The following is a 236185-nucleotide window of genomic DNA, read 5'->3' on the forward strand; positions in this document are numbered from 1 at the left end:
AGCATAGTTTTGGGGTGAGAAGCTCAGCTTTCAGTTTAAACCCAGAATGCACATTTGCAGCCCTGACAGTTGCAGAGAGAAGCTGCAAAATGACTTCCAAGCATGCTCCCGTGGCTCAAAAATTGCAAAATACCCCATGCTTTGGTTAAGAAGACAATCAAAAAGAAATATTATGTTTGTTAAGGCTAAGTTGTGGTCTTTGAGTACTTGGCACTGGTAATCTCAAGGAAAGATGCCAGCGTACGAAGCCTTTTTGTTATGGAGAAGCTACCCATAATTTTGAGATCCAGGACTGCAGGTATTTAGGTGTCCTGGAATAGGTGACTCCTAGGAAGTGCTGAGAAGGGCACAGCTGCTGTGGTGAGCTCAGTGGGCCACCTCTCATGCCCAGGACCTTTTAGAGGAGCAGGTAGGAGGCATCAGACTAGGTTGGCTCCTTGCCCTGCCTATCACTGCCCACAGGCGACCTTAATGCCAGCACTCTTGATCTAAATACATGCAAGTAAGATTTTTTTATAACCCTTTCCTTTTTTTATGAACAGTTGCATGAAAGAGGAGCATTTTCTGATCAGACCTTCTGCTGAAGACCACTGCTCATCTGAGCTTTTTGCTTCTAGTAGGTGATATCAAGACATATCTTAGGGGCTTTGGCTTCAGCTCTCTCAGGCTTGGTACTGCTCCAGTAGAGGCAAAGACTTTGTGGCTCAGCAACCACGGTTTTTAATCCGCTTCTTTGTGCTTCCCTGGGCTGTGTGCAGACATAATCACAGTGGTCAGTCCTTGCTTTCAACTTCCCCCTTGCTGCCTTGTGATGTTTACATAGCGTGTAGTGTTCTGCAAGCTTCAGATAAACAGAAATAAAAATCAGTGTTGGTTTGCTTTATAAGAGTAACCCCCTGGAGTCAACAGCCATTCACTGGTTGTAACCTTTTACTCTTGCACTAAGAAGTGACTTTACAGAAGAAATAAATAGAGTATCGACTTAGGGTTCCCATGTGTCACACTGTTTTCACATGAAAGCATTAACAAACTAAACGCAGCACGGGAATGAAGCAATAAAGCATCTGGACTTTCTTGGCCAGGCATGGAGTACAGCATGCCTGATTTTTCCAGGAAGCAAGTGGATTTGCAGAGAAAGTGCCAAGGAGTCACAGCAGCATCCCTGTTATTACAAGGAGGGGATTTTCAGCACACACTGTGCTGAAATGATGATGGGTGGCTACTACTCTTTAGGATCTTTTAGTACTTTCTGCAGGCAAGGGGAGTCCACTTCCTAGAAGATGCTGAAAAAGGGGAGGCAGCCCAGAGATAGCCCGAGACCGATAATCTCCAAGGTGTTTTTCTTCAGTCCAGAGCTGGTAGCTGCAAGGAAAGGACACAACACTGGTATCTGCAACAGAAGGAATTAATTCAGAGTTTAAGTCCATATTTCTTTGGCTGCAGTTATCTCTTTTCCAAGTTTTAGCTGGGAAAGAGGCAGTCTTCTCCTTGTAAAATAGAAGGAAGATCTAAGTAATACCAGATCTATCTTTATATATCTAGCGGCTTGATTCTTAAATTTAAAATATGATTAAAACATCAGGAAATAAAGCAACTTGCTGCTTTGAGGGTCTTCCCATTTAAAAGACAAGTCCTGTCTCTTAATCAGGGCTAATACTGCAATTACACAGCCTTGTGCTGAGTTGCTCATCCCAACACTTGGCTGATGGGCAGAAGCATTTTTTGGAGAGTATGAGAGGTTGCTTTCCTAAAGGTTGAGGTACAAGCCATGACAACCCTTCAAAGTGACAAAAAGGCCCCTTTATACGTTGGCAGGGGATCAGGTATTTGGGATTGATGGAAAAAATAATTAATCCCTGCCATAGTAAAATTGGGATACAGGGCTTCAGGACTCTGAATAACTCAGCAAGCTCAGTGTGCTCATAATTCAGAAGAAGCCCAAGCAGGCCACCTGCATGGCTGGAACATCGATTTTGGTTTTTTTATTGGCAAGAGCTGGTGCGCATTAAGAGCCTCTGAGCTCTGCAGAAGCAGTTAGGTACTCTACCCAGCTGCCTCAAATCGGTCCTAAAGGGAGAAAAAAGTTACCTGTCATCCTTCCTTGGCTCATGGTAAGATATGTGAGCTGCCACATTACAATTACAGGCCAGTTCAGGAGAAAATTTTGTCCCTCTGAACCAAAATACATCACCTGGCCCAGGACAGGACCTTTCTTCCATTTTTTGGCAGCCGAGATGCACAGTCGCCTGGGTTTAACAAGACCCCGTGCCTGAGGAGAGCTGCAGGAACGCCGTGTCTCTGCGTTCTTCGTGTGCACCCGCTGCGGGGTGATGCAATCTGCCTCCCTGCTCGTTAAATGAGGTCAGATTACCTTGCGTTTCACTGGAGTCAGGAGTGTGCTCTGGGACAGTTACTGTGGCTCAGTTCACAGGCAGGAAATTGTTAAATTTCGGTAATTAATTGCAAAGTCGAGACTGTCAGCTGAGTCTGTCCCAGCCTGTTCTTTAGGTTGCAGGTCCTCGGGTGCAGGAGTTGCTTTTTTTCAGAGCTATATTCTCTAATGTGATTTCCCACCCATATTGCATCAAAAAAAGGTGAGTCCTCCTAAGTTTGCATTTAATTTTAAGGTTCTCCTGCTCTAACTCGCCAGGGGTTTGCCCAGGCTAGGTGGGACGCAGTAGCTGTATCAATCTGAGAGTGCAAAGTAGTCTCCTCTGCTGCTGCCAGAACAGCTCATTTGGCATCTGCAGCTGCTGTTGGCAACTTTCCCACTGATATTAGTGGAGCAGGTTTTGTTCTTAAATTTGCAGTCTGTGTCCCTAAGGAATACTCTGGCTTGAAACCTTGTGGTGGTTCAAGTGAGGGTTTTTGCTGACAGCTGCAGTGGACCAGTAGTCCTCTTCCTCCAGCCTGGTTGTCTGGAGGAAGAGCTGGTGGCCAAGAAAAAACATTTCCCAGCAGATATCATGCTAGTTATTGGAGGGTGTTGAGCACTGTGCAGAGTATGCTGACTTTTAAAGTGTGACCACTGTAAGTACACCAGCTGGAGCACAAGGAAGGAAAACGCTTCTAGATCCAAGTTTAGTGATCAGCTATTCCATTGAGCATAAAACTTGTATAAGAGCTCATAGCATTCATCCTTCTGTTGAACATCCAACAAGTACTGCAGAAAAATTAATTCCAGATAATACAATTGAGGTTAACTTAATGGAGAAAAAGCTTGGAAAGCTTTTTTGGAAGGGGATGTGTTCTGTATATTTATATATCTATATCCATTATGGGAAGGACGTTAGCTCTGGTGTGGGAGGGTAATGACACATGGGGCCTAACGGAGGTCTCATCATGTGTCTGTGGAAAATACATATCATGTAAGGCAGTGTGTGTAGCGTAGGAGAATAAGGAAACCTTGAACAGGTGACAGCTGATTAAACAGCTGAATTTTTAGATCTCTGAGCTATTTGTAATGCAGAGACGCATCATAAGACAGCTACCTACCTTAAACTGCCTGAACCCAGTCTTTTCCTCCTGTTCCCAGGCACTGCAGCTTACCTGGTACAAAGCTTTTATTGTTTAGCCTGTGCAGAAACAGCCTTTGTCATCGTATTGGAGTCTAACTCCTCCAGCTAAATTAGATCACTGTAGCAGTGTAGACAATATACAACTCTGCAAACCAGAATGTGAATTTATTACTTTTCCCATAAAACTAGTTTTACAATGTTTTTGGAACAAGCCTTCCTGCTGTCTTTTGAGTAAAGTGTTTAAGTTGAAGGAAGAAAGAGAAGGTAAATTCAACTTAAAATCTTCAGACCCAAGATCAGCCCCAAAGCGTTCGTGTCACTGCAGTCAGAAGCCACCTTATCTTCTGTTGTGGTTTCACTGTAGCTGAGAGCTTACAAGAATGGCTGATACCATGAGAACAGTTAATCCCTTTTTCACCCTTTCCTGGTGCTGGGATTTGTGCAAGATTACATTCAAATGTATTTCTCAAGAAAAGTCAACTGGGGATACGACTCAACTGCCATATCTTGATGGATCTTCAAAGCCATTCCCTATCCCAGTACCCAACCTTATCTGGATATAAACAGATGCTCAGTGCATCTCTGGGCCATCTTCCCTGCATGGTCAGACTGTACAATCACCAGCTGTTTCAGCAGCAGAAGTTGGTGTAAAAACAAAGTGGCTGAAAGATTCGTAGGCTGTACAGAAGGGACAAAATGCAAAGCACAGATGGATGCTATTCCCATAGAGGAGGGGAGTGCAGGGCGTCAGACGTGCTCCCTGTTGATCCTGCTTCACTGGGGTGCATGGGATCTGGATGGGTCTTCCCGAGGGGGACCTTGGGTAAAGACTTGAGGATTTAGATGATGTCAGCTATGCCATGAATTCATGCGCCATTGCACACTGTCAGAAAAACCACAGTTCCCTCTAGAAAGAGGAACCCATTTTCTCTCCCGCTGGGGGCTGAAGTACAGAGAGCAGAGCATTACAGCACTGATCGGACTAAGCTGACATAATAGGCTTGAAATAAGTAAGTCTGAGGCAGACAGTAATTGCAGTAAGATGGACTTGGTGGTGAAAACACAGATCGCCACAGGTACGCCCCAGCTGCGAAGGAGGGCATTGTCTCTTCCTTTGCTCCTCACCACATAGGACTCCATTTTAAAATTTACAATTATAGCTTGATTGGCACCACAGACCAGAACCAACAGATGAAACGAAATCTGATAGCCCCTCCCTGCTATTTAAAATAATATTCCAAAAATATCCACCTGTTCCCCGGGCAGGGATAGCACAAAGGGCAGAAGAGGACATCGCCTCCCAATTTCTGACTCCATCTTTTTCCCCAGCTGTAGCCTGGTCATGTCCTGCCTGTCCATACAATGTGCCTAAATATTTCTATCATTAACAAAAGAAAGAAAAAAAGGAAAAGAGGCATCCTCTATCAGCAGGTGAAATAGCTGTCTGCAATGTTTCTAGCAGGAAAAGGTTAAATTCAACTGTATGATGTTTTTCACAAAGTGTCTGCTTTCCAGGGAAGCTCGGTTTAGAAACATTAAGAATTCACTGCTGTGGTAATATTACCTCAGTGTGCCCCAGGAGGCAGGATTTTTGTTTCTCTGCTTTTCCATCCTTTTCTACGGGCTGTCCGTTTCAGCCACAGAAAGTGTTCTGTGGTGCACCAGCATCAATGACTCTCATAACATACCATTTTCCTTCTCCAGGAGGACAGACTTCAGTGCTTCCTGGGGATTTTGGTCTTTACCAGTGAAATGGCCCATACAATTGGCAGCATAAAGTGCATTAACTACAGGTTCCATAATGTTTAACAGGGATACAAAAAAAGTCAGCAATGGAGTTATGCCTCTTCACATGTAAACCTAATTTTCTCACTAGCTACATGCATGGTTTTAATTTACTTTATCCTGTACAGGCTATCAGCAGCAGTCTGGTAGCAAGCTGTTGGTTTTTTCCCCTAGAAAAAGCAACACAGAGATGATGTACAGGGTCAGGGCTGGGACAAACTAACCTGAGGTAAAGGACTGTCAAAACAACATAAAAATGAGCCTGCCATAAAAGCTTTAAGTGGTGCAACGTGATTCCTGCCATTAAACTGACACAGTATCTGTCAGGCCATTGATCCGGTTTGCTGGACTAACAGAGGAGGATAGAAACTCAAGGTGGCAGATAACAGAGTTTTGGTCCAGAATTTAGTTCTTGGTCAAAATTCCAAGACTAAAGTACAGCTCTGAAGGCAGGAGCTCATCCAGTAACTGGTTGATTCCCTGGGAAGCAGTAAAAGACATCACTTTTACCAGTGAACCAGATGGATGTCTCTTCTCAGAAAACACCGTTGGGAACTTCAGAGGCATCGTGTTTTGTACGACGTTCATCTCTCTGGCATGTTGGATGAAAATACGCTATCCATAATAATAAGGTAATTGGCTGTAATTTAGCATATTAAGCAATCTGGCCTTAAAAGCCATCAGACAGTACATGGGAGGATTTAGCCCTAGTACAGGCAATCACGGCATGTGTTTCAGTGGTGCAGGTAGTACTAGAACTGTCCCCTCTCTAACAAAATACAACATTATCCCAAGCACACAATTGGCATGGATCCACCCAGACCAGTATTTGGAGTGCGGAAGAATCCTGATGGTCTTCCATCACCTGTTCCAGCCAACTTTCTTCTTCCCCTCCCAGATAAAATGCCCTGCAGATCTAATGGTAGAATTTGGCTCTCAAAGCTAGAAAGCTCCAACTGTAGCCAAAGTAATATCCTAAAATAGAAAGAAAAATGAGAAACCAGAAATATTGTTTTCCTCTTTCAAAAGTTTCAGCAGGAAGCTAGCAGTGAGAGACCGCTAAAATGGCGCTCTCCCAATTACCTCTCCCGACCTGGTCATTGCCTGAAACGCTCAAAAGATCCTCATCCCAAGGTCCAAAGGGACCTTGATTTCATGCCTGTGTCTCCGGTATCACTGGAAACCACCTTAAGGTAACTGAGCTCAGGATTTGGTCTTTCTGTATGAATCAGTTTTAGGGAAGCTGACAGCTACAAATCCCTGTGTTTTTGTTCTGATGAAAACAGCCTGAAGATCTAAATTTAACAGTTGATTTCACAATGCTCATTTTTGACTGTAAGTAAAATCACCCTTGAAAAATAGCTCATAATAGGAAGAGATATATTCTCCGGATGCTGGAAAAGCAAACCAAAAAAGCAAACAGGACAAATTTATCCTCATTCACAATTTAGATCACTTCTGATGGAAGCTTTCTATTCTCTGCTTGGGATCTTTGGATGAATACTGTGAATAAAAATAAGGTTAGTTACAGAAAAGATTCATAATGCTTGACCCCATTTCAGAGGAAGATACAGCACATATCTTCAGTGTTCGGGTCAAGGGAAAAGACGCCTGCAGATCGAATCTGCGATGTGAATGGTTTTTTCACATGAGGAAACCAGACAGAATATTTTTCCAAGACAAAAAAGACTGTTCTTCATGCACACAGTTATTCTGATTAATTCCTCCTTGCAGACAAGTTATCACTATCACTTACCCCACAGTCACATTACTACACTTTAACAATGTAAAGAGACTATAGAGTGGATGTAAATATAATTTATAGTTGAAGAATGACATAAATCACCTGCACATTATGAGGCGATTTATTGTCAAAGAGAGTGGGGCCTCTACAGTGAAAATCTGCTCCCAAGAGTGACAAATGGCATCTTCTACTCAGCGCTTTGTATTTGAAACAAGGTCTGCTTTCAAATAAGCCAGGATGGATACCAGAGAATGACCTGCATCCTGCTCCTCCTCGTGCCTTGTCAGCAGTTCACCGGGTTCCAGCCATGCAAATTCATGGAAGAGAGGAAGATATACATGTGTCCTTGGAAACATGATTTTTATTTGGGAACATCCTGAACCTCGGATGCCACCGGCATTTATCAGTCCAGCACTTAGGAAAAAAGTCATTGCACTTATAAACTGAATGCAGCTGAGACCAGCTACTGCAAGAAATTACACAGAGGCTTTTATAATATAGTGTACCATGTCACAGCCCCCCAGAATAGGAGACGTTCATCCACCATGGCTCAGGGCCTGCCTTCGGCCATGTCCTACTGATCCAAGGGGTGACAGAGGTGTCCCCTCTGCCTGTGCAGGTGCACATCTGCATGGTCACCTCTGAGGAACCAGTTGGGAAATGGGTGCCAAGGGCACAGGTATGGCCCAGGCTGCCCTCCTGGGCCAAGTCCTGGGCATCCCCTGTCCTGGGTTCTTTGGGGTGTCTCCCAGGCTGGTAGGATGCTCGAGCATGCAGGGAGACCTGAGGCATCCTCATCTCACACTTCCTTGGAGGTGGTTGCCCCCAAAGCCATCTGCCCACTCCGGTGGGGGGTGAGACCAGCGGTCCACCACCTCTGTGAGCACCTTCTCTCCTGAAAAACTCCTCCTGCATCCCCCAGGAGAGCTGCTGGCAGGAAGGCTGGCACTGCAACACCCGGCGTTGACGCGGCAGGCAGCTGGGTGCAGCCGAACGAGCCACACTCATGGCAGAAGAATGTGAGGTGCCTCCCTGGGCTGTGAGGTAGCCTACGGGCAGGCTCAGCGCTGTGTTGGCTGCACGGCCGTCGGTGCATTGCTCTGTCTGCCGCGTGACAGATGAGCAGGCGGTGTGGCGTGCTGCTGTTCCTCGTCTATCGGTGGGGCCCATCCGGAGAAGCGGTGGGCTGGTGTCAAGCATGATGTGTACTCAGATGTCTAGCTGGATGGTCCATGAGGGTCTACCTGGGCTATCAGCTCTGCTCCCTCGCTGCAGCTGGCTCCTTGGGAGAGGCAGGGCTCGATAAGCTTCACTAGGAGGAGATGAAGTGGGGCTGATGCTTGCCCCGTGGTCAAGTCTATGTAGCAGTCCCACCAGCAGTCCCACCCCCTGTTGCTGTGCTCCATCCTGCCCCATTACATCCCACTTCTGCTTCAGGTAAGGCTCTGGTCATAAACAGCAATAAAAATAAGTCTTTTTATATTGCTCCTTGACCTCAACCATGCCAGTCCTTTGGGCATTTGGTTCAGACTGCAGCTTCTCCGGTCTGCCTCGTGGCTGCCTTGGCTTGAGTGCCAACCTCCTCATCCTGCCTGGGCTCAAACCTGGCCCTACTCTTTGGGCTTGACTCTGCCTTGCCCTATTCATGCTTACCTAAGAGGAGAAGGTCTTTCTCTGTTGGGTCTTCGCTCTTTCCTTGGGGGACAAATTCTTCCCACTCTGATGGACTTGGAGAACCCACAGGTTCACGTCTGAGCTCCAGCCACCGGCAGCCCCAGGCTGCCATGGACTGCCTCATTAGGGCCTGGGAGTCTGGAGACACTTGACAGGGGAGCTGTTGTTTTGGGTATTTCTCAGCCCACGCTGCCTACTCCTTGTGCTAAAGCTACAGTTTCATTCCCTGAACTGTCTGAGGTGAGGCTGTTAATAAAAATTTGGAAACATAATACCTCATGAGAGACCCCTCATGGTACAAGAACTGGTTTTGTTTACAAAGGCCAGCTCATCAGCTGGAGTTAATAAGTTTCAGCATCAGTTTAGCATCAGTGAGGCTTTGTTGATTTGCACACGCAGAGGATTTGGCCTCAGTGCCCGGTCCATATTATTTTACAGCAGATAATGAATGCAGCATGTCATGCTTGCTTTTCCTACCCTTCTCTGAAGATGCAGTGTTACTGACCTGAAAACATTTTCCCACTACTAAACTTTCAGTCAGGACATAAGTCCTTTTTAAGATGCTGAACACCACATGATGCCTTCTCCTTGTGTGGGAACAGCTCTGCTGTACCAAGAGGAGGTGTGATCTTGACTTATGGGGTAGAGATTCCTTGTGGCACTGACTCATACACTGTACGTTTGTGCTCGTTTTCACATCTTCCTCCTGATCCTGTTTTAGGCTGCTTTTCCATTACTCCTCCACCCTGGGGGAGGAATCCTCAGCCAACACAGCTCTAACCCGGAAACCACAGAGGATGAAAAGACCTTTCATAGCAGTAATGATGCCATGTTCCTCTCCTCTGCAGCTGCATTTTGAAAACAAAAGATCAGGAGGCAAAGTCGCCACCCACAAGCAGAACTTGCAGCTCTGCAGCCATCGGGGACTGGTGCAAATGGGCCTAATGCAGATGCCAGAGAACGTACTTCCTATTGACACCAGAGAACAACAAGAACCGAAACTATAACCTAATCTAGGGTGACAACAATGTCTATTTTTGCATATTTAGCAAGGATAGGCTCAGGCCATGAGCTGAGAATTAGCTTTGCCTACACCCTAAAATCTTCACGTTTGTAATCAGCTGTTTGGGTCAGTCTGTTGTAAAGACTATGGAATGTCTGCAAAATAAGGTGGTGGATGCACTTCCACTTCTTTGCACCTCAGTAGGTACCCACGCCTATGCATATATTCCAGCTCCAGTGTCCATGAAAGATTCCCCATAAAACAGATAGGAAGACACGTGGAAGCACATCCAGTAGTTTGGTGAGTCTGTTGTTTAACACAAAGTGTAGAAGAACGGGTTGAAGGCCATGCACTCATGACCTCTTTTTACTACAGCGTATTGCTACACCACGTTTAGCTGTGCGCTTCTGGGCTGAAGTGCTCCTTGGATCTTGCTTTTCCAGCATGGATAGCACTTTTGAACTGGCAAAGGGTAGGTGATTGACATCAGACAGAAGGCCTGATTTCATCAAGGCTTTGGCATGCCACTTGCTGGAAAATCTATTCCGATAAGTGCCATCCAGTGTCATTAAATGTGGCACTGAAAGGTAAACTAAGTCCCTGCCAAGGAACTGCCACTCTGGACTTGTTTGCTCTCTGCTCGTACAGGCAGGCCTGATGTTAGTCATCAATGGGAAAAGGTCAGTGGGACTAGGAAGGGTCTGGCTGCATCTGGCTTTAATTTCTGAAAGCCCCAGCCACATAGCAGCTGTGTAATCCCATAAGCTTAGTATGCAAAAATCCAGCTCTTCCTTCTCTCGGACAGGCTCAAGAGCATGAACTGGAGGTAAACTATGACTGAAAGCTGGATGGTATTTCACATGCACTTTATGTGCCGGTGCCCACATGAGGGGGAGGATGGTGGAGAACCAAGCTCAGTGTCCATGTGAGACACTGAAATGTCTATGGGAAGTCTTTCTGATCTTCCCCGGAGACTATGTCTCAAACCTTGTGCTAATCGTTTTCTCCTTGACCTGCTGCAATTTCACTCCCATAGCTGCCAGGGGCTTGATAATCTTCTCCAGATCGCAGTGCTCTGCTTGGTTTTCTGTCACCGCCTCTGTGTGACCTGTCCTCTGCCGGGCAGAAACCTGCAGGGTCACACAAGGTGCCCGTGCTGAGCTGGAAACACGGGAATTGGTTACTTCTTCTGAGTCGAGTGGGCCCCTAAAATAAGGACCTCATTTCAAATAGCATTTGGCATGGCAGAATGTGTTTGTCTTCTCCAACGTGCGAGGTAGGGAGGAGCTATTTTCTCCCCGGCATGGAAAGGAAACAGGAGAACTGAGACACCAACGCCCACGTCTCTGAAGGTATTTAAGCACTCGCTAGGATCTGCACATCGTGGCCAAGGGGTTTGTTGATAGTCACAGGCGGTCTGGGACAGCAGGTGCCTAAACCCCGTGTTTCCAAAGTCCTAAGGTACAGGCCTTATCGCTGGGTCGGGTTTCTCAAAATCTCCTTGCAGGACCAATCCTAGGAAAGGGCTGATGCTGCGGGTGCCAGTTCCTCTGTTTACTTCCACGGTGCCTCGTCCCTGCAGACGCTTTTCCACCCGGTGCCATGCGGGCGCCTCAGCAGAGGTTGCTCTCAGCGCCCAGCTCAGCTCGTCGCTCACGGGTGCCACAGAAGAACCACCTGTTGCTCTAAATCTGGCGGCGTTTCCTCGTCTCCCCTGCATCCCCATTTCAACTTCTGTAACTACATCTGTGTGACCTCTTCTCTCCTGCTATGTAGAAACTTGGGCAGTCACATGGGGACAAGCGGGGTCACTTGTACTCCCCTGACCCTGTAAATGTAGAAGGGTCAGTTTATTTCCAGAAAGTATGGTTTACATATGGTTTTCCTTTCATTATTTTAGATGTCAGCTAGAAGGGCTCTGCTTGCTCCCTTCAGCAACAGCAAGTAAATACCTGACCTGTTTAGAAAAACTTAACATTAGAGACCTGGAGAAATCTTGGGATGCAAGTTGCATGCTGAACTGTGTGTGACCCTCCGAAGAGAAACATTAGCTTAAAATATTAGTAAATGTTTTTTAGTGAAGATAAAAGAATATTAGAGAAAATATACAAGGCTTGAGGTCAAAGGTCCCTGTGCAGTCCATTTCCCATTGAAATCAAATGGCAAAAATGAAGAGGTCAGCACAAGTTTGCTTGAATTCAGATTGAGGAAAACAAGGAAAACTCCTTGGTCACTCCAAGCAGTGCTATTATCGAGGCGATCTCGTCATAACAGACCGAGGCCAGGATTTTCAAAAGCAGTTAATTGGTTTGCTTGCCTCACTTGACGCACGCTGAGCGGAGCCGGTTTTGGGAAGGTGTGAGAGACAGTGGAGCACCAAGGAGCCTCACGCTAGTCCTGCGAGACTTAACCAGTGCCCCAAGGCTGCTTTGAAGCATTTGACCCATCTACTGTCAGACCAAACTCCAGAGGATAAACTAGGGAATTTTGACTTGGACAAGCGCAGATCAAGCATATGCTGTTGAGTCTCCTGGGCTGCCAGCTTGGGCATCTCCACTCTGTCCCCCTTTGTGCCGAGACAGGCACACAGAGGCCAAAGAATGAAGATGCCTCATGTTAGCTTTAAAATTTCAGGATGACTTGAGCTTACCAAGACAGGTGGTGAGCACAGGGACCTAAGGAGTCGTGCTTGGAAGACAAGGTTGAAGGACTCCTGCAGTTCACAAATGCTACTTGGGAACCAGATAGTCAAGTACTGCCAGTTCTTAGGATCAGCTTAAAGTTAATAGAGTGATGGCGGGTGCCCAAACATCCTTGCAATCCTGCATTTGCAGGCAGTTTTCATCACAGAACAGACAAAATAAAATGGTTTTTAAAAACAACACACCCTGCAGGTCTCTGTCCTTGCCACTGGGTATATGAAATTTAAAGTACAAAAAAAAAAAAAAAACCCTAACAAAAAAAGGGAATGGAATCATATAACGTAATTGGAGAACCTTGAAAGTAGCAAGAATGTGTGAGACACTGATGCATTTTTATCCTTCTAAAATAAAACAGATGCTGAGGGGAGGTTAAGAAGGCGTCTCAGAAAGGCTGGTGCAAAAGCATTGAAAGAACTGAAAAACTTGCTTTTTCCAAGAGAACAAGCAAAGACCTGGTCCTACAGACCTTGGATGTAGAAATGCATGTTATGGGAACGCCATGTTTGGCATGATCTGAAATTGCTGACTTGGGAATGAAATGAGTGCATGGAGTGCTCTATACATCATTACTCTGAATTTGAAAAAAAATTTTCAGATGACCTCAAAGGGATGATTTTCGTATCTTTGAGCTTACTTGGGAGATTACCTCCAAGCAGAAAAGCCCTTGCTTAAGTAAAAGCATTACTAGTCCATGGGCATGATGCACCTGCAAACCCTGCAACTGTTTGCGTCCTTTCAGTGAGGCCTGTTCTCCCAGTGGGTCTATAACTTCATATTCAATCCATCCTTGATTTCTGTGGAAAGCAGTGTACAAAACCACATTGTAGGAAAAGGAGGTGGGAGGTAACTTCAGCCCTATATTTTATAAAAGGCTTTTCTTAACACTGGTAGTCTTTAAAGGAGAATTTAGGTTTCATTTTTTTTTTGAGGGGGTGGGGTGGGTAGCCTCAGTCAAAATCAGACCCATGTTCATTTTATAAGTTTTTGTACTTATCCAGCTGATTACTAGTTCATTTAAGATCATCATTATTTTCATTTAAGACCGGTGTTTCCATAGGTGTGGTGACTTCCTAAATAGCAAGTAGCTGCAGTGGAATTGTACAACAGCAGTTTTTGGCAATTCACAAAAGACAGCTTTTTTCAGGCTTTAGTGGATTCATTCGCAATGCCTTTGTGGGGTTGGTATCATCCTTATTTTAATGATGTGGCAATGGAGACATAAAAGAAATAACTTTTTACCCACAATCACTCAGTAAGTCCCATCTTTCTCACTTGACTGATGATGCCATACAACTCTGGTGCTGATACACATTGGCAAACTAACTGTTATGTCCACCATTAGTGATAACAAAGAGTAAAGTATGAAGTAAGTCAAGAAATGATGAACAGAAAGTCCCCTGTAAAGAAGGGGCTTGTTTCCGCACAGGTGCACATCTGATTTGCCCCTCCCAGTTTTCCCCATCAAATGCACTCACACAGGTGCCAAGGGAATCCCACCTGTGTGCCAGGCAGGGAGCTCAAGCTCTGGCTCCACAGGGATGCTTTGTACTGTCCTGAAAGCGTAACTTAATCCTGCGAGTGGATAAAAAGCAAAGCAATGAGGATAATGCACTCTTAAGTTTCTCGCTCCTTTGACTCCATCCCTGTCTTGGACAAACTTCCTCTCGTCTCCAAGGAGTTAACTGAGTACAGATCTCAGTATTCACCTCCCTAGAGTTTATTTTGAATTTATTAAAAAAAAATCCAATCCCTTCATCTATGAAAATTACCCTCATTTGTCTATAAATAGGCTTAACCTCTTAAACTGTGTCAGATGCTGCTGATTCACCAATCTGATCTAGATCTTCAGATGTTCTCTGCTCCTACAGCTCCAGGGCAAATGACTCATGCTGTTTGCAAGTGCCATATCCCACTGAGCCTGGCAGTACCACTATTCTGCTAGCAGTGTGTCTGCAGATTTCTACTAAAACCTGGGCAGGGATTTTCTCCTGATCAAGCTGAGCTCACCAACATCCTGCGGCCACAAAGTGGTATGTTGTATTTACATGAAAATCCATGTATTTGTATTATTCCAGCCACAAATCAGCAGAAAATAATATATTCTAGAATCAAACAAATATGATAAAGGCAAAACCCTGCTGATCCATGTAATCATTTCCCTTCCCTGGTGACAGTCCTAGGGAGGCTGGTCTGCATTAACTATCACCTTATCTTTGAAATCGCTTTGGAAATGTGAAGGAGAAATGACAAAGTATTTTCAGTCAATCTAAATGGTTTTTATAGTTTGTTCCTGGAAATCAGAGAGCCCTGAGCTGTCTGAATGTTTTCTCCTTACTCTATAAAGCATTTGTTTTTAAAAGCAGAAGGGATTCTTTCCCAGTTGTGTGCCTATTCCTAGGGTTGTCCCAAACCTTCTGCTACGTTTCCTGGGGAAGGGAAAAAATCTAGATGTTGAAAACTAGGGAAAAAACTCTTCTCCTAGGTATGTTTTAGGGTAATGATGCCCTTCTGGCTATGGGGCACCTGGGGACAGAAGAGGTTGGTGTTAGACAGCTAATGCCCATCTGTCACATGTTGCCCGAGTTTCCAGGAAGCCCTGGGCCTTGTCACTTGTTTGATTGCATTTGCGTGCTGATCTGTGGGATGGGCTGTGGACCAGGGAGCCACAGGGAAGAGCTGACTTTTTTTTGAGTTCTACTTCTGTTATCCAGGTTATGGCATAAGGTGTTGCTCTTGCCTAACAAATGATCTGGATGCTTTGAAGCTTCAGCTGATGATGCTCTGAGCCCCGTGCCCTCTGCTTTGAATCCCTCATGAGTTTTTTGGAGCTTCTTTCACTGAGTGTTGCTGTTTTTCTCTTGACAAAATTTCCAGAGGCCCTTGTGCCTGCAGAAAAAACAGATTCTATTTACTGATATCTGTTCCAAGTTATAATGAGCAGAAAGACAACTCTTGTAGGCTCTAAACAGGATCCCTCAGCTGGAAGCCTTCAGGGCTTCAGACAGGACCTCCCAAGCCTAAAGACTGCCTTCTTTTAAAAAGGTCTGAATTATCCATTAAATATCACAGTGTCTTGAAGAATGTCCATAGGACCTCTCTGCTTTCCTCCTTGGTCAAGCCTTGAGCTGGTGCCCAGTTAAGCTGCTGGAGTCTTCTCCTTAAGATGCCATGGCTATGTAGGCATTGCTTGCACATGCATGGGTTAGTTCACACCATGGGTTGGGGGAATTTGGAATCCTATTAATGGCTAATTCAGGTGCAAGCTCTCCCAGGGCTGAAACGTGGCCTGAAGCATACGGAGGCACCATCGACACAGCCTAGGTGATGAGGAGCCTTTCCTTGCTTTTGCACAGGATGAACTCCAGGTCAACACCTTGGGGAAGAATTGCCCTCTGCTATTGGCTTCCTATCTGTGAACTTCAGTGCATGGCAGGGGAGTCTCCTCCGCTGGCTCCTGCCTTTGTGTGTCTCAAAGGCATGCCGTCCTGCCAGGCAGCAGTGGGCAATAGCCGTGCACGCCCTGACCCCCTGGGCTGGCTTCCCACGTCAGGCTTGCTAACGGTCCTCGTGCCAGAGGCAAAGTTTTCTTGACACGGGCCATATTCTGCAGTGCTCAGGTTGTCTCTAAGAGTAACAGCCCTACCAGGGGAACAGATAAACAGAAAAATGTTTGAGTCTCTGGTACTCTTTAATGTCATTTTCGGGGAAATACATGTGTCATAACAACATAAAGCAGGCATAGTTCCCTTGCTTTCAATCTGCCTGGTGCCAGGGTCCATGTCATTTCAGCATCAAAACAGATCCAGCAAGTTTGTGGTAACTTTGCTCTCCCAAGAGCTGCCTCTTTTGCCCCCTTGGTTTGTACTTGTCTCTTGTCTTCCAGCAGTCTTCCTCACCCCTGTCAGGGGATGTCACATACTGTTATGGTTAACATCTAATTTTCACTAGAAGCCCTTGTGAATTGGGCCCTTATCTCCACATACCATGCACATCAAAACGGTTTAATCAACCCTATTAGTTCCAGGGCTTGCTGCTGATCTGGATAAAACACTGCACTTTCCCAGCACCGAAGCTTTGCAGCCAAGTTTCACATTGCAGCACCCTCCATGCAGTTTGCTCTCTGCTTCTCAGGGCTGGACACATGCTCCTGCAGTCCCCCAGCTCTCACAGAGAGGTGTCGGGGCTCTGTTCTAAGGCTCAGATTGGTTTTGGCTGATTTGCCAGACCGGGAGCAAATTTGTACTCGAAATTTGAAAATTCGGACTTGAGAGTCCTTGGTGTCACTTCCTGGTGCTCTGGGCAGTCATTGCCACCTCCAAACGTGGGTGCAGGGCACCTGCAGAGCACATCTGCCCAGTTGTTTGGCCTGAGAAAGTGTCCAAGAGCAAGGAGAATCCGCAGTGACGTGCCAAGACCAGGGCAAAACTCAAGGGATGTCATTACGGCTGTGACACTGGGGGACCTGAGGAAGGAGACATGCCTTTGCCCTTGTCCTAGCACACTTGCTTTAGGGAGGGATGGTGGGACATGGCTTATTCATCAGAAGACACAGCCTGATTGAGAAACAAACTTCAGAGGACTAGATATGGGAGGATTAGATATAGGAGGATGGTGTATAAACATCTTCATGACCAGATGAAGAAGTGGAGCAGATACTGCCACCTTTTCCCACCTCCAGTGCTATTTTACCCCATGGCTCACCCCCAGCTTAAAGCCAAATGTCTCCAACAGCTGTGGGGATGCCTAGCATTAAAAGCAGCCACGAGGCATCCACCTCACAGCCCGGGGCTGCTCGAGACGTGCTGGTCCTTGCTTTTCTCAGAAAGGGTTCTTGCAACATGAAAGAAGTGCAGGCAAACAAAGAGCCCCAGGGAGAGAAGTGACAAGCGGCAGCTGGAGCCGGCGGGTGACTTCCCGAGTGACAGAGCAGTTGGGCTCCTCGCTACTCTGCTACTATTTTGGAAACTTCAATAAACAGAAGAGGCCAGATCAATATCTCAGTTCTCCAGCACAAAACCTGAGGAGCCCTGTTGACTTCGGTGGCAACGGCAGCCTGAGACACCAGTTTCTCCATGTGTGCTGTGCTTCGTTTTGACCCCAGGCAAACTCATCAGAAACGGCCGCTGAAAACATTATTAGCAGTCCACGAATTAGCAGGTCTCAGCTCCTTTGCTGGTGCAAGCTTGCATCAAGGAATTCATGCTCATTTGTGCCATGGGGAATATGGCTGTTTCACTTCTGTGTGGGAGCTTTCAAGCAGCTGGAAAGAAACTATGGATGTTTATATTTTTAAAAAGGGATTGTTTTTGCCGCTGTCAATTATTAATGGCTCTCAGGTCAGGCTAAGGAACAATGCCAGGGATAAATTACCCTGTACGCTATTCATATATGCTCTCCCCAATTGTTTCCTTCTCAGCTAGAGGATTCACCTCGCAGTGAACTCCTTGGCGTTTGGAAAAAAAGGACTGACGAAGCAATGAACTTGGAGTGCCCATTTATTTATGCATCGATATCTTTCCTACTTTGTCAGGTGTGTTTAATCAAAAAGAAGCAGGAAGTGCATTATAATTATAAACATATTACTGTGCAAGAAAAAGGCTGCCCTTGGAAAAAATTGTATTGTTTGATAAACAGTTACAGTGAAAAAACACGGGCTTAACCTATGAAGCTCTTTGCTAAGATCAAAGCAAAGCTGCCTGCCACCACAGGCTGCCTGTGCAGCAGGGTTCAGCTCTGAGTTTGCAGCAAGGGAAGTGGAAGAAAGTTAAAAAGAAAATGCAACCTCCTCCCTTCCTTTTTTTTTTTTTTTTTTCCCCTGAAACTTTTCCCCTAGTATAAAAAATGACTCAAACATTAAATATTTGCTGTTAAAATTAATAGAATTAGTGATGAACCCAGCTGAGAACACAATAATTAGGGCCCGCTCCAAAGCCCCTTGCTGAAGCCCATGGAGAGTCTTATTGTTTTCAACGGGATCTGGCTCGAGGTCCTGGTGAGCCAAAGCAAAGACGGAGTTACGGCATAACCCTGGGAGATCCTGGATCTCCCGCAGTCTTTCCATGTGACCTTGCCCAAACTTGCAAGCATTCATTAATCCCAAGCGCAGCCGAACCCAAGTCAGTAATCTGCTGCTGCTGTGAAAAGCAAAAGTCCTTCTGGGCGGTGAGACCGGGAGTGCTGTAGGTAAGACACAGAAGGGGTTTATTGCCCTTCTTAGTACTGTGGAGCTGAGCCACGGCCCTGCACTTAAGTAAAAAAAAAATGGAAATTGTCCAGAGGAGAGCAGCAAAAATGATCAGAGGTCTAGAAAACATGACTTATGAGGAAAGATTGAAAGGGCTGGGTTTGTTTAGTCTACAGAATTTGAAACATCCTAATAAACTTTAAAGATATAAAAAAAATATGGTATCAAAAAGGGTAATTGATTGCCCTTTATCTCTGTGGGGATGGCAGAAGTTACAGCAGAGAAGATTTATGCTAGACAGTATTAAAAGCTGTGAGGTTAATAACACACTCAAGTACGTTACTTAGGGAGGTAGCAGAGCGTCTCTCATGGGAGATTTTCAATGTGTTGGACAAGTACCTGCCATGAAGGACTGGGTAACTCACTGTTCCATGGAGCAGGCTGCTTTCAGCCGTGTGGTCCTATGGTTTCCACAATCTAGTGACTGTCTCGGGACACCCAGGAATGGGACCTTGGAGGTGATGAGCCTTCAGAGCGCTCCCTGATTTGAAAAAAAGCGGCAGGTGCTCAGCCCTTCTAAAAGTTGACCCCCAAGTCAATGACCCTTTCTTAAAAGTCTCTTTTCCTTGGCTTCCATGGTTATTAAATAAAGATCAACAAATTCCCACCTCTTCATGAGGCTGTCATTGTATTTGTGAAGTACCTTGCTGCTCTCCCATGGGGGATTCCCATCTAATGCTTGAATATCAAGATTATGAGACCTCTGGAAAAACATGTGATGACTCAGAAAGTGTTCCTGGTAGTGGTGGCCTTGCAGATCCTGCTCAGGAAAGTCTCCTCCTGACACTGGAGAAAGGGGTACCTTGGTCAACCTTTGCTAGAAGTGCTTTCACCGATAGCACCACTGGGCACGACAGTTGCAAAGCACTTGGGATGGTACTAGGTATTGCTGTAGGTGGGCCAGGCGGCGGCCAGCACCTGATTAGAAAGGCAGCATCCCTTCTCCCCAGAGCATCTGCCCTGGGGCTGCATATCCCCTGCCCTGAAGCTGCATGTGCTGCTGCCTCCCTATGACCGAGTGACTCTGCTGGCTCTTGTCTGCCTCGGTAAGGCTCAACACTGCTTTCTGATTTCAACCCTTTTTGCAAAGAGCCCCAAGAGCTTTGATCAGAGTTTGCATCAAAGCCAATTGACCACAAGACGGAAGTCTATCAGAAACCAGGCTTTGTATTGACTGCCCAGCAAACCCAAATTCCTTAATTTATGGGCATGAAGTAAGGAGTTTGTGGAAGGAAGGACCATAGGGTTGCAGCCAGAGCAGAGCTGGCCATAGCCCTTGGCATCTCCAAGGGCTTGGGGGGAGATGTGAGGGCTCGCCAAGGACCAGTGGAAGGATGCTGTGCTCAATGCTGCTGCGACTGTGCCTCTTCTTTGCGCTCCCCATTTCCTGCCTAGCTACAGCTGTGCAAGGTACTATTTGGTCCCTGCATGAATGCTGAGAAAATCACTAGTTATATGATATGGGAATTAGAAAAATCTGTTTGCTTCCAAGCATAAACCAATGACTGTGGCAATGGTTTGCAAACATGGGGTTATGGCCCCAAGTCAGCTTTTTTTCCTCGGCTCTGGGTACAGTCACGAGCCTGGCAGGAATCCGTGTCAGCTAAAATGCATGGCAGCAATTGGCGTCTCCCGGAGTTTTGGAGCTGAGTGGGGTCACAACAGGAAGGAGTTTGGGAAGGCGGCACTGCGGGTTTAGGAATAAACATCTCCCCGGGGCAGACTTTCCATAATTGGCCATGACAAGGCTTCTTTCTCCTGAGAGCTGGAGCTGGCCTGTGAGGAAGCAGAATGAATCACTGCTCTGGTCCAATTTGGCAAGTGCTGTGATTTAGCCCTGCTTTGCACGGAGAGGAGATGATGATATAGACTGAAAGACAGAGGAGAAACATAGCCAAAGGCTTCTGAGCTGGGAGATGAGTTTGGGTTCCCACTCATTTTTTGCAGGTTTACTCAGATCCTTAGAAGGAAACCCTGGCAAAAACTGCTGGTACAAACCCAAATCCCTTTATCAACAATGCAGAGGGAACAATGGGGACTCCTGGACACAAAGCTCATACAAACAATAACAACCATTTTATTTTGCATTGTTAAAACAGCAGTTGATACACAATTCTTCTTTCCAGCCCCCCACCTCGTTAACTATTTCTGTCGCTCTTCCACTCCCAGATACAGGCTTATGGGAGGGGATCTTAGCAGTTGGAGATGGTGTCCTGCAACATGATGGTGACCATATGGCTGTGCAGCCTTCTGTGAAGAGGAGGGTTGAGCGTGGTTTCCTCATGCCACCCCGTACCCTCAGAAATATCCCACTTTCTTTCAAATATGAGGAAAGAGGGGTGTTGTTTCTGCCATCCTTTGTATAGATGATGGTCATCAGTGCTATCTTTAAAGATTGCTATCTCAGCAATCTTACCAAGCCTGGTGACCTGACAGCAGTTCACAGCCTGTTCAGTATCTGATGATTAATCCCCTCCCTTTAAAAATATGCACTTAGTGGCAGAACCCCACAAAAATATTGGTGGAGCCAGAGCTGCTTTGCCAAGTGGCAGACTTAGACTTGCTCTTCTTGGAAAGCTGGTTTCCTGTCACTGGCTTTCTCTCATCGTTGTTTTCCAGTGGTTTGGAGAGAGGAGAAAGGGAAAAAAAATTTTTTTCCTCACAAATACCTTTTCTCTTTTACATCCCCTTTCCTCCATGTGTTGCCTCTGCTATTCCAGATTTCAGGAATTCCATCAGCCAAAGGCCTTCCTAACTAACCCCACTGCTATCCCTGATGCAAAAGGAGAAGCAAGCTCCCTGCAAAACAAGATCCCTCAAAAAAGAAGGTGCAGACAATCTTCATTTCCATCCCACATTCTCCTGCTCCTTTGGAGAGCAGGCAGATGGAACAATAATCTTCCCTGCACTGTAAAAGAGTGGCAGCTCAGAAAAGTCAAATCTGCATCTTGTCGCAATGTGAGAATTCAGATCAAAGCATCAGCCTTTTCCTAATTTCTAATTTGATGTTAGCAACATTAAAATTTTATTTCTTGTGAGATGACTGCCATAGCTAACGCAGGCAGCTGCTGCTGGGCTGGCTGCAAGACTAGAACTTGGGGATTCCTATTCTAAATGCTCCCACTGCTCGAAATGGAAAGCTTGGTCAGCACCGAGCAGCAAAGGGCCATGGCATGCAACTGAGTTAGCATGCTAACAAATGCAGGTTACCCAGATCTTACTTTCCCTGGAGATACCAGCATTCCTGTTCACCGTTCATTTTAAAGTCCGTACCGGGCCAAATCCTGCACCAGGTTCTTACCAAGTATCTTTTTCCTGTTTTCTGCTGAGACTCTGGGTAAGGCCTCTGGGCTGGGCTTAGCAGCACCACATGCAATACTGGTCAGCTGAATACGGCACGAGCACAAAGCTCATGACCTTTCTGGCAGAGCATTTGGGGAATGTGTAACGCCGCTGGTGCCTTCAAGGTCAAGAGTTTGTGGGACCGCATGAGGATTCCCCATGTGCTCTCTGCAGAGCAAGGTGGGTCCTTTCTGGGAAGGAAAGCACAAAATGTCCTGGGAAGTACCGAAGGTCATTTAGAGAAGGTTAGAACAAGGGACACACTGGAGTGTAAGGCACCCATGGTCAAAGAGTTTGTGTGGCAGTTTTCCCCTTGGTGTCCATGTGTCAGTCTCTGGATCATAGCAGTCCAGGGAATCCAAGTCCTCAATGACATTGTCCACGGTGAGACATCGTCCTCCTGTGACATACAGCTTGTTCTTGATGACAGTGGCCCCGTGATGCATTCGTCTGTCCCTCATGTCTGCACATTTAACAAACTTGTTGCCTTTTGTATCATAAGCAATTATTCTCCGGGTGTACCCTAAATGCAAAGCCAAAGGTGGAAGAGACAGATGGGAATTAGAGCTTATGGACAGCAGAAGGAATAACACATTTCCTGCTAGTCTTCAATAAAACCTTTTATACTGGTACATAATTTGGCAGAATTAAGATATCTAAGCTGGGAAGTGATGACGGGTCACAAGAATGCCTGCCTGTCTATCTTCCCTTCCTGTTTGTCCTCACCCTGTCTCATAGCACCTTGGCAGCCAAGGCTCAACGAGCACCATAAAACCCATCAGATCAGGCAAGCAACCTGTCAAACACAGTTGGAGCTTGTGGTTTTCTGCATGTGCCTTCAAACATCCCAAAGTATTTCTTTTCACCCAACAGACTCCCGGAGTTTCACTCGGAAATACAGAAACCAATGCCACACGGGAAGGGAGCAACAATGCCTTGTTGGGTTGAAGTCATAGCTGTCTACTGAATGGAGCTGGGTACTCAACAGCACAGTGCCACCGGTGCTCGCTCCAGTCCCAAAGCCCTCGGCGCTGCATCTGTGCTGGTCACCATGCCAGTGACCCAATGGACAGCTCTTCCACTGAGGGGTCATGTAACCTTACATCTGCTGAGAGGTAAGGGCTGGTACCAGGGCCATTGCCCTGGAGCAGTGGAGGTTTGGAAGCTTGGTACCCAGCAGTACCTTGCCCATGTATCTCCGTAGATAGTCAAGAGTGCCCATGGCAAACAACCTGCTTTGGGCCACGTTTTGCAGGCCTTGAAGCCACTTTCCCCTAACAAAAAGCAAAGCCTGTCTTGCTTAGGCCAACCCACTCCCCTTTGCTATGATGCGTCCAGTCATGCAAAAAGGATCTGAAATGTGATGAAAGCTATTTTTAAGAGAAAATATTATTTTTGTAGGTTTTAACTGTTTTTACTGTTGTTGATAAACTAAAAGTGTTTGGCCAATATTTTGGCATGGAAGCTGGTAAATAAAACCTGACCATGATGAATCTCTCTACTTTCGAGCAAAATGAAAGATGTTTAAAGCTAATATGAATTTCTGTGGCTTTTGTTAGATAAGTAAAAAATAAATTGAGAACTTAAGCTCATCAGCAGCAGACTTGGGTTGATACAGGCCCTTCAGATTAATGCATTTGAAGATAAGAGAGTTGAAAATACTGTATTTTGGGCACTGTGGTCTGAAGTCAGGGTAATCTGCCACACAGGAGCCTGATAGTCTTGGACCTTTTGACTCAGCTTTCCCCTATTCTCACTGCAAAGGGTAGCAGTGGCCTCCAACTGAGAGATGACACCACGTTTGAGTCCTGTGTGATTTGGGTTCAGTCCCCTGCTCTGCTAAAGCTTCCTTATGTCTCATTTTCCCTTAAATAATCTAACACGTGCTTCCTCATGCCAGCCTGTGATCAGGTGAGCTGCATTAAGGACTGTAGAGTACCCAACTACCAATGACACGTAACCCATCAAAGTGCCATGGGCAGAGGTTGAAAAAGACACTGAGAAGTTTCCCCTCTCCGAGTGTTTCATGCCCCTCTCAGGACATTTCACAGTTACCCCCAGGAGGCAGCTACAGGACCAATCGACCCCTCATAGCCCTGTAGCTCACCCATCCCTACAAGCTGTCCATGGCCTTGTGGTAACTGCGTTCTCCACCCTTCCAAGAAGAGCAGTCAGGGAGTGCCAGACTGTGAGTCAGCAGGGGAGGAGCAGGACCCCCATGCCTTTGGCTTCCTCCCTTCTTCTCCAGAGCACTAAATTGCATTGGCTTTTCCCCAGTTTCCCCCCACCCAGGTCCTGCTACTTGGAGTAAGAAGGTGCCTCATGGAGAACTCGTCCCAACTTCCATGGCCATGAGACCCCATGAGAGATGTGTATGGAGGGTGGACACACTCCTCCTCTCCTTCCCAAGCTCCATGTGCTTTTTGAGGGAGCATCCCAAGCAGGAAGGCTGCGAAATCCTGTAGGTGCTGGGCAGGGGGAGACAGGCAGGGAGGGTGAAACAGAGCCCTTACCACCAACGATGATAATCTGGTCTCCAATCACGACAGCTGGTGCACAGACATTCTTCACCACTCTGGTCTCCATACGAAACCACGTATTCCTGGACACATGGTAAACCTGACAAATAAATAAGATCCACACACAACTGTTTATGTTGCTTTTTAACTGGCAATTGTAATTACAGAGGAACTTATGGTCTTTATTTTGTCCTAATGAATACAATCCCCTGGCTTGAACTGCTGGAAATCTGGGAATTTACCCACTTTTTTTCCTAATATGTCCCCTTGGACAGCGTTCTACTTCTCCAGGCTTGTCTGCTCAGGAGATGCTAGCACACGCGCTAAGGCAGAGTGTATCATCTGCCATATGCAAGCTTCTTGGCTGTAAATCTTTGCACGGCCATTAAATCACTGTAACTCTTGGACAATGCTCTCCCAAAGTGCAAGCCGTTTCATTTCATTTTCCAGTTATTCTGTGTATTCCTGCCTTAGCCTTCACAATTTCCTGGGCAAACAAACCTCAACTTCACCTAGCTCTGCTGGCAGCCACCGTGTTTGCCTAGCTGCTATATTTGTGCTGGTGGCTGGTATGCACTCAGATTGGCAAATGGACTTGTTAATGGGACTTAGAGTGGTATCCAAGTCATCAATTTATGGGAGAAAAAGCTGTTGCCAGATGATAATCATTCAGCCATCTGTATCTGTGCGACACAAACTTTTATGTCACGTCACCCACTTCTTAATATAGCAAATATCTCCAGGACATCTCCCCACTAACTGATAAATACATTTCCTTCCCCCTGATAATCAAGTAGCATTATCACCGTAAAGAAGTATTGCTCATATGCTGGCTGCTATCTTAGCCTTTAATGATCCTTCTTAGTTAAAACACCTGAACCAGTGAAAAACACTCATAGGGAAAGTAACACTATGATGTTGCTAAAGCATCAAATCAGATAAGAAAGGATTTCATGTATTTTTTCCTTCTAATAGAGTGTAATTGCTGAAAGCAGGCAGGAAGCCAGCAACATGTGGCAGGAGCCACATTTTTAACACAACTGTTTATACGAAATAACTGTCAGTTTAAGTCCTGGCCCCTTGATGAGTGAGAATCTAATCACTCTAATTATCGTGAATCTTTGCTTTTGCTGCGAGTGAGCAGGTGCGTGGCTGAGACCCAGCTTGGCCGCCAAGTGGAAAGCGCTGATTTCGGTGAGATTGGCTACGAGCATGAAGCCAGGCAGGGGGGTCAGCTGCTGCCTGCCATAGCATCACCTGCAGCAGCCCTGGCCCCAGTGCCCACCAGTGGCAGAGCTGACTGACACCTAAAGAAGTACCTCGGGGCTTGTGCCTGAAAAACACTCCAAGGGGAAAATGAAAGAGTTGCAATGCTCCTTGCAGACAAGACTTCCCTGAAGCCGTGTGTCAACTCATCTTGCCTCTCGCTGCAACTCACAATAAAGTTTTTTTTGGGGGGGGGTGGTTGATTTCCTCAGGAGGGTGGTGAACTGCTGAATACCTTAGATGAAACTGCCTATAACAAGCAGGACTGACCATTACCTGTATCAACCGGACAGGGTTTTGCATAATGTCTTCTCCCCCAAAGAGGTAGACCCTCTGATCTTTGGCAGCAACAGCAGGGTGAAGGACGGCAACAGGCATGTTTGCCATGCTCTCGCAGGTGTTGTAGACGCTATCATATCTTTCCACAGAATTCAGGATTTCCTGGTTTTCACCAATTCCTCCGAATGATAAAATGTAATTTTTGTATGCCAAGCTTCTGTGGGAGTAACGTGGAACTAACATGTGCTCAACCAACCTCCACTGATTGAGTTTGAGGGAGTAAATGTAAATATTATCACTGACCGGGCTTTTCTTATTGCTAACAGGCATCCCTCCCAGCACATAAATGTTACTGTGTAAGCTCACTGCAGAGGCTTTGTACAGGCGCACGGGAAGCTTGGCCAGGCTTAGCCATTGGTTTGTCTTGTCATCATAGAGCAAGACGTCTCTCGTCGTCTGCTGGCTGTCCTTCCTGCCACCAATGACTATGAGAAACTCTTGGTTGGAGTACCTCCGAGGAACATGCTGCATGGGCTTGATGTCAGGCGTGTTGGTGCTGTACAAGGAAAACATATGTCTCCGGGCTGACTCAAGTATGCTCCTGCAAGTGGGTGACGACTGAACGAGGGAGTCATTGGCAATGAAGTGGAAGAGGAAAGTTGGGTGGACGTACTGAAGCCGGACCTTCTTAAACAACTCTTGGATGTAGCCTTGTCTTGCCTGGAGGTCGTGCCGGATCCAGACCATCAGTGCCTCAAAGACCTGCTCCTCCTCCCCACAGAGCTCATCGTCCCCAAGGTAATCGATGAGCTCCAAGGGACAAAGGTCCTTCAGGTCGTCAGAAGAGGCCACCTCAGGAAAGCATTTCAAAGCCATAGCCTTGGCTTTCTTATTCAGGCTTTGGCAGTTCAAGACTTTCGCCAGTCTAATCATGCTCAGACAGTTGTCAGGAGTCAACTTGTCTTGGAGGTAGGCAGAGCAGGCCTCAAACAGCTTAGCGTACTGCAGCATGGAGGCCGTCTCCAACAGGCACAGGACATTCTCAGCGGATATAAGAATCTCCCCTGTGTAAACGTAAAGGATAATCTGATCCAAAATCTCGGCGTCGATGCCCTTCAGGAAGACTTTAGCCTGGTGACTCTCTCTGAAGTTGTTACAGAACATCGCCTTGAAGTATGGACTGCTGGAAGCCAGCACATTTCGGTGGCAGGGGATTTCGAAGCCCCTGGAGCAGAGGGTAACATCAGTCAGCATCCCGCTCTGCCGCAGAGCATTCAGCTGCCTCAGCAGTTCGGAGGAGAAGTCCTGGTCTTTGAAGAGAAACTCCTCAGCGGATCCCTCCTCCATAGCAAAATAGGAGAGAGATGAATTCTGGACTTGGCAGAAAAACCCAAATTCTTAGCAGCTTTTATTGAAATATCCAGCTCCAAGGGAACAAATCAGGACTTTGATGTGGCTCTAAATATCCGTTCACTGTTAACGCATAAAAATGGAACATGGGTTAAGCACAGTGGGAAAATAATGAAGAAGCTAAAAGGTCGCTAAGACCCTTTAAAATTTTCATAAAGTTATCAGATAGGTTGCAGCTCTGAGGTCAGCACTGCCTGTGTCCCTGGCAAGAAGCAAAAGCACTGAAGTTATCTCACTGATTTGGGATGAAAGCTGGACCGCTGAAGCAATTGGTTCGTTCATTTTAATCACTTTGAATAAATGCGCTTAGACATTTATTCACTATTTTAAAGTATTAGCAGTTTAGTAGCTTGCGCCTCTTTCCCCTAGAGTTAGTCACTCCCAAAGAATGTAAATCTGGCGGAGCTGAACTCTGCAGCAGGGCAAACGAAACCCTAGAGACTGGGAATCTGCATTAAAACGGTTATTTATTAACTCTGCTTAGCTGTGTTTTTTTTATGTTAATCAGACACACAATGACTAAATTAAGTGCCAGGCAGAACAATATGATGAGTATCTATTGGCATGGCTAACTGCTCAACCTGCAGTGAAACGGTAGGGTAGAAACGTTTACCTTCTGTTGTCCTTCACTGCATGCACTTACTCTCTGTCGTTTATTCTCTGCTGAGATTTTCCACAGCTAGAGCCTGGATAAAAACCTATAAACCCACAGGACGTTTCTTTCAGTAGGTAAGTGATTCATAGAGGGTGATTTCTGGATGTGTTTATTCTGAAGTCACTTTTGCCGCTTTCGGGAGCTGTGCGCAGGAGCGGCGAGGCGGTGGGGCATTGTATACATTCCAGCGCTAAGAATAGGAGCACACGGGCTTCTCACTGTTATCACATGTGACGACGACGCTGCCTTTTGCAATGACCTGGCCGGTACTGAGCATGCCCGAGTGGTGTTTTTCTGGCAAATGCTTACATATAATAAATAGACACGGGGAGGAAAGTTCACTTATAAAAGTCCTGGCCGCCTGTTTGGAAACAGCGGCAGGACCCTGTCCTAAAAGTGCCTGGGAACTCTAGAAGCCTGTAAACAGTCTGCAACGCCTCGCGCTAGGTAATGCACCGTCACCCTAGTTTCATGGAGAAAGAGGGAGAGAGAAGGGCTTCCAGGGACCCCGGTGGGACGGACCGTGTCACCACCTTATGGAGAGATCTGGGGAGTGTCAGCCCGTTGCAATCCAGTGGGAGATGCTGATGCACCACGACGCCTGTGCCCAGGGCTGCCCCAAGGTGGGCAGGGAGAGCCCAGCTACCTCTGCCAAGCGGAGAGTGAAGTTCGCTCTTGGAGCAGCTTATCTTTATGACGCTGCTTGGTATTTCACATAGAAAATATCAGGTTGTGGCCTTTTGTGTAAGCATCTCGGCTCTCTGAAACCCTTAGCAAAGAACTTCTCAAGCAGGTGGCTCGAGGAAGCTTGGTCTTATGGGTAGGAGGACTGGAGCAGGTTGCTGAAGTGAGTGCAGGAAGCTGGAAACCAGGGTCCCAGGGTGGCACTTAGCTCCCCAGGGCGGACACCTCGATGGGGTCCCTAACTGCAGATGCCTGCACACGAACAAGGTGTCTGAGCTCCTTTTGCAGCCAGTGAGGTCTAGTCAATACAACCAAGTCTGATGAGTGATTCAGGTCACCGGTAGGTACCACCTATATTTGGGCAGGTGAACAGTCCTCCAGGCACTGCTAGGTCTCCACAGGTTCTCAGCTGCCTCAATCACATGTAGGTGTCCCTATTGAACACTCCCATGTAGCTATCTGTGATGATGAGCCTAAATCCATCCCCAGGGCTGGGATCAGTCAAGTGCCTCGTGCCAGTAGAAGATCCTCCACAACCCCAGCTGGGGTCTCCAGCAGGTCCAGTGTGATGTGTCCCAGCTCTGTGCTAATTTCCTGGGTTTCTTAAGAAAAATGGCATTGGCTGCCCATGCCTGGGTAACTGGATTGGGCCCCCTCATCTGTGCTGAAGTTCCTCCCTTTTCTCTGGGATGGGACTGAATCCAAAATGCCATTTCTAAGCATCACTACCACAGGGAAACACAAAGGTTAAAGCAAAACTCCTTCTCATTTTCAAAGCCAAGGCTCACGGGTGAGTCATGTCTGCGTCTAGTCACAGCGAGGCAGATGAGCGAAAATCGTTGGGAGCCACAGAGCACTTATGTCAACTCCCGTGCCGTGCTGGTGTTTGCAGTCCTCCATATGTTCCTGCCCCCGCATCCGCAGCCCAGCAGACTGCAGGGATGGGGGCAGCCTGTTCCTCTAAAAACAGCAGCTTTGCATCATGGGTCGTGCCGTACGTGGCCTTTCCCAGAGACTTTTCAATGCAGCATAACAACGTAGTGAAACGCCTGAAGGCTAGTCAAAACCCTGAAGGCCCAGACCCGTGTTAAAGACAGGGTGGAGCTTTTTGGGGGCTGTGGCACCTTCCCTTCCTGTACAATCTGTGCGTGTGTGGGCACACGTGTGTGTGAACGGCCAGGCGAGGTGAGGGAGGGGAAGGGCAGGAGCTACTGTACTTGACTCCTGCAGATAAGTCACTTTGAGAGTAAACATGGCAATGTGCAGCCTTTTCCCTCTCCTTGAGTAAAGAGACGAGCTGGAGGATGATGTTGGGGTACTGGGAAAAATGCGCCTTCCCCTCCCTACTCCCCGCCGCTGCTGCCTCACCAGCTGGCCATGATCTTGCTATAAATATTTAGAGTGGCATTAAAAACTCAAAGGAGAATTTCTCTCTCCTCGTCCAGAGAACATTAGCTACCCAAACAAAACGCCTCTCGCTTTCTGCCTTGCTCTGTATGTATATGTTCTCATTGCGGTCCGTTTTGATGATTGATTTAGCTTTATATCTCTGTTCTGGCTCTAAGTCTTTGCCGCCTGTTTAGTTCTGCCTCTTCCTGGCAGTGGCTGTGGATTATTTTTTTAACCCTTAAAGAAACAAATGATGCTATCTGACTTCACTAATGACACTGTTTCATGGGGTTGGGGAAGGGTAGGTGGGATGTTCTTCTGCTTTAGATACTGATAAATGTGGCATTTATTTAGAAGATCCCAGGCTCGAGGGCTTTGCACAGTTATGCAAACTTCTGCTAACCCAGAGTACAGCGTGTGCTGTTTAAATAGCTTATTGCTCTCGGGGGGGTTGCTGCTCCCTGCAGAGTCCCCACACAGGTCCCTGCCAATTTGGGGCCAAGGATCCCGAGCAATGAAACTTCTGCTGCCTGCTTTACAACTCTCTCTTCTTTCTTTCCCAGGGATTATGGTTTCAGACACATCTCCAACCATCTGGGCACATCAGCACTGCTTCGTTAGGATTTCCTTTATAAATAAACTAGAAATCATTTTTCATGGCATATCCTAGAACAGTATGTGCTATACAGCCCCTACTACTGCAGCATGACCCCCGGTAAGAATGAAGAGCTGTTTCTTCCGTGGGACAGTGTAACTTGTCTGAGAAAGTCTGTTTCTGAATGAGTCCTTGAGGCAGGTTTCCTAGGTTGGCATGTTATTGACCAAACCAGGCCTGAACAATTTTTTTCAGGAGGACAGGATACTGCATTTACCATGGGAGTGGGATGTTGCACGGATAATGGGCTGGTCTGAACACCATGTGCAAGTGGGAAAGTGGGCTTGTTCGCAGGTTACGTATGTGACCGAGCAGCACTGTGGGATGTGATGCTGCAGGTCCCCCATAGCCTTGATGGAGGCTGGAGCCATTGGGGGCTGTTAAAAACAGTGACCCTCTGCAACTGCTGCTGTACGAACTCCATCAATGGCCAGCTGCTAGAAAATGGAAATGTCTACCAAAGAACGACCACTTTGCTGCAATGCTGTGTACTCATCCTGCTCTCTCTCCTTAAGCGTTTGGGATTGCTCAGTTTTGGAATTATGATGGTTGAACCTTTGATCTGACCCAGAGGAACTCTTCTTACGTTTTAATGTAATGGGAGGATGAAATGTCTATTATCATGCACTAAGCAACAGAGCGGAAAAAAGCTGTAATCTAATCGGCCAGCAGACAGGTGCACAGAGAAGATTGGTGATGTCAGACAACTTCTAAAACTCATACACTGATCCTATTACAATTCAGGTGAAAATGAACAAATATGGAAAAGTAAAAAGGACTGCTCAAGCCAGAGACTTCACTGAGCTTATTCAGTGTTACGTGCGCTGCCTCGATGACTACCAGCACCCCCAGTTATCAAGACAGAGATCATCCCTTTCCTCAAATTTGCAGTCTAAATATGCAGGGGGACAAGAAAAAAATATCCCTTATTATGGTCTTTATAAAACTGGGAGAGGGAACAAACCCCAGGATTAACATTCCTCATTGTAAAAAGATACAATTACAGGGATCATAATTAATCAGATGCCATGAGTTGGAGAGGATGGGAGGATGCCCCAAGCAGAGTGGTGCCTGGCTGGAGTGACAGCCTTCAGCCCAGGCTGGGAGAGCAGCCAGCACTGCCTGGGATGCTGTGTGCCCTGGCAGTGTGGAGCTTCGTCGGTGGGCCCTGACTAGGGTGAGATGTGGACCTGACACCACTTTGCTTATTATAAGCTGGAAGGGAGAGACATACGCGAGCAGAAAGGAAGATTAATGCATCAGGGAATTATTAGATTTATGTATCGCATATTTACACATGCATGTAAATGTATATAATGAATACGTGCATTAAAAGAGCAAAGATGTCTATATAACAAATTACTGTCGAGAGAGCACAGATAGGGACATTTCTACTCAACATGTATGTCTGTATCTCACCCAGCTGGTAACACCACCAGGACTCCTAACTCCACATGTGATGTCTGGGCCAGACTTGTAAAGGAAATGCTTCCCCACTCCCAGCACCCGGTTTTGGGCTCATTCTAATACTCCCCACTGAAGCAGCCTCCCCAAATCCCGTCCATGCTCAGCCGGAGCCCAGTGTGGATTTACTGTTTGCTTCACTGGATTGGGAAAACAGCCCTTTGACCCAATCCTCTAGCTCCCTGGTTGACATCTGAAGTTCACTGAAGGCAATGAAACTCCCCAAGCTAGCAAGTAGCGGAGAAGACATTGGAAAGTGAACAGAATACAGTGTGAATATGGGGAACTGGTGGACGTAAGTGACAATAAGGTGAAGTCCTTTGTGTTACTTCAGGCAACAGAAATACAGTGACTATTTCACACAGCACTGCCGGCTGTCGTCTCCTGCTTACAAACTACCTAATTCTCCCAGACTCATGGGAAGATTGGGTTGGGGAGCCCCTGGGAGCTCACGTAGTGCAACCTCCTGCTCACAGCAGGGCTAACCTCAGAGTTAGATCAGGTTGCTCAGGGACTTGTCCAGTTGAATTTTTGAAATCTTGAAAGATGGAGATTTCACGACCTCTCTGGACAACCTGCTCCAGTCCTGAACCGCTCTCCTGGGGAAGATTTTTTTCTGTATGTCTGATAGGAGTTTCCTATTTTTGCAAATTGAGAATGTTGCCTCTTGCCCTCAGAGAAGTCAGCTAACTTCCTTCTGCTGCTACTAGTTGCCAACTATCTGGTCTTCTTCTTATTCTTTAAGTCCAGATACCCTTATGACCCATTCCTCTATAACTGTTGCATTACTCATTTTCTATTTAGCTGCTCAGCAAACATGATTTCCCTGACTGTCCTATCACCACAGTTGTCATTCACATTGGTATGATACTTAATTCTGAACTAAGGTTTAGTTTAAGAGTTGACTGAGTCTGGGTTTGGTTCTGATTTTGTAGGCAAGGTTACAGACTACATCTGTAGACACTGGTCTTGAAACCTGAACTTGAATTTTGAACTCCTGACCTAAACTTTTGTTATAGAGGTATAGGGACAAGTTTTAGTCTTACAGCATTGGAGACACAGAGCAACTTCACAAGTGTCACTGCCATCGCAGTATGTATTGTGTACAGATAGAGAGATATAGCATTTAATTCAATAATGACTTTGGCCCAGTATGTGTGGGTGTGAAGATGTGTGGGCTCCTGGCTTGGTTTCAGGCCAATCTCTAATTAAAGAGTGAAAGATTAAGATGAAAGCAGTTGTACTCTTCCTTCTTTAGTCAGAATGACCTACTACCGTTAATTAAAACAGTCTTCAGGCAAAAATAAATTTGGCTGCCAAAGTTATGTGCTTCACATTAAATAAGGACATAGCTGGGTTTAAAGTGTGCTGAGGCTTTGAGAGATTTCACAGAAACCACTCATATGGCTTTGGGCACTCTTGTTGGAATATATTAAAACAAATCCTTTGCCTAAACCAGCTCCTTCATGTGCATTTCAGACACCCGCTGGCTTTTTCTTCAAACTACATCATTTGAGAATGGGTACCTGCCAGCTTGTCTTGGACTGAACATACAGTGTGACCTCTGGAGGATAAAATATCACCAGGAACACTGGACACCTAAGTAGATTATTCATCTATCCTTTCTATAGTCTCTGGTTACAAGAGCCCCATGGCAACAGCAACAAAAAGATATGCAGATCCTACACTGCTCTGCTCTTTCTGGGTCTGAACATTAAAATGCCTTTGATAAAGGCAAATCTGGAATCAGATGGTTCATTTCAGGTTCAGGATCTGCCCCTGGTATTTTTACGTTGCTAGAAATGTTGCCAAAGGAGGATCGGGCCTCTAAAATGCCGGAACATCCTGGTACACCTATGTGACACACAGATCATCGTTCTTAAAAGCCTTCCCTCTTTCCCATCTCCCATTTATTTTGCCCCATCTTTACAGACTGTAACTAGACAGCCAGGTACTACTGCTGTGACATAGACACAAGCAGGGAGAAACAGGTCCAGTGCTTCAGAAATAGTATTTTCAAAGGGAATTAGATGCCATCAGCCGTCACACCTCAGAGGATCTAGGTCTAAAAGACCCTTCCCCTCGCAGAGCAGTACACGCAGAAGGGGGAAGGAACCAGACACAGAGAAACACTTACAAGCCCATCTCCTTGACCCAGACTCTTCTCTCTCCTTGTCGGGCCCTGTGATGTTATTTTTCATCTACATCTTCTCTCATATGATTATAGGATTTTATGGTAATTCAGGGAGGAGAGGACCTCCAGTGGTCTCTAGTTCAGCCTTCTGCTCAAAGCAGGGTGAGCCATGAGATCAGACCAGGTTGCTCAGGGTTTTAGTCAGATGTTGGAAACCTCCAAGGATGGAGACCATGCAGCTCTCCCAAGGCCCGTGTCTGCCCCTGTGGGAACAGCATTTCCCTGCCTGACAGATCCACCTCAGGAAGACCCATCCCTTCCCCAGCTATGCCTCCTGCACCATATCCCAGGAGGTGGTGCCGATGGGGACTGCAAATCCTCATCTCCTTCATGGGATAACTTAGGAGGTGACTATGCTGAGAGGGCAACTCACAGGCAGGGAAATCATTCTGACCTTCCCTGTTGATAGCAGGATTTTAATCAGGGCCTGACTTAAATCATTAATTCACAGCCCTCAGGTTGTTTAAAGAGCTGTGATAAAGGGCTGAGAAGAAATTACTCTCCATTTTCTCTTGGCAGGACTGTAACGGCATGACATGGCACTCGTCAGATTGGGGAAAGAACAGGGATAATCTTCAGAATGAGAGAAAGACAGAAAATCTACCCAGAAGAAACAATGACAGAAGATTCGTCTACATATGCAAACACAAAGAGGTCAATTTAGATTTAGTTTTTTTAACATGTCTTTATTGCTTAAGGACATTTGGCGAGATAGCCATAACATAAACCTCACGTCCAGCATTACTTGGCAACACATTTCCCAGCTGGAAAGAAAATAAATTGGATTTTTTTCTTTGTGCTAATGCCACATTTTTTGGATGCTATTTTGGAAACTAATCAAGAGGTGGCTGCTCAGCATGCCTCTTCATTCTTGATGGCTTTTTAGTGCAAAAGAGCCAGCAGCAACTTTCTGAAGTCCCCAGAGGTATCAGATCGGACAGCTTCAGCTAACGACTTCTTGTACATTTGCTGGAACTTCTCCTTTATTGCTGGCAGGTCACTCTGAGGAGACACCAAAAGGCTCTTTAGAAGAGCGGGACATGCTTTCAGTAATATGCCCTGCTCTTACCAGGACCCCTGGGGGCTGATCCAAGGTCCACTGCACCCAGTGGGAGGAGGAGAGGAGGAAGCAGGAGGTCTAAAAATCTTGGAGGACTTTCAGCTTAACATTTGGATTTGAGGTAAGCCCATGTCAGACGGTGTGGTGACGGGATGCTAGCTGCGAGGAGGGGTACGGGCCTGTGTGGAGAGCCGTGCCGGGGCAGCCGGGGGCATCTCTGCCCTGCACTTAGCGGTGCTGTGCGGGCACAGCCTTGGTGCCAGACAAACTTGCACAGGTCGCTGCGAGCTCCTGAGGCCACTCCATGGTGGCAAGCAGGGAAAGAGGCATTTCCAGGAGCATGGCTAAAAGAGGGTTTTGTTCCACTCACAGAAGTAATATTCTGGTTACTACAAGGGGAGAATTAAATGCCTTGTCTTGAGGTTTCCTGTGAAAAGGCATCCACTGCCTGGGTCTGATCTTTAGCACTGTGGGTTTTAAATGTTATCATGATTGGACCGTGTCTTAACAGAGAGACTACCCTGAAGCCTAATTTCTCACACTGCCGATCATTGAGAAATATGCTCTCCTCGTCCCTGTGAACGACTCCTCCTCTATGTCAAGACTGAAACAGCCCTGGGGTTACAACCTACACAGCTTACAAGGAAAGAAGACTTAAAGACTGTGTTTAAGATCTCAAATGTCTTGTGCAGTTTTGTGCTTTTTAAAATGACAATTATCTCCTTTGGCTCTTCATTTTTCTGCCCTCCTCCCCATCTGTTTTTCCCAGCTGGAATCAGAGAGAATTGGCAACATGTGTTTATAAGCAATTCTCAATTTGGGAACTGCTGCTTTATCATTACTTAACCATGAATTTACTTCTACACATCCTATTAGGGCCAGACCTCCCCATGGGTTAGTTTTAACCAGGTACAGTTGACTCCACTTGAAACTGCCTGCATGCTTTCTGGTTTAGTTCTTTTGAAAACAGAAATAGATGCGATATCAAAATTAGAGTTGCCTGGGTACAAAAGCAGAGTGTGACCACTGATGTCGTTGGGCTGAAATGGGTTGACTGAGCACATGATCTGCCAGGACTCACTCCATACCCTCTGCATTTGTATTTCTCCCAGAGCTGATGTGAGGTATTACAGGTTGCAGGGTACCCTACCTCAGCCCTGGTCACAAGGATGCGAATCAAGGTCTCTTCATCAGTCCCGGCTCCTTTCATCGACTGGTACAGAAGTGTAGCAAAGTAACCTGGGCAGTCTTTGGCACAGCTGACTAGAGAAAACAGTAAGAGGCTTCATTACACTTGTATATTTACACTTTGCGATACATCTTCAAGGAGAAGGAAATAAATATGGAAGAGATAAAGGAAACTCTCTAGGGTTTATGCTCAGGCATATGAGCTGGTAGGGCTTTCATTCTGTGACTGGTCCCCTATCAGTATGCAAGGAGAAGTCTTGGAGTCTGAACGGGGACATACATTTCTCTGTGGGGAAAGCGTGTTACACAGTGAGATGATGAGCACTGAGTACTCTGCCATTCCACAGTGAAAATGAAATGAATGAGAACAAGCATTTGCCCCTCTTGAGTTCCTCTTGCCCTTCATTCTTGGCATAGCTGCTCACTCTGCAGCTCACAGGAGCAAGACTTGGGAGACCCCAGATCCAGACGGATAACAACAATACCAGAGCCAGGGCCCAAGCTTAAATACCAGTCACAGTCATCCCCAGTGCCAGAGTGCTGTCGAGGACCCTGTACATTTTTGTGGTGGCTGGGTAGCACAGTTCCGATGATGCCCAGGCATCAGCTGGAAGTTATCAACAGCCACGGCCTTGGGCAGCTTGGAGGTGGCTGCCCTGTGTTAGAGGGCAAATAATTTAGCTGTGTGGAGGGGAGCTGTGTCTAGCAAGTTTTATTTCTAAAACTAAGGGGTCCAAATCGCTAGTGAAAACTGTCTCTTCTTTTCCTGGCAGATATGTTGGCTCAGTTTAGGGCTATCTCAATGGCTGTTGCCACAAAACCCCAACAACCAATGTCAGATGATGGCAAGAACTAGAAAAGAAAGCTCTTATCACATTTTTTACCAAGAGTGAGATAAGCCTTCTCCAGATCTCCAGATGTTTCACTTTTAATAGATTCTTCTATGTCCTTCCCACACACCTATGAGGACAACAAAAAGGAGCCATAAGAGCTGCTGTCTGTACACATCATCCCACTGCCATAAAACCAGCATCAGATTTAGGATCCATTGGCAAAAGGACAATGTGGATCTTTTAGAGCCTTTACAAGGGAGTAATTCAAGGGCAAATGAAGTTCTTCTCTGGCCTAAGTGCTCACAGATCCACTTGCACCAAAAGAAGAAGGTCTGTGCAGCCAGGTAAGGCACAATGGTTAAGAGATGGATAACCTACATCAAGCAGTCGCACGTATCTGAAGGCTTCTGGGACAAAGAAGCTGCAGCTTCTTCTTGAGTGACCCCCTAGCCAGGAGAAACTGTTCGAGCTTCCTCTAACCCCTCTATCAAAGGCTCTGGATGGCTCCCACACAAATAAGATAATTTTTGGAGCTTTACCAGCTCTATGAAGTTTTGTTACTTATTGTCTTTGGCTTCCCAGGGAAAGTTTACAAGCACTGCAGTTGTTCCCTAGTTTTTGTATTATTCTGTAGAAAGGGGAAAACCAGACTGCCACTTCAAAACAGAGTTTATCCTGACTTTTGTGAACTTCATGAACGTCAAAGGATTTTACTTTGCTCTGTTTTGTCTACCAGGATAGCCCTGCATGGTTCAAGACTAGTGGACTTTTAGGTCAGAGCTGGGAGACCGTGCATACAAGGCAGAAAGGGGTACCTTCTGAGGATTTAGGCTTAAGTTCGGCAAACCCCCAACCTGGTTTAGGTCTTGCCCTATTTATCTTTCAACTGCAGAGGAGGACTGATGTTTGCATGGCTCTAATCTTGGCTCACTTCTACTTCAAGTACAGCCAGGCAGGATGCGGTGGATGGGTTTGGGCAACCTGATCTGCTTGGCTTTAGGAATCAAAAAGCCAAGGTAGCTTGGCTATCAGAGCATTTAACTGAACCCCCAGGGTTTGGGCCACTCCAAGGGAGAGAGTATCAGTTAGTGACTGGGTTTGTGTTCCTGCCAGCAACAACCCAAAACTTGGATTAAGCTGCAAACATTTTTTCCAGCTACGGGTTCCTTATTATGCTGACACTGAAGTATGGCCTTGACTGGAGATTTTTTCATCTTCAGTGCCTAGGGTTACAGTTTTCTGATGAACTCAGCGTCATCCTAGGGAAGTTCAGGACTGTGCGCCAGAGGCTAGAGGGGGGACCCTCTCCTGAGAATACGTGTCACTGCTGAGCTTCTCCCTTGCTGCCAGGAGAAGGACCTTGGATCTCCCATTGCTTTGTCTTTCTCAGGTCATCTCCAGGCAAGAGGCCTCAGTGGAGGTCAGGTCCAGGCCCAGGCATGAGTAAAATGTCCCTGGTGGGTGATACGGGGAGAAGTACCAGACAGCCGGGATCATCCTGCTGCCTACTTTGCCTTATGTTTTGGAGACAGACGAGAGCACATCAAAGTACCTGCACAGGCTGTCTGCCCAGCGTGGGCAGAGAGGCAGAGACTGGAGATGTGCCTCTGCCCAGCCAATATGAGCGTGTGAAGCAGGGCGATCAGGAGGAGAGACCTTGCCAGGCTCTGCTTTGGAGGAGAGGAAAAGACCAGAAAAGAAAAACCCTGCTTCAGGGCAGGAGTTTGTGAACCTGTCCCTTTGTTGGTCCTCCTGAAGGAGTGGGGACACCCACTGTCATGCAGCTGTGGGAAGGAAATGACATTGTGACATTTATTTGGCTGGATGTTCTGTAGGTTATGAAGGGGAATAGGTTCTTCACTGGCAGAAGATACAGCTTTTATCCCCTATTTCCTTAGGATCAGGATCTAGTTGCATAAAAATGTTTTCCAAGATTCTTAAAGCATTCAAGAAGTTTTAAAATGGCACAGGATCGCCTGCTCTACATGTATTTGTAGGGTCTGCAAACCACACGTCAGGCCCTATGCAACCCATATCACAGGAGAGAATAACTCACCTTTTTGTAGGCTTGAAAAGTAGCTCTCAGCTGACTATAGCTTCTCTTTGCTAAGACCACATTGAAAGCCAGCTCCTCTGTTCCCCAGCGGCCTTCTCCTGCCTTAAAGATTACATGTTAGGTTTTTTTAAAGCACTTGTTTATTCACAGTAGAGACAAAAAGTCAGCCAGAGCCCTTGATTCACCGAGCTCCAGCCCGTCCCCCCCTTGCTCATCTCCTTACACTGCCATCGCCTCTGTGCTTGGTGCATTTAGTCACCCCCGAGGCAGCCCTTTCTGCGCAACACAGGGCAAACGGGGATTTTTCCACAGCTGCACTTACTTTATACAGATCTGTGGCATCTTGCTCAGCGAGCTCTGCATTGACCTGTTGGGTCTCATCTCTGGTTGCCTACAGAAAAGGACATGACCGTAAAAAAAAAAATCAGACCAAGTGCTGGTTACATTTCGTAGTGGAAGGGAAAATTGTCAGCTTGTGGCCCTCACAAATATTTTGGTTATAGTTTTGCTGCCATCTGCTGACAAATGCCTAGTAATAGGGCACAGAGGGGCTTAGTGGTACAGCTTTGAACGGTCTGTTCACGTTTACCACAGCCCCTGGTTTTGCTGACTTTAGAGATGCAGCCCGTACGGTAGGGTTTTATCTCCCAGGTTGATGAGCTATGTGCTGGGGCCCTAATGAGATTGCAACTCTGATACCTCTGGAGCAGGAAGGGACTGTCGGGGTGGGCAGCGGCACGGCGTTAGACCATACCCTGCGGATGCTCCCCTGCGGCAGGGTGGCCTGCTGGTCCCCTCGTCCCCAGACTCCTTCCCATCCCATGGGTGTCCCCCTCCCTCCCTCCCTCCCTCAGCCAGCACGCGTACGGAGCAGAAAACAACATCAGAGGGAAAAACCTGACCTGAGTTTGGAGTCAGCTCTGCTTTGCGGAGGGCTGGACTAGAGTAGCTCCAGAGGTCCCTTCCCACCTGTCTCGTTCTTTGGTTCTGCTTTCTGCCATTTTTGGCAGCTATTTTTCCACCGGTGTAAAGGGGTAGCGTGTGTGGCTGGATGTTGGGGTGGGAATGGGGCCGAGATGTGCAGACAGAGCTGGGGCAGGGTGGCCCCAACACAGCCTTTGACATCCACCCCCCGAGAGCTGAGCTGCTGGGCACGTGCAGCACCCTGGGCTCAAACCATGAAGTTTCTTAGGAAAGCAGCTGGTGGATCTGTCATCCAGCTACTGCAGAAAGGTTCCCAGTACCTGCCGTGAGGTGCTGATGGTTTTCATGGTGCTGGATATGCCCTGATAACTGCAAAATATTTTCCTGACTAACCTATATACTCTGAGCATTCACTAACGCTGTAATTCCTGGTAGAAATTATGAAGGACTCATCTATGAAAAAAAAATCTATGAATAATATGTATTTGTGACTCCTGAAAATATACCCCAAGAAGTTGAAGACAGCTGTATCATTGCTTTCCAGAATGGGAATCTAACTGTGATGTATTTAGTGATATGATTGTTAGGTTAAAGCTTCTATTTATTGAATCTTTTCATTTCTTAGGACTCTCTGCATTTCTAGGTGTGATCCCACTCTTCTTATACTGTGTCTTCATGAAGATACTGATTTTTTTCTTTATTTCATGTAGGTGGTTTAAAATAAAGTGTGTTCTAATGGAAAATATGCTTTTTTGGTGAGTGGAAAGCTAACATAACAGCAATTTCTTTCTTACTTTTTCTGTACTTATCTGAACGGTAAAATCCTCAGCTGAGATGGAAGTCAGATGTCGCTGGTTTTGGGCAGAATTCAGCATAATGCAGCTATGGCCTTGAATGGGTATTCTAGCCATACGATGGTGCAAATAATAACAAAACAATGCTGTTGTCTTAAAAGTATCAGAATTTATAAAATTACGTCTGATTTTATAAATTAAAATTTTATGTATTAAAAAGCTATAGATATAGAAGGCTCTTATACTGAAGAATGCCTTTTTCTTACTGTAGTTACCTCATCATTATATTACATATAATAATTACATTATTATAAATACCAGCTAATACTTATTATGATTACTTAGTGTAGACAGGGTAGAGAGAAGGAAATATCTCTGTCAGGTAGCTGCATAAGAGGGAAGCCCCCAGCCTTACCTCTAGCACAGTGACTAATATCTTCTGTAGAGAGCCACTTGTGTCACTTTTAACATCAGACTCCAGATCCCTATCAAAGACTGTGGAGAAAAAAAATCTGTGAGGGTTCCCCCAGTGATAAAGGCTTTAAATGAAGGTGTTTGTTTGAAAGACAATACTACTTACACCGTTTGTATGCCTTCTTTATGTTTACAATTTCCTAGGCAAATAAATAAATGAAAAAGGAAAAAATATTTAGAAATAAATAAATAAGTAAAAATAAATAAATTTAATTAAAAAATAAATAAGCAAACAAAACCCCAGCAAGTCAGTACCGTGCCCACGTTGCATGAGGCATAGCAAGCATGGGGTGGGAGAAGCTGAATTCCCATTCCCCGCTCATGCCGGGACTGACTGCAGCACAGAGACACGGCTCAAACCCAGCCCGGTTCAGGACAGCATTTCAAGGGATGCCTGACTCGTGCAGGCGTCCCTTGGTTTCACTTGCATTTCAGTGTAAGCTAAAGGGCTTTTTGAAGAGGTTTGCGTTCCCGTACCTGGCGGGAGCCACCTCTGAATGGTCAGAGCAGTGCCAAAGCTCTCTTTCACAGGCACCCGGGGATTTCTCCATCATCAGTGTTGCCACTGTGCCATCCATGGGAGATACGAGTAGGACCAAGGAAAGAATTTGAATTATATTGCTCTGAACTCCTGCAAGACTTCCAGCCCTGGTATGGCAACCTTACCGCTGCTACCAGTGGCAACAGGCATTTCAGCTGTGGAAGCTGGTCTGATCCCTTCTCCTCCTCCTGGGGGGATGCTTTTGGCAAGCTCTTTGCCCTGCTACCTAAGGAAAGTCACGCATGGTGTCCCAACCTTATTGTTTCGTGTGCAGAGAATCTCGATCAGCAGTGTCTCATCCGTCCCAGCGCCCTTCATCGCCTTCTGAAGCTCTCGGGCCTCGTACTCGCAGGGCAGGTCCAGCAGAGCCAGCACAGCCTTTTCGAAATTCCCACTCAGGTCTCCCTTCAGGTCTTCTTCTAAATCCTGCAGGGACAGTCGGAAGGGTTAGCACAAAAGCTGAGGCGGGATTAGAGGGTTTCTTAATTTGTTTTGGGAAATGTCATGATTTCAAAGCTTCCTCTGTACCAAAAAGGGACAAAAACATAAAAAAGCCTTTAAATATGTGGACCTTTTTTTTTTTTTCAAAATAAATTCCCTAAAAATTTTTGTTTCAGATTGAGTGAAATGATTGTCCCATCTTCAAATACCAGCTGATATCTGTCCAGTTTTGACTCTAACTTGTTTAAATAACTGCAAACTAGTGTTTTTAAAAGCTTAACAGGAGACTTTGCTCTGAAACATAATGCAGAAACTTCCTGCTTCGAAAAAAGCAGGGATCCCTTCAAAAGAAGTGATCCAACTTAGGAAACTTCTCTTCCAGTTAAAACTGACTTACTGGAAAAAGCAACAAATTTCTACAAAGTGCTTTGATGCCAAGCAATCAGCATTTTTTCCACCAAAAAACCCCCAAACAAACCAACCTTCTGTGATACCATCTACTTAATTCAAAATTTAGTAAGACCCTGGAGAAGAACTAGCTAGTACATGTACACTGAGAAGGATGCCTCCTGATGATTTATTTGAAGTCCTATCCGCAGTTAACATTTCCTGTAGTATGGGAAGTACTTTACAAGTTGAGAACAACAAACGAGAAGCCCAGCTCTAAATCTATTGTTCTTAAATACCCTCTTACACAATCGCAAGCGAACACTCAATCAATTCGAGCCAAAGCCTGACATTGGTGTTGGAGCAGTTTCAAGGAGCCTGACATTGGTGTTGGAGCAGTTTCAAGGTGTGCACCATGAACCTTGCTTCCTGGAGCAGCAGGAGAGCAAAATGCTCCAACTTGTGGCTCCTTCCCGAATGATTCAAGCTGCCCAGGCAAGGAAGAAGGGTTGCTACATGCTGATGTAACCGGGATGTCTCAAGGTATTTGCCTATTTCTAATGCCTGTTTTTATTAATCCTCATTACAGAACTAACTCAATAGTGTTTATGTAATCAAAAAATCTTTATCATGCTTGCTGTAAGTTTTACATATAGAAGGCTTTCAGGTCCAGTGCTGCCTGTCTTATTAACATTGATTAATGACTAATGAGCAAGCAGACCTTAAGAAAATACCAATTTAATAATAAGCTCTGCAGGATTCAGCTCTTTACCTAAATAATATATTGGAAGCTTTATTTTTCTTACATGCAAAATCGTTAAGGAAGTCTATGCTTCCTCCTCCAGAAATCAAGTGCTCAATGAGACTTCTTAGTTTTACAACGTGCATTCTACTTCATCACTGGAAGAAATCAATACTACATCTATTAAACTCAACAAAAATACGATGAGGTAAGATCAAATAGTTCCTCTGAACTTGCATCTGGTCTGAAAGGGATTCTGACTTAAAATTCCCTTTTACATTAATTTATTTTTCTGAATGTGCTGAAGATGAACACAAGCTGAAATATTTTTTAATTTCAGTTATGAGTTATTTTCTGTCTTTCCCAACTTTGATAAAAATGTTCTCATCTGGTTAAGCCTGATTTCAAGAAGACTCTGAGGCCTAAGATTAGAAATATAATTGGTATTTTGGGAGATAAAATAAATTGCTGAACCAGAAACTAACTGGTGTCCTCCTTAAATCCACTGCACCCTTGATATTTTCAAAAGCAGAGGCCTGTAGGCTGTATTTCTAGCAGGCATGCGGTTTGAAACAGAGAGGACATTTATTTCAAAAATACCTTGCTATACAGAGCCTTGTACTTCTGTTTTATTTGTTGTCTCTGCTCTGCTGTTCGACTTGACAAGACTTCAATAATTTTCTTTTCATCAGTTCCTGAAATAGAAGTTGTGCATAGGAATTATTTAATCAGGAATCTAATGCAGAGGAAAGAAAAAATGATCTCTAAAGAGAAAAAAATTGCTATCCATAAATCCCCACTGGTGCCAACTTTAGAATTTGTAGCATCTAAGATTCTTCTGAGGATATATTTAACTGTAGTCAGCTACAATGTTCAGACCATAAAATAAAATAAAAGTTCTCCATCTCACGCCGCTCATATTTTATCAGGGAAATTGAGTCTTCTGTTTGAGAAGGTCAGACACTGCCCCTAAAATGAGGGTTATGCCAGCGCCCGTGGGCTGACGTACACATTTTCGGTGGCAATGTTTGTTTGTGTAGTCCCGAGGGATCAGCCACCAGATCCAGTTCATTAAGCATGTGAACGCTTGTGCCAGCACAAGAGACTGAACGGCGTGGGGCGAGAGGCTGGCGTAGGTGAGCATGTGTTTAAATCAGCCTCAGTAACCCACAGCCTGTACAGAACGGGTTGTGCTTTGCGCTAAATGGAGTCAGGAAGAGGAGCAGGAACCAGCCTCCGTGGTCTGCTGATGCTGTTTTGCTTGGCAAAAGTAAGTGAGAGTGAAGTGGGAGCGTGCGGTGCCCCAGTGATGGGCACCACAGCAGCTGCATCTCCCGGGAGCCCGTGGGGGAACTGAACACAGCACCCCTCCAGCAGAAACCCTCGGGCAGCTTTGAGCTGTAGCTTATGCAATGGGTGGAAGCAGCTTACTAAAGGCAATGACCTTGTTCTTGTACTTTTCTTGCCCTCAGCCATATAAACAGATGCTTGCACTAAACAAAGTTGCTGTAAGGCATTCGTTATGTTTGTGGCTAAAGGGTCAGGACCGCAGTGACGTTACTTGGATGCCCAAAAGACACAATAGGGCAGCTATTGCATTAACTTGCATGTCCTGGTGCACCTCCATCTAAGGGCCAGCAGCTTGCCTCAGGCATTATTTCTTCAAGACAAGTATTGAAATGGAGAATGTGTATCAGGAGAGACCTATGGCTCTGCGTGTGATGGGCACTGCCAAAATGCCCATAGCATATAACGGGTTTAGATGGCTGATCATAGGCATCAAGCCATATGCTAGGTCTGCTGATGCATGCATGTCACGCTGGTGGACGCTGCCCCATGCTCTCCTTGTGCTCTTCCATCTGCTGCATCCACCTACTGGGCTTTGTGCCACGCCTCATCTCAGGCTCTCGGGAGCAGGGATCAACGAGGCTTTCCGAGGAGCTACCAGTACAAAGGATAAAATTACAAATGGTACTGGCATTCGGCAGCAGCTGATGCATTTTCATCCCTGCATATCACCATCAGGTACACACAGGACAAGCTTAGGGCATCTTGTCCAGTTCTTCCTGCTTAGAACTGAGGCAGAAGGCATGGTCCAGTTTTAGAAGCAAAAGCACTCCTATCTGACAATGTGGGGTTAAACTCTCCGTAGCAGAGCCTATGAGGAACTATCTTGAGAGGGCTCAGCTGATAGGATGGGAACAGTTCCTAAAATGCAGCACTTAACTAGCTGATTCTGAACGTCAGTGCTACACCAGGAAGAAATGCTTAAATTCATGTTTACTGTGCAAATGCCTGGAGTGAATTAATAACTTACTGCTCTCATGTGCTGCCTGGCTGTTCTTCCTCTGCTGGACACTGTCACCTCAATGGACCTGAAGATCCCATGACCACTGTGCATTCCTCATTCACATCAGTGCACAGCCAGCCAGCTTACTTCAAACTACCTTAGAACATGGTGGGAGCCAGTATTTTTGTTTAAAAATCACTCATGCAGATTGAGAGCACCATATATTCCTTTCAGCTGATGGAGCCGCAGTGGGCTTTGATGGACATATGGAGGTGGTGATGTTTGTTACTGGTCCTTGAAGGTCTGGGAAAGGACATATAACCATGACCCTAATCCAATGTGACTAGCTGGACCCCTTGACTGTCGTATCAGTCTTGACAGCTTGATGTTCCTATCACAGGGAGCAAATACCACGTTTATCCCAATTCCCTGGAGCCAAGCAATTAACAAACTAGATCTTACCAGTCTTTGAGGAACAAGCTGGCTTCCCTTCCCATTTATCTTAATCACATAAAACTTCATAGGTATGCATGTTCTTTGAGTCAGTAAGCGACAGGAAGCATAAAGATTACCTGAAACTGGTTGGAACAGTTGTTTTGCCCTAGGTTTATGTATATGCTCTTTATAATATTGAATATTATAATTATTAATTATAATAATTAATTTCCCTTTGTATAAAACCCAAGAGCTTTCTTACCTGCTCCTTTGCAGGCACTATGTATTTTCTTGGCATCTCGGTCTGGATCAAAACCATGATGATGGCGTTTATTGGTTGACTAGGAAAACAGAGGCACAACAGATACACGGGAGACAATTTTGCATTAGTCTCTCTGAATGACAGCAGTTTGGGCCAGTTTCTTGCTTGGTATTTGTTTACACCACCTAAACCGTGAAGTTCATGCCAGCCTTTGCTGAAACACCCTATCTATCACTAGGGCTCCTAGAATGGATCCACAAATAGCTGTCACCACATGACACACAGTGCTGATCATATATAACTTTGTTCTGCCAGTTCAGGCTTATTAAAATAATTTAAAGGTAGTAACTTCATACTAGGCATCTTCATGCCAGATCAAATCACTTTACAGTAGGCCAATAAAAACGCCCTATTAGATGTGTACAGAACCAAGCCCTGTCTCTGCAGTATGTTTGTAAGTACTAGGAGCTTACAATCTGAATCAGCTGAATAAAAACTGGTCCTGCAAAACTTTCTTGCATCTATGCATTCATGCAATCAAGATAATTGGAGATATATAACGTGATAAAGCTGGTAAGCTGGTGTTTTTTTTATTTTGGCAAAATAGTACATGTGGTTACCTTGAGCTAAATCTATCGGTAATAATAACTCAAAGTCCACAGCCGCTGCAGTTTACATCCAGACATACCACTGTAAACAGGAAACCATGCCTGTTCCTACTAATCTGACAACCTGTGAATCACAGGGGCTGAAATGCTGGTACACCCTCTATTCTGCTGTTTCTCAGAAAAAGGTAGAAGTTATCTGAGACCAGGAGGTCGGAAAGGTTTTCAACCCCTGTAATATCATGAATCAGATCTTTTAAATGCCTAAACTCTAAAATATACTGGAAAATAGGTCCTAGGCTCCTAAATCAAATAGAACTATATGCACACCACGGACTTGGGAGGTCTAAGCGGGCACTGCAAGTGCTTTGGCATTTCCATTCAAATAGCAACATGTGGATCAGGCTACTTGCTTTGCAGGGCTGCCAGGCATTGGCACCACCACTGTTGATTAAGAGTTATGATACCCCAGGGCATGGCACTCTGCTCTCCACTAAATTAAAGTTTATGACACCCCAGCGCATGATAGTCTGCTTTTAGGCCCTTCTGAAAATGCCACCAGCCTACTGAAGAGCAGAAGAGGCTAAAGGGCTGATTAACCTCCTTGTCTTTGGGGACAGCACAGGGCAGAGATGATTCCTGAAAGACATTAGGCACAACATCATTCTGCTTGTGCGATAAAGAGAATTTAGCCATATGGCTGCGGGCCGTGCTCTGCCACATACCCATCTGGCCAGAGAACAACCTGGTTTATTTACAACTATAGATACAGCCTGGAAATCTGTTTGTTGGTATTCTTCAAAAGTTTTGTGCTGTGATCTACTAGATCTGGTGGAAAAGCTACAGCTCTGGATAAAGGACACCTCTGTGAAAAGACAAAGGGTCTTTTTTCAAGGAGAAAACCCAAGTCCAGTCTCTACACTGCTTTACCAATGTGAGAGGCTAAAGACAATTTAGGTACCTGGCTTTCCTAATGCGGTTAGCAGGTAGGATATGACTTACTGCTAATGGTAGCTGCTGTAGCGCAGCCATCTCACTGAAATTGAAAGTTATTTTTACAGCAATAGCAATTAGTAAGGTACAATAACAATGCAATAATTTCTCTTGGTCTTTACAGTGTAAGGTAACGCTTTCATTGCCACATCATTATCACAAATGTTGCTTGTAAAACATGTATCCTACTGTAAGATCTGACCTGCACACATGCTTTTCTAAACCTTTCAAACAAGGTGGAAATAGATGCATATAAGTAACACTTTCTAGTGAAAGATTTTCTTTAACGGTCTTCAAATTTATCAGGAATTTTGTCAAAAAGGAAAGGGAAAAGCACAAAGTTAGAAAACAGATGCACTGATCACTGTCTTTATCCAAAATGATTTGCATTCACATTTTGCTATTATGATAGGGTGTACGTGCTTCTCCTTTGATGGAATCATGTACAAAAGATATCTTTTTCCACACATGCTTGGAAATTAAGCAACTCTAATTTCTTTCTTCTTTTCTGATTACTATAACCTCATTTTCATTCTTGTGACAATAAAATTCAGCTTTGTTCTCTGTAATACCAAAACAAACAGTGACAGCTAGCCAGACTTGGTGGGTGACGAATTTGGAGGAACAGGATAATGGGATCCCACAATACAACAAAAGTTTATTCTGGATATACAGCCCCAGGATGCAAATGCTGCATGCACAATGGGCCTCTTTGCAGGAGAGTCGTACAGGCACAGTGTTGACACAAGGAGTGTGGTCCAGGTGCTTCTCAGTGTGTGGCGAATTCAATGAGCATCGTGGCGTAGCATTCAGGAGGATGCTCTGCTGCCTGTTCAATTGAGCGTACCCCGCAGACAGCAGTGTGTGGTGCCAGTATGGTTTTCCCCTCTCCATAATACCAAGTTTAACATGCAAATTGTTTTTAAACACGTCGGTCCATACTTTAACGTATGATTGGTAGTATTGTCAGAGTTACTGCTGTGTCAGGTAATGCGCTCCTAATTACTTCTTGCATCTGTATCATGCACCTTGGAGCAATCCCAAAGGACACTGTAAGCTGGAGAGACAGTATCCCTGCCTTTCCCCTGCGCCATGTGGAAAACTGCTTGTAGGAACAGGGTACAATATCTGAATGCAGTAATGCTGGTGACACTAAGCTATCATTATTTCATCTCTATAGTGTTAGTATGCTTCTCAGATGATGTTCATGCCACTCATACAGTTGATCCTGCTGTCTGTGTTAGGCAGCCAGTACTGAAGTTATCCTAGAGTTGTTTGCAAAGCATTTCTTTGTGAGGGTAAGGACCAGGGAAGCAGCTGAAAAGTGAGCAAAAAAAGGGATGATTGTGGAGCACAAAATAGAGAGAAAAGTGCTAACATATCAAATGCACAGATTTGACTATTTTGTAGTATGCAAGTGCTATTCTAACTTATAGTCCCCCCAATTCACTCCAACAACATGAGTTGAGAACTGTTGCTCCACATTCACTTCCTCCTGACCTGGGACAGAAGATGCACTACTGAGAAGTGAGAGGGAAAAGGCTTCATCTGGCGCTTGCTCCCACTTTTCAGTCACTCAGCTTGGGCAGAAACACCTACACAAGCACCCAAAGGCAAGGAGCTGGTTTGTACTTTGCTTTGCCTTACCCACTAGCAGTGCTGGGCTGTGGGTATCGCCCTTATCATGATAATGCTGCCATCTCTGCAGCTCCCACTGCCCCATCACAGATGCACCTGGGCCTGGTAATGTCATTACAGGACTTTGGGAGAGTGATTTGCTCTCTTATGCCTCGATGGCTGGTCAGTTATGCTCAGGTTTTAGCTAACTCCTTGGTGCAACTTATCATTGTAGCTGTTGTATTTGTGCATAGCACAGTTGCAACAGGTAGGAAAATGGCAGCACCAGCATCTGAAACAACGTTGTGGATTTACGAGGATTCATAAAGACATAAAAAAGAAATGTTATTTCTTTTCAAAGGGAAAACCATGCAGAAGGGAAGGAAGACCTGTTTCTTAATGATGTTCAGGACATATTTGTTTAAAAGCACCAGAGGAATCTATTGAGTCAGCTCTGCTAAAGCTTCCGCCTTCAAATAAATCACTATAAAACATTAAATGATACATCTGGAGGATATAATTCTTATAGTACTGTGTGTAATACTAGCATCAGCTTTAAAGATAAGAAATCTGATACTCTGGGTAAGTGACTGTCAAGGCCAACTCATGAGTCTTCTGGAAAGCCCTGGTTAAAATTCACTACCTGCTGGGTCCCAGCCTTGATCTTGCCCACTGACGCAGCCTTTCCTATGCAGGAGAGGGAGAGATGTCCACAACTGTACTGCTTCCTACTCTGCAGATTTTGACAGGTAGATTTTTCTGCAAGGGATAGGTGGCAAAAGAAACTGATATTTAATACCATTTGTAACTTGCAGGCATTTTCCTTTTACAAGTATGGGCGGAATCACTCTAATATAGCTCTTGTTTTAGAGTTAAGATCTTAGATTAGATTTGAGTAGTTAATGACTTACAAGTGTTATGGCAATTTTGGTGATAGTGTGACGTGGAGTCTGAAATAGCAGATGGACATATTGCACACAAATTTTGCAGCTGGACATAGTATGTAAGGGAACTTGCTTTCATAAATTGGTCCAGATCCAGCTACTCAGTTCCTTCATTTTCTTCTATACTTCTCTCCAATACTTCTACATTAATTGTGTAATTAATGTAAGTGTAATAATTAATTGTATAAATAAATGTAAGTGTAACCAGAGTTCTGGTGGTAAGAAATCCTCTTTTCACTTCCAGCCTAGCGGTATTCATGGCCTGTGTCCACTTGTTTTTTCTGCCAACAGTGTTCCTTAGCTTGAACAGGTTTTGCTTCACTCAAGCATATTTTAGACAACAATGATTTTCCCTTGCAGCTTTGGCTAGAATTGCCACAGCTTTATTTCTATTAAAATGGATAGATTGTAACTGATCTAAAACTTACAGTTCTACCTTGTTGTAAAGCACACCAAGTAGTTTTTCCTACTGTAAATTACATTTTACTTAAAGGAGATGTAAGATGAGTTTATAGTTGAAGATGCATTTGGGGACTGTTCTATGATATTTCAGCACGTGGAGCCCTTATGGTATGCAAATAAACAGTTTAACAAAAACATCAGCAAAACCAAGAAAGACATGGGGCGGAGGGGGTGGAGGGAGCGGAATAAGAGCTCTGGTGGAGTCAAAGCATCAGTAGTTAGAATTGGTGGGATGTTGCAATGCATTGCAGACATTTCTGAAGACAAAATCTAATCTCTTCCTTAGGCTAAAGACAATTAAGGTTGCAGTAGATACAAAGTGCTTATCTGTCAGTAGACAAGAACAGAAGAAACACTATCATGAGCATGCCAAGGTAGCTTCCCGTATTGCAAAAGAGAGACAACGTAGCCTACCTGAAAACAGCTGATAATAGAGCTGAGCAATCACAGCAATTTTTCCATTCCATCATCTCAAGCAGATGCCACAACCATGCGCAGGAACAGAGCTTTATGGAGGAGTACCGTCAAGGAACAGAAAGGGTAGCTCCTTGGGATGTTGCTGACAGTGCTCACCTGCTGCAGCTCTAACACAGATCGATGCTGATAACTAACACGGATAAATGCAGACGCAGACCCTTACAAACAAATCACTAGGAAGAGCCAGCAGGAATGTGGCTGCTGACCAGAGCAGTCGAGATGCGGGTCTAATAGCTATGGGCAGAGCTCTAAAAAGGGCTGGATTGATCCAGGGATATTGAGTGTCTAATCCAGTCTTCATTTCTGCCAAGTCCATTTTATGTGCTTTATTTAATGGATGTCTAATTACAAGCTTCTCTTCTTCTCTTTGGTTGCTGTTTTCATTTTTCTTTAGCTTAACAGAAGTAAAAATTAAACCTCAAAATGGCAGCACATAGAAAGGGCAGACAAACCCAGCCATGCTCTTTACCGCACTGACTCCTGCATTTGAGTGAGGTCTGGAATAAAATTTAGGGCAGTATTCAGTTGTCTAAATGTGGGTATGTGATGCTGTTAGAGATGCCCCATGGTAAGCTGCCCGCTGCCTGTCAGAAATGAGTGGTCTACTGTGGGACTTGCATCTGTCAGCCCAGTGCAGATGTCTGACATACCTGAGGGCATCACCAACAGTTACTGGAGGTGATCAACAGAATCATGCCACAGCTATTTTACCAGTTTTCTTATTCTTCACATATATTTAATTATGTTCACAAAAATGCATTGGAGGAAAACAAGGTTTTGAAAAGAATGACGTAAACCAGTTCCATATGCAGCAATCTGAGGTTTCCTTTCTACCAAGCATGTGAGAACCAGAAACCCCTCTGCCTCGTTTCCCACAGATTTACATCTCCTGTTTGGCTGATTTTGGTGCCTCTAACACCTACTGCAGCTGAAGCAGTTCCTGTGATGGGCACAGGCATACTGGCCCATCATTGTGTTGACTCTGTTGTCTTATAAAGGTTGAGCTCATGCCTCAGTTTCCCCCCCCTGGGGATTTCTAACACAGTCTCTCTCTTCTCAAGACATTTAAGAAATGTAACAGGCACCTAATAATTTTGAGACTAACACCCTGCTGGTAAATTAATCTAAAAATTTTCCAGTGGGTTCAAATATTCTTAGTTAGGGTAACAGATATATACATATTGCAGTGTCATGCATCCTGTTTCTTTAGGATGCCAAAGCCCAAACAATCCGTAATGTCCCAAAGGTGAGCACGGGAATGCCAGAAAACCAAACGGACAAGCCAAAACAATTGAAACCCCATCACAGATCAGAAACTGTGGAACCTTTTGAGATTTCTCAGTTGTCACCACGCACAGTCACCGAGTCACCAGTCCAAAGACCTTTGGGGAGCCTCGTCTCCAACTAACGAACCAGTTCTCCTCCAGCTCAGCACTGCTAGAGCTGTCAGGACTGGTTTGGGCAGAGCTGATCTTGCTGTAGGCAATGGATAAGTGAGCTGACATCTCAAGGTGCCTTCCAATTCTATGATTTTCTGTATTCCTCTTCTGTGTGGAGAGGAAAATTTATATTCTCTATCTGCCAAGAAATGTCCCAAACCATCTAGTCACCTTGTTAGCATAATAAACAACAGGACTGGGGTGTTCATCTCATTAGTTAAATTGTATCTAATATACTATGATCATGGAAGACAGCTTTTGGCAAATCAGCACCTAATGATTAATTTTTTATCATCACACGTATACTCAAGATTAATTATTTATCCTGGCAGAAACCTTTAATGAGCTACAATGCAACTAGAATCCAAGGTTAACTAGACTAACAGTACTTGATAGGAAAAAAAAAAAAAGGCACATTGTCTTAGATCTTGTGGTTTTAGTCTTCTAGTTCATCACACATTGTCAGGATAACACACTGTTAGCAGAACAGACTCTGAACTCCCACCCAATGGGACAGTCTTAGTGACAAACAGCCCAAATCTCATCACTCATTGCCAAGCATTTCCGTGTGTTAAGAATAAAACACAAGAACAAACAAGGGAGTAGGCTGCTGTATTTTGATTCTGATCTACTTCCAAAGACAGACTGAAAACACGATTCTACGTTTGTACTTCATCAATAGCGTGATTTATAAGAACAGACTTTTCCAGTCCCAAGTCTTTTTTTCAATACTTAAAGCTACCTTAGGACCCTTTGAACTGCATCAATTTTTGGGTCATAGCAGAAGGTATGAGCATAACAGGAATAGTCACAGCCTTCTACCCCTATATAAAGTATATTATTCCTTTATAATATTGTCACCTTATTTTAAACCTATGCATTCCTAGTAGAAAATATATCTGCCTGCTTGTGTCAGTTAAAAATGCAGTTGAGACTGGACTGAACATCAAAAGGGAGGAGGAAAATCCACTTCAGTGGTAGGATCCAACCTGCATGACAGGAAACATACCTCCCTTGCCCATGGCAAAGAGCCTGCAGACACGTATCACACATCTCAGAGCTGTGGGTGGGAGAGCTCTCGGAGCTGGCAGGCAGAGAATCACCCCTCCACCAGGAGCCTCCGGCTTTGCCATGGGATGGACGAGGGCCCTGGGGCAAGCTGGCAATGGAGTCCAGTGACCTGTGGCTGCCTTCTGCGGCAGCGAGGCCCTGGGACACCGGTACAGCCCTGTTCCTGGCCGTGTCAGCCAGCCTGGCACTGGGCTGCAAATATACCTGGGGGTTAAAAGGATGACTTTCTCACAAAGCTCCAGACCATCAATCAGAAAGGGCAGAAAAGCAGATAAAGCCCATTTCATTTCAGTGTATAGGTACTTCCATGAGAAAAGCTTCCAAATATTACAGCTCTTTAATATAGTGGAGTAGCAAAAGAAACAAAGAGCAATTACTGGTAGGCAAGGTTGGGTCTCATATAACTGGGAAAGGCTGTTCAGGGGCGAGGATGTCTGGTCATTAGCAGATGGTGGGTTCACCATCTCCTATCACCCTGGCATCAAAGAAAGGTGTTCTTCTGCAAGCTCTTCTTCAGCAAAATTCAAATAATTTGGCTCAATTATTCAGGTAGAAATTTATGTGAAATGTAAAGGCTTTTAGCACACAGGTCATAGTAGATTGGCACTAACATTTAAAAACAAACAGAAGCAAACAGCTGCGGCATGTTGGCAGTGGGGCAGTATCAGCTAGCACCAAGGTTTGTGCTATGGTAATAAAAAGGTGGGGTTGGTAAACACCTTTTTGACACAGGTCAATTGGCAAGCGCTCCCTTAAGGACTATGCGTGTCCTTTTGACCGCAAGGTTTCTTCCTCTGCTGTTTTTTAAAATGTACCTGTCATTTTTGTTTGAGCAATTTTCTCAGTCAACCACAATATGTAACTGGAAAATTGCCATCTGCCTCCTTGACTGCTCAGAGAATGGTATCAGCATCTCCGAATGCCACCCACCATCTGCCAGGCAGGCTGTCACTCTCCCAAATCCTTACGGCTGTTTTAGAACTAACAGCTGTACAAAAGCAACATGCACTGTTGGGCTAGCTTGTTGCTGACAGTTTGTGGCTATCAGGAACAAAACAATTTCTATATGAAGTCTCTATTGGATAATACAATATATGTAAGTCACGTAGATTAGACTTCATTACTCAACAGCGTTTGCAATGACTCAGGGACTCCAAACTGAGAGGTGCAAATAACCTTATTTTCTACATGTCAGACTAAAACTACAGTGACAACAAGATCCTAATAGAATTAGTTGCATTTACTTTTTCCTATTACAAAGAAGTGGCAACAGTGAAGGTAATTTCTCTGACAGTTATTTAAACTGCAAAATTAAACCCATCTCTCTCCTACAATGTCCCTCATGTTTCTAAGTAGCTGTTAATATATCATCTCATAATACCTTATGGCTAATTTTTTATCCACTCCACTTATGTACGCTCATCACCATGATTAAGAGAAAAATTAAGTCCGCAATTAAGAGAAAAAAACAAATTTGGCGGGGGGATCTCTTATGGCTGAATTTTACACTGTCCAGTTTTAATGTGTCCAGACCTTCTTGTGGCTGGTGGAACTCCCTAACTCAGATTACTTTTAAAATCAGAGCTAGCTACCAGGATACCATGCAGTGGGAACGCCAAAGCTGCAAAACTGCAGCTTTTATTTCTAGAGGGCTCAATCCAGATGTTTAAATACAGACACCTTTGAGATGTGCCAGAGCCCCCTGCACCTGCATGGGGCTGGCAGAGGTGACACAGGGCTGACAGGGACCTGACTCCCCCCAGTGTGGCAGCTGAAGCCAAGGCAGGAAAGGATGTTAGAAATCTCTAGAGGCGTCATGCCTGTGGTTAGTCATGAGTCATGCTTCACATCACTTCCTTTTAATACTTATCTTGCAAATAAAAGCCACAGAAAAACAGCAAACAAATGGCTTTATTCACCTAGGACAAATCTAGAATTCCAAGTCTGGAATAATTCTGTTACACTGGGGTGGACTTGTCTACTTTTATTTTATTGACCATAATGCCCAGTTGGAAAGCACTTTGTATGCTGGGCCATTAGGGATGATAACTAAAATGATTGGAAACTGGCATATTCTGCCTCTTTTTCAGTGGAGATACCAAATCTCTGACTTGCATACTGTAGCTTAAGTGTTCTTATGTCTTACTAAAAATTTTACACTCATTACCTCAACTAAGACTTGTCATGAGTTTTGGTAAGTTAACATTGATGGCACTGTAGTAAATTCTTTTGTATGTCAGCATGAAAGCTAACATGACTTAAGTATTCCTACGCAGGGCTGAAAAACATGGACACAATATTTGGGAACATGATGTTGACTCTTCATGTATGCTAAAGCTGAATTATTTAAAAGAAGAACTGGAAGAATGTTGCACCTCATCAGGGAAGCCCCAAGATTACATGCTTCTCCCCTTGGTCCCTTTGCTGTTTTTAAAACATTCCTCTGCAAGATGCATTATCTAAACACCATCTATATATTTATAGACACATAGAAGTGCGGTTACTATACAGACATGGCATGTTTATTGTCCAACAAACCAACTGTGTCTACTGAAATTGGAGGTTTCTGTGTCTAACTCCTTTCTACCTCGCAGGGTGGAGAAAGTCTCAAGATACTCCCAGGTCAGCTGAGTCACCCAGAGCAGCAGTAATCAGTCTATTGCTTCAGTCAGTAGTTGTAATTAGCAATAAAGGCAGAGTAATTTTTCTGGATAGTAACAACAGAACTTGGTACAATATACTGAAACTGTTGTATACAAAGAAGAATGTTAGAATCCAGATATTTTGGATTTTTTAATGTTTTTGTAAAACGTAATTGTTTGACCTGTTTACATTGTGTAAAACATAAATGTAATGACCCTTTGATACTTCAGACAGGTTCTTTTTTTGCCGCAAGTGCATCATAAATTTTTCATGGGTAGATGCTTGTTAACACCTAACACAGCTGCACTCACAGGATAGCCTCAGACCTAAAAGGAAAAGCAAATGTCCTGGATAAAAGGGGACCATGGAAATGAAAAGAATCTGCCACAGCTCTTCCCCAGTGCTGAGTGGCTCAACAAGAAGGTATTTCTGTCTTCTGCTGACTGTGGGCTTATGGCCAGGGACTGAACAAGAATCGACTGTGACTGAATATTGGTCTGCCAGGGGAAGCAACAAATAGCAATTGTTGAGCTTTGTGATGAGATAATAAAATTGTGCTGTGGTAATACTTGTACTAAGGAAACCTTTCTACAATGATAGAAATGTCCATAGGCAACACAGAGGCCCTTGTGATGTTTGTGAGCTTATCCCCAAGAGGACTCTTCAGGCAGATATATTCTCCAGGTTATACTTACCTTTTTACCTTCAACTTCTCAAACCATTTAGCCACAACAACCTGCCACCTCCTTCTGACATTATAGAGTCCTCCCTGGCAGAAGGTTTGGGCTGCTTTACAATGAGAAGATGAAACTCAAGGGCATCCCAGAGAATCTCAAAGAGTGGTTTAAATTAAAAACAAAGAACTCACCCACCCCCCAAATTAATTCAAACGTCACAGAGAACAACAGAATAATGCATAGTCATCTTGGATTCTTGAAAGACAGAAGGTTAAAACACAATTACACAATTTCACGAAAGTCAAAATCCATCAAACTTATCAAACCATCATATCATCAAAACCATTGCTGCTATTCCCAAAATGTCCCCCAAGCACCTTGCTTACAGCACAGCAGCTACCCAGATTTTCAGGTGGATTGAGTCTACTTGTGGCAATTTTGAAGACAGCAGAAATACAGATAAGCTTGATGCATGACTGCAAACAGAGAAAATAATTAGAGACTTTAAATCTCTAAGCACATGCAGTCAAAAACTTTGATTGTAGAAGAGGGGACTGGATTGAGTTCAGAGTGCAAAAAGTGCATGGAAATATGCAGATTTGGAGCTGTAATGTTCATTAGGTGCAGCTCTTAATTGAGAGCTCAGTTTCTAAGAGAAAAGTACACTTTAGAGCTGGTTGGCAATTTTTTATTGAAAGCATTTTGTTCAGTAAAATTTGGTATTTTGTTCAAATTAACATGTTCAGGAAGATATCTCCACTTTAAAATGAGACATTTTGATATAGCTGAAAAGTTCCATTTTAACATCCACATAATGGAATCTTTTCTTTGAACAATGCTTAGCTTTCAGTGAAAACTTCATTTAATAATGATATTTTAAAAATAAGTTTTAAAATGTAGATCCATTTAACCAAATAAAATACTTCATTTGACATAGACGATTAATTTTATATTTTTCCCAGCAGAATTTGGGCTATTCAAAAAAATTTCACTTCTGAAATTTCAAAGCAGGCAAAATTTTGGAAAGATGCAGTTTTCAAGAATGAAACAACCCAGTTTTACCCATCTTTCTAGTGCCAGTATTGACCGTGAAAGAGGAGTTGCCTCTGTGCACTGCAGTGCCTCCCAAAGCCACCATAAACCATGGAAACAGGTGCTGCAACACTATGGTGTCCCTTTCATCCTTCATAAAAAAAGTGCTTACTGGCTCATCTGCTGACAAACTGGTAGTCCCTATGGTTGGTTTCCGTATATCCTCTGTGAGTCTGTAAGACTGGCTCTGGAGGTTTAAAACACACAATACATAAGACACTCATGAACCTATGGTTGCAAAACACAAGATTAGGAGAAACAAAGTGCAGCTGACAAGCTTTGTTAATCATAGAATCATAGCCCCAAGGAGGACTTGGGGCTGTTGGTTGATGAGAAGCTCAACATGACCCTGCAATGTGTGTTTGCAGCCCAGAAAGCCAACCATATCCTGAGCTGCATGAAAAGAAGCATGGCCAGCAGGTCGAGGGAAGTGATTCTCCCCCTCCACTCTCATGAGACCCCACCTGGAGTACTGCATTCAGCTCTGGGGCCCCCAGCATAAGAACGACATGGACCTGCTCAAGTGGGTCCAGAGGAGGGCCACAAAGATGATCAGGGGGCTGGAGCACCTCTCCTATGAGGACAGGCTGAGAGAGCTGGGGTTGTTCAGCCTGGAGAAGAGAAGGCTCCGGAGACACCTTCTAGCAGCTTTCCAGTACCTAAAGGGGGCCTACAAGAAAGCTGGGGAGGGACTCTTTATCAGGGAGTGTAGAGATAGGATGAGGGGTAATGGTTTCAAACTGAAAGAAGGTAGATTTATATTAGGTATTAGGAAGAAATTTTTACTGTGAGGGTGGTGACACACTGGAACAGGTTACCCAGAGAAGCTGTGGATGCCCCATCCCTGGCAGTGTTCAAGGCCAGGTTGGATGGGGCTTTGAGCAACCTGGTCTAGTGGAAGGTGTCCCTGCCCATGGCAGGGGAGTTGGAACTAGGTGATCTTTAAGGTCCCTTCCAACCCAAACCATTCTATGATTCTACAATTCTAAAAGTCATACGGTAATTTGATGTAGTAAACCCTGACACCTGGATTTTAATCAGGCCCTTCTGCGAGCACCACACTTTGAGATTACTCCTGTCCCTACTATTCAGTGATAAAACAGCCAAATTTTGAAAGTGATGGCCTTTGGGACAGGAAGTTTTTCATACATCTTTAGGGAATTATTTTAGCATTCGCAATGTTCCAACAGAAATTCACTAAACTAAAATTATTTTTCCCATGACATCCTACACATAATTTCTTTTTCTCAAAATTAGTGCTGCCCCTTTTAACTAAGCCACAATGAGCATTAAAACATTTAGAACCTGTGTGTTACAGTAATAGTTTCATTAATCATGTACTGCAAATAAACAATGTTACCAGCTACATACAAGTTTCCCACCCACACTTAAAGTAGATTTTGAGGTTAAATCTTCATTTGCAGCTGTATTAATGTAATTTAAAGTGAAAATTGACAAAAATAAAAACAGGAAATTGTTGCATTCTTGACAATCCAAATTAAATTACTTACATGTGAACTGCCCATTTTTGCTTAGCCTGAGTGTGGAAGATGCGACTCTTCTGCTCTTAAATAAAACAAGCATACAGGTGGAATAGTCAACTTTTACTAGAGCAGCTAAATCCTACCCAACCCTGGGTTAATCAATAACTTCTGACATTATTTAAATTCTAGTCATTTCAAGGTGGGGTGTATTCATCATTACATGGTGGCTTTATTATCCCTGTTATCTAATATCGCATCCTGTTGGGTCATGGAGCTGGCTGGTTTCTCCAGGGAAAGTAAAGATTTCACAATATAAACCTTGAGATTATACATACTCATTTATCTAATTGTTATTACAATGATTTAAAACATATAGCTATGGTAGTGCCCAACACGAGCTTTACAAACATTTTAGAAAGAAGGATGCCTCCTCTGAAGAGTTTATACCAGATCTTACGGGATTTAATAGTATTTATTATGTCACTGAGGACCCTCAGCTCCTACAAAGTATTTCAAACAGAATCTCACTGCTTTTATTGGGTTTATGTGACAAGGTTTTGGTAGGGGGAGGTTACAGGGGTGGCCTCTGTGACAAGAGACCAAAGGTTGCCCCCATGCTGGACAGAGCCAGTCCCAGCTGACTCCAAAATGGACCCAACTGCTGGGCAAAGCTGAGCCCCATCAGCAATATTGGTGATGCCTCTGTGATAACATATTTAAGAAAGGGTAAAAAATACTGCACAGCAGTTGTGAGAGAGGAATGAGAACAATGTGAGAGAAACAACCCTGCAGACCCCCAGGTCAGTGAGAAAGGAGGGGGAGGAGATGCTCCAGGTGCTGGAGCAGAGATTCCTCTGCAGCCCGTGGGGAAGACCATGGTGAGGCAGGCTGTACCCCTGCAGCCCAGGGAGGTCCACGGTGGAGCAGATCTCCACCTGCAGCCCATGGAGGTCCACGGTGGAGCAGATACCCACCTGCAGCCCGGGGAGGACCCCACACCTGAGGAGGGGGATGTGCCCTGAGGGAAGCTGCAGCCTGTGAAGAGCCCACGCTGGAACAGGCACCTGGCAGGAACAATGGCCCATGGAGAGGAGCCCACGCTGGAGCAGGTTTTCTGGCAGGACCTGTGACCCTGTGGGTGACCCATACTGGAGCAGGGGAAGAACATGAGGAGGAAGGAGCAGGAGAGACTATTATGGACTGACTGCAACCACCATTCCCCGTCCCCCTGTGCCGCTTACGGGGAGGAGGTAGAAAAGTTGGGTGCGAAGGAGTGAAGTTGAGCCTGGGAAGAAGAGGGGGGAGGAAGGTGTTTTTAGTTTTGTCTTTGTTTCTCACTACGTGACTCTATTTTTAATTGGCAATAAAGTAAACTAATTTCCCTAAGTCAAGCCTCTTTTGCCCATGACAGTAACCGGTGAACAATCTCCCTATCAGTATCTCAACGTACGAGCTTTTTCATCTGATTTTCTCCCCCTGTCCTTTTGAGAAGGGGGAGTGAGAAAGCAGCTTGGTGGGCATCTGGCAGCCAGTCAAAGTCCTGCTCTAGACCTCAGGTAGGACACCCAGAGAAAAATAAGAGAAGAAAGCAAGTACACTTGAATTTATAGCAGTTCAGGGGAAAAAAATTTAAAAAATCCATGTGGTTACCTAAACAGTAAGCAAAAGAAAATCACTGTGTTACTGAAAGTGAAGTAATAATTCCAGGTTTTAAATGGTTCAATAGACAGTACTTGCCTGCAAAGACCTCTCTACCATTCAAACACACTTCAAAATAAATGATCAGCTTTGATTATGGTGTTCAAACACATGCAATGTAAAAATCAAATGTGAGTATGAAGAATTTTATCCAGACTTCAATGCTTTGGGGTAACATACTGTCTCAAAGGCATCTTCAAAGCCTTTACTGAACTGGGAACTACCCTCTTGTTTCATAATATTTTTGGGAATAAAGCTGTCCCAACTGACATTAAAGAAAATACTAAAGTTGGAGAGAAAGCAACCGCAGGGTTTCTCTGGAATCTGTGAGGTCAGAGGCCACTCATAAGCTCAAATACAGACTGGTAATCCTACTGCTTTTACTGGTTGTGAACGAAATACAGCAGCCCAGAAGGCACAACTCATTAGGGATTTAAAATAAACAGCTGATTAAGCCATACTATACCGTGCTATGCATGCAAATGGTCTATCTAAACATGCAAATAGGATATCAGTAGGAAAACTATGTGCTACTCCCACCGATCAATTTGGTTGACTTAGTTTGTCCACTGGGAGTTTAGAAGTTTGTATAATTAACAAAAATTAAGGATTGTATGGTACTTTTCAGCTTTGTAAATAACAGGACTGACTCCCTGCAGAAGACCTGAGGACCACACTCCTGTGGTGACATACCCCAGGCAATGAGGTAGGGGCATCTCTTGGTATCTAGTGAATGGAGTCTGCCTCCACCTATTTCTTCCTTCTTTTGCTGGCAGTGTGGAAAATTGAGGGAGAGGTATTATGCCACAGCAAGCTCAAGCAAGCTGGATGCAGAGGATGAGAAGGCACTAAGGGCTTATCAAAAGGGTGCCTAAAAACATTCTCCTCTGAAAGGTGGAGCAGGGAGAATTCAAAAAGGTGAAAAGGAGATGAAATATTATCCCAGGTAAGAAACACTACACTGCTACTCTGGAGATTATTGCTAGTGATCATCAAGTGAGTCTTTGCTCTAAAGGTAACCACAGAATTGGTTACAGCTGATGAGCCTTAACTGAGGCTAAATGGAAGAGTGTCATGATTTAAGCCCAGCCAGCGACTAAGCACCACACAGCTGCTCACTCGCTCCTTGCCCCACCCAGTGGGATGGGGAGAGAATCAGAAGGAAAAAGATAAAACTCATCGGTTGAGATAAGAACAGTTTAACAGAACAGAAAGGAAGAAACTAATAATGATAATCATAATAATAAAATGACAATAATAATAATAAAAGGATTGGAATATACAAAACCAGTGATGGACAATGCAATTGCTCACCACTCGCTGACTGATGCCCAGTTAGTTCCCAAGCAGCGATTCCCCCCAGGCCCCCCAGTTTATATACTGGGCATGATGTCACATGGTATGGAATATCCCTTTGGCCAGTTTGGGTCGGCTGTCCTGGCTGTGTCCCCTCCCAACTTCTTGTGCCCCTCCAGCCTTCTTGCTGGCTGGGCCTGAGAAGCTGAAAAATCCTTGACTTAGTCCAAACACTACTTAGCAACAGCTGAAAACATCAGTGTGTTACCAACATTCTTCTCATACTGAATCCAAGACATAACACCATACCAGCTACTAGAAAGAAAATTAACTCTATCCCAGCCAAAACCAGGACAAAGAGGTATGGAAAATCTTCAGTCTTGTGAAGTAAGTGAAATAATAAAGGACCAAGGTGGTAACAGGTAAGAACTAAGTGAAGCTGAGCTTTGTGCTTTTTGCAGAGGATATTTGTGGTAGCAGCGTGCCCACATGGCTGGGCAGCAGGATTGTGCTTTGCCTGTCTGCAAGAAGAGTCAGAACATTCCCTGAAGAGACAGGCACCTGGATTTCTGTGTGACAGAGAAACATGGCTTGTGGATTACATCAGAGTCAACAGAATTAGCGCCTTCATCAACCTTGACTGCAGCACTGGTATGAGCTGTGAAACAGCTTACAGTGGTAGCAGTGCCTGGCATTCCTGTTCAACTCTGCTGGTCCCTGGTGAACCTGTGTGAGACAGAGAATTTGAAGAAAGTAAAGACAACCACAAGAATTCTGAACAGTATTTGGAGACTTATCCAGACCAGACAAAAAGGGCAGTGGGTTGACCAGAGACTGATTGGGCAGTATCAGGGACCAAAAGATTTTCAGACAGGTTTACCAAGACATTCACTAACAGTGATAAGCTGCAGGAAGAACTGAAGCTTTCAAATGTTCACTTTGGAGAGGAATTTAAGGGGTTGAAAACTGGAGTGGAAGTCCTAAATAAACACTTCAGCCTGTCAACATACTAAGCTCAAACCAGGCATTCACAATGAATTTATCTCCAGCTGGAAGTCATTGTCCTTGAAGGAGGTCACTGTCCCATTCCTGGATATGCAAAAAAAACATTATTTCTGAGGAAAAAATTCCCTGGGAACTATTTGGTTTTGAGATCTGATCAACAGTTGTCAATTTGAATAAGCAGCTAAAGGGTGCTGCACAAATCACTCTCGAGAAAGAGACAAGAATCATCTTGGAGAGCAGATATTCTTCACATGTCGGTGAAGGTGCCATGTAGCTGATCAGGCCAGCCAGGACTAGAAGGAATGCGAATAAGAGATCTCATTGCAACTTCTCAGTGCAGGTGCTCAGTTCAGAGGAGAGCTGCACTGATTCAGCTCAGCTCGCTCTTTCAGAGCACTATATTTTACTGTGTAGATATGCCTCAGCTACCTGTTGGTGGGAAAAGTGAACTGGCAGGCCCCCACCAGTTCATTCAGCTTGTTGAGTACACTGGAATCAACTTCTGTCTCAGGAAATAGAGGAAGTCACTAGAGGAAGCCAAGCTGCTACTTCTGATTTCAAACAAGGAGGAACTGGTTGAAAATTCGGAAAGGGAAGGTAGCTTGTTTGAAAGTGGTAATGACACATGGAATTGACTTGTTGCAAGGAAAAAGCACAAAAGTCTTAGAATAAGGAAAAAAGCAGACTTTTGAAAAATCAGTGAACCAAAAGGTAATGTCTTTTGAGAAGATGATCTCAAGAACGAAGGCTGCTGAGAATAATTGGAAGCAAATTTTCTCTATAGGAAGGAAAAATAGGAAGCATAGTAAGAAAAATGTGTAGCAATAAGTATGCAACAAGTGCTCTTTGAGAAAATTGAACTCCAAAAGACAACTAACCATAACTGAGTCTGCAAGTATATACAGAGAATAAGAAAACAGGAATTAATTTAGAAATGCAAATGGACAAAATGAGTTATGAACAGCAAGAGGCATCAAAGGCAAAAAGAAGATAGTCTAAAAATATCTCAGAAGTAAGGGATAAACAAAGGTAAGTGGAGATTTATTACAGAATGTGGAAGAAGAGCAGCTAATGGATGATGCACACCACGCTAAAGTGTTCAATCCTTGTTTTGCTTGTCTTCACAAAGGAAGACTACTCCTGCCAGAAATGAACACATTTAAATAAGTAGTCATGTCTACCAACCAGAGTGGGGGGTGGCAAATTAATGAATATTCATTACATATAGTCAGTGGCACAGGTCTACTGAGCAACAAACTAGGGGTAGCAATCTCTGAACCAGGGCTGATTACCTGTGAGCACTAATGCAGGTCAGGGAAAGTCATAAAGGACTGCAGAAGGCTACACATAGTGCCTGTGCTCCAGGATAAATCTGCTTATTGCTGCAACTGCCTGAGGGGTCAGATGGAGAAACTGTAAACTGCGCAATACCCCACACATACATATCCATCCTGAGGAGCAGAGCTGGGAGGGAGTGGTGTGGTTTTAGTGATATCCTAAGGTTTGGAAAAAAGGATCAGCAGCCTGATCCTCAGTGCTTACTGTATTTTACATACATGATTTAAACCAGTGTGATTATAACTTCAGAGTTCAATGACCTCAACTGAAGGTGCTGGAGTTCAGAGAGTTTTATCTATGTCCTTCATTTAGAAAGTGAATTTGAATCAGGTGTCTGCAAATTCTAAAACTCATTAATACACACAGAACAATTTTGTTGTATGGTACCCTTTCTGGTAATAAACTAAAATCCTGTTAAAAATCAAGTACTTCCACTATTGGCTTCTAATCACAGCTCTGCTCAATTATTCTGCCTCTCTGAAGATCTACCCCACGTCAATAGTTTCTAATCGTCTTTTCTTCCCTTTTGCCAGTGCTATCACTGAGAAGTATGAGGCAGCTGATAGGACTATAAGGGAATAGGAATACTGCTTACATTACTGTTATTCTGAGCACCCAAATTTTTAGCTTGTGTATTGTCATATATGTGTCTTACTAAAAGTATTATTCAGGTGCTGGTGCCACTAACAAGATAATTTACCTCAGAACCATCCAAGAAAAAAAAATTGTCCTGTACTATTGAGAGGTGTGTCTAATTACTGATATCAAAAGCAAATAGACAGTACCAGCCAAAGACCCATACCATCTGGTTTATGTGGCAATGGGCAAGGCAAAAAGGATTTCTTATTAATGTCTTTTCATAGTTTATTTATAAACCATCGTAGGGTGTGACAGAGAAGGGCTCATAAGAAACCTGACAAGTGGGCTTATAAGAATTGAGGGATGAGGTCAGATTTGCAGGCTCTGACTGTTCCTGGACTGAATCCTGCCAGTGATATGAACAGGGAGGCCTTATCTGAGACTCTGGGGATCATGTGAGCTGCTCACCATCTCTGCGGCTGCAGGGACCTCTGCATGTCGGCACCATGGGCTACATCCACTGGCTGAGGCTTTGTATCTCTGCAGTTACGCAGAAGTGTGATCCTGAAGATACTGGTGACGCTGAAGGAGAACTGGGTCTGTAGTTCTCTGGGGACCTACTTGAAGGTAACAGAGCATTAAGCTTCTTTCTATTGCTGTTGGTCCCCTTTCAGCTCCGTCACCACTGCTCCAAGGTTACTACTGAGTATGCAGGATAACAGCATAAACAGCACAAGTGATCAGGGCCTCACTTGCTTTGTTTATTCTACTTATATAACAGATCATTCACTAAAATGTTGTGTAGTGTTAAAAATATAGAGCCCTTCCCCTGTCTGTAATTCCCTGACACTTAAACAGTAAGAAAATGCTTCTGCATGGGAAGTTGGCACTGATTTTGACCCAGGTAAGACTTCAAATGACTCACAAGAACCTAGATCCTAAGATAAGGAGGGGCATCTGCTGCTATTTTATTTGAAGCAGCTTCCTTGATATTAATCAGGACCCTGTATAAATAGGCGGGGCTGCTGTTGGTATTCAGGGCTGCAGTTTTCAGTCCCCACGCTATACAAACCACGTACCGGGGGCACACCCAGTTGGCCTAGCCCAGGACCCCTGCTAAATGAAATAAATCTTGCTCATTCCTTGTCGTGAAATGCTTATTTCTGCTTCTGCACCTGCCCTCTCTCTGAGCAGTCGCTAGCATTTGCCTAGGTGTACGGTGAACTGCACTAGGAAACTGACGTTAAAACTAACCAAGCAGGTAACGGGGGTATTTTCAGCTCGGATCTGTTCCCAATCCGAGGGAACAGTTAGCGTAGGGTGAGCGATAACCTTCTCAAGGCTGAGGTGCCTGGGTCTCAAACGTCCTGTACAAGCACAAAGCGCCTGAGGCCTCCACGCTCGGGCCGCTTGCTGCCGCCGCTGCTGTCGCGACAGGCGACGCCTCCGCTCGCAGCAGCTTAGTAAAACCGACCGAAACGGCCCCGCCGCCCGACCAAGCAGGAGAAAGAAGCCGGAGACCGGCTCCCACCCGGGCGGAAAGGCGACCCCCGGCTCCCTCAGGGCCGCCGCAGCTGAGGGCCCTCCCGCCCGCCGCCTTGCGCATGTGCAGCCGCACCCCCCCGCCCCGCCACCGGCCGTATCCCGGGGTGACCGCCCCGCCCTCTCCCCGCTCCACCGGAACTGACGTCTACGGGAGCTTCCGGGGGCGTAACGCGGAAGCGGCGGCGGGCGGGAGGTGGAGACGGAGGCGGCGGCGGGCCGAGGGTAGGGCGGCCGCTGGTCCGGAGCGCCTGCCGGCGGCCGGGTCTGCTCGCCATGAACATCGACGTGGAGTTCCACATCCGTCACAACTACCCCTGGGGCCGGCTGCCGGCCAGCGTCAAGCAGGTGCCGGCGGGCGGGCAGGGTCCGGGCTGCCGAGCTCACGGTCCGGGGAAGAGGAGAGCGGGAGGGCGCCAGGCGGAGTGCGGGGAGACGTGGGGACTCGGCCCTGACTGTCACGGGGGAAGGCAGGCGGCCCTGGCCACGGCGGCCGTGGGGTGCCTGCGTAGGGGGGGGGGAGGTGCGTGGCTGTGGGGAGAGGGGGGATATGGATGCGGGGAGGAGGGCTTCTGTGGGGGGAGGGGGGTATGAGGAGGGTGTGGGGTCTGCATGTGAAGAGGGGGGAACGTGGAGGGTGCACGGCCTTTCTGTGGGAGGGGGGGATGTGTGTGTGTGGTGTCTCTGTGGGGAGAATGGGATGACAGTGGCGTGGGGCCTTTATGTGAGGAGCAGGGGGTATGTGTGTGTTCCGGGGGTGCCTCTGTGAGCCGGGGGGGGGGGGGGGGCGTAGAGGTGGTTTGAGGTCTCTGTAGGCAGAGGGAGATGTGGGGGTCCTCTCTCAGCTTGTGCAGACTTGAGACCAGCTGAGGTGGGTATCCCTCACGCAACCCCTGAATAGCATGAGCTGAACCAGGACAGGTGTCCTCGGAGACTTGTGCAGCCCAGTGTTTTGTTAGCCAGGGAACTGTGACAGTGAGTGGCTCGTGGAAAAGAAAACCTCATGAAATTTTGATTTACTGGATTTAATGGGCCTCTGATAGCAGAGGAGAGGTATTGTCTCGGGTCAGGAGGAGGTTCTTGTCTCCCAAGTCTTATGTTGCTTGAAAGCAGAGGCTGTTAAGCAATTGCTGCTCTTGCACAAAGGAAGGATGGGGAGAATGAGTGGTGACTGCAGGCCCTGAGTAATTGAATTCCTTGAGTTTGAGATTTCAGGAGCTCTATGAGGGGCATGAATGATGATTTCTCGTTACCTACCCAGCTGAGTACCATACTGTTGGCTATGTGATTCTGGATAGAAAATATACCAGTAGTTAATGTATTATTTACTTTGATGTAACTTCTGGAATGCTGTTTTGTTTACTTTAGAGTAGTCCTTAATGTTTTTGTACTTGGAGCAAATACTCGGATACCTCTTTGGATATTTAATCAATTATGAACCGTGTCTGTGATATCAGGTCTTTCTTTTCTAATACCCGATTCTGCAGTGTGCGTGCAACTTGTTTATCCTGAATATGCAGTAAAGTACCTTTTTATCTGACGATCTTTCTTAATATGAGCATCAGTGAGGGAACCAGCAGGGTGACGGTGGGGGAAACAAACCCAGATCGCTTGTAGAAGAGTAATACCAGATCGCAGAGTAGATGAGTAATATGAAGAATTTTGAGGGGACAGCTTTTGAAATAAGGCATTTAAAGCATCAACCAAAGTTCTCTTTTTATCTTCCTCTGTGATAGTCAAGTAATGTGCTGTGCTTATGCCTTGATCTTGTGATGTAAGATCACTTGATTGCCTTACTTGTGTGAAGCTACAACTTGAGATGTTTCGTTATTTATTTTTTGCATTATAAGCTTCTTGGGTGCAGCGGTTGAAGCTTCACGTATCATTCACCATGCTTGGTTTATGCTACACTAATTCTGGGTAATTCTTCAAGGCTGCAAGATGCTGAATGCTTGGTAAAATGCTTGATGCTTCATGTCTTCTAAAAGACAGTTAAAAACTTCTGATTTGAAAATTAGATGCTCCCTTTTTTATTAGAAAGGTACTAGGAAAAAAAATCTAAAGATTATTGCTTAAATCTGCATCCCGTGTAGAGAGACCTATTTAACTAAAAATTCTTTTGACCTTGCACAGAGACTAAAGATACTGTCACTGCATTGAACTGGGGGACTCCCTGAGTAAGGACAACTGCCTGCGTATGTTTCCTCATAAGACACTGTGCAGTGATTTAACTAAAAAGGGTTTTGTGCATGGCAGCTAAAAGGCGTTTATGTTTTCAAGGGTCTTGGAAACTCTCAGAGGGAATATGAAAGGCAGGTCGTACTGTACAGCATCCGCAATCAGTTACGATACCGGAATAACTTAGGTGAGTAAAGAAGCTAAATAACTTCTGATTGCTTCCCGATTCTTCTGTGTGGAAGCTTGTCTTTTACAGTAAAACTGCAAGAACTAGTGCTGTTCAAAGGTCCCTTCTTCCCTGAAAATAAATACTTTTAAATGACAAAACATCAAGAAAAGTCTTGACTTTTGTGTCCGTTTGGCAGGTTTTCTAGTGAAGTACTCTTTAAGATTACTGAGTTGGCAGGTGGAACTGAATTCCTGCTGTAGTTATGCTCCCCTTTTCCAAGAAATTAAGAGATGTTGCGAGAGGATTTGACTAATAAAATAAAGCCTATCACTAGATGAGATGCAGACAGTGGCCCTGACTCAATGTGAGCTATTGGCTATGACTTGTTTGCAGACTTTCAATTTGTTTTGCATTGACTGCATCCATTTGTCTTCCCAAAGTAGATAATAGTTTCCATAATTAAAAGATAATTTTCTACAGCCTGCATGAGTTCTCTCTCAATGGGGCACTTCCTGGTAACCTGTAAAATAAATCTGCTCTGTTCTAATGTCATCCTTAAAGGCTCCGAGAGTACTTGTATTATATGTAAAAATCCTTGGATGCTGAATGCCCTGCACTAGTCCTTTATTTTGGTTTTATTTTTCTGTCAATTGCCATTATACTATTTTTAATCCTTTTATTGTAACACTTTTTATTAAATTGAACGTCATAGAACAGTGTTAACTTTTTTTTCTCCCATTGTAGTTAAGCATGTCAAGAAAGATGAACGGAAATATTATGAGGATCTGTTAAAATACAGTCGAGATCATCTCATGTTGTACCCTTATCATTTGTCTGACATCATGGTAAAAGGTCTGAGGGTAACACCATTTTCCTATTACACGGGCATAATGGAGGTGAGTACAAAACTGTGGCGAGAATGTGTTGTTTTCTGTCCTAGAGATGTTGGTAATGGTGCTGTAATGCATATGAGGTAGTGTCACGTAGTTTCTTTGGTTTTGGGTAGGGTCTGCTAACAAGTAAGGAAACAGTAAAGAAAGTTTCCTGAGAACTACTTGTACCTGCAGTTTTTTCCCTTCTGCCCCTATTAGCCTTTCAAGAGCTGGACTTTGTCATGTGGAGCTGGGGTGGGACTCACTCCGAGGCCAGTCTTTCTCTTTTGATGTTTGAGATTTGTGACTCTTCACTTCAAACTGTAAAAGAAATACCTCATTCTGTTAGATTAATAAACCAAAGAGAACTACCATTTTTAAGAACCAGCACATTTGAATGGTTATTTTCTTTTTTGTTCTTTAAAAAGGACACTTAACGATATTAGAAGCTTTTTCAAATGCTTGAAGCAGATCCTTTTTTATGAGAACAAAGATGGTTCTGTTTTCTGTCAGCACTCTGGCAACCTTCTTCTATTTTCATTGGATATCAGAAGTGCTTTTTTTCTTACTTTGTGTGTAGTGATTGCAGACATAACAGATTAGTTGTTAGCTTATTCTGTTACTACTGTTATTCTGTGTGCTGTTTTTTTAAGACAGATACAGGATTTTGTTTATTGTTCTTTCAATCAGCATTTTTCTTTGTAAAGCTTACATTAAACAGAAGTCTCATTTTTTAATGTATTTAAGCTATTATGTAACGATTAATCCAGTAATTGGCAAGTTTTATATGGTAACTGACTTTAATAGATTTGTTTTAATTTCATTTTGTTCTTAAAAAAAAAAAGGTAGGCAGAATTTTGGACCTGCTTCTCTTGAAATGATGACTTTCTTGTTACAACTAAGTTTTCTTTTCTTTTTAAGGATATAATGAACAGTGAAAAAAGCTATGATTCATTACCCAACTTCACTGCTGCTGACTGTAAGTATTACCTAGTTGCATTACTGCTTTCAATGAGTTAAAAATAAGGAGGTTCTGAAAACGGATTTATGGGCATCTGTTTGCTTGAACATAAGCATGTGAATGAGGGTGTAGAAGCATTTAAATAGTGATATTAAGGAGTGTGTGCTCTCCATCCAGTGTTCTGTCCATATGGTCAGCACTGAAATTGGGCTGGTTTGAGTACAGATAGGCATGTGCAAAACCTTGTGCAGCTTCTGTCCTTGCTTGTATTGTATTCCTGTTTGCTTGGAGTTCTGGGTGGAGAGATCTTACTGGCTGTTGTGCATCAGCAAGCTGAGCTGCTGGTCCTTTCCTGATGTGTTTCTTGGCATGTGTTGGGCAGAAACCTTTAGCAAGATGCTGACAGGCTGTTGACAGTCCTTTGAGTTAGCATCAGTGTGGATTGAGGGATGATGTACCAGAAAAGATAGAGAAGGGAATCTGGTTGTATTGGGTCTGGCTGAGATGGAGTTAATACTCCCCATGGCAGCCCTCATAGTGGGGTGAGGCAGGCTGTCCCCCTGCAGTCCATGGTGGTCCATGGTGGAGCAGATATCCACCTGCAGCCCGTGGAGGACCCCATGCCGGAGCAGATGGGCTCCCGAAGGAGGCTGTGATGCCGTGGGAACCCCACGCTGGAGCAGGCTCCTGGCAGGGCCTGCAGATCTGTGGAGAGAGGAGCCCATGGAGCAGGTTTTCTGGCAGGACCTATGACCATGTGGGGGACCCACACTGGAGCAGTGTGCTCCTGAAGGACTGCACACCGTGGGAAGGACCCACATTGGAGAAATTCATGGAGGACTGTCCCCCGTGGGTGAGACCCCACGCTGGAGCAGGGGAAGAGTGTGATGAGCCCTCCCCCTGAGGAGGATGAAGTGGCAGAAAATAACGTGTGATGAAATGACCGTAAACCCCATCCCCGTCCTCCTGTGCTGCTGGGGGGGTTGGTAGAGAATCCGGGAGTGAAGCTGTGCCTGGGAAGAAGGGAGGGGTGGAGGGAGGGTGTTCTGAGATTTGGTTTTATTTCTCATTACCCTGCTCTGGTTGATTGGTAATAAATTGAGTTACTTTTCCCCAAGCTGAGTCTGTTTTGCCTGTGACAGTAATTGGTGAATGATCTCTCCCTGTCCTTATCTCGACCCGCAGGCTCTTTGTTATATTTTTCTCTCCCCTCTCCAGCTGAGGAGGGGGAGTGATAGAACAGCTTGGGTGGGCACCTGGTGTCCAGCCAGGGTCAACCCATCACACTGGTATTTTATGACACTCCTGGATGTGCCAGATGTTTTATCCTGTTTTCTGTTAGACTGTTGTGGGTATGGGATGGGGAGAGTAGGAAAACAAAAATGTTGAACCTGGTGGAGAACAGAGTAAGAGCAGTAGCCTACTGATAAGTCTTGTAGAACAAAATGTAAACTGCTGGCATAGGGAGGGTGTTAATCAAGCCTGCCACTGAGAAGTTATTTTTAGCTAAAAACTTCATTCCTACCTTTGGTATGAATTTATAAAGTTGGCTTTAAAGATAATGTGTAGTCAGGTGAGGAGTAGCTTGCAGCTTTTGAAAATATTTGGGTTTGGTGGTTTTTTGGTTGTTTTCTTGTTTTTTGGTGGTTTTTTTTTTTTAAAGGATATTGTCAGTTAACTCTACTGATTTGCCTCTATGTAATGTTCACACTGGGGAAACAGATAATGAAAAACTTTTTTCCTCAGTGCCATGTAGCTTGTTGGAAATCTAGTGTTAGTGAGCAGTATGAAGAGAGGAAAGGCTTCCCTGTTTTTTGTTTTGGTTTGGTTTTTTTTTCCCCTAGTAATTCTGTTATTTTAGCAGCAGCTGCAGGTCAGTGACTGCAGTATAATGAAGTTAAACATGTTTATTAACATTTTATCATAAAAACTGTTGTCAAACTAGAAAGTTGGAGTTAAAACTCAGGAGAATATGGGTTGAAACGAATGAGTAGTTTTCCAGTATCTGTTCATAGTTCCTTAATGGTTGAAGGATAGAGATCATAGAATTAAATTTTGATTTGGTTTAACTCAACTATATTTTAATCATCTTCCTTAGAGGCTTATGTGGCCTTTTGTGCTCTAATTTTTAGTTTAGAGTTTTAATCCAGTGTGTGGTGTGGGCTTTGTTAGGGGGAAGAAAAACTATCGACCAAAGTCTGGTACAACTTCAGTTGTGTTAATCTGAAGCATAGTTGCATAGTGAGTGTAGGAGAGAGAGGGATGGGATTATTCCCTGCTATCTTGTGATTTGAGTGATAGGGGATTTTTTTTTTGCCCATACAGACTAAATGAATGGGGATGGATTCTGGTTTTAGATGCACATGGTTCTCTGTCAAATTCAGTCAGAACTGAATTTAGCTCCTATAACTATCCTTTGGGGAAGAAAGAGTAATTAAAATGATTATTATAGATGTAGGTCTGATTCTTTGAAGAATGTTTTATGTATCTGCAGCTTATACCTGTCATAAGAGAAATAAAACCTTACTTTTTTCAGGTCTAAGACTCCTTGGTATAGGAAGAAACCAGTATATAGATCTAATGAACCAATGTAGGTCTTCAAAAGTAAGTTTGTCTTTAATTACCCCTCCCTTTCCTTCACCCTTCCCTCCGCCCCCATATTATTTCATGGGAAATGAAGAATGGAATAATTTCATGGGCCTGGTTAGTTTAATAGTGTGGCTAATTGAGTGTGACATAGTGTATTGCTAATTATATTGTGTTTCCTGAAGTTAATAAAGAGCTTTTTAATTTAAAATTGACAGATAGCAAAGAAAAGAGATTGAGTGCTATGTATTTTTTTAATCCTAAATTTTCAGAGCTATATTTACTCTACGGCACCAGATAACTAATGTCTCCTGGCCAGTATAAACATAGAGTAATCATACTGGTTCTGGAAGTATTATTCCATGTTTCTATGGGTGCAGTTGAGATCAGAGTTTATTCTGGGTCAGTCCTTCATCTAGGTGTAAATTTTTGTAGTATGTATGTTTTTCACTAAGACAATGGCAATGAGCCTGAATAGGCATCCTTGCATGTGAACAGCACATGTAGAAAACATTGTAATGACTGTTTGTAGAAGTAGGCCCTTTAGTTCACAACAGTTCCTTCCTTTCTTCAGGAAACTCGTTAAGTGCTCTTGCAGTAGCTTCACAGTGCTCCTTCAACCAAAAGTGTGCTTACCAAAATATGAAGCTGATAGAGTGAACCAAAAAGTAATGGCTAAACAATGGAAGAGAAGCTATTTAGGTCTATAAGTAAACAGTACCCTCCAGTTTTTCTTTCCTGGACTGACACGCGCTGTACTTTTTTACCACCATGCTTATTGAGGATGTGTTGTCCTTTAAAGTAAATAAAATATATTCCTGAAATGTGTTTAAGATCATTGAAACTCTTTAAAATACCCCATTTGTATACTTTGTTGTGCTCTCTTACCTGTTCATATTACAAAATGTCATAAATAGTTTAAATTTGAACTTGATCCTGATGTATTTGAGTAGTATGGTTTTTAATTAGTGACACCTACAATATGGATGAAAATAACATCATCAGATGTAAATAATTTTTTTCCTTTCCATTTTCATGTGATTTGAGAGAGGAGGGAGGGAAACTTACTAAATGACAAGGCTAATAGTATTTGCATGTGTCCAGTCTGTGAATATAATGTACTTAAAAATGGATGTTCATAAAAATGAGTTTATATAAAGGTAAATGGCTGTCTGCACATGTGAAGTGCTCTTTATTACCATCTCAAATGGACTGTACCACTGCAGAAATTTTTCAGAAGGAAAACTGCTCATGATCTATTACCCGTGAAACCTGTGGAGATCACTATAGAAGCGTGGTGGGTTGTGCAGTCTGGCTACATCACTGAGGATGACATTAAGGTATTTTAGTATGGATTGTATCTCTACTTTTGGTTGAATACTGAGAGTCCCTGAAAACAGGGGCTTCATTTTGTGTAGAGTACACAAAGATTATGTTGCAGGTTTATAACGACTCTTTTATAGAAATAAAGATTGGAACTAGTGGAAACTGTGATTTCTTTGTTGACATATTCTGCCCTCTCCCTCCTTTGTACTTTCTGCACTTTATACACTGCATCAACCAACCTGTGGTAACTAATGTTTGTGGTAACGTGCTTTGTAGGGAACAAGCAACAAAATATGTTTTCTTAAATTTCATGTTTAAGCCCTGACAGCTCAGTTTTGACTGAATCTTCACCTTTAGTATAATTAGAATCAGAATGTTAGTGGACTTTATTTGATATTTATTTTCATTGTTTCTGCTCCTCGTGTCTCCTTATTTTTATCATTATTTGCACGTGAAAAACTTGTGAGCTGACTTAATGTTTCATCCTCATGCTACTTTCATTCTCACAGTTTCTTTTTATAGTCAGCTAGTCATTTGATCTGGGTTTAATTCCTTTTCTGTAAGTCTTTTGTTTAGATTGAAACATTTTTAAAGCAGTGATGGAATCTTTTTTTTTTTTGGCTACTATTTGGAATATCTTAGGCAGTGGCTGCTTATATTCTGACATCCCATCAACCCAGAGTAGTTAACCTGAAGCATATTAGTTTGATATTGTAAAGGACCTCTTTTTAGAACAATTGTAGTTGTGTGGCTGAGCATTCAGTTTGAAAGTTTTAAAGAGCAAACCTATTATACTGTGGACTTTAATTGCCAAATACCTGTGCAATTAAGTACTACAGCATGCATAATTTTGTGTGGGGACAAGAGTAAAAAATTTGAAGACTTCAACGGGAACTGCAGTGAATTCTTCAGTGCAAATATTTTGATCAAGACCGTGGGTTACTTCCTATATTCTTATATTACTTATGACTGATATAAGGCTGAAATATTAGGGATTTTTTTGAGTGGTGTTAATTAAGTTGCATAGACTCTTTTCTACAAAAGACTAAGATGATTTCTTTTACCTAGATTTGTACTACATCGGAGAAGTCTGCTATTGATAAGATAATTGATTCAGGTCCTCAGCTTGCTGGTTCATTAGACTTCAATGTAGTTCACAGTAAGTTTTTAAAGAAAGTCCTTTTCTGTTTGTGGATTTTGCTTAGTAAATTCTGAGAGTAGTGTCTGAAAACTAGGAATAAAAGGGGATGTAGAAAGCTGAAGCATAAGAGGAGGTAAATACTCCAGAGCTTGTACAGATTGCAGTCTGGATTTTGTAAATGGTTTAACAGTGAGCCATTAGCAGCTGTTGCTCTGTTATTGTTTGATTCAACAAATTCATTCATTAGAAACTGTTGGTAAAGATTGCGGGGGAGGTGGATGTAGATTAGGCAGGAGAAACTAAAATTAAAAATATCAAGAGTTGGTAATCCTGGGTGGTAAAACTTCACTCCTTGCTTTTCAAAGGAGAGGTTTTGTGATTTTTTTTTTTTCTGTTCTGTTTGAACACCGTAAAAATGGGACTTAAATCTAAGACGCTGTCTTGTTTCTCAAAGGTCTGCAACCATTACTGAAAAATGGTGTGCATGTGTCTCCCCATTTCAGGGTAACAAGTATTAAATATAGACAGATCATATTAGGCAAGGGAGTACAAATTCACTGACAAACTCCTCCTTGAGAAGTCTGTCTGTAAATGCTTGGCTTATTACAAGCAATTGAACTTATGCACTGTAGTTTTCCTAAGAAATTGCGGCAGAATTCCACTGCCTGTTACTGAAGCAGAACAAAGCAATAAAAAAAAAAGTGAGGTAGGTGAAATTCTAGCTCTGGAGTGGATCCTAAACAGTATAGGGCTTAAGAAAATTTGAGTTCTGAAAACACTTCATGATCTTTCTCTAGAGATGGACTGGTGTTGCTTGTAGAGAGGGTTACAACTTGGGTTTAGTAGGTTTAGAAGGATCTAACATACCTTTCTACCCTAACTCATGGGTAGAAAAAGAATGTACAGATGATTAACGTAATGGACTGTCAGTAGGATGGAATTTTATGGGGAAAGGGGACTATTTAGTCCAAACAATGATGTCATCAATACATTTTGGGTACAGTAAGTGCAGATGTATCAGCTATGAGAGCTGAATCTGAAGGAGAGACAGTGAAAAGCACCCTTGGCATGCTGATGGCCTGTAATGTCATCCTGATCCATTAAATCTGGTTTGTTCATACATATTAGTTTGCATAGCTGAGTATATGTCACTGCGTGTGCTGAACAGCAGTTGTATTAGCATGAATTCAGGTTAGTTGTTGGTTTAATGTAGGCATTTTATTTAAGATCTGATTGGGGGTAGTAATTTTATTAGATATACTATAGATACATACACATGCTATAGTGGGGCTGAGCTCTGTGTGTGTGTGTGTGTGTGTGTGTGAAACACCCTGACAATCTACTTCAGGTGTTTAATAGCACTTCACCTGAGGGTTGTTGATACAATTCCTCCCCACTGTAATGAACATAGTGTGGATGAAGTGATGGGTAACATCAGAGGAACCACTGACAATAAATTGGGCTTATTTTATACTGTGTAATTTATCTTTATGCTTTACTGTTAGAGTATAGGTGTTACAAACCTTAAAGTCTAAAGATAACCATGATGAAATGTTTTGCCCCTTCCTTAAAAACTTCTCCCTGGCTTATCTGCTCTGCCGAACTCAATTGAGGTGCTTAGCACTCAAATCAATCTCATGTGGGGAAAGTGTCACTTAAAAATCTACTATATTATTGTCATTATTGTATGCAATCTCTGTCTATATCTGCTGCAGCTTTGGTGATGCCTTGTGCTGAAGTGCCACAGAATTTATCTTTGCAGTTGTTTATAAAAGACTTTCTGTGAAGATGTGTGGGAAGGACTTGTGAGCACCATCTGAACTGATGTGATTTAGTTCGTATCCTTGCTGCTAGGTGTGCAAGTTTCAGCCTGAGTTAGGGGAGAACCAAAATGTAGCCAGCATCCTCAGCTGACAAAACTAATTCAGGATAAAAAAACCACTTCTTGACAGTACAGTTATGATGGTGAAATCTAAGTTAACATTTAGGCAGAGATGCACTCATCTTTGTCAAATGTAGCTACTTTGATCTGTGGTCATTATACTGTGCTGTCCTGAAAATACTTCTAGAGCTCCAAGTGTGTTGCATCAGACTGCAATTAAAGAACTCTGGTTTAGGGTGACACTTCTTTAATATTAGATGTGGTTTATTGATCCATGTGTTGCAAAATAATATGCTACTGTGGAGGCTATTAGGAAAAATTACTGAATTGGCTGATGGGGAAGTCTACTTTGTATCATTAGTACTCTGGAAAATGCTTTTTTCTAAAACGATGTGCTTTTATTTATAAAGGTTTGTATAACAAAGGATTTATTTACCTTGATGTACCAATATCTGATGACAGCTGTATAGCAGGTAAGTAAATATTTAGTGGTACTATACCTATGTTTTCTTGTTTTTGTTTCAGTTATCCTGTAGTTCTCTGTCTTGGAAGCTGCTTGTCTGTGTGTATGAGTTTGCTTAAACAAAACTTTGGAGCTATGAAATTTTTTCATGACTAAATATTTTCAACAATATTAAAATGTTTTTTTTGTGTATAGGATTTATTTCTACTTGAATTCTTAGGTTATTTTCTATACATATTCAGATAAGATTAAAGAGTCATGATATGAATGACCCTCCTATATGTTTGTAATGAAAAGGAAGAATAGCATAGAGAAACATAGTTGCCTTACCAAAAGGACATGGGTTTTGACTCCTATTTTCTAGACAGATGCAACTTTTTTATAAGTATTGGTTCCATCCTTCATGGTCTTGTCACCTCAATTATAGTCATGCACTGCCTAGGGACTCTGTAGGAGCTTAAACTAGCACAGCATATGGCTGCCCTTTGAACAACTCCTTATACTATGTTAGTTCTCAGGGGTTTCTGAATTCAGTGTAATCTGCAAAGACATACATCATTTGGAACCTGGCCATGCAGAAGTACCTGTCGTTGCTGTAGTAGAGATCAGTTAAGTGAAAGTCCTCTAAATACAAGAGACTCGATGCATAGATAATAGTTTTGGGAGTATCAGCTCTGGAGTGTGTGGGTGGGTTGGGTTTTTTGTGTCCAAAGCCATGATTTAATCTCCATCCACATTACAAAATCATTTTGTAGGCTGAATAACTGGAAATTATCTGTAGTGGATGAGCAAGTGAGTGCAAAGCTATGATGGCAGGTAGAGTGGCTTTAGTTTTTATAAGAGAACACATTACCAATGATTACTTTTCTTAAGGAGGAGGAGCATTTAAAATACCATGTATACTGTCTTTAGGCTTTTATTCTTTGTGACTGGGAAATCCTCAAAATTACAGGTACCATGAAAACTAAAGAAGTGTAAATTTATTTTTCCCTTTTAATGCAGTTTCAGTTTAATAGTTACCAAATTGTAATTTTGCAAGTAATTCTTCTTTTTAGTGCCACCACTTGAAGGTTTTGTGATGAACAGAGTGCAAGGTGATTACTTTGAAACGCTCCTGTACAAGATATTTGTTTCAATAGATGAACACACTAATGTGGCAGAGGTAAGTAAAACTTGCCCTGTGTCAGGGAGATAGGAATATTTGAAAGGGCTCAAAGCACTCTGCTGAAAATACTAAAGGCAGGGATGTGGATCCATATGAAGTTATTTTATTCAGAGGTATTGCCAGGGTTAAGATCCAATCTGTTTCTTTTATCTTGAATGTAACTTGTGCAGTGCTTCAGGCTTGAAGTGCTTCAATTCAGTGAAACAATTCCATCAGGTGGAATGAATTTATACAAAGGTGACTAATGTAGACTATTTCCTATGACCTAGAACTGGAACAGACTCTGTTTTGCTAGTGTGAAATAAAAAAAATAAAATAACTTTTTTCTTTGGCAGTGAAACATGCAGGGTGTTGGCTTAAAGTAGAATAACTTTTGCGTATTTATAACTTTAATATGAAAAATATGTTTTCTTAAGGTTTTACTGTTAAAACTTGGTGAATAAATGCCTGAAAAATACCCATTAAATATATCCAGGATTTGTTTCCCTCCTTGCCTGTCTTGTGATGTACATGATTAACCTAGAAATGACACAGTGGAAGATAACCTCATATTTCTTTTGCGTGCTATCAAGTGTGGCAATTATGAGACTTCGTCCCCTTTTTCATCACTTTCGATAAAGACAAAATTGGTTCTACCAGTACAGGCTGGGTTTAAAAATAAAGAAAACCAACAAAAAGATGCTGAAGACCACAAGTGGGTGAATTACTCTGGATTGTTAGTACTGTATTGTTGATGTTGATTCTTTCTTTTTTTTTTTTTAAGCTTGCAAACGTCCTAGAGATTGACTTATCTTTAGTAAAGGTATGTGTGTACAATGCATCTGTTGAACTTTATATGGAAAGTTCACTGTCTTGCAACATGATTTTGTATAGCAGTGGCTTATTATGTGTATGTGTGTTTCTTCAGAATGCTGTGTCCATGTATTGTCGGTTAGGCTTTGCTCATAAAAAAGGCCAAGTAATAAACCTGGATAATCTTCATCCATCATGGAAGAATGTTCCTTCGGTAAACAGACTGAAGTAAGTGTCTTCATTCTTTCACAAGACTTATTTTTCTCACTGAAGAGAAATCTTAGAACCAAAATCTGATTGTAAAGCTATTGGTTGATTGCTTTGACTTTTGCAACAACAAATCTCACTTGGCTTTTTAATGTGTATAATGACAAGAATACTTGATCTTCTTTAATCTGAGGATAAGGGGTGGTAATTTAGCCTGGAAGTTTAATGTACTACTTTTGTTGCTGTTACTCAGTGCTGGCTTTTTGACCTTTAAATGCCTAGTTGCTCACTTCTGAAGCAGATAAGTGTACACTTGGCTTAAACTCCTGGGGCCGGATATAACAGCTGTTACTGTGCTATTACAGAGACAATGTCTCTTGGCACTGCGGTCAGTGAATATGTACATAAAGTTTGCTTGCTTGTTGTCAGGTACTGTTGCAGTTCTGTCACTAATGCCCTCACATATATGCATATCTATATCTAATCTTGGGAAAGTGATGTTAATACCAATCAACAGAGGGTTCTCCAACTTGGAGTGCCAAGTTGCATTAATTAAGAACTGTCAGGCACTTTTAGTTCAATACATATTAAGCTATTTAAAAGGGCTGTTATGCCGGAGTTCTCTTTTAATGCTAATTCAGACTGTGAGCACAAAGTGAATTAGATTTTTTTTTTTTCCCATTGGATTCTTCTTCAGCAATGATGGTTTGATTTTTTTTTTTTGGATGTCTTTTTCAAAATCTGGTATTTTCAATCCCCCAAATAAACTTTTCTGCTGAAGCAGGACTCTGAGGGACATCAAGCTTGACTGGTTTAGGGCTTAGAAGTATTGAAAGGCATGTATCAGGTATGCCTGTGCATGGACTAAATAGCACTGGAAGGCAGAAATAGTTCTTTGGTGCTACAGTGACCGATAGATGTGGATTTTAATTCACATTAATAGGAGTACTTTGGACCCTCAAAAGATGCTGCTTTCATGGGACACTGGGGAAAACAGAAGTCCTATACAGGAAGCTGGGTCATCAGCCACAGATACAGATACCAACAGTCAAGATGATCCAGGTTAGCACTAACAGTAAACTGTAATACATTAGGATCAATTATTTTTCTATTGCTAGAGTGCCATAGGCTGTCAAGGGGTCTAGAAACAAGTAAAACACAGATTGTGTAGATCTGTTTTTCATATGGAATATACAGTGGGGGAGGCGGTGCCTACTTCTTGGTTTAAAATTCTTTAGCCAAATGGCGCTTTTTTTCTGAAGATGAGGCTGATCTGTATTATGGATGTCAATTGACGCAAAGATACCAACTTCTGAATTAAGTCAATCGGTAGTTTAGTAGTGATGAGGGAATTCTGTTCTACTCAGTATGGCAATAACTAACGTGTTTTTTTCTCTTCTATTTTTTTAATAGATTTGACTTAAACTTGATGATTTTATTTTTAAATAAAACAAATGTGATAATATATTTTCTTTTTGTTCTCTATTAGCTGAAACAGCCAGCGTGAGCAGCCTGAATCTGTCTAGTGGACACACAAAGCGTATTGCCTTCCTGTTTGATTCTACTCTCACTGCCTTTTTAATGATGGGAAATCTTTCACCAGTATGTCAAAATTGTTCAATGTATTATGTCAAGAATAAATATGTAGAGCTTTAAAATGTTTTGACTTCAATATGATACAGCTGTAATTATTAAAAAGACTTCTGTATTGTTTGTTGCTAAGAAATGTTTTTGCTTAATAAAACTTTTACTTGCCCATTCCATTCTCAAAGAATTAAGGCAGTTTTGTTTTGTTGTTCCAGAACTTGAAAAGTCATGCAGTCACTATGTTTGAAGTTGGGAAACTGTCAGATGAGAGTCTTGACAGCTTCTTGGTGGAGCTGGAAAAGGTAATCTGTTACATGTTTGACCAAATGCTTTTTCAGCACTTGAAGTGTTAAAGGGGCCAAACCCCCCCTCCCTGTATTTTCATTGTGTAAAACTGCTTATTTAGCAATACAATGATAAGAACAAGCACCTTATCATACCAAACCTAAGTGGTTCAGTTAAAATGTTTCTTATGTACAGCATTTATACCTCTAGTGACTTTCAGGGACACACTGTGCATGTATATGAATGTGGTGAGTACAGTGAGTTCATGAACTACATCTGCCTGAGTCTGTGTGTACACACATCTGCATTAGGGCTTGTTCAATGGAAATAACTTTCTTTTTAGTAAGGTGTTAATATTTCTGAAAGTCTGCACATCACTTTTGTAGGAAAACTTGACCATTATGTGCTGGAATATTTAACCTATCCACCTTTTATAGATAATTCTAGAAGGACAACTGTAGAATTATGTAGGAGGACTGCTGTTAATTGCTGTATACTTTTATATCAGTCAGGATGACTGGACATTTAAATCCTTTTACCTGAAGACTGAGTCGTAGTTCTGATTTATAGATGTTGTCTTTGTGTACTTTTTGACTGTTGGTCTAGCATGGCCAAGACTTACTTTTCATGTAATAGTTGCTGTAGAACACCTTTGCATCTAATTGATGCTTGTGGAAGCAACCTGCCACTTGTATGTATGTATTTTGTTTCTTGTTTAGGTTCAAAGCACAGGTGAAGGGGAAGCACAACGGTACTTTGATCATGCACTTACACTGAGAAACACAATACTTTTTTTGCGGCATAATAAAGACCTAGGGGCGCAAGCTGTACAGCCTGATCAACCAAATAATGGTACTGTGAATGCTTGTGAGGAAATCCTTCTAAGTTTGTTTACTTATCTGCTATGGACTCAGCTTTCTGATTAAACTGCTGTTTCAGAAAGCAGTCCTTATCCTAAAATTTTGAAGCCGAAACATCACTTTTGGATCATCCTTTGAGCATGCATTACTGGTTATGCCTGTTGAATGACATTTGGGTGCCAAGTCTTGCACTTAACTTCCAAAGCAACAGATTAAAGCACAATGATGGCAAGACAAGCTGAACTTGGGAAAGAGATTGGTTTCAAATCCTGTGCTCCTGAAGGGCATAATAAAGGAGTCATTGGTTATTCAGAGTTGTTCTGTCAAAGAAGCATTTTTCAAGTCATGAAAGGGAATGTATTCTTCTAATGGGGGTAGATTATTTTTTTATTTTTTCTTTTAAATCTTACTGAACTTCCTCAGTATCTCTGTGCTTATTTCTGGGATTAGTTAGTTGGTGAGGAGCAAGCTGTAGTTCTGTGCCAGCCAACCCTGTATGACTAGAATTGCTGAAATTATGTACAGATTTATTAAAATTCACCCCAATAATTTAAAACTTAGTTGTGGAAAATATTGTATTCATGGCTTAGCAGGGGAGAATGGAAAACCTGAAATCATATTTTGGGTTTTATGTTCCATCTTAAGTGATAATTTAAGAATCTTATGTTTTCAACATAGGGTTTCCCTTGGACCTCTTACGATGTGAGAGTTTGCTCGGCTTGGATCCAGCTACCTGCAGCAGAGTCCTCAACAAAAATTATACTCTGCTGGTTTCCATGGCACCACTCACCAATGAAATTCGACCTATTAGCAGCTGTACACCCCAGGTGAAAAAAATACTGTGGGTTTTCCCCCCACTATCTAGTAATGTAATGTAATATGTTCTTAATAGCTTTGTTTTGAATACATCTGTTAGATGTCCCTTTTAAAATGACTCAATTATTGGCATGTAGAATAGTATTGCAATTCACCTAAAAAAAAAAAAGTTTAGTGAGGAAAAATGTGAATACTTAGGAAATGAAGTTTGTTTAATTTATTAACAGTTTATCTGTTCAAGTAGAGTCAATGACAGATATTTTGTTCTTGAATTTATATTAATAGAAAATATCTTACTACCACCTTTCTCTAATAAGTCTTGCAGTACTGGGCTAAGTACCTAGAATATCATAAGTAGCAGAGTAATACATTTGAACTCCTGTTCTAGATTTATATTTCTTTAAAACTGTTGATTCTTAAATGATATCTGTAACATATAACAGCTGCAATATTAAGTTATTTCTAATTTCTTGAATAATCTCTCTTCAGCATATTGGACCTGCGATACCAGAAGTCAGTTCAGTTTGGTTCAAACTGTATATTTACCATATAACTGGACAAGGACCACCCTCTCTGTTGCTCTCTAAAGGAACACGTCTTCGAAAACTTCCAGACATTTTTCAGGTAGCGTATGCATGAATTTATTCTCCCTCCCTTCTCCAACTGTTTCAAAGATACGCTGTACACTATTTAGGGATAACAGTTGAAGTCAGAGGTACATTTCGTTATAGATGATGTACCTTTTCTAGAAGCAAGTTTTACATACCATCTTGATTTGTTTCCTTTCTAGGTTCTGAAAAAGGAATGCTACTTAGGTCTCTCTTCTTGTCACAATGTGACTACAGGGTATTTGATGCCACCCCTTTCAATTTTAGTGTAAAATGTGGTACTGCAGTCATTGTGAATTTAAGTTTGTAAGCCTACCCCTAGAGTGTGTTACAAAGATGTAGAAGAGCTATATCAAAAGATAAATGCCTAGTATATTGTGGTTTTTCTAGTATCATACAAGGAAGGACTCTTCTAGATATAACTTCACCGGGTTTTGGAGATGGCTAAGATGATCACTTCCAGCTTGTCCACTGTAGAAATCTGTGATGGAGACTCTGAATTTCTAGGCTGTAATTCTCCCTGCAGTTTAAATGACGGAATAATTTAATAAAGGTTGCACTAGGTTGGGCAAAAGGTCTTCCTAGCCCAGTAGCCTGTGTCTAGTGGTGGCTGGAAGTAGGAAGAATAAGCACAGTATGTAATATTTCCTCTTAAGACCTTTCCAGCCCACCACATGTTCTGGTCTGGAACTTCCTGAGCTGTATGTTATTTTGTGTATATAGAGGTTGTGGAATTCTTGTTTCTGCAGTGATCAGTTGCTCTCCTGAATTCCTTCCAGCCTTGAATCCACCTAACTTTTTAGCATCTGTACAGTGCTTTGGCAAGGAGTCCCACAAAACAGTGCCAGGTGATCAACTCATGCCTGAAAGACTTCAGATGCTGCATTCTCCCATTCTGTCTCTGAGATGCTAATAAGGACAAATGTGCCATAAAGGAGTACTGTTAGGTATTCTGTATGCTAGGCAAACCTCGGTGGAAGTGGCCATGGCAGCTTCTGAACTTGCCTGAACCAAAAATAATTTTATCTGTTGACTTTGATTTGGAATGCTGCAGATGCTTAGCAGGATTTGGGTCTTGCTGCTCACAGTAGAATTAATAAAATAATGTTGTTCAAGTTTATAATTGCAGAGTGGCCTCTACAGTTCTCATCACATCATTCTGAGTAGATACTTGAGGAGCTAAATACTTTAGAACGGTATGGAGACATTCAGAGTGGGATGTGCATTCTTTGGTGTACCTACATCAGCAGTCCTCTCTGGCTCTAGGATTTGTAGATGTATTTTCTATTCCACAAAGCTCTTTCACATGTTCCTTCCCTTTCAGATTTCAAAAATTTTGTAGATACCCATATTTCGAAGACTTACTTTAAGATAACATAGGATTAAGTGAATCAAGGCTTCTAGAGCAGAAGGCATTTTGTGAGGCCATTGGTGATGAGTTTGATTCAAACCTTAGTCTGTCATTAGCTTAAACTTCCAGTAAATGTATGGATTGTGCACTTGTATTAGTAAAAAGCATTCAGTGTTGGTAGCCTTGGAAAACTTCAATACTGCTTGAATATCAGTGTGCTGGTAGGTCAGGTTTTCTTGTACTGAATGATCTCACATTCTGCACAATCACAAACTTATTGGAGCTTTTTTCCTCTGCATGCATATGTGAATGCTTCTGCTACTGTTTTGGAGTGTCATTTTCTTAGGGAACTGTCAAGACATTTCTAGAAGTCTTTTGGAGATGGAGGGGAATTCAGTCTTGAAAACTGAGAAACTAGGAAATTACTTCCTAGTCAGTGTTCTTGTCTTCCTGTCCCTCCCCCTTGGATAGGTGTTTTGGGGATTGATATATCTTTGTTCTCTGTTGACAGTGTTAGTTTATCTAGCTTATATTTTGCTTTTAAATTTATGCTAAGAGGCTGTTGCGATGGCCACATAGCTCTAAAGGAATTGGTGACTGATATCTGCTGTTCAAAATGGCATCTTAAGTTTGAGTTTGGTAAACTTCTGTCTTTACCAGGAATATGAACATGAGTGATCCTTGGTACAAAGTAGAACATTGTAGAGTTGTAGTTGCCTGTGGTAACTTCCTAATTGTAACAATATGCTAATGCCTAACTCCACTGTTTCACTTTATGTGCTTTGATAGTCCATTACTACTGTAAATATTCTTAATTTCTCTCTTCTAGGGCTACGATCGCTTACTAATAACATCTTGGGGTCATGACCCAGGAGTAGTTCCTACTTCAAATGTGCTCACAATGTTGAATGATGCTTTAACACATTCTGCTGTTCTAATTCAGGTACAGAGTGCTCTGTATAAATGATGAAAACTGTGCAAAATTTTTTGAGTTATGCTGTTACGTGGTAGAGGAGATTAACAATGTAGGAGAGCTACGCTTCTGCCAAGAGCTGAAAAATATGTTTAACTTCTGTAGCCAGTGCTGCTATGATTCAGTGGTGGTCAAAACATGGGTTTTGAACTGAATGCATATTATGTACGCATTATTGCATTATGGGCAGACGTTTTGCTAGCTAGAAATGAGATGTGGATTTACGAGTGTTGGGGATATAGGAAACTGGAATGAAAGTGGAGAATCCACAAGCTTTTTAGACAGCAGTGGTAAAAGGAATAACAGTTCATGCTCCCCATTACAAGAAATGTACTTTTTTGGAGTGCATGGTATTTAGCTGTTACAGTAAAGTATGAGCAGAACATGCTATTTATTACAACCAGCAGAAATAGTGGGTTTGTCTATTTGGAGAAGTAAAATAGCTTCGTCTTCTGTTTCTTCAGTTCAGCTGAAACCTCAGAATTAATCATTCAGATAGATGTCTAATATTGTAACAAACATAAAATTACACATTCTCAAAGGCCCACTTGTGACAGCCTTGACTGCTCAAAAATGTTACGTATTTAGGGGTGGAAACTCTGTTTGCTCCACAAGTGCTCAGCGATTAGGAAATCTGTTTATAACCAGTAATTGGAGAGAAAAATTGTCGCTCTTCACTGAAATTTAACCTCATGGTGTTTACTTGCATGCATTTGGGGGAGAAGTGTGGGGTATTTGATTTAATTACTTCAGCTAAGCAAGAACTTTAATGTATAAATATCTCATTTTGGTTATTTGTTTCATCAACTTGACTTGTACTCATTAAAAGGGAGCACAGGTAGGACTAAGCTAAGCTGATGAGTATATTTTTCTGTTCCTAATTTAATTTATTGGTGTTCAGGGTCATGGAATGCACGGAATGGGAGAAACAATGCACATACCTTTCCCATTTGATGAAGCTGAGCAGCAGGGAGGTAACTGACTGTCTTTTAATGTAATCTCTACACCACCATATTTTTCTTGCACACTACCTTGTGCAGTAAGGTTACAATAATCCTTTTAATACAAATTTTTTTGGACTTACGAGTCAAGTTAGATGAGAAAATGGAAAGCATATTTGAATGGTTGACAAGTCTGTTCTGAGCTTAGAGATACGGTCTTCTTCCTTCTATCTTCTCTGTCCTAATTAGACTGTTTTCTGGCCTTTCTTCTCTCCTAGCACAGATGTAAAGAAGTAACTTCCACAAACACCTTTGAGTCTTTCTTTGTGCGTACTTGCTTATTAACTGCATAAATAAATCTTCCATATATTCTATTCAGCGTATCTTACCTGTAAGACAGGTGAGACCAAAACTGAACAAACTTATCTTGATTAGTAGCACTAGGAATTATTATGGGGGTTTTTCCTCCGGAAGAGTTTTCTCACCAAAATCTCCTATTCCTTCAAAGTCTGCCTAGCTCAACTGATTTTGAAAGGCAGGAATGAACATGTTCTGAAATACTCCTTGATGAGTACAACACAAGCTTTGAATAGTTGAGGCCATAGCCTTCCCAACTGAGAGCTGTCATAAAAATGTGAATTTCCAGGTATGAAATCTAAAATTATTTAAGCTACAACTTAGCTTCACGTCTAGTTGGCCCGGATTTTTTTAACTTCCTGGTTTAGTTTTTACTAGGTTCAAAATGAGTTACTTTTATATTTGCTCTCTCAGGGATGCCTTTCTTCCAACTTGATGCTAGGTTAAAAAGCTTGAAGGCAGAATCTCTAAGTTCTAGCATGAACAACTCAATGTTGAAACTCCTTGTTAACCTCTAATACCGTATTCTAATTCTTCAGAATTTCAGATATGTGGCACGTGTATCTTGTATTGAATTTACCATAAAAGACTTTGGCACTGAAAGAGCTGGACATCTGATTCCTAGCTGAACCTTGCCATCCCTGCTGTCTGTATGTGTCTGTGTGCGAGAGAGAGATTGTCTTCTGTTTGTATTTTTCCTTCTCCTTAGCTCTTTTATTGTACTATAAAATACCTAGCTTGGTCTGGGAAGACTGTGATCACTTATGTGTTATCCCAGATCTACCAATGTGATCACTAAGATGGAGCATTACAAGAGAGAAAAAATCCAGATAAAAACTTAGCCTGGCTTAGAGATGAACTATATGGTTGTGGAGGAGGCTTCTTGTAAAGTAAGCTGGAATATGTGTTGTTTTCTACTAGATTTCTCTCGTGTGAACATGGGCATTCATACGGCTTTAAAAATACTGAGAAACAAAGTAGACTTGCAGCATTTTTGTGGCTATGTCACTATGTTGAATCCTTCAAGTCGGCATGCTAACAGAAAGCTGAGTGATGCTTCTGATGGAAGAGGTGGGTTAATAATAATTGTCTCTTTTGGCTGCGTTCCCTTAATTTCACATACAATCACTTTAGCAAAGGTGAACAAAGGATTAAATACTTTGATTTGGAACTCTGCAAAACACTATCCAACACAGTTAGGAACCCTTTTTGAGTGTAAATCTGTTGGCAGTAGGCTTGCTTCCTAATTCTTCTTTGCAACTAGTTCAGAAATAGCACATACAGGCTGAAAATCACTGGACTAGAGCAGTCAACAGAAGAGAAAAAGAATAATTTCAAAATATTAAAAGTAAATTGTGTCATTTTTGTATACCAGAACTTAACCTTACATAAGTGTGTTGGGGATCCCTAGGTGACTCTGGTTCTAAAATGAGTCAGACCCTATGTTTCTCCATATCCCTTCCTCCACTTTTATAGCTGTATGGTCTTTGGGCAAAGCTTGTGATGTTTCTTACGTCAGGTGGTAACTATACTTATATTCATCTACATGTTTATGTAAGAATTACTTTACCTTTAGGAGAGGCTGAACTAGCGTCAGGATCTGATGTAAATGGGAGCACAGAATCATTTGAGATGGTAATAGAAGAAACCTCAATGGATTCTGCAGTCAAGCAAAGCCTTGAAGGTAAAGCATGACAAAAGGCTTGTACTAAACATTTTCAGTCCAATGAGATAGCTTGTTTTTAAGGATCTGAACACATTCTTGTTTGATTATTGTCTGGGACAAGTGCAACACTAACTGTTCTTCCTCCTTAAAATCAGATTCCCTTAAATCTTTGAGCAGTTCAGTAAATGAACTGTCTTTAAAAGTTTGAACTGTCCAATGGATCCTGATCTGAGATAACTTGATTCTGGGGTCAATATTCTTGCTTTTGTCTTTTCTTAAAATTTGATTGCCTCTTGGTTTTCTTTCTGTAGTACCCACAACAGAACTGGAATGGGTTCCCCTGGAATTATGCTTTGGTATTCCACTCTTCAGCTCTGAGCTGAATCAGAAGGTCTGCAGAAAAATTGCCACTCATGGATTATGTAGAAAAGAAAGGTGAGCTGTAATTTATCAGCTACAGGTTTAACAGGTTGTATGTGTTATGTCCAGAGCTTCTGCAAAAAATGATACCTGCAACTCTAAGAGCAGACCTGAGCTAAGTTTCATAGAGTACCTAATTCTAGTGTGTAAGGTGGTTGCTTTATATACCAGCTATAATGTATAATCTAGTAGTCCTTAGTTGTGAAGGTTAAGATTAGGCTGGTTTTTTAGTTTCTGCAAGGTGAAATTTAATTCTTTGTAGAAAACTGTCTATGAACAGATCAGGAAAAAAGTAAATTTGGGTGTCTTCCTACTCCTTTCCCCTTCCTAGCCTAGCATAGGCTTTCTTTCCTCCTCCTAACTGTTCTGGGGTGGCGGTGAAAGCATACTGGTAATGCTTTGATATAAAATGCATTTAGTTCTTGTGGAAATTTTCTTTTACTATTGGTATCTTATTTGCTAAGTTTAGTCATGGCTTATCATCAAGCTATCTTCTGCTTTTTACTGTAGCTTTTCTTTATGAAAGATTACTCTTTCAATGGTGGGATTTTTGGGTTTAGTTTTTTTTGGTTGGTTCTCTGTTGTTTTTTTTGGTGGTGATTTTTTTTGTGTGGTGGTCTTTTGGTGGTTTTGGTGTTTGTTTGTTGGTTTTTTTTTGTTGTTGTTTTTTTTTTTTCCTAGGGCATGGTACTGGAGACCAAAAATAAGTCTGCTTGAAAACATGGCTGAAGGATTTTATTATAGTAGTTGACCTGCTTTTTTACAGTGTATAACTAATCTGCTTCTTAAAAGTCTTGTTACCAGACTGTCCTAGATAAGAATGAAATACAATGAAGTCTAATATATTAATATCTTATGTAAAATAGCATTTTTCAATTGCAATAGCTTCACTTTAGTGCGTTGTAAGTGGTAGGGAAAATAGATCTAGCTGACTAGACTCGAGCAGATGAGTCAAGCATCTCTTCAGTGATGACAATATTATCAAGCTGTAAGTGTGAAAGCTTTTAACTTTGTCACATAGTGTTAGGCACTACTAGAATTACTTGTGAGCAAGTCACTATGGTGGTACTTGTAAAAATTTGTGCACCTTGGATATAACTTCTCTTTTTGTTTTTGACAGCCTTCAAAAACTCTTACATTCCAGTAGAAAGCTGTCTCTTCAGGTCCTTAATTTTGTTCATTCATTCCAGGTAAGGAGCAATAATCCAGATGTAAATCATTCTGTATGGTCTGTCATCCCTTTTTGCCTTCCTACTTGCCACTCTTGGGTGTATAGAAACATACATAGTTTGTTTTATTTGCTTTTTATTTAAATTGTAATTGTATTAAGAGCACTATCAGCCTCAAATTCTACTGGTAGCAAAAAGCGAGTACTTCCTTATCCCTTTTCCAGCCTTATTTAATACTTGTCTCTTAACCTCTGTGGTTGCATCTTGTGTGTAATTAGCTTCTTTTTTTTTATGGGATTTGCACAGCAAAATTGTTCTTCACTCCTGTTGTAACACAGCCTACTCTGCTGGTTACTTGGTCGCTTTTTAGATATGCTAGGGAGATCTACTGCAAACCATGGATATGCTAATCTTTTGAGATTTTTATCTGCATCTCGAGTCAACTGTGTTCCCTTAGGAAAAAAATTAAATACATTAACATGTATTTCATACCAGTTACTTTTTGCACTTGCCCTAAGTTCCTCTAGAACTTGGTGTTGAATGAGTATAAATATGTAAAACTGCATACTCTGGCAGGATTTTAAGAGCATAGATAGAGAATAGGGGTCTTGTGTAGCAGGCAAGGAGGAATGTCAGGTCTGCAGCCTGCTATAATTCTACATGGAAGTGTATGCTAGCAAGGCATGTCTACATGTAACATGGAATCTGCTTAGCTGCTTATGTCTTATGATACTTTTCTCTAAAATTCTATCTTTCAGTAAGGTAAGGAACTTGCAGGTTACTTAACCAGGTGGTGTTATGGATGGTGTGATCCTGAAACTGCCTCCTCATGGGAATATTGGAGATTCCCAGTAGATTTGAAGCCTTGAAACCATCTGTCAAACGGTCTCAAGTGACTTCTGTCCTAATGTCTTAGGTGTTATCTCTGAGATACACTTTTCATGGTAATGATCATAGAGTGAAAAAAAGAAGGTGCTGAAGTGTTTTTTAAGCTGTGAAAACCAAACTTGTGGGAAATAAAACTAATCAAAAGATGGTCAAGTCAGTGCCTCCAAATACACATATACCTCTTAGCACAGTATGGGATAAATAGCAGTATGATAGCTGTCCTGAAGATTTTATAGCTTTAAATTCATTGTGCTAGGTCTTCCCTTCAATTTTAAGCCTCAGGCTTCCCTGAAGGTTTTGTGGAAGCCTAATGATGCATGCACCAATGCAGCTGAGGCAACTGTATGCTTATTTCATGCTTCCTTTTGTTTATTCTGTTTTTTATTTCCATAATGATTTGGTGTTTATTGGATTAAAGTAACACACTTCAGAAACATTAAGTGTATTGGCAGATTAGATTAGCCTGTCATATTCTACCTGTTAAATCCTTCATTGTTTGTCTAGTTTTTAAGGCACTTTTTTCTTCCTTTTGATTTTAGGAAGGTATTGCAACACTGGATCAGCTCCATGATGCTGGTTCTTCAAGTTTGCTTTTGCAGCCTATTTCTGCAGATACGGGTGTTCCACTTCCTGCCAAGAATCTCATGTTCAAAGAAGGTGTATTATCTGAATGGAACGGATGGTCCCCTTCCTCAGTTTTTTTCAACCACACCTAAGGAACAGGTCAAATAGGGATTCTCATGCATTGATCACTGAATGCCTTTCTTCTATTATGGTTAATTCCTAGTGCCAACCACTAAGAAGTGTACTGCTGCTGCAGCATAACCCATGTAAAGGTAGTGTTACAAAAACGTGTTGTGTTGCAGTATTGGGGAAGTGCTTAAACCGTCTAGAACTTGTTACTCATTACTGCATATCTTGCTGCAACAGAGAGCTTTTTAGCTGTCAGCACTATTTTTATCTTGAGACAATCTTTCTTTTATAACTAAACACACCGTTTCTAGGCTTTCTGATGATTGTTAAATTTCTATGCTGTCACCACAAAATTGCAATAGTAGTTTTCTATGTTCGTTACTCAGACATAAATTCTGTTTAGTTTTGTACTGTATTACTGAAAATCTTTCAGTATAAAGGCAAGAGATTTGGCTCTTCCTCTGAAAGCTCAGTGATACTGTTTAAAAAAAAAAGTATCATGGTGATATGGGGCGTTAAGAATTGTTGAATTCTGCAGTTTGGCTTAACACTGGGGCCTTGACAAGTCAGTACAGTGGAAAGAGATTTGGTGCTTGCAGGAGGCTGAGTTAGTCAGACTCAACAGCCTGCTGATGACTTAAGGCCACTTTGAAGGTGAGTGGTGCACTTTCATCTCTGGTAGAATTTGATGGAGGCGCAGAATTATGGAAGGGCTAAAGTGGTTGGCTCTGTTCATGGGGTTCTCCATGATAATATGGATTCATCTCGCTCTTTTTATGAAACCAGGAGTGTCTGAGATTTGATCACACCGGGAGTTAGTCCCTCATTGTTATTTGAAGCTGGTGATGATTGCTGTGGGAAAACTCCTGATGTCATAAGTTGAGTTTAAGGTAGATAACTGGATCTGTCCTGTTGATTAATGTTTGAAAGAACAGAGCTCTTGATTTTTCACATGACAGTTCTTAGCAAAGGAAGATAATAGCAGGGGATGTGTAGGCAGAGACTTCTCGGCATCTGTTTTCCTTGAACCGTTACCTGCTGATTATGACAAACGTTAACAGTGAGCTGTTTCATCTAAAATCATGTTCGGGCTCTATTTGTAGGGGATGATTTTATGTAGTGTGATTTCACTTTGTTTATATTAGGCATTAACAACTTTCTGCCAGCTTAAAAAAGTCTGTCCCATTTAACACACAAGGAGAACTGGAGATGTAAAGTGTTAGGACTTTTAAACCAGCTGTCTAAAGTACTCTGCCAACTCTTTTCTTTACTGGAACTGCCTTGTTTTAAATAGTCATAATTAAAAATGAGACTTAACCTTCCTGTCATTACTAGCCTACAATATGTAATGGACGAAGAATCTGTGGCATAGATGATGCTGGACAACAGCAAGGAGAAAAATGGCAACATATGGGTTTGTATCCTGTTCTGTATGGCTGTAAGAAAAAACATCACAGAAATTTGAAAAGGACAAACATACCACGATAGGATAATGCAGTGTCTTCAGTTACAACTGTGAAAATTCCTTTTTTTTCCTTTTGCTTAATATACATTCCTAAAGCGTAAGTATAGGATTTGTGTTCTAAGAAACTGGAAGTCTGTAGTACTTCAGTTTGCTCAGTGCCGCTTTCTTACATCTGTTTTGGTTTTGTATTTTACCAACAGCAGCTGAACTTACTATTCTGCATATATTAGAGTTAGCTTATTTATATAAAATTGGTCATTTACACTACAGTGACTTTTGTACTGGACATGCATACTCTCCATAGCATTTTTTTAAGTTGCCTTATTTCCTTCAAAAGAAATTAAAGAGGAATTAGATGCCAATCTTCTAGAAATGACAGAGTAAACATTTACTGTGAGAATTGTCGTGTGGAGATTAAGCCAATATCTAGCACTGTAGAGGAGCTAAGCAGTGGTGATGGCTTACACGTTCAGTACTATAGATGTTACTTTAAATGCTACAGTGGGCTGTAGTAGATGAGCTAGTTTGGCGTATTGTATTGAATTTTGCCATGCACTGTCTATACTAGTACGTAAAGTGATGATAGTGCAAGTTGTATGGAAGTTTGAAAATGGATGAAAATTTCTTGTTCTCCCTGCGTATTTTTCAGTGTTACTAAGTGAAGGATACCCTTTCTTATTACATTGTCTAAAGTAAAGTTTCTAAATAAAAGTAGCCTGCTCTTCAGAGTTGTTTAATACCCATAAATCTTAGAGTTAATGGTGAAAATTCCAGATACATTGCAGTTTTTTTAGAACTCAAGCCACTCTAATTTATGTGCTTAAACACTAGTTTAGGAGCTTAAATGTTCAAGTCTGCATATCTGAAGTTTACTGAATAGATTGCAACCAAAGAAATTCGTAAAATACCTGAAACTCAACTACAGCTCCAGTGCTTGGGATGGTCCAGAGGCTTTACTCAGTATGTGACAATTGTTTTAAATATGGTGTAAAAAATAGGATATCAAATATCTTCATACCAAAAGAATCTATTTTATATTGAATTGCAAATAAAGACAAATTAAATCAATTTCTTTTCTTCAGGTAGTTTTATTGACAATGGGGAAAATCACATGCATTACACACTGTAAAGCTGTTTTAAGTTTCTATCTTCAGCAATATTTTTAACTTGCAGAAGAGAGGTTGGCTTTGTGCTCTGGCACAACCCAAGTAGTATTCAGTCTGGAGGGATATACCTGAAGATGTTCAGGAGCCAACTAGAAAGTGTGTTACGTTTGTTTTCAGGTTTTTTGATCATGACTTATTTCACAGTTCTTTCTTCTTTTCCCTCATCATTCTCAAATTATCCTTTATTTTCTTGTTCAGTGTTCCAAATGGTTTGTATTTTGAAGGTTTTTAAAGTACGACTGTAACTGAATACAGTTGCACTCTTCTAATGTGACATTGTTAATATTATACATTGAATTGTACAAAGTCTGTGTTCAGTTAAATTATTGGCACATGTAACAAATGTTTACAAATAAACTGTGGTGTAGGTCAAACTATGTGCAGAATCCTTCACATGCAGTAGTTTTCTTCTTGGGCACAGTGCTAAAATGTCACTCTGTCACTGCAGTGCTCAAGATTACCAAGTGTCATCAAAGTATCTTTTTTTCCTGTATGCATGCAATTCTGCAGAAATGCAGTTTTATCAATGGAAACCCCTTATTTTAGTGTAGTCTTTTCCATGCTCTATGCTTAACCTGTAAGGAGAAGGGAAAATACAAGAGGATGGTGGACACTTATCTCCTTCAGCCACAATCTAAACCTGTAGTGTTTGATACTTGATATTTAAAGGCACTTGTGTTTGTGGTGTCTTACCCATTTTCTTTGACTAGGAACTTGGAAGAAATGAGACCAAAATTGTTATTTGTTTGTTTCTTTAACTGCAGAGAGTCTGACTGATTACAATATAAAAAAGAAATACAGACCTAGATCCTAGATGGTGAATGAAATCTAAAAACCTCCTTCCTGGGTTTAAACTTTCCTTTATTTTATTTTGGATTTTCTTGAGAATGGGTATGTAACTACCTTTTTTCTTTTTTTTTTTTTTCTTCCTTCTCAACCCAGAGTCCTTTTGTTCCACTTGAATACTCCAAATGATTGCCTCTTGCTTTGTCATCGTGATAGAGCCCAAGGGTCCTTTTGGACCACAGATGAAATGTATCTGGTTTTATTGTTCAGCACTTCAAGCTAATATTAATCCTCCCCCCATCCTCTGGAACAAAGCCAAGCTTTTTAATGCTCCTTGAATAGGGCTTTGGGTGACTTTGATAATCAAGATGACTTGCTTAGGAACACTTGGTACAAGATGCCTTTTGGAAATGGGCCTTCTGGTGAGCTGGGACTGGGCAGGCTTCAGGAATTGAGCTGGGCTTGGAAACAAAGTACTTCTGGGGCTGCAGTGAGGTACACATCTCAGGGTTCCATCTTGTACACCTGGAGCTAAATGATGTATGATGTGGTCAGGTTGAGCAAACTTGAATCACTGTCTTCAGTAATGCAGGCTTTAGGGTTGCAGATAACTCCTTGTATCCTTGATTCTTTTGTTAGATGATTCTCCACAGCTTCACAAAATCAAGTATCGCCATGCAAATAGGGTGATGGAGGTGTTGGTTGATGACAACTTTAATGAAATACTGATGTTGGGTTCCTGCAAATTAATGGAGACCTAATTTGTTTAATTGTTGTCTCTTTACATTATGGATCTGCGTCCTGTATCTCTAGGCTTCCGCTCTCCACCCTTTGCTTTCCCCTCCACCCTCCCAACCACTCAGAGAAAGCTATTGTTCCAAGTCCGAGCAGAATTGAGAGAACCTCAAAACAGGTGCACAGCTGACCCATGTTTTCTCCTAATATCTTTCTGTACAACAGCAATATAATTTCTTACAATTGCTTATTTGTTGTTTTGGGTTTTTTTCCTTGCAAATGATATAAGAGAAAGTGTGTTTCTTTGTTTGTTTTTTTTTCCCCTTCTTTCCCCTCTTTTTCAAATGAAGACAGCCAAGGACTGGAGCAGGCTGCCTGAGGTGTTGTGCAGCCTCCATCCGTGGAGGTTTTCAAAAACAGACTGGATAAAGCCCTGAGCAACTTTATCTGATCTGCTGACCTTGCTCTCAGCGGGAGGTTGGACTACAGACCACCTGAGGTCCTTTTCAACCTCAACTATTCTATGCTTCTGGTTATAAAATACATGAAGTGATTTTATACACTTAAGTAGGGCAGGGTCAAATGCTAGACAAAATTCACATTAGTATAGCAGAACATACAGCCAGTAATACAGCACAACACATTTTTGTAAAACTATAGTTCATTGCTACCAGACTACCAGCGTTAGACCAGCTTTATCAATGTGGTATTTGTGCGGTAGCAGGTGCATGGAACCAAATGAGCCAGTGACGAGAAAACTTAATGGCAACAAGAAGACTGGGGCTAGAGCCCATGGCAGCAGTAAAGTACAGAGACCTTGGAGGAGGAGAGGGTGGGTGGAGATGGGGGTGATCAAGCACTGCAGAACAGGAGCGTGATGCTGCTGAGAACAGTAGCAAGAAGGCATGTGGCTGCAGCAACTTGGAAGTTGTTGATGTGCTTCCACGTTCTGTCTTACCTGCTGGTGTCTGGTATGGGGGAATTGACTGCTTTTCGAATTGACTGCTTTCCTTGTCCAGCAGCACTGAATGGCTTCTGTGGCCTCCAGCTCTGGGTGTGAGTTTTGCTGCTGAGACACACACAACACTGCTTCAGCTGTGGCTGTCTAGCAGTAGTGAGTTTCCCTTTGTGACTGTTACACAGGCAAATGCAGAAAGTTTCTTTTTGGTGGTTACTGGACAGCTAACCTGATTTCCTCATCTGAGAGTTGGCTGCTTTTTTATTGACTTTTCTGTCCTATTGTGTTTGGGGTCTTCCCCCTCCATATGAAAGAAGGAAATACTAATGAAGTGGCTGCATCCTTTATGTCTAGACATAATGTGCCTGTAGGAAGCATCCCAGCTGAAAAAAACCATCGTGAGAAACTGAAGAGATCTGTTGCAAAGCTTTCATAGGTTTTTCTGTTGTGTCTTCTGAATTGCTTCTGCACTGTATGCATCAGTGATAATATCACTTGAGAACAGTGGTTTCTGTGTTTGTCTTCTTTCAACCTCTTTGCCATTTTGTTTGTAAATGATAAGGGTTTAGTTCTTTTATGATTTTACCATTGTAAGACTTGAACTTGTTTTTCCTGGGCTGTAGCTTTTGCTTGCTTTCTTTCTAGAGACAGAAAATCTATTGCATTTTCTGCGATACCCATTTTCTTCTTGATGTTTCGTTTCCTGTGCATTTCTGTGCTGCAGCCTCAGCTTTTTACCCGCAGCTGGCCTGCATGTCCCTCTTAGTTGCTTTACACTGTGCTTGTCGTGCATGTGCAAAATCTAACTTTGAATCTCTGCTTATGTCTTTCCTGTTATTCATAATGTTCATGTGTTGGTTTTTTCCCTTTTTTAAAGCCTTTGGCAAGCTGAAAGATTTCTTTCATTGCCGTTATTACCTAAAATCCTGTATGAGGGTGGAGGGACTTCCGTTATTCTGTTTTCTACCACACGTGGGTTTTTACCCTAGCTACAAGTCTGCTGCTTACAGCGTCTGTTTGAAGGGTAGCATTGCACACTGTGATAGCTCTAAATGTCTGTGAGTTATCTTAGAAGAAGCTGCTGAATTCAGACACGGGTTCTGATTGAATGATTTGACAAGACACTGTTTTGTTGTTTCTTCAATTTGTAAGCATGCTGCTTCAAAAGCTGCAGGACAGTGGGGTCCCTAGTCCTGGGAAGAGAGAGATTTAGAAACAACAGGAAGAATTAAGTCAGTTATCGGGAATAAAACATTCCATGTATTATCCATGCTAAACTTCCAGTGATTTGTAAGCTATTCGGTAGCATATATAGCCTGTGACGTGTATATGAGCTATGAGGTTTAGTGAACAGAGTCCAGCAGTGTTGACTGAAAATAGTTGTTGCCATAGAAGGAGTATATTCAACCAGGAAACAGAAATGGAAACAAAAAGAAGCTAATGACAAGAAGGGGAAAGGAATAATAGTCTAGAAAAAGTGCTGGGAGAAGGGGCGAAGTGTCTGTCTGACCTGTTATATCTTAGAGCTCCCTCTTACAGAATTGAGAAATGGAAACTCCTCTTAACAAGTCCTCAAGGACTATTCCTACCCCCAAAAAACTGGGAAAGAAGTTAGACACAGAAATGCGAGGTGCCGAGGGTGTGAGCAGACTGGGACACGGGGAGTAGAAATAGAATCGGAAAGTACTCTCATGGCTTATTTTTCCAACTCTCTGAATTCCTTCAAACAATCAACAGGAATTGGCCTGAATTGTATTTTCACCTGATGTATAAAAACAAAACACATTTTGAAAATGGGTGATGAGGTATTACTCCATTACTCGGATCAACTAGCTGTTGTACTCTGAAATCATATGCTTTAACTGAACTGTACAGTGTGAGTGATGTAATAGCACTTACCAGACTGAGGTTTCTAGACACACAAATGTCTTGCCCTGTAGGTGTCAGCACTTCTCTTGTTATTGTCTTGGCTTCCAGCAACAGGCAGCATGTGGAAAAACCAGTGGATTTGTTCTGTTCTGGTTTGGTTTGGTTGTGGGTTTTTGGTTTTTTTTTAAATTTAAAGTATTATTCAAGTGGATGTTCTTTGCTAGTGAACACTACTGAAGTAAGGCAGTTTTATATAATTAATAGGGAGAGCTCTCCATACTGGATAAAGAGGCTTCAGAAAATAGACTTGGTTAAAATGTTACTTGCAGACTATCATATAGCTGTTTATAAAACTATCTAAATAATAGGACTAAGCCTTTGGCAAATACTGATATGATAAATGATATTCATCTGTTGTAATGAACTTGTTGATTCTATAATCATTGCTGTATATGACAGCATCTCTTAGCTCCAGGTTGGCCAAGTTCTGGCTTTTGAAGCAGAGCCAGGAACCTCTGAGAAAAGGATGGGGTGTAGGACTTTGTTACTCCTTAGGTGCAACTGGTTCACATTCATGTTTGTTTGTCTGTTGTAAATTTAATGAGGGCAGACTTACTTTAACCCAGCTTTCCTGGAGAACTGGAGTCCAGCTCTGGAAAAGTGGTTCATCACTGAGTTAATGCATGGGACTCAAGTGTCTGGGGAACCTGACTCTGAGACAGCTTAGAAGCAGGAGGAGGAGTGTGGTTTCAGCCCAGTGCTGTTTACGTAAGATTTTTTTCTTTTATAATCATGGTTGGGAGGATGGAAGAATGCATACATAGAAAATTGGCATGGTGCATCCCCTCTTTCTCAGACTTGGTACTCTCAGGTGCCTGGCAAGTCTGACAGTGCTAGTGTAGCCATTTGATTCAGAAATAGATTTGGGATTTGTATTCGGAAGACTGCTGAATCTCAGTTTTGTAGCATTCCTTGCACTTTTTGTTCTGCATTGATCCTGGCTGGCAATTTGTGTAGGCTGTCTCTGTATTTCTGACCTTGTGAATTATTGAAGAGAGCTCTTTTCCTTGGTACTAGCTTCCAAGGCAGTCTGATAAAGTATTATTAGCTGAATTTCCATATGGCGGGTTCTAAAGCATCAGTTTCTTTGGCTAACAAATCTGGTTACGTTGGTTCTTATTCTTCATTGGACTGACATTTCTTGTCCTCTTCCTAGAGAGCTGATTTTACAGCTATGCAGAATGTATTCTGAAGGGACTGAATAGATGTCAGTGATGAAACTGAAGGTTTATGCATGGTAACACACACGTGGTGATGTTTCGGAAGGAGATGCTGTGTTTTCATTTCTACTCTTTAGAGCAGATGCATCTCAAATTCATTATTAAACAGATGGTACATTCTATAATTGAAGTGGTCTGTACGTTTGTCTTCAGGCTAGCTGTACAGGAGGTGAAGGTGCTGTGGGGTATGAATAAAGCAAGATAAAGTAGAGTCAATTCCTCTGGACAGGATGGTCTGGAGATTACTTTTTTACTTGAGTTTATGCATTGAAATAATGAATTTATCTATGTCAAGCCTGCAGACTGAGTTCATGGAGCCAGCAGCTCCTGGGGACCTACTGAGCTTGTTTGAAGTGAGGTGAGTTGGGTGAAGGCAGCCCGCCCTGCGCAAAGCCAGCAGCAGTGGAGAGTTTGGCCTTGGCTACCAAATATACCCAAGAGGCCAAGTAAATCCAGGGGGGTGCCTGAGTCAAGCTCTGCTTACGGAAACCGATGCAGGGCAGTGAGTGAGAGACACCCAGGTCGATCAGCTTGTGCCAAAGGAGGCACCTGTGTGGAGCTGCACGTGGACACCTTCTCTGCACAATTTGTGCAAACTTGCACTTTAGACCAGCAAAATTGGAATTGGTTGGCAACTTTTTACAAGCGGTCCTGGATAGGAAGTGCTGATTTCCTGAAAGGGAACTTAATGGGCCCGAGATGCCTGTATGTGTGCAATGGACCCTTTTTCCCTGCCAGAGAGAGATGTCTGTGGGGCACTCAGTCCCTGCTCTGAGCCAGGTGTGCCGCTGCTCTGAAGTGGTATGCTCTTCCTTGCTGTAACTACTATAATTTATATAAATAGCTGCATATTATGGAAAGAAACTCTGTAGTCTGCAATTAAAAAAAATAAAAAAATAAAAATCAGCATCCAATGTAGAAGAATTGTTTATAGTCCTTGCTCTGAGTTGGGCAGAACAGCTGCTTTGTTTACCAAGGGAAAAATCTAAATAATGCTTTCTTAGGATGTAGAACAAACCGTTACTTTTTTGTAAACTGATTTTTAACTCTCAGCCAGTGGTACCACTGTCCTGCTGATACTGGAAAAGTACCAATTGCTGCTGACAGGGTTTGAATAGGATGCAAACAGCAGGCAGGGCTTCTCCAATCCAACAGAGAGCAGTCTTGCATTTAAAAAATGAGACTAATCTATTGCAGAGAAGTGCTGTTGTGTCTTCTCCTCCTAGGTTAGGAGTGAGAGCAGCTACCCAGAAGCTTTTGATTTTAGGAAAACGTACTTTTGTTTTTCTAAACAGGCCCTCTCCTCTCCTATCCCTATTCCTGGCTGAATCTCCATCTGCAGAGAGTGGATGAGCTTGTGAAGGTGTTAAGCTTCTGACAGCAGCTCCTGGCTTGGCTTCTTGCTTTTACTTTATCTTTGCAAGTGCTTACGGGGCAGAATTGGCTGTGCGCTGGTGCGGTGCCTGCAGCAGTGGTCCCTAGCTGTCCACCGAGGACCCTGGGAGGCATCGGCGTGGTGTGCCCTGCAAGCCGCATCCCCGCCTGGCCGATTGCCTTTTCTCAAAGATGGTGAGTTTGTAGCGTTCAAACAGCCCAGCTGCCAACCTGTGTGTGCTTGCTTGCAGTCAGCGTGCAAAGACCATCGCTCCCCTTGCGCTTAAAAGGGACCCCTGGACCGCTTCAGCAGCACAGCCCGAGGAGATGTCCCTAAAAGGAAAGTGTCATCCCTGTATCCTACCCCTTTGTACCATCCCGTACTAGCAAAATGAGGCTGGATTCCCTGCTGCTCTCGCAGTGGGGTGGGTGTTGGCTGGCTTGTAAACCCAAGCTGCTGGCATGGTGTGATGGATTATCTTATGTCATCTGTAAACAGGTGTCCCCTGGGCTCCAGGTTATGCTTTGGTTTTTTTCTGGGCTAACAGACATACAATCGGGTAATATTTTGTGGGATGAGTGAAGGAGAGAGAGAGGAAGAAATGATTCTTAGTGTGTAGATCTTATTAGACTTCAAGGAAAGAAACTTAAGAATTTTTAATGCTCTTAATAGATTTCCATTTGCTTGAGGGGAGAAGAGCTCAGGTGGATTTAAAATATTTAGGTGATCAGTTTAGTTTGATTAAACACTATGAGGTCTGCCACTGAAGAAAGTTGACATGATGGAAAAAAAAAATCTCCCCTTCTGAGACCAATTAGTCTGTGCTAAGCTCAATTAGCAGCGCTGGTGTGGTGATCCAAGGGAAGGAGTCTGGCACTGGGATACCTCTGAGCTCTTAGCAGGTCTGCAGGGGAAGAAGAGTAGAAATTGATGGTACCATGCAACTGAGGGGACTTACAGGAATACTATTGTTATTGCTGCTACATTTCTATGCCGGGACTGCTGGGACAGGATTGCTTTTGCAGATCTTTCCACTCCATTTGCTCCAGCTCTGCTGTCAAACCCACGACTTGCTCCATGTTGTTATTCCAGCACATAACAGCTCTTTGGAAAGGGTTTTTCCCCATGACAGAACCGTGCTGTGTCTGTCAACCGAGGCTCCTGCCTGTACCCGGCTGCACACCTCCCCTTCCCACCCACAGCACCTTTACCGTGCTGGACGAGAAGAGACGGAGATGAAATGCATCCCAAACTGCTCCTGAACATCTTGGGGTCCTGTCATCTCAGCTGGCTTCAGAAAGGTCTGTGCAGGCACTTGAGGCTGGAAGGGACAGCTGGGCCACTGGGCAGCCACGGCCACTGGGTGTTTAATAACCAGCAGAGAGGACTCTGAAGAGCTGTACTGTCTCTGTAAGAACAAACTGTGTCTCCTGACGGTATGCTTTGATAACTGAGTCTTTCAGAACTGCAAAGCTGTATGTAGCCATTACATTTGGAAAGACTGGTCCGTGCATGAGAAAAATTAAGACTGATGTCGGCAGAAGCCTTGCAAAGCGTTAGAAGACACAGAGGGTTACACATGGGGAAAAAATGCAGCAAGCTTTTTATAACGCCGTGGACTCCTTTTTACTGTTAGGTTGTATTTGTGTCACTGAAATAAATCTTTCCAATCATAATCACTATAAAGTTTAATTTTTCTAGAGCAGGGAAACGAATGGCATCTCAGGAAGAGGGTAATTGTGCTTCAAAGTGGAGATGTCATTCTGGAATAGGGTTATTTTTAATCTGGGATTAGGTGCCCCCATGGGGAATTAGTGATATACCTGAACTGCCTGATCACTGCTGGAGCATTGCTTGCCCCTTCTTCTGGCCTCACGTGGTCTTACAGGTTTCATCTGTTTAAAGTTTGCTTTGTCATACATTATGGTCCCCGAGGTTTAAAAATAGGAGCTAATTTAATAGCAAGCTTCAAACTGCCAATCAAACTTTACTTGCACATGAAGGAAAAAAATGACAGAAAATGTTCAAATGCTCCAAAGAAGTCTTCAAATGAACTTACCTGTCAAATAAGTTGGGTTTTGGTGGTGTTTTTTTTTTTAATCATCGTGTATGTCTGGTAAAGACTGTCGCTATCCTCTGGGTTCAGGCTTAGCTTGAAAAAGAAAGATTTTGCAGAACTGCGCTCCTACCTCCAAACTACCTTTGACTTTTGCAGATAAATTTATTGACGGATGGGTTGCAACCAACCCTTCCTGCCTCCCATTCCCCGTTCCTCAGCAAATTTCTGCCCCAGGGAGCTCTGCAGAGGTAGGACACCCTGCAGAATTTGCTCTCTGTGCAATGCTTCTCTGCAGGGACCCACCTCTGTGCAGAGACTGGTCGAGCCCAGCTGATTTCAACCTGATTTAAGGGATTATTAAGAAGGTGGCTCCAGCTCCTGAGCTCACCTGGTCATAAGTCAAAGCAGTGGGGTGGCTGAAGTGGTGGCCAGCCAGGCCTTGGTGGTGGTCGTGGCTTTGTGGGTGACGTGGCCACAGTTGGCTGCCATGGTTAAGATGTGCACGGGCTGAGCATGTGTTCCCGTGCCTTCAGTTTTTCTAGTCTTTTTATTGTCTTTTCTTTTAAAAAATGTTTAAAGGAGGAGGGGAGGGAATGGCCTCTGACACTGAAGTGTCACTGGATATCTCTTCCCACTTGGGAATATTTCATGGAGGGTTTTGGCTTTTTATAGCGGCTCCAGTGAGCCAGTTTGCTGTCTTCACTTCTCGGACACCCAACACGTGTACAGCGGTGGGATGAAAAGGTTTCCTCTTGGGTTTCATAGAAATCCTAGCAGAAAATTTAAATGCCCATTCTGAGCATGGTTTACATATATTTAAAATGTCCACCGTGGGGATATATACCTCTCGTCTCCTTGCCATGATCCTGTAGCTGGATACCTAATGGTCTCCTGGTTTCAAAGGCCAGTCTCAGGAAAGCACTTTCCTGAATTATCTGGGGCTATAGAGTAATTACAGCCTCTGACGTTTACATTGACAAAATGGTCAGAGTTTGCATTTGGGGAGCACTCTGCAATTCTTTTCTGCCCTGATGTGAATGATTGGCACTGGTGTTTTGTACTGGAGAGGAACTGGATTCATTTGCTGACTTAACTGCTTTGGAAAACAACAAAAGTGTTGTCCCCAGAGCAGTTTTGTTTTTTTCACATAACACTGGCAGCAGTGGGCGGAGGGGGCAGGCTCTGCCCCTCGCTGCCTTTGGAAACATCCTGCTTTGGATCAACCGTGGGAAACGATCAAAAGCAAATTTCCTTGCAGCAGATCAGTTTGAAAAGGCTGTGGAAACTGAAGCTGGTTATTATCAGGAGGAAAACTGTTATCACCAAAGAGTAACATGATTTTCTTTGTTTCGGTCTTTCTAAAGAAGCTCTGCCAAGGTGGACAGGGGTATAAGCAACATGGGTGTAAAGAGGAGGGCTGACACATCTGACGTGAGCTCGGATAGCTTGTATGAGTGTGGAGCTTCTCCCTGATGCCCCCGAGACCTCTCAGCAATTTGTTTTATTTCAGCAGACTGAGGTGCTTTAGGAACAGGCAATGTGCTTCCCTTGGTGGGGCACTTCTGTATGCTGTCAGGGTGTCAGAACTGGCTCCCGGGTGAGAGGCAGAGCTGAGCGCCGTGTCCATAGCCTGGAACCACAGGGCACCCAGGGAGAGGCGGTGGCATCCTTCACAGCCCCTCTTTGCTCCCTGCTGCTTTCACAGGTGAGGAAACAACAGGTTAAACGGGGCGCAGGAGCTCGACTTCTGACATTAGCACTGCTGCTGACTTCCTCTGGGCCTTTGCAAGTTGCTTTGCTGCTGCTTTCCTCGTCAGTGAGATGCAAATCCAACATCACTGGCCTCGCTAAGGGGCTGTGAGGACTCGCTGCCATCACCTCTGCAAAACCTCTCACGGAGGAGTCGGGCGCTGTAAGAGCGTTTCTGTTGCTGCAAGCGCAGCGGAGATTGCCCGGCTGAGTTAGTTGTGTGCTTGCTCTCCTGGGGACACTTCAGCACAGCCAGGGCTTGCTGGGTCCTTGGGCCGGCTGTGCCGAGCTCCCTTCTGCCAGGGTTAAGCTGCAAGAAAGCTGCTAGCTTAAATGGGGCTTATCTTAGGTCTTTGCGATTTCCCCAGCAGGTTCAGTTTCCTTCCTTCAGAGGACTTCAGCAAGGCAGCGCTTAGGGAGGCTGGGCTGCAAAGCTTAGCAGCATCCCTGAGCACCCTGACCTATTTAACATGTCAATCTAATATGCTTAACAGGCAGCTCATCGGGACTAGCTGGGGTTAGGTATGTCTCCAGCCTGAGGACAACCAGCAGGTGACTGCAGGGATCTTGCACCCTGTTCTTCAGCTCCTCTTTTATTGCCTGACTGATAAACCATCACGGTGTTGTGGGACACTGCAGGTGCTTTCTCGTTTTGCCACCCTCGAGCTATGCTGCTTTTTAATGTAGCTGTGTACTTTCCAGTTAGGATTGTGGAAGGCAATGCAGAGGTCTGGATGCTTGAGATACAGTTCATTACCCCAATCCTCCTGCACCTCTGTCATCTTAACTGTGAGCTACGGTGGGGTGAAAGAAAAGAGCTAGAGAATGGTTGGCTTTGGTTATTTAGGTATTGAAGGGTTTTGGTGGTGCAGAAGGGGACGGTTTTAGTGGCTGTCCCTGGGATGCCCCCAGTCCCACATGTACAGACCAGGGAGTGTGCTCTTGAATTTTGTAGCAGTACCTGTAGCTGTGTCCGACCTTGAGGTAGAAGCTAACATTTCTGTAGGTAATTAATACAGTCATCAGGATCCCAGGAGGCTTTTTCTCTCCTTCTCCAAACAAATCCAAATTTCCATGTAATGATGAATCCATCATGTTAATTATAGCTTTAGGGAAAGGTTAACCCTACCTGCCAACAGCTCATCTGCATTGCTGAGATACAGGTCAGACTCAGGAAGAATTTATTTCTGCTGCAGATCTGTATTTAATCATGGTAGCAGTTCTAGGTTTTATTATTATAAGAGCACAGACACCCTCTATTAATTCGTATTGTATTGCTGTGCCTGTCACACCTGGGCTTGGGGCCTCAGTGCTCAGTGGCTTCTCAGGCTGCGTGAGGCTGCCTACAGATGGGTGGTGTGGGGAGGGGTCTCAGGGCAGAGATTGCGGTTTTGGGGGAAGAAAAGAATGCTTAAACCAAATGAAAATGGATGAAGGTCTTCTGAGGTTTGGGGCATCTTATTAATATTTAGAAATAGAGCTCCTAGCTCTGAAAATTACAGAATCATGGTGTGTATCAAGTCATTTTGCTGCAGGCTTATCTTACCCTAAGTGGTACAGATGAGAATGACTGTGACTGCATTGTGCCATCTTATTTGTAAATAAAAATAGGTAGGCCACCAGTGACTTTGCTACAAGCAGTATAAATACCTCCTTATTAATAATTTAAAAAAAAACCCCAACATGCTTCACCCCTGAAGGCTGCATTTCTAAGGAATTATAACAAGGTCAGAAAGGTCTTGCAGCTGGCACTGTGATGTTTGCATGGTACCTGCAGAACACCGCATCGATGCTCTGGAAGTGATGGAGACCTTTTCCGCTCAACTTATCCCTTCCTTGTGTTACTGCCAGGGCTCGAGCCAGCGGAAGGTCAAATGCAGGTGAATGGAGGGAGATGCCTCAGGAGATGTTCCAGCTCTGTGCTGGGCTGTGTCTAAAAAGCATCGAGCCCTGAAGGAATGAATTTGCTGTAGATTTGTAAACTTGACTGAACTTAGGACTTTCATTGCCCAGAAAGCTACTGGAAGATTGTTCTGCACCCTGCATGGCAGGGACAGCCCCGTCCTTGCTGTGAAGAGCTCCTATGCAATGTTGCCTGCTGCTGCTGAAACCTCAGGGTCTGATGGACAATTTTCTATGAAGCTGGTAGGGAAGTTGTGTATGTATCTGTGGAAGGTGTATATACAATGCCACGTACATGTTCCTTTCTTCTATACCCTCTTTCCCTGCTCTGAAAAGTCCCCTGTCAAATGCCTCTGGAGGAAATGCTCTTAGATCGGTGAGTCTCTACATCTGAAATACAGAAAAGCCTCCTACCTTATTACCCTGTCAGAGACTTTCCCGGGGAGATCCGCATCATCCGTTTCTGTCACCTTCAAGAGACAGATGTTAAATGTACAAATCCATAGCAAAAAACCATCTTTGTCCCACTGGTAAGTTGATTAAAACTCCTGTACTGAAATGCTGAAGAGCAAAGAAAAAAACCCAGAGGTGTTAACGAATAGTTTGGAGCTAATTAAAATCTAAATCTGCTAATCCTGTGAAAACAGCTCACCTTTCTGTGCTATGTGCTGCCTCATTTCAAGGCAGGTGATACCACATTGTCATGAAGTGACTAAAATTGGCCAAAGTGGCCATCGTTCCATGTGCTATTGGAGATGCAGCATTCAAGTGTCCAGCTAGTATAAGTCTTCCCAACCTAAAAAAAGTAATAAAATATGAGAAAACTATGTCGAGCAATTTTTGCCTTTGATTGTAGAATCAGCGGTTTATGCTCAGATCATGGGCCAGGTCTAGGTTTTCTAAAACATGAACGTGATAATCGAGCGCAGTCACATGGCTCAAGGAGGAAACCCTGAAGTTCTTGTTATCTGTGGCACCAATTATGCAGCAAGACAATTTTCTTAATCTATGTCACTTTGAGCAATACATCAATTCACAGTACTTATTCTTCTTCTCTTAATTTCAATGGACACAAAATATTTTAAGGAAATGGAGAACTCACTTTTGCAGGAGATGCTAACCTTTTCTTCCCCATGTTCCCCAGAACTTTCTCTTGCAAATTTTTAAAATATTTTGCACAGTCAATTGAAGTTATTGTTATAACAATTCATGATGGTTCAGCCTGGTGCAGCAAAACACACAAGTGGGCATTTTGCTGAGTGTGACTGTAATGGCATGAAATGGATTGTGCTTGGTTTAGAGGTCACATACGTGACTCCCTGTCTTGCTGGGTTTAAATTTATGACGGCATCACTGAGCACAGGTGACGCTTTTGACATATTATGCTGGCTGCCTGCAGTGCTATGTCAACCTTGTGAGTAAAAGGCTTCTGGTCTGATTTCTGCTTGATTTAGGGTCTTGCTCCTCTATCAAAAGTAATTTTGGGCCAGGAGCTTGAGGCTGAAGGAGAGGGAGAGTGCTGCTGGGCATGGCAATATGTACTCCCATCACCTGGCATCTTTCGGCACAGCAGAGCCCCGAGAGCATTTGATTGCAGTTAGTGAAGTTACGGTCCATGATACAGTCTGCTCTTGGCCACGCTGACAGTGTAACACAAGAGTCATGGGCAAACACAAGCGGAAGATCCAGCATCAGTGATGCTGTGAACACCGTGGGGCACATGCTGCTCTGATACAGCAATAAGTACGTACAGAGGCAGCAGTAATATTGTCAGAAATGTGCTGGGGTTTTGTCGTTATCCAAGACTCGCAAGTGATGTTGTCTCAGGATCAGGTGGCAAATTTAACCTCATCCATGTTGCGCTGGAGAAGGGCAGACCTGTGAAGTTCCTGAATGGCCGAGTTGAGATGTCTTTATTTTAATGAGATGAAGGAAGAAACAGATGAAAAGTTGCGAAGATGTCTGTGTGACATTCTTAAAATGGCAGGTCAGGGAGACGGCCTTTGAGCTTTTGAATGGATCTGGCTGAAAGCGCTCAGGAAGGCAGCAAGAAGGTCACCAAAACCGAGCTGAGGTTCTCCAAGCTGAACAGCAACAGGGGTGCTCAAAGCATGAAGTGGATCTGAAACACTTGTCTGAATATGGGACTGAGGATGCCAGATTCATGAACAATATTTTGTCATTGTAATTTGAAAGTCTACCATAGTTTCCACAGACTTCAGCTGAGCTTCATGGCTTTTGCTGTCATTTTTAATATTTGCTTTTTTACTGTGAATATTTAACTTCCCAGTGTGACTTTGTGAACCAGACACTCTAGACTCAAGTTGATATTTTTTTCATCAGACTACTCTGATGGCAAACTAATGGGAGTTAAAACCCCAAACAAATATCTGATGCATAGTCATACTGTAACTATACCTGTTGTTGTTTAACCCCAGCTGGTAACTAAGCACCACGCAGCCACTGGCTCACTGCCCCCTGGTGGGATGGGGGAAAGAATTGGAAGGGTAAAAGTGAGAAAACTTATGGGTTGAGATAAGAACAGTTTAATAATTGAAATATACTACTACTACTGCTGCTGCTGTTACTACTACTACTAAATTGTAATGAAAAGGAAAATAACAAAAAGAGAGAGAAATAAACCACAAGAAAAACAAGTGATGCAAATGAAAAACAAGTGCTCACCACCAACTGACTGATGCCCAGCCTGTTCCTGGCCAGTGGCCCCTGGCCAGCTTTCCCGCCAGTTTATATACTGGATATGACATCCTATGGTCTGGAATATCCCTTTGGCCAGTTGGGGTCAGCTGTCCCAGCTGTGTCCCCTCCCAACTTCTTGTGCCCCTCCAGCCTCCTCCCTGGCTGGACACGAGAAGCTGAAAAGTCTTTGACTTTGTGTAAGCACTGCTCAGCAACAACTAAAACATCAGTGTGTTATCAACATTCTTCTCATACTAAATCCAAAACGCAGCACTATACCAGCTACTAAGAAGAAAATGAATTTTATTCCAGCCGAAGCCAGGACAATACCTTTAAAACCTATTAGACTGTTGTAGACAGAGGGATTTAGTGTGGTTTGTATCTTCATTTTATGCACAGGAGCATAAACGGGCATTATCTGTGTTGGCAGCTTCTGGATGGAGTTGCACTTCCGAGAATGGGAACAGTAAAGCAGAAAGGATTGGAGGGTTTATTATTTGCCTGCAAAAAGAGTGATTTTGAAGTGAGTGTTTTCCCCATGGTGTTTAATCCCTGCCTAACACCTGCTGGCCATAAAGCTTTGGCTCTGATGCCGGTAGTAGTTCTCTACACAGTATTCAAAAGCTGTGCAGGGTGCTGGCGTTTCTGTAAATGGATTTTAGCTATCTGATCAGAAGAGGTTGAAAAGTCACTGAATTAGACTCTGGAGGAGCTGTTCCTAGTTTTACAGATCATTTGAGTCTGACATTTGCTTCTTCCAAAAAGAGAACTACCTGAGATGAAAATATTAAGAATAATGCAGTTTTTGTATTTTGAACAACAACAACAACATAAAAAAAAAATCCAAATAGTGTTTTTAAGTTAGACACAAAACTTTTCAACTTTTATAAACTTATTGAGATGCAATTGCAAATTGTGCCAGCAGCTTTCTTATGTGGTTGTAGCAGGTATTCAGCACTGAAAACATAGAAAAGTGTTTGGGAACCTGAGTCACAGTCAAAGGTCTGTTGGCAATAGTGTTACTTAATAGTAATTATTTGCTTCCACTGAGTGCTGAGGTGAGAAAAGCTGTTTTCAGCACAGAGGTTTTCTGAAGTATATTTACCTACTCGAATGTCATGTCTTGAGCGATGATGTGGGAAAGAAAAGTCGGTGTGACGGCCCTGTTAACGCCCTGCCCACGGCGTGGGCTGAGCTACGGCAGCGCCAGGCTCTTGCCCACTGGGATGTCAGCCCTGGGAAATGGTAATTAAAATATCTCCACGCAGTGCTGTCTCTCTGACATAAGGTATTTCAGGTCCAACATTGTCGTGGCCGGAGGGGAAAGCACACAACCCTGTTTGCATCCCAAATTTCACGTGCAGGCAGAAACGAGGTGTGGGGGACGGTGAGGTATCTGGCAGGGGACGGAGAGGGCAGCTGGCAGGGTTTCCAGCGGGGACGGGGCTGTACATTCACTTGCCTGGTGCAGGCAGGGACTGAGACTGTAAGAAATAATATTCTGGTTTGTATTCTTCCTGGGGGGATGCCGTGTGCTGTTCCCCGGCTCTCACGTTGAGCGTGATTCCAGCCTGCGGGTGCTGCAAACTGCAGGATAATCTGCAGTGAGCCTGGGCTGCTGCCTGCCTTGGGGCAAAGCAGAGGAGAAACCAACTTCTCTGGTGGGTTTTGGAGCAAAACGCACAAATGTTTTATTGGCCGAGACGTGCGTGGCCTCTTGCTGGTGTTACGTGCTAGATGCCCATTGGATGTTTTTAGTGTCCTCACGTGAGAAAGAAGCGGTGGATGAGACAGCATCACATACGCGTATCCTCTAGTCGGTGTTTTAATTGCGCTTCCTCCCTTTGTAATTCCTTGGTTTGGGAATTAGGGCTGAAAGGGTTTTGTAAGAGAAATATGGTCAAGACAGTTTGTGCCTAGGAGTATCAGATGTTTCATTTCAATGTGCCGTGAGCCCTTCTTCAAAAATTACTTGTATATATCTTCCTTTGGTTGTATTTTATTTCTTCTGAAATAGGTAGAATTTCACTTCCACAGCCTGCCATCTCGAACTATGAAAACTGGAATATTTTTTACATCTGCATGGCTGGCTACAGAGGAGGAGATTTAGCGGCCGTGCCGTGCACATCTTCTGCTGCGCTGCATACCTCTCGCAGGTGTGCTCCGCAGGCTCTGCTTTTGTCAGCTCTTCCTTGGGATGAATGCAGACAGCAGGAAAAAAAAAAGAATTGCCTGTCTTCTGCTGCTCAGATTTATCTAGAGATTTCACCCTCCCTTTATTAAAAAATTTGCAAACCAATCTGCAGTCCTGTACAAGGAGTAGGATGGCAAAAAGATTCATGCCTGCACCAAGCTCTAATTTGTTTTTATCACTCACTTTGAAGAATACAGGTAAGTGGTATTTTCTAGAGAAATGGAGTTAATCTTTTCCGACACAAGGCATAAAACGAAATTAAACAGAAAATTGTTGAGGCAATTTTATATAAGAAATGAAAAAAAAAGTCACACTAATAGCAAAGTACTTATTTACAGGGGTATGTTATGGTTTATGATCTGAAAGAATCTGAAAGAATCATCATAATATTTTTTAAAAATTCAGGCTGAAGCGTGACTCCATTTACTTCCTGATGCAAACAAGCCAGTTAAAGCTTAAGATTGAAGCTGAAACACTCTATTTGAATAACATATTTTTACAACTAGTTTACCTGTTGAAAAAACGGAAATGGAACAGGCTTTTTTTGCTGAAGTATTTGCTGATTTAATCTAAATATATTCCATTGTGAGATATTTTGCCTACATTTAAATTTGAAAAGTAAAAAAAAAAACCAACAAAAAAACCAATGCCAAAATAGGCATTTCATTCAATCCCAAACTGATCAAGGTTGTGTTCCTCACCTCACCAGCAGAACTGAACTGGTCCTCTCCTTTCAGTCGGTGACACAACATGTGAGACAGCAGCGAGGCCACCGTGTGTTCCCTGGCATCCGATGGGGATCAGTGCTGGCTGCTCCCCCAGGGAGAGTCCTGACACATATAGAGGCACAAACACATTTTCCTGCATGGTTCTATAGAAGCTGCTACTTTTTAAGGGACGGGGGACTGCATTAAATTTGTGGGCCCCAGTTTCCTCTTCTCCAAACCCTTTTGGTTCAAACTCCACCGTGGGAGCATCCTTGCATGGAAGGATGCTCAGCCAGGGCTGCTGCTATGCCCTGTCCCACTGGGTGCCCAAGGCTGACAGAACAGCAGCTGCAAACAGGAGGCAAAGTGCTAAAGAGGGGTTGTCACCATCTACGTCAATAGGTTTTTCTGTTGGAGAGATGTAAAGGGCAAAAAATTTTTTTGCTCTAGGTGATCCCTCAATTTTCTTGACTTGCTGAGCAGCAGTGCTGTGTCTGTGTGTCATCTGGCTGATACCTGGAACAATGATACTTTGGAATAAGGAGTAAACACCTGGTTGAAAATAAAAGGACAGAAGTGAAGGGATGTCCTAATTACAGTGGTCCCTATCAGCCTCTTAGGACTGACTCATTCATCAGATTCGCCATCACATCAATTTTATGTATGGCATTGTGGTGGTCAAATAATTCCTTTTATTTTAGAGGAGAAGAGCAGAGATCCACATCATCACACTGAATTGAAGAAATGTTTATTTCCTAGTTGTGCTGAATGCAGGATTGCTGAAATACTCCAAAGCCAGTATGGTAACCACAATCGCGAGTTCACCAGGAGGAACCCAGGTAACGTGATCTGTAACAAAAAAAGAGGCAAAATGTCTTGTCTTTCAATGCACCAGATTAGTTCCAAAAATAGCTTGCAAATTCCTGCGTCTGGTAGTTTCAAATACAGCTGTGTTTGCATAGTATAGTTTGAAACGGCTCTTCGGCAGAGAGTAAGTGTATTTCTAAATAGACACACAAAATGCACCGTGGCCTGCCTTTCTGGCAAATATTTAGGTAAATGGATGTTGTTAGGAATGTGCCCTGTTCTGCTGTTGTTGACACTAAGGATTTGTCATTGCAAGTTAGAGGACAAAATGGTTTGATGTTTCCAAAGATGGGGGGGTCGCAGTGGTGGAAATCCAGGTGCTTGTCCCTACTCCTGATTGCAGTAGAGTTTTATCCCACTGTCAGCCAAAATGGGGACTTTATTCCTGATGTGTACTTCAATCAGGGTAAAAACCCCACAAATGTTATTGAACTTGATGCTGCAGTCATTGCATTGTACTGGGACAGATAACATACCTACAAGGTCTAGCTTTAGCCTCTCTGACCTGTATCTATAGGGACCCTTGCAGTCCTGAGTTATTTAGGCAATTGCTGGCAAGATACAAAGCTTAATTTATCTCATTATCATAAATCTGCCGGAGTTTTTAAAGCCACAAGAGACCAGGTAACACTGGTCTTCAACCAGACGTGTCACCTCTACTCTGCCAAGGAGATCGCTACTGGATTTTGGAGGTAAAGTAGGTGCGGTCATTCTGGAAAGAGAGATGTGAGCAGGCAATGGTTCAAGGTTTCCTAAGCCATGGATTTGCTTTATGGGAACAGCCTGCAGTTAAATAAATCTGGAGAATTGTGCTGGTGAATGTGCCCTTAAGAACCAGCCCAAGACGGACTAAAGTGGGATGGGAAAGCTCCAGCAACCTGGGAACTGCCATCAGAAAAAATAAAGGTGGTTGTATCTTTCTTGCAGGCAAACCGGTTTTGGAAATAGCTGACCTAAAAATAAAATAGAAAACACTGACACCACTCCTCAAGGTCTTCCAGGGTGCATTTGCTCGATGTTCAGCACCTGACTGCCTGTTCATGTTCTCTGCTGGCATACTGCTTTCCAGGGCTGCCCCAGGATCAGGCGATCCTGTGCCACAGCAACGTAGCACCTGAGGGATGAGGCTGGCAGAGATCTGAGATCTTTTTATTTTCTGTTTTGTTTCATGGAGAGCATGTTCGTCTGCCAGCTCCGAGACCCAGCCTGGACTCAGCCCAGCTGAGGGCGGCGAGTTTGCGGCTGCGGCTGCTGCAGCTGCAGGCTGTACGGTGTGTGCACTGGTTCGGGGGGGCCCTACCTGGCTGCCCTATTAATATGCTATTATTTATATAGAGCAGAAGAACAAGTTCAGGAGAGACTGAAAGAGACACATATTTCCTTTCTCTTTTCCTTTTCCCTAAATTCATAGTGTCACGATTAGCACGTCCAGGCAGGATGCAGAAGGCTCACCTTCTGGTCGGGATTCTGTCAGACATTGGCTTGAGCTGGCATTTCCCACATTTTTATAGAAATACCTTAGCAGGTGTTGAGTGTCAAGACTTTATCATGGAAAGCTTCAATTGCTGTACAGGCACTTTAGGAGAAACGCCTAGAGTTTTTGGAAATAAATGTCATTTCAGATTAGTAACTGGCTTTATCCAGCCTCTGATAAGTGGATATTTGGCTCCTGAATAGATATATTGTGCCCCAAGATACGGCATTGTTTGCAGCGTGTGGTCAGAGCTCTGTGTGTGTTCTTGATGCTGCTGCTGAGTTTCCGTAGCTGTGGTGGAAATGGATCTCTAAGAAATGGGACGGGGCTCTGCTGCTGTGGCTTTTGAGGGGGGGAAAGGGAGAGAGCAGGCGGGCGCCGGTTCTGCTTGCAAATGGTTCTTTAGTCAGAAAGCAAGCAATTAAGTGACAAAGGATTTTGGTTATAGTTCGCAAAAAAGCATCAAGGTTTCTTCCCTCCAGTTCTGTTCTGTGTTTGTGTGAAAACATAATGACAGTTAAATGAGCTTTGTTAAATCTTTCATAAAACACGCTAGCTGTGGAGAAGGCAGAGGAGTTAAAATAAAGTCTAGCATTTTCCCTGCAGACTTTCTTGCAGAGACTCCTACAAATACCGAGCTCTGCAAATCTATGATTCCTACATGCAGTTGCTCATTTTTGCACACAGAAACAAGTGGCTGTTTCAAGAGAGAAATCTCACAGATCCTGTATTTTCTTCTATTCCATCTGGAGTCATTTTTCTCCCATTTCCAAATGGGAAAAAAAAATTTGTGTAAATGTGATAGTGTTTTAAAATCCAGTGTTTTTTCATGAAAGCTAATTATTTAAAAGGATCTTTACAGAGAAGAGAAGAGGCAGGCTTTTGGGGACAGCTATAAATTTCTTAATCAGCCCATTTCTTGGATATAAGTTGTTTGATAAACTACCCCTGGATATGAAACTCAGTAGGAAAACAATCCTGGTCTGTGTTTTACAGAGATTTTGGAAAAAGCAAAGGCTGTACGTGCTTGATGCTGATGTAAGCTAGTTATATCACAGGTGACTGACAGCTGGATTTCTAATTTCAATGATTATCACAGTGCTGCTTAGGTTTCCTTTGTACTGATTAAGTTTTAGCATGTCTCAAATTCGCGTTAGTATCTTTTTATTTTATTAATATCTAAATTAAAATTTAAAAGCATGGCTAGCAGTCTACACAGTGCCATTTACAAAACTAACCTAAATGTCTTGAAAAAAAGATTTTAGTTCATGTTTATTGAGATGCCTATTTTATCTTTCTTTCAAGTCCCCAGTGCAGTGGATTTTTGCTGCTTAAAATAAAGCAGTTCCTTTGCAGGCCAACAAATGTGCTTCAACATCAGGAGCTTCACTAACCTGTGCTGATGCTCTGAGGAAGTGGGTTGTTTCTGTGTTGATCCTGGCAGAATGTTGGTGTGTTCAATGACCAGACATCTCCACTGTGACTTAAGGCAGTTCAGATTAGTGAATATTACCACTAACTTCATTTTGTGCAAAATAACTGATGTGAAGCAATGCAGCTTTTTGTGTGTCTCCTTGTTTAACAAGGGCTATAATTTGTGCAGCATGTATTTAGTGTGGAAAGTCAATTTAATGGTGGCGTATTTCCTCCCATTTACAAATCAAACCCTCCTAATAAACAACGAGCCAAATCATAGGGAGCTTAGGGAGATGCTTCATCCCTCATGTGCTCTTTTCTTTCCTCGATAGCGGATACTTTGAGGCAGCAGCTACATTTTTCTGTCTCTCTCTGACAGTCTGGACCGAGCTTGGTGAACTGTTGGCTTTAACATCTCACAGAGTTTTATAAAAGGAACATAGAAGTGGCTTTTATGAAAAAGAATCATCTCTTCTTTTACCTTTGCCTTCCGTGGCTACTGTATTTTTAGTATAGTTTGAGGCAGTGATCAGAATGAAGATGTCAAATTTGCACTGTGAAACCAGTTCATCCTGCAACCAGACTGCATATTTGGTGTTTGGAGAGAGATGGAGTAGTGTCTGCCATATACAAGCTCCTTTCAGCCCCTGGCTTAGGTTTAAAACTCTGGATTAAAGCTCTGGGGCCAAAACGCTCTTGTCCATTCTTTGAACTCGCAATAGGGAAAAGATGCTTCTGCAGAGGGAGCTCAGACCTGTGTTTCAGCCAGCTCTGTGCCAGTGATTAAAGATCACCATCACAAAACGAGAGAACAAAATTGTGTGGAGTGAGAATGAACAGGATTCTGGTCATTATAATTATCCCTATTAAGGGTCACGGTTTTGGGGGTCAGGGTCCCTTGGGGCAGGTTTTGGGTACTGCAAAGCAAAGGGGAAGTCTCTGTCCCGACTTTGTCCCACCGTTCACGGAGCACAGCCTGGGTTGTCGGTCCCTTGCTGGCATCTCCAAGGGCTTCAGCAGTGACCTGCCATGGGGACACACTGATGCTTCTGGTATTTCCATTTTGCACTGCTATCTTCTATGACTCAGTACGGAGCTGTGGGTTGCCTCATTCATTCTCTAAAGTGGGATTTGAGTGGTCTGGGCTCAATCTGTGTGACCTTACCCACCTCCTGTTTTCCTGAGCTCATTTTTTTAGTAAAATAGAGTTCTTTCTTCCACCTTGTCATTTTGTAAATCAGTTTTATATGGGAGTGATATGAAAGTGATATGAAAAGCAAAGCCAATGAAGAGAAAGCCATACCACAGGGCCTATTTATAGGGCAGTGCTCTTACTGAAGCATGCCCTGTTTGCTCAGGTTTTTAAGCTTTTGGGGGCTGGAACTATCCCTCTGCATAGGTCTGAATGAGTGCTAAGTTGATGGCACCAAATTTTAAGTAGGGTCCTTAAAGAGTGATCACTCTTGCTAAAACGGAGACACTCACAAGCACTTAGCAGTTTCTCAGGCCATTCAGGGAGATGTAAAATACTTGTGTTTGGGCAACAGCAGCAGCACATTTCTGAGGAAGAGGTTTGAGTGACCAGGGAAAAAGTGAAGTGCAAACATGGAGCCAGGATGTACCCACCAGGGACAAGGCTGGTGAGATCCACAAAGACGACGCTGCTGGGTGACGTCTACGTGATCTCCTCCATGCCCTCGTAAGGGAAGTAAGTCCATGGAGCCAGAGAAACCACCGTCCTGGCTTTGCATATTCTCATCTGAAAGTTGCACCTGTAATCATGACTGTGTAAATACATGTTTGCCAAAAGCACAAGGAAAATTCTCATGGCTGCAGCACTGAAATAACAAGATACTTCCTCAAATTTAGCTGTATGTTTGATATTGACTCAAACTGGTCTGAGCACACAGTGCACAGGAGTGTTGACACACCAGCCTACTTGGCAGAAACTCCATGTTATAGTCCAATTTTATATTTGTACCTGGCCTACCATTTGATACCTGCTATAAAAGCTGCACCACATAATGATCTCAACGGGCTGACAATCAAAAGGAAGCCAAGAACTGAAAACCAGCCATTGCAAGGAGAAAAAATGAGTGCCATTGGCAGAACTGTAAATCGGAGTTTGCATTACATCTCCTTTCTCTTCTCCATGCTACGCCTGGATAATTTGCAATAATTGTGTCAAATTCTCTGATCTCTTAGAAATTATTTACATTATATGTGGGAACATTAAAAATGCAAACCACCCAGAGGTGGAGTGCCCCAACAGGGAAGACTCAGAGTTATTCCTTGATTTCTCAGCCTGTAGGTGGTTTTGCCGCATGTATGGATGGGTGTTTCTCTGCAGCCAAATCATGCTAGAAATGGAGGGGAATATTTAAGAAAAGGCTGAGATCCTCAGGTGATATTGTTCCGACAGCTCAGGCTATTAAAAAAACCAAAACCACAACAAAACACAGAAAAGGAGACTGTGATACCTTGCAAAACCTCCAGTGATAAAATCATGGTAAAATCAAGATAAACATGGTCATGGAAATACTTGCGGAAAATTTCTAGCATTGATCCTGTCAAAATAATGACGTTGTGCCCTACCTGCTAGGAAAACCCCCTTCTGACTTGCTGCTTCGCTATCAGAAATTGCGACATTTGTCCCTCATTTTCTTTAACTGAATTGAGCTAGTACTGACTGAGTAGTTTGCAAGAACTAATGAGAGCTGAACACCATCTGGATGCCTAAATCGGGGCCAAATTATCACATGTTCAGAAGTGCCAGTGTGGCTATTTGTGAACATGTTTACCATGCCCAAAAGTTAACATGATCATTTGGAAAGCTTGTTTGGTTAGAAATTCAATCCTGAATCAGCTGAATCAAAAGTTGCCAATTCAGAGGCAACGTCGGTGTTTTCTAGCCCAGGTCAGCTGCACAGTCAGTATATGGAGCACGGGGGGACCCTTTGCCTCCCTATAAAATCAAATGAGGAGGAAAGTGGCACTTCATATTGGTAAGTGGGACCACACCTGAGGAGTCATTATCAACAGTGTTGGGCATTATTTTAGGGGCTCTGAATTACAGTGTTTGGAGGACTGGGCATTTTAGGGACTGTAGTACCTATGCTGGAGGCTGAAGAGACTGTCTGCATCTGGCCCTCTCCTGTATTTTGGTTTCTGGAGCTGGTCTGCAGTGATGTTAGGGCATCAGAAAGAAAGACTGCTACATATTACTGCTGTAATCTCCTGTTTAAGACCTGCACGCAGCTTTGAAGCAGAGCCGTATGAAGCCATCACCATTCTGGTCTCATTCTGGTTGAAGACATCACAGAAGAAAATTAAATAAGGAGATAATATAAAAACTGCTTTACAAATTATCCCACAGGTATTATGAAGGCAAAGCGGTGCAGATAAAATATACAGAGCAATTTCAAATCCATTAGCAGCGGATTTGCTTAGAAGCCCTGTGTCTATTATGGAAATTTGTGGGCAGGTGTCCATAAATTGATAAAAATGCATACTCCAAGCAATGCTCACAAAGCTGTGGCTGGAACAGTAACGGGGGAGCTGTGCATGGGCGCTGACACTAAGTATTCTCCATAGCTATACGCACAGAGAAACAAAGACAAGGCTGGGAAAATTCAGAATTAATGGCAATCTAACTTAAAAAGAAGAATTGGTTGTTTCACAAGTGCTTATAGAAGTAATTAAGTCTGTTTAATACAGAGATTAGGAAAAAGGAGAAGAACCATTGGGTATAATTAGGGGCTCAGTCTGACTCGCCAAAATCAAAAGCATTTCAAAGGTATAGCTGTCTTTGCCTTATCAAGCCTGTACTATGGAATAAGGTCTAAACAAATGAAGAAGCCCGTGGTGTTATAGACGCAATAAGTACCTGGTCATGCAAAAGGGGACAAGGTATACAAATGATTCTATAGGCAATGTTAACTTCAAAGCAACTTGTTTGTAGAAAATTAGGTTCAGGGGCAACAGAGGAGGGTAATAAGATGAATTTTGGAAAGGAGAATGAAATATTACTGTGGGCAATGCTGTGTGAGGTTTTAAAAGCACAAAACACTCCCTCATGCATATGACCAAGCAGCTGAGACTTGGAAGCTTGCCGAGAGGTGGGATTTGTATTATGGACACTGCTGAGAAAATTCTGTATAAACTTTTTTCTGTTGAAGTAAAAAAAGCAAAATAGGCATCTGCTGACATATGAACACGAAAATGTTACCCAGAGGATTTCAGATTCAATTTAAATTAATAAACTTGTTGTGGATTAAATAAACCAACAGAGCCTATCTATATGGGATACCAAGAAGTGCAGTTTCCCCAAAAAATTTTCTTTCTCTTTTCTAATGCAACACAGCTGAAGAAGAAAGCAAACTGACTTTATCTTGTTTTTAACTATAGTTGTGCAGACACGACTGTTTGAATGGATTTTACAGAGTTTTATCACAGAGGGAAACCGAAACATCTATGTCTGAGTTGCATGGGAAGCTGTAAGAATGCAGATGAGGAGAAGAATGTTATTTGATTCACATGGTAGAAATCTGCCATCTAAATTCCAGTCTCTCCATACTGTAAGTAAAAGTGAGAAAGGGATGCATGTGAAGCAGAGACATCTTTTTTTATGATACCTTGAAACCATTGGGAAGTGCTCATGTAACAGCAGTGGGGGATCCAGGTACAAGCCTTTTTAAGCTACATGTGATTTTGTTATGTAAAACTAGGTGAGGGACGTGGTTGAAGCTTTGCCTGTGGAGCAGACAGATAAGGTATGAGTGATGACACTGCAGGGCAGGTTAGTCTGGTGCATATTTGCATGATGTCCTTTCTACTTGATGCCAAAATCAACATTGCAGAGCTCTTGGGTGGTGTCAGCTAATATGGTATGGGGAGACTGCATTTGTACCAAGACTGTACAAAGTGGTCCAATGTTTTGAGCTTGATGGGAGTATATGTACAGGAGCTACTCCCTTAATGGTGTTAGTTATTAGATATGTCGTCTTCTTATGCCAGTAAGTGTAATCTTACTACTGCAAGACTGGGAAGGACGATTGGGTCTTTTATTCCACCCTCTTTGCCGGGCCATGGCTGCAAATGTTAAACTTGAATGTGCTGGGAGAGCTCAAGGGGTTGCCCTGGTAGATGCCTACACCCGCATGAGCTCTCTAGAAGTGTGTTAGGTCGGCCAAGTTCTCAAAATGCTTCTTCACCTCCATTGACCAAGAGGGTCTATGTGACTAAGTCACATGTGAACATTTAGTCTGCAGACATCTGGAGTTAGGAGAGATGAATCTCACCTCTGTCATCCACATTAGGTGGATGGATCATGACCTAGGAAATTGTGTGACTTGCAACACAACTCCCTTCTCAGAAGAAAGAGGAGAGAAAACAGCAGAAGAAAACCAGGAAATTTGGCAGCAGGTTCAAGTTCCTCCTTTCATGTTAGAGTTGGCCTGTGCATGGCTGTCTTAATTTTGCACCTTTTCTGTTACGTTTCTTGGTAAGAGGGGAAATGGATTGTTTTAAGATGAAGCTATGCTGTTAAGTGAAGTAAAATGAAAGGGAGCCTCTGCGTCTACAAAATTGACAGTATTCTGGAGACTAATACTGTGTGTGCTTTCAGCAGAATTACAAATATTGCTGCTGTAAAGGCAATCATGTAGTAGGTGGGTTTGAGTGAGAGAAGATACCAGTGTTGTAGGAATTACAGCATGGGCTACAGAGATAACAGATCTAAAGATCCATGTTTGTTTCCTGGTGCATAAACACAGCAAGTCAGGGGGAAAAAAACCTGAGCATTTAAGGCTGTCATGTCAGGGAGTCAGAAATGTGCCCAAAGTAACATCATGACTGCATAGCACCCACGTCCACGGCTGCTCAGCATCCAGGCCTGCAAGGTGCTGAGCACCCACGGTCCCACTGCAATCCCTGGGCGCCGACTTTGCCGAGCAGTCCCACGTGCTCCAGCCCACAGATTTCGCAGTGGTGCAGCCCTTCTCCTTGGCCCTGTCATAACTTGTGCTGGAATGTGGTGCTCAGACTTTCCTGTGGTGGACCAGTGGGCTTCATGCTGCTGAGATGAGTAAGGTGCCACAGTGTACGCAGGTACATCACTTGCTCTCACACGTAGCTGCCTGTGGATGGAGGAACCAAGCGTCCTGGTGGCCACGTGGCTGCTGTGGGGCTTGGGACAGATGCTGTTGTGGGTGCTGGAGAGTGGGGCCACAGAGGAAGACAGGACTGTGGTGGTCTCTCTGATCATGGTCGTCTTCTGCACCAGCTGCGACTCACGTCCTTCACTTGTGTGACAGATGCCTGGTTCGTTCTTTGCTGTGCATTTGGAAAGAGAGATGTCTTACCTTGTGGTCAGGCTGTGCTGGTGCTAGTGAATGGGGGTGGCCCCTCCTAAAATCCCTGTGGTGGGGGAAGCTGAAGGTCCCCCCCCTCCTCAGAAAGGTTATAGGGGAGCAGGGAGGTTTCAGAGAGAACAGCTTTGATAAGCCAAAGGATAGGAAACAGCTGAGAACAACAGAGTTTTGTGACTTTTTGAAGAGAAAAAGAGATGAGGGAGGGCATGGTAGAGCTCTATAAAACCCAGAGGGGAGGAGGGTGGACATCATGTTCACTGCCTCTTCCAACATAAGAACTCTGGGCCAACCAATTGCACTAGGAGACGGTGTCAAAACAAAAAAAATGTTTGGTTTAGGCAAGATTTAGGCATCAGGTTTAGGCAAGCTGTGGAGCAGGTGGCACTGGGGAGCTGTGGTTGCTAGAGGTGCTGGAGTGAAGTGCTTTGCTCTTCCTTCTCTCCCCTCTCAATTCAGCTGCTACAGACCAAGAAAATCCAACCCTTGGAGGGGCTTGGCTCCCTTAGCAGGGTTTCTCAGGAGTGTGTCCTGCCATCATTTCCCAGCAGATATTCCTCTTGCCATAACTGCTTCTATCTCTACCAGCTAATTGGAGCAAAGAAGCAGAGCTGCTCCTTACCCCCCTTTGCTCTGGAAGGCTTGGACCTCCAGGAGATCTCATGCCTGAACAACTTCTAGCACAAGCTTTTCTTGGACAAGGTGGCCCAGGCTTGCACTTTTCCCAGGCTGTGGCAGTGCAGAGACAGGCTGCAGCCTCCCTGATATGCTCCAGACTCCACACCAGCTTCACTTAGGCAGCATAAAATGTTACCTGTGTGCCTGGGGGTGGGAGGGGGTTGCTGTTCAGAAAGCAGAGAGAAAGGGGCCATCAAACTTTTATGGCAGGTTGTAGATAATTTACATGAGAACTCTTCTTCCGTTTCAGTGCATGGAAAATGTTTTTTATAGTAGCTGTGCATGATGTCTATTCCAATCCTTTTACATCAATAACCATCTTTTCAGGACTGAATTTATTCATGAAAACTCAGCGACTTCCTCTGAGAAGCCTGAACTGCTAGACAAGCCAAAGATGATGGTCTATTAATTGTGATTTAAAAAACCTTTGCTTTAAAAACCTACTGTATTTGAGACCCTTGTCCTCTGTGCTCTGAATGGAGTAGTTTTACCCTGAATTTGTTCTGGTGTATCAACATTACATGGTCCCATGCTAAGTAGCAACAGCTGAACTGCTTTATCTGTTCAACACTGTAGTTATGTATCTTATGCAAAATACCTGCACAGTGAAACTGTGAACAAGTGTTTCCTGCTCATCTTTGCCATTCTGCTAATGATTAGAGGCCCTAATGTATCCCACCCATTTGTCTTTTCCAAACATCAGCGTCCTAATTTTTGTAGCTGTAACTTGTCTGGAAGCTACTCTGTGCTCTTGGTCACCTAAGTCACTCTCCTCCGTTCTGTGCCAGTTTCTATACTGTCTTCTTTTGGGAGGACTGCACAGAATATTAGACTGCACAGAATATTAAAATTAAGTGTATAGAGTGGCATAATACTTTTTGTCACAAAATGAAGAAATGATGGATGCTTCGTCCACAAAAGGGACTCTCAGACATGACCACTGCATAAATAAAATGTCCTTGTAATGGAATCCCCAAGTGCATTTTCACAATAAATGACTCCATTTGTCTTTCCCCTTTCCTTCTGAAGTGTGCAAGAACCTCTGCCAGCATTGCATCTGCCTGGGTGGAGCCCTTTTCCTCATTGCCTGTTTTCTCGTTTCTGTCCAGCAATGTGCTTTGTCTGGACCGTGCTTCTCCTCGGCATTTCAACGCACTACATTACGTTACTCAAACCCTCCCTTGCAAGCACAATGGCACTGTTCAAACTATTAATGATAGCTGTATAATGAAAGCTAGCCACACCTTTTTGTTACTCTCATCTAAACTCTCTAATCAATTTGCCTTGTCAGGGCTTGAGGAAATATTATTGGGTAAACACTTATGAGTCACGGTGGTTTCTAGAAGTCACCTGCCTGGGAAGCAGGAAGGTGCCCAGGCTCACGTAATCCCTCAGCCAGGGAGCTCTCTCTGATCAGCATTGCATCGCTGGATGTGGGTGCAGACAGACCTGCTTTTGCCTTTTTTTCTCCCTATTGAAACACAAGAAAGTCTTCCATGTTTAATCACTGAGTAGCTGTTTTGAAAAAAATATTGATGTGTTGTTCTGGAGTTATTAGTGTCAATTAATACCAACCCAAATCCCACTGTCTAGAGGACAGCAGAAGCCCCACAGTGTATTTCCAATGGAGTCAATTATTATCTCTCTGGAAAATCTATTTGTGCTACAAAAACACCCTGTCATTTCTGTGAGTGTGTATTAACCCTATGATACTGGCAGAGTGAAAGCCTGGTATCGACACGCTTTTCCTCTTCCTTTCCTCCCTGCAGACAACAGACCATCAGCGCAGTCACTGCTTTTCAGCTCACAGTTAGTAATTTGCAGCCTCCTCTGCCCCCATGGTGTTCAGGCGGATCAGACAGACCTTGCTGAACTCCTGGGTGACCTCCTCCAGGGCACTGAAGTGCCCCTCATTTCACTTTCACTTATTTCACTTCCAAACTTAAGCAAACCAAATCAAATTACTGAGACGGTAATTCTGAACATGTGTCTCTACACAGAGATTAATGCAGTTGAATTTGTCCACTTTAAAAGTTAATTCAGTTTAAATCCTCTGGGCCCCTTGTGCAGTAGGTCTGTCAGTGGTCTCCGACAGAGCCGAGAGACTGGCATCTTCCAGGGAATTAGAAAAAAAAAAAAGAATACCTAGGGTGAGATTCGTGTCACTTAATCTCATAAAGCACCTTTCCAGCCCATGCAGAGCAGTGAGGCACAGCTCTGCTGGCCTCCTCTGGACGGATACATTAGGAAGTGCCCTGGAGCACTGAGTCGAGGGCCGCTGGACCCCGATGGATGTCTGGCACCAGGTGAGATGATTCACCCTCCTTAAGATGGATCAGTGTCCTAAATGTGAAGGAAACTACATCAATTCTGTAACATCATGATCAGTGGCAGCTATAATATCCACTGAGCTTAACTGGGCTCCAGAAAATTGCCCCAAATAATTACGAAGTGAAAGCTCAGCATTGTGAAAGGCAAACTCTTCAATGTGGGAGCTGGACTGATTGAGGTTCACCCAGAATAGCTTGGAATGTCTTTCCAAAAAAATTGAGTTTCCATCTTTTGTTTTATTTGAATCAGTTTTCAGAACTCAGCCCTGCAGCATTACCTACTGAAAACTAGTGGGTCACACTCAGTTCCCCTAATCTGCTGTATCACAAGCAAAATTGGAACTGTATGAACACAGGCATCTAGTGTCATTAGAGGTGCTAAGGAGCTCAGTCACCGATGAGGGTTGGCAGGTATGGCAAAGATCCATAGGACACCCACACGTTTCTGGAGCAGTGAAGGGAGACCAAGTGGGATGCCCTGAAGCACCCCAGATGGCACTGTGCCCCTGTGGAGGCAGAATTGCTCCCTTTGCATCCTTGTTTCTGAACCTGAGTCCTCTCCTGTCTCCAGTTACTGTCCTGTTGAGCACCCACCTAGACAGCCTGATGGCTTCATCTTCCCTCCTGTCCTTCCTCCTGCTCCCTGTTGTGTGATGGGCTCTCCTTCCTTTCCTCCTGGCTCCAGACTCCCTGGTTCCTCCTGCAAGACAGTTCCAAACTGCCCACTCATTTCTGGTGGATTAGTGAGCTAAACTGGCTCAGAGCAGCGTTGCTACAGTTGGCATAACAAGCGTCAGAACCATGGCTGAGAGCAGAAGAGGGGATTGGTAAAGGGGAGTGATGCCCCCATCCCACCTCTGCAGCAGGGAGCTGTTAAATTGATTCCAATCGCTGCGTGAAACCCCACTAATGATAAATGTCTAAACTAGGTGGTATGATTGTGTCCCTGTGTGGTTTTGTTAGCACCTAGAACATCTGTGCTGACAAGGCAAGTGCTAAACCAGTCATAAACCCTGAAAAATAGAATTCAAAAATTCTAACAAATATTGATGCTCTTTATTGCGTCCCTCTGACACAACCTGTTTTTAACCAAGATGGAGAGCGGTTTCTGTTTGGAAAGACCCAAATTAACCTTCATGTTGTAAGACATTCCTCTTACCAAGAGATCAGGCTTTTTTTCACCGTTTGCTCCTAAACACAAGTCTTTGGCAGCACTTGAACATGACTTGCAAAGCTACTGAACTGAGTAGCAAAATGACTGCATATGCAATGTACTGCACAGTGAGCCAGGTCGCCTCATTTTGTGCTAATTGTATTAATTGCAGCAGTTTGTTTATCCTCCTGCGTGAACGGCATCTTTTAAGACATGAAACAGGTTTACTTTTGCAGAACTGTGGAGCACAGCCAAGCATGTATATATTTTTGATATGAGAGATCAAATGATCAGCTAGTTAACACTCTGTATTTGGTCAGCAGGTTGATATTCAGTTAGTTTAATTAGGTTAAGCAAGACATTGCCTAAAATATGCCCGTGCTTTGTCCCAAAGTTCACTTTTGTGTTGCTCCAAAGACTAATGGAAATGTTGCATTTGTTGTAATCCTGTGACAGCGTAGAGCATCATTTGCTGTATGAATAATTTGAAAATGTTATACTATGCTTGCAAATGCCCCAGGGAAATAAGGAACTAGAATCATTCCCACGTTGCAGCTGCATAAGCTGTAGCTCAGAGAGTGTGTATGACTTGTGAGGTCACACTAACATCAACATTGCAATAGGGAGCAGATTTCATCCTCAACCCATGCTGTAAATTCTGATATACCTGCGCACACCATTACTAGTATCAGAATAGAGGATCACAGAACAGGATCACAGGAGAACTGAGCGTGGAAGGGCCCTCGAGAGGTCTCTAGTTCAACCTCCTGCTCGGAGAAGGGTGAGCCATGAGCACAGACCAGGTTGCTCAGGGCTTGGTGCAACCAGGTTTCGAAAACCTGCAGGGACAGAGACTACAACCTCGCTGAGCAGCTTGCTCTGATGCTGGATTGTCCTTATTATGAAAACAACTTTTTTTATATATCCAGGACATACAGGGAGCAATATTTCTGAACCCTGGAGGGAACAAAACTGCCAAGCCTGTCCACTCCAGCAGTCTCTGTCTTAGCCAAACTGCCATTGATTTCATTGGGATATTTGTACACTGGGGAGAGTAGTCTGGACCGGCAAGTCGAGAGAGAGGGTCTGTTCATGTGGAGAAGGAGCAGAAATTGTATTAGTGCAGCAAGCACCTGAACTGCACGAAGCCCTGTGGAAGGAAATGCATACCCTATTTTGGCATCATTGCACCCCAGAACATCGGGCTATTGTGTTTCTAGAGCTGTTTTATGAGCCAAAATGCTGGGTGAGTCATAAGCTGGTTCCACGTGACCACAGCAGCGGGGAGAACCCACTGGTGGCAGGAGGAGGAAAAAAATGTTTCTGTAAAGGAGCACTATAAGCCAAAACCACAGAGTTTTGCAAGGCTTCACTAAGCAGTGAACTACACTTCTATACTTCAGTGCTTTGGGAAACCTTATCTAGAATAAGAGTCATGAATATAATTAAGTGTTCAAACAGCCTCACCCTACTGTGGCAGGTATCTCCGTGGGTTAATCATAAACACAAGCAGAATCCCTATGGCAGCCAAGAGAAGAAGAGTGGTGTATCTTGCAGGTGCTGGATGAGTTGCTGAAGGCCAGCTTGACAGCGGACAACAGGAAAGTATAGGAGATGGAGGAAAAAAAACGAAGGTAATGTCTTTTTTTATTTTTCCCTTTTCTTTTGGCAGTGAAAATGTAAGACATTCTGCAGCAAGAAAAATGAGGTTTAGAAATACTTAAAGACTTAGAATTTAAACATTGAGGTGCTTGCGTGCGGGTTTCATTTATGTCAGCAAGTTTTGTATTTATTATTTTTACACTTCAAAAGTCTTTAAGGGAAGATCATTAATTCTACTGAACTGCAAATGGGAGGAGATGAATGTCTCTGGGAAGAATATTCCCTTGTGTCTTTAGGGTTTTCTTTTCCTGTCCACTGTTTTTTAGAAGTTTAGTGTCTTTGGGATTACCCTGGTTCACACTTGGTGTGCGTCAACCCAGCAGTGCAAGTAAGAGACCAGAAATCACTCAGAACGCCCTGGTCCGGGGCTTTGGGGCTTGAATGTACGAGAGTGCTTTCTATGGCCGCATCAGTTGGTCTAACACAACTGATGTCTCTCCCTGTAGTTCTGTGATTCTGCCTTGAAGAAGTATGTAGAAACAGCATGCCGTGTTTCATAGGTAGATGTATGTATGCTTCACTTTACCCAGTGAGAACTTCTTTTGATTTCAATAGGATGCACCTAAGGGCAAAATTTGACACTTAAATCTTATCATGCTCAGGTGCAGCAGCTGGAAATAATCTTATTTTCCTGAAATCAATCCAATTCATGAGCTGAGGATTAGCTCTAATTTGTGAAGTGCTTGTTTTTCATAAGGAAAGGATGCTGACTTTCTGCTGAAAGAAAACAGAGGAATGTATGGGTGTTTGTGCCTATGAGTGTATACATATATATATATGCATATATCCATGTTTATTTGTATATTTTTGTATTTCTGTTTACTGTAAGATTATTTAAATAGGATGTCCTGCTTATTCTGTATTTTCTTCTTTCTACCTTCTTTTGCAGTAGAGCTGAATGTGGTACTTGCAAACAAGTTTTGCCCTGGCTGTAGTAGACCAATCCCAGAACTTTTTCATGGATTTTGTCACGTCTCTAGAGACTCAGAGATGTGGAACTGACACCAAAGTTTGGCCAAAGTTCTTGGAGTAATTACCTGAGAATTTACCATAAATTAGTTCATATAAATAGTAAATAAATGGTAGGGGTTAAATAATTTAACAGAGTGAAAAATTTTAATTTGTGCCTGCCCTAAATTCTAGGACAACTGCACAAGGTTTTGTGTGTGAAGCAAAGACGTGTTTTGCTTCCTTCATTGAAACAGTCTAAGAAAGTGTACCTAAAACTAATCTAGCATTAGCTCTGGTAAGATTTAGATCAACTTTTCTGTTTCTTCTACCGAAATGGATTTGTTCTGCTGAGAGAGCTACATGGTTTTGGAGTCTGAGTGATTTACTGTTCTGTGGGTTTGATCCTGCAGACAACAGAAATCTTCTCCATCAGATGCCTGGGGTGTTGGATTAGTCTCTGCACCAGGGTGTTCCCAAGCTCAGGGCTTTTAAAATTGACTCTAAACAGTTTATTAGCTTTAGAAAGTGGTAATAGTTTGTTTTTCATGGATTAGATACACCCCATTTCAGTTGATGTAGTTGATTTTCAAGAAACCATAGTCATAACAATGCAAAGCGTTATAAACAAGCAGTGCTAAAGCACTTGGGAATTTGAATTGCTCACAGGGAAATGTGAAATAGCACAATGGTATGATCTAAAAAACATTAATACCAATTTATTGTGGGTCCTTTGCTTAGATTGATCTTTCTGACATAAATAGATTTTCACTTTGAGGATGCTGAAATATTTAGAATTTCTTTCAGTCAATGGTCTTGTTTTCTTATGTACTGTTATTGTAACTTCAGAAGTGAACCTGGTTTCTATTAGTAGTAAGAAAATATGGGTAATATTAGAGCTGACATTCTAGTTATTTATTTTGATTTTATCTCAGATGCGTGTTCCGAGATAGTTCTAGAGAAATAAATAATTGCTTCAGTGTTTCCATCAGCATACCCGACAGCAGGATTTAATCCACTAAAAATAAATTATGTGACTTCAGCTATTTATTAATGTGTAAATGCACAATTATTACAAATGAGACCAAAAATCATTTGACAATTGAAAACAAAGCAGAGTTATTCCCACTTGTGTATATCTCTTTGCCACCCTATAGTCCGAATTCTTTGAGGCTACTGGCATGTAGCTGTGTTGGGTGCAACACTGGAAAGAAACCCACATCGCAAGGCAGGTTTGGGCTGAGGCAGGCATGGAAAGCTTCTCAGAAAACCCACACAACACGCAGCAAGGAAGGAGCTGACCCTCCCTTGGCAAGTTCTGGGCAGCTGCAAGAAGCACCTGATTATGCTGACACTGCTTTGGAGGAGGGTTTGAGTTTCTGTAAGCACTCAGGGATCTGCAATCCCTCCTTTTTCTGCCCTGTGCTATGGATTATCATCTGTACCACTGCTGAGGGAAAGGCAGAGAGAGGAAGAATCCCCTCATGAGCTCCCTGGAGAGCATTTTGCTTTCGTCAAACTGGTGCCTCATGCCACAATCTAGTACTGGCATGTGAGCATGAAATGAACATCTGCTGGGGCGCTGGCGTGTTTAGCTGGATCATGATGGTGTTTGGCGTTTGGGGCTCCATTGCTCAGTGTCATGGGTTGAGCTCTCCTGACATGGTGGCTATGTCCAAGCATGCGATTTGGATGTGTCAGTGCCTGCAATTTGGCTCAAGCCAGCACGTCTCCAGCTCCCGTGTGTAAAAGTCCTGGCACATGAAAAACTGGAGAGTTCAGATTTAGAGCTCTGAGTATTGGGCCATTGATCAAGATGCCCTTAATTTGTAGCAACACATGAGCTATGGATGGATGCAAGTTTTGCTTGCTGAGAAAGGCAAAATCCAGCTTGAGGGTTGTATCACCTGTCTGCGTAGAAGTAGCTCCTGGTGCTAAGCCTGTAAACCCAGCGGGAAACCTCCCGCTTCTGGTTTTGCACCTAGATAAAGTGTGGCGGCTTATGAGACCCAGAAAGCACTCTCCACTGAGAAACAAACAACAAAAAAATCAATGGCACCTTGAAGTATTTTAAGCAAATACCTCCAGCACACTTTTTGCCTCAAGGATGCATTAATTGCAGCTGCTTTCCTCTTTCCTTGTTACATGCCTTGAATCCTTTTTCCTGGCATTCTCACGGGTCAGGGTGATGTATAGGCACTGGAGAGCAAGCCTGTGCCTCCAGCAGGTGACCTGGGAAGTCTGGGGCAGGAAGGTCCTGGTTTCACTGTCTGCAGATGGAGAAAGCTGCCCTGTGAGACAGGGATCTCCTCCAGTTCCCTTTCCCCTTGGGAATGTGGGAGATCGTCTGTGATCTGCTGTGACCACCAGCAACTTGCTGCACATGCAGTGACAGTGACGCATTGGGACATCCCCTGCCAAAGGTGAAACCACTGCTTTTAAAGTCAAGTCATTCCTCTTCTTCCTGACTCCTTGTTACTTCTTTATTGATTTTTTTTTTCATTTTATTACCTTTTTATTGTTTATTACAGAGCTACTGTAAAAGCTCTGGGAGTTTGGCATTCAGGTCTTGCTCCTAAAGCTGCTGATGGTATCACTGAATAACTTCACCTGACTAAAATGAACTGCACGGATAGAAAAGGTGACTGATGATGAGGTCTTTGGATGGGACTTGGAAAACATGCTTTGACTCCTGTGTGTAACACCAGCACTGGCTCCTGCCTGGAAATGCACACGTGCTGCGCACACCTCAGGGAAATTTTGCTGAATTAGTTCTGATGCAGCTTTTCCCCATCTTCCCTTTCTGTTATATTTTATGTTACTTGTATCAATGTTTGCTTCTGCCTTAAACTCTTTATTACAAGCCCATCAAATAAATACATCCAATGGGGACCAGCACTGTAGGCATCTCTATTCCTGCAGAAAGCTTGCTGCTCACAGGACACAACTCAGCCCTTTTCATCCTCAAAGGATGCCCATAATGCCCCGACAGGGCTTCGAAGAGGCACCACCAGGTGGCATTTGAGGACCAAAGCACTGGTGGCACAGACAGGCTTTGCAGTGTCACTTACTCCCCCATCAGGACAGGGTGATGGATAATCTCACTTGGCAGTGGGGAGATCTGGTGACTCCAACCATGAGCGGAAAAGAACTTGCACTGCTGTCTCCCCTTCACCAACCCAGAGAAACGCTGACATCAAGTTACTTGGGTAGAGCCCTGAGGTAGAGCTAAACTGATTCTGTTAACAAAAAGATGGGCTGTGCTTCATGCGGGGGTCCGTGCAAGGTCAGGGAAACCCTTACATTTGGGCTTCTCAAGTGAAATCCTCTGGATTTTACAAAGACATCTCTTTTTTTTGCCTCAAAACACTCTACACAATCTCTCTGTATTTGAAGTCTCTCTCTGTCTCATTAAGAAAGTTTGATCTACCCTTTTTTGCTGTTTTTACACCCTCTTGCTCAGGCTTGCCAAACGGGGATGGGATTAATCTGGACAAATGTAGATGTCTCAAGTGTCTAGACTCCCTTCCCAGATGATGGGGAGAAATGGACACTTCTGGTGCCTGATTCATATGGATGTATTTCTGATGTCTACTTGATACTGATTACCTGGCATGACTGGCTGGGATGTAGCAGCCTACCTCTAGATGTCTGAAGTTAGGTGAGATGAATCTGTCACTGGCAACTAGATGTGTGGCAACAGATGACACTCACATAAACCCCATATTGTGACTAGATGGGGTATTTATGTCTTCATCCTCTCATGCTTTCTGATGAAAGTGCTGGCTGGGTGGCTGAGCTGGATCCAGCTGGTGTAAGTGGGGAACCTGTGAGAGGGACTATGCTGATTGACACCAACTGAACATCTGGCCTAAATTTCTTTGTCAGTGTTGATCCATATTTCCTGCTTTATTTTGATGTGAAAGTCACCCTGAAAGTCTTGCTTCTTGTGTGTGGTTTTTTTTTTCTTTTTTAAGCTGCACCTTTGCAAATATAAAAATTGAAGTAAAGTGTATTTTTCCTGCTAGCTCCTCACTCTTGCTGCCTCCAAAGGAGATGAAGTGGATTTTCTGTGCATCTTATAGCATTTCTGAAGAACGCAATCTTTTAAGTGACAATGGATATCTTAAAATTTGGTGTTTCTGTCTGTGCAGGCTGGAGCCATGTAAAAAGCCTGGAAGAACCATTATCCAACCTGCTCATGGAGACCAAGGCTGAGCCATGCATGCTGTGCCTGATCAGTAGTAACTCTGGGCTTCTATTTGAAAATAGGAGATAATTTGATTGAATTGAACCAGCAACAACAGACATTTATGTTAAGTGAAATTACTTGGCATTTCCTACAGTTAGTGATTTATACTGCTACAAGACAACTCAGTTGTGCCTGAACCCTATTCTCATCAGCTGTGTCTCTTCCAAGCTGTAACTCAGGGCTTTGGCTAGTTCTAAAACAATGGTTTTAGCCAGCACCGTCAGAAAAGCTGCCCTAGTAGAAGTGGCTAAAAAAGGCATGTCCCTTACAATGGGCTCCACAGATGGAAAACTATCAGGCTTTGGTGTGTCCCTGCTGAAGGCAAAGGGGTCCAAAATCCGCCGTGCGTTGTGGCTTCCTCCATGACAGAGATGTTGTAGGATAGTTTCTCCACTGAGAGCAAAGGGCTGTATTGCCTCTCCGAGAGACTCACATTGCTCCAGCTAATGTTCATTCATACTGGGAATTTGTTGGTGGCAAGGAATTATAGAAGATAAAAAAGAGACTTGCTGTAATGCACTGCTTGTGACAAAAATAAGTAATCCTTTCTAAAGCCAACATCAGCTTCACTTCTCACCTTTTTTCACGTGCCTTAACTATGTCCCAAATAATCCTGCCTTTTGGACAAGCAGGTAGGAACTGCAAGCTATGACTTATAGCCTACCCCCTGTAGGACCATTAACTTCTCTGTTCCTTGATTTTGCCGTCTTTAAAATGTGTCTATGCTTGCCCTTGCAAAGCCTTCTGAAATCCTCAGAAGGAAGGATTTCTAGTTATTATCAGATAGATATTTCTGCTGCAATACTGAGGAACGCATTTAAAATAAACAAAAGGAAGTGTCTTCTGAAAACGGCTTATCAAAGTAGAAGGGCAATAGAAGACTCTGTGGGATTATTCTGATTAATTTTAGGTATTATATAGGATCCAGGATGCTTCTTGTCATTGAGGGAAGTATTCCTCCTGACAACAATTCACATAATACCAGATAAGCCTTTGCTGTTAAATGCTGTCTGGAAAAGCTTGTCTGTCTCTGCTGGTCCGCTAGGAGGATTCTGCCTGCTAATACGCAGTGGGACCCTCTCTTCCTCGACCCCTGCAATGGTGAACATAGTGGGTGACTTTTATTGCAAGTTTGGGGCAATAGTCCTATTCACTATGGCTCAGCAGCTCTGTTAGGGACTGCAGCACAAGGAAAAGAAAATCAGTTGTGCTAGGGAAGAAATGTTTTTGAAATAGTGGATATGGAAAATGACTTCAGTGGTGTATTGCTTTCCTCCTGGAGTAATAGGAATACCCTCAGCAAGTTTGCAGAAGACACAAGCTGAGCAGTGCAGTTGATTCACCTGATGTAAGGGATGCCATCCAGAAAGACCCTGGCTTGAGGAGTGGGCTCATGCGAACCTCATGAATTTCAACAAGGCCAAGTGCAAGGTCCTGCACCTGGGTTGGGGCAATCCCCAATATCAGTACAGACTGGGGGATGAACGGATTGAGAGCAGCCCTGTGGAGAAAGACTTAGCGATACTAGTGGATGAAAAATTGGACATGAGCTGGTAATGTGCACTTACAGCCCAAAAAAACAATCGTGTCCTGGGCTGCATAAAAAGAAGTGTGGCCAGCAGGTGATTCTTCCCCTCTACTGTGCTCTCATGAGCCCCCACCTGGAGTCCCCTGCCACCACTGCGTCCAGCTCTGGGGTCCCCAGCACAAGAAGGACATGGACCTGTTGGAGTGTGTCTAGAGCAGGGCCACAAAGATGATCAGAGCTCTGGAGCCCCCCTCCTATGAAGACAGGCTGAGAGAGTTGGGGTTGTTCAGCCTGGAGAAGAGAAGGCTCCAGGGAGACCTTATTGCGGCCTTTCAATATATAAAGCGAGTTTATAAGAAAGACGGAGAGAGACTTTTTTCCAGGGCCTGTAGTGACAGGACAAGGGACAACGGTTTTAAACTGAAAGAAGGTGGGTTTAGATTGGACATAAGGAAGAAATTTTTTATGATGAAGGTGGTGAGACACTGGAACAGGTTGCCCAGCGAAGTTATGGATGCCCCATCACTGGAAGTGTTCAAGGTCAGGTTGGATGGGACTTTGAGCAACGTGATCTAGTGAAAGATGTCCCTGTTCATGGCAGGGGGGTTGGGCTAGATGATTTTCAAAGGTCCCTTCCAGCCCAAACCATTCTATGATTCCTCTGATTCTATGAATAGAAGATTAATTATTTCTCTGTATGTTTATATAGAAGGGGGCATATTAGTCATTCCTCCAACAGTCTTTCTTCATACAATAATCTGTACATTATTTCATGTTTGTTTGCTCTTCTTCTTTATTAAATAGTCCCAGTAAAATACAAATGAAATTTGAAGCACAAGGGTTGCAGACCTGATCCTTCACAAGGAGGTTCATTCCAAACTTTTATTTGGAGACAGGCTCCTTGCCAGACTACGCAAACAGCTATTTTTGACCAGCTATTTCCATCTCTGATACTAACAATGCTTGTGGCAATTGCTGGAACTCAGCTGCTTCCAAACACCTTGAGAAATACTGCAGTAATTGAAAGTGCTTTGTTCAACCAAATGTGCTGATTGTTGACAAAGCGTGAATCACACCCCGGAACAGCAAGCTCCTTTGAGTTGAACCCTGTGAAGGCAGGATGCTCTCAGGGACATTGATGAGAAACAAATATTGAGGCATAAAGATGTTCATTTTAGACACTGGTAATGCTCTAGGCATTTTATACAGCCTTTGCCTGAACAGCTTCCCTCCAACTCCAGTAAAATGAAGGAGCAATACTGATGAATGATGTTATATTGATGGCTACAATAAAAGCAGAGAGAGGAGATGTTTGGGAAACTTGCAGGCCCTCTCATCTGAAAGATACAGCTGGCTTTGAATGAGAGGGTGATTTTATGGAAAGTCTGGGCTGGTTGCACACTTTGTTTTTGCAAGTTTGGGTTTTCTGGTAGCAAATGGGAACTGAATTGCTGCAGCACCGGTGGAGATTGATTTCCAGTCCAGTTTAAAGGCATTTGGCAGCATCTGCACAAAGCACGTGTACTTGTGGCTGGCCATTGCTACCTCCCCGATCAGCACCTCCAGCGGGTCACCTGGTGCTGAGTGGCAGCAGCCCTGTGTCCTGCTTGTAGCCCTTGGAAGCTCCCTGGGATTTGGCTTGGGCAATAACCTAATGCTCTACAAATAATTATTCAAGGTGATATTTTTTTCTCTCTCTCATGACTAGTTCAGGACCGGAGAAGGAAGAAGTTTATTTGTCCTGGCAGGGTACAGACTATCCAGAGTGAAAATTGAATCACCCTGCAATGATTGCTGTCTGAACTTGGACACAATTACCGTACCAGCTATTTCATAAAATGCTCACTTTAAACTTGATATCTATAGAAAGGCTGAAGGCAGCATCTGCTCTTCTGGCTTTCAAGAGATATAAGTCTGTTATGAAGATAATCCTCTAAAAGCATACTGAAGATTAATTTGAAAGTTTTGCAGAACAGGAGGTTGTTCTGGAATATGTAACTGTTAAGCTCTAGCATCTCACAGCCCCACTGAGCCAGAAATAAATGAATTCTTTGCACTTTAAGAGAAGTGGGATATTCACCCTGTTTCAAGAAATGTCAGAAACACCTGCTACTAGCCTCTTCCTCTAGGAGCATCTTTTACATTGGTCAATGACTGTCTTGTTACTTATTCAGACTGGGACTGTAGGCAGTCTACTAGAAGTAGGCACAGAAGAACAGACTTATGATGGAAGGATAGATTTAAAAAGGAAAGAGAACCAATGTTGGTGATGTAGAATCACAGGGAGATAGGAAGTGAAAAAGTGTTGTCAGCACAAGGGCAATGCAAAAATCATGATTTTAATCTCATACATAGGCAGCTGTAAATAGAGAACTGTATTATGTGCTAAAGAATTGGCAGGAGCTGTTGGTGAAATTCTGGGAGGGCAACCTACATCCCTTATCGTCCACATCTGCCCATCAGGGTCCTTGCGTGTGCCCAACAGGTGTCTTGCTGCTGGACCTCTGTACTTGTCTTGGTAAGGTGAGCTACAGCCTTTCTGAGACTGGCATTAAAAAAAGGCTCTCTGCCAGATGGAGCAACTTCTGAGCTGCTTTGTGCTCATACGCCCCTTTGTTTATGGAAACCAACATGCTTAGCATCCTGAACAGTGTTTAAACTTCATGTCTACTTGGTAGAGAATCTCATCATGTGTGATGAGCTCAGATGCCGAGCACTTCCCACAGCAAACAGTCTGGTTTTGCTCCTATGCCAGAAAGGATTCATTTGGGATTAATACTTCCCTGCTGAACAGCCAGCTGTTAGGTTCCAGTGCAAATAACATGCTGATAAAACAGAAGCATCTTTGCAAATGTCACTGCTTAATTGTCATTGGCACAATATTTTACATCATCACTGGAGAGTGATGGAGAGACAGGAGTTTTGGGGTTGTACTAGTGGGCTGTAGTTTGGGGCAATGAGTCCTAATAGCTGTACTAGAGCAGAAGGCAGAGCCTTGTTTCCCCATCAGAGCATGGGAGAGCTCATGACTCTGCCTTTGGGACTGACAGGGTTTGGTACAAAGTAGGGCAGCCCTAAGGATGTTTCATATCCATGGCCCAGGTAGCTTTGAAAGACTGGGAATGTGTGTATGGGGAAGGGAGTGAGGGGTTAAACCACTGTTGCGTAATTCACACCTTGACGAGAGACTAACTTCTGACTTGGGACTGATCCTACAACCATGTCCAAACGTTACATATTATTGTGCACTAAGTCCACCCAGTTGGGACTTATTATTCCCGTCCTCTTCTAGCTCCACAGTAGTTTGCTGACAAATCTTGCCAACAGTCTTTGGGAAGTTGAAGATTATGTTGTGAGTACTGTAAAATAACAAGCCCCTCGGGGAGAAGTGGGATGCACAGCTGAGCTACAAAACATAGGCTTGAATGCTGAGACCTGGCACCGACTGTGAAGGGTTGAACCACTGCCTCTGAGAAATGGCTCGGTAAGGGATACTTGTCTGCCTGACCTCACAGGAGCAAAGCTTAAGCAGGAACGGTTCCTGTCCAGGATGGGGACCCAGGCTTGTTTTTACACCCACAGGGCACTAAGTAAGTGAGGTGTCAGTGCTGATTATAGACTTCTCCTGGCTGACCTGGCAATGAGGTTTCTCTCTGACTTGCCAGCTGAGCGGGTTTCTTTTGCAGACCGGCACAGACCCAAGCCTGTCACTGATGCTTCATTACTTCTGTAGATAGAGTAGGTTTTTTTATGACATTGCAAAAGTAGAACCAAAGGCATTAGCAGGGGTCTGAGCCACTTTGTGCTGCCTGAGCCGCGCTGCAGCACCGGCTCTACAAGCAGGTAGGTGGAAGGGGAAGCAGGGGCACAGAGACCTGCCGGCAGCTGCTCTGCTGCCTTGAAGCAAAGTTGGGATTACAATTCAGGGCTCCCGAGTACTACCCCCTCTGCACTTCTGTATGTTTTTCTCATTCTAAAATAAAAATTTCTAGTAAAGCAAGTGCAAAAAGTTTGAGTTAGAGACGATATCACAAAGCTGAGGTCCCTCTGGGTAGGGCACTGAATGTAATACTTCACTTCCACAAAGAATTGATTTTATTTTTCAAATTTGAAATCTTTTCCTTTACATCAAAGCATCCACCACTTCAATATTCAGGAAGAAATGCACTCACTGAGGGTAACCCCACAGCATTGCCCCACACCAGCCTGGTCTCACAGCAGTTGGCAAGTTCTGGCTCTGCATCCCTGGCTGACTACCCTGCGACACACTCCCTGAAGCTGCAGGAAGCATTGGGAAAATGCTCCTGCTATGGTCCTGTACTTCATGTACAAGATGCTTCCATACATGCACTTCTCTTGACCCATGATCAGCTCTGCAGCATCACTTACAAAAGTCAAATCCTGCTTTTTTATACTCGACTCTATCAAACCTCTTTACTTATTTTCAGGTGGATCATTAGCTAGATGCTTCTGCATAGTTTTTAACACATGGATTCTTCCTTTAAAAATTACAGTAATCCCATTTCTAGGGCCACCCAGTCACTGAGATAACACACCAATTTATACCTGCTGAGGAGATGGCCTATTTAAGCTTCTCAGTTTTTCTAACCAAGTATTACTCTCTTTCAAATAAGGTTGCTCCAATGCTTTGAGGACTCCCCAATGCAGACAATTTATGGTTCATGTTCTCTGCCATACCACAAAATGAATTAACTCTTGTTTATAGCTGCTTGCATTTGGCAGTAACATGCCCAGTTTGGCACCATTTAGAATCATAGAATCATAGAATGGTTTGGGCTGGAAGGGACCTTGACAGGTCATCTAGTCCCACTCCCCTGCAACGAGCAGGAACATCTTCAACTAGATCAGGCTGCTCAGAGCCCCGTCCAACCTCACCTTGAATGTTTTCAGAGATGGGGCATCTACCACCTGTCTGGGCAACCTGTTCCTATGGCTCAGTGGAGCAAAAGGCACTGGGTCCATCAAGATTTCAAAGGTCATTGAGAACAATATTCTGCCCCCATTAAAGAAACTGAAAACAAAATATGTGGATCACTAAGTGCCTATAGTAGTTGTGAGGAACCATTTTGTTCAAGCCTTAGATGCACTGGCCCATCTCTATACACACCGCGGTTTCGATCAGAGGAGTTCTCAAACAACACTTAAGTCTCCTGATGCTTTTCCCATGAGACAGGTAAATGTTTTAAAACCATTAACTGAACAGACCATCCAAAGCTATGTAATTTTATGGATATGGCAGGAGTGAGGCTGGAAATAGACTCTATATCCTGACTTTCTTCTTATTCCTTCCCTTCCACTGGAGGCCTGGCTTAGCCCAGGACTGGTCTACTTTTTTTTGTGAGAGAAGAGGGGCTGAGTCACTTTTTAAACGTATTGACTATTGAAAACTTCCCCTTATGTAAGCTTTCTATTTCTTTACACTCCTCAACATCCTATAACTTGGTGCTGGGCACAGCTCCCACCTCGATTTATCAGGCAGCGCAGATAAACACCCTCTTTGTCAATACAAGGGAGTTTCTGTTCAGCCTCAGATGCATAAAATGAAAACCCCAGTACCTTCTGTTCACCTGTTCCTGTGGCACAGAGCGATTAATTGGGCAGAAGGATTACTGCCCTGTGCCACCTTGCACAGCCGGCACGAAGGCATCGGTGCTGTGGCTGGTAGGTTGATGCTCAGACCTGGTGCGGGAGGTGTTTCTGCTGGACGGCAATGGGAGATGCAAAGTGCAGTTGGCCTTTGAGCACAGCAGGAAAAAAATGAGTTTGACAAATATTAGCAGGGATGGATTTCCTAGGGGAGGGGAGAAAAGAGGCAAGGCTCAGGAAAATGTCACCCCCCCCAGGCAGTGATTTGTGATGTGAGTGTTTTGTGATCTCTGAGGGACGGTTGGTGATGGCAGGGCGCCCACCGGGCTGTTTGCTGCTGCTTTCCTCTGTCAACACCACAGCCAGAACCAGCCCCCCTTATTTTACACCAATTTCAATAGGATGCCGTTAACCACCTGCTGAAGAAAGCTTCAGTTTTGGCTACCAACCCCCTGAAGCCCATTACCCCAACCCTGGACACTGTGCCTTTCAGCGAGGATTTACTGTGTGCCACAGCAATAGCCAGAATTATTCTGGTGACATTTTTCGCTGCCCTTGATACAATGGCAGGTAGAGCTCAGGACCTCACTGTGTTTGGGCAAGAATATGTGCACGGACAGTCTCTGTCCTGAAGAGCTTTTAGTTTCACTAGTGAAGACAGGCAAACGGTGAGGGGAAAGGAGTTATTAGTACAATGGTCACACAGGTAGGAAACATCACATAGACTGATTTCAATAATTCAGCACATATCTTCTATATAGCAGCTATGACTTTTTTAGTGATTAATAATAAATGGAAAGGATAGTTCCTGGGGCAACAGGTGCTCTGCAAACATGGATTGATTCCAGTGTATGCGTAGGCACATAGATGGAGTCTGCTCCTACCCTACTTGTTGCACAGCAGCTCTGGAAAAGTAAACTTTTTTTCAGCATTAAACCTCCTCTTAAGAAAGCCCTGTAGGCAGCTCAAGGCAGGCATCCCATGTGGCTTCGGGGCTGATTTACACCTCTTTGCACATTGAACCTTGACTGTTGAAGTCCATAACTCTGAAAACATTTCCTATACAAAATGAAGCAGTCAAGACACACATACTCTCTACTTTCTCGTTCCCAACAAAGTATCTCCTCTTTTAATCACGACCTGTTTTTGTTACTGTCTCAGAAAGAAAGAAAGGAAGAAAGAAAGAAAGGAAGAAAGAAAGAAAGAGAGAAAGTCTCAATTAGGTCAGAACAGCTGCTGAAGTGTCACCTCAGCTTTTGCTACTCAGGTACTAATTAGGAGCTCACTGTAGAGCCACTGTTTCCAGCTGAGCAAAGGAGATGCTTGCTGGCTTGTTTCAGGTCTTATGGGAAGCTTTGTGCAGTTAGGAAAGAAGCTGTTTGGGACTCAGGTGGTGTAGGTGGCTTGCAGCCTCTCAGCCTTTGCAAGGAAAGTTTGGTTGCTTGCCAGGATACTGGTGAGCAAAGCTGATTATCCACTGGTGGGTACTTAGAGTACCCAGGACTGCCTCTCCCCGACAGCCTTTTTTCTGCAGAGCTGCCGGTTCAGCTTATTCAGTTGGAAATTTTAGGGCAAGGTAGTGAAACTGTTCTGTATTGGTAATGAATAATTTCTGAATTCAGCCCTGCAAGAGAGGTGGGTTGGAAGTCATGGAATGAAAAGTTTGATGTTTTCTTTTTTGTTTGTTTTCTTTTTTTTTTGGGGGGGGGGGGGGGGGGGAGGATTGTTACCAGGCTGTAAGCAACCCTCCACTGAGAGGGCTCAGTGGCTGCTCACAGTGTTTAGGATTTCATCTAGAAACAGAGTGCTTTAAAACCTGGCCTTGGTGAATGTGCTTTGAAGTTGCAGTGTTGTATGGCATGTCTCGAGGGACCACATTGTTCTGCTGTCAGCCAAGTCTCCCTGGACTAGGTGCGCTATTATATGCTATTATACGTGTTGCTATACCCTTCCTTAGTGTAGCTCATGCTTTTCACTGAAAAAGCTATTAAGCCTTTTAAGGGAATTCGATAGCTAAAACAACAGTAGCCACCTGGGCCATAGGCACATCATCACCCAAACCTAAGGCTTGTGCTGCTGGTGATTTCTGTTATTGTTGTTATTTTTTATGGTGCGTTGTTCGTGTTAGAAAGAGAAGAAAGATGAGAGAAAGTAAGAAAAGAAATTGAAGAAAAGCACCCCCAGATAAAGCCCGAATAAGAACTTGGGCCTGTGACCTTCAGAAGGCTGAATGAAAAAAAAAAAAAAGCATTTAATTTTCTGTTCCAGTAGAGAAAAGGGGATTTTGCACATACTTTTTAAAAATATAGGAGTGTATGAGATACATCTGATTTAATTACCATTTCTCCTCCTAGCAGAGCTTTGCCCAACCACTCAAGTCAAACAAGAGTATGATTGGTGTTGGTGAAGGGCAGGTCAGCTTCTGGACAGTTAGGCTGGAAACTTGTACTTTGATGAACCAAGGCAGAGCAAATAAACCTGACCTGCAGAGGCAGCCATGTCCCAAAAGTCACCCCCAAAACCCAAAAGGATGCAGAAGTTTGAACCTGGCTGATCGCTTGGGTTAAGCTGTCTAATGTCGTTTCATTTCTCTGCTGCGTTTCTCACTCCAGTAAAACTACTGATGCCTCACGTGCTATGGGTACTTCATCACAGCAGGGAACTCAGTTATGTACCTTGGGCAGAACGAATCTCCCTGCTCTGCTGGGGATCAAATACCTATTTCCAAAGGTGTCTTTAAAGAGACATTCAGCCTCATGGTAATAGACTGTCCTCTCTATAGGTCAGTTCCCATCAAAGGTTAAGAACAGTGTGAAAATGTTCTTGTGGGAAGTGCAGAAAAAAAGAGGTCTTGTGCCTCTGTAACCTGTTCTCAGCAAGGACTGGAGTATGCCCAAGAGGAAATGTTAAGGAAGTAGCTGTACATACAAGACTGAAGGCAAGAGTTGGGAATAATGTGAAAGTGCACTAACTAAAAATGGCACATATTAAGCCTTTTAACTGGGGAGATGGGAGAAGTAGAAAGGGGAACCACAATCCAGAGCCCTGTCAGCTAGGCTGCAATAGAGACGTCAGACATGTTATGGGTGGAAAAAGTGAGAAAATAGAGAAAAAGAAATTATGTTCTTATTAAATAATAACTGGGCGTAAATACATTAATACTTAAAATAGGCCTATTTTTCCAGAGAGTGGTTCCTCAGTCTGAAATCTAAACCTTTTCAAAGTGTCTTAGTGGGTATGAAAATCTCAGTGTCCTTTTAGTTTGGAGGTGTGGCTCACTGACTTGGTCCTACAGGCCCCTGCAGAGCAAAAGGAGTTAATGTTTGCACAAGGATAAATCTTTGTTCTTGTTCAGTGTTTACCAACTTGACTAACCAGCCACCACGTTTGCTACCAGCAAGTAGCAAACTTAAATGCAGTCTTAAATGGAAATGTAAGCTTGGAGAGCCTGTTCACAATGTAAAAGGTAGTGACTGGAAGAAAAACAGAAGGATGGAGCCCTCAACAGTGGCACCTCAAGCCCACAGGTATGTCTCATACCCTCAGGAAATTCTTCCAAGGTTTGAGTTAAATTCAGCTAATTATATTTAAAAACTTCTTGAAAGAAAAGAAAATAAACAAGTCCTTTAAAGCTTGTTTAACTGCTCCCGGCAGACATGATTATTATTGCTAGTATTTATCTATTCTGTACTGCCCTGTACTTTCTTTAATAATTTGTTCCTGCACAAAGTCAAGGGAAGACTTTCTGAGGCCAGTGGGTGATGGCTCAAGCTCCCTGTGGAGGGAGGAAAGGACTCAAAGAGGTGCAGGAACAGGAGAAATTGCCCCCTTGTGTGTAATAACTGCATTCTTTATTTTGTAGTCATGTTAGTATTTAGTAGGTCTGTTACGCTGCTCTTGTGCATTAACATAAGAAAAGTTGTTGAATATGACCACTGATTTGCATCTGTTCAGGGTGTGGCAGCTTTGCTGTTATGACTCATGATGTATAAGGATGCTAAATGTGTCAATAAAAAGTCATTGCTTTTCTGCAGAAGGGACAATATTTGAAAGAACCAAGGCTGTATGTGCCTGGGTAAATGGCCAATGTTTGCAGAGGTCACGTGCTGTGCTGCTGTTGTCTCTGAAGCCTTCTCAGAGCTTTGGAGTTTAAGATCATTTGTGGCAGAACTGTGCACAATTTGAAAGTTCAAATTATAGGTTGTTCAGAGTGTGTTTGATTATACCTGGTACTTCTTCTTCCAGATTCTCTTTTAGTCATTCCTCATAAAACAGCTGCTAGGGAATTAATACTTTTTAATTAAAATGCTAAAAACATGGAAGCAACTGGGTCAAACCATAAGGTCTCCTTCACCCGAGTTTCTGCCTCCCAAGAGGGGCCAAAGGTGGATATTTGGGAAAAGAGTCTGTGAAATAGGTATGAGCAAGGCATCCTGCCCTTAGCAGTTTCATGCAGTTAGGAAGTTTATGAGCTGGATGGACATCGGACTCTCTGGCCCCAAACTCCATAAATTTACCTGAAATCTCTTTGAATTCTTTGGGGTCAACAACCTTCCTTGCAACGTGTCTTATGATTTATGTATCTCACTGAAGAACACCTCTGCTCATTTATTTTAAACTTGTTGCCCGATAATGCCACTGAGTGCTCCCATTTTGTGGTCTGGGGACTGAAACCAAGAAACTGCTTCTCTCCATGTCACTTGTTATTTTATAGATCACTTCCAAACACCTCTTCAGCTGCAGTTAGACAATACAGTAAATCCAGGTACCTCTCAAGAACATGGTGTTTGCATGAGGCAGTGATAACTGGGGATGAACTCTCCTGTTCAACAGTGTTCCAGGCATGGATTAGCTTTTTACTATGAGGCTTTATGCTGGACTAGGTATAATTCTGGAAAAAGCTTGTGTTGTGTGCTTTGATCATTTTGACAGAAATGTGATAATGAACCCATACCTGATTCAAATCTACCATGACTGCCAGGTGACCCAGCCATGCACAGATCTGGTATTTATGATCAGGGAACCACCAGAACGTGAGAAATACCCTATGAGGTCAGATCCAGTGTCCATCTGGGATGGTGCTCTGTCTCCAGCAGTGGCAAAAGGAGTTGATATTCAGGGAGAGCACACAAGCCTGGCTGCTTTCTGTGGTCCATTCCCCCCAGCATCCAGAACATTTGTATCACAAGTGTTAATGGATAAATCCCTGTCTGGTCCTTTTAGTATTTTTAGACCTGGTTCGTCCAGAACATTTTTATCATGAGTGTTAATGGATACATCCCTGTCTGGTCCTTTTGGTATTTTTAGACCTGGTTCATTAAGTGCATCCTCATTCTAGTGTTGTGGGTTTTGCTGAGTAACAAGCAGCTCTGCTTTCATCTTATTCACCAGCTTAAATTTATAAACTTTGACCCTATTCTCACTTAGTCATCCCTTCTCCAAATGAAGAGTCCCAGCTTTTTCAGTCTGTCATAAGGTGGCTTCTTCCACCCTTTTTCTGTGCCGCCTCTAACCCCGTTATCTTTCCTGAGATGTGGAGACCAAAGCTGCACACAGTATCCGAGATGTCAACCTGAATTATTCTGTGATCCCATCTTATGATCTTGTGTGAGTTCACCAGTGCTTTAGATGCAAAATGACACTCACTGCCCTCTTCCTAATACCCAGCACTGTGTTGGCTTTTTTTTACTGATGCTGCACACTGAGCTCTTGACTTCAGAGAGCACCAGCGATGACTCCAGGACCATCTCCTTGAGTCTGATTGCCAGTTCAACGCTTCTCAGGCATGCTTCATTATTTTTACCTCACTGCACCACCTTAAAAACACAGGCTATGATCTCTTTTCCAGGCTGAATAGACTCTGCCAAGAGCCATTATCCGCCTCTGATCACTTACCAGTGTTTTCTGCACGTTGCTGAGGTTTGAGTGCCTTTTGAGATGAGCAATCAGAGTAGCAAGCAGTGGCCAAAATGCAGTAATTTAGTGGCATATTATGTTCCCTGTCATATTTTTATCTCATTTTTTACACTTCCTAATGGCTGATTTCAGGTTTTGACTGCTGTAGTGCAATAAACTGAAGTTATACAGAGAATTAACCACAAAGACAGAAGAATTTTTTTCCTGAGTTGTAATAGCTAATTTAGAGCCTGTTCTTGAATGTACAGAGTTAGTGTACAATTAATATTGACCACCGTATTGTCACCTTACAATTTTCCTACTGATGGGATATTAATAGTTGATACAAGATATATAATGTCATAGTGCCACATAGATGTGAGAAACCCCAAGCTTCAGAGCTCATACCTGTGTGTGTGCCACAGCTGGTTTTCAAATAGCAGCTTGTCATACGGGATTGTGTATTCACCTTCTTGAGGAGCTGAAGATTTTCCATTGCAAATCCTTGGACCTGTCAAAAGAGTAGAACCAGTGGGAAATCAGGAAAAATGAAAACAAGTTAAGACAGCTAGTGAGAGCTCCGGGCTGTGAAAGAACCACAGCAGAAATAATGGGTTTTGGAATAAAGGGAGTCTCATTACTGAATCAGGGTGAAGTGTCTGACAATATACTGTACGAAGCAACACTGCGCTAGCAAAGGAGATAAATTAAATGAATAAACGGGCAAAATCTTCCCTTAACTTCTATAATCCTGAGAAAAGAAGGCATGAAATTAGTACATCATTAAACATTCATTAAGATGTTTTCTGCTTTCCATATGTCCAAGAACACAGAATTTATTTTATTCAGGCCTCTTTGACAATTAAATGTAATTGCAATAAATTTCTTCCCTGAGACTTCATTTATTACCACAAATGACATACTAGCTTAATAAAAAAGATGTTTCTTAATTAACCAGTTATGCTCACATTATAGTTTTAGATTGATTAGGCTTTTTATTTTAAAGCCCCATCTTTGTATTGTAATTAAATTTTACTCTTTGAAATGAGTGGTGTAAATTATGAGGTAATTTACTTTTCCTTTCACTTTCCTTGACCAGTACATATTGTGGAAGTGATAAAATTAGTCAAGAGCCTTTCTTATATTTTTGCATTTAAAAGGGAAAGAGAAAACAATTATAACCTAGAGAATTACGTTCTTTTTGCTTGTGTTTATTTGATGAAAATTAGAACTAATCATGTGGAGATAATTATTCACGTAGTGCAATACAGTTTGATCTACTGCAAAACTCTTTGGAAAATGACACTATGTTGAAAGAAGCAGAATTTTAAGGAGCCACAGGAAAAAAAAAAAAAAAAGAAAAATACAAACCACCTTACAAAACGCAAATAAAAAATGCAAAGATACAGACCCACCTAACAAATTTTACATTCATGTGTGAGAAAGCTGAAGGCTGTTTTTCCTCTTCCTTCAATTTCTAATGCTTTCTCAGTCAAGGCACCGTACCCATAGCTTTACAATCCTTAGGCACTGGAGCTGGCTCAGATCTGAGCCACACAAACTTTTGATCATCCCTGAACTAAATCGTTTTGATGGTGCCAAAAAGTTTGCTGAGACTGCTGCTTCCAGGGAGGAAGGGACTTGGGGGAAGAAAAGCAGGGCAGCTGCTCCCATAAGGATTTTCTGCTGCCAGGACCACGCTGGCAGCTCACTCACCCTGTCCGCATGAGGACTTCTGGATGGTCTCAGGAGACGTAGTGGATAAAACAGGGTTTGTTTCTGTGTCTGCCCTCTGTGTTTCCAAATCTCACTCTGTGGTTTCATTCCTCTGTGCCCAGCAGGAGCATGGCTCACACGCCAGCACTAGGGAAGGTCATCCCAAGGCTCATGGCTACAAAAAGGGACGTTGAGAAGCATCTTGGTCGAATGCAGGTTAAGCCCAAGGCTGGGTTTTCCTTGAACAAGAGGTAGAAAGCTGCACTGAGAGGGGGACTTGTGGAAAGGGATGGAAGGTCCTTCCTCGAGCTACACATGCTTGTGTTTAGATGTCTCGGGTTATTCTTCTGACTTTATAACCAATGGAGAAGTGATTTTTGCTGTCCTACAGTAAAGTGTCTGAAGTGAAGTATATAACCGGCACCCCAGAAGTGCCCGCTTGTCTCTGGATGATGTGTGACGCTATTCTCCTCATATGTCAATTCTCTGAGCACACAGACTTCTGGAAGGATTTTACTGGAAAAAGAAACTAAATTTCACCAATACGGAGAAACTCCAAGGAGATTCAATATTTAGTAAGGTCACTTGTACTCTATTGCTGACAACTCTGAAGTGTTTTGAGTTTTTTTGCCAGCTTTCCTTTAAATTAGACTGCAAACTTCAATTACTGTGTATCTGAGAGAACATTATCCAGTGCAAGAAGTGATCATGAAGCCTCTGTGATGATAGGACAGCTTAAATGAAAAAGAAAGGTCATGAAAGGATTTTTTGGAAAGCTAACAAGCTGGAAAGATGGAAGCTGCCCTGGATTAATCTTGATGAGAAGAAAATATAGTCTGTGAGCCTTTTTCACATTTCGAAGAATATGAAAATTAATTCAGAGACCAAGTGGACATGTGGCACCGATAACGGGAAATGAACCCTTGTATTTACAGATTTCTGGTGCAAATCCGACATGGTTTGAGTATAGCCAAATGCTGTGGTATGGTTGGTGTCCCACTCTTATTTACTATTTATATCAGGGAAAACTCAGTGAACCACAGTCATAAACAAGGGCCCACACTGTCACTGTACTTGTGCAGAAGAGAAAGTTGTCTTTACTCCAGTTTTTTTTACAATCCCCATGTGGAAGGAGCTAGGACACTCAGTCCTCTTTGAACTAAGCAATGTCCTTGATTAGCTGAGATGGCTGATTTTTAATTGCTTCTAATCAAGGCACTTACAACAGGAAACCTGTTGGTAGCCTGCAGGAACTCTTTCCTCCACCTTCTCTTTGGACATGAATTTGTTTTATTGTATCTTAAACTAGCTGCTTGGATCCAGGAAGGAACAAAGTCTTTATCTGTATTTGAGCATCACATAGCATATGGGGGGCTAAATCTTTACTGAAGTTTGCCCATACTACTACAATACTTAGAACCTCCAACCTCACCATGGGTCCTGAGACAGGTGAAAGAATTTTTCTGCACCCCAAGTCTCTCCTAATTTCCCAGGTTCTTGCAGTGCCTTGCTGAAAGCCAGGAGATCCTTGGGAGACACTTCCTCATGACATCATTGGGGTCTACCTAGAGGTGGCACACAGGTTTATGCTGGGCTTAGGGATAACAGATGGGTGTGAATAACTTTGGGGACATTATCAAATCTGGTGAAACTGCAGGGAAGCTTGAAACTTTCCCTTGGTGGCATCATTTCCCTGTGAAAATTTTCACAATCCCAGGGAGAGGGGAAGGAGTAATTTTCAAGTTTTCAGCAGTTGATTGAATTTATGTTGAAGCTGTGGTGAAAAGAAACATTCTTTGTGGAAATTTGAAGAAAGGTTACTTTTTTTCTTTCCAAGAGAACAAACTTACTGTCACAAAAAGATTATCTGCAGGACATTTTTAAGAAGCCTAAATGATTTTATTAAGCATCATGGATGTTGCCCATGTGCATAATATTTGGAGCACGTACCCTGTCACTGGGTGACAAGCAGTTTACATATCAAAGTGATGGAGCCTCTCTGTTGTGAGGGCTTAATACCTTCAGTTCCCTGAAAACTTCATTTACTTAGCTTAGACCTTTACAGAGAAGATTCTGTCTGGCAAATCCCATATATAATGAATGCTGCCCTGCCATCTTGGTGAACAACCCCATGCTCTTCTCCTTTCCCATAGCTGAGCCTTGCAAGTGGCTTATGCTTGCTGCCTCTCCAGTGTTTTTGAGGACACTTCTCTGCGTGGTCACAGCTGCCTTTGGCCAAGGTAACCGGTGGGGCCAGGGGTGCAGGAGAGCTCAGGTGCACCCTGATGCCTTTCTGTGCCCGAACCTCCAGCAGGATAAAAAGCTGAGATTGTAATCTGGTTTGCTTCAAAGACAGATCTTGCTGTTGGCACCTGTGGAGTTCTCAAGCTTGGCTGTTTCTCTTTCTGTCACTACGTAGCACCTTCTGCAGTTCGGACTTTAAGCACTTTTGGTGTTACGTAAACATAAAAATAATGGAGGATGGCCCAGTTTCCACATCAGGCTTTATTAATGGCCATTCCCTTCAGTTGCCCTCTGACTCCTGCTTTGCTTGATCCATTTTTTGTCTTGGTACTACATTTCCACTTGTACTGGTTGGGTTTTGGCATTCTTTGGCACACAGAAGTTATGCATTTTCTGTGATTGTGCCCAGTATTGCTGACGTTCCTCCTGGGCCTGGCCAGTAAACTTAATTTGCTTGCTCTGAATACAACTTTTAAACGTTATCAGCTCCCCTTTCCTGTTTGTGGGAACTTTTCCTCCATAGGTAAATGCACCTCGAGTTTGCAGGTGACTTTAGATGTTTGAGCACTTATTGCTATCAGGTTTGCTCAGCACGTAGGTGCCTGCTTGTTTGGGCTAGTTGGGCTGTGTGTTTCCCCAGGTAATTTTTTATTCCTACAGCAATTTAGGCAAACATGTCCTCTGATGATGGGGGGGGTGGGGTGGGGGGGAAATGTGCTAAATGCATCCTTGTGGCAAACAGCGAACCTGAAAAATGTTGCCATTATACCAAATCATTTGTGTTTCCACTTTCCTCCCCTGGTTGCTTTATCAGTAGTTAATAGCACAAATTCTGGAGCAGCATAGGTTGTTTCTTCCTCTGAAATATGAGGCATATTTGTTTCCTTGGAAAAACTGTAGTATGAAAGCACGCCCACAGAGAGCTCCTCTTGAACCAATGTGACCAATAATTGGGAAAATGGTAGAGAGTAATATACTAATAAAAGTGAAGTTCTAGGTGGGTTGAAATCCACCACTGCTCACAAATTTGCATGGGATTTAGTGAATGCTTCAGCTCTCAAAATGAGGTGTAAATTATATTTTCAAAATATACAAACATGTAATTTCAACATTTCAAAATGAAATGTTTCAGATATGCTGAAATGTTTTTCTTGACATTTCAAATTGAAAAGGACCAAATTGCTTGCAAACAGAACGACGTATTTCACTACTGTATAACATGATATCTGAACTATGTTGATTTCAGCAAGCAGGTAAGATCTGCAACAATAGGTTTTACATTTTCACCATCAAATAAAGACAAGTGAATCATTTGCAATGACTTTGGATTTCTGAGTATAGGTCAGGTTTGTCTGGTTAATTCAAAATTATAAGTCCACAGGCTTTTGTTTAATGAAAATAGCCTCTCAAGCTTGGTTTGGTTCTACTGATTTCTTTTTCCTTTTTTTTTGTATTTTGTTTTAGTTCAGGCATTCAAAGCCAAGGGTCCGTTATCGCCCACTCCTATTCCAACCACCGTCCAGTTTACCTTTAAGGAAGAACTTTTGTGTGCATTTCCTGCATTATTGTGACTGTTTTACCAGACCTTGATTGGCAGCAAGAAAAGATGTATGCAGACTCTAAGGGCCATTACTAAACACTGGTACAAGCCTCCAGAAACCTTCAGAAACCTGGAAAAATTAAATTGCACACTCCAGTGCTCAGAGATTTGATTTCCACTCCCCAACCCCCTCTTGAATGATAAATCATGTGGCTTAAAAACATACACTTTATAAAAGGAAGAAAAGATAACAAAACAAGAGAGATAAACAGAAAATAGCCAGTCCTTTCCCAAAGTATAAGGAAAACTGTGCTAAATTCCCCACTTTAATTTCTCAGGGAGGCAATTGCAGGACAGCTGGCTGCTTCCCACCCCTTCTCTAATATCTTGGGTTGAAAGGGTCTTCCTGGGCACAGCTTTAATGCAGAAAATGGTGTTTCTCTTCCACGTTGCTCAGGATGGATGCTGTGCTGAGCCCTGCTCAGGGGCAAGGGGGAGAAGTCCCATCTTCTTCCCACAACTTTCCTTCTCTGCAGTGTATCAGCTCCTGCCTTGGCTCTAGGGTATGGCAAAGTAGAAGTTGGAGCAGTAGGTCAGGTGTGAATTGGAGACTGCTGAAGTTAGTAGTCTTGTAGGCATACTTTGTTCTGTGCTTGCAAAATGTCAGCCCAACATCAGTGTCCCATTGCAGGACCATTGCTCCTGGACCCCGACATGGGGCAAACAAAGGGTTTGGTGGGATGAGGCTGGCTGGCAACCAAGAAGGAGGGACTGGTGGCTATGGGAAGAAAAAGGCAACCTTTTGTTGAGGGGAAAATACTGTACAACACTTGTATAAATATTTCCTTTAAAACCAACTCTATAAAACTGCTCTTTCTCTCTACTCTCTCTACAAACTGAAGACCTGAAGGACCAATGGAAGAGTAAAATAGGAAAAGGACAACCAGCACAGACATCTGAAGAGCCAACCTGGGCCTGTGCTGTCACTGGGAGAGGTGCTTTATCTTAGCTTGGCAACTGTACGGACTCCCACCTCTGGGCCATGGGGAGTTTTGCTTTCATTTTCCCAAGAAGCAGGACTGCACTGTAGGTCCTTGCTGAAAGTCTTGACGTGTTTTCTGTGATGGCAACCAGACCAGGGCCATGCTTCCCTGCCTGCGTCTCACCTCATGAATGCACCGCATTCCTGGATGATTATGGCAGGCTCCTGGCAAGGAGTTGTGGCTAAAACTGAGTTGAACGCAAGGAATAAGGAAGCCCTGATGAGGCTAGAGCCACTTTATCCGGGCATGATCTGAAAAATGACCTCACCAAGCTTTAACTGGGTTGATTAGTTTTAAGTTGGATCTTTTCCCTAATCCAGTATAAGAAGAAGTGGGAGGTGGAAAAGCCCCATGCAGTGGTAGCTGGGCTGAAGCATCTCTGTAAGACAGCTTGGGGAGAAACCCTTGTCCAGTCCTGTTCATGGCTTTGGTGCTGGAAGAGAGTGAGAACTAACTAAATAAAAGGCAAAAGCTGTTGTGGTGAATGTGCCACTGATGCAGTGGATACCCTCACAAGGAAGCTTACGGAAATGCTTTAATGTTTATTTTAATTCACTGGAAACCTGATTTGTATCTGGAACCTGTAATTTGTCAGAAGCTTTTATCTCTGGTCTTGTCATAGGCATAAGAATTACATGTTTGGGAAGTCAGTAAATTGGAAGCTTAACTTGGATTGACTTTCTTTGCCTCTTGCTGTCTTGGTTTGAAAAGAAGTTTTGGCTCTTCTCAGTATGTTTGCCTGTACATGGCCAAATTTTAAAAATAAACAAAACTAGATGAAGCATAAAACCAGAGCTTTCTCTTGTTTGCTTTCAATAAAAGGAAAATCAGAATATAATGATCTTGCTTGGAAATCAAAACAGCCTCTTAACAGCTCCTTGAGTTAAATTAGAGTCCAGCACAGAAAAGGCTTGAAGATATTCCACTGATCACTTTTCTTTTTCAGAAAGGGGCTGTTTGCTGGCATGAAGCTGAAGAAGAAGAAAAAAGGCGAGAAAGGGTTGACTATTGCAAACAAAGATGCACTGGGTAAGGCCTCATAAATCAATTTTGCAACTGGGAAGAGCAGGTGGGGGTTATATTATATCTAATTCCATATGAACTCATTTGAATTGCATCTTAGAGCTTAGTATTGATAAAACTGGCAGTAAACTCATCACTTCCAAGTAAACAGAGCTAATTATTTTTACATTAACTGTTTCATTAAGTCCACCTAGAGATTCTGTGAGTTCAGACTGCTGTATCTGGTAAAGTAAAAAAAATACATCAGCCTGACTTTTACCATAGAGACACAACACATTTGGAAGTTTTTTTTCTACTCTAGAGATAGATAATTCATTACAGGTGTGTAATTTTTCCAGAAGATCTGCTTCTTCTAGAAGCCATAAGAACACAACCTGAGCAGGCTCAGATGGCTGGATGGGCTGGCTCAATAATGTTGGGAGCTTTACTTAGTAGCAATTTTCCTCTTAAATGTACAGCAGTTATTTTATTCTTTATTTTTAAGAATTATTTTTTTATTTTTAACAGATAGGGCTACATCCATAAGACATGCAGAGTCTCCTATTTCTTTCCCTTAACACACCATTGGTTTCCAAGCTAAGGATGCATTCCCCTGCACGTCCTGCCACTGTCATTTTTCTCCTATATCAGCATAGTCCTCCGGTTTACCAAAACCTGTAGTTCAGCCACAACAAAGTCTTCGCCTTCTGTAGTTTTATTTTGCAGTCTCATGCCTCAGATTTCATGGAATTTTTAAAACATGGACTACTATGTGTTTAGTGCAGCCCTTGAATTACAGTGTTTTAATAAACCAGCCATGTGTGTCTTGACTCACTGTTGGGCAGAAAGAGCAATTCATATTTTGCACCATAAGCATTATTTAGCTAAAGTGCACTACTTTTAAAAAGATTCTTCTCTGGTCCTTACAGCAAGGGCTTTGGGCTTTTGGAGCAGAGAAAACTAAAGAACATTAAACTTCTTACTAATTACAGATATGTTGGAGTTTATCTTATGCTCCATTAAATGCACCATGCTCTACAAGATACATTATACTATAGTGTGTTTCAGTGTTCCATGTGGGCATTCAGGTGTTCCATGTGAGCATTCAGATCTCTGTTTATTTCAAATGATTGTGTTTGAGTCATTGGATAGATTGGGGTCCTTATGCTGCGATTTCATCTATTTCATTAGTGTTTTTGTTGCTGAAAAGTCTGAACTAGCAAAGATACAGCAATCACCTGTCATGTCTTGTCTTGATTGGGATTTTGGCTTAGGAGATCTACTGGGGAAGTGTGCAGTAGGGGAATGTTGTAATTCACGGAACCATTTGTGTTTTCTGTCACTGGATCCATGCAGGGGAATAATTCCTGCTGGTTGGTTATGCATAACATACACACGGTTATTGATGGGGAAAAAGGATAGTGATTTAGACACTAAAATGTCAGAAAAAATGGAGCTGTAAAGGGAAAGAAGCATTGCAAAGAGTTTACATCTCACTAGAAACAACATGGAACTCACAAAAAGTAGTCCAGGCAGGGTGTCACGCTGACACACACCTGTCCCCTAACCAGGGGGAAATTTTATCTGCTTTAGCCTCAGAGCAAACAATACAGACTACTGCAAGCCCATAATCAAACACCATGCTCTAGAGTAAACAGGATGTGGAGGGTAGCCATGGGAACTTGGTGCTACAGATGCAGAAGTATGGACAGATGCCTTTGCCTCAAGGGCTGAAAATTGGGCTATGCCTACATGGATACAGAAACAAGTTCACCTTCCCTGTGTTCTAGGGAGGTTGGACAAGAGCTAGAGGGGCAGTTGGGGAGTGTACGTGTTATATGAGATTGCTAGTGGAGGAACCTTCATGGAGCTGGCTCATGCCTGGCTGCCTTGCAACACAAACAAAGTTTTGTCTGTACTCTGCGGTTTGCCTCAGAGTAGAGGCTTGTGGAAGCCAGCTGAAAAAGGAACATTCAGACCTGATGAGACCTATCCAAGTGAGTTTTACTGTACAATGGATGGCCCTTTGCTACCATTACCATTTTCTAAACACCCTTCAAGTGACCATACCTTTTCAAAGAGACAAGGAAGCCCTATTACAACCCTTCATCTAGTTTTGTAATGGGAGCACAGTGCTGTAGAGTACTTGCAGAAAATGCACTTGGATGTGTTTCCTTTCATTTGATGCAAGGTCATCCATAAGGTCACCTAAGCCCCTGAGTATTGCTGGGCAAGTCATGTTTACTGTTGCAGGTACCACTTGACAGCTTCTAGACCAGAAACAAGTCCAATCTAGTCCAGAGTCACTGAACATTTCTTGCTTATAAATGTAATTATTGGAATGAACTACAGGCACCCAAATTTTAAACCTTCACCTAAACCACACGGCTCCCTTCCCCAGGCAGGTGTTGAACACAGACATGCTTGGCAGGGGGCAGAGATGCTGGTAGGACTTCTGTCAGACCAGAAGGACAAAGCAGAGCAGTGTGGGAAGGGCTTCTCTGGCCAAATGTAGATGTGTATATCTAAGCTAGTTGCTGAGATTATCTTTATGGTCAGGAAGAAAAACAAACACTTTTAGAAGCAATTTGTCTCACCTCTTGTCTCTACAAGAGATCCCATGAATCATGCTTTTCATCTCTCTTTTTCTGTCATTGATCTCCCAGTTCATCATCTCTGTAAAGAGGAAAGGTGAGAAATGATTTCTAAGCTAGGCTCCGCTTTGGTCACTTGGAAGGGACCAAAGTGTGTCAGACTGTTATGACAAACCATGGATTGCCGACTCACTGCTGCAAAGTAATAGGTGCAAAACCCAGCAATAATCTGTCCCACTGTCTTTCTAGCAGACGAGAGATGGGGCAGTCAGATATAACTAGTGTGCATGTGCTTGTTGTGGGTGCATATGGTGTGGAGAGCAGCTACAGCCACAATTTATATGGTATATGATTTTGCATGGGAGGGGAGCTGCTGCTGTAATCAACGCTGCTCAATACAAACCACTACTGTATCTCTAACTGTGATACCTAAATAAAAAAAAATATTCAGTTCATGCCGATGAATTCATTGCTGTGCTCCAAGTTAGCTTTTTGCTAGTAGAAATCAGCAGTGGGTGTTACTTTCTCGATTGTTTTCTTCATCAGGTGATCATGATGAAAGTGCAAATCTTCACCATGACACTCTTGGAAGACAAGAAGTGGGAGAGGAAGACCTAATGAACAGCAATGCACTGTCCAATGTTTTTGGATCCTTAAGCCCCAAGAGGAAAAGGTGCTCCTTGGCATATCTTACCTAACATCCCCCCAAAACACCTTTTATATCCTTCTCGGGAAGGCCATCACCCTAGGACAATACGTCTTCTGGCAGAAAATCCATTTGCTGCCAGCAGTGATCCCTTCACTGCTGCTCTCCCACATGACAGTGTGGGATGTACTTGTCAGCAAAATATTATCAGCTCAAGGCAGATCATTACTAGATGCTATCCAGTGCAGGAAGAGGTTGAAATGGATGCTGAGAGTGCCTCGGCTGTGCCAATGAACTCCACTAATGAATATGAGCCAAAGAGGACAGCAATCTCTATAACCAAGAGCTTGTGTAGTTGTTTTCTTCGTACAGGGGAGGAATGGAATCAGGTTTGATGGGATCAACAGGTGAAATCATTCCCATGCATGGCAGGTAGCTGCACTGGTCTGTGTGGATGCAAAACATTTCTCTATTACCAAGTATATAAGAAAGACAGTGGTGGTCTCTGCTGATGAAATCAAGCCTAACGGTTCACAACAAACCTATGTACCATAAAAAATGCTTGCTTTGTGATGTGAAGTCTTTCCAACATGTGTCCAAGTACTAGCTCTTGCCTAGAGATGTCTAATGACCTGTTTTGTCATTTAAACAGGGCAAAGCTGGTGACCAGAATTCACGAAGAGGAGATGAAATCCCAGCACTACCAGGTGAGCAGGGGGTGATGGCCCTCACGTGCCTGTGAAATCCCCAGGCAGGCTGGACCTGAACCCAGGAGTGCGCGTGGTATCCTTGTGCCCCACAGATTGCCATCACCATCATCGAGGCCAGGCAGCTGGTGGGTGAGAACATCGACCCTGTGGTGATCATTGAGATAGGTGACGAGAAGAAGCAAACATCAGTAAAGGAAGGCACAAATGCCCCTTTCTACAATGAGGTAAGTGTTTTCTCTTGAAGAGGGCACTTTTTTCTATGGCTCTGGGTGGTGTTCATCACTTGATAGGTCAAAAGATGAACTAAGTTTGTAGCACCTGTGTGTCTGAGCAGGGAGGTCTGTCCAGGAGCCGTCTGAGTTTCAAGTTTGGCCAAGCACCCGCAATATTGTCCCTTGGGTTTAGCTCTATTTGATCTTTTTCTTCTCAAGCTCTGTCTACCCTGTTCCCCACCTCCTCCACCACATCCTGCCCTACTACCACTGCCTCTTCCTTTTTTTTCAAATGATCCATTTGGAAGATTTGTCTAAACTGCCCCCCCCAATCTCCCCTTTCTACCGTTTCACTGTTTCAGCCTTTCCTTGACATGCATTTGTCCCAGCTGCTGACAAATAAGACCAAAACAACTCCCCAAACAAACCAGTCCTTTGGGTTTCCTTATGCCTCCTGACCCTTTTGACAATACCCTCTGGTGCAAAGTGAGGGCCATGGGCATTTGCAAAGGGCAGTGCTGTGCAGCCATGCAAAGAGGAGAGTAAGAAAACAGGTCTGGGCCATGGCAGACACAAGCCAGGGAGCAAAGAAAGGGTTTTGCTATGTCCACCACCACCTCCCCAGCACCCCCAGTGGCTCACAGGTGCTCTGTGTGGTAACCCAAAAAGCTAAACCATGCTGCCGACAGCACTGGCTACCAGCGCAAGGATGATTCTGATCTGCTGTCCCCTTTTCCCACAGTACTTTGTGTTTGATTTTGTTGGACCGCAGGTGTTCCTGTTTGACAAAATAATCAACATATCAGTAAGTACCTAGGAAAGCTTAACACAGTAAGTAAAGGTCAATTGTTGTTTGTGTCACTTCGGGTCTAACTGATTCTTCTTAATGTAATTAAAAAGAGAAATAATTTTGGGTAGCAAGAGTGCTATAAAGTCAGCATGAAGTATAGGAAAGAGAATGGATAGGGGAGAGGAAAAGGAGGAAAGGCAGCTGGCAAAGATTTGAAGGAACATAACCCTAGAGGAACATTAAGTGTGCATTTGCAGGGACACTCATTGCTGGCTTGGCAACCTGCAAGCTAGAATGAGAAAATTCAGCTTAGTTAACTCCTGTCAGCACTGTCTTCATCCCTCTAATTTTCAAGCCACCACTTGTTTCAAATGACTGAGTTGAAACTTCTGGCTTATCTCAGTTCCTCAGATACAACTGTTTCTACCTCAGCTATCCAGGTACCTTATCCTCAGCAGTGGCTGTCTGGCTGTCCAGGAGTGTCAGTGGCTGGTTGCTATCAGCATGGGAGTGGGCTCCAAGCGTTCAGTGCTGCTCCCACTGCTCGCTGCAAGTAAAGTCCCGGTGAAGCTGAAGAACAGCCCCGATGGAAGACACACATGCTCTTGGATGTGGGGCATTACATAATGATTTGCAATTTGGATGGCCAAGTCTATGGAGCCATGCTAATTATCCTACCTGAGGCTCCTGAGGTTCATCACCACATTTAGCAAAGCTGCTAAGGAATTAAGGAAGACTCTCACGAGACTCTGGACAGTGCTGTATTTGTATTACTTAGAAATATCACAGTGCCCTTCATGAGCTGTTTTTTTGCATTTCTATTGCCAAAAGTCCCACCGCTTGGCCAGAGAAATGAGCAGTGAGTTGTTGCCCCAGGAAAGGTTCTTTTTCCCTGAAGTGCTTTGTCCATTTCAAAAAAGGGTCTGTGTTAGTTGTGCTTGACAGAGACAAGCAGTAGTCAGGAACTATAGGAAACATTTGTGCAAAACCTCTCAGAGATGTTCACTGTGTACCTGCTTTGCTGAGCTGCTAATGAAGTGACTTTTCCCAGCTACAGAAATAAAAATTGTTCATTTACACATGGCCAGCTGGGCAGCTAAGTTTTCAATGCTGGTAGTAAATTGACAGCCTGAATCCTAAGCTCCAGTTCAGAACTACTATATCGCGTGCACAGCTCAAATGTATGAAATTCATACCTACATAAGGTATCTGCAGATCTGACCTTCACTTACCCCTGAGGACAGAGTTTACTACAGGCTGACAATGGCCCATCTTTTGCATGGGAGTAGATACCGTCTCACTGTTATGATTTTTATCACAGTGTATGGCCCTTACATGTGTTTCTGACATGGTTAGCGTCAGTGCACTACTGAGGCATCAGTTCTTCTGAGCTACTGCTACTTGGGCATGTATAGTTATTTTTCTCCAAGATACGGCCAGTCTTTCCAATCTCACATTCTTTTGATAAGGACTCCGTATATCCAGTGGTGGAGGGGAGAGTGCCAGCTTTCTGAGTGTGTTGGGGGTGTGGGGAAATACATCACCATTACCCGCTGTGAATCTGCATAGTTTCATCAAGCTCAGCAGACTTATTTGATTTTAGCTGGTGAAGGTACAACACTAAGAAATTAAAGGTCTTCTAGATAAAAAATGACCTTTTTAAATTAACCCAGCGCAATGCTCATGTATGCTACAGAAAACAGAGATTCATTACCTTGCAACACAGTTTTGGAGAAAGAAATATATCAGGGGAATAGAAACAAATATAGGAAATATGTGTGCTGGGAGTGAAGGAAACCCTGGGGGATGGAAAGTTTCACAGCACTTGCTTAGCATGAATCTCACTTAAGAAGAAACAAAGACTGGCAACCTCCATTACCAGCAATGATTCATGCAGTGAATTTGCTTAATCTGTGAAAACGAACTCATCCGCCTATGGAAGCTCAAGAAAACCAAAAATTAGTGCCATTGTCTACCAGTTCAGCAGTTAGTCAAACCCTACATTTGAGGGGAAAATGAGATTTTCAATTTCTCAGCACCTGCTAATTAATAGATTTTTTCTTCATTAATATCTTCCAGTGCATTCCAGCAGCATTGTAATAATGACATAGTAAAACTGAGATGCCCCTTTCATGCTAAACCTGTACCTCCAGTACTGAAATATTCCCCAGTTTAACACTGTGTGCTTGTCCTCATTCAGAAAATCTGAAGAAAATCCTTTAGTCATCTACAGGGTCAATCAAGTGTGAAAAGACACAAACCTTTAATTAGATACGATGTAGATATGATGGTCCCTCTCAGAAAAGACAGGAGGTGTTCACTGTAAGCTTCATGCTCACCCACTTTGTTACATTAGGAAAAATATACTTGGGAAAAAAAGTACAAGGAAAGTTGTAGAGCATTTAATAGAAGCAGTGAGCTATTTCCTCAGCAGTTAAAAGCAACATGTGTACTACAGGGAGTGGAAACCACCATCATTTCAGTGGGAACAGGGGCATTTACCCAAGGATACCACATTTCACACAGCAAATCTCAAGGACAGAGAAGTGTGGTTTATACATTTAACATTTAATGCTCTCTGAATATGCTGTCATGCTCTGGAGAGAAAATGCAAAGAGCAGTGAGACAACACCACCTTGGACTCACCACATATCCTCTGCTTGTTTCTGGATCTTAAAGAAACTCCTTTATTTTTTTTGGCTACCGAAATACTACAACCTTCTTCCCCCTTCAGTCCATGCCATGTTGGATCAGCTGATTTGGGCAAGCTCCTGTTTCCATGTAGTTCCTCCAAAGCTGTAATTTTGCCTGGCTTCAGGATGAAACCTGCCAGTTTTCATGGCTTCTTGCCCACCCCCATGAGCCCTAGTCCAACCTCATAGGAGCGAGGGTCCAGTGCTCTGATGGCAGTCCCTGGCAGCATCAGGGAGGGACTGAGGAGAAACAGCACCAGTGCATGAAGTGTTGGTTTCACACTGCCTCCTCTCCCACAGGAAGGTTGCTTAATTTTTACGCTTTAATAGTATAGTAAAATAAAACTGCTCCTTTGTCCACTCTTGATTTTTCAGCCCTAGAAACTCCTTCCATGTTGAAGTGAGGAGGTACCAAGGACAACTGAGTGTGTTCCCCAAATCACAGGGGCACAGTGGTCCCAGGCCATTAACAGGGAATGACATTGTGTTGGAACTAGGAACCTCCTGAATTTTCTAGTAGATCTTGATGAAGGTGTCAGTGATCTTTACTTTGGAATCTATGTCTCCTGGTGTTGAAGAAAAATGCACAAAATGAAGTCACATGACTAATCCAATGCAAAATCACCGAAGTCTTGTATCCCTGTCTAGGATGTGTAGGTCCAAAGCCAGGGTGTGATGTCTTCCAGATTCCTACAATGCTCTCAGAGCCTTGGTTTTTTAGCTCCAACATTTAGATTTACCTTCTGTGGACTTGAATCCCATGGGCTTAGTTCCTCTTTGCAGTTTGGCCAAGGTGTTCCAGACAATTCAGCCTGCTTTCAGAAGCTTTTCCACAACCAAGGAATAGGTTTCAACCTTTTAAACTATTGTGAAACCAGGTGAGATACATTTTTTGAGAAGTACAGTTCTAGAGCCAGTCTTCCCCTAGAAGATCTCACTAGCCTCTGTCTTGTCTGTAAAGTGAAGCACATGCATGCATTTGAAAACTGTACACAGAAGCACATAGCTCCAGGAATCATGACAAGGGAAAATTATTAATTAAGTTTGAATTAAATTAAATTCATTAGCTGGCAGGAAGGATAAGGAGAGACTCGCTGGGGCCTGCTTGCCATCTCATTTGCATCTATATCACTTCTCTGATTTTGTTAATATTGGGGGGGGATCAGAATTGAGTATCTTGGTTTATGTGCACATCGAAATGTTGCAAAGAAACACTAATTCTTTCTCCTGTGGGTGTACTCGGTTCTTATGGCAATTCAGCTATTGCACAGAAAGTGAAATGATTTCTGCAGCCTAGTTTGAAACTAGTTATGCCCCATGTGTTTATATTCATTATGATTTATTTAAAACTGCCAGGATAAGTAATATAACTGCATCTTCTCTGAAGACACATCCATCTGATTCCTGCTTTATATAATCCTGGGACCTAGGATGAACCTGTGTGACTTCACTTGGATGCAATTATATTGGTTTCTAAATTGGCACAATACTGGGTAAAGAATAGGTTTCAAATGCTTGCTGTATCTGCTGTGGCTATGTACACCCTGTTTTGGGTGATGCTGGATGTCGCTGCCTGTTACCTCTGAACCAATGGTGTACTTTGTTTGGATTGCTCTTATGCTGTCTGGGAAGAGAGATAGTGACGTTTTTTAACCAGCCTTTTTCTAACAGGTTATGCACAATAAACTGATTGGGAGTGTGCTGGTAGGCTCCTTTAAAGTAGATCTGGGGACGGTGTATGGTCAGCCAGGTAAGTGATGCATTTTCTGTCCTTTTTGTCTGCTAGATGAGGTGTGAGGCAGGGAAGGAGAGGAGAGGTAGGTGTGCTGCTTTTCCACTTAGATGTTTGTGGTTTATGCCAAGAGATAAACTTAACATGGTTTTTGGAAGGGTTGTTTTCCTATTTGGATACCAGAATATGAGCCAAATTTTTGGAAAAAAAGTTCAACACTGAAAACCCCTTGACAATCTGCCCATTGGTGGGAAACACTTATCAAGGACGGCTTTTCTTTAGGGGGTCAGAGTGGGCAGCTGAATGTTCAACAAAACCCAACTCCACTCATTTGTTACAGAGCATTCAAAGCTCTACCATGTATGTTGGGGTAGAAGGGGTGGAGGGATGGAGAGCGGGATGGAGTGTAGAAGGAATGGTGAGGAGAGCACGAGATGAGAGGAGGAGCAAACCATAACGGGAGAGAGAAGGAGATGACAAAGAGGCGACCATGGATCCACTTGACCTGCCATCTTCAGAGCTGTCCAGTGCTTTCTGAAATTTGAAGCTAAGAAAACATCACCTCTGCCTTTTTTTGCCTGTTTTTACAACCATCCACAAACCATGTATCTTTCTCTCTTCCATAATTACTCAAGGACCTGGTCTCTTCTCCGTCTTCGGGAATGTGCATATTTAGGCCACTTGCTGTAGATGTCACCCAGTTACAGCAAAAGCGTGCTGTCATTCAGACCACCCTCTCTTCAGGGCTTCTGCAAGAGCCAGTAGAGAGAAATGGCCTAATTGAAGTGAGCAGTCTACGTCCATACTCAGACTTCGTTAGTCTCTGAATTCTGTCCTGTATTTCCTGCTCACACTTTTCCAGGAGGATGGTGTCTGAGGGTTGATCTTGAGCTCATATCCCTGGTACACTCTGGTCTCTCCCTCCCAGTCCTTTACACACCCAAGATGATGGCCAATGTAAGGTTTTAGGACCTTGCTCAAGTGGAGTTGCTGAAGCAGGGCTCCAGCAAGGGCTCTCGTGGGTGAATTGTCTTGTGCATTTTCCCACCAGAAAGATGGAGCTGAACCTGCATCTGGCTGCTTCTTCTGCCTCTGATGGCTGTGCACCCTCCCTCCTCCCTTTCTCAGCTGGCTGCCAGTGTTACACCTGGCCAAAACTCCCAGCAAGGGTTTTGCTGCTGGAGAGCTCTGAGCTCTTCAGACAATTCTCATCAAAAAGTTGGCCTTTCCTCATAAAGTCTCAGCCTTAATTCAGCTGCTGAAATCCTACCTAACCTTCCACTGGTCTTTAGTCACTGATCTCAGTAACCACTGATGAAAATGAGCTTGTTCCTGATGAGCTCTAGATCAATGCTTTATTTGCCTGTTTGGTCACACAACATTTGGACCCTCTAGATGTGCCTGGTAAACAAGTGTACTTCAGCATGAGTCTCCTAAAAGCACAAATGTTGTTTGCAGTGCCCATTCTGGAAGTTGAGAGGAGAAATATTTGCATTTTTTGCATCTTCTATTTGGGTGTTTGTCCATCTTACAGGTCATCAATTTTGTGACAAGTGGGCGCTTCTCACAGACCCTGCTGACATTAGGACAGGAGCCAAAGGATATCTGAAGTGTGACATCAGTGTGACTGGGAAAGGTGATGCAATACAAGCTACGCAGAAAACAGCTGATACTGAGGAGCAGATTGAAAAGTAATGCAATAGTTTCTTTTTTGCTGCTTTCTTCTTTACTAAGTACCTCAAGAGTCCTCTACTCACCTTTCAGTCCTTTCCTTGCTAACTCAGGCTTAACAGCAGAATAGCATTGTACACCTGGCTGTTCTGATGTGCTCAAAGAGAGTTTTTGCAATCTTCTCAACTAAATTGAAGGGCATGTTAGGGTCACTTCTCTGCAGCTGATAGAATTGACCATGCCCTGTGGCTAAGTGCCAGATTATGCCTAACAGAAGGTTCATTCATCTGAAACCAGCTAAATGTTTCTGAAAAGCAGTGAAGTAAGAAGAAAAAATATGAGGAAAAGCTATTCTTTCTCCTACATCAGATATGAGTGCATGGGTATTTTCTATATCCTTAGATAAACTCAAGTGCATTAGCAATCTCCTTGTAAAATACAGAAGTTCAAGGTGGTAAAGTATGCTGCCCGCACACTTTAAATTTTACAGGAGCAATGTTTCTGGTCAGTACTGACATACTGGACCAAGTCCATGGAGAGTCATGAAGATGATGGAGGGCTGGAGCACATGGTCTACAGGGAAAGGGGTGTTTGGGGGGGAGGAGGAGGGTGTTGGTTTCTTGAGCCTTCAGAAGAGCAAGTTAAGCAGCATCCCACACCAAGAGCACAGAGCCAGACTCTTTTCAGAGGAATACAGTAGAAGGATGAGAGGCTTTGGAGGCAGGTGAGAACAATAGATTTTCAGAACAGATACAAGAAATTTTTTTACCATGGAGGTGGTCAAATGTAACAGGGGCCCAGAGAAAGTGGGGAATCTCCATCCTTTGAGATATTCAGAATTTGCTGGACAAGGTCCTGAGTAATCTGACCTAACTGGACCTGGTTCTATATCACATAGACAAGTTTGCTAAGTAATGCTGTATCATATTCTCCTGGTAGCCAGAAAATGTTTTGGTTTAGGCGCAGAAGCAAATTCACATGCTTTTTTCTGTCTTCTCAGGATGCAAGCTAACTTGAGATGACTTTTTTTTTTTTTTTTTTTAAATATCACTTCATTGTCTGAGTTTTCAATTTTAAGGAAATGGCTTCTTTTTTATTTCAGGAACCTCTTGATCCCCAAAGGCTTTCCATCTGAAAGACCATGGGCCAGATTTTATGTGAGAATTTACAAAGCAGAAGGACTTCCGAAGATGAATTCTAGCATTATGGCCAATGTCACCAAAGCATTCATAGGCGACAGTAAGGACCTTGTGGATCCCTATGTGGTGGTCATGTTTGCAGGTCAAATGGTAATTGGGATCCTCTTGATCACAAATGTAGGCCTTCTTTCCTATTACCTGTGCTACAGGCAGGTGATTATGCTGATGTCCTTTAACTTATAATTACATAAATTAAGACACACACTTCTGTCATCAGAAAGAAAATTTTCAGTTCTTAAATTATGCAGGAACAAAGTGATGGAAACACTTAATGCCAGCAGACCTAGTATCAGCCTCACAGTAGTAAGTTAAAGTCAGGCAGCAGGAGTGGAAAGGGAATTCTGTACATCTGTTACTAAAACATCAAGTTACAAGACAGTGAATTACCCAGTGTGGTATTAGGTAAGTAAGTGTTATGTTCTGGTCTCCCTAGAGTGAAAAAAGGAAGCAGGGCTAAAATCAGTAAAGATGGTTCAATCTGGATTTTAGGACTGTGATTGACTTCTGAATTACTCTGCTGTAATTCAGGACCCTTGCAGCTTTTCTGTGGGTAGCCGAAGAGGAAGCATTTGAGTAGACTCTGTCTCAGTGTTGCCTGGCTTCATTGCTCCCAGAGTTCTTTCAACATCAAATATGGGGCTACGGAGAGCTGCTGAGAGGGCCCTTCTGCCTTTGGTGGAAGAGGACTGCAGAGGAGGTCCAGGGGGCTGGTTCCTCTGGGGTACACCCATGAAACACCGTGTCAGGGAGCTTGTCTTGATTATTGGTGTAAATAAGGAAAGAATCAAACTAGAAACAATTTTGAGGCAGCAATGCTTTCTGTGTGCAAGGAAGCCTTAGGGAGAACTCCAGTTAGTCCTTTAGAGAGGTTTCAGGCATGAGAATGAGGCCCTTGGTGCTGATTTCATGTTTTGTTGCGAATCCAAATTGCAAAGTATTACATCTCAAACTAGTATGGGTTAAAATGGTCAAATGCATGCAGCTACTTCAGGTTTAATAGACTGCTGAAGAGGACATAGTAATGGGTCACTGATGTGAGTTTTCACGCTGGTGTATAAAATACGGGTTTAGAGGTATTGTTGGTGGGTTTTCTGACTCGGTTCTCCCCACCAAATGTGAAAGCAGAAGGCCTGCCATACCCTGCTGCTGCATGGACTGTGATACAGTCCTGCCACCTTCTTCAGGCTAGAAGGAATAACTCCAGTCTCTACATCCCTAGCACGCAGGCATATGCCCAGAACACAAGCCACAGTAATCATATTTTATACTAGACAAATTGCCTCATTTAAGGTAATTTCATTGGTACATGCAGCCTGGCAGCTGTAATGAATTTCATCTTCTATGAGACAAACTGCGCTGCGTTACCAGTACCCAGGTATTTCAAAGCCATTTGAAGATGTGCAGTTTGTAGCAGAAATGCCAAAGTCTGGCTTTGCATATTATGTTTTGTGCCTAAGAGCCCTGAAGAATTAGATCTTATTCCAGGCTCTGCTGTGAGCAGGTAAGAATTCTTTAGCCACGTGGTCTTTATTAGATATGGAGGGGAAAATAAACAAGCCAATAAAAAAAGCTGAAATACTTTCAAGATAGGATACTTGTGCTTTAAAAATTACTGGAGAGATGTTGCTAAGTGCAATTTGTGCTATACTAATTGCCATTCTCCAGAGTCTGACCCTCTGGGGATAAATTTGCTGGACTTTGATTTCAGGGTCGAACAACAGTGCAAAAGAACTGTGCAGATCCAGTATGGCACGAACAGATTATCTTCAAGGAAATGTTCCCTCCACTTTGCCGAAGAGTCAAAATCCAGGTCTGGGATGAAGGCAGCATGAATGATGTGGCCCTAGCCACCCACTTCATTGACTTGAAGAAAATATCGAATGAACAAGACGGTGACAAAGGTAAAGGGAAAACGTCTGTTCCAGAATATGCCCTTAAGGTAAATTCTACTTGCCTGGGATCTGGGCACCGGCTAATCCCATTTTAGGAATGCCCAGAGCTCAAGTGAACATCTGTAGCTTTTGCTGGTTCTGAGAGACCATCTCTCGCTTAATTTGAAGTTTTATAACATTGTGCTCGGTGCATGGTGGTCTGCCACTGACTTTCTTATTACAGGGCTGCTACATAATTTGGTACCTTCTTTGTGACTGTGGCAGTAGTCTGCTCTAGTCCATTAGGGTTGACTGATGTAGGTTTAAAGTTTGTGTGGGTTTCTGTCGGGCAATGAAAGCACAAAGTGCAAATCATGGGCAGAGCAGGCTTGTGTTTCAGATCTGCCCAGTAAGAGCATATCTAGGCAAGGCTCAGCTGGGTGCTATTGCAAATCGAGGAGATACCCTCGACTAGTATGTTTGTTCTCATGTATGTGAGGTAAAGGTCACTATCTGGAGTCTTTTCACTGATGTTTGAGTCTATGTGTATAGCCTTTTTTATGTTGTGTGATCTATGTGTGGAACGTGGTCAGTTATCAGAGCTCAGCAAAGGCACAGTAACTGGCAATTCAAATGTATATCTGAGTCCTTCATCAGAAAATAAAAGATAAATCATACAAACTGACTAGTGACATGAGCTTGGGAACAGTTGAGACAAGGTGAGAAAGCCTCCATTCCTCTCCCACCACGTCCCAGCCCTCAGTCTATGGGAGCAAGCTCTCTTTTTCAAGAGGTGCAATAGCCTTCATGCCCCAGCACATGTGGTACAAACACCTTCTGAGAAAGAGCTCCATACTGGCAGAGTCCCTGGTTGGGTGTTGGAGGAGGCTCCGTGGTGCCTAAGAACTGCCCTGCAAAACAGTGCTTTATATGAGGTGGTCCCCATCTGCATAGACATGGGTCCAGGTTTGGCTTTTTGTGTGCAAGAGGCAAGATTTCTTGGAGCAGATAGTGAGGAGAGCATGATAACACCTAACAAATACCAAAAAAGATGCTTTATCTCCAGGGTTTTTACCTACCTTTGGGCCTGCCTGGATCAATCTCTATGGCTCACCCAGGAGCCACAGCCTCATGGATGACCACCAGGAGCTTAATGAAGGTTTTGGAGAAGGGGTCTCCTTCAGGGGACGTCTCTTCATTGAGATTGCTGTGGAGATACTTTCAGGAGGAGCCCGTGAGTCGAAGTTTTCAAGTATTATCAAGGATATCAAATTGCCATCTAAAGATAAAGACTTCAAAGCACCCAAAGGAAAAGACAAAACTGAGAAAGCAGGAGAAGATCGAAAGTCAGCTTCTCCTTCAGATAAGATGAACTCAACTGAGGTGGAAGTTGAGCCATTCGATGTGCCTTCAGAGGTAGGTATGATATTAAGAGATTGACTGACATGTGTCCCTAAACCTCCAAGGATGGCACTGATGTGTGTATTTGGGTTCAGGTCATGTAATATTGCTTTTATGTGCTCCCTACAGCTTCTCCACGCCTCCATAGTCTTGGGACTTTCCCATAATAATGCAGCACAAACAGAGCATTAATGTGTACCTGTAACTCATAAAAAAAATCCAAGTAGGACTTGGTTTCCATAAAACTTATTCTCCTGTCCTATTGTCCCTTCTGCACTAGCTGCATCCATGTGTTCCTACTAGACATTTATATGATGTAATATCTGCTAAGTGACAGAGAGCCAATGGGGGTTTGATTTCCTGCATTCATTCGAGAAAATTGGTAGTTGTCAGTTGAAGTCAGTAGGGAATCACTGACATAGAATTTGTGCAAATGCAGAGATACAGCATAGCCTGTTTTACTCTACTCCTTTAACCCCGCATTGTCAATGCAGTTTTAGATTGCTAACCTCTTTAGGAGAGGGGCTGCAAATCACGTGCTCAGTCTCAACTGGTGTTAACTGATGTTACTTTCCTAATTCCACCTGTTGTACTGGGTTACATCATAGAAAGATCCATGCTACGATACTTTGAGAAGGTTGTACAGTTGTGGCAGGGCATGTGGGCTCAGGTGCTGAGCCAATACTTGAGCTTTGATTCTCTGTTCTGTCATATCACTGTCTGGGAGCAACAGCACATCGGTGCATATACAAGGTCTATTTTTTTTAACCCAATAAATAGGAAGAAAATTATTCTCATAACCAATTTTCTTCCCAGTTCAGTGTCATCAAAATTTTGGCTTTTTTAGCGGGAGTCCCACCTCAGTGCTTAAGGCGCTCATGTCCTTTATTAGATCTGATTCTTGGTCTTTTGACTCCATCTCTACAATTAAATAGGAGAGAAGAAATTGTTCTTCAGTCTTGAGGTCTAGCCTTGACAAGTGCTCTTCCTTGGCCTGTGCCCTGGCATTGCCGGCAGGAGTGCTAGCTGAAGCAGGTCAAGGAGTGTGTTAGCAGAGAAATGGCTTGCATAATTGCAAACCAGTTGTGCGAGCCTGTGCCCTGGTCTTGCCTTATATAGTTGTAAATTGCCTCTGTCCCTTAGTTCTTCTCTGAAGATTGTAATAGAGGTGGTATAAGAAAGAATTTATTTCCATATAGATTTTCCTTTATATGGAAGAAATCCATTTTTGTGAGCAGCTCAAACACTATGGTCTTAGGTGCTAGCTAAATACTCCAGGTAGAGGAATAAACCCTGCTGTAACACCAATAAATATTAATGGTAATAATAAGGATTTATTTCTGGCTACTGTGCCTCAGTTTCAAATACAGAATGAGTAAAAGGCAACAACATAATACAGTGACGCTTGATATTCTTTTGATTTTGACATTCAGCAATATTTCATGCTGCAGTACGTACGGTAATTGTATTACAACTCTCTGAAAGGAAAAACAGGAACTTGAGACATTACAAATAAGGCAAAAAATGTCTCACAGAGCCTCTGAGACAATGAACGCAAATTACCCAGCGCCACAGCACAACTTTATTGACCTATTCCGGCAGCAAGAAGACGTTAAACATTTGCAATATGCTTGCTTTATAATGGGAGATAGATGCGTGTGTTGTAGTCTCTGAGCCTCAGTTTTATTAGGCACCCTGTGCTCTGGGTTCATGCTGAAAATAATCAAGGCGTAGGGAAGCTAAAGCTACTCTGGAGCTCCAATCTGTTTGTGGTATTAGCTTTGATATGTGATGCTGCTAATCCTTTCACTGAAGACCTATGCCATTTTACTGTGTATAGCAGAGGTTTTTCAAAATGAAGAGATCATGGGCTGTGTCAAAAGCTGTTTCTGCTTTGCAAAAGTCAGGGAAACAAATATTCATATACAGGTGATGTTTTATGCATTGCCTCACTCCGTTGCAAAAGAAGCTAGCACTGATCTTGCCTAATGGGCTTTAGTATGCTGGTGTCCGTGCTGTGAAATGAGTAGGGAAAGATTGTGGCAGTCAGGGTGTAAATCTGGGGAGAGCTCAAACCAGAAAATACATCTCCTTTGAGCTTAGTATTGGTTTGGGGCTAATAGCTTGTTTTGTTAATGACTGAAGAGCGCTAGAGGTGTTAGCTGGCCTTCCTTGAGTGAGACTGTGTGCCAGGGGCAAGCAGATGCTGGGACTCCAATAGGTTTAAACAGAGCCTAGCAGAGCCTTAAAAATCCAGAAAAGGTAGTTACACTTTTCAGGGTGTGCTGCTGTGCTGAGACCATTTCCTTCCTGTGCTTCCAAATTCTGTCAAAAGCTGAAAACAAGGTTACTGGGTTACTGATTTCTGTGCTGTGATGCCAGGGAAGGCAAAGTGTGAAGGACTGCACCCCCCCGCACTGAGACCCCACCTTTGGACCTGTGATTTAAAACACAGCAGGATAAAAAACCAAAGGACTGCTTGGTTTCAGTAGGCTTTTGCACAGGGCTGCCATCTAAAAGGTGGATACCAGAAATCTTTCTGTCTTACTAGTGTCACTGGGAGCTGAGTGTCACAGTCTTGACTTTGAGCAAGGTCAAAGTCTTGATAGTACCAACGTGTGGGCAGTAGGTTAAAGTCACCCTGGGGGAAGCAGGGCTGGGCGAGCACTCCCCTGTCTGGGTGCGTTATGATGGCAGCAATTATTGTTGAGATGCAAAGGAAGACTACTGCCATACTCACTGGTAAATGACTTATATGGGGATGGTGGTGTTTTGTTGCTGTTGCACTAAGAGTGGCCTTAAAATGCCCTTGAACTGCCATAGATGTATAGTTTGAAGATGTATAAGAGTATGTGAAGATACTGAAACCATTTAATAGGGACTACTGGTGAGGCAGAGTATGAAGTGAGGGATAATGACTTTTATGTAACCAGTTATATAATGGACAATATTGACAAGACCAAAGTCACACAGGCTTATCTTTTTTTCCAATCATCTCAATTTCTCAGAGAAGAGGTATTACTACTTCTACAAATTGTGGCTCACTGACCACCTCAAACCAATAGATCTATGACACTAACACAGCTGCTAGAGACTTATAAAGACTCCTCTGTGCTGTAAAAAAAGAGTAGAAAGTAAAATAAATGTAATTTTCCTGCCTCCTTCATCTCCAATAGATCTATGAAGAGAAATTTGAGGAATTCCTCCTCTTCGGGACATTTTTTGAAGCCACAATGATTGATAGGAAGGTTGGGGACAAGCCAATAACCTTTGAGGTTTCTGTTGGTAAGTATGTTAAGCTCTTCTCCCAAGCAGAGAGGGAGTCTCAGGAGCAAGGGATTGCTTTGTGTTATTGACAGCTGTGTCTCAGGAGTTAGCTTCAGAGTTGGGCTTACATTTGAATTAAATCCTGTGCATAATTTCTCTGGATACAGTCAAGTTGGGCATACCGATGCCTAGCTGTCTCTAGTCCCAGATGCCCTTTATTACTACAAATCCTCTCACCCACTATATACAGCAATTCACCCAGTATTTAGCCTCCTAATCTCTTGGGAGGCCAAACTCAAATAATTTACTTCGGGGCAGAGTTCATTCTGTAGTGCCCATTGCAATTAGTCCCTGGTTATGAGGGAGCCCCTTTGCAAGGAGGATCCATGTGGACTGTCTTGGCCAACCCTGTAGAGCTACATGTGGGTCTGTGAGTGTGGTTTGGGGGTGATGTACAGCCAAGCCTCAAAATGCATGCACCAGCTTGTCCTCTGAGATCCTCCTGATAATCCTGTCCTGCTTCTGAGTAAAGCAGGACTGTACTGTGTGACGGACCTCCTCATGATGGAGCTGAATTGTCCCCAGGAGCAGACTAAAGAGAAAATGAAGACATTTTGATGAACATTGAGCAGATATTTTCAAAGCAGAAGAAATTTCCCTTAAGAGAGAAGATTAAATTGGTCTCATTTCCCTTGCAGGGGTTTGCTCATCTCTGTCCTAGCCCCACTTAAGAGTCCAAGTGCACAGTAGCACCCTGGCACTTCCCATCTTTGTGCTTGTGTACTCAGCTGTGCACCGAGTGTGCTCAACTGTAGGTCTATGTGTGCAGGGAGAGACGTCTGTGACAAAGAGGGCAATCAATGAGTGATATTGATTCCTGCTGACACTTAGCAGGAAGCAGAGCTGAAAATGACAAGAAACTCATTTGTATAGTTGGGCAAGAACTTATACGGAGTCTTGTCAGAATTAATGCTAAAGATGAATCTGGCTCTGAATTCTGGACCTGAACATCCACCAGCTACCTGCGCAGTTGAAATTTTGATCCAAATTTGGCAAATGGCCATAATTTATGTGAAAGGTTGAACCAAAAGTCCAGATCAGGATGTATGGGGTGATTCAGCACATCCTTCTCTTGCAGGAAATGTTTTCTGCCTGTCTCTAATAAAATCTGTGATTACCAGTCTGATGGATGCACCTCTTCCCCAGTGCTGATAATTGCCCTTCAAGGCAAAATCCTATCAGAGAAGATGGCTGTACTGTTAGCAGAATTGTCTGGCATTAGGCTTGAAGCTGGGGCCTCAAAGCATCGTTATTACTAATTCTGCAACCCTATTATGCAAAATTTGCTTGTCTGAAAATGAGCTTTAGCACTTCTGAGATCAGACTTTGAAATAATCATCCATATGTTGTAAAGAAGACGTACATTTGCTGTGTAAATCAAACACATATTGGGGCTCCTGGGTCCAGAAATATAAACAGCAGTATTGGTTTTGCTTCTGAATTTCTTTAACAAAAGCAGAAGCTCCTGGGGGCCAGCAACCAGATGACTGCATCACTTGGTGATGGGGGTATTATACTAGGTATATATCACATAGGGCAGGTAAGGAAGCACTGTCCTGGAGTCTGAAAAGTCATCGGGACTGACATATACCCTGTCAGGACCTTTGTAAACTGTTGTATGGCCAGAACAGCTAATGAACAGGAGGGGACAAGATTTTCTGTTGATATGACTGGTCTTTCTCTCATTTTAAACCTAATTCAGGTTTACCACCTCCGAGCTAGTCATCTCTTCACTTGTAACACTGTGTCTCTAGGTAACTTCGGAAATGTTACTGAGGGGGTGTCAGCAGGAGCTGGAGGGAAAAAGAAAACACGTGATAGAGAAGCAGAAGAAAGCCTGCTGTATGAGGGGGAGGATGAAATTTCTCATGACCTTGGCGTACCCCTGATATCCACCACACCCCCTGAGAAGCCACTGATCATGGGTGGGAACAGGTGAGAATCTATGTTTCAAAACCTTATCATTCCGGACTCTGGTCCCTATTTTATAATCCTGCAGAACTCATTAATGAACCGTGGCAGCTTTAAACAGGTTGTGTGGAATTGAGGCTTTCAAATCCTCAACTACATCTTTCACAACAGTAAATTTTCTAGGCTCCACTGAAGTGAATGGGGTCTGAGCCATTTTACGCTCATCTTCTGATCCTGGCCTCATGGGCTCTTGAACTTCTGGTGTTTCTAAAAGGACTGTGTTATACCAACTATACATTGGAAAGCAACAGGAAAGTGCAACTCCTTCAGTGCTGTCCCTGTTTTAGGGTCCCCTACTCTGATCACAAGTAACATCCACCCAGTGACCAGCTCCAGAAGCAGAATAACACATTAAAAATATTGAAATCTGGTCAAGACAGAGTCAGCTTCCCAGAACACTTTCCAGAGCTAATAATTATAGATGTAGACTTAAATAGCAAGTAGTAACAGAAGTAGGAGGAAATAGTCCTTGAAAAAAAAGAATGGAGCAATGGATGAAAGCATGCAGAACAGTTCTTCTAAATGGCCTTGTTTATAAACAGAAGTGTAAAGGTTTAATTCATTTCAAAGATGCTAATAAAAAGAAATATTTTCCTTGTTGCTTTGGTAGGAAGAACAATCCCTGATATTGCTGAGTGTCAAGACTAGATGGTACCTCTTTCTTTAGAAGGTCAGGCATCGCCAAGCAGTTTACAGATATAAGGACCTGGTGGCAAATATCAACCTGGATCTGTTTGGTTTCTGTACCTCCCTTAAGTTAAAAAGTACTTTCATCCTTTCTTGCAATCAATGGCTCGGTCAGATTAAACAAGAGCTAGTGGAAGAAAACAAGAATTAAAATACCATGATAGAAATTTTTGTTTCTGCAGCAAATAAATAAAGAGAAGGGGGAAAAAAGCCTAATGTTTGACAGAAAGATAGTTGCCTCTCCTCATTAACAGGACTGCAGATTTGGGTACATGCTGTGTTATTATCATCCCTGAGAGACTGTGGGATTTTTAGTTTTTCCCTTAACAAGAATTTAGATTTAAAGAACCATCCTAAAAGAATGAATCATTCTTCAAATCTGCTATTTGCTTCTTGGCTCACTCCAATATTAACAAAGTTTTCTCTCATTAAAGATTCCCTTTCCTCAAATTTATGTAAAATGTTGAATCTTTTTTTCCCTTCTCTGCTATCTAAACCAGTTCGGCCAGCCACAGATACCGACTAATGACTTTATGACTGTCATCTCTTATTTGTATCTTACTGGTCTTATCACTGGGTATTTTTAGTATGAATCAGTACTTAATGAGGTAGCCAATAGTTTAGATAAACTCTGCATTTTAGAAGCATATATGAACAATAGAAAACAGTAACAAGAGTCCATTCTGGAGATTAAAACCACTAAGTAATTAAAAAAGCAGGCAGAGCGTAAGGATTCTAAAGCAGACACCATGAAATTGCCAGGAATTTTCCACATTTATGTCAAAATGTATAGCAAGGATAAGCTAACACTGAAAAAGTGGTTTCCCCAGACTCTCATAGAGGGAATAATAGACATGAAAGTTCAGTCTTCCATGTGAGTTATTTCATGGCTATATAATTTTCTTAGTAAATTCCATTAAAAGACTCATAAGCTCTATGAATTTCAGGTTAAGACGTTTGTATTGGGTTTGTGTGGCAAGGTTTTGGTAGTGGGGGGGCTACAGGGGTGGCTTCTGTGAGAAGCTGCTAGAAGCTTCCCCCAAGTCCAACAGAACCAATGTCAGTCAGCTCCAAGACAAACCCGCCGCTGGCCAAGGCCAAGCCCATCAGCAACGGTGGTGGTGCCTCTGGGAGAACAGATTTAAGACGGGAAAATAAGTTGCAGGGCGCACAGAAACTGCAGCCAGAGAGAGAGGAGTGAGAATATGTGAGAAAACCAGCCCTGCAGACCCCCAGGCCAGTGCAGAAGGAGGGGGAGGAGATGCTCCAGGCGCTGGAGCAGAGATTCCCCTGCAGCCCGTGGGGAAGACCCTGGTGAGGCAGGCTGTCCCCCTGCAGTCCACAGAGGTCCACGGTGGAGCAGATCTCCACCTGCAGCCCGGGGAGGACCCCACGCCGGAGAAGGGGTGTCCTGTGCGGAGTGCGGAGTCCTCCCCCTGAGGAGAAAGGAGCGGTGGAGACAACGTGTGATGAACTGACCCCAGCCCCCATTCCCCATCCCCCTGCACCGCTGCTGGGGGAGGAAGGAGAGAAAATTGGGAGTGGAATTGTGCCCAGGAAGAAGGGGAGGGGTGGGGGGAAGGTATATTAAGATTTGGTTTTATTTCTCATTACCCTACTCTGGTTTGACTGGCTATAAATTAAGTTAATTTTCCCCAAGTCAATTCTTTTTTGTCCATGAAGGTAATTGGTTGAGTGACCTCTCCCTGTCCTTATCTAGACCCACAAGCCTTTCATTATATTTTCTCTCCCCTGTCTAGTTGAGGCAGGGGAGTGAGTGAACGGCTGCATGGTGCTTAGTTGCTGACTGGGGTTAAACCACAACGATGTTCTAGCATTGGGAGATAGTTGAATTGTTTTTCCCTCTTATGAAACCACCAAAATTAATGATTACCCGAGACCTGTGTAGCTGTGCTATGCACTGAATTTAATGGGTAGTGCTCACCTTGTTGTAGGTTATTGAGCAGAAAGTAAATGGGAAATTCTGTTTCTTTTGATATCCCATTAGGCAGTAAAATGAAGTTGTAGAGAAGATCTTCATCTTTTTAAACAGAAAAATTGTCACATAAACCTATTAGGGATGTATGGAAGTTAGGAGTTACAGGTAGGACACTGGAGAGCAACAAATTATTTGGTTTCTGTGGGCTTAGCTTAGTGGTTAAACACGTGTCCAGTTCTATCTGAAATGACCTAGGGTATTTGAGGCATCCTTACAGCAAACATGAAAGACCCAGCCCCTTCTGGGCCCACAGGTGGATGCCCGTGCTTAGGCAATTTAGCCTACTGGGGCTCTGGATTTCAGGGGTGGATGATCAGGATGATCAAATTTTCTAAAAATTTGGCTGTGCTCAGATAGAGAGACCTTGAAATGGAAGAAGTCAAGTCCATACCAAGTGCACTCTCCTTTCTTAGATACCACAGCCTCTCCCAGAGGAGAGGAAATTGAAAGTGCAACCATTTTTCTGCCAGTTGTTGAACATCATGAAGAACAGGAAGCTTGAGTAGTTTTGTCCTTTATTATTTAGGGAATTAGTTTCTGTGGAGGAATACTGAAGGGTCACATGGCAAGTTGTATTGGTTTTGACTGGGATAGAGTTATTTTTTTCCCATAGTAGTTTGTATGGGACTATATTTTGGATTTGTGCTGGAAATGTTCAGAATACAGGGATGTTTTCATTACTGCTGAGCAGTGCTTACACAGACCCAAGGCCTTTTCTGCTCCTCACCCCACCCCACCAGCGAGCAGGCTGGGGGTGCACAAGGAGTTGGGAGGGGACACAGCTGGGACAGCTGACCCCAACTGACCACAGGGATATTCCAGACCATAGGACGTCATGTTCAGCATATACAGCTGGGGGAAAAAGAAGGGGGGGACATTCAGAGTGATGGCGTTTGTCTTCCCAAGTAAGGGTTACGTGTGATGGAGCCCTGCTTTCCTGGAGATGGCTGAACACCTGCCTGCCCATGGGAAGTGGTGAATGAATTCCTTCTTTTGCTTTGCTTGTGTACGTGGCTTTTGCTTTACCTATTAAACCGTCTTTATCTCAACCCACAAGTTTTCTCACTTTTACCCTTCTGATTCTTTTCCCCGTTGCACCACAGAGAAGTGAGCAAGATGCTGTGTGGTGCCTAATTGCCAGCTGGGGTTAAACCACGACAAAAGTATGCACCAGAAAATAGCTCTCCAGTACAGGCTCTTCTCAGCTGCAGAGCATGTATTGGTGGCATTGGGTTAGAACCATTCCCAGAACAACAAAAAGCAGTTTATAGAGCTTCATATCCATTAAAAAGCTCTCCACTGTCCCACCAGTAGTAAGGAAAATGATGAGACCTCTAGTGTTAAATCCAGTATGGCTGAGCATGGTATTTCATAGGGCTATAGTATTTATATAAAGGGAGGACAACGTCCTTAACAAGTACATGGTTTTGACATAGTGCCTACCACAACTCCAGTCAAAACATCAGGCTTTGTGGCAGGTGTGCATCAAAGTGTGCAGAGCCTCTGGTTACGCTGGCGTCTTGCTCATTTTTTTCACTACAAGACCTTCAAACAGCTGAACACCCAAAGGAAGCAGCATTACAAAAAGAGTCAATATGGCAAATTGAACCTAAGATTAAAAGTGAGAAAAGAGAGAGCAGCAGAAGCATTTTATCACTGAGTTACTATGAGTTTGGTATCACTTTTACTAAGCAGGGTCCTGCAGATCAGCTTCTGCTAAGGAATGTCAATCTCCGCTAGCTATTGCTTCTGAAACAAAGCATCTTGTGAAAGTAATGTGGTGGTGACACTCTGCCATGCCTCTCCTGCTGTGCAGTGTGTGGAGCCGTTGCTCTTGAAGAGGTGATCAGATTTTACGCTTTGCCCCTTTTCCCCTTGTTGCTTCCCACCATTAACAGTATTTCAGAGCTCCTCTGCATGTCCCTTTGCCTGTTTTTTCTCTCACCCTGGAAAGCACTGAAACTAGATGCATTGACTTCAAGCTTCTTCTCTTCAGGGATCTCACAGGTAGCATAAGTGATGTTTGTGGTTGTTCTTTGCAGTATTTACTGGTTAGCACACGTGAACACATCCTGTCAAGTCTTCAGTTTCTGTGCTGTGAGAGAGCACCAAACAGTTTTCCTTTCCCGCTGTCCTGGTTTCATCTGGGATAGAGTTAATTTTCTTTCTAGTAGCTGGTATAGCATTATGTTTTGGATTCAGTATGAGAAGAATGTTGATAACACACTGATGTGTTCAGTTGTTGCTAAGTAGTGTTTAGCCTAAGTCAAGGATATTTCAGCTTCTCATGCCCAGCCAGCAGGAAGGCTGGAGGGGCACAAGAAGCTGGGAGGGGACACAGCCAGGGCACCTGACCCAAACTGGCCAAAGGGATATTCCATACCATGTGATGTCATGCCCAGTATATAAACTGGGGGGAGTTGGCCTGGGGGGGCGTATCGCTGCTCAGGAAGTAACTGGGCATCAGTCAGTGAGTGGTGAGCAATTGCATTGTGCATCACTTCTTTTGTATATTCCAATTCTTTTATTATTATTATTGTCATATTATTATTATTATTAATCATCATTGTTGTTATTATTTTTATTATGAATAATTATCGCTATTATTTTCTTCCTTTCTGTCCTATTAAGCTGTCTTTATCTCAACCCACAAGTTTTAATTTTTTTTTTCTGATTCTTTCCCCCATCCCACTGGGTGGGGGGGCAGTTGGTGAGCGGCTGTGTGGTGCTTAGCTGCTGGCTGGGGTTAAACCATGACACCCGCGCCTCCCCCTGAACTCCTCTCTCACCTTTATGATCTGCTCTGTACTTTGTTTTCACAGGAACTACCAGTACCTACCGTACAACGAGAGGAAGCCGTGTATCTGTGTCAAGAGCTACTGGGGCGACCAGACCTTTCGTCTGTACTCTTCCAACACTCTTGAGAAAATGGCGGATCACCTGGTAAGTAGCAACCATCCTCCCAGGTTCATGTATTCACCAGAGTATGGCAGTGAGAGGTCACGTCCCCCAAAACAGGCCTTCAAAATTTCCCCCAGCTGCATTCCTTGCTGTTCATTTTGTGAAAGAGTAGCTGATATCAGCCCCTTCTCTTTTTTTTGTCCAATTGCTTTGATCTATTAGACATAGTCAAGTATTCCTGTCGAGTTTGGTTTTTTTGGCCATAGGGCTGTCGTCTTTTCTCAGAAACATTTTATTCTTTGTAAGAACAGTCAAACAATTAAAATATGAGATACAGAATAATTCTGTCTCCTATGGCTCTTCCTCTAATATCTTCTTGCCCAGACCACATGTTTTAACCTCTGTTTATGCTGGAGACTCTTTAAAGGACACTTTTTGGCTTTAGTTTTCCTAAAAACATTGATAGAGACAAAATGGCGTATCGTCTCATGGGCAGTCATTGTGATGCCCTAGTCATAGTGTTTTCCCATAATGATGTTTTATTCTACCCTTGTTTAAAGTTGACTATCAACAGTCTCAAGAAAGTAGTAGTATTTTTTTGTAAAGTGACTTCTAATGTTGAATATTTTAATTTGGGGCACTCAGATTAAGAGTCTGATTCATTCTTCATGTATCCTTATATACCTCAGGAGCAACAACATTGAAGTCATACTCATGCAAGGTTGTATCATGACAAGACAGGGGCTTATAGGCCAACATTTCCAGGTATTTGAAAATTGAACATCTGAGTATATATATGGAGAGATATGTTTGTCAGTGTACTTTAACATCCACAGGCCTTTCTGGAAATCCAGCCATTTATTTTAGTTTGTAAGAACAGACTCCATTTCTCAATGATAACGGTAGGTGTTGCAATAAACTTTGCATATGGATTCAGGTGCCACTAAAGTTTAAGAAGTTAACTCCAGCAACTTGCTAAATTTAGGCAGCAGGGCTGGAAACAGAACCAAGAAGAACTACAGTTTTTCCTCCTACCTAGTGGAGAATGTTTCCCACGGACTGATCTTCACCAAAGTGAGAAAACAAAGCTGCTCCAAGCAGTAGTAGCTTGGACTAGTAGTTGGAGAGACTGGGGAAAGGTCAAAATAAATCATGCTGCCGGAGTCTTCTCTCTGCACACTTCAAGCGTAGTGATATATCAAAGGTTCTGTTCTGTCAGGTTACAAAGTCACCTCCCTCATTCTTGATAGTTATACAGTGAATAATGGTGTTATAACACTGGCAGAATGACAAAATGCACTCCTTTACATAAGGGCTTTTTCATGTGTTTTTCATAGGAAGAATCGTTAGAGCAAGTAAAGGACATGATCAAGGTTTCAGAGATTGCATCTGAGGAGAAAATGAGGATGACCCTAAATGATTTTATCAATCAAAGCAGGTAACTACATTTACTAGAGGCATACAGAAAATTGACATTATATGTTGGCTACAAATTGGAGGCTAGACATGGAAACTGATGATAATAAAAAAAAGTACAGTAAACTTACTATGTATTTTATTTATTCTCTTGTAAAAGCAAAAGCCTTCCCAAATTGCAATGTCTATTTATACAGAGAAAATATTTAATCGTTATTTTCAATATTCAGTATTCACAGTAGACTACTGCCAATCATTGTCATATTATTTTGGCTTTCTGGACTCTAAGAATAGAATGTATATGGGATAAGTAGGATTTAATAAAGTGCGTGATGGACATACTGTAAAAAAGGACAAGGTTAAGATAAAGGATTCCACATGCTGGGATGAATTACCCAGTGGGTTCTGTGTCAGATGACATGATTGGGCTCAAAGTAGATATAAACCCTAATTTCTAAATATTAACCACGTTTCTGTGAAATGTGGTGCAGACTTTTTGGACTCTATTCTTTGACTCTTATAAGTGCTCAATATTTATTTTAGAGAATTTCAGCATCTTTGTCTTCTGGTTCATGTACTGCATTTCATTCCAAAGTATTTTAGTGGCTTGCATTAAAAAAATAACACATTTAAAGAACCCGTTATTCTTGTGTCCTAGGGCCTTCACTACTATTGCTGAAAAGAAGCCCAAAGGGTTGAACTACACTGCTTTGGACAAAAAGAGACTCATGCTGTTCAAGCAAGAGCTGGTATGGTTTTTTTTTTTTCTTTAAGCACTGATGCAAAGATGTTAACTGAAAGCATGCTGGTTGCGTACATTTTAATTTCTATTTGATATCACCATACTGGAATGTTTTGTAATTAATATGAATATAGTATCTAAGAGCATTTTTTTTCAACAAACCCCACTGTGCTTAATAAAGAGTTGTAAGATACCCTAAAATAATTCAGAATATGTTATTTTTAAATACAAATAAGATGTTATAATAATGAGCTGATTTTTCTTTCCCATGCATCTTAAAATGCGATGATGCTGAGTTCAGTGGAAAAACACCAAATTAACACTTCTGTTAAATGTTTAATTACTGTGGTGGGGCTGAACTTCAAGACTAGTAAAGTCTGGTATTTGATATTCCTGGATCTAGTCACCTCCTCCAGGGAACCAGTGAGAAGAAACCAAACTGGGTGGAGATAGTCTGAATGTTTATTAGCTTTATTTACTGTTTCTAGCACAGAATTTGGCTGTGACTTCTGTCAGGACAGAGGCCTGATAACTCTAGGTGATAATCACATGTCTCTTGGGACTTCCATACATCCAGTATACATACAAACAAAGAGAAAATGGGAGACATTCACATTTTATGTTATTCAGCTCCAAAGAGTAAATCACTTTCTGTTGTGACAAAGAAGGTAATTGTTACCTTGAACCACATGTCTCCATCTTTTCTTCTCAACTTGAATCGAAGACTGTTTCCTCCTTCTGTGTCCAGTTTGAACTACTTGTGAATGCATTAAAAATACATACTGTTTTTCCTGGCTGCAGGAAGCAATGTCTAGTGATGCCAAGGGAATTGTTCAGCAGCAGAAAAAGAAGATGTCACTGGATGAAATGATGCATGAGACTCAGAGCTTTATAGATAAAATTCGGTTCTTGGTTGATGAGGTAATCCACACAGAAATTCAGATAAATTTAAAATCCAGGGCTTAACTTTGATTTTCATAATCCCATGTGAATAATAACTCCTGGCCTGGTTATCCAAAGAGTTCTCCTTTGGATATCTGGACCCAATGCTGTTTTGCATTAAATGAAGCTGTTAACAGACTGGGGTAGGAAACATTGGGCTATGTGGTATGGAGGGGAATGTGGTATGGAGAATATTTTCTCCCCCCCCCCCCCCCCCCCCCTTTAAAAAAAAAAAAAAAAAAAAAAAAAGGCATCCTATATGTGCCCCAGTGGCTTGGAGACTGCTTTCTGATCTGAATTCATGTCTCCACTTGTATGGACATAGCGATTTGGACTGGTATGAGCTCAGGGGTCTCTATACTATACTTCACTGTGCAGACACTGCTTAGACATGCTATTAAGCCCAAGAATAACAGAAGAATGGACATATTTGGTCAGGGCAAACTCCAGCCAGTGGAGTGCTGTCCCTCTGAGAGCTGCCTGTGCTAACAAACTAAACAGGGCCGTGGTTATTCATGGCTCAGAGAGCACGTGGAACAGCCTGGCATGGTTTGCAGTCTATGCCCAAATTCTTTGCCTTCCCAAAACAGAGTGACCTCACTCATGGTGCCTCCTGGGAACAGCCCTGGGCTGGTCTTTGCTTCAAACCATACTCAAGCTTTGCTTGGGGAATTGTTATTTGGGACAGAGCAAGGCAATGCCATGGAGCATCCTCACAAGCAGAACAGATGATAGGATGCCAGTGCTTGAGTTTCGTCCTGGTCCTTTTTGGTTTGCTGGTAGAGATGAAGTTGATGGTATTTCCACAGTAGGTACTTTCAGCTTACACAATCGGTGGCTAAGTTATTTCCTGAGACAGTCATACCCAGAATTTTAGTTTTAGTTTCTCCTGAAACGATTTCTAGAGTGGATGCTCCTTAATCACTCTACAAAACTCTTTATCTTCAGCTGTGCTTAGGAATGGAGGTTTGGACTGCAAAGCATGAAATGACAGCCTCCTCCAGTCCAGGTGCACCCCTGCCACTCCACAGGAGCCATGAGGGAATCAGCTCTTGGTAGAGAGTCTTTTAACAAAAAATAATGTTGTTGGCTCATAGAAAGAATTCAGCTTTAGTTCAATATTCCTCGTCATTTAACAGCCACAGAATACGGTGCCTGATGTGTTCATCTGGATGCTCAGCAGCAGCAAGAGGGTTGCATACGCAAGAGTGCCAGCAAAAAACATACTCTATTCCCCAGCAAAAGAGCAGAGAGGCAAGGACTGTGGGAAGATTAAAACCCATTTCCTGAAAGTAAGTCTGGGGTGTTCTGCAAACACAGGTAATGGCTGGAGACCATTCAGTATTCAGATTTCTTCCAGGGACTGTATTTTACAGGGTCATCTTTGTAATGTTCTAAAAATGTGTACATGTTTATATCTGCCATTTATTAATATTTGCTTCTTACATTTATGCTTGTCCTTTAAGCACTGTATCATTCCCAGGCTCTTGGTGTACGAGTAATTAATTCTCTCACTACTTGTTATGGCAAATATATAGCATTGTTTAGCTATAGCTCTATACGTAAACAAATAGAAGAGGTACAGACTCTTTGCTGGCAAAGACGTCAGAACGCAGCACATGAAAGTCCAGGAGGAGACTGGTAGGAGATCAGCATGCAGCAACTCAGATAGCAGGGAAACCTAGGTATTCAGAGGTAATACAGCAATTATTTATGCTTGCTATTTAAAATGCAGCTAGGTTTGTGCAATATATGTCCAAAATATTGTTATGGGATTGTTTGTCTTGAAGGAAAACCTTAGTGAATACACTTCTACCAAGGCAGCGTGACTGGTAGTATTTGGCAGTGGAATATTATGCAATGTAATTGTTACTATGGCCATCAGGAAAAATCCAAACACACAAGAAAATAGTAACTTAATATAATGACTTTTCAGTGGTTTTTCACCTGGAGCTGCCAGGAGTACTCCCATAGAGCACAGCTAAGAGCAACTAGAAATATCTAAGTTCCTGATAGTTGCCATAGGTGCTTGCTAAGCACAGCACTATTTGCCTGCAGGAACAAGAAAATACCATAATTAACTCTCCAGCCCCTTCAACATCAAGAATTACCATAGGAACAGATAATACTAAACACTGACAGATAATGCTAAACACTGAGTTTAGCAGAGCTGGATGAAGTGGGAACAGAGAGGAAGGAAATAATAGTATTGTTCACCAAGACTAGTAATGTTTTATACTGGAATATATTTTCTGACCTGCCCAATGGAGGAATATTTTTAATAATACATGGGGCTAACTATTGGAGACCAGCAAAACTGTATGAAATGGAAAGTGGGCTGAAGTCCGGGAAAAGTAGGATATCAGCTAGCATTGATATGCTTGCAGCTATTGGGTAGCCTGCCCAAACCTCTGCTTATCAGGCAGTATGCCATTTACATAGACTTTCAACCAAGCAAACTACTCATTTCTTCCCTAAGAATCACAGAAGTTCCTTGTGCTAAATGAGTCTCAGGGCCACTCACTGTGGAGAAATGCCATTTATCAGTATATCAACTCAGTGGATGCTCCTTTATTTTACTCTGGCTTGGTAGGACTCAGCATCCAGCCAGCTCTCTCTCTTGAGCTTGTTGTGATGGGTGGATTTTTTTCTTCAGTTACCAGGCAAGCGCCCGCTGGGCTGGACTGTGCAGGCAAAGGTGGACATCTATCTATGGCTTGGACCTGCCAGCTATGCCCACAGCATCATGGAGAATTTGCCTGTAGGGTATGAGACTGAATTATCATCTAACACCAACTCAGGGCACAGTGTGGTGCCCTCACCTCCCTGCCTGCTGTATAAAAGTAAGGCACTGTTTCTTCTCCATATTAGCAATTAAGAGATGTGGCCCCAAAAGCTCTAATTCAGAGGGTGGCACAACCTCTGTTTAAAGTAACTGTTCTAAGATGATCATGGCTTAGCATCTTTTCATCAGAAAAGGCTGGTTTCATTGCCAAGTCATCGGTCCTGCCACCGACACTTTGCAGATGTCAAGGAAAGAAAGGACTTGTTCATTTGCAATATCTGTTCCCTGTCCCATGGGTCTGTCTCCTTGTAATGAGGAAGCATCTTTCAGTTCTCCTGATGAAGCTACCGTGTTGAACACCTAGTAGATAAACCAGTGATGGGAGATACAAACTGGCAGTTAACAACCTTGCAGTAGAGACTTACATAGGACATCGATTTTAAGGGAATACAGAGGTCTTGCACAACTTCTGAGTGTCTCAGGTGTTTCTTTAGTGAGACAGCACTAGCAACAGTTCCCTTTGTCAGATCCTGGTTGGAAAACAGGTGATGAATCTTCCCTTCCTACCTATGTGCTGCATCATTTCGATGAAGCTGACGTTACTGTTTTCTTTGCAATGATGTAGCCTCGCACCTCTTCCAGCTGAGAGCCCACATGTATCAGGCAAGGGGGCTCATTGCAGCTGACAGCACTGGACTTTCCGATCCTTTCGCAAAAGTTACTTTCACATCACACTGCCAGACCACAAAGGTAAGTTCCAAAGTCTCTTTCAATAAATGAAAACACTTTTTTTTTTTCCCAATTAAGCCACGAAAAGGAAAAATCTTGGTTTCGCAAGGAGGTACATAGCAGGAAAAGTTAGATGCCTGCTGTTAAAGGGCAACTCCTGACAGTCCACTGCAAGCGAGGCAAAAGTTTAGGTGTAACCTACTACTCTAACATGAGGTGCAGTAGTACTAGTTTATTTTAGCTCAGATGTTAGGTTCTCTGGGGCTACTGGGACTTTGTAGCAAGTGAATTACCTTTCTCTACAGCTTTTTCTATATGTTTTAAGTTTGGGCTGTTGTCATTCCTTGGTATGAGAATGAACCCCCATGGTTCTCTTTTCCTATAGTCTATGCATGCAGTGATTGAGCAAAAAGTGAAGACCTTTATAGGCTTCTGTAGCCATGCAAACCAGCATGGCTTTTTGTGATGGAATTTGGCAAAGCACACTGGTGGGTTTAGAGTGGCAGCCTTGAAATGCGCTGAAAACAGAAGTGTGAGACTTTCTGCACCACTTAAATGCTGCAAAAATGTGCCCATAGGGAGTGGTCTCACTTCTTCCTCAGGCATCTCCAGGGACAAATGGTCTCCTATGGACATTTGATGGAGCCATTAGAGAGGAGGGGGAACTTCTACAAAGCTCCATCCAGCAAGAAGGGTTGAAGTACAGCCCTGGCAAATGAGCAGGAGGATGGTCCCTCACAGAACTTGAAGACTGACTTTCAGACGTCCTGAGCCCTCTACAACTACCCTGGAGTTAAAATGGGTCCAGGAGTTCTGAAACCCATGCCACAAATAGAATTTGCTGAGGCAAATATGGTCTTGCTTCAGAAAAAGTATTTAAACGCCCCATCCAGGCCCTCCCCAAAAAAACTCCACAGAAGACTGTTTTAATCTATTTAATTCTAAAATTCCTCTGACACCACCTTCTCTTATGAAGCAAGTTCTGTAGCATGTGCCAAAGGGAGCGAGGAGCAAAAACCTTTCTCTGCTCTAAGTTGTACATGGCTGTTTGTGCTGCTTTTGCCTCAAGGATATGAGTTGATCTTTTCCTGTAATGAGATTTTAACTTCTAATAGAAGTTAGTGAATGAAGGCAATAAAGTTAGTGTTTAGATGCACCAGATTCAGGAAAGTAGAATTTGGCCCAGGAAAAATAGGATTTTATAAGCACAGAAGTGTTCAGTTTATTCACTGCCTGAATAAAATATTGCAGCCAATAACTTGCATGTTTTTAGAAGACTGTCACCCAAGTGCCACTAAACTGTAGTCAAGAGCCTTATTTCCATTCGAAAGAACGATAGCAGGTTATGAGTCATTTTGCAGTTGGCATATTTTTCCTCTTTAAATGTTATCTTTGTTAAATATATTTCCTGCCAAGACAGTTAAAACATTGTCTATGATGAAACACCATAAGCCAAATTACAACAAATCAAAACCTACTGATTTATTATGAGTCATTAAAATATCTTCTTCTTTTTTTTTTTTTCCCCCCATAAAGTGTTATGTGTCATACACTGAAGTAAAAACAAGATTGAAAAAATGTACCCTGGAGAAGTGAAAACTGGCCTTGGTTTAGGGCAAAGGCTTTATTTCAGTAGCATTGGACATACGCCTGCTTTCCTAAACCAACAGCTTTTCTCTCAATTTAATACTGAGCTTTGTCTACACAGACTGGTGATTGTGTATTGATGTGCTTGTGAGGGGTCTGTGAGGCAAACAGGGAAATAGAGAAACTGGAGATTGGCTTCAAGGTGAAAGAACCATATTCTTCTGGCTGGCAATAGCTGCTGAAAAAGGTGGTGTCTCAGACAAGGAATTGTTCAGGCTGTAGGAAAGAACGTCACCATCAGATCAGCACGTCCTGCTGAAGGACTCCCAAGCAACCAGTTTATAGCTCATTAAACATTTCCTCTCTTTCATTAGATCATTTCTCAGACGTTATCCCCCACCTGGAACCAGATGCTGCTCTTCGACAACATTGTGCTTCATGGTGACAGAGAGGAGATCGCTCAGTTCCCACCAGAGATTGTCATCGAGTTGTATGATGACGATGCAGTGGTAAACTCAAAATCCTTCTTAGTAAAAACCTGGGCTCTTCCATCTTACTGCCAGTGTGAAAGCAAAGCGGTGTCACTGAACAGGCATTAAATGGATGACCTTGCTGAATGGAGCTCACTGTTAGAGTGATTTGCACTTTAACACCTGAAAAGAGCCCTGAGACTCACTTTATGTCCTTGCAAAGCTGTGGCCTTGTTTTTTCCCAAATGAATCTTGCTCCCTAAGACTGGCTTACAGAAATCAGAAGCATCTTGCCTCCACTTCGCTTGCACATGACTGCAAATATTGTATCTAAGTCTGGGGAGACACAGATTTATCTCTGACCATGCAAACTGTCACAGTCTCACTGACTGAATATAGAGCTCAGAAACTTTGGGTGCTCTGAAGAGGTAATAAGTACTCAGCTCTTCCATTTTCATAGCTGCCTTGCATTTTACCTTGCTCTTTCCTTCAGGAGAAGGGGTTTTTTTTCACAAACACTAAACTCTGCATCACCTTGGGTCCTATGACAGCTGTGAAATTCATACGCATCTGACACCTGTATTCTTCTTTATTTAGGGTAAGGCAGAATATATTGGGTCTACAGTGGCTGCCCCTGTGGTGAGACTTGCTGATCAAAACTATAAACCACCTAAACTTTCTTACCACCCAGTGTATTGTGGAAATCTTTCAGGAGGAGACCTTCTTGCTACATTTGAGCTTCTGGAGGTAAACTAGACTTTCTCGACCTTTACACTTTTACACCCTGGGCTCACAAAAGCAGCCGTGGCATCGAGGCCTGTCACCCTCTTGAATTAATGGAAGTCACAACTGGAGCAGGATCATTCTGCTGTTGGACCTCGTAGTCCCAACGCAGTCTCTGTCACTCCCTCCACCCTGCCAGGGGCCACCGTCCCTGCACACACCACCGCCAGCCCCCCGCACGCTGAGCCTCCTTTGCCCATCACTTGCCCTAAATTGGGCTCTAGCCTCAGAAACCACTGTGAAGGTCCCACTGCCATTGCAATGACTTGCTCTTTGGAGTAGCACGTGGCCCTGACTTTAGCAACCTCAAAGCTCTCAGTGCTGCTTTCACTCTTAGGAAAAGGAAGCAGTGAATAATAAAGATTGGATTAGGGAGACTGAGTTTTCAGATACGCCTAATGGATTACGAGAAAAGTTACACTGGTTTCCAGCTGCGAGAGAAAAGGCAAATTCAGCTTACCTCTGGGGCTAGCCTGGCAGTGCGTGAGTGGGGTGTATTGTGCCTGGGATTTCAGGGAATTTCAGTGGAATTTTCAGAGCCATCAGTTAGAGGAAACTTCTCTCTGCTGAAAACCTACAGCAGTTTATTCTGAACTCTGAAATGGGAGAAGCGTGGAACTTCGTGACACGTTTTACAGATATTACCAAGACAAAACAGGCTTTTAAGAATGATGGGCTAATTATGTTCTCGGAAAACCTGAAAAATTACACCATGTGGAACATTTCCTCATTACAGTGGGTACCTAGGGACAGAGTCTAGTACCTTAGCCATAATTTTCCCATTTTTTTAATTGAAATCCACTTTTTGGTGAACAAAGAGAGCACTGTATTTTGTTTTGCCATCTTTTGGGACGAGGGAAGCAGCATGGCTTCTGGGATATATCCAAATATACCCCTAAGACTTCTCTAGAGAGTTGACAAGAACTGTAAGTAAAGACCCTGCAGTCCTTATTTTCATGCTCTGTATTATTCTTCTCAGTGACAACACTCTAGAACATCTCACATGGCAGATAATAGCAATAAGGACATTAAAGAAATTTTCAGGAAAAGGTATAAATATAAACTTCTTCCAGGCTTCAAAGCACTCCCAGAGCTGATGTGCCAGTGGTTCCTTCCAACATCACGGTATTCTTGATGGGGCTCTGTGTAGGGATGGAAACAAAAATCTCTCATCACTAATTTATTCTCATTCTCAGCCCACAACCTTTCCCATGACATACCCTGCTCGATAACTCTGCAGGTACCCTTTGGTTCAGCTGAAGAAGTGTTGTGTAAAAAGTGAATGTTCCTTTCTCAAAATGAATGCTATTACGCTGGGTCTTGCTGGAGGTTAAAAATTATTCTTATAACAAAACATCCTGGCATTTAGAAAAATAGTGGACTAAAAAAAATACAGACTAATGAATACTAGGAGTCTTGATTTTGCTCAAAGTGGGCTCAGGATTTACTGATTTGGGTTTTTTTGATCAAAAAAGCAAAATCCCCTTGTAAACACACCCTGGGGGTGTTTTCCTCTACTGTCATCTGTGTGCTAGATCATTCTTCACCTCTTGTTCTGTGCAGTTTCACTGTGGCTATGAAGAAAAGTCCTTTCAGAGTTATTCCAACCTAATTTCATTGAAATTAACAGAGTTTCACTGAGTAATACAGAAACACTCTCAACACCACTAGTGGTTGTTAGCTCTTGGAAAACCAGAGGCCTTGCAATATATTGGAGAACTGTTCAGTTAACTGCAATACTTAACAAAAGTGAAGATCCAGAGAATCTTGATTTGATATCAGTCTTAGGTTTTGCAGTCCTGGAGTGCAGTTTAATAAAATTATGAGGCAGTTCTGTCCTCAAATGTGAGATCTCACCAGCCTTCCTCTCCTAAGCTATGTACTTTGGAACTAATCCCTTCTCACAGCTGTAAGAGGAGACACAAATAGCTATGTGTATTCTATTTTTTTGAAAAATAATAAAAATGGTGCCGTTTAGAAATTACATATGCTTAATCACTGCATCATGCAGATTAATATATTTTTCTTGATCACCTGTCATCAGTACCCAGATCAGATAATGCAATGAAAGTGGATACCCTGAGGGACATGTTGCAGGGACATGACGTCTGGTATGTGATCTAGTTCAGGTGGACTTCGCCCCTTCTTTTATTTAAAGTACCAGTTAATCTATTATGGGGTAAATTTTTGGAGCATTTAATGTCAGTTAATTAGAATTGGAAGCTCTGAATATAATTAAAGCCAGACAGGTGGACTTCTAGACAGGCAGGTATTGTTCACAAAGTTTGTGTTTCTGTTTGGCTTTTTAAACAGCATCACAGAGGTGACTGATAGAAACCAGATACATTGGGGAACAACAAAACTAGACCTAGGTTTCTGGCCTCAAGTTCCACGAAATCTATTAAATGAATTACTTTGGATTTTTACTGATAAAGGGCAGTAAACATGTGCATGTGAATTACTGCTGTTAATTATTTGAATACTCACATATGCTGCAGGTGCTATGCTAGAAGATACACTTTCCACCCATCTCCTCCTTCACCTACAAGGTACTAGGGAACACATCCTTTCTCCCTTATGCTAATTAAACTCCCACACAACTGTACAAAGCTGCAGATAACAGACAGATGGCCTAGTTAAATGAAGCAGAAGGCTTCAATTTTACAGGTCCTTTGAGAGCTGTATCTCAGCTGCTTCACCTTTCAACAGTGACAAGTTCGCTTAGGAATGCTGAAGCGCTCCAGAAGTTGTGTTTCTTTTTCCCAGAAGCTGTATGTACAGTATGCTTTAGGTACTGTACTTCGTGTGAAAGCTGAGGAGAGCTCTGTCTGTAGGTCGTTACCTCACCCATGAAACCTGTGTGCCTACCTCGCAGCCTGAGCTTCTGGTAGGACTGATCACCAGGTGCTAGCTTCAACTGGTTTATGTAGAAATTTGCTAAATCAGGCCAGGCTTCAGATCTGCCCTACGTGGACTGAGAAGGTCATAAATACACTGTTGAAAATTAGGAAGGAATTGGGACGTGAAGCCAGGGACCTTTCCCCAAAAGGTGAACCAAACAGGCAGCAGAGCCTGGAGCATGGCAAGAGGCAAAGAGATGGTCAAGCCTCAGAGCTGCGGTGGAGCACGCTCTCCTCCCACCCACCTGGTGTCACAGGGTAGTCATGTACGCCCAAATAAGCTCCTGAACGTGGGACAGGCTTAGACACGCAAAGAACATAAGTGCCGCCTGCCGCAAGATTTTTGTAGTTGCACAAAGACCTAGCCCTAATGCTGGAGATGCGATTTGCAAGTTCTCAGATGGTGACAGCGTGCAATAATGCAGGACTGCTGTTCCATAGTGGCTGAAGAGTGTTACGTCTGTCTGGCAAATGTGTGGTTTAGCTGATGTGTACTGTCTGTTCACCAGCCTTTTTTAACTGGAATCAGATCTAGAAACTTCCTGTGAAAGTCTTCTAAGCAGTTTTGCTCAGGATTTTTGTGAAATAGAATTACCATGCTTTGCATTTTTAGTAAATAGAATTACTATGCTTCAGTACATGTATGTTTTTAGGGCAGACTGTGCCCTGCTAGGACAGAGGAGCCTTTTTTTCAGAAAGGTGCATCAACCCACTCTATTGAATACTCTTCCTGCCAAATGTTTTAGCATCACAGCAGGACAGATAGCAATCCAGGTCACATTCCTCTCACAGCACAACCCGTCTGGTCTGCAATGTGTCTTGTAAAACTGCATTAAATTGGTGTGTTCTATGTGCCATTCACAGATACTTCTGATACTGGCTTTATTCTTCCAAAAACCAGCCTAAGTTATGGCTGCTTAATTTTTCAGATTCCTGACTCAGATGCAGACAGACTTCCCCCACTGGATCCACCAGATGTTGGCCAGATTTTCCCAGTCCCAGCTAACATCCGACCTGTTTTAAGCAAGTACAGAGTAGAGGTGAGTTACTTAGAATATTTCCATTTCCAAATCTCAGCTCCTTTTATTCTCTTATTGAACCGTAACAGTAAGGGATGATAATTTTAAAATCCTCATCAATAGGAATCACATTAAAAATAGCATATGGATCCCAAAATAAATGTGCTAAGCTCAGATCACATTTTTTCTCCGAGGCTGGGTGTGCAAGGCAGTGCTTCCACCTGAGGTCAGCAAGGGCTACGTCTCAGTCCTGACCTGCTGGGAAAGGACTGCTCCCATGGCAGAGCACGGCTGATGGACCGACCTCTGCTCTGTACAGCCTGGGAACTGTCTGCAGGAGATGGAGAACTTCCCCTTACAGCTGGAGGTGAAGTTCAGCATCAGCCACCTCCCAGATTTTTTCTGGGTCCCAAACTTCAGCCAAGCAATGTCTTCTGCCTGTGTACAGATGTCTGTCCCTTCTCTGCCCTTCTATCTTGCTCCATTTGGGTCCAAAGTCCCCTTATGTTAGAAAGCAGGGAAATGTGGCAGCTTTTCATGTCAGTGGAACGCCTGGATGCTGCCCAGCCTCACCACTCACTGTCATTCTTCCTGCAGCCTTCACATCACCTGCTTATTTGCCCATTTTGCTGTGCTAAGTCAGACCCTGCTTACGTTACCCGGTCACCCTTCCCCAGAAATACTCTTTTGAGAGCCCAGCAGCAGTTCCAGCTTTGCCTTCAAAGACCAAGCAATTCAGCTGCTGAAAAGGAGAAAAGAGTTACTAGCTCTGCTATATCATTTAGTTAAGCTGTTATTTTCTGTACATAGGAAAGAGTTTTTGTTAGCAGTGTTCTTTTTTTTTACACCTGAGATTGCAAGGTAAATAAGCCCACGAACTACTCTGCTGATGTTAAAGGGACATCTTAAATCCTTAAACTTAGGTGTCCCTCTAAGTATTATGCTATGAAGGCCTTCCCAGTGCCCACGCAGTACGATTGCTTTGTGCTGCTTGTATGTTTTCCATTTTACACTGCTGTGACATTCATCCCAACCAGCTCTAAGGCACACAGCTTAGAAGCATCCTCACTGTAGGCTTCTTGTTTGGACAGCTGAACAGAGCAGCCACAGTCCCAGCGTGATTCAGATCTTGAATAGATTAAATTATGTTTTGGAAGTGCATCTCTGTCTTCTTTGGTTCTGGAGGGAGCCTAGGACAACTCTACTCCTCGGTGTGATACCTTAGGCACCTTAAAATCAGGGAAATTGCTTCCAGATCCAGGCAGTTAAATTGCTACGAGAACAGGTTTATAGTTGAAATGAATGTATATGTAGTGAAATTTGAACTCTGGAGGGTACCCAGCAAGGAAATAACACAGAATGAATAGAACACAACTATTTTTGTTAAGATATTATAGACTATATCTCACACTGGTGGAAAAGGTCATGGAGCCATTGTAACTACAGAAGTGTGCCCCAGTTTTAACTGGGAACCTCCAGCAACAGAGCAGGATCTCACCAGTCCTCACAGCCCTCCAGTGCCCCTTGCCACTGCCTGACTCAAGCAAATCCCCACTCCTGCCAGCATTCAGGTTGTCCACAAAGGCCCCCACACCTCCTTTTGGTTCCAGTCTTCATTTCAGGTACATGAGACTCATGGCTTCTCTCACCAACCGTAACGTAACCATCCCTTGCTGCCCCAGCCCTCCCCTTCAAGGCCCCCCAGCGTGTGCTGTATAAAGTCCTATTTTTCCTGCAGACCCCTATTTTACAGACCCAGTCTCCTTCTTGTCCTCCAGACCAGGATCACAGTCCTTTGAAGGAAAGCTGCTTGGAGACCTCCTGCCATCCATTGCAGACCTGAGGGCCAGCTCGGCTGGCAAACCTCTGTTAATCAATTCTGCTTATATAGGATTTGTTTGCTCCTTCAGCTGCTCTGATGCATTAAACAAACCAATAGTCCCCTTGCCCTGCTGAAAAGACAACTTTTGGAAATGTGATTATTATGGGTTGCCATTGGCAATAACTTCTTGACAACAGTTGGGTGTTATTAATTGCTTTAACTTCCACCATTAATCCTGATGGTTATTAGATATCAGATTTGGTTTTTTTCTGGTAGTCCTGCATTCCCAAAAGGATATGAGGTGATGGCATCCCAGCAGTGGCTTCCCCCAGACTGAGGGGTCTCTGCAGGCTACTGATGTTTCTCTCTGCCCACCACAGGTTCTGTTCTGGGGTGTTCGAGAGCTGAAGAAAGTCCAGCTCCTCTCTGTAGATCGCCCCCAGGTTCTCATCGAATGTGCAGGGAAAGGAGTGAAATCCTCTGTCATCCACAGCTACAAGAAAAATCCCAATTTCAGTGGCCTTGCAGACTGGTTTGAAGTGGTGCGTACAGCATACTGCTCTTTGCCTGTCCACTCTCTGGTTAGGCAAGGTGTTAATTACTAATTTCCTCCCTTTCTTGCCAAATAATTTCCTCTGTGTCTTGATTAAATACTAAGGGACATCAGTTCTCTTGCAAAAGCTACTGATTTGAAGATGCTTTAAAAGACTTCTGCTACAACTATATGATAAAAGAAGATGCTGTTCCTCATGTTATGTCTCAAGTAGGCAAGGAAATATGCTGCGATCAGATTTTTACCAATAGGTTGGAATTTGTTCGCCGATAACAGGGATATTTTTAGTACTTTTTCCTCCTTCTTGCCCATTTTGCTGGGTAGTACTCAGTGTCTTTTATTTTCTTTCAGTTCATTTAATTTTCCTTTCTGTGTTACTGGGCTATTAAGGGGATTGATAATTTCTGGCTCCTGAGCTCTGGACCTTTTCATATTGTAACACTTGCTGTTATGGAGTGAAAATTTAATTACCGCCTGTTGACTGGGTTATAAGAGCTGGTGATTTCAGTGGACAAAGGTCAGCATCAGAAAAAAAAAAAATCTGTTCAATTTGCTCTAGTTGCTAGCATCAAGAGAGAAGTTGTTTATAAGACAAAAGGGTATAAAAATTCTATCCTGGATACTGAAGTACGGTTGCTACAGTATTTTTAGCTTCCATTGTACATTACATGTCCAAAGAGCTGTTTTCCTTTTTGTAATGCATCCTATAAGGCATGTAACCACCCAGTGTCCACATTGTGGTTAGGCAAATGGAGGCAGATAGGGTTAACAGCCTTCAACAAGGCAGCAAGGGCATTAAGACTCACAAGTTCCAACAGTGTTCATTCCTTCTGAATGTTCCTGATTCCCCCAGTTTATTCTAACAAGAGATGCTCATTGTGGTGGGTTGAACCCGGCTGAATGCCAGTTGCCTACCAAAGCCAGTCTATCGCTTGCCCTCCTCAGCTGGGCAGGGGAGAAAAAATATAACAAAGGGTTTATGGGTCGAGATAAGGATGGGAGAGATCACTCAACCGATTACCACCAGGGGCAAAATAGACTTGATTTGGGGAAAATTAACTTAATTTATTGCCAATGAAATCAGAGTAGGGTAATGAGAAATAAAACCAAATCATAATATACCTTCCCTCCAACCCTCCCTTCTTCCTGGGCACAGATTCACTCCTGGATTCTCTACCTACCCCCACCAGAAGCGTAGGGGGACGGGGAGTGGGGGTTGGGGTCGGTTCATCACATGTTGTCTCTGCCCCTTCATCCTCCTCAGGGGCAGGACTCATCACACTCTTCCCCTGCTCCAGTGTGGGGTCCCTCCCATGGGAGACAGTCCTCCATTATCTTCTCCAACATGAGTGCTTCCCACAGGCTGCAGTTCTTCATGAACTGCTCCAGCGTGGGTCCATTCCATGGTGTGCAGTCCAGGAGCAGACTGCTCCAGCATGGGTCCCCCATGGGGTCACAAGTCCTGCCAGAAAACCTGCTCCGTGGGCTCCTCTCTCCACAGGGCCACAGGTCCTGCCAGAGGCCTGCTCCAGCGCGGGGTTCCCACGGCGTCACAGCCTCCTTTGGGCACCCACCTGCTCTGGTGTGGGCTCCTCCCCAGGCTGCAGGTGGAGATCTGCTCCCCCGTGGAGCTCCCTGGGCTGCAGGGGGACAGCCTGCCTCACCAGGGTCTTCATCACGGGCTGCAGGGGAATCTCTGCTCCAACACCTGGAGCATCTCCTCCCCCTCCTTCTGCACTGACCTGGGGGTCTGCAGGGCTGTTTCGCTCACATGTTCTCACTCCTCTCTCCGGCTGCAGTTTCTGTGCCTGCCACTACTTTTTCCCCTTCTTAAATCTGTTCTCCCAGAGGCGTTACCACTATTGCTGATGGGCTCTGCCTTGGCCAGCAGTGGGTCCATCTTGGAGCCAGCTGGTATTGGCTCTGTTGGACATAGGGGCAGTTTCTTACAGAAGCCACCCCTGTAGTCCGCCCACTACCAACACCTTGCCACACAAACCCAATACACTCATATATGACAGCATGGGACTTAACTCAGTAGCACAGTCTGTATGGTGCGCTCTGTATTCTTAAGGACAAGGCTTTCTCCAGACTTTGCAGAAAACCATGGACAGAACTATATTGCCTATGCTGTATGCATTTTGCATTTTGAGGATGTTAATAGCTGAGGAGGAGAAGGGAGGTAAGAGTAAAAGCCTCATTGCTGTGGATGACAAATATTCTATACATGTTCTATATTCTCTAGCAATTCTCATGCTGCTGTCTGTCCTCCTCCACTAGGAGCTGCCTGAAAACGAACTCTTGCATCCACCACTAAGCATCTGCGTGGTCGACTGGAGAGCATTTGGGAGGAGTACGCTTGTTGGAACGCATACCATAAATTGCCTTAAGCAATTCCTTTGTAAAAACCAGTTGGGTCCTCAAGCTACACCAAACAGACTAGACACTGTAGAAATTGAGAAAGGTAAATGTCCAGTCCTGACTCCATATAAAAGGACAAAGGACCTACTCAGAGGCTTAACACTAGGCACGTACTTAGCAGATATGCTTTATTGTGTTGAGTGTAAGGTCAAACCCTTAAAGATATGATCATTTGATGATCACCAAATGTGATGATACCATTTCTGGCAAAATCTTACCTAACTTGCAAAGGTTCAATTTCAGCTTCACCTGAGCCATCCCAGCCTGCTGAGTTATCCAGAGAAGAACCATTTTCAGCTGATCACATCCATGCCGAGATGGAGCAGGGTATATGTACAGTGGTAGAGCCAGACCCACATCTTGCAACACTTCCTGCTGCTGAACCAGAGCACTCTGCCTCTGAACCAGGGAAAGAGAGAAAACAGAAGGTGGGTATAGCTGAAGCCGCCAGCTAACTTTCTGTTGCAGTCTTGCAGACTTTAACCTTTCCTTATAAAATGGTAATCTCTTATTTTATCTCAGGATTAGAGATTCTGGGTACTGATGTTAACATCCTCTTGAGAGAACTAGTTAGCAATGCAGCTTTGGCCCCACATAATTTCTTCACTTGCATTAATAGATACTTCCTTTCTTTCCTTTTGTACTAGATGGTCATAACATGGGCAAGTATAGGATTTTTCATAGGAGTTTTGCTTATCCTGACGTTGAATGATCTACTTAATTGCAAAACTCTCACTGCGAATGGCTGTTTCTGTGTCTGTGGTATTTAGGCAGGGATGAAAGCCCCTTTGTGTTAGATACTGTACAAACATGGAGCAGAAAGTCTGTTTCCAAAAGATCTTACAGTCAAAGTATAAAACTGGTGTCAGTCTGTGGATAGAAGAAGATAGGAAAGTACAGGAACTCAAGGCAATTCTGGTCAGCATGGCATTTACAGTACAGTATACGCTCTAGACCGTACAGATTTTTTTTTGTTCAGATGCACATGCTCCTGCTTTCTGTGTAGTTTCTCCCATCACAATCACTTTTTTATTAACAACAATAAAAGCGGAGGATGCAAGACTAAGTTTCATTTCAGAAGCTGTTTCTGCAGCTACATAAAGCATGCTTCTTTAACCTTTGATGTTTCAGTGGTCTGGTGTTTCAGTGGTCAGATATTTCCAGCATCCTTCATAATTAGGAGGTCAGAGAAACTGCAGGGATGTCTTGTTCCCTATATGTACACAACAGTTTAGATCTTTCATCTGGTGCAGAACAATTTTAATGTATGACAGCAAAGTATAGTAAGAAAAGAGTCCTGAAGGGAACTCTGTAATTTAACCATCTGTGTTATATTAATAATAATTTCCAGTTACCTATCTATCATTCCTAATTATTTATCTTTGCTTCAGCTTCCCCAGCCAAGCTGACAACTCTCTGTAAGGGTGTTGGATGAAACACTCTATTTAACAAGAGCCAATCCTTATGCAAGAATGAAGTTAGTAAGATTTGCCACATGAGCAGGTGATCTTCAGGATCAGATTTTAGCTTTTTGTAAGAAGAGAACAGCTGAATTGCAGCAACTGTTGGGACTCTTCTTTCAAAAGGCAATAAAGGAATAAGAGGAGTTCTTAAAATACTTGCAGACTTAAGTGGGAGAAACCAATTTATATCTGAATGTTCACATGCCTTAGAACATCGTTACCTATTTCTCTGTGTAGATTTGCCTGTTGTATCGGTTGCTCCTGTGGCAATGTCTCAAATGTTCAAAGTTTTGGCATCATCTGTAGGAAATATAGAGATAGTTTTAATAATATGATGATTATGATGAAGTGTCTTGGAATAAAAGACAAAGACACTAATTCCTATTGTAATTTATTTAGCTCTTGGAGGTTGAAATTTTTTTCATATACGTCTGTTCATGCTTGATGTCATGAGTCAGGTGATTAGTTTTAATCAGTTCTGGAGTTCCACAGTGTTTTTCCCATGCTTTGGTAGGATACGAAAAAATCCATCCGACGGTCAACAAAGAAGAGAAAAAGAACAATTGCAGATGAATCAGCTGAAAATGTTATTGACTGGTGGTCCAAATACTATGCTTCTGTGCTCAAAATGCAAAAGGTAAGTCACCCAGCATGCCCAAAGCTCTCATGGATGAGCAATGTTGTAAAAGTAGATTTACAGTTGAGTGATTCCTTTTCGGTATAACATTCATAATGAGGAGTTTATCCATCATCTTTTTCTTTTGAAAGGCAAAAGGAATTCTTTCCAGTGAGGGAAAACCTGAAGACAGTAAGTAAACTATTTGCATTTTCTATTATTTTGTACAACTAACACTTTGCTTCTCTACTATTTTACCGTCAGCAATTAATGTCTGATAACAGAGCACTGCCAGTATACCGTGTTCTTTCCTCTACAGCTGATCAGATGGTGGGTAGGTTAAAACTTCACAGGCAGTGTTGGGTAACCATGAGTTTCCTGTCATTCAAATCTCATGCACAAAGATTTGCAAAGTCAAAGTCCTAAATGATAGAAGGTGGAGATTATCCTAATCTTAGGCTGCATTTGTAACAGGTTCAGAAAAAGAAGCTTCTCCCAGTTTTGAATCCAATTCAGAATCAACGATGTAGGAACAGCTTCTGCTAGGAGACTCTGTAGTCATGTGTGTTACTTCCATAACTGAAAAGCTTTGTGTCTAGCTCAGGTTCTAGTGGAAATTTTTTTGCACAAGAACCTAAAAGAATTACCCAGAAAAAGGCTCTGTGTGTATGTATGTATATCTGTCTCCATACATGTATACTCCATGGCTTAACAGGTCCTCCCACAATCAGAGCTCCAGAAAAAAATATTTTTTTGGACAAATGTAACTGCTTGAGCAGACTGGGAAAGAAAACAAATGTTTACTGTTTACACAGAGCTGCTATTTGGAATTAAACTATAGCATCTTCCCATGCCAGAGCTGACTGCACTTCACCAGTGATTGAGGTGATTTCTATTTTAAAGCAGGTGTTGTGATTGCTCTAGATGGAAGGCACAACCGTAATGTCGGATGGTATCATTCTGGAAATAGCAGCTGACGGTGTTTCAGTGATCATCAGGGCTGCTGAGAGAGGAGGCAGAGATCAGTTTCTGAGTGAAACTTACTTGTCCACATGGAGGAAATATTTAGATAGAAAATTTTCTACAAAGGTGTGATGTTAACTTAGAATTAGAAATTTACTTGACATTGTGACATCCACCCACATGCTATTCGGGCAGTTGTGGCATATTGTTTTTGACTGATGACTTCAGATCTTGTAAATTCCCTTCTGATAGCTTTTGTTACATATTTTCACCTATGATGATAAGCATTACACATACAGGACTGCACTGATATAATATATATTTCTAAATATTCAGTGATATCAAACACACATGAACAACTCAAAAACTGAAAGTAAAGTGAACGCAGAATCCAGATTTCAGGCAAAGAACTGAACCATCTCAGTGCCATTTTTGAGGGCTCACCCTCTTTTTGTTGGGAAATCCCCTCTCAGTGTTTGGAGTCTGGCTGGAGGCTGGCCAGATACCTCCTCCCATTTCTCATACTTCCAGGCTTTCTCAAGGTGAGACACACTCTATTTTCTGATACCTTTGAGCAGAGAAGGGCTTGGATCGCCTGCTATCTGAAGTACCAGTCAGCCTAAATAGCGGCTTCCAGTTTTAAATAAGCCGTACAATCTACGTGAAAGCTGTTAAGATCTGTTAGTTTGCATCTGTGAGATGTCAGAGAGGAAGGAAAAGGGCGTTCTGGGAGATGGCCAGCAGGGAAGGAGTGGTACAGAACACCATCACACTTGGTCCACCAAGCTCATGATGAAGACTGTTAGCCACAGAGAGGATAAAATGCGACCTCTCTGCCTGGGAGGAGTGGTGGGAAAAGAGAGGACCCTGTGCTTGGCAGTAGAAGAATTAATGGAGGGAGGAGCAAGGGGGGGTATCTCTTTAAAATGTATTTTGCATCCTTATCTGAAGCATTCGATGTGCTTTGCTCACTAAAACCTACATGATGTCATGAAATCTCTGCAGATAAGCAGAATTCTGACGACATTGCATTGATCATAGAAGAGGAGCCAGACAAAAAGAAGAAGGATAAGACATTGAAAAGGAAGCAGAAAGACACTCCAAACCTAGCAACACTGCAGGTAAGAGAGAAGTAAGGCTGAGAGGTGAGGCTGTTATTTGCTGTCTCCCCAAAGCTTGACCTCAGCAGCTGAGTTCAGCAAACCCTCCTTACATTTATTGCAGACACTTTAAAATGAATAAAAAACACACAAAATGATAGTGATAATGCACATCAGCACATGGGGCCCAGAGGAAACCATGGTCTTACAGGGTGGATGTGGCCTGCTTGGCCTCAGACCTTCACTTTACCAGTAGAGACTCACCCAGAGAGACTTAGGTGAAAATTCAGGTTTGTTGTTCACCTGTAAAACGCTGAGTTTGGAAATTCCAAATTTCATGTTGGAAATATTACAGCCTGTTAAGAATGACTTAAAAAAGGGTATGGAAAGCATTGCTGCAATTGCTAGTGCATCCTCCCTGACGGCGAGGTAATATTCAGCTCGCATTAGATTTGGTTGCGTAACGATAGAAGGAATTCAAAGAAAACTATATGGGTCATGCAAAATGACTTGGAGAGATGAAGAGGTTTGAAAAGATTAGGTCTGCTTGGATTAGACTGTAGCTGAATAAAGGGGAATTTGAAACTGCTGTTTCCATTTTTTTTAGAGGTGGCACTAGTCTAGGCCTTCTATTTCACACTGAATAACACTTCGTAAATTACAGGGGGAGAGTGTTGAAAAAAAGCCCATCCTTTTAAAAAATGATCCGGTCTTTTTACCTATCCTAAAGCTCTGTCCCCACAGCACTTTATTATTGTCTGCTTTGCTCACATGTGCTGGCACATTAACGTAACAAAATGGGTCAGTACACCAGAGGCACATTGCAGAGAGGAAACAGAAGCAAAGAGCAGCACATCCACACTGTTTTTCACCCACAACAGTGCTTACAAATGTTCATTCTGGCCCTTCTAGAGCCACCTCTACCTGCTGCATTAATGTGCTATTCCAGTAGTTGGGAAGGACTTTGGTGAAGGACAAAACCACTCCTGTTTTAGTGGGGAATTAATTTCTTTTTGCCTCAAGGACTTTTGCAAAACCTTGGTTTTATTAAAATCTGCATTTTGAGTAAAAATGGATTTCTAGTCATCCTCTAATAAAAAAAGTTGCTATAAATATATTAACTGCAGCACAAAAAATAAGCATTCTCCTATTTTCAAAGATTTATGAAGGAGACTTGGAGAGTGAATTTAACAACTTTGAGGACTGGGTGAAAACTTTTCAGCTCTTAAGAGGAAAATCTAATGACGAAGTTCATGCTGACTCTGAAGACAGAATAATAGGAAAATTTAAGGTGAGCTTTAAAGCTGATTAAATGGGTAATAATTTAGAGACGTTATGTTTTCATGCATATTTCAAGTATACCACAGGTGAAAGAAAAAGACATTGACAGTCTGTTGTAAATAGAATTATGTCTTTTATTGGATCTAGAGTAATATTTTTCCTTTCCCATTTTCTGAGAGATGAAAGTGGCGTCTAGCACCAGACATTCGCTGTTGTTTTGAAACAAGGAATTACAAAAAAAGTTTTAAATCACAGAAGGGGAAAAATAGATATATTATGTAGTCCAGATTCTGCACCTTATATGTAATTTTCAGTAATTTAAATGGAGGCACTTATAGGTACTCCAGTTGGAAACAATTGCACAGCCTGATCCAGGGCACCATTAGGCAGTCTGAAAACATAGTTCAAAGCATGAATAACCTTAATAGGATTTCAAGCACTTTGTAGTTTAGAGGAACTGATTAAACTCATTGATACCTCAATTAGTTTGCAACGCAAATTTCTGTTCAAATGACTTGCTAGTAGCTTTCAGGCAGTATGAGCTACTCAGCACCATGAGCCAATATTGATTTATATGAGTTGTATGGTGGCTGCAAAAATACAGTTGGATTCCAGTCACACTGTTGTGAAACTAACCCAGTGGAATTATCAATTTGCAGATATACAGTTAATGACAAAATATTATTTTTAGAATATTAATACTAAGAAAACTAGATTTAGAACACCTGCAGGTGTTAGTCCTTTAAATAATAAAATAGAGAGCTAAGAGCATGCAAGTACTTCTTGCAATCATCTAGATGTGATGATCGTACCATTTTATAGAGCAAAGACATTTTAAAGGATGATGTTTCGTGCACTGAAGCCTGTGTTCCCTTTGAGTGGTACCACAAAAACGTGTTGTGTATACGTATGTGCTGCAGCGCAGGCTGCATGAATGATGTTTGGTTTGCATTCAAAGAGTTGTTTTTGTATTACACTTGATCTGTTTTTGAGGGAGATAAAAGACAGTGTATTACCAGGGCTCCTTCTGCATATACCCAAGTCCTGAGGATGGCAGTTTGCTGGACGGAGGGCAGCCCCGCATCCTGCAAGGGATACCACCAAACCATTCTGTCAAAGTCCTCATCAGGGTTTATATTGTGGCAGTAAGTAGACAGATGTTCCTTTAATCTTGAAATAACTTGGACATTTCTTTTCAACACAGTTTACCTCCAGTGTCTTTGCAGTGAAGCTTCTGAAAATCCTCATCCATGTGGCAGAATTTTTTCTGGGCATTATTTCAGACAATGTCTCATGTTGTAGAAATGGGTGTTCAGAGTAGAAAATGTTACATATTCTTCATGATGAATCACAAGACTGGAGAATCACTTTACTTCTTCAAACTGAACGGGCTAGAGACATAACTAACATAGTATGGACAACCTGTTCCAGCTACATTATGCAAATGCAGCCAGTTTTAATCAGCAGAGTTGTTTCAAAATGGCAGACATCTAAACAAAACCTCAGTAAGGGGGAAATGGGAGCATATTTTTTGAGGGCTGTGTATTGCACATAATCAAAGTGGTAGATGTTGTGAATAAGTTATGGGGTGGAGAAAGAGGTAGAAATATAGAAGACAAGATGATGAGAGAGCATGATGTGAGAAGTAAAAGGGGTAGAAGGAGATGGTATTTCAGGGAAATGAAAGCTGCAGGTGATCTAAGAGGGGAAGAATGGCATGCAAAGAGACAATGGCGAACAAAACAGAAGAGAAGAATAGGAAGAGATTGCTTTATTTCCTGAATATAAAGACTTCCAAGCCATCTTGTAAATACAGTCTGAAGAGTAGTTTTGCACTGTTCAAGGATCTGGACCAATATCTTTGGGAAATCTTTCCTGAATCCTACATGCATCTCTTTGTCCATCTTAGTGGTGGGACAGAACTTATATCTGCTCCACCTTTGCAAACTTTTCTCCTCCAGATCATCTTTTCCCAGTAGCCTGCAAAGCTAAATGCCAAATTTTATATTACATCAGGCAAGCAAACCCCCTGCACTTCCAGAACACCCAGGACTGGGCAGGAAACCCACAGTCCTGTATTGTGACCATGCTGCATTTAAGCAAGCTTCATGAGGACACAGTCTTTCTTCCTAACAGGCATTTAACCTCAGCCCAGCTGATCCAGATGGCAAGTCAGATCCCTACATTGTGCTGAGACTTGGCAACACAGAAATTAAAGACAGGGAGAACTACATCCCCAAGCAGCTAAACCCAGTATTTGGAAGGTCAGTGATGGCTTATTTTCTTATTCATGGGTGATTCCTGCTTTATCACTTGCCACCACTACTGCTGTTACTATTACAAAGTGTTTGTTATATGCTGATTTCTGCCCGTTTGGATGTTTTGTAATTCTACTGGTTAAAATGTTGAGAATTGGTGTCACCCTGTATGATTACAAATTATTTATTTTCATACCAGTCAAAACACATCATGGAATGCAATCTGTGAGAGGTTTTGCAAAAGGATGCATGAGAGGAAAAGAGGCAACAAATTATCTTCTCTGTGCAAATTAATGCAATTGTTAAGTTTAAAGTGAAATAAATATCAGCACAGTAAAGTGTGATTTCACAATCTTTGTTACTATTTCAGGTTGAATAGAGTGCCAAATAAATCTCATCATTTTAGGACTAGGACAAAAGAATGTAGTTTTTTGAACTCACACAGACTTCTGAATGGGGGAGCCAGGGGCAAGCTGTCGATAAACATCAACTTTGTATTACCAATGCTTTATACTTATTTATATTTTTAATGCTAATAGCTGTGATTTTTTGCCAATAAGTTTCCCTATTTTTAAGAAGGTTGAAAATGTTTTGAATTGAGTGGAATTATTCTGTAAAAAATTAAGACAGAGAAACTGTACTATGTTGGACTGAAAGCCCTCTAAGCCAGGGTCCTGCAAAAGCAGAGACTTGAAGAAAAAAGTGTAAGGAGAAAAGACAAGAAGGGAGTGGTCCCTCTATAGCATGCCATCTCAGTTTCTGTGATTTAAGCTCTTCCTTAGTAGAGGTTGCAACTGAACCATCATTATGATAAACAGTAAAACACAGCCATTATAGATGCATATAACTGGAATGGGAAATCACCACAGTATTTGGTTTAGACAAGGTTAAGAATGAGCTGTTCATTTGAGTAGTCCTTGCTGATGATGCCAGTGGCAACACTGGGGTGACTGGACCAGCAACTCCTCGCAGCAGTAGCATCAGTCATAGTAACCACCTCTCACTATCATAGAAGCCCTGATCAGCATGGCACCACCAACCTCTAGCAATCCCAGACCATTCCCAAACCTCTCTTCTCCAAAAACTGCTCCGCTGTTGCTACAAAATTGACTCTGGCCACTTCAAGAAAAAGGACAAAACTCATCCTTCAGAAGACAAAGCTCAGTTTTGCCTGTGCTTTGGAGAAATCTAGAGCCACTGTTGTGCTGATGAGGATGTCCTGTCTTCCACTAATTTGTCAAATCCCTTTAAAAATCACTTATTCTCAGCTTCCCTAAATATCTCAATGACAACAATTCCTATCACTGAAAAATGCACTGAGTGAAAAGGGAGTTCTGATCTTTGCTTTTTTGAGACTTGTTTAAAGCTTTTGCCTGATCATTTTGTTGGGTGCCCCCAGATTCCTATATTCAATATTTAACTTCGAACTTTTGGAAAAAAACCAGAAAAGTCTCAGATGTCCCTTTTGGGGGTTCTGAAAAGCATGTGATAACTCTTACATACAGCTTCATTAGCCTTGTAATTTCCATACTTCCATCTCTATTGGATACAGGATAAATCATTGCAGCTGATCAGCTCCATCCCATTGCTCTGTTTATTGTAGGTAGGAACAATCTTAGAACTGTACAGGGGGTGGTAGGGAAGTAGGAGAAAGAAAATAGCTTTGCACTGTGTGTTTCCAGTATGGTCAGATATTTCATTGAAACAAAAAACCACTACCAAACAACCCCCACTGCTTGTTAGAAGAGACACTGTCCACACATTGTTCGCACAGTATTCATAAACTGATTTGACTACAAGTAGGTCTTAATTGTTGCTGTAGATCATTTGAAATCCAAGCTACATTTCCCAAGGATTCCTTGCTCACAGTCCTGATCTACGACCATGACTTTGTGGGAACAGATGATCTCATTGGAGAGACTAAAATTGATTTGGAAAATCGTTTCTACAGCAGGCATCGAGCTACCTGTGGGTTACAAAGTCAATATGAAATGTAAGTACCTCTTCAGACAGCCACACAGCACACAATGAACGACTTGACTTGCAGGAGAAATTCCAGATGTGGCTGAACATTTTGCTTTCTCCAGCACAAAAGCGTCACAGGAGGTATTTTAATTAAAATTCACCAAAGAGCTTAACAGTGACTTTGGGTAGCTGTCAGCCTCAGTCACAAATGGATATTTTAAAATTAACAACACTGTTTGTTCACCAAGTATTTTAAATAGTAAACAGCCTATGTATAACATACCTGCTCGATAAACTGCCTTTGGAGAGGCATAAAGGGCAACCGGAAAAAAAACCTGTCAGAGAAGTTATGACAGGGCTCTACTCTGCTCTCTATTATTCAGCTGCAACTGGAGTGATTGCAGCCAGGCCAGTGGGACTGGTATGGCACTGGGGGGAGTGGGAGCAGAGCAGGGCTGCTGGCATGGCCCCTGTAACAGAGGTGAGTCACAGGGCAGTGCTGCTGAACTCCTGCTCCCTGTCATACGGCTGCACTCGCAAGGACATTGTGCACAAAGATTAATTAAAGCAGAGAAAGTCAAACTAAAATAACTCCATTGCCCGGGGGTGGGACACTAACCTGGAAGATGTGGGTTTGGGGTTCTTCTCCTATGATTGTTTCTCTATTTTATCTACAAACAAAGGGTGAACAATGTAAAAAAACGATGCAGGAGCACAGACCAAACCCCCAGACTTCCCTTGCCAGCTCAGTCTCCAGGATGAGGTATTTCTTTATGTGCTTGTTCCAGGTTTCAGATAATCTTGGCTTTTTCTCTGCATGTCAGAGCTGCAGAACACTTTTCCTTAAATGGAGGTAGAACATGTAGACTTGAATCCTTTAGGTAGAAGAGGAGATGGGCTCTGGTCCTTTTCCTCTTGGGGAGCATGCCAATGCCTGGGCTGCTTTATCCAACCTGTGGGTAAGGCTGCCTCAGCTTCTCCTGTGTTTTATGAGAAAAGAGTGGTTGGCCCCAGGACCTGAGCAGACAGAGCGGGTGTCTCAAGTAAGGAGTAGTGCTGGACAATTCAAAGGAAAAGTTTGGCTGAGCAGATGTCAGGGCCACTGACCACGAAGCAAATCTCTGCTTGGGAAGTCCTGATTTGCCTGTGCACTTTGCTGAAGGCAAACCTCACCCATTTCTCTTTGCTCTCTGTTCCCTCCTTGCAGAGAAGGGTACAATGCGTGGCGAGATGCAACTAAGCCAAGCGAGATCCTCACTAAGCTGTGTAAGGACTACAGAATAAGTGGACCCTTCATGCGGCCAGGGGAGATACAAGTAGGAGCAAAAGTCTTTAAGGGACAGACAGTCTTCAGAGAAGATGAGAACGGTAATGAAGTTTGTCATTCTTCGACTGCATTGTAGCAGTATCAAGGGCCTGCCCAAGCTCTATCTGGGGACCAGGCTGCTATGCACTCTAAAGTCAGATTACTGGAACCTGTCTCTGCCCTGAAATACTCATATAACTGTGGTGAAGAAGTCTGTGTCTATATTAGCTATTGCTGTAGCTTAATTACAGAGAATCTCTCAGGTGAGACAGTTATTGCTAATGACCTGACATCCCCATGGTAGGTGTTGGCAGATACTTTGGACTAGCTCCTGCTTGACCCCAAGGATGGGATGCCCAGGATTGGTTGGAGTGCAGGGGACCCTCTCACAGCATGTCTTCTGGCTTAGTTTCATCTGAAAGGAGTGCAGCCTGCATGCTCTCAGATCCCTCCACACAGCAAATCAAAGCATGGGAAGTCAGGGAGAGTCTTTTCAAAAATGCATTCCCTGTCTAAACTAAAACACTAGTGTAGACAGACCCAAGAAATGAGAAGAAGGGGGAAGGGAAATACAGATGTGAAGTGAGTTACTCAAGGTCAGACAAGTCTCTGTTGGACCACAGTTAGGTTCCAGGCCACTTACCTGCCAGTCCTACCTTACCTACGTGGCTTTCCTCTCTGTTGTTTTTTTCCTCCACTTGATTATTACCATTCTGACTGCTCTTCTGAAGCATTAACAGAGTGCTGTGTAAATCTAGGTATCTGTGGGGTCCATGAATCCAGAGGGCAGGACAGAACTTGCTTTCAGAGCTCCCAGATTAAAAAGAGGTCAAGCTATGAGGAAGTTGAGTGTCCATATCACATAGGGGTGGAGTGGGACAGAGCTATGAGTGAAAGATCGTAGAATCATAGAACGGTTTGGGTTGGAAAGGACCTTAAAGATCATCTAGTTGTGTGTCCCCCCTCCCCGCCATGGGCAGGGACACCTTCCACTAGACCAGGTTGCTCAAAGCCCCATCCAACCTGGCCTTGAACACTTCCAGGGATGGGGCATCCTCAGCCTCTCTGGGCACCCTGCTCCAGTGCCTCACCACCCTCACCGTGAAGAATTTCTTCCTTACATCTAATCTAAATCTATGTCCCTGCCCATGGCAGTATAGTTAGACGAGATGATCTTTGAAGGTCCCTTCCAATGCAAACCATTCTATGATTCAATTTTATACTTAGGGTAAGGAAAAGGGGTGTGAGGATGAAGACTTTCATGGGGGAGCAAAAGGAGGTTGTCTTGGAGACAGTAGTGGACACTGTGGCAGTGTAGGGAAACCTCTACTCCCTTACCTGTGTTTATTTGTCTTGGAGCAAATTCCCCCTGACAGCTACAAAATATAGGTCACGCCTCAAGTGGAAGGCTGCTAAGGTAGCACTGTTGAAGGGAGAAGAGTCGATCCATTTTTGGTTTCTGAGAGAGATTTATGGCTCCAGTATTGTTGTTTGTTTTCCTCAATAGCAGATGACTGAGTGTGACTACCAGCAACACGATCTCTTGATCAAAATTCTGGTTCACTAAAATGAGCTTCAGGCAAACCAACATCAGACAAGGTGATGGAAACCAGAAGCAAGGAAATACAGAACCAGATGGCAAAGTCCAAAGTACTTATGTACACAAGTTTTTCAACATGTTATAAATAAATAGTTTACAGTATACAGTCTTCTGCATAATTCTTATCCATATTGCTGTTCGGACAAGTACTTCTGGGTCCTTCTTTCCTGCTGGGTTTCTGTGCTGGTCATCACTTGGATCTGTAAAACTAACAAAGTCCACAGATCTGATCTCTAGGGGAGTATTGAAAAGAGGAAGCAGTACCATTTCCACTTTACAGGTGGAGAAAATGATACCTATGGGCCTTATATCCAGCTTTAAATTGCATGGGGAAGAATAATTTAACTTTGCTCTAGGAGCATAGAAGTTGAATAGAATAGAATAGAATAGTTCAGTTGGAAGGGACCTACAACAATTATCTAGTCCAACTGCCTGACCACTACTCCGAGGTAGTCTAGGACTACCTGTAGCCAGTGGGAAACATAGGCATCTTCAGAGGGTGAAAACAATCTTTAGAAAGGTGTCTTAGAAAGAATATGGGTTATCATGAGACAATCTATGTCCTTGCTATTGAGGCTGCCTGACTGAGTAGGTCAGGCTTAAAGACCTTGCTTTTAGCTGGCTAAAATTAGACGAAAGATATCACATCTCAAACACGTTGGTACACAAGAGAGAACCAGGGCTCATAATCACAGGGCCATCCTTCCTCACTCTCTCAGTCATTAGGAAGGGTTTAATACCTACTGTTTAAATCGCAAACAAGCCTTCTGTCACCTTCCAGCAACTCAGAGATAGAAATACCCCGTAGGAAAAGTAATAACAGTTTGCTGACACAAAGAAGTCTTAACTTTCTTCTCACTTGGGTACTTCTCTCCTAATCTAGGAGATATCCCTCCTTAAAAGTCTGGGATCCTTTTGTGTGGAGCCCACACAAAAAGGGAGGAAAAAGAAGCTCAAGAGCTCAAAAGGCTTTCCGTGCTTTCTATGCACCCTACTTTCAATATTAGCACTGGTCTTTCCTGGAGGTGCCATTCTCTGGGGTCTCCCTTCCTCCAGTGGCCAAGCTGAGCTGGTCAGGAGGTGACATGTTCTTGCCTATGGACTTCAGCCCTCTTCCCTTGAGGTGTGATTCAGTTCTTTAGGAGGGTCTTTGCTGTTACCATCACAAAGTAAAATGAGGTGTAGATATAACTACTAGTGCTTATTTACTGTCAGCTCTGTCAAAATAGAAGCCTCCTTGCCTTTCAGGAGTTATAAAAAAGCCTCACATTTGCAATTCTCTGTAAAAAGAGTAGTTCACAGGTTTCTTCCTTCTTCCTGTTAGAAACTGCTGCTATAATAGTGAAATGATTTGCTGTGTTTTACAGATAAACTGCTGCCTAAGTGCTAATCTTCTAGCTACCCTGTGGGTACCCTTATTTACATGAATTAAATTAATTTCAAGACCCTTCTTTACTTAGCTGGGATACATAAAACCTTCCCTTTAACTCAAGCAAATTTTTAATGACCATCTTTAATAATTAATGGAACATATTACCAAGGGGTTCAACATTATAGTTCAACTCTCTTTGTTCTTTTTGTTTTACTCTTTTCTATAGAGGAGCCAGTTGAATCATATGAACATCTCTCCTTAAAGGTTTTACGTGCTTGGGAAGAAATCCCTGGAGCTGGATACAAACTGGTCCCAGAGCACATTGAGACTCGACCTCTCTACCATAAGGATAAGCCAGGCATGGAACAGGTAGAGCAGCTCAGAGGTGGTGGTGATGGTAGACCCAGGATCAGTTTTCCTTTCCTCCAGTTATTGTGGTTTCTATTTGTATCTGCAAACTTACAGAGACAGCATCCAAGTGTTGTACCATACATGAGACTTTGCATGGTATCAACCTGGAAATCGTTACACGTGTGTGTATACAGCCAGTTACCTAAATACACAGTAATCACACGAGGCATAACTGCATATTTCCATTCTTTTAAATGCTTTAGTTTATTAAGTTAACACAAACTCTGATTGTACTTAAACATCAGTTCTTTTTTCCCGTTCATCAAGTACTATTTTTTTTTTCAATATGGATTTCACCTTGAAGTTGCCAATGTTTGAGCTCAATTCTAACTTCACCAAATTCCCAAGAGCCTGATGGAATATTAAAAAAATATATTGTATAGTAAGTTTACAGATAAAATCATAGTTACAGGATAGTGAGCTGGTTAGTGCTTATAGAGGAAGCAGTGGTTTTGGACGTCAGAACTACATTTAAAACCTTTTAAGTCTCTCTAAAATCGAGTTACGGAGATGTTTATCTCTTTGTTTTCAAGGGTCGTGTACAGATGTGGGTCGACATGTTTCCTAAAGATATGCCTCTGCCAGGACCCCCAGTGGACATTTCACCAAGAAAACCCAAAGGGTAATACTCTATGCTTTTCTCCCAGCACAGTGGCCTAAGTCCTCAAAGACTGAGTCTTTCTTAAGTGTCTGGAAAGAACTATAAAAAGAACTATCACAACAAACTTCTGTGATCCTGAGAAAAGTTTTCTTAGGTTCACATGACTTCCAGTCAAACGAGCATCTAGTTTGATCTCCTCCATTAAACAACTCAAAGAACTGTTGGTGATATTTTCATCAAGGGCTATCACACACCGCTTTTAGAAAGATATCCCTTTTTCATAAAGAGATTCCAGGTGGCTAGAGGCAAGAGTCCCTTAATAATTCTGATGTTATCATCCACTTGTTGATCTGAAAGAAGTAATTGTGATTTCACTACCTCTTTCAGATAGATAATTTACTTCAACCTCGTTTTGATCCTTGATGCAATAGAATTACACCTATTGGATTTCCAGCACTCTGTTCAAAGTTAAGATCAAGAAACACCTAAAGCAGCAACAGATAGCAGAGATATGTTTAGAATAACCTTCTCTCAACTTTCACACAGATACTTACACTGCTTTATATGTAAGACTACACATAGTTCTTCAAGCTAATTGGATGTTTGTAAATAAAACACAACAATGAGCAACAGAGATCTCAGCCTATCCTGTAGCAGCTTTATTCCAATACTTTAGCAAGGCCTTTCCTGAGAATTTTATCTCTGAAGCAGCAGGTACTGTTCCTGTATTATTTATGTTTGAACAAGAAACAATGTAATAAAAACTTGTTTCTTTTACTTTCCATTTACAAAAGCCATGATTTGACAAAAATAAGAGTCTATGTAACAATTACTTTCTTCAAACCAGAACTTTCTATAAAGCGCTTTAACAACAAGCATTTTCCAATCAAAAAATATTTAAAACTAATTATACTGACAAAATCAAATTGTCGCTGCCACTTTTGTAGTCTAAAAAAGCAGGGAAAAATATTGTCAAACCATTAATTATGAGAAAGAAAGTAAATATGCAGACACAAGTTAAACATTTTGCTGAGAAATGCATATTTGCTGCAGCAGAGCAGGCTCCAGGCTCCATAAGACTTCATAGCACTTTGTGTAAACATTTCTTGTTGACAATCTTTGAACAAGGCTCTGACAGAGCATTGCAAATGAAAGTTTCTTTGGCTAGTGCAGAGGCTTGGTTTTCATAGCCAACATCTTCTGAAGAGCTGCATGGCCTAGGGTATATGGTAATTTCTGGGGCAAACTGTTTCACACCTGAGATTGAGGCTATTTCCAAGACAACACATCATATCAGAAAAATCATATGGTGGTGTTCTCAAACATAGGTTGTTTTAATTATATTTTGCAGTTCATACAATGACTGAAGGCATACCTAAATTTTTGAGTATAAATTTTCACCTGCAATATCTCTATTTCAGTTCCGGCTTCTAGAGCTTTGGATGGCCACCATAAATGTCTGTGTATTGGGAGTGGAAAGGATGGGAAAACTTTAATTCCTTTTACTGTTGCTTCTAAAGATGATTACACTTGCTTAAATGAAAATACCTCTAAACAGTGCTTCTCTTCCCTTTTAATGCACTGGATTGCACCACATACAATGTTTTAAGGCCTTTCTTCTGAAAAGCACCTCCCAGGGAGCTCTGGTTTTTATTAGCAAGCTGCTCACTGTTTTGGAGACTGCTCTGATGATGTTGTTCAGCTCAACTTTGCGTTGTTTCACTGCAGCATTTTTGTGAAAAGAATTGAAAAGGAACAGGCACATAAAAAGCAAGGAATTTTCCATCCCTCAAAACTGTCAGTGACCCCACTGTTGTCCGGCATACTCCAAGAGCTGAGAGGAGCCACTATCCCCACTCTATTACTAGACTTTTGTAAACAGAAGAGGCCTGAGGCTGATACTATTTTAAGAGTTTTGCACAAATACAACATTTATCACTTTATAAAGGCATGATTTGATAGAGGTTTACACTAGTGTCTGACCAGAGCTTGAGTATACTCAAGCCTACTTTCTTCTCTTTTTCAGCTATGAACTGAGGGTAATAATCTGGAATACAGAGGATGTAATTCTAGAAGATGAAAATATCTTTACAGGGCAAAAATCAAGTGATATCTATGTAAAAGGGTAAGTTCTTCAGGACTTGTCTTCAAAAGAACTTGCAATATTTCATTCAAAAATCAGACAAAAAAATTATGTTGTGAGACTATCCAGTAAGCTATTTTTGTGACCTTGGCACTTTGCTCTAAATGCCTGCCCAAATTACTCATCTATATTGGATACTGCTTTTTTTTTTTTTTTTTTTTTCCTTTCTTAAAATCAAGTAACTGTAAAATGACACTAGTTGTTATTTCCTGCTCAGGCAGAGATGGCACAAGAAGAGAACCAAGCCCACAGTTTAACGAACAGAGATCAAACACTTACAGAACTTGAACTGTAAGAGCTTACACAGATGTGGAGAGGTTTGACATAATCAGAGAAAAGGGAATTATGATCCCTTAGAAACAAGAAAGAAGGTGTTTGCCAGGCTATTTCTATTGGAAATATTTTCTAGTCTCATGCGGGGAGCACATGTAGGTGAATGACCATGGCCATGCTGGGGAGAACATCACATGGGCACTTTCTGCTCTCCATCTCATTCCTGCTGCAGAAAAAACATCTGTCACAGCTTCACAGATGTTACCGGGATAATCAGTAAACCATATCACATAAATAAAATGAAAAGAGAGAGCATGAAGGGGGAGCTTGACACTCAAACCAGCTCCTTCCTGAGATGGTAGCAGGTTACTTCTTAAAATTACTTGCCGGTTTTGCAGTACTGCTTTGCACTTTCTGCTTCTGAGCAGGATTTGAATGCAGGTACCAGAGAGGGGTGGGGGGAAATTATGGCATAAGAGGCAGTAGGAAATATTGGAAACCTCAGGTGCAAGACTGGTCTTAGATTTCTTGCTGTGTTTCCACTACTAGAGAATGAGATGAATATGCCAATATGAATTGTGTCTTTGTGGAGTCCTGGAAAAATCTGAATTTGTAGAGTGCTATGCATCTGGAAAAATGGATTTCCCAAAAAACCTGTTGCAGTGTTGCTAATGACCAAATGCAAAGAGCTGGAGTAGGGAGCACTGGGATTGATGGAGCAGGGAAGGGAAGATGTTTTCCACTTTGCAGGTTCTGAAAATCATGTGAACATAACAATAAACCCAAAGTAAGCAGAAGGACAGGACAGTCTGGTAGCAGCTCTTACTCCTGTGTAGGGTATATCTACAGGCATTTTACCCAGGAAACTTGCATTAGCTCTGAGCAAGCTGTGTGGGGTAACAGGAGTGGTACCACTCCTTTGGAGCAGGCGATATTAGCCCAGGAGAAGCACGCGCTAATATGACCATATGTCCCCCAGTGTGCTGCAAGTGCAGTTATTGCACATACTGGCTGAGCAAACCTCCCCTTGCAGTTCCCTGAGAGGAGCTACTCTGAAATCACTGGTGTTTGCACAGATATATCCAAGTTAACAATAAACCAATGTGTTCAGAGCAGTAGCAGAGTAGTTCTGAGAGCACAAAATTGATGAAATAATTAGGGAGCCAGCCTTTGTGCTGAGCTGTGTGATAACATGCGTACATCACTATCAATGCCAGAGTGTTCTGACAGGGAAAGCCAGGACTGGATAACTTTTTGCTTCTGTGCCTTAATAATGAAGACACAAATCTCGTTATGTTCAGACAATGCACGTGGCACTGAATCTGTCACCAGACATTGATTTGCACTGGGAGCAGTGCTGTGCTTGGGATTGTTACTGTTTTTCCCAATTCCTTTTTGAAATAATGGGGCTTGCAGGGGAAAAGCCACTCTGGATGCAGTACAAAAATTCTAATCTTTACTCAGGCTGTGATAAATCATCTTCAGAACTAAAACATACCTAGCTAGATCATTACCCGGAGCTCTTCAGAAGAGAAGATTATGTTTAGGAAAGTGTTGTCCTTTTGTACCATAGCATTGCACATCAGATGTTGTGCACACTGTAGCAGAAACCAAGAGGAAATCACAAGAAAAAACAGAGAGACTTCTCCAGCCATACTTATGCCATGTTTGTACCCCTCAACAGCAACTGCAGTCAATTTAGACTCCAATACTGAGCACTGAAATCAGTCTTGGGACATTGACACAGAATTTATTAGTGTAGCACAACATGAATACAGGGTGTTTAGTAGTGGATAAATGACTGGTGCCGTCTTTGCCTGTCCCAAAGAAGACAGATGTCTTGGCCAATAGCAAATGGCCAACTGGTATTTTGAGGTCTAATTGAAATAAAAATCATGTTCTCACTCTCAGCTTTTGATCATCACTGGCCATTGTTGCAGTCTGTGCCACAGCTGGGAGGTGGCCAAGATCCTCCGAGCCAGGGCTATTGCTGTGTGTCACAGTCCTGAACGATGTGTTGCCTCCTTACTGATTAGGGAGGGATTAGTAAATGATCACGCCTGTAACCAAATGACAACCACAATTCAAGCTCCCCTGGTGACAGCAGTGTTTTCCACTGTGTGCTTGCCATAGGTGGATAAAGGGCCTGGAAGAGGACAAGCAGGAGACAGATGTACATTACAACTCCTTGACAGGAGAGGGCAACTTCAACTGGCGCTTTGTGTTCCCGTTCCACTATCTCCCAGCAGAGAAACAAATGGTGGTTAGTAAAAGAGAAAACATATTTTCCTTGGAAAAGACAGAGCGCAAAATACCTGCTGAGCTGATGCTTCAGGTGTGGGACTTTGAAAGACTCTCTTCAGATGATTTCTTGGGTAAGTGTGCAATGGATCTGCCTGAACTTCACCTGAGGTCTCACCAGACTTGTATTTTGTAGAGATATGTACAAAGTGGTGCCTGAGACCCAACTTTTGCTTGTTTTTCTCTGAAGCACCACATTGCAAACTTACACATTTCTTGGAGAGGGAATGATTAAGAACTCAGATGAGACAATGCCAGGGCAATACAAATGAATGAATGACAGTACAGAGAGATCACCAGCTCTGAAGCCTGGGGCCAAGTTGCTGCATTTCTCCATGTATCTCATATGGAAGCTGCTCTTTGAATGCCTTTGTGTCTGTCTGGTCTCTCAGTGTTGTCACATTACTCCTCCCTCCAGGCACTCTTGAATTGAACCTGAATGGGTTCCCTCGAGCAGCAAAGACAGCCAAGAGCTGTGACCTAGGCATAGTCCTGGCAGCAAGTGAAGAAAACAAGATCTCCATATTTCAGCAGAAGCGCGTCAGAGGCTGGTGGCCTTTCATCAAGGCTGGGCAGCTCACGGTAGGCAGCTCACTACAGATGAACAGCTTTTCTCTGGGACTGATATGCTCTGCTGAGATCCTGAGACAGACAGATGCTAATTTTGGGTATGGCATCTGAAGAACAACCACCACTGGCAATCCATAGGGCTCCTTCAAATGCTTTAGTGGTTCCCCATAGATTTGGTTCAGATAACCCCAGGCAACCAGAGCACTTTGTACTTTTTCTTTGCTTTCTTCCACTGTTCATCTCCCAGCACACTGGACAAGTAGAGTGGAAAACCAGGTGTTTCTAGTCAACTTTATGTCAGCTGAGGAAATCCTGGGAGGAATCTCACCTGCTTATTTATTTCCTTACTATTTATTTCTTGCTTCAGCCAGGATGAAGGAACTGATTTTGGAGTCTACTGTTATTCCCTTTGCTAGTGACACATCTCAAGTAGAAAGAGCACGGTCCCCTCTTCTTGTTGAAGTATGCTCAATAAGCCAATATTTTTTGGTTTAGTGGCAGGATACAATTGGTATAAAGGAATGCAAAGGACAATGACAGCTCTCCCCAAACTCTGCAAGACTTATTTTAGAAGTATCCCCCTAAGAAGAATATAAATTCTGCCACACAAATTTTGAAGCCTCTAGCATAACAAGGCCTGCAGCAGGGTGTAAATCTCACTCAGCATGTAACTAGCCATTTATCTCAGGGATTTCTGCTGCAGCTTCTCTTCATAAAGTTGTAGTACTTTCTGTGTATAATCTGGAGCTACACTGAAATTCTCAGTGTTTAATACAACTGCTCCATTTTCCCTGTCTTTAAGGCTTCTTTGTACTGTTAGAGCAGTATAGGGATCCTCAGTGTTAAGGAAAGACAGCTCTGATCCTCTGTTTCCTAAGGGAAGTGCATGTATCTCGGCATGAAGTACATCCCGATAGTTAACTCTGCACATGGTCTTTGGGGCATGTCTACCTGAAACAGAGCTATGTGAGCTAGTGAAGGAAAACCCAAGCTGATGTGCTTACATGACCACGGAGCACTTTGGGAGCTTGGACTGAAACTCGGGCATCCCTGCAGCCCAGTTCTAGGATTAGTGTAGTTGCAGTCTTTTTAGGTGCATCCAGATCCCTGTGGAGACACAAACCAAAAACTACAAACTACCTTTCTGTAGTATAGGCCTCTACGAATTCACCTGGTTTGGCCCTTTTTTAGGGGATGTTCCTCCTTCTCTAGACTTTCACTGATTCTCCAAGGGTTTTCCTAAACCTCATCCTTCCTTCATATTTCTGTCCATTCCAGCAAGAAGAATGTTTTAATAAAAAGTGCCATCTTCAAGTTCATTGCCTTCTTCAGATTGAAGTTGACTGTGTACTTTCCATGCATTTAGTGAATGGGCTCCACTCCCAAATCCCTGCTTTACCTCCATTTTCTCAACTCTAGTACAATTAATTCTCTTTCTCCCAGTCCACTTTCATCTCTCAATCACCTTGTCTTCCACATGGATCCCTTTTATCTGCATCCTTCTTTCAGCCCAGTTCTGTGCTGAATCCCAGCCACCTACCATAGATTAACACTTTAGTTTTTGATATCTACAAAGGTATGAGGTAGAAAAATAACAATACATGAAAAGCCATTTGTCTGTTTTTCATCCATCACAGACTTTGTGGAGCTGATTTGATTTACCCACTCTTAATTGTTACTGGAATCTTTAAATCTCTGAAATCTTAAATTTTTTTAACTTTGGCCTGATTAAATCTATAGTGGAGATAGTACTGAAGAACATAACTGGGTGAACGGGGGAAAGAGACATCTCTGTAACCTAACACAGACAGAAAAAATCAACAGATTTGTTCCTGTGAGTGCAAGGGAGACCCAAATATTTAACCTGTATTTAGGAAGCTCTAACTTCCATAGCAGAAGTTAGAGTTGATACTAAGTGTCCAAATAACTCAGATTACATATTTCTACTGCAAGGTGTAGCAGATGATCTTTTATAAGTGCCAATATTTTATTGGTCACTCAACAAGCTTTAATCGCTTGTCACAATGAAAACAAGCAGTAAACCAGCCCGTTATGACTTTTCTGAATTCTAGAAATTATCAGTAAGAAGTTGGTGCTGAACAAAGCTGTCCTTTTGGCACAGCTCCAACTATCCTCTTCTGGCCATCCATCAAGAAAATTGCCTCTGAACCCACCTGCCAGACCACTATTCTTTTAGCCTGAACAGAGCCCTAGGACTGCATGATATTTTCTGCACACAGATCTCGTTTCTAGCCGTCTTCCTTTTGTGAGCTGAGACCCCACAGCTCAGCTGCTCCAGCACTTGTGACTGGCTGCGTTTCCCTCCGTTGGTGGACTACACCTCATCCACCTCAGCAATGCAGCTTCCAGCTTGGCCATTCAGCTCTGCCAGGATGTGTGACAAATAGAAGACAGGTCTTCTGAGATTAATTACGTTATATTTTAAGAAGCAGAAAATATATTTATGGGTCCGGAAGAAAACATCCTACCTCTCTTTCTTCACATTGCTTGAGCATAAGTCAGGAATTTGGTGCCTGGGGTTTCCTTTGTGCTTTCTCTTTAGCTGCAAAAACTTTTATTTCCTTCAATCGATTTCCTCCACCCTCAGCTGGTTCCATAATTTCTCCACAAGCTGAACCCTGCTGTGATTTAGTGATAATAACCCAGGTTTGGATGCTTATGTATAATGTCTCTGATCCAGGGCAAGGTGGAAGCTGAGTTTCACTTAGTCACAGCAGAAGAAGCTGAGAAGAATCCAGTAGGCAAAGCTCGAAAGGAGCCCGAGCCCTTGGAAAAACCCAAGTGAGTAGGAGCATACTCATTAAACATGCTGGGGCAGGGGCATTCAGCAGGAGACAGGGAAGATCATGTCTCCTTTCTCCTCTCCTGGCTTTTCTCCTCTTGCCTGCCATAATCTTGAGCAAGCTATTTGTACAACTTGTGCATCTCCTGGCTGCCAGCACTCGTAGTTAGCAGCACCTTCCAGGTTAGCTGAAATACCTTCCTCTGGAAGCGCAAACAAAAGGCATTGCTGTACATTTGTCCTCAGCTGGAGTTCATATGCGGGCTCATTCCATAGCTGACCTGTCACGTGATAACCTCTTAAACCATCATAACTTATGCATACACCCAACACATCAGTTTGGTCACCTATAAAGATTACACAGATAATATTTATTATATTAAGAGGATAACTATAAGCCAGTAATGTTTAAGTGCTTTAAAATGACTGTATGAAATATTTCCTATATGTCCAGTCTTTTTTAATATGACCATTAGGAGACAGTCTTAGTATTAGGAAATGAGAATTTTGGATGTTACGAAAAAATTTTTCACTGAAAGGGTTATCAGGCATTGGAACAGGCTGCCCAGGGAAGTGGTGGAGTCACCATCCCTGGGGATGTTTAAAAGACGGGTAGATGTGGTGCTTAGGGATATGCTTTAGTGGTGGACTTGGTAGTGTTAAGTTAACAGTTGGACTTGATAATCTTAAGGGTCGTTTCCAACTGAAATGATTCTGTGTTTCCATGATTCTAGGAATTATCTGCACACATTTAAAAGTGTCTTAGTTGCTACATATCAGTGTAAAAGTGACCTCTGCATACATCTAGTTGGTTTTGCATAAATTAGTCACTTGCAGATAAAGGCACATAAAACATAAAAATCAGGTCATACAGGAATGATACAACTTTAACAAATCCATCTTTAATTTTTTTGTACTTCATAATCAAAGAATGAAGATGCTTATTTTTCACCATAAGACTTTTAAATGAGGACATTTTAAGTGGATTAACAAAGGTACATGATCTAGAAGGAGCATTCTATCTTTCAGTGTTTGTCACATTAAAAAAATGTTATCAGCTGAGATTCTTGCATTCAGGAAAAATTCCTAATCTATTTTGCCTCAATTACTTTGTCCTAATAAAGTAATGAGCTAGATTTTTAAAAAGAGAGAGAGAGAGAGAAATTAATGTTATATTTCCTGCTACCAAAGCTTCTAAAAACCAATTGCTAGTCATAATGGTAATCATTGCACATTCTGTTTAATTTTGTTGGTTTGTTATATATCTCAGGATAAACACGAAAAAGGAAAAAACCAGTATAAAGATGGAATTCCCAATACCCTTACAAAGTGTATAAATTCAGCCTGAAAATTAGAGGTATCGGGGACTTGTTGAAAACTAGCCTTGGAAAGACTTTAATCAATCATTTCACCCAACGTCTTTACTCAAAGGCGGGATGAGCTATACCTGACGGATGTCTATCTGAAAGAATCCCTATAATGGAAACTAAAGCACTGTCTTACAGAGGAGAGAGGACTGCGATAGCTCTGAAATACATGTGGTCGGAAGCAATCAGCCTAGGCAGTTTTAAGAGGGAGTGTAGCATGTAACAGAAGGATTACATGTCCAGAAGGCTGTCAACAGGATGCCCAAAGGCAATGTCTCATTTTCCCCTCATTTTTTCAGTCCCAGCCCATGTACCCTGGACAGCCTGGGGCTCCAGGACTCCCTGCACTTTTACTTCAAGAGCATTTTACCCACAAATATGCTGTTGGGCCGAAAGGTTGTCACTAGCCTGGTGGCCCCTTCTCTGCTGCAGAGCCAGCCTGGAGGTGTTCTGACCCATAGTCTTCCTCCAGATCTTGCATTCAGTATTCACAGAAGCTCTACGTCCAGGTTTTTATGACGAAATCATACACATACAGACACAGCCAACACATGGCTCAACCAAGTTCTACTCTTAATTGAGATGTATGCCTCAATTAAAATAAAATTAGGGTGGGGCTAGTCTCACTTGACGTTACCTGCCTCAGGAGCAAGCCATTCAGGCTCCTTTTGTAGCTCCTCATATACAGGTGGGGGAGTCATCCCATTTACCTAACACACATATCTTAAGATGGGAGCTGGGGAAAGAGATGAATTGTCCTCCAGAAGGTCCTTCCTCTCCACATGCAGACAGCCAATGACTGACCAGGCTGGGCACCTAAGTTTTAAAGTTAGGCAAAATAAATCCTAAGGTTACTAAAACAATATCAGCATGTGGATAGTAAATACTATTTTAGCTAGACAGACACTTACTAGCTGAAGACATTGCATGCCTCATTGCCGTAAAGCTGGTATTAAAGTTTACCAGCTCAGTGCCCCCGTGTGATGGAATATGTGGTTCATACATGTAGAGTAGTCAAAATCAACTGAGAGATAACAGATAACTGTTTCTGCACTTCAAATGAGTTCTTTTCAGGAAGAAGTGGATCTCAAGGAGCTTTGTGTCAGGACCTCCATATCTCTATGCCAGTACTGTATGTTCACATTTTTTTGCTAATCATGTAGGCTTACACAGACAAGCAGAGAAATTTTCAGATTGTTTTGCATAATTAAGTTTTTAAATTAAGAAACAAAATTATTTCAATACCAAAATTATCTTCTAGGAGCTACTAGACAGTAGCAGACTCTTAAATGTACCAGAGCAAAGGTGGCCAAAGATTAAATATCTGGGAACTAAACAGAAACATGCAAATGAAAAATAAGGTGCAGTGAGTGTAATTTCCTGCTGGCCAAAACACCATGAGGTTATCCATCTCTTCCTCTCTGCCGATCAAGACAGGACACTTTTCTGGATGTACTCTATTAGAACAAATATGTTGCTATAACTGGTACCAAATTCTACGTTGCAAAGAAAACAAATTAAATGAGCAACAGTCTGGGTTTTTTTCTCATGTCTTTAAAGCCCTTAAGTAGTTGGAATGTGCAGACTAATGGTTTTGTTACTCAAGTCTGTGATTCAGCAAGTTTTACGCTTTAGAGTATCCATTTTTTAATAATTCCTTTTAACCTGGAGGGCTTATTTGTTGATTTATTTCTGAGTAATTTCCACCTCAGTACAAAACAGTCTTTAATTAAAAGATATTCAGTTGGCCTTTTAGATTTACAGACTTTCTGTCACACTGGCATTCGCTTCCACATGCTGAGTTCTACAGATGAGTAAGACATTGCTTATATTCCTTAAACAGCTTTCTGGAGTGAGACACGGCCATTGGTTTTTGTGACCCTCAGTCGTAATTTCATTCTCCTTACTGCTGCACCATCTGCACAACTACAGTGATATTGAATAAGAAAGACAACCTGCATCCAATTTTGCAGGTGTTAACGTTGCTCCACACCACGGTACTCATCAGGTCATCCCGTCATACAAAGCTGACAGACGTTGCCTCAGCTCATCGCAGGGTTAGGGCTGTTGAAGTCCAAGGCATAGTGACCTCCCAAGCTGGGTGGCATGCCAGAGGAGAGACTATGCCAAAATTTTTCCTAAAGATAACATTTTTTTCCTCTCTGTATGGCAGCGAGCTTTGCTGTACAGTGTGAAGAAACTCCTTATTATGGAGGAGGATACAACATGGGGGAACATTTGGAAAAAACTTAAGTTTGTGGAGTACAGATATTCTCCACCAGAAGAAGGTGGCTCTTCCTTATGTACCCAGGCAAACCACCTAGATTTTGGGTTTCATCTCATCTCCTGCTTTCAGGAGGCCTGTTTTAAACTTCCTTCTGAAAATACGTGATTTTGGGCCGTATGCCAGGCCTGAACTGGCTCTGACTGTTATGGCACTGTGACTATCACTAAGCAATCAGATTTTTTGTAGTGGCTCATTACTCCTTTTGCAATGCTAAATTCCTTGCAATGATTAGAAAGCTTTTGTACTCAAGTTCAAGATGTCTGCATTTCTTCTTAAGCATTTTAATGATCTTGTCTGTAATTTTGAACCCCTTATCTTGCCTTAAATTGGAGTAGTTATAAAGTGTAAACTGGAATTTCATTCTGAGTGGTGTGTGGATCTTGGGCTCAGGGACGAATGTAAGAGTGACCCAATAGTATGTGAAACTTGTGGAAGTTCCCTCTAAACTCTTTAGTGTCTTCCCAAGAGTTAAAGGTCCTTATTAGACTCAAATATGTATTTTGCAGTGGGGTAATTTTGGAAATAGCTGGATCTGCCTTTACAAAAGTTTTTCTCTTTTTCTTTCTTCCCCTTTAGCCGACCAGACACATCCTTCTCTTGGTTTGTAAATCCTTTCAAGTGTTTGTATCACCTGATCTGGAGAAATTACAAGAAGTACATCATCATCGGCATAATTCTGCTTATTCTCATTGTCTTCTTGGTGCTCTTCATCTACACGCTGCCAGGTGCGATCAGTCATAGGATAGTTGTAGGATGAGCATAGGTTATGGCTCTCATTGTAACTAATCATACACAAACACTTCAGTTAAAAATAAAAGTCAGGCGTACAGAAGTAATCAACCTGAAACACACCTCCTTCCTTGTAAAAAGAAAACATAACTATTTGTATCAAAAACTGGAGCTCTCTTAGAATATTTTAACGTCTTCTTTGGCTGCTCATTCAAACCCAGCCTTAATGTACATTATCATTAACATACTGCTGCAGCTTTATTGACAATGAAAGTTTGATTCTGCACTTAAAACTGAGTTTGAAAGTGAATTCTTTAATGCTATGCAGAAACTGATTTGTCAGTCAAGTATTTATTATTACAGACAAATGATTAAATATTAAAAGCAAAATCTGTACACAAAGATTAGTTCGGGTTTTGCGTAGTTTTGTAATTAATTGTTTGAACTCTTTTTCAGTAAGTTTATAATGGCATGATTATTTTGAGATAAAAGGTTTATTAATAAAATATCTAAGGTTAAATTGTCTCATTTGGTGTCATGAAGAATTCATCCTGCATATCTCAGTAGGAGCTCTGTGCTCTATAAAGACATCTCACAAACTTATAAATAAGGTAAGTGTCAGTGACAGGGAGAGGTAGAAGCAGAGGTGGAGAGAACTTTTTTACAGCTGCAGTTTGAAAGTGCTGGAGGTTGCTGGAGGAGAGGGATCAGAAAGATGAAGACTCAGCCACAGGGACTGTGGTAGCAAATGATCCTGGTAAAGGAGGGGGGAGAGGGAGAATCCTGCTGCTTGACAAGCAGAGGGAAAGAGGAATGGAAAAGAGAAGGGCTGCAGAGTGGAAGAAATCATGCAGGATTAAAGAAAACAAGGAATAAAGCCTTACACAGTTGTCAATGTGTAAATCCTCATCCAACTTAAGAATACAGAAAATGCTGCAGCCTGTGTCATGCAAAAGGCAAGGCTTGATAACTTAATGACCCCACTTAGCCTTAAAATGAGTAATTATGAATTTGAACTAGCTACAGAAATCTCCTCTAGTCTCACCCATGGTTAGACATGTTTGAAAGGGTTTTGAAAGGTTGAAAACACTCTGAAAAGTGTTTTCCATCATGCTCCACTCCTATAAAGTGTGAGCAGCCTTCTCAAATTTTAAAGTATCAAAAGGCAAGAAAAAAGAAATCCCAGAAATGCTGATAATTCTGCCAAGCTCAGGGTGCAGGACTAGAAATGTAGGTATCTGCATCATCCTCAGAGGCCACTTCCATAGGAAGCTTGTGTGGTACTGCTTGCGCCTGGCCTCTGTGTTCCCCTCTGGCCTACAACACAGGTAATTGCATTATCTTGAAAAACGGATGTCAGTGAAACTTCCACAGAGAAAATGGTTTACATTTAAAAAGCATTTTAGAGGCTTATTTTGGATGGGATGAATTGCTCTAAAAGTGCCTCTTTCTCATTCCACTGATGATAGAGGCAGATGGCTAAAGGCAGGCTTGAAAGCATCCCATCCCTACACCATCCAGGAGATTGTGACTCAGTATTTCTTCTAAATTTCATGTTCTAAGTATACAATAAATATAACTAAATTATTTAGGTATGTGAGTAATTACATCACAACTAGATATGTGGCAAAGGACCACACTGGATGGGTTTTACTGTTGGGCTATTTTTCCTTAGAAGCGTACTCAATATGACCAAGAAATTAGAACACAATTACATGGTTGAATCTGCACTAGTTATATGTAGCAATGCAAGCCAGTGATGTGGAAAGGTGCTGATCACCCTCGAGTCTCATTTCATCTCATATCTCTCTGCCTTGGGCCCTCATCTGGTGCAATCTCTGCTTACACAGCATGTGTGACACATTATTCTGAAACCACTTGTTTTTCAATTTTGAGCTATTTTGCAATTGATCCTGTATGAAACAGAAAAGGAAATGTTATTTCTCCTATTATGTCTTGCCATACCATGAATTTTGGAAATGCAATTTAAAAGCTCCAGTAAGAGCCAATAAAATTATTTTGGTGTAAAAGGTGGGAGATAAATCATCACAACAGGATTATGTTGTGACAGCCATAAAGGTAATGGTTCTGATTTCTTTCCGGCATGTCAGGGCAGCAGGCCTGATCCTGCATGGAAGCTGCTGTGTCCATCTGTCCTTATTCTGCCCTTGCTGCCATGGACTGTGTGAAGCACTGGACTGTTGCTTGAGCACCCTGCCGTTGCCGGAGGGTCCTCCTGCACAGCTCCAGGACCAAGCCCTTGGCTCTGGACCCCAGCAGCAAGCACACAGGGGCAGTGGCACTGTCAGGACAAGACGGCTGAAATGCCGTCCCCCCTCCAAGTCCCGGTCTGACTCTGGACCTTGCAAAGACCCTGTCCCCCATCATCTTTTGCATCCCAGTGCAAATAGCCATCTCCTTCATCCCTGCTGCCCCTGGGGTCTTCGATCCCCTGCAGCACAACCATTTCTGAGCCTCTTGTATGGCTGAACACCGAGGTGCCCTTACCCCTGCATAGCCCTGCAGTCTGGTCTAAAAAGGGCATCATGCGGCCAAAAAGTAAGCAAGCTAACTCTTCCGCAACTCTTAAACTGCTTATCACTACACTTAACACATGTAGGCTGAGCTGGATAGCGTTGTCTTATGGGACAAAGCTAAATCGAATGCCTTTTCATGATCTTCCAGATGGCTGCGAAGTAGCTGGAGAGGTAGTTGCTGTCAGTATTAAAAGAGACAAAATGTAGCAGCACTCAATGCTGGACTACTCATACAGATGCCATATGTTATGGGTTTGCATCTTAAGTGAATTTATGGTGACACAAGCTTTGTGGTTAACAGGGAGTGAGGTTTATACCAAGGATTGTTATTATTGTCAAAGGATCCTACCTATTTCATACAAAAAAGAAGAGATCCTTATCCTGAGCAGTTATCTCAACATTAGTCTGCAATTATGCTGGCTCAATTTTGAGGCCAGCTGGTACCACTTGGAGTTTTATCAACTGGTTTCTGACCACAAATAGCTCATTAAATAGCTGAGTGCTGCCATTGGCAAATACAAGATCTACAGATATAAGATTGTACTCTTGGAATGGGAAGGCTAGCCAGGAATCCCAAAAATATTTGGAAATAATAGCCTACTGCTGTTGATCTAAAAAAGCACGTCCTGCTTTGAGACATTTGGCTTGCAACAATAAACACTGCTTGCTGGATACAAAAATCTTCTCAGGTGAGAGCAGGTGTTATCCTTTGGGGGGGCAAACCTGAAAGATGGAGAGACCTATGCCTGAACTGTTGAAGACAGACTCCAGTTTGGGGTGTAATAATTTCTGAGTCCCCAACTTCAGGTATCATGTGTCAGATTTTTAGACATAAACTCACCTCCTGCTGGCATTTAAGGACCAGAGTGGGAACAAAGTATAATGATTTAGTGCTGTGGAGCAAATTGGGCATTGATCACCTCCTCCTGCTCTAGGCTCCAGCTGTAGCTGATTAAACCTATGAGCACATCAAGATGGGTGACGGGGGACAGGCATATCAGAGGGTTGTGCTGACCAGACTGAAGCCAGCTCTAGCCTGGAAACATGTATTGGTGCTAAAGCCTTGCTGCTTTCAACAGGACACATGAGGACACAGAGCAAATAGTGGCCTGGTGTCACCCATGCATGTGGCCATTGTAGGTGGATGTGCTGCATTTTCAATCACTAGGCAAAACTTTGCACCAAAAGAAATTGTGCAGGTTTATAAATGCTACCAGCAGATGTCCAACAGCACAGTGGTAGAGATGGGGCAAAAGGGGAATCATAGAATCACAGAATGGTTTGGGTTGGAAAGGACCTTAATGATCACCTAGTTCCAACCCCCCTGCCATGGGCAGGGACACCTTCCACTAGACCAGGTTGCTCAAAGCCCCATCCAACCTGGCCTTGAACACTGCCAGGGATGGGGCATCCACAACCTCTCTGGGCAGCCTGTTCCAGTGCCTCACCACCCTCACAGTAAAGAACTTCTTCCTTACATCTAATCTAAATCTGCCCTCTTTCAGTTTAAAGCCATTACCCCTGGTCCTATCACTACATGCCCTTGTAAAAAGTCTCCCTCCAGGGAATACGGGCCTTTGCCTTGTTCTGGTGATACAGCTGAAGAACGTCCAAGGAAAGGAAATGGAAAATCTACTTTTAAGGAGGAAGGACAAAGCAGAACATAACCAAGATACAGTGTGAACCACTAGAAGAGGAATGGTTCTCTGCAGAAAAAAAATCTCAGCTCCGGGCATATTCATGGGCACACTAAAATGAAATCTTTAGAAGACATTATTACATGAGTCAGAAGGAAGAAGCATTACTGCCATTGAAGAGCAGAGATGTGAAACCACTCACTTTACCAGAGCAGGAGAAAAGCAATAGAAAATCACTATCAGATCTTTGCTGTCAGGGCCTCCCATAAATGGGAAAAATACTGAAAAAACCCACCTACAGATTACTGAATTCTGAGTCCTTGAGCAAAATATCTATTCATTTATACCTCTGCCATTTCTATTGGGTCAGTTCGGAAACATACAGTGGCATGGTAATTCTACAGGCAAGCAAGAGCATGAAACATTTCAGAAGCACCAGAAGTTTTGTGCTTGGCCAGTAAAAGCAGTTACCATTAACCAGTACCCCCACAGTCGGGTTTACCAGAATCTTCCTGATTTCCTACTGTAAGAACAGAAAAGCGCTATTATCACTGATTTGGCTACATGATGAACGGGTACATGACAGTAAAAGGTGACTCTTATGAGTATTGACCTATTTTGACAATTTTGCATTCCCATATAGCTAATTAGAATGAACAAACAAACAAAAAAATCTTCTTTCACACTGCGAAGTGTAGCAGCTCCTGAAGAATACACTTGCTGTTCCTGACTCTTGCTACAGAAGTCTGCAACGAAAAACCCAACATTTACCTGAGTAAGCAAAAGCTACCCCAGCCCAGCTGATGAAGTTCATCTGGTTATGTGTGCTCATCTGGAAAATACCATTGTGTGAAATGATCACGAGACTCACTAGAAGTTAAGGATGGGGCCACGTGCAGCACTCTTTATCAACTATTTACCACTCATAACATTCCAGCCCATCACAAAACCCTCAGGAAAACTCAAGTATAGGCTTTCCTCCACTGCCACCACATCTATGGAGCTTAATCTACCACAGGGTAAAAAGGGATCAGGGAAAAAAATAATGTAATTTCTAATCACCACCAAAACCACGTTGATGCTGAGCCACCCAGCAGAGCCAGGACAACAACAGCATCCCAAGCAGCTGGCTTGTGACTGATTGAAAACATGCACTCCATCAGTCCGTATCCCTGAAATGTTTCAGGGAGACTAAAACTTTCAAGATAAACCAGGCTTTACCTAAGAGGTCAAGCAGTCCTTTCCTACACACGAACATAACCACATGTTAGGCCAAGTGCTGGTGTTTGAATTTTTTGTATAGAAAAGTATCACAAATAGAGAGATCTGACACAATTTCCTGGCTCTGCCATGGACTCCTCTTTGCCTTTTGAGAGGGAACAGAGAGGTTTTCATGTAAACCATTAAAAGAATGAATAACTGATTAAATCTCTAAAAATTCCCATGCAGAGATGCCTAACTATCGACCAAATTACGATAAAGGTGAAAGGACAGCTTTCAAACAAGTATCCTCCAATTTTCAGTTTGTAAGGAAGGGACAGCTTTTATGAAAGTCTAGTCTTTTTACTCTTTTAGCTTCTTGCAAACATTTTAAAAAGGGAAGATAGCAATATGACTGGCAGAAATTGTGGATAGCATACTCAGTTAGTTTTGGTGGGCTTACCATACTGAGAGTGGCCATTCATAGCTAGACTGCATTAATGTTGTACTGAACATTAAATTTGTGGATTGGCAGAACAATTTGTCCTACAAAGCAAAGCAAGGGGGGAAAGCTAATCTCCAAAACGAACTGTATACATCCTTATCCTGCAGTTATCATTCTTCTGAGGCAACAAATTTGACAGCTCTGTGCCTCTTGGAAGACTTAATTCTTTGTGTTTTTTTAAGTCCAATATGAAATAGCCTGGATCTCCTGGATTTGGGGAGTTGGGTATTTTTTGTTTAGTTTGGGGGTTTGTTTTGTTGTTGTGGTTTTTTTCCCCCAAACTTTCTTTAAAGTTAAGACAAATTGAAGATATTTTACCAGGAAATAGATTTCTTTCCTACCCAGAAAAGGTTTGAAGGCACTATGGTTGATGTTCATGTGATCATAGCTCCAGAGATTAGTTTATCTGAAGGTTCAACTCCTGGGGGTCTCCCTACCTTTACACCTACCCCTGGAAGTCCCCCTTTTTACACTGCATGCATTAGACCATCTCAAGCCAGTCCTGGCACCTTGCAATAAGTGCAAGGTGTCTTCCACTTCCACTCTGATTTCAACACAAAGAAGAGTGGTCACCTCCACCCAGGATATATTAAGGATGTATCAGAAAATGGAAGGCATTATCCAGACATCTAAATCTTATTCTTCACCTAAAGGTACCCTAGAGCCTTTTAGATTTAACTATCACCACTCTGCTGTCCATATAGATAAGAGATGGCTGTGTGCATCCTACATGGAATATTATAAATCAGATCTCCATCTCAGTGCACTGAATTGTTCCACAAAGCACAGAAATATCTTGTACATTGCAGTTCCTGCTGCTTCTCAGGTGTTTGCTGGGAAGGTGGTTTGGTCGGAGTTGTGAAGCCAGCAGGGTCAGAGGGGTCTGCAGGTGGTCTGCCCTGCCCTGCTGTGAGAGACTGCAAGAGTTAATGTCTCAAACATCGTGGTGGGGCAAGTTATCCCCAAGTCCACCAACCCATTTCCTAAAGGTTCTGAAAGCACAAACTGCACGACACTTAATTAGCTGCATAATGATGAACTCCTGAAGGAGGGGCAAGGATGATAAAAGGACACAAATCGAACCCCCATGTGCGCACGCCCACCGCAACTGGACTCCTTGGCTGACTGGACCATTGCTGGACCCAGGACCGGTGAAATCTTTCTCTTTTCTTTTCCTCTGTCTCTCTCCCCCTCTCTCCTTTCCATAATCCCTACACCTCATCCTTTTAAGACATAAAACGGTTCACCAAGTCTGGGACTAGGAGTGGATCCAGCCACCCCTAGGCTCTTCTCTGAGAAGGAGTCTAGAAAGCAAGGGGGTCTGCTCTTAACCCCGTGACCTGACGGGAGGGATCTCCTTTCCTGAATTGATGTATATGGTTAC

General features: G+C 42.8%; 4 protein-coding genes across 5 annotated transcripts; 2 read left to right on the forward strand and 2 right to left on the reverse strand.

The window, feature by feature from the left end:
• Positions 1 to 22248: 22248 nt before the first annotated feature.
• On the reverse strand, positions 22249 to 27432 carry KLHL38 (kelch like family member 38). Its single transcript, XM_049824002.1, has 3 exons — positions 26074 to 27432; positions 24526 to 24631; positions 22249 to 22535 (listed from the first exon to the last, which is right to left on the reverse strand). The coding sequence occupies exons 1-3, from the start codon at positions 27421 to 27423 to the stop codon at positions 22249 to 22251; spliced, it is 1743 nt and encodes a 580-aa protein (XP_049679959.1). The 5' UTR covers positions 27424 to 27432.
• Positions 27433 to 35392: 7960 nt separating this feature from the next.
• Positions 35393 to 60500, reverse strand: ANXA13 (annexin A13). Its single transcript, XM_049826973.1, has 12 exons — positions 60486 to 60500; positions 59087 to 59161; positions 46955 to 47033; positions 44568 to 44662; positions 42653 to 42823; positions 41963 to 41996; positions 41798 to 41877; positions 39987 to 40055; positions 39665 to 39766; positions 37660 to 37735; positions 36738 to 36850; positions 35393 to 35529 (listed from the first exon to the last, which is right to left on the reverse strand). The coding sequence occupies exons 1-12, from the start codon at positions 60498 to 60500 to the stop codon at positions 35410 to 35412; spliced, it is 1029 nt and encodes a 342-aa protein (XP_049682930.1). The 3' UTR covers positions 35393 to 35409.
• A 7607-nt stretch (positions 60501 to 68107) lies between these two features.
• FAM91A1 (family with sequence similarity 91 member A1) lies at positions 68108 to 86218 on the forward strand. 2 transcript variants are annotated; one of them, XM_049826868.1, is made up of 18 exons: positions 68108 to 68264; positions 70197 to 70281; positions 71008 to 71159; positions 72057 to 72114; positions 74633 to 74700; positions 75909 to 76022; positions 77077 to 77167; positions 79442 to 79504; positions 80550 to 80656; positions 81423 to 81461; positions 81567 to 81679; positions 82602 to 82720; positions 83148 to 83260; positions 83461 to 83547; positions 84250 to 84382; positions 85069 to 85217; positions 85696 to 85830; positions 85997 to 86218. In XM_049826868.1, exons 1-18 carry the CDS (start codon positions 68193 to 68195, stop codon positions 86084 to 86086), a joined length of 1788 nt encoding a protein of 595 aa, XP_049682825.1. In that variant the 5' UTR covers positions 68108 to 68192; the 3' UTR covers positions 86087 to 86218. The 2 variants fall into 2 exon arrangements, with proteins under 2 accessions (XP_049682825.1, XP_049682833.1); XM_049826876.1 differs by lacking the exons at positions 85069 to 85217; positions 85696 to 85830; positions 85997 to 86218 and adding an exon at positions 83726 to 83778 and having other exon boundaries at positions 84250 to 84268.
• A 5196-nt stretch (positions 86219 to 91414) lies between these two features.
• Positions 91415 to 229201, forward strand: FER1L6 (fer-1 like family member 6). Its single transcript, XM_049826813.1, has 42 exons — positions 91415 to 91537; positions 92643 to 92712; positions 156885 to 156967; positions 160081 to 160207; positions 160833 to 160887; positions 160983 to 161114; positions 161845 to 161907; positions 166257 to 166335; positions 167852 to 168008; positions 169091 to 169277; positions 170896 to 171088; positions 172125 to 172474; positions 175636 to 175744; positions 177541 to 177721; positions 183266 to 183386; positions 184682 to 184782; positions 185419 to 185509; positions 186304 to 186423; positions 187584 to 187736; positions 189101 to 189287; positions 189855 to 189979; positions 191920 to 192054; positions 192613 to 192762; positions 196628 to 196738; positions 198920 to 199081; positions 201373 to 201556; positions 201757 to 201941; positions 203491 to 203613; positions 203745 to 203784; positions 205561 to 205676; positions 206815 to 206946; positions 207956 to 208081; positions 209073 to 209200; positions 211017 to 211187; positions 212367 to 212527; positions 215664 to 215806; positions 216382 to 216470; positions 218476 to 218574; positions 220999 to 221240; positions 221585 to 221748; positions 224438 to 224538; positions 228770 to 229201. Exons 1-42 carry the CDS (start codon positions 91516 to 91518, stop codon positions 228948 to 228950), a joined length of 5649 nt encoding a protein of 1882 aa, XP_049682770.1. The 5' UTR covers positions 91415 to 91515; the 3' UTR covers positions 228951 to 229201.
• Positions 229202 to 236185: the final 6984 nt, after the last annotated feature.

This window comes from Accipiter gentilis, chromosome 2 (genome assembly GCF_929443795.1).
Source record: "Accipiter gentilis chromosome 2, bAccGen1.1, whole genome shotgun sequence".
Lineage (NCBI taxonomy): Eukaryota > Metazoa > Chordata > Aves > Accipitriformes > Accipitridae > Astur > Astur gentilis.

Bases quoted from the DNA above. Each gene is read 5' to 3' on its own strand.
- KLHL38 (XM_049824002.1), bottom strand. From the start codon at position 27,423: ATGGAGGAGGGATCCGCTGAGGAGTTTCTCTTCAAAGACCAGGACTTC. The intron at 24,632-26,073 runs GTAATGGTCAGT...TTTATTTGTCAG, and splicing joins ACCCTGTCCGGTTGATACAG to GTTTACCATGTGTCCAGGAA. The intron at 22,536-24,525 runs GTAAGGGCTCTG...CTTTGCATTTAG, and splicing joins CCAGATTATCATCGTTGGTG to GGTACACCCGGAGAATAATT.
- ANXA13 (XM_049826973.1), bottom strand. The intron at 41,878-41,962 runs GTAAGTAGTATT...TTTTCTCCACAG, and splicing joins AAAGAAGGCATACAAACGGT to TCTTTGATAGGGATCTGGAG. The intron at 35,530-36,737 runs GTAGGGTACCCT...GTGTCTCCTCAG, and splicing joins TCCTTGTGACCAGGGCTGAG to AGTGACCTGCCAGCAATAAA.
- FAM91A1 (XM_049826868.1), top strand. From the start codon at position 68,193: ATGAACATCGACGTGGAGTTCCACATCCGTCACAACTACCCCTGGGGC. The intron at 74,701-75,908 runs GTAAGTTTGTCT...GTACCACTGCAG, and splicing joins ACCAATGTAGGTCTTCAAAA to AAATTTTTCAGAAGGAAAAC. The intron at 83,548-84,249 runs GTAATCTGTTAC...TTTCTTGTTTAG, and splicing joins TCTTGGTGGAGCTGGAAAAG to GTTCAAAGCACAGGTGAAGG.
- FER1L6 (XM_049826813.1), top strand. From the start codon at position 91,516: ATGGATTATGTAGAAAAGAAAG. The intron at 189,980-191,919 runs GTAAGTTCCAAA...CTCTTTCATTAG, and splicing joins CACACTGCCAGACCACAAAG to ATCATTTCTCAGACGTTATC. The intron at 221,241-221,584 runs GTAAGTGTGCAA...TCCTCCCTCCAG, and splicing joins CTCTTCAGATGATTTCTTGG to GCACTCTTGAATTGAACCTG.